Consider the following 226,319-nt stretch of genomic DNA (forward strand, 5'->3'; position numbering starts at 1 on the left):
CAAATATGTTTTCCTTAAGCCTCCCTGAGTGACTGGGGAAAGTGCATGACCCTCCATCCACCATAAATAACCATGTATTTTTTAAATATTCACACCAAATGTAGGTATCGCAGCAATGAGCAAACAGCGCAAGAGTGGGAGTTACCACTAAAACAAAAAGATAATTGACCCTTCTCTAAGTCCACTCATAACGTAGCATCGAGCCGGTGTTCTGACAAATGGAGCTACCTGACAGAATGACCTACCAGCTCATTCTGTCAGGTAGAAATATCTATCACAATGTGGTTAAAAGAAGGGTAGGCCATTAAATAGGGTAGGTATTATCCATCAGAATATGCTACTACCTCTATACATGTGGTTAAAAGTATGGTTGTGTCGCCTGGTATGGTTTTGGTGGGGTTTTTTTGTCACTTAAACGCACCATGAATGAGCAGTTTGTGCTAGTAAGTCATTCTGAGTGGTAGCTCTATTTGTCAGAACACCTGCTCAGACCAGGTCCCGACAACAACACAGCTGTGCTCCATTGTTTCAGATTTCCTTCATTTTCAGGCTGGTTTTGTGGATTTGGAGCTAAATGTTTTGCCTGGGACACGTCGTGTATTAATGATACTCGTTACGTGGAGAGGTTGGAAAAAGATATACGTTTCTTCCCTGTTCCAAAACCAAAAGCAAACCCTGAAAAGTGTAGGGTTAGCTAGCTAGCTACTGAAGATATAGCCTACTGAATGTATACACATGCTGCTTTTGCTTTGTAATGATTATAACAGTGAAACAAAGACCGACCCTGCTGTACAGGAGCCAGTGAAGAGAAGCAGGGAAATTTTGCTGATATTCAACCAGATGTGTGTCATCGCATTGTGCACAGATGAACATTGTTTGACTTCCTCTGGAGATCCCCGCCCGTCTGGGTGTGCAGGTCTGGGTGCTGGCAGCGGCACAGGGGCTTGCTCATCCGTTACTTTGTATTTTTTTTTTTTTTTTTTTTTGCATATGTGAAAACCACTAAACTAAACTATTGTCATGCATGCTGGAGCGCAGATATATTTATGTTTTTTTTTTTCCAGTGTAGAGAATTAGTTTTTGGCAAAATTTTAAATGAGACATGTAGAATAAAGGGATTTTTCAGATGGAAGCCTTCCTTGTGCATGATGTGTTCAGACTGTCAGAAATTTGAATATTGTCCAGAGCACCCACATGTCTAAGTTTAAGCTATGTAGTATTTACCCTGATACATTTCCCATCTGTGACAAATGCAAAAACAATGATGCCACCATGCCATCTTGCTCAAATGGAAGGAGACTGCCCCGCCCACATCTGGCCAGTGGCTTCAAGACGTAATGTCGTGCCTAAAATTACGATATACGCTTCTCTGCCAGTGGTTCAGAGAAAAAAAATGATAAGACCTGGGGACCCTTTTTGTCTCATTTTCATAACACCCAAACAACATCAGCCCTCAATGTGTTTTAATTCAATTGACATAGGCTAATAATTAAAAAGTAAAACCTGACTCCATGGATGTTGCTATTCTGCATATTATACTCTAGACACTGTGCCTTGGAAATATTTTAAGGTGGGGAAAAAATTGGGCATAGGAGGAGGATGGGTGGGGGATGGGAGGGAAGGGCTGTTGTATGATATAAGGTATTACTGTAATCGCCTCAGAGTCATGTCTACTTTTCTTGTTGTGTCTGCCCAACCCTGCTATTTTTTTTTTCCTTTTTGAAAATCATAATAAAAATATTTTGAAATTAAAAAAATGGAATATCTGACAACAATGTCTGTTGTTACAGATTCTGGCTCTGATAATTGGTGTACATTTGGCAATTTTTTAAACAAAGCATGCCTTTCAAACCCTCCATCAGGAATTGAGATTCAGAGAATATTTGAAATAAATACAAAATATAACCATATAAAGTTATATGTCCCACCCCTAAGCCAAAATAAAAAACTAAAGTCCCTGCCCAGGGCTTAAAATATTTCTGATATGCCTACTTCATTAAATTTAATTTAATTTAATTAATTTAATTTATACACTTTATTTTAGCACCACCCCTTCCTCCCTCATTAGTAACGAACAGTCCCTGGATCTGGTAAAATGTCTGACCATTAATTTATAATGTTGACGTCAGTTTGTATTTTATCTACACTTACAGAAAAAAAGCAGTGATCAATCAGAAAAAGTAGACGTTTTCAGGATGTCAATCAAATGGATGAAATGTTTGTCAACGTGGATTCACTGCTGCCATAAATAATTCTGAGTATTGGGCTGTGATATTGTGTTGTTGTTATTATTATTACTATTATATCTCTACGGTATTGTGTGGCTGCATTGCTGAATTCTGAAACTACTACTAAGTAGCAAGAATTAATAAAACAAACTTCCGTTAAGTTTTCACAATAAAAGCGTCTTGTTCATGACCGGAAAATGGACTACCGAGTGATCATAAGTTTACCAAACACTACCCTAGTCGAACTTTTGGACATTTAAATAAATGTAGCCTGTGTTTAATCAAGGAATTGTTCATTGTTCATTTGTAATGCTTACAACGTTAGTTTGTATTTTATCCACACCTACAGAAAAAAGCAGTGATCAATAAAGACAAAAAGCATACGTTTTAAGTTTTCAGGATGTTTCAAATTGACGAAATGTTTGTGAACGTGGATCAACCGCTGCCCTGAAATCAATAAATCATTTTGAGTATTGTACTGTGAGTACTGTGTTATCATTATTATTATATATTTATATGGTATTGTGTGGTTGCATTGCTTGAGCAAAACAAACTTCCGCCAAGTCTTTCACAATAAACCCCCTCTTGTATTAAGCAGAGTCCAACTTCCGGTCATAGCGTCCACAATAAACGCTTGACCTGACGACCACCACACGATGTCGTAGCAGCGTGATCACAAGTTTATCAAACACTTGTCGAACTTTTAAACGTTTTAACAAACATATGTTAATCAAGGAACATATTTGACCGTTAATTTATAATGCTTACAACATTAGTTTGTATTTTATCCACACTTACAGAGGAAATTCCGCAGTAAACGTGTATTGCTCGATGAAAATAGTATCTCCTGTACTTCTTTAAGGGGCGGATATGTTGTGTTTAGTTAGTGCCCTGCCTACAATTTCAAATGTTTGAAAAAAGGTGAACGCAGCCTCGTTCAGACACTTCCCATAATGCACTCCCCGTCCATCAGCGGGAAAGCAAAATGGCGAATATTCAGGGAACGTTTGTTATCTTGTGAAGAAGGCACGAGCCCCGCAAGTTTCCGCGATATACTTTGAAATAAATTCAACGAGAGAAGAAACCGGAGAGCAGCGGTCATTCCTGTTTAGTTATTTTGTCGTACGAGTCGTTTGTAGAAGCGGAGGTGACCGAATGAGGTATTGTTGTCATCTGTTTTCATCCTGGTGGGGGGGTGTGGGTCCGACGCCTGCGACCTCTTCGGGGGTTACCGCTCCGCATGCGGATTATTCATGCGAAGAAACGGCCCGACTGTTTGCTGATTCATGTACAAGACATTTTAGTATGAAATGTTGTCTCTAGTTGCCCCTTTATCCTCGCTGGCAGCTAATGTTGACCATGTTCACTCATTATCCGAACAAAGGGGATCTCGGACTGACCGACAGTGGGTAAAGGGAAATAGAAAAATTAAGTCTATAATCTCTAAAATAACCTAAAGAATAATATTTATGCAGCAGAATATGAAAATATTAAGTGCTAGATTTGTTTAAATACAACTGACAAATGCACATTCAGGTGTCAGTTAATATGTAGCTTCAAAATCGATAAGTTGTGAGTGTATGTATGTATGTGTGTGTGTGTGTGTGTGTGTGTTTAACACCATTTAAGTCCAAACATCTACAGAAATATAGAGAGGAGTAGGAGGAAAAGAAAGAGATACAGTCAGGTCCTAAAACAGAAAACACACAAATAAATAAAGTAACAAAAAACCCTTGCATCATCATCATCATAATCATAATGATACATTTAATTCCAAAAGGTGTCTCAAAACACCCAAGGTCACTGTACAGAGCATAGAATAACAGCCAGAGCAAAATGCATGACTTGGAAAACACATGTTTTTACTGCGATGAAATCTGTTAAAAAGAAGGGTGGGCATGGGGTGCAGAGGGTACAGGGTACAGTCAATATTAAAGTGTATAGGCCAGTTTGAACAGGTGAGTTATGAGATGGGATTTGAAGGATGTTATGGTGTGGGACTGTGGAATAAGTGGAGGTAGGGAGTTGCAGAGCCTGAGGGCAGTGCAGCTAGAAGCCCTGGCACCCATGGTGATGAGGTGGGAGGTGGGGGTGGTTAGGAAACCAGCAGAGGAAGAGAGCAGGGAGTGGGAGGTGGGAGGTGGTGAAACCAGCACAGGAAGAGAGCGGCGAGTGGGAGGTGGGGGCTAGATTGTGGAGGGCTTTGAAGGTGAGCAGCAGAGTTTGGAATGATTTGACGTCTGTTAATGTGTTTGGTGGGAAGGCCAGAGAGAGCTGCATTACAGCAGTCAGTATGAGATGTGACAAATGAATGGACCAAGACTACAGTGATGGGTGGAGTCTGGGTAATATTCTTAATGTGTGGTTCGAATGAAAGAGTGCTGTCCAGGATGACACTGAGGCTCTTGATGTGGCTGGAGAAGGGTACAGGGAAGTTATTAATGATGATGTGTGGGACGTGGGTGCTTTGGATTTCGACCAGGATGTTTTTGCAACCAATGAGCAGGGCCTTGGTTTTACTGCCGTTGAGCTTCAGAAAGTTCCTGCTTATCCAACTCCTGATGTCCTCAAGGCAGGTGGTGAGGGAGGTGGGAGGAAGGGCAGTGGAGGGTTTAGATGTTTATTTGTTTATTTAAAAGAGGGCAGGGGTATTGTTTAGATGAGATGTAGACCTGTGTGTCATCTGCATAGCAATGGAAATGACCACCATGGTGACGGAGGATTGGTAGATGATAAATAAAAGTGCACCCAAAACCCCAAAATCATAGTGAAATTAAGTACATACAGGACAGACTGTCTACAGCAGGGGTGTCTAACTCATTTTAGTTCATGGGCCTCATTCAGCTGTTTGTTCTCAAGCGGGCCGGACCAGTGTAAAGACTGTAGAGTACCCTAATGTAAAATCTATTGATTGAGCTGCTGAGGGTGCATCAGATGTTTTCCAGCTAGATATTCTGCATAACATCTTTGATCACTGGCTGTGTGATAGAGGCGTTACATCCTTCCATTTAAGTAGAATTGAGTAGCTAAAATGGAGGAAAAGTCAATGACCTGTAAGAGGGCAGGGGTATTGGTATTTACCAAAAATACCAATTGTAAGAGAAGGCATAACATTACAGCCACAAGCCTTGGAAATAGTGTCAAAAAATGACAACCAGAAAGGGGCAAGCTTGAGGCAAGCCCACAACATATGGTAGATGGTCGCCGAGGTCTGTTTACACCTGTAACATATCTTCCTGAGACCGTGCGTCGTCCTATGAGGACATCACATTTTGGGTTTCCTGCAGCTTATACTTCATTCTGCTTAACTTAGACCTGTTGTCCTCGTTTATGGACACGTTTTTGTCCCATCTAGTGGTAGTGAGAGCAAAATACTCTAATCCATGTAAAAACAAGATGGCAGCCATCTTTGCAAAGTCAGTCTGCAGCCGATCCGGACACAAACGTGGACAAAACCTGATCAGATTAAATGGTTGAAACTTGTTTATTTATGATTAATACTGTTTGTAGTTTGATATGACAACAGATTCGACCAATTTTATCCACAGTAAGAAGCTAAGACACTGTTAATTAGGAAGAACTCGTTTAAGGACACTTGGAATTTATAATCAGCCCGTTTATGGTTGACAATGTTTAGCTTTTTATACTCATCAGGTCCTATTGATCCCAAATAGCTTACGTTCGGGAATGCGCTTGCAAGTTTAGCTTTAGAGAAGTGTAGCTGATGCCTTGACCGAACAGAGGATGAATGAACCATAAAGGAGCCACGTCCCATTCCATATCTGACAGCAGTACCTCAACATCGTCCTCCCATTGTTGTCGAATATGAGATATAGAGAGATTATGTCTAGTCGTGATCTTAGTATAAATACCTTTTGTGTTTATTTTAGTTTTTGACATTACTCAGCATTGCCCTGCAGACATCTCACTGACTGCAGGGTCTGCGTTAATTACCTATTAGCACTAATTATGAGCATAATCACCTGTTGTTTGTATCCACTGGAGGGGAAATGGCATGCTTTTATTTTGAGCCATTGTTTTGTAAGCTCTTCTGTGACCATGCAGTGTATTCTTGTATTTTCCATTACACATACAGGACAGAGATTCACACACATATCTGCACATGATTCCCATTGGCTGTTAAAAATGAGTTTCACTGCTGTCCTAATTATAGTGTTGATTGTAGTATGATCATTTTTAAGCCACAGAGGTGTTGTTATTGAGGGACTAAGGACAGACTGTGTAGTATGCACCAAGCACACTGTTGGCAGCACGGCACATAGCCTGGGAATTGATGATTACGCAGATTGATATATCACCTGAAAATGCTGTTAAATGTGGTTCACCTCTTTCCCCACTGTAAATTCATCTCTCCCTGTTCTTTCAGAGACTCAGGGGTTGTGGATCACCTGTCTGTCCATCACAGAGCTCTCCCCCAGCGGCAGCAGAAGGCTGTGTCCCCTCCCCCCAAACAACTCTCTGCTCTGGGAGAGTATGGGGAGGACAGCATGTCTGACCGGTTCACAGAGGGACAGGTCGTCTTGGCCCGGTGGTCAGATGGTTTGTCCTACTTGGGGAAAGTCAACAAGGTTAGTATGAGGGAAACACTATCATAGTGTCATCACATACTCCAGTGAAGCAGATGTTCAAAAAAATGGAAACTGGAGGCCATCAGCTGCAAACGTTTGACAGTTTTTTGGCCATTTTGTTTCAACTAATTTTACAAAACCTCAGGTGTTACTGAGATTATGCTTAGCAGTTTCGTCATAAAGTCTACCTGGCAAAATCCTCTAAATTAGGCAGATGTGATATGAAACATGTTATCTCATATCTCACTGGACTAAAGTGAAAGTGTGCGAGGCCTGAGCAGTATATTTAGGCTTTGAGAACAGTGTGGTGTTAAGGAAGACATTCACCCCTATTTTTGTTTTCTCCTTCAGATAGATCGGGACAAGCAGCGATGCTTTGTGCTTTTTGAGGATCATTCAAAGTCGTGGGTTCTGTGGAAGGATATTCAGACAGGTAATTCCTTCAACTTCAAGATTTACAGGTCAGTAAAAGTATCTGGGTCTCACAGTAAAATAAAAATGCAGTCCATGATCATTTGCAGGTAATGTAAGGGACATCCATGCTTTAATGGCCGGCAGCATTTTTGCACTCTAGCTTCGACAGTTCAAAATCGATTTTGCTCAAATTCTCGGAAGGGCATTGTCCTGACCACACCCCTGTCTGCTATCGCCCGCATTACTTATCTCCCCACTTGTTGCTGGCAGTTAACTGTCTGCAGTGTCTGGCATCAATTCAGCATAAGTTCACTGCCCACTTGTGACAATGACCACAGGGGTGATACACAGAGATGCTGGGGTCTGTTCACCTCCAGATTAGTCTGTTAAAATGTACATATGACACAGACAGAGTTGCTTTATTATAAAGCACAACATAATGTGAGATAGATTACAAAAGGAGACATATTTTTACAAATATCCACCATTTGAGTTTATATTTGTTTTTTGTTCTTGACTGATTTTACATTGGGCTGATTCACATGTTGCTGCACAGCTGCATGAACACAGTGTTACACAGCAGCTAAAAGCCTTGTTTTCTGCTGACCTCCAGTGGTTGAAGATCTCACTTTGCTGCAGCGATGCAGAAATTTACCACCAGGCTCAGGTTATTGTTCGAAGTGTCTGACAGCATTATCAAAAGGATCCTGACAGAGATAGAACTTATTAACCACTAATATAACCAGACTCCATTTATATGAACAGTAAAACACGTCTCATTCAAAGTCTACCGAAACAAAATGAACTCACCAAAGCCGTCTTGGTTTTTCTTTCCACTGCCCCAACAATCATCAACTTTTGGTTTGGATGATATTTTTTCTAGTGAAAGATTGCGTATCTTTGCAATTTTAAGATAATGGAAAGAAACACACAGATGAACTGTTAATGTTTATTTTTGAATATCGTGTAGCCTTTGTAAATGTTTGTGTTATCGAGAGCTGCTTTGTGGAGGCACCTGTTGCTAGGCACATGTTGGTCTCTTTCTTTTTTTGAGCCATGCACTGTTAATATTTGGTAACATAATTGTGCTGAAGTGCTGAAACAGATCGGCGGTATTACCTTTGGTCACTGAAACAGTTTTTCTGCAGCGTTTACATTTGATTTCTTTCTGTTTACTGTCGTCTTCACGAAAGCCAAAATGTGTCCAAACGATGGACTTGGCATTTTATTTCTCTTTGGCTCGGCGCTTGCATCCTCCTCCATGTTGCTTCCAGGTCGTGGATTGGAGAGAGTCACATGACTAAACACGCAGTAGTACATTTTTAAAGGGACAGTACATGAACACACTCAGTGGGAAAAGTATTACAGACTCAATATGTGCTCAAAATGACTGTTTATTTAAATGGAGTCTGGAGCTCTGATGGTGGTGATTTCATGGCTGTTTCTGCTTAAACAAAAAGGATCTTAAGCTTTAACTAAAGGTCTGCCTCCTTCAGGGATCCTTTTCATTATGTTGTCAGATACTTACAATAACAATCTGAGCCTGTCAGTGGCAAAAACAAGTTCATTTAGTGGACGTAAATTGAAAGTGTACATATGCCCTACGTGGCTACATTGCATTCTGTTTCGCCGCCGCTGGCTGCAAAGCTCCCGCTCATTTCCAGACACAGTTTCAAAACTGTTGTTCCCATTCGTCAATTCGACACAAAAGCAAGTAAAAATAGGGTCCAGGTTGAAAAATCCCAAAGTTCCCCACTAAAACACTACTTGAGGTGCTGGCTTACCTTTACTCTGTTGCAACTTTGCTTTTGTCCATTTCAGAGAACGAAGGTGATGATGAGGATGACGACGATGACATTGTGTGCTCTATCTGCCAGGATGAAACTTCAGATGAACCCAATGAAATTGTCATTTGTGACAATTGTGGACAAGGTACTGTTTATTGTTTGTGATGCTGTCATACCTAATATTGAACAGAGCAGTACGTGCAGCTCTTTTATGTCAGCCTCTCTTTTCTAAACAGCTAGTCTTCTTAATTATCTGTTTTTTGTTCATCCACTTATTGAACTCTGTTCATTGTCCTTTAGGCTACCATCAGCTGTGCCACACCCCCATCATTGATGCCGCAGTTGTTGACTCAAAAGACAAGTGGATCTGCTCAGAGTGCGAGCTCGCTTCTATGCCTAAGGTACAGCTTGTGTTTTGAGTAAAGATACCTTTAGTTAAATGTATGAGTTTGATTCAATGAGCATGTATTCATGATAGCTCTTTTGTGAGACTCTATTTGCTCTGCTTGAACTATAAAATAGAAGATAATCTTTGGGGTAAATACTGTAGGTGTGTACATAGTATTAAGTTGGGTTAAACATGCTTTTTGTCTGTGTGCTTCACAGAGGGGTGGTGCCCATGTGAGGGGAACGTCTACTAAAGCTTTTCCACAGCACGAACAGCAGCAGCATGTGGTGCTGCACCTGTCCTTCCCATATGGTCTGGACAAACTGGATTGGGACCCGGACCACAGGACTAACATCCAGCAGTGCTACTGCTACTGTGGAGGTCCAGGAGAGTGAGTAACACATTACCTACTGTGAAGAACACACAAAAAAATCGTAGGAAACAGTTGACCCTTTGCTAAATCCCGCCCTCGGACGCAGACTGGCCACTATAATGTAGCATTGGCCCGGCTCAGACCAGGGTCCGACAACAACACAGCTGTGCTCCATTGACTCTAATGCAGTCGTTTCAGATTTCCTTCATTTTCAGGCTGGTTTTGTGGATTTGGAGCTAAATGTTGTGCCTGGGACACGTCGTGTATTAATGATACTTGTTACCTGGAGAGGTTGGAAAAAGATATACGTTTCTTCCCTGTTCCAAAACCAAAATCAAACCCTGAAAAGTGTAGGGTTAGCTAGCTAGCTACTGAAGATATAGCCTACTGAATGTATACACATGCTGCTTTTGTTTTGTAATGATTATAACAGTAAAGAAGACTGATCCTGCTGTACAGGAACCAGTGAAGGGAATCAGTTTTTGCTGATATCCAGCCAGCTGTGTGTCATCGCATTGTGCACAGATGAACGTTGTTTGACTTCCCCCAGAGATCCCTGCCTGTGGGGGTTGAAGCCAAACACTGTTCATCTGCACACACTGTGATGCCACACAGCTGGTTCAATATCAGCGAAGTTTCCCTTTATATTCATTGTCTTGTGTGGCGATCAGCAGTGATGTGGTGGTTCACTTTTACACTGTGATCTGTAGCCTATAGTTCGGCTTTAGCTTCTAACTGTCTTTGTCTTTTTAACCTGTTGTTGCTGCTGAGTCAGTTTGACATCCTGGATATATCCTTCAAACACAGACTGTAGACCCCTCTGTCTGCTTCTCTCTGGAATCACTGTTTCATTTTTCCAAAAATATGATCATATCTCTTTAAGGAGTGCAGTTAGTTACAGTGTGGGCTCCATGCTTACGACTACCATCACAAAGGGGCGGGGCTTAGCGAAAGGTCAGTTGCCTACATGCTCCGTGTCAATCACCATAACCACGCTCTCTTTCTCTCCTTCCTTGAAGCTGGTTTCTGAAGATGCTGCAGTGTAACAGTTGTCTGCAGTGGTTTCATGAGGCGTGTCTACATTGCTTACAGATGCCCATGCTCAACGGAGATAGGTGCAAATACCACTATGAGTGTTTCATACTCACCACACTGCCTTTTTTGTATTACTGCTTGTGTAACAATTCCTGTCATGTCCTCACATTTACCTTGGGAAACAGTAAAGTGCCAGGCTTTAAAATATGTCACCCAATCATTTTGCATTGTAATAAGCTGACACATTTCTTGTGTTTGTGTAACTTTAGGTTTTATCAGTTCATTTGTTCCGTTTGTCGTCGTGGACCGGAGTGCCTCAGGCGACTGCCTCTCAGATGGTAAGTAAATCTTAAGTTTCATGTTCAGCTTTGGGACAGATAGATATGTTCCAGTCTTATGTGCATTAGGGTTGGGTGATGTGTTAACATTTTCCAACCAGCTAGTACGGCAGGCTGCACTGCTGTCTGATATAGAGGCATCAGTAATGAATTGAGACTGTTTCATAACCGATTTAAAAACTCCATGTAGTCACGTTTAAGAGCAGTCCACTTCCGTGTTTTGGTACAGTCGGTTTTCAAACCTAATGCATACTGTACTGGAGTACATGTGAACTGTACTAGAGACCACCTTTTCAACTGGATTTGGGTACAAATTGACGAATCGTGTCTGTGTACGGTACACAGTGTTCACACTAATCAAAGAACTGGACTTTGTGGTCAAATGTACTCGAATCTAGGCCTGTGTCCCTGATGTGAAAAGCCCCCTTGGTTTGTTTTTTTCTTCTGTTCCAACAATCACCAACTCTGGTTTGGTTGAAACACCCTAAATTCATAGAGTAAGTTGTGTTAGGCTCCAATCACACAGAAAGTGTTTTGGAGGTTGCAAAACATGAGGCGTACTGCACCGCTTTTTTTTTTTTTAACTGAATGCCAATAGTAAAAAAAAAACAAAAAAGATTAAAAAAACAAACAAAAACCCCATCACCTTCTTACCCTAACCTTCCCTTGTAATCATTCTCCCCCAGTAATTAGTAGCTCGTTATTAAAAATGTTGAGGCAGAGGGTACTTGCTGTAGCTCTGGTTGAGGTTGAGAGGCTGTCAGCAGATGGTTTGTTGGGCACAGGGAAACAGAGATCTGTGTGGGTACATGAGACCCTAAAAAAGAGGGTGGATCACAGGGAGTACCACCAGTTGGTCCAGGAGCTTCATCTCCATGATGGCCTTTTCCAGGCATATTTTAGGATGACTTGGGGGCAGACCTGCTGTCTATCATCGGGCCGTACAGCTCTGGGTATCCAGCAACCGCTACCACTAGTCTCCCTCCAATGTTTACCAACTGTAAACCTGTTGTCGTGACCACCACAGAAGGCCCGCCTCTCAAATCATTCGATTGGACAATGGGGAAAAGTCTAAGATGTAGTGCATTTTTCCGCTCTGAGCGGAGTTATTTTTTTCTTCAACTTGAGGAGTTCAGAGTGCTCTGGCAAAAACGACAGGCACCTAGATTACAGAAACATGAGGCACTTCGCAACGCAAAAACGGTTATCAAAAAGCTTAATTCTCAGAAAAAACAACTACGAAAAGCCGCCTCCAGCTGCTAAATGCTTCCTGTGTGATCAGGGCCTTAATATGCTGGCTTTACACACAGTTTTTCCCCTCAGTCTCAATCTGTGAGCTGAGTAACGTCTCTCACTTGTTCTTTGGAGGCAGACCTTTAAATCAGACACATAAAATGCCAAAAATCGCCGAATTATAACCACCACTGTGTTTTTAATGTGCCGTTATGCCTTACCATGTCTCTGAATTCCTGCATCTTCTAGACATACTTAATTTTGTTTTATAATGTTCTCCTGGAACCGGACTAAGTAAAGAAAATTCAGTTCTTACTCAAATGTTTCAGGGAGGATGTCACACACCTGAGTTTGTTCAACTTGAGTGTGATCCACAAGAAGAAGTACTTTGACTCTGAGATGGACCTGATGGCTTACATCAACGATAACTGGGATCTGCTGCAGCTGGGGGAGGTAAGGACACTATTTATCAGGTTACATGTGACTGTTCAATAACTTTGATTTGTAACACACTAGAGGCCAATTCTGGGGACACACAGACACAATTTGATGTTCTCACATGTATTTGTGTAGAGTAATATTTAGTCTAATATTAAAGAGTGGATGTTCAGAATTGGCAGTCTGCTACATATTAGTGGTTTCCACACTATGTAGCTGCTTAATGCAACAACACATAGCTGGTCCTGAGGACTTAATTATTATTAAATTAACAAATAAGCATTTGAAATCCTATGTTGTTGATTTTCTGAAATCTTTACCTTGTTTCTTTTTCTTGCACCCTGTCTTTCCTGTTTGGCGATCTGCTCTCCCCCGTGTCTGCAGCTCGCCAACACTCCCAGATCAGAGCGATATGAAAATGTTCTGGAGGCATTAAACAACAACAGCAACATGTAAGTTATTCATTTACTGGTTAATCATTTATGTTAATCGTATCCTGAAAGTGTTTAACCATATGACTTTTTATAACTCCAATGTGTCCTGTTTGTACCTGTCATTACCCGCCCTCCTTCTCTCTCCCTTTCCAGGTTCATGTCGGGGAAGGAGGTGAAGAAAAAGAAGCATTTGTTTGGGCTGAGGGTCCGTGTCCCTCCTACTCCCCCCAATTCTCATGAGCCGACCAGCAGAGCGCTGGAGAGGGCTTCACATGAGATCACCATCAAGGGCTGCAAGTCCACCAAGGCGCTATCTGGCATTAGGTAAGATGTGAAACCTACAAGTTCTGAAGTTTGGTATTTTTAAATATTTTTGGTAGGACATCGGACCAAATCCCAACGCTGGTTTCAGTGCCTCATTTTGGTGCCAGACTGTGCTCAGCGAGTGTGTGGTTGAGAAATAATGTGTGTGATGGTGACTCATGACAGTGAGGCTGCAGCGACTTGAGCAGAGAGTATGAAGTTAAACGTAGCAGTGCAGCGTGTGAACAGTTCAGGCTGTTTGTCATTAAATAAATGGTACAACTCCTCAAGACCCATGCCAAGTTCCTGTGTCCTGCTTTTCACCTGCTGATCAAAGTAAAGAGGGTTAGCCCTGAAGTTAGTGAGCCAAGTTAGCCTCCCTTAAGGTGGACTGTAAAGGTAGACCAGCTAATCTCATTGTAGTGACAATCTCAGCTGCTCCTACACAGGTTATAGAGAAATGTCTGGCTGCCAAGTCTCTCCCAGTTATTGTAGTTGGGTTATGTTTTATCAATTATGTGAATTTGTAAATAGTGTTTTGTATATATTCATTCATAAATTTAAGTGTACTTTGACACATGAAGAGATAATGTTGTTCAGTTTCAAATGTGTCTTTGCAGTAAAAAGAAAAACGCTTTTTAATGTTGTTGACTGCCAATATATGCTCTTTTTTTTTTTTCTTTTCACAATATCAGTTTAGGCACCATTTTAAAAGTATCATTTTAGCACACTGGTATTGGAAAAAAAACAATGATACCACCGTAATCATGCCTGGTTACTGCCCATAGTGCATCAATAGAGAAGAAAAGGGAGAGGTGCAGTAGAAAAATCAACAGATTCTGACAGGCTTCTTAAAGAGGAAATTTATCGGGTCAGTTGATCAAGTATATTGCTAATTAAAGTTTTTCCTTTAATTGTTGTGAAGAATGCCTAAATTTAGAACTGGTGCCAAGTAAATGGAAATGTGTAATTTTTTTTTTTTTTACTGATAAATTTTAGGCTGCTTTCACACCTGCCCTGATTGGTTCGGTTTAGTTGAACTCCTAGTTTGCCCCCTAAGTGCAGTTTGTTTGGGCAGGTGTGAACATAACAATCACACTCAGGTGCACACCAAAACAACTGAACTGAGACCTTCTTGAAGAGGATACAAACAAACTCTGGTGTGGTTCATCTGTGGTGAGAACGTGCTCCCGACCTCGATCTGAACCAACTGCAGTCACATGACACATTGTTTGGGTTAAACATGAGCATGTTACAGTCCTGGAGGATTATTAATGTGCACCTCCTCCTGTACTGCCTTAATATGCACATTCAGCACATCCATTGCATCAAAACATTGTTTTCTAGTTGGAGCCACGCCTCATTTTCAAACTGTATGGTTTGACTAAAATGAACAATGACAGCAGTAGGGGTGGGAATCTTTGGGCACCTCACGATTCGATAACGATTAAGATTCAGGGGCTACGATTCGATTATAAAACGATTATTGATGCACTTTTTCACAACACACATTTCTTTTTGTCTCACTGAATAAGCATTCAACACTTGCAATTTTTAAAAACAGTGCATTTGTAATAAGAAAGAGTTGAATTCATTTCCATTATATTTTATCAAACATATAAATGGAAATGCGTGCAAACTGGAAAATTACAACTTCGTTATATGGAACCAAAGGTAACAACAGGTATCTTAAATCCCAAGATAAAATGCGCAGTTAGAGTAACAAATGATTCGGTGGCGACAGACGTCCACGCATCACATGTAACTGCGATCCTACCTGCCTGCCTTCAACAGTGAGGCCATGACTTCTGTTTTGGTTTGGTTGTAGTGTGTCGGTAAAATAGCGTCGGGATGGGATGGTGTATCTGGGCTCCAGTGTATGCAGCAGTCCTCAAAATCCCTGATTTTCCACGACGGAAGAAGGACGCAAATCCTTGGCAATAAATGCCGCGATGGCCTTCATAATTCGCTTCGCCTTTTCCGATGAGGGTGGCAGCTTTCTAATTGCTTCCTCGATTGTTCTCCGGTCGGTAGCGCCACTAGTTGCTGCAGCAACAACAGCCTGCCGTCTCCCTGACTCCTCCGTCAGGTGGAATCGAGTTACATGGCTTCTCATGTTTGTTGTGTTGCCAAAGTATTTTATTTTAGCACGACACAGCTTACATATAACGTGGCTCTTGTCCAGTTCGCTTCCGCCATCAACGTTGTAGAAGGAGCTGTTAAATTAGAAGGAGCTGTTCGGATCTCACGGCGAGGTGGGTGGCGGTCAGCCATGTTTGTTTTCCTCTGTGCGTGTGTTGCCTGTGCTCCAGGTGCGCATCCCAAAGTGTCCCGGAGATGACACGTACCGCGCTTCTTAGTTCCACATTATTTAGAACCTTCTGTATTACTCTAATTAACAGATTTAAATAATCGAAATTTGGACGTTTGTGAATTGATTCAGATTCGTCCACGTCCGAATTGCGATGCATCTAAGATTCGAAAATTTCCCCCACTCCTAGACAGCAATATAGTCCACGATGAGCAGCGCTAAAATCAACCTGCGTAGTTGTCCCTCCATTGTGGCATTAGAAAGTGTCACATTTATCTTCCAAGTGTACTCTTCTTCAACGTTTTGTTTACTTCCTGGATTTTTCCCACATGGAAATTCTGACCAATCAAGAGCAGCTTTCTCGTGCAAGGCATTTGATCTGGTCCGCTTGTAAATGCTGTCATGAGAACACGAACCAACTCTAGGCAATTATGCAACATTGTAACAGAAGTGGTCCCTGATTCAGACCAAAGCAAGATAACTCTAGGTCTGAAAGCACCTTTAAAGCCCCAATACTTTGCTACATCTGTAGCCCTCTCGCTATTGGAGAAATGTTTTTTCTGAAGCAATGAAAAGTAAGACTCTTCTCATCTTACATCTGCTAAGGTGTGCACTATGCCCTTTAAAATACTGACAAGTCCAGAATTAAGGTTGGAAAAGCCAAAACCAGCTACACCTGCCAGTTTTATCATCGTGTAGAAGGAAGCGTGCATCTACTCATGGACAAGAGGCTTGTGTTTGGGACAGCCTGTTATGTAAACATTATTGCGTCCTCCTCAGCTGAGCTGTAATGTTAGCTAGCTCAGTGGTGCTAGGTGAGCCAGCAGTAGATGCACACTTCCTTCTGCTCGGTGATACAGTTGGTGGGTGTAGTTCAGTAGAAAGAAAATAGTTCCCACATGAAACTGCTCACAACAAGGTCTGTGGATTATCTTGAGTAACCAGGTCATGATTTCTGTAAAGACACATTGCTGTTGAGTTTTTCAAATGTATTTTTTAGAGCTTTGATCACCACAAGCCGAGTTCCATTTAGTTCCATTATATTGGAGAGAAGGCAGACATCTCTACGGCTGATATCTCCAACACTTGACAACTCACACCAAAACAATCTAGACTGATAATTACCTCTACTGGTAAGAGGAAAAATATGCATCTTTGATTTCAGGGTGAACTGTCTCTTTAAGAGTGACAGTGTCATTAGTGCATAACTGTCATTACTTGTGAAACTGTTTTTGTTATTGTTGCTCTAGAGCGTGCGGCAATTTAACCAATGGCACAGAGAAGAAGAAGAAGAAGAAGAAAAAGGGGAAGCAAGGAGCTCGTTCTCTGGCTAAACCACAACGCGGTGAACTCTGGCCCCAGGTGTGTGTGTGCATGCATTTGTATGCATTTCTTGGTGGGTGTGGGCTGGGTGTGTACATAGTTGTTGAGAGGGATGGGTATTGTGTGTTACTCTATAGGTCCAAACTCACACACACACACACACACACACACACATATACTCACAAGAACTCTCAAACTGTAACTTTTTCTGGGGATACTGAGAAACTTTTAAATTAAAAAGGAAACCCACTGAGATATGGTAATTTTTTCTTGTATTTGACAGGAAGTAAGAAAGTCTCTACCACTAGAGCCCCACACATTGGATCACTTAACCTCTATCAAGTAAGTGAGCAACTGCGGTGCTGAATTTCCATTTCTAAACCATTACTACTGTTCCATTTTGTAGTGGTGAGGCTGCCATACTGTCAGGGCTGCAGCCAACAACTGTTTTCATTTTCGACTAAACTGATGGACAAATTGAGTAAATTATTTAGCTATATGTACAGGAACTGTAACAAACTTTCAGCAGCCTTTTTCTTTGTCTGTTTATAATTGTTTTATCATCATGTCTTTTTCCTGTCAACACCAGGAGTGAGAGGTCTCTGCTGTCTTCAAGAACCTCAGATGTGGAATCCATAGGAGCCCTGAGCACCACAGAAACTACCTCAACTAGCATTTCAAGACAGTCAAGGTATGCCTGCGGTGCTCATTTCTTACTCTGACATCTGTGGCTCTATAGAGGGAACTGTTGGTCTGTCTGTCGTCAGTTTTGGTCCAGACTGAAATATCTCAACAGCTATGGGATGGATTGCAATTAGGGTTTTTTTTAGACATTCATAGCCCCCTGAAGAAGAAACCTAAAGACTGTATGGGTCTTCTGACTTTTTGTCTAGCACCACTAGGAGGTTTACATTTCTGGTTTTCAGTGAAATGTCTAAAATTATTGGATGGTATAACATAAATTTAAGACAGACTTTCATGGCTCCCTCAAGTTTTTCTGTGCCACCACCAAGTCCAATATTTTATTAATACAACATACTTTCAAAATGTTTTCTCCACATTCCCATCAGCCTTAGCTGTACACTGTTTAGTGTGTACCAACTAGCAAATGTTGCTAATATACCAGACTTCTGTATTCATGTATAAATATGTACATCACACTCATGACTTGCCGAGTATTTTTCCAGAACTCTTTAAAGTCTTCCTCAAACATTCACTCATTTCACAAGACACTCTAAGGACCTTCATCTTCCATATTGTTGGACTTCTCTTAATCATATTCATTGAAATACAGAGGACCATCTCTTTGGAACAACCTTCTTCCATCTCTGCAATCATCATCTATATTATTGTTATTCAAAAAACATCTGAAGACATCTTCTTTTTATGTATGATTGTTGTTATTTCATAGTTATTTCATTTCTATGCATATGTGCAAATGAACTAAACTAAACTAAAATGTTAGAACGGTTACATGCTAAACTGAGATTTTCAGCATGGTGACATCAGCATCTTGGCGTTGTCAAGTTGCCATTATCAAAGCACTGCTGTGCTGAAGTACAGCCACTAGCATGGCTATAGACTCCTAAGCTGCTTTCACACCGCCGTGGTGTAATTCACCACCTCCAGTCGTTTTAACAAAGGGTGTCGAACACGGCAGTAGGGGTGTAAAGCCGTCCACATGAACTCGCACAAGGTTCGCTGTGTTAAAATTCATGCGGTGGTCGCTGGCTTTTGCCATTTAGCTAGAAGGGGAGCAGGCACTGTGGAAGCAGAGAGACGACAAGATGGAGTTGATAATGTTGGTGTCTAAATACCCTGAGTTGTACAACACAGTGCTAGAAACTTGTTCTGACAATTAGACGAAAAAGTGGTCCTACATTCTGCATTGCTTACTTGCTCTGTTTACTGTAAGTCCATGCTGCAGCTGCCCCTACAAAGTACGTTATACTGTTGTATGGAGTGTGCATACTATGTGGACATAATACTTTCTCGTACCATTGCACTTTAAACTTTGACCCTCTTGCTCATTTCTCAGTTTAATTTCCTTAATGCGAAATTCGAAATGATAGGAAAAATTTGGGATTTGGTTTACAGCATGGGCCTGGGATAACATTTCCACCAAACTTTAGATGACTGGTAAATTGTACACATATGTAGAATTATTTGCTAATTTAAGTGATTTCAGTTCCTTGCTACAGTTTGCAGTTATTTACACGACACCAGGCGACCTCACATTGAAGCAACTGCAGCAGTGGCAGCTTTTAAAAATGCCTTGTTTCTTTGGGGGATTGCTCGCGCAGGTGTGTGGTTGTCAGGGCGGTTGCTGCACAGCATTATGAAACCAGCTGTAGTCTTGTTTGTGTAATTCCCCTCTGTATCCTTTTGTTTTTAATACCGTCAGAATTAAAATAAATTTTTTTGACTTCCTCTTTTCCTGTCAAACCCCCTCCAGCCTCTGCAGCTCTAGCAAGACACACACGACAGCCTGCACCATGCCTGTTTCTGCTCCACCCTTAAAAAGGAAACGCGGGCGGCCTCGAAGGGCCCTGCAGCCCCCCAACCCAGAGATCCCCCCTCCTAGCCACGCAGACCCAAACCCCTCAGCGACGGAGATGCTGAGCCCACTCCCTGGGCTTCACTCCACAGACATAGTTCACAGCATGGACCCCAGCAGCCAGCTCTCCCACCTCAAGAGCTCCATCAGCAGCTATTTCGGAGCAGCAGGGCGGCTGGCTTGTGGGGAAAAATACAAAGTCCTGGCGAGACGGGTCACCCTTGACGGCAAGGTGCAGTACCTGGTGGAGTGGGAAGGAGTCACTGCCTCGTAGGCCTGTCATCACCATCATCACTTCTAACTTTTAACCTGCGCCTGCAAGACGTTTCTGGCTGTGCTAAGGACACGTGTGTGCACAGCCTGTGTGCAGAGCATTAATAGTTATATGCCTTTGTTTAGTTTAGACAGGAGCAAGTTTTGCCTGTTCGGCTCACTGCAAAGCCTTCTGGTCCAGTGCACATTGAAACATGTCTTTTCCTCCTGTGCTTAAAGACTCACTGATAAAGACGACGAGGCACTGTCATTGTACCACAGCGTGTTTGTGTTACTCTGCTTTTAATTTTCATTATTTGCTTTGAATGTTTACAGCAACCCCCGTCCCCATATTCAGGGGCAAATAACTGATCGGTGCACTGCATCTGTCGGCTTTCAGTGAATCGTCATTGTACTTAATTTCTAATCCAGTGATATGCTTTTCATTTCCAGACCAGTTATGTTTGAAATTGTGTTTTTGACAGAATGTAGTTGGTCAGGCATAAAATGGTAAATCTTGGAGGGTAAGAGAAAGAGGGGATGCTTTGTTGAAAGATTGATTACCATTTATTTTCTCACCAATTGGGTTAGGAAACACGTGTCCATTTGCGACACTGTCCTCTCCTTCTCTTATCCCAGCAATGAGTACCTCTTGTCGTCTTGGGCAGACATATCCTTTAGGTGTGTTTTGGAAAGAGGAACTCAAAACAAAAGAGATGTGCTGCTGCAAATGTTTAATTTTATATAGAATTATACTACATTTATTATCACCTTTTCCACATTTGTATTTTCTCATATGCTTTTTTTTTTCTTCTCTTTTTTTTCTAAATTATGGATTGCACATATCAAATTATATCCGTTAGGCCGTCATCTCAGTGTGAACAGATAATTTGAGGCAGCATTTTCATCCACGATAGTGTTCTTGATATTTTATGTTGATTATATCTCCCTGTTTAAATTAAAATGTGACATTTAAAAAAACAATATCCCCAAGTGAAGTGTTAAAAAATATCAGTGTATAAATGTGCAGAAACCAAGGATGACTTCTTGTACATTGTAAATCACCTGAATTTTGTTTTCATAGTACAGTTTTTTTCCCAGAAGCTCCGCTGCCTTAGTTTAAACGCTTAACCTTTAAAACATCTTGATTTGAAAGTGATTAAAACGACTGTTAAATGTTGACTGAAATCCTTAAGGACCTATTTAGTTTTTACTTTGTCTCATAGTTATTGAAAAAAAAAAGTGCTGCATAAGATGAATGTTGTATACCCAGTTCCCATATCTAGAATTAAGTTTTGTTTTTGTTTTTTTTTTTTTTTTTTTTGTGTGTTGCCTATGCAAGTTAGTCCCGGATGAACGTGTTGTTCAATCATATATTTGGACCATACAGCTTAACAAAGGGGAGTTACCGATTTGACTCAGTCGTTGAAATATTTCGTGTGACGGGTGCAAAAATGCACTTGTATTTTTGCTTTCATTGTCAGGTTCACCTTGTGTACACACTCAGGATACGCCCAATAACTTCACTGTATTGAATTGGCCCACGTTTGCAGCTCGACAGGAGGTTAAGATGTAAGTTATACACTCAGTGTTGTCGGTCAGTATTTTTATATCGGGTCCTCTTTTTGTCACATTACTTTTGGATCATATGTATGTATGCTTTTTTTCTGAGCAAAAGAATTTGTAGTCCTTTTTTTTACTGCTACACTTGCTTGTTTAAACTGAGTCAGAAAAAAATCACTGGAAAACTAATATGCTGTATGTCATTGCATGAGGTAAATATTCAGTTCTCTTTTCTTTTTTGAGATGTTTCTATTTTTTTTTTTTTTTTTTAATTAAAATGGACAGAGCTTTTTGACATTGATACCTCTTCAATGTAGGGATGTAGTCAGTGCATTTGAAGCTTCTCTCCTCTGTTCAGCCAGTGTCTTAAGCCTTCATGTTGCTACCACTGGCTTCCAGCAGGCTTCTGTAGCCAAAGAACATACGTGTAACGTCTGTTTTGTCTCTTGAGATTCTTCGTCTTACATTTTTATACATCATTATATAGGCTGACGTGTTACTTCTGAACCTGTTTAGTTAAAGGATGAATAAAAGCCGATATTTTGAGCTGTTGTGTTGCCTGTTTGATGTTTATTTGCTGCCTTTGGAGCCTCTTCATTCAATAGTGATGGGCAAAAATGGACAAACAAATCTTTTTAAACGACTCTTTAGTGTATGGTAAGTAGCAGATTGACATGTTGAACATCTGAGTGCTCATGACTCTGTAACTGAGTGAATGAGGGAGGACTGATTGGATTGGACTTTGGCTGAGACCTCCAGTAGAGCATTCAGGTGCTCCTCGAATGATGGTTCTTCTAAATTTGGTGTGTTCATGAGCTTTAAGTTGTAATGTGGAGACAACATGGGCACTTCAAAGAAGCTGTGCTGTATTTTATTGCCCAGAGTGTTTAAATAGCTCGTTGATAATGAAGAGCAAAGTTAACGAATCATGGGAACCATAAAATAGGATCGGCAAGTAATTTTTCAGATTATTCCAACACCCCATGATTGCAGCATGAGGCTATGATGGTGTCTGGGATATCTGCTACTTTGCTCGTCGAAGAATAACAGATCATTGGTCACTGACATTTCTGTCATATCATGATGTTATGTTGCGTTCACATGGAATCAAAGATGTTAGATGGTGGACCAGATATCATTTTAGGGCACAAGTCTTAGGTGAGGCTGCAGAGAATACCAGTAACGGTAATGGCAGACGGCATTGCCGTTTAAAGAAACTTGCTGTATTACTTGTTTATTAAATTGGGTGGTAAATTGCTTGGGGATAGTTGTGTTTTAGTTGTAAATAAATTTGGAAATTTGTTGAAATAAGAAATGTAAGAAAGGAGTAGGGACATATAAGTTTTATGTCTACCTACTTCTGTTCAGACACTGTTTTCTTTGTCTTGTTTTTTTTTATTACTTAAAAAAATCAAAATAAAGTTTGAATAAAAAAATAATGAATAAAAATAAAAATATTTTGCTGTCCCCTGCAGCGGAATTTACAACCATATGTTATGTAACTGTGATGTGACTCTACCCAAAAACTAATTTAATTTAATTAGAAAAACCTTCACAGGGAACCTACTTGTTGCCCTGTGCACGGGGAATTGTAATGGTGTGACACGTCGTATTATCTTACATTATCTTACATTATTTCCTGTTTAAATGGGTGTGTTATTGGTACTTTGTTGTAATTTCAAAATGTTTAAAATGACTGAATCATTTTGTTTATAGAGTCTATTGCGCACAGATATGAATTCAGGTGTGCCTTGGGCCCATAAAGTTTGAAAACCACCGGCCGACCTATATACGACGCTGAATCAATGCATTAAAACTAATATTTTTATTAATGTAAACTTTTACATGGTGACTAGTGATACATTGAAGAGAAGTTTTTGGGTTGGGCAGCACTAGCTGAACATGCATGTACCATTACAACAGAGTGTCACTAAGAATGTGAAACCATATTTAGGTGTTAAGGTTTAGGGTTTAAAAGCTTTTCTACATTTACGTGTATCAACTCAAACGCACCGATTCTGAAAGCAGACTCGGTCTGCCCATCACTACCGTTGTAAATCTGACAGTTCCAGTGCACGCGCCAGTGTTCGCGGCCACTGCCATTGACAACGCTCTCCACCAATCACATCACACACAGCCAGAGCTCGTCCAATCACAAACCGCGTTGTTAGGATGTAGGCGGAGACTGAAAATACAAATAATTCCGGCTCCCTTACCTTCTACTACGTCTACACTGTGAAGTTTGGTTCAACTACTAAGTTTCAAATACATCTTATTTTTTACTTTTGTAGCGCCAGGACGACACATTTTAATATGTAATATAAAACGTAACGCTAAACGTTGTCTATTCGGGTAGTTTTGCAGTAGCTTTTATTAGAAGGATAACGTGAGCTAGCTAACCACCTGTTGATACAGTGAGCATCTTTGTTTACATGTAGCGAGCGTAGCTAAGCTAGCTGCTAGTGTGTCATGCTCTGCCAGTAGTCACAGATGTTTTAACGGTATGTTGATGAGCTAGTTGTCGGTGTTGTTTACCTCTCCAAACATTCTCATACGTTTGAAGTGATAATCTCAGTCGGTTTGATTAGCCTAAGCTAACATGCACTCATCATTACTCTGATGTTTGATAACGAGAGGAGTTTAACGGAAGATGTGGTCAGTTTGACGAATCTGCTGCGACTGACGGAGCTCAGTCTACAAAGTGTGGAGCAGAGACTGAGGTGAGCAGCCACAGTCACACAGTGAACCACCTGTTAATAGCTACAACACCTGTGAACCTACAGCCTCCAGTGGAGGACATTTAAAAGGAGTCAGAGTGATGCTGTGTATCTTTCTCTCTTGATTTCTTCTTCCCTGATTTTCTGTGTACACCATCTACAGTCAGTCAGAAGGGCATGATGACAGAAGTGAGTGTGAGCAGGAGAACCCAGATTTCCTGACCTTACAAGGCCAGCAGACACCTGATGTTCCTCCATCCCAGTCAGACTGTGTTTGCCAGGAGAGGCCTCTCAGTGGGACGACTGAGAGACGAGCTGTTGCTGGCAGTCTCAGCCCACCTTCATCCAGCTCTAAGGTGAGAAAGAGAATATTCGTCACTGAAACAATAAGAAACAGCCACCCAGATATACTGTGCATCCTACATTTTATTTGTATAGCACGTTAGTGTTTCACTTAATTGTTGAGCTTTGCTCTGATGAAGGTCTAATAGACGGAAAGCTCAACAATAAAGTGAAACACTTTGGACTTAATTGATGTTTTCAGCACCTTGCCAAGACCAAGCTGGGTGGAGTGGTGGTTGTTCTGCATCATTTGTATAGCGCTTTAAAAGGTACTCAGAGGCAATTTACACGTTCATTAAGACAGTCACAGAAACAGTAAAAGCGATAACAGTATAAATGCAGTGACAGCAATGAAAAGGAAGAGAGGGATAATAGATCACAGATTAAATTGGATTTAAAGGTCCAGTGTGTAGGATGTAGTGGCATCTAGCAGTGAGGTTGCAGAACTGAAGCTTCCCATACGTGCCAAGCGTGTAGGAGAATGATGGTGGCCGACATGAAAACCCACATGGCCCTATCTAGAGCTAGTGTTTGGTTTGTCCGTGCTGGGCAACTGTGGAAGAGGACCCGCTCTGTATGTGGATATAAACGGCTCATTCTAAGGTACCAAAAACATAACGATGCTTGGTTTCAGGTGATTTTAAACTAACATTGCTATGAATATTCCATTTCCGCCAATTTCTGCCCCGCACACTGGACCTTTTAAAAGTGGACTTAAATAGGTAGATTTTTAGTGCGGTTTTAATGGATGAGAGTGAGGGAGAATGTCTGAGGTGTTGTAAGGTGATGAAGGTGTCAATAAGTGTTTCAGTGGCTGCGAAGAAGTGGGAGGAGTGAAGACAGGCAATTATTTTAAGATGAAAAAGTCTGTTTTTGTTGTTAATGCTGCGTTTGAAGGAGAGAATTCGATCAAAGATGACACCAAGGTTACAGATGTGTATGAAAACAGGAACACTGGAGCCACTTTTGCAGTGGGAAAAATTGTGGCTGGATTTGTTGAGGGATTTGGAGCCACATGATGAAGATTTCAGATTTGTTGTTGTTGAATTTGAGGAAGTTAACTTGCGACCAGGATTTTATATCCATGAGGCAGTTTGTGAGGGTGGAAGTAAGTGATGTGATGGAGATGTAGAGCTGGCAAAATGGAGGCCATGGTGGCGTATGATGGAACCATTGACATTGTCTTATGTGTGCAAGCGTATATAACCAGAAATCTCCCTTTACTGAAAACACTGGTAAATAGATAAATTAAACCACCTCTGCAGGTTGCCAGTAGAATGTATTTACAAACAATAGGGTAATTACATCAGTAGCAGTTGTCCCTGTAGTGCTTTTGTTACAGTCAATTTCCCAAGAACATTTTATGAGATAGCGTCTTTGTGCAGCAAACTGTATCTCATAATCCAAAGGTAAATAAACAAACCACAAAACACCTCTCACCACAAGGACATCTCCTTCCTGTTCAGTCTGCCTCATTCAAGGCCAGGTCTGTAGGGATGGAGTCTTTCTCTACCAGGAGGAAGGGGGGCTGTTTGCGTCAGGAGAACGCCTGTCTGACTGTGCAGGATGAGCAGCTCATCAGTGACCTTGATGCTCTGCAGTACGAACTGTCCACCTCCAAGTCACAGGTATGATGATCATCCCTATACGGGTAGTTAAGATGGGTCTTTCACACAAGATTGTGTACAAATCTGCACCTCTCTATCTATTTAATTATTTAAATCTAGTAAAAAAAAAACATCCTCTTTATATACAACCTTTTTATATACAGCTACATTTCAATAAAACAAGCTGCCTGTCTCACTTAAACTAAACCCAGTTGAGAGCAGTGTTAAATCAGATCATAAATCTGATGTAGGTCTATAAATGCCTGATGTTTTATTGTCTGTTTGTGTGGGGGGTTTTTTAAGTTTACTGGTACTCTTGCTTTACACTTCGGTATACAATCTGGCTTTTTTGTGTATTTTAATCCTTGACAATTTTAAGTATCATACATGGGGTCTGTCACTGTGATCAGCCTGTTGTGTATGTTTTAAATTATGTCAAATGAATCCATCTCTATCTATGATTTGTGAGAATTAAGCTGCTATAATCTTAAGTGTTATCTTGTGCTTTGTTTGTGTGCTGATAATGAGTATTGCGTGAAGTCTGTTTTGGTCTGCTGTATATTCACTTAAGCTGTGAGGCCACAACATTAAAAGAATAAGAAATATTAAAGCTCTGTGAAGCTGTAGTAGTGGATACATAACGCTGTATGTGTTGTCTTTTTTTAGGTCCGCCTCAGAGGCCCCAAGGTCGGGGTTAAAAACAGTGTCACAGTCATGAGTGAGCAGATTCGTCAGCTTCAAGCAGAGCTGGAGACTCAAGCTACACAACTAAAGTAACCCCATGACCACAACATAGACTACTGTAGATGTTGTTATTTATGTAATTCTAATGTGGCAGTTGCCTTCTTTTTTTAATCCCACTGGATACTGAGTTGTTTGTAAGGTTATGTAATGAGCTGTGGGTTACAGTCAGTCATTCTGATGTCCTGCAGGCCTTTGACACTATTCCTGTTATTAGTCCTACTGTGGTGTGCTCTTTATCAAGAATATTTTTATTCAGTTTTAACAGCTTTACACAAATATATATTCAACAGGTATCAAACTTAACAGATCATATGTATGATGAGGAGCAAAGCATGACTTCCAATCGCAGTCCTCCCCATTCCCACTAGCCTCAAATAACAGCTGCAATATCATCAATAGGACGAATGAATAGTACAGAAATGACAGTTGAGCTGAAAGTCAGGTTTGATATTAAAAGAGAGAGGAAGAGAGAAGGAGAGATGCGAATGTAAAAGGCAGGTTCAGAATAACAGGGTACTTAATCAGAGTATACACTGACAGAAAGCAACAAGAACAAGAAATAAACACAAAACCTTCAGTTTAGCTGACAGCTCTTGAAGTATTTCAGAAAGAGGGCTTACATCATTTGGATTTTTTTATCTGAGTCACAAATTGAGTAGCGTATCTTTTCAACATTAAGGCAGGACATAATGTCCCTCAGCCACTGGGCCTACTGTGGCGTGCTTAATTGTGTCTTTTAATGATTTGCCTTTTACCTTTTAATTTTTTCCCTTTAAAACTTTCATATTAACCTCTAGTTGAATGTAGCATTAATATCCTAACAACCCGTCCTTGCCTGTGTTTCCCAGGGCAGCAAAGCTGAGGGCAGAGTGTAGCCAGGAAGCAGCAGCTCACAGAGACATTTTGGTGGCGACACTGAGCGAGGAGCTGAGCGCACTGAGAGAGGAGCTGGAGGACAAGACAGCACTCGGGAAACGGTGACGCCTTTATTTTGGCCTGGGTTCCACACACAATTTCATCACATACGTACAGTTTACAGTTCTTCTAATACTTCGGGTAACAACATGAGCACCAAATGCTGGTCTCGCTTATACAGAGACATAATAAGATATCTAATGTCTGATCTACAGGGTCCCCACAATCATGGGAGATCTAGAAATTTTACAATCACAAGGGCTGGAAAAGTCATGGAATAAATAAAAATCATTGAAAGTTTTGGAAAAATCATTGAATTTTGTTGTGTGTAATGAAGTTGTTACAGTGATCTTCCGTGGTTAACCTTCTATGTAACATAATGGCAAATTTATTTAGTTTATCATCATGTATGTTTCTTCATTGAAATGCTGGGTAAGTAGGGTAAGAGAAAGCATTATGGGTCCTTGAAAAATTTTGTCCATGAAAATGTGTGGGAGCCTTGAATTTACTCTCACAACATCATGTATTTGTTTTACACTTTATGTTTTAACTCATCCGGTACAGGGCTGAGCAGCAGAGGAACCAAGCACTTCAAAATGCAGAGAAACTCCAGGAAGCCTTCAGAGATTATAAGGCTACAATTTCCATTAAACTTAAGAGGGTAACTTTGATGTATTTTAGTAATTTCATTATTTAAATATGTACATTTTTGCTGTTGCCTGAAATGTGTTTTCGTTTGTTTTTAAGGTGATGGAGAATGAGAGCAAACTGAAAGAGAGTCTGATTGAGTGTGACAGAGAAAAGGAGGAGTTGGAAATGAAGTGCACTCTGCTGGAGAGAGGAAAGGTGGAACAGAGCCAAACAATTAGGTATGTCAGACTGATTTTCTCTCTGCATTGTTCATGGTGTGTGTGGTTTTCTTTGTTTGTAGAAACATAAATAAATTGGAGGATTTCTGATTTATAATTGTCAGTCAAATCTTTCAGAAGAAACACCTTTGATTTGCTTGTTAACACATTTTCTCCCTGATCCCCCCCCTCGTCTGCCTCGTAGCCAGCTGAAGGAGGAGGTGACGCAGGTGAAGTCTGTGGCTGCTGGCCTCCAGGCTCAGCTGGAAGACGCCGCACGAAAGGCCTCACAACTGGAACAGCAGCTTACGGAGCGGGGCACGGAGCTTAGGGAGCTGGCCTCTCTGAGAAAGGAGCTGGAAGACCTGCGGACTGTGACTCAGAGCCAGGAGCAGAGGGTGGCCCAGAGCCACAGAGAGGCTCAGCAGAGCCAGGCAGAGCTGGCCAGCCTGGAGGCCATACTGGCCCTGCTGCACCTACGAGAGGTGGAGAGGAATACACACAATCACATTATTGTTTGTGTTCTCATGTCACATGAATTTGCCAAGTCTCCCACAGTGTTTGACCTCAGGGATTGTTACATCATCAGTTTATTTGCTCACCCAAACCAAATTTTGGTGACGCCGTGACTACAAAACAAGTTTCCATATTTATCACTGATCTTGAACAGGGGATGATGTGTTTATTGTGCGTCATATGCTGTCTCTTTTTTTTTAGGGTGCTGCAGGGGCACTGTGTGTCAGGCCCTGCATGGTTCCCCTAGTGGACTACTCAGGAACAGCACACCTACTGAAGCCAAAGCCAGGTATGCTGTCAAACCTCATGAGTACTTTATTACAGTTTGTGTCATGGATGCTATTTAAACAGAGATGTGAGCTCATAGTTTTTTACATTCAGGAGATCTGAAATATGAGGATTCAACCTCCCCTACAGTTTCCCTTCACATTACATTGTACGCACTATTTTTCTACCCACCCTTCTTTTTAGCTTTTAGCCTCCGGAATAATCAATGAAGTTACTCAGCTCCTCGTGTGTAAATGCACACAGCGTCTCTTGTAATGGGGAGTCAGACAGCAGCTCTGCAGCTCTGCTCTCTGCCATGTTCACATTTTAGAGAATGTAATTAATATTTTCCTTATTAATGATGGTTTATTTCACCCACCTGCAACCAGTCTGCGTGTTCCTGTGTGTGTAACAAACAGTGTATGCACGTTGTGACCACCTATGTAGACATGTCTTACTATCAGAATAATACACCCTTTAAAAAATACTGTGTCATTCTGACTTTAGAGCAGGGTTTTGTTGGTCAGTGGCGCAATCACTTTCTGCTGCCTCAAAATAGCAATACACCAACAATACGCCTGACCACGCCTCATGTTGAGACTTACACGCCCATGGGCACACAGACAGGTGTAAGAACATTTACTTCTTACACAACATGGTCGCTGGCTGTGAAATTGACGACCGGGTGCATCTGAAACAAGCGATGACAGTTGTGCACTGCTTAACGCTGGGTGCAAGACAGGGCCCAATTTTCAGATTATTGGAACTTAATAAAGTTGAAATGAGAGACTCATTCTGAATCGTTTCTTGCACTTTAAGTGAAAGAAAAAAAATGATTTAACTCTTAAAAGAAACTTCATGCAACATGGCAATAGAGTTAACTGCACAGCAAATTAGAAAATGGCAACACAAGGCTGGTATCATACGTCCTTTTCCTTATACGTTTTTTAAAAATAGAAACATTCCTTTGCTTTCTTTCCCCGTTGCTCATTTCTCGCAGGTGAAGGCTACCAGCAGCTGCTGCGGGCGCTACAGTCAATAGAGGCTGAGCGGACCAAACAGAACAACCTGGTGGAGCGGCTTCAGGAGCGTCTGAGCAGAGCCCAGGAGGAGATCTCCTCCCTGCAGAGCTCCATGGCCCAGAGAGCCTCCCACTACCAGAACCTCCACACGGAGCTGCTGGACAAAGTCAGCCAAGCCACTGACACAGAGAAAGAGGTGATGTTTCTGATCCTCTCCTCTGTCTTTTCCTTTCAACATATCTTTCATTTTTTTGTCATTTTTTAAAATCTTTTGCACATAACATTTTTTAATCTCTGTTTCACTTCAGTTGAAGAGAAAAAGTGCACGTGTGGCTTCGCTGGAAAAACAATTACAGGAGAAAGCTGCGGCCTACAGTCAGGCTGCACTGACCAACACTGAGCTGGAGAATCAGCTACTGGTACAACACGTTTTTGTCATTGTTTTTTATTTATTATATATTCGTTATTGTTCCCTGATATCCTGAGCCACTGCAGACATGCAGAGGCAAGTTCTGTTCAATTTATCTTTGAATACAACTGGACATCTGCTTAAATGTAGTCATGATTCACAACCCTTCCTGTCACGGATCATAATTTGTTCCTGCTGAATGTATCCTCTAAATCCACTGTTTTACACTCGTAACAGAATTGTCTTTATTTCACATTTTTCCCGTTTCTAATTACAGGAGAAAACCAGCACCCTTCAGCATTATCAGTCACTGATGACCAAAAAGCAAAGAGAGTACCAGCAGTCTTTGGAGAAGTGTAAAAAATCTCAATCTCAACAACTCACGGAGCAGCAGCGCAGAACAGAAATGGTGATTTACAGCTACATCTTTGTCTCGTTCACGTTCTCCCCACTGAACATTCACAGTGCAGTTTTGCCACTCATTCCTGTTACTGTTAAATTCATTTGAACCAACCTGTGTCTCATCAACAACAAAGTAATTTATGTCAAGTATGATTTAATTTCAGTTGCACGTAGAAACACTGGCTATCACCATTTATCTAAAACAGCAACAGTGACATTACCTTTAGTAAGTAACTGTCTTTTCTCTCTTGTGCAGTTGCAGCTGTCAGTGAAGGAGGCTCAGTCTCGGATGTTGGGGATGGAGCAGGAGCTGAACTCCGTCCAGACAGAGCGAGATGAAGCTCAGGAAGCAGTCTTTCAGCTTCAGAGCTCCTTGGACCAACTCACTCAGGTAAGGACACCTCTTACAGTATGTAGGACCATATTAGTGTTTCTTTATACCTTCACTGGGTAAAGCATGGGAACCATTTCAGACTTAAAGGGACAGTTCACCCCAAAGTCACAAATAAGTAAGTAAACAGCACAACAACTCTTCTTTAACCCAGGTGTATACATTCTGTTTATTTTTTTATTTAATTACAGCAGAGGCAGGCTGAAGTAAGACACAACGAGGAGCTGCTGCAGAGTTTCAAAGAGCAGGCAGCTCAGTCTGCTAATAAGGTTTGCACAGTGACCTGGTTCCTGCAGACAAACACAAATAACACATTTAAGTTCACAAAGACATCGGGCAGAAACCATGAATTCCAACCAGTGTGCACCATCTGTTTGTACATCAGGTGGGTGAACTGCAGTCGTCTCTGTCAGCGTGTAGAGAGGAGCTGAACTCATACCTGCAGCAGACGGAGGAGGTGAAGAAGAACTATGAGAGTGAGCTGCAGAGGAACAAAGACAAGGTAGGTCTCTCACACTTTGCACACTTATATATTTGATCCTCCTCCCCTCTTCTATTGTTTATGCAAAGCCCCCTTCTCAGGCTCATCCTCTCCCCTGTTCCTCCCTCTCCAGGTGTCCTCCCTGCAGGAGAAGCTCCACAGTGCCACCCTGGTTTGTCAGAGCTCCAGTGAGCAGAACCTGCAGCTGCAGCTTTCGCTCCAGCAGCAGCAGACCATGCTGACGGAGAGTGCTGCTCACATCTCTGAACTGGAGGAGAGTCAGAGCCAGCTGCAGAAACAGGTAAGCTGGAGACTGTAAAAACTTTCTCAAAATAAGGTTAACAAGAAAATGTGCATCTAAAAATAAATATGACACAATGGAAGGGGGGGGCTGGAGCCTATCCCAGCTGACATTGGGCGAGAGACGGGTTCACCCTGGACAGGTCGCCAGACTATCACAGGGCTGACACATAGAGACAGACAACCATTCACACTCACATTCACACCTACGGCCAATTTAGAGTCACCAATTATTCTGCATGTCTTTGGACTGTGGGAGGAAGCTGGAGTACCCGGAGAAAACCCACGCTGACACGGGGAGAACATGCAAACTCCACACAGAAGGGCTCTTTCATCCTGGGTTCGAATCATAAGCCCTCTTGCTGTTTCGCACTAGCCATGACAAATTATGGACAGGGCTACAAACTTTTCCCAATTGGGCCCCTTATCCACACCCATTCCAGCACCATCACCCACCTTCCTATAGGTCTAACACCAACACGGGCAATTTCCAATAAGCTTTTGGTCATTAGCCTTTTCGTCACAAAAGTGACATCTCAAACAGGCATTTCCAAAAGCTCAAGTCAGATTTTTCAAAACAAAGAGAAAAAAATCTTTAAAATGAGACTGTGATAGTTATATTCCTCCTTTGACCTTAAAACAAAACAAGGAGAGAAAAACTCCCTCCGATGAATGATTAGGGAGAAGTAAAATCACACATTGATGAAACTACTGCGAGGCATTAAATCACAAGATCAAATCATGAGTGAACAAATGAAGCTACTCTTCATTCATCACCACTTTCAAATCCAGTGTTAATAATAATCTGTTAGTTCATTGGATTCAAAGACTGTTTATTGACTCCAACATGCAGAATATTCAATGCTCACTTTTCCCCCTCACCAAAATTAAGCCTAACCATGGAGTGTTATTTAGTCCCTTAACCCTGACAAGATAGCACGATAAGGTTGGCACCAATGTGTCACTGAGGTCATCTAGTTTCATGTAACACTAAACTGAGTCCTCTACAATGGGTTTTATTTGCTGGTCTGTCTCGCTCCTCACCTTTGTCACATTCAGTGTCATCTCTCATTCCCATAGACCAGTGGTTCCCCCCTCTGGTGGGCTGTGATCCAAAAGTGGGTCGTGGGTTCGTTCTATATGGACCACAAGTGACTCACGAACACGTCAACTCGTCGTTTCCTGCTGTAGAGTGAGTGACTAGCAGACAGCCACTTGACCGAGTCAGCAAACTAGCTTGACGACATGGTTGAAAGCGTGGACCTTAAACTAATGACGAAGGAACCAGAACCACTACCATAGACTGTATGGTCGCACTTGGTGTGGTCAAAACTGGACTGTACCATTTCACAAAACTGGGGGTGGGGTATCAGATGACAAGTTGACATGTGTTTTAATGTTAACAATACATGTATTTATTGTCAGTAATGTAAGTCAATAAGCTAATTGTTCAACTTGATCCCATGTAAGAGGTCAACCATAGACCTTTGCATGCGCCCTCAGGCCTTGGCCTGGGTCATCTGTACCCTTTGACCCCCGATGGCCTGATTAGTTTTTGTACTTGTGGTTGTAATGTGTGTACATTTATGTAGGAAATACACCATATAAGCACATTATAAACTGAGATGATAAAGGCTTTAAAACTAGATTTGAACTTGAGGCCCTTCTACACCGCAAGGCCTGATTTGGTGAGACGCTCAGCAGCTCTTTTTGGCAGTGTGAACGCCAGAGTGAACACAGTGTGTCCTGTCTGGGCAGCAGCAGGTCTCATGGCGTCTGAATCTTCTAAAGGTTTTTCTGAGTTTCGGCTCAGTCACAGTCTTCACATCATTGATTTTCACTTGGTTAGCTTCAGGGCAAGCTTCGTCAAAGGTCTTCTCTCTGCATTGAACGGTCTGTTAATGGTGCAAATCAGTTTTACTGAGTTTTATGTGGCAATAGAGAATTTTAAATTAATGTTTTTAGAAATGCTTCATCTTGACAAGATGATTTATTTCCAGAAATTTGCAAATCTGATTTGATTGTGCTTTAAATGACACATTGTGTCGCTCTGTTGTTCTCTTTCACCTGATTGACAGCCGGGCATATATTTGCATTCATGTTTAGTTATCCTGTCTGCTAAACATAATATCCTGGAGTCTGGAACACTACTATTGTGTTTTATTGTCAGTAAACTCAGTGAAACATCCTACCAAAACAGAACACAGAAATAGGAGGATTTTTATTTATTTATTTGTCGAGGTCACAGCCCATCTTCTTTGTGATAGAGTTTACTTGCTCTTAATGTTGCATTGCAGCTTCAGTGTAAATCATTTCCACATTATTTTTTAAACAAGGTTTTCTTTTTTTATTGATAATTCAATAAAGATGCACAGAGCATCAACAAAGAAACATAGAACCAGGAAAAAAAGACAACCCCACCCACCAACCAACCCAGGGACAAACAGAGAAAGCCAGGCCAGCCAAAGGAAATCCAGTAGACAAGAATGAAAATAAATAAATGAATAAATAAATAAAACAATAAAAACAGATAAAATAAAATTTAATTAAATTAAAATAACATAAATTAAATTGAATTAAATTAAATCAAAATAAAACGGAATAAAAAAAATATGTAGATAATTTTTTTTTTTAAAAAATGCAAGGAAAAATGACAACAAATTAATAATCTTGTGTGACATCAGTAGGGGACTATAGCATGTTTCATTACAATTTTTCAGCTTCCATATTTGCCACAGTTAAACAGTTGAAAATGGTTGCCAGGTGGCAAAGAAATGTGCAGTTGATCCTTTCATAAAACAACAGATTTCCTCCAATTGTAAATGGTACATAACATCCCTAATCCAGTGTCGATATAGTGGAGGTGAAGAGTCCTTCCATTTACACAGGATGAGCCTTCTGGACAGAAGTCAGCAGAATGAGACAATGTCCGCTTGGGCTCTACTTAAGATAACATCTGGAGGAGTTACTCCAAATATTGCCATGGACACATGGCAACCGGCCGTCCAAACATTGTTGAAAAAAGTTTAAATATTAAATCCCAGAATTAAATAGTTTCAGACATGACCAGAACATGTGACATAAAGTGGCTGAAGACTGTTTTCATTTCCTCATTTTTTTCTGCAAAGATTAGTCTCACTTTTTGTGCGTCAAAGTAAAACAGGAGGACAAAGGCTCAAATCGCTTATTGGCAAACATTTTTATTGAAGCTTTAAACTGTCTCACCAAACAAAGAGCAGAAGATAAACATAAGTGCAGCAGCCCTCCTCGTGCAGATGTTCAAACTTACTGATACATCCCGCACATGTCACAAAGTTGTTTTAAATCTGTCATTGCTTCGGGGAAACAGCAGTTTGAGCGTGTGATATCTTTTATAGTTGAGCACATTTTAGCAGCTATTTGTACTTTCTGTCCTTCACAACAAACAAAGCACAACAGTCTCCATTCAGCGAGAAGAGCCGCTCAGTAACGTGGCGTCTCTTAGTACATGAAGGTCTAATCTGGGTAACAGACAAGGGATCAGATTGCCTGCAGGGAGAGAGTATTTTTCATTACTTTGAGTAGCAGATCAGGTTTACACAACAAAACCATTTTCTTTTATAACTTTTCCAAGCCACAGTTTCTTCAGTGTCTTTATTTCCCATGATCTCTCCAGTTTTGTGCCGTAGCACAGAAAAATATGCAGGAAATGGATATCCTGTTTGTTTTCATCTACGAGGACAATAAAGGCGGATGCTCATGTTCTGTCCCAGAGTTACTACAGTTAACTAAAACTAAACTAAAAACTACAACTTGGTGTAAAAAAACATTTCAGTTAACTGAAATAAAAAATAAAAACTAGACTGTAGAAAAAATGGAAACTGAGACAGTATAGTGTACTTGCAAAACTAACTAAAATAATATAAATATATGCTGGAAATGTCTTTAGTTTTAGACAGTTTGGTCAAATTTGTCAACACAAGTGGGATGAGACAGTAGTGCATATGTTTATCTATCTTATCTAAACGTCCTTAATATTACCCATGACAATTTCCCCCCATATTTTAATTTTTAAAAAATTCATACAAATACTGAAACTAATAAAAACTAAACTAAAACTAAACATTTTTAAACAATTAAAACTGAACAGAAATGAGCAAACCCACTCTGGAAATTAATTTAAACAAACTGAATTAAAAATAAAAATTAATAACAAAATAAAATGGTCTGTCTGCAGGTGTCCAGTCTGGAGCAGCAGCTTGAACGAGAGCGGGCCTCTCTGCAGGGCGAGGTAATGAACAGAGAGCAGGACGCACAGGAGAAAGACAAGGACCTGCAGGAGATGAACAGGCAGAACACACAGCTGGCCGAGTCTGTCGGGTAAGAACACCTGCACACATACAGAGACACTCACAGGAGACACTGAGGGACAAAGGAAACTGGAGTTAAGATGCAGAAAGTTTTCAGTCAGAGTAAATATGGCCTCACGTGTTTTAGTCTCGCTCACCAGACCTTTCTCAAGAAAAGAAAGGTCTGGCTGGGCTGACTCTCACTTTAAGATTGGAGAAAAAAATGCCCTGGCTGCTTGTATTTCTTTCAACCAATCACAATCATTCTGGGCGGTGCCACAGCAACGGTGCGCTTGCAAAAATATTGCCGGGGGGAAACAGGCTTTGGTGTAACATGCCCACAAAAATATTGCCTACAGGACGCAAACCATGGCAGAAAAATGGTTACATCCCCGCAAGATCAAACACCGCAAAAGTTAGTAAAGGACGTGTTGAAAACAGTTGAAAACTGCTACACAACCGGAGGTGGTAGGGCGGGACTTCAGCGGCTTGTTCCGCCCAATGAGAGGCTGATCTATGCAGCGAACTTGCGCCCACTCAGACTACACGTGTTTGAACAGCTCAAATTCAAATATAGTCTAGTTTGAACGTAATTGAATAACTTAGGTCAGAGTTTACGCACTACTGACATTTTAAAGGAGCAGTGTGTAAGATTTAGGGGGATTTAGTGACATCTAGTGGTGAGGATGTCAGATTGCAACCAGCTGAAACTGCTCCCGGTTGAAATTCCTTCAGTTATAATTGTTCAGGAGGTTTTTACTCTTCCTCTCCAAAACAAACGGACCAGGTGATTAAAACCGGTTAAAACCCAGAATAAAGCAGTTTCACAATATAAATCAGTGTTTGTCTGATACTGTTTGACACATTGGAGACGAGCCGCTAGACCAGCACCTACTAATGTGCGCTCAGCTTTTTTCTCTGATAACTGAAGATCCAGATGTTCAGGAGGTTTTTACTGGAAGCTGAATTACCCACAGAGGTCTCGTCCTCTTCAAAACAAATTCTAACGCTTTCATCGCACAGGGGCCGCTAACTACAGTGGCTGATGCAAAAACGTGACTAGCCCCATCTAGAGCCAGTGTTTGGTTTGTCCATTCTGGGTTACTGTAGAAACATGGCAGTGCAACATGGTGATCTCTGTAGACAAGGACCCGCTCTCTATGTAGATAGAAACAGCTTCTATGGTAACGAAAACACCCAAATGCTTATTTTCAGGCGATGATATATTCTATTTCTGCCAATAAGTCCCCCTAAATCCTTCTCACTGGACCTTTAAAGGTTGCACCAGCTGAAATAGTTCCAATGTTAGTCATAAATTAAAACAAAAATTTTACACCTAACCTTTAGTAGGTGTAAAGTCCTCCGTAAATAGCGGTCTTCATGGTGCGTTGTTCTGAAAGGTGGAATAACTTGGAGGATGAGGAGAAGCAAATTTTACCAGCTGTTTTCTGTGATAGATTATAGCCATGTGTGATCTCATGCATTTTATAATCAGATCTTCATCAATCATCTGCACAATAAGAACAGGGTATGTTATATGACCCTATGTTGTAGTTGAGTTTCACGACTTGTTGTATAGTTATCATCATAATACTTTGTCCTAGTTTATGTACATTTTTGTTGTTGTTTGGTGAATAACGTCAGCTATTTTCTCAGCTATTAGACTGAATAATGCTTCAGTGAAAACATCATTATCTGTGACAATATTTTGTTTAGTGTCAAGTTAATGTCAGTGTATCTAAGATGAACCTTATGTCTCTGTGGTGCAGCTAAACATCGACACAGCTTTACTTCCAAACTATTTACCATGTGTCATTTGGAAATATTACATTCAGTACCAGATATTTTGAGATTACAATGGTTCACACTTGAGTAGTTTTTTGTTGATTGTAAACCACTATTTTCCCCACCCTAATTTCCCAGCAGTCACAGCTGAGCCTGTTTAAAGCTGTTTGTATGGGGCTTTTGTTGGTGACTATTTTCTGACAGAACGTTCTTCTTGACCTGCAGCAAAGACAATCAAACACCTCAGCAGTCTGTGAGACAGTCTCATGATTACACCACATCCCATTTGTCTGCAGGCATGAAGCAGCTCTCCCTCCCCGCCCCTCTGACCCATGAATATGTGTATATATATATGTTGGGATCTTAGCTGTTCGAGACTGGGAGAGAGAAGGCTGTATTTCATTTTGCAGGGCTGCTGATGAGTTTAATTTTGTGACACTTTAAAAGCTCAGAAGCAAAAGCATGTCGGTGGCTGACATGTGCCATCGAAAGGCATGTTTGCTTTGCTTAGTTAAGCTAGTCTAACAGCTCTGGAGGGACATTCGTCTCTCTGAGTCTACGATGGGAGCCCTGCTCACATTGAGGTGAGGAAATGGACATGCTGCACGCCTCTAGCTGCAACATCAATCCGATCTGTACACTGCAGCATGTCTTTCTTTTCCTTTCTTTCCTTGCAGCACATTTTCTGAAAACATGTTTGGTTCTTTTCAGACTTTTAATCACCGTAGAGATGTGCTGATTATTGTTTTGTGTGTGTTTATCTGCAGCCATCTGACATCAGAGATGACAAAGTGTCGAGTGGAGCTGGTGTCTAAAGATTCAGAGCTGCAGCGTCTAAGGAAGGATGTTGCTGTCAAGACTTCTCAGATCAGCCGCATGGAGGAAAGCTTGCAACACACGAGGAGCCAGCTCGACAGCAAAAGTGACATGGGTATGTTACACAGTTTCAGTGCAGTGTATAAGAATCAGTGTCTGTTAGTTGCCAGAACGACAGCTCCAGTTAGAATCAGTCAAACAGAGCTATAGAAAACTGAATTTCTCCTCTTTTCTGTCTTGCCTTTCCTAGTGATGGATCTGGAGGAGAAGCTCCATCGCTGCGAAGCCGACCGGCTCAACTGTGTCCAGCTGGTCCAGCTCCTGGAGGGGCAGCTTCAAGGAGTGCGGGGAGAGTTGTCTGAGACTCTTGAGCAACTACGGGAGCTCAGAGATGTTCTACAAAGAACACAAACCATCTCAGATGAGCGGCAAGCCTCGGTGGAAAAACTGACAGTCAGACTTAGGTGAGGTCACGTCCTCATGTGAAATCTCCTTCTACACACAGGGACGAGGGACGAGCCTCAGATGGAGAGGACGCCCACGTGATCCTCCACCTCATCTGTGTTTGAAACAATATCCACATTGTACATGTGTATCACAAACACACCAACAGACACAGACATCATTGAGCCTGTCACTGTCTCGGTGTCTCACACTTATTGTTTGTCTTCTGGATAATGTCGCGACTGATCTTTGCTCTCAGATGATATAATGACCTTTTGTTTACTGAGGAAATTTTTGCTGTTTGCGAATGTGAATTTCTGATTATTATTTTTAAGTTATTGTCTTTGTTATCTTTGTTAGGTGGATCTTGTAAATGTCGTGTAATTTACTGTGATGGATTTACACTAATGAGCTGGTGTTTGATGTAACAGTTTTCTATTTAAAACACACCACTGACCCAGATATAAATTGTGTACATTGGAACACACTGTGTGCAGCTATTGTACATCAACCACTCAACTGGAAGTATACTCAGTAATGAATTATTTTCTTGTGTAAAAGAAAAAAAAGGATGTTACAAGTTGTCATGATCTAGGTTACAGTCACAAGCCCCTTTACACACAAACAGGCACTGAAATGAGTTCAAGACCGTTTTTACTCACACATACGGGAGCCCTGAGAGGCAAGTGAACAAAAAATCTGGTGATCCAGGTGAAAAAATGTTTTGCCATGATCATTTTTCTAAGTTACTTTTTTAAAATCTGTGAAATCAGGTTAAAAAATGTTTTGGCAGGTCATTTATTTTATTATTTTTATTATAATTATTTTATTTTTGGTCAGGATCATTTTGTTGTGTTTGTTGTTGTGATACTCATTTTGGCCACAAGAGGCTGCAGTGCGCCAATTCCCGATGTGGCGGGTACTTTTTAATTTCTCCATGCTCTCTAAACACAAGTCATATACATATAGTTGTGTTGTGTTAGCAGGTTATGTTACATTATTTTCATGGCTTTAATGTTACATAACTTGCTAACACAATATATATACCTTGTGTTTAGAGTGTATTAAGAAATTTAAACTTGCCTGTAAGAAAACATGAATGCTTTTAGTCCTATTAGAACATGGGATAGTGGTGCACTCCAGCCTCTTGTGCCTGAAATGAGTATTGCAACAACAAACAGTGATACTCACAAAAGAGCATACACTTTTTTTCCCAACTTAAAAAAAATAATTTAATATAATTAAAAAAAAAATCCTATTTTATTATTCTTTATTTTTTTTTTATTATTATTATTATTATTTTTATTATCCTTTATTTAACCAGAAAGGTCCCATTGAGATAAACATCTCTTCTGCCATGGAGTCCAGGTCAAGATTGATGACAGAATTAAAAGTGTCAAACACAAGTACAAAATCAGGGAAAAATAACATCACAGAAAACATAACAAGACACAAAACATAAAGGAATCAGGGACTTAAAGTAATCATTGCAAATAATGGCATTTATTAAAAACATTTACATTGTTCTGTAAAAACCGATTTCAAAAGATTTTTACAGATTAAAAAAAATCATTGAACTTAGAAAGATTATCTTGGCACTTTTTCTTAAGTTTTAAACTCAGCAGAGAAAATACTTTAGATCAGACTTAGAAAATGGATCACCAGATTTTTTTTTGCCTCTCTGGGCTTCCGTACAACAAAAGGTCGGCCTAAAAATGTTAAACAATAAACAATAGATAGTCCTAAAATCATGTTTCCTGTATTGGAACCAGAGTCACACAGTTATATCTGTTGAACAGAGGATACGCCCAGTTACTGTGCTGTTTTCTTTAATTATTTTATTTTATTTTATTAAAGTGTGTGTGTGTGTGTGTGTGTGTGTGTGTGTGGCTTCACAGTGAGATGCAGAGGGAGTTGGAGGAGAGAACTCACGAGGTCTTAGACATGGACAATGCACTGAAGGAGAGACAGGGGGAGCTCCAGCAGAGAGCACAGCTGGTACCGCACACACACACACACACACACACACACACACATACACACACACACACAGCCAGCATAGTCTTCAGTATATTTCATTTAATTTGCAAAATAAGTTTTCCGGCCATCTCTGTGCACATTGTTTTTGTGTGTGTTTTGATTTACTTTCCCCTGGTCGTCCTTGTCGTCTTCAGCTGGCTCAGCTGGAAGTGGCCATCAGAGAACACAAGCAGGAGATGGAGAGGAAGGTGGCGTCTCTGCAGCAGAGCCTGGAGGCCCGAGAGAGAGAGCTGAGAGACGCACAGAGGAAGCTCACAGACAGAAACATGAAGGTCAGGAGCACAAACAGAAAAACATGTGAGGAAATGTTTGGTGGTGTCATTTTTGTCTGCCTTTATAGACATTTGAACTTTGTTTTTTTTTTTTTTTAGTTTGACTTAGAGCACTTGCGCAACTGCATGTGTAGTAACTTTAGGAGAGCAGAAAGACAGGACAAACTGATTGACAGCCAGCAGCAATGAGTAATAAATGATGTCAGTGATAAGTGTTATCTTGTGTTTGTAATATGTAACCTTTGGTTCACATAAAAAGTGCATTGTGTGTACAGCTATAAACTGAATATAAAGAGAAAGAAAAGAATACAACATAACAACAGGATAAAGTCTATTATAAATGTTTATACCCTTTACATGTTGCAAAATGGCTTATAACGATTTCTGTCAAGTATATAAAATAATAAACAATAAAAATATATTTTTTAAAAAGGTATTTTAAATAAATGTAATTTAAATAAATGAAAAGTAAAACATCTTTATTGGCAAATTTATTAGATTAGATAAAAAAATAGATTGCTTTAAATTTTTAAATAAATACACTTTTTTTTTTATTTATATATTTATTTGTTTATTTATTAATTTATTTATTTTGATTAATTTTTTTATCCAATTATTCTTTTGATTAAATTAATTAGAAATTTAATAAATTTAGTGAATTAAATTTTACATTACATTTAAATTACATTTAAATTGTAATTAAATTCCATTAAAACAGAGAAAACAAAATGAAAATAGATTTAAAGTACTGAATTAATTAAAAGAATTAATGAAATAAAAATAAAACAGATCTATCTAATTAACAAATGTATGATACATCTTGTAAATTGTGTCACAAATTTAATATATGAAACAAAAAAGTATTTATGTGCTCTCTAACTGAACAAACTTTCACCTTTTCACAGGTATAATTCTACATTGAGCTCATATTGTGCAGATAATCCTCTGAAGCGAACACGGTCCCTGGTTACCATCAGCTGTAATATGAGATCTGAGGAGCGTTCAGTATGAAACCTTAATTAAACGCAGGCGGCGACACAGTTAATCCCTGAACATACAAAGGCTGAATAAATATTTGCACACCTTATCTTTGTGTTTATTTTGTATTTTAACTCCATAAAGCCATAAATAATATAATTTTGTGTGACAAAGTAATCTCATCTAATTTTCTTACGACTTGAGTGTAATATAAATGATTTTCTGCTGTCACAAAAAGAGGTTTTAAAAATTGTCTTTCAGAAGCAGCAAATAGTTAAATGAATACATTTAGACAGTGATCTGAAATTAGAGGTGTTGTAATGCATCAGACTGTGTGTTGATATTAGTGTGTGTGTGTGTGTGTGTGGGGGGGGGGTTTTGGTGTCAGGAGTCCCAGGAGCTGAATGCGTGTGAGAAAAAACTTCAAACTTTACTGCAGGAGCTTGAAGAAACTCACTGTCACTGTGAGGCTCTGACCAGAGAGCTGGACGCCACCAAGCTGCAGACCAAAGAGACGGTAAAGTCAATGCACACTTCATTATTATTTACCCTTTGTTGTTCAGTGTTAAATAAAAGAAGAGATGACTTATATTTTTGCTCTGTAAATCTGCTGTGCCACTACTACCAGTAATTATCTGTGGTGTTTGCAGGAGGTCCGGCTGTGTGGTGTGGAGGAGGAGTTGGCTCTGAAGGAGGCCCGCTGGCTGCAGTCGGAGGCCAAGCTGCAGAGCACGGTCGCCTCTTTGGAGCAGGAGCTGGAGCTGGAGAGGGAGCAGCACAGCAAGGAGGTACAGTAGATACTGAGGCTTCAACACTGCTGTCGTCTTCCTCCATCTAATGCATTAAATCAGTCTATTAAAACAGAGACAACTCAACAAAGTCTCAGTTAAGTCGTTAAATAAGTTATTTTTAGACTAGAATAAACTTTAGATCCAATTTATGATCTTTGTGATAAGCCTGTAATTTGACACTGTGACATTATATTGTTATCACAAGAATGTGACGCAACTTGTTCTGCAGAATTTCTGTCAGTGTCGGTTTGCTTTTTGTTTGTCTCCCTCCGTTCACATGATAAACACAAGATAAGACTTTATTAATCCCATACTGGGGAAATTCACACATCACAGCAGCTCAGGGGTCAGAAGCAAAAAAGGAAAGAAAGCGATTGAGTGCCAAAAAAGGATAAAAATATTACAAATATACAAAGTCACAAGGAGGTCGGGTATGGTGTCTGGGTGTGCTCCAACTATTAACCAACTAGTATCCCACTGCTCAGCTGCCCGGGAAAAGTTTACTCCAGGGTGCTGGAAAGGAGTAGAAAGGAGGCTCTGACCGATTGTCGAACCTCGGATTCAGGAGGATCAATGTGGATCCATCCTGGCCGTGGAACAGTGGACCCGCTCTTTACCCTTGCAAGACTGTTAGAGGACACTTGGAGAAGGCTGACGACTTCGTCCCTCGGGGAGTCTTGTTGGGGGGTGTTGTGGGACTATGGGGTGCCGGGGCCCACTGCTTTGACCCATCAAGTCTCTGTAAGACCAAAGTAAGAGCTGCGTCCGCATAGTCGGCGTAACATCAAACACGTTCTCGGTGGGTGTTGGCCTCTACCAGGGTTGTCCCTTGTCACCATCCTGTTTGTGATTTTGATGGACAGGATCTCGAGGTGCAGCCAGGGGAGGACGGGGTCCAGTTTGGGCACCTCAGAATTGCATCTCTACTTTTTGCAGATGATGTGGTTCTGTTGGCTTCATCACACCCTGACCTCCAGCATGCACTGGGGCATTTTGCAGCTGAGTGTAAAGCGTACTCGCTGAGGGTCAGCACCTCCAAATCTAAGGCCATGGTTCTCTTCTGGAAACCAGCGGATTGCCCTCTCCAGGTTGGGAGAGGGTTACTGCCTCAGGCGAGGGAGTACAAGTATCTCAGGTTCTTGTTCACGAGTGAGGATAGAATGGAGTGTGAGGTGGATCAATGGTTTGGTGCAGCTTCTGCAGTGATGCAGGACCGTAGCAAAGCTTTTGATTTACTGGTCCATCTACGTCCCAACCCTCATCTATGGTCATGAGCTCTGGGTAGTGTCCAGAAGAATGAGATCACGGATACAAGTGGCCAAAATGAGTTTCCTCAGAAGGGTAGCAGGGCTCAGCCTTAGAGATAGGGTGAGGAGCTTGGACATCCAGAGGGAGCTCAGAGTAGAGCCGCTGCTCCTTCATTTTGAAAGGGGTCAGTTGAGGTGGTTCACGCATCTGTTCAGGATGCTTCCTTGGTGCCTCTTGTTAGAGGTGTTCTTGGTATGTCCCACTGGTAGGAGGCAGACCCAGAACACACTGGAGGATTACATATCTCATCTGGTCTGGGAATGCCTTGGGGTCCCCCAGGAGGAGCTGGAAAGCTTTGATGGGGAGAGGGATGTCTGGAATACTTTGCTCAGCCTGCTGCCCCTGCGACCCGGCTTCAGATAAGCGATTGAAAATGGATGGATATAGACATAAATATGTGAATATGTGTGATTATAAATACAAAATAAATGCAGGGGGTGAGAGATGTTTTCCAGGACTGACGTTAGCTTGGTTAACATCCTCCTCTCACCCACCCGCTCAATGGTATCATGAAAGCAGTCTGAGACAGAGCAAGGTTTTGGTTGTGGATCGTCTTTGCTAGACATCACTGTCGTTCCTTCCTATTTTGTGTCTGTTTTCTTTTCCTCTTTTTTTCTAGCTAAACGTCAACAACATCGTGTGAGTTCCCTATTTCATCGAGCTTCGGTTTCTCTTCCTATGACGTCATCTCACCCACAAACAGATATTAACATCCTAAAGGGTGACTTTGGTATTTGCCAACCTTGTTCCTATTTTCCCACGTTTTTGTGTCTTCTGCTCACACTACACGACATTGAAAGTCGTCAGGTTTCTGTACTGTATACACAACTTGCTGTCTCGTAATGTAATTGGGAGTCTTAAAGTCATTGTGGTTCTCACACAACATGACTGATGACGACAGGGAGTAACACACTACAAGTTTTTTTCTTACCAGGAGGAATTCCTAATGAGTATGTCATGTGATGCGCAGGCCGACCCACAACCCTGGGTCAGGGGAGTGTTTACTAGAAAACATCAAAGTTAAAAAGTGACAAAGCTGCATTCTGAGTAAGCTTTGAGGCTAATTACTTACAGAAACCTTGCAGGCAATAGTCTACCTTCCATCTTCCCTTCTCCTCGCTCTGTCCATTTCTCTCTCTGTCTCTCTCAAACACAGACACACACACACCTTGGAAAATGCCACAGCGCGATTTGTCTCTGTCCTCACCCAGTGTCTTGCGCTCTCATTGGCTGTATCCAATACCAAAGTTACCCTTATATTCCTGCTGATAGTTTTGATGGTGCTATTAGTTTAATTACTTGTTCTGCTTTAAACTTGGGGATCACCTGATTACATGGAAGAAACTGCTTGTAAAAAACAAACTTGTCTCATCTGTCTGTTTTTACTCCCCCAGCTGGAGTCGCTGCAGCAGACTCGAGGCCAGCTCCTCAAAGTCTCCGAGCAGATCTCCTCCTCCATGCGCTCCTCCCAGGAGCAGCTCACTGCTAAACTTCAGCAGAGCCAGAGCCAACTCGAGGAAGCCAAAACCCAGCTGGACCAAACTAAGACTGAGCTGAATCACGCCTGGAACCAAGCCAGTCAGCTCCAAACACAGAGAGACCAGACTCAGACCCAGCTGGAGCAAAGCAGGATTCTGTATGAGCAGACCAGAGCCCAGAACAGTCACCTCCATGCCCAGCTCGAGCAGCTCAGCAACCAGTTAAATCAAGCCAGAGTCCAGGCTGCCCAGCTCCAGGGTCAGCTCCAGGCCTCTGAGAAGTCCATGGAGACCTCTAATGAGTCCCTCCTCATCAAGGTAGAGTTCTTTAGAAGTGTGAGTGTATCAAAGTTGCAGTATGCAATTATATCTTTAATTTCTTTTCAATATTATATAACATTTTTGTGTTCATGTCTTCCTGCAGGAGTCTGAGGTGACCCGTCTCCAAGCCAGGATCTCCAGCCTGGAGCGAGCTGCTGAGCACCAGCATCTGTACAATCACACACTCTCCCTCCCTGCTCTGCACGCACAGAGCTCCTCCTCCCCTCCTCCCTCCCCGAAAAAACTTCAAACAACTCACCCCTCTTCTAAACACGCTCACTGGACTCGCCTCCCCTCCCCAACACACACACAAACTTCGTTGTCACCTCCTGCTCACACATACCTTCAGCCCACCTCAGCCCCTCATCTGTCTAACCACCAAACACCCGACTGGCTGCAGAGCAGCAGCATCGACTCCTCTCTGGATCTCCCTCTGAGTCTGAAAGCTACTCTGAGGGAGGCTTTGAGCAAGCATCCATGGGAGTCCTCCTCCTCCTCCATCTCCCCTTTCCCAGACACAGTGGACCACAGCTGGCAGGGCCTCAGTGCCACGGAGGCCACAGTGACCTCTGACCTCTCCTTCAACCCCCTCACATACATGGTGGACAAGCAGGAGGACAGAAACCTCAGCATGGAAGCCACCTCCATGCAGGAGGGAGACGACGAGCAGGCGAGTGAGTCAAGGAGGGAGTCAGTGTGCACTCTGGTGGGTCAGGAGGAGGAGGTGGACATGAGTTCACTCACAGGGATGCTGAGGTTTGTTAATCAGACGTTGGCCATGCAGGCGGACCCTTCTTTGTGGAGCGCCACGGGGCTGTCACAGACCGGACGCAGCCTCACACTGCAGGTAACATCCTGTCTGATTTATCAGTGATCAGTCAGTTAATCAGTCAGTCCATTAACAGGAACGTAATTAACCGTTTTAATAACTGTTGGATTCAGTAATTTCAAGCACAAACATCCTTTTGTTCCAGCGTCTCCAAAGTGAGGATTTGCTACATTTTTCTAGTTTTACATCATCGCAAATTGAATATCTGTAATTTGTAAGTAACTTGAAGACAACACTTCAGGCTCTGGAAAATTTCTAACATTTATAGACTAAACGATTAATCGCCAGAATGTCTGACTTAATTAATTTTACAATATTTACTCATATTTGCAGTAAAATGCTCGCAGTGCTGCGACACTAGCAGGCTGTGCAGAAGTCCAATGTTTGTTTAACACGGATGGCAAAGGCATGATCCACCCTGCTCTCCCTCTGCTTGGTCAGTACTTGTTGCCTTTCTTGGTCAGGTTTAGGCATGAGGAATGAGATAGCTCGGGGGTTAGGGTAAAAGAATGTCAGAAGCAGAGTAAGGCCTGGATCACACACACTCGAGGCACATGACACTGCCTTTTTTTTTTAAATGAATGCCACTAGTTAAAAAAAAAAAAGCTTGCTGCATCTTTTTATTCTCCTTATTATTTATTTAATTTATGTCTCAGTAGTTAGCAGCTAGATAGTAAAATGATCAGGCAGAGGGTACTTGCTGTAGCTCTGGTTGAGGGTGAGAGACTGTCAGTTAATAGTTTGTTGGGCACAGGGAAACGGAGATCTGTGTGGGTACATGAGACCCTAAAAAGAGGGTGGATCATGGGGAGTAGCATCAGTTGGTCCAGGAAATTCGCCTCGATGATGGCCCATTCAAGTACTGCACTTGTATGCTTCCACCCCTGCTGTTTTCTGTTAAGACTTTGAAAACTGCAGTTTGTAAAGTCATATAGCTCTGAGTATCCAGCAGCTGCTACCACCAGTTTCTCCTCCGTTGTTTACCAACTGTAAACTTGTTATCGTGACCACCACAGAAGGCCTGCCTCTCAAATCATCCCATGGATGACATGGAGACGACATAGGGAGCTTTTCCACTTTGAGTTTAAATTTTTTCAACTTGAGGAGTTCAGAGCGCTCCGGCAAAAACGCCAGGTGACTAGAGTGCAGAAACACAAGGTGTGCCACAACACAAAAACAGCGAGCAAAAAGCTTCATTCTGATTTAAAAACAATTACAAAAAGACACCTCTGACTGCAAAAACACTTTCTGTGTGATCAGGGCCTAAGATTGAGTGGGGTGGGACATGCCTTTACCATCCTAGGAAAAAAATTCTCGCATACAGTAGAATACAGTAAGGTTAAATTTAAATCATTTAAAAACTTGGTTCCAGTATTCTCCAGAACAATCAAGTAACAATCAAAATATTTTTTAAAAAACCCTTAATTATCTTTTATTAAGAGTGTAAAGCCCAGTTCAGACCACAGATTCATGATGAGACGAAAGTGTTGTAGAACGCTGCAGAGAAAAGTTGCCAGCGGCTTGTTTTAGAAGAAAAAACACGTCACCTGTTTCAACAGCCAATCAGCTTGTATTGATGTCTACTGATCAAGTCAAAGTGACTGCTGCAGCAGGTGCTCCGTCCCTGCCGAGCCCTCTGTTTCCGTCCTCACGGTGTGCCGGTGTCAGACAGTGGGTCGCTGCTGCTCACTGTATGTGCTTATGCCCCCCAACACACACACATTCTCACTGACTGATTAATTGGCGTTGCTCACTTATATTGTTGTGACATATCAATTATGAATACTAATAATAGTCCATGTGATGCTAGTTTTGATTTTTTTTTTTTTCACCGTTTTATCACTACTACAAATGCAATTGTAGCCAGTATTTCACTATCACTATCCTCATTCATATTTTAAGAACAAATATATATTATATATATTCAGCCACAAAATAAGCCTGAAAAGCTGCAAATCAGAAGGGAAATACAGAGAGTTGTTGCACAGAGATGATACACTGTCTCATCTAGGTGCATTGGTGTGAACCGGCAGGTTTTTAGAACATTGCAGAACGGCGCATTGCAAGTAGTTGCCTGTCTCAGGTCGTCTTGTCACGAATCTTTGGCCTGAACTGGACTTAACACTGAAAAACTAAATATATTTGGCTCTGACTGATCCACAGCAACATCTATTTTTTCACATTAGCTCCACCAATTTTAAACCAGTGTCAAACTAACTTCTTTAAAATGTTGTATTCATGTTGGATCCCATCGCTCACGGTAAGATGTTTGAGAAAACAGATCCAAGATTCTTTAATGTAGAGACTGTAGCGTTGGTGTGTCACTGATGCATGTTTCCTCTCCCCTTTTAGAGGGACGTCAAGGAGACATGAAGTTGTGTTGCCAAGGAAACGTCAGAGAGGAGACGAGCTGTTTACATTGGTGTTATCCTTGTGTCATGTAATATACATTCATTAACATCTCTAATTTAATCTGTCACGTTGGTGTGTTAATGAAATCAAGCTGCAGGGAAAAGATCACTACTGTCCAGTCCGTAAATGATTTACTGTGATGTCGTTCCAAACCGTACAAGTGTAGCAAAAATTTCCCAAACGGGTATTTATATATTTTTTACATAAGATTAAATAAGCTAAGGGAATAAAGATGTTTTTATAGAAATATTTTATTTGTCCACCACAGTGATTCTTAATTCTCCAGAGAAATGTAAAGCTGTACTTTCACTGACATCTGTTTAGATGTTCCCATGCTGTTAGTGACTGTGGGGTCGTGTTACCAGAACAACTGGCAGCTTCCTGTCCAGGAGAAGGATTTCTTGGCTCAGGACTGCAGAGAGAGTCATGCTGAATCTAATACAAGCTGGCGAAATTGGATTTGGCACTCTCACATGGTTTACATAACAAGAACATGTTTGGGCTCTGGAGAGTTTTAGGACGAGCTTTACTCCTTCAGGCTTCTTCGGGTCCTGGTATGACTGTTTGTGTGAGCTAACAAAGCTCTATAGATGTAAAGAAGCAAGTCGGTTTTGTTTTAAAAGTTGTTGCGCAGTATGTGCAACACTTTCCTGTTGCTAGTTCTGCTTCTCAACAACCATGTGTGTTAGTACAACGGGGCCCCAAAACCCTCTGACCTGGCCTAGGTAACATTACATAAGGTAACATTTCTCTTTGGAAAGTCAGAGGGTTCAGTGAAAAGCAGCAATCTCCAATCATGTTTGTTCCTCGTGATCCTGATCTGTATCCTTTAAAGGAGTAGTTGGACCATGTGTGAAATAAGCTTTTGTTTATTCTCTTTCTTGCCAGGAGTTAGACATGAGAGTGGTATTAATTGGTTTATAAAAGCTACAGCCAGGAGACCGTTAGCTTAAAGGGGACCTCATATTCAGGTTAATGGCTATATTTTGTGTTTCTACTTGAAACATTTTTACATGCTTTAATGTGCTGTTATACCTGTATTCACCCTCTGTGTGAGATGCTCTCTTTTAGTGCCTGTCTCTTTAAATTCCCCTCCCGAAAAAGCCCAGTCTGCTCTGATTGGTCAGTGTTTCCAGATCTTCTGTATCTTGGCATCTCTGCACCGTCACTGCAGCCAGAGAATGACTGTAAGAATAGTGGCTCTTTTAGCATGAAAAACAAAACAAAAAAACACCTGACATGTTCACACAGGAATCTGATCCAACATCTGGATGAAATTAACAACATAGGCAACCGAGATTTCTCTTGTTAGCATGTAGCTACATGTAGCAGTGTACTTGCAGCCATTGTTGGGGAGGTTACTTTTGAGGTTAGGTTACAAATGAATAGTTATCCTCTTAGAACTGTAATAAGTAATGTAACTATTTTAGGTACTTCATCAAAGTAATGGAACTCATGGAACAAATGCCCTAGACTAGTGAATAAAGCTGAAAAATATCCAGTGCTGCGCCGCACTGCCTTTTTTTAATGCCACTAGTTAAAAAAAATGCTTGCTCCACCTTTTTATTGTTGCCAGACAACCATCCTACCTCATCACCTCCTTACCCCAACCTTCACGTGCAATCAGTCTACCGTTTATTATATTTTTTATTTAAGTTATTTTACAGTAGTTAGCAGCTAGATTGTAAAATGTTGAGGCAGAGGGTACTTGCTGTAGCTCTGGTTGAGGGTGAGAGGCTGTCAGTAAAACCTTGCTAGTTTGTTGGGCACAGGGAAACGGAGATCTGTGTGGGTACATGAGACCCTAAAAAAGAGGGTGGATCACGAGTAGCACCAGTTGGTCCAGGAGCTTCGGCACAATGATGGCTGTTTCAAGTACTGCACTTATATGCTTCCACGCCTGCTATTTTCTGTTGAGATCGTGATAACTGCAGTTTGTAAAGTCATATAGCTCTGGGTATCTGGCAACTGCTACCATAGACTCACAAGTCAGTCTTTAGACGCTTTGCTTAACTAAAGACTGATGACTTTCTCCCTGATTTTGTGTTTAAATGGGCGGATACAATTTCAGAGTTTAAAAAAACTCCCTACGTTGCAGAACCAATAGTAAATCTGCAGGGCGGTCCTTCGGTGGGTTGCTGAACTCTTGTGCTTGTAAACATAGTCCCACTAGAAACACATGTAGCGGTTCAAAATGGCTCAGCCGCGCTCGCAGAAAACGCCGTCAAAGTTAGTGGATGTTTGTCGCGTTTGCGGCGACACATTCTCGCCAACTAAAAGAAACAAATATAATCTTTTACAAGGCCATGACTCATCCGTCCGGCCGGACTATAACGTTAGAGGGAATCGCCTTGTTGTTTACAAATACTTCGGGTAGAAAACCAGCAGAGCTTTTAGCTATATATATAACCTATATATCACATTTTTCATATCACTGTATCACCGTTTGGACTAATCCGATGTTTGTAAAGTCTATAAACACAATGATTGAACAAACATTACTATTTCTGTGTGCACGTTTAGCTGGGCTAACCGTTAGCTGTTAGCCCTGTTAGCCGTTAGCGGTGTCTGTAATAGGTAATAACTCATTAAACAGTCCGTGAAAAAAATATCTTTTCCAGCGGATATCTTAGTTACAACATGACTGAGCTAGCAAAGCAGTTTTGTGTTGCTATGTGTGGTATTTATTCAGTTTTGGGAAATCACAATGTCTAGAAAGCATCAGTGGCTGCAGCTGACAGGGACAGCTAACAGCAGCAAAGCTAACATCAGGACGTCATCTGTTAAAAGCCTCCCGTTGTCGGATACGACATGAAACTACTCCAGTTAGCTCAATCATGTTGTAACTAAGACATCCGCTGGAAAAAATATTTTATTTTCTTCACGGATGAGCACACATTTGATAAAAGAGAGTTAAATCTCTCGGCATCCATTTTCAAGCTCTCTGTGTGCTTGTTTCCTTGCAGACGAGAAAAGGGGGAGCGCACATTTCCGAGAAGGCATGTCTTTTTCAAAAATGCAAGAGGCGTTGCTTTGTTGCCGGCCGTTTTCGCCGGTGTGTTAAACACACTTTAGAAGGGAGTGTCCCCAGACTATCAGAAGGCGGAGATCTCTGATTGTCTGGTGGCGAGACTACTGCTACCACCAGTTTCTCCTCCATTGTTTACAAACTGTAAACTTGTTGTCGTGACCACCACAGAAGGCCTGCCTCTCAAATCAGCCAGGGCAATGACTGTTACAGACAACCGTGGCATTATCTGCTGTCACCAATCACCAATCAAAGCTTCCAAACCAAAATCTTTACAACTGGACATGTTCCAGCACGAATATCATCCGAAATTGTTGAGAAATCAATATAGAAAACCATGATTACAGATTTTTCCCCATCATTAGCATGTAGCTACATGTAGCCATCTATTTGAAGCTAGAGTATGGCGGTAAAAATCACCAGTAAAAGCTTCCAAACCAAAATCTTTACAACTGGACGTGTTAGAGCAGGAATGTGATGTGAAATCAGGGAGAAATTAACAACATCAGCAACCAAAAGTATGTTTCTCTGATGTTAGCATGTAGCTACATGTAGCTGTGTACTTGCAGCCTCTAGAAGGACTGTTACAGAGAATAGCTGCACTTTTTACTGTGGAAAATCAAATTACAGCTTCTTAACACAACCGGATACAAGAATATGATCCAGAATTAAAGTGTAGATTACGTAATGTAAGCACATGCCTGAATTAGATGAACATAAGGTTTTTGTTCACAGGGATTACTTTTACATAAGTTTACCTCGTTATCTGAAACAATTGGCCACGTTTAATATGAACATCTGACATTATAACGTGATAACAGAAAATTGGGATAAGCATAATAGGTCCCCTTTAACTCAGTATAAATGACGGATACAGAAAGACAGCTAGCTTTACTCTGTCAAATGCTAACAGAAGCGGTCGCTGGTTGCCAGACATCCTCCTTTGTCCCCCCTTCAACCTTGCTGTTTTGTAGGAGGGCTGAGGGCTTTTGGCTTTTGTGTATCTGTGCCTGGGAACCCCTTTGTCTTATAACCAGTATGAGCTCCCTCAGGATCAGAGCCGACAGCATTACTTACTTACCACACAGCAGAATAACCAAAATAATAGTAACTTATTTCAGCCTTGAGTTTCAGTCACTTGTTGCAGGTCATATAAATGACGCAGTGAGTGATTTCCTGCCCACATACGAGGGGGCCTGTTCATATTTACATTTCCTCACCACAGGCCTCAGTGGCTATTTTGTCTTTGTGTCTGTGCCGTAGAAGGTTTATGGCTGTGTGTGTGTGTGTGTGTGTGTGTGTGTGTGCGTGTGCGTGTGCGTGTGTGCGTGTGTTGCCACTGGAGACAGCAATCATTCTTGTCTGCAAACCACCTTGCCTGTCTCACACTCTCATGTAGCAGGGGTGACAAGTCTACAATGAATGCTTCTTTGCACACATCACCCTGAGCTGCTGTGACTGTTCATTTGAGTTTTCAGGCCTTTCCTTCCACATGTCGTTTGTATATTTTCAGGACCATCTCTGTCCTTTTTTTTGCTGAGTTAGTGTACGTTAACTTTTTTTTTTTTTTACTGCAGAGGATGTGGTTCACACAGCGGTATATTGCGTGCCATGTAGCTGTGCTCTAGTTCCTCCACGGAACACAGAAGTCTGCATTATAGAGACGTGTTATTGTGCAAAAAAATAGCAGTTCTCACTTTTGTGTGAAAGCAGCTATTGAGATTTCACACAGATTACTATGTTTAATCTACTTCCCTCTGACTTTGTGTTTTTGTAGATAAAATTCAACAGAAGTTTGAGGAGGATCACTTGTCTGCACAAAATGTTGCACATACACTTTAAGAGTACAACAAATATACAGTACAGGCCAAAAGTTTGGACACACCTTCTCATTCAATGCGTTTTCTTTATTTTCATGACTATTTACATTGTAGATTCTCACTGAAGGCATCAAAACTATGAATGAACACATGTGGAGTTATGTACTTAACAAAAAAAGGTGAAATAACTGAAAACATGTTTTATATTCTAGTTTCTTCAAAATAGCCACCCTTTGCTCTGATTACTGCTTTGCACACTCTTGGCATTCTCTCCATGAGCTTCAAGAGGTAGTCACCTGAAATGGTTTCCACTTCACAGGTGTGCCTTATCAGGGTTAATTAGTGGAATTTCTTGCTTTATCAATGGGGTTGGGACCATCAGTTGTGTTGTGCAGAAGTCAGGTTAATACACAGCCGACAGCCCTATTGGACATCTGTTAAAATTCATATTATGGCAAGAACCAATCAGCTAACTAAAGAAAAACGAGTGGCCATCATTACTTTAAGAAATGAAGGTCAGTCAGTCCGGAAAATTGCAAAAACTTTAAATGTGTCCCCAAGTGGAGTCGCAAAAACCACCAAGCGCTACAACGAAACTGGCACACATGAGGACCGACCCAGGAAAGGAAGACCAAGAGTCACCTCTGCTTCTGAGGATAAGTTCATCCGAGTCACCAGCCTCAGAAATCGCAAGTTAACAGCAGCTCAGATCAGAGACCAGATGAATGCCACACAGAGTTCTAGCAGCAGACCCATCTCTAGAACAACTGTTAAGAGGAGACTGCGCCAATCAGGCCTTCATGGTCAAATAGCTGCTAGGAAACCACTGCTAAGGAGAGGCAACAAGCAGAAGAGATTTGTTTGGGCCAAGAAACACAAGGAATGGACATTAGACCAGTGGAAATCTGTGCTTTGGTCTGATGAGTCCAAATTTGAGATCTTTGGTTCCAACCGCCGTGTCTTTGTGAGACGCAGAAAAGGTGAACGGATGGATTCCACATGCCTGGTTCCCACTGTGAAGCATGGAGGAGGAGGTGTGATGGTGTGGGGGTGTTTTGCTGGTGACACTGTTGGGGATTTATTCAAAATTGAAGGCACACTGAACCAGCATGGCTACCACAGCATCCTGCAGCGACATGCCATCCCATCCGGTTTGCCTTTAGTTGGACGATCATTTATTTTTCAACAGGACAATGACCCCAAACACACCTCCAGGCTGTGTAAGGGCTATTTGACCAAGAAGGAGAGTGATGGAGTGCTGCGGCAGATGACCTGGCCTCCACAGTCACCGGACCTGAACCCAATCGAGATGGTTTGGGGTGAGCTGGACCGCAGAGTGAAGGCAAAGGGGCCAACAAGTGCTAAACACCTCTGGGAACTCCTTCAAGACTGTTGGAAAACCATTTCAGGTGACTACCTCTTGAAGCTCATGGAGAGAATGCCAAGAGTGTGCAAAGCAGTAATCAGAGCAAAGGGTGGCTATTTTGAATAAACTAGAATATAAAACATGTTTTCAGTTATTTCACCTTTTTTTGTTAAGTACATAACTCCACATGTGTTCATTCATAGTTTTGATGCCTTCAGTGAGAATCTACAATGTAAATAGTCATGAAAATAAAGAAAACGCATTGAATGAGAAGGTGTGTCCAAACTTTTGGCCTGTACTGTACAAAATCAACAGTGTTTAAAATAGTAAAGCTTTAACATAGTGCACAGATGTGTGTAGAAGAGGAGTGATAAAATAACTAGTGGCTCTTTCCTAACACAACAAAAAGTCCTCTTTAACATTTAGGAGTCTTATAAATGTTTCGTATAAAATATTCCAATGAGCAGTGGAGAACAGAGAACACCTGAATTGGCAGGTCCGTCATTAGCGCCCTGTTCTCTTCACAGATGAGAGCAGGTTCACACTGAGCACATGTGACAGGCGGCAAAGAGTCTGAAGATGCCGTGGTGAACATTATGCTGCCTGTGACATCATTTTGCATGACTGGGTTGGTGGTGGGTCAGAGATGTCCATGTCATAGCCAACAGTACACTGACTGTTAGGTGCTGGGATGAAATCCACAGAGCGATTGTCAGACCTTACACTGGTAGAGTGGGCCCTGAGTTCCTCCTGGTGCAGGACAATGCCTGGCCTCATGTGTCAGAGTGTGTAGGCAGTTCCTGGATGACGAAGGCATTGATGCCATTGACTGGTCCTCTTGTTCTCCTGTTATGTATCGGTGCATCAGACACTGCCAAGTACCACTACAGACTGTCCAGGAGCTCACTGACACCCTGATCCAGGTCTGAGAGGAGATCCCCCGAGACACCATCCGCTGACTCATCAGTAGCATGCCCAGATGTTGTCGGGAAGATGCATCAGCCTGTGATTTTGATTTTTTTCTTTGATTTTGAATCCAGCCCTCAGTGGGTTGATGATCTGGGTTTCCACTGACAGTAGTTATGTCATTTTGTTGTAACAAATTATACAATGTACATAAGTCAATTTTCAACTTGAGTAATTTCGTTCATCAAAATCTGATGTGTGATTTAACTGGTCAGGTATCAGTCCAGGTGCACACATTTGACAGAACACCAAACACGTCTGTATAGACAGAAATGACTATGATGTAAACAGTTTAAATTTAAAACTTGGAGGTATCAATAACAGGATAGATCAAATACCTAACCATCACTACAGGTTTCCAAAAAGACTAATAATCTCACAGGTGAATAATATCTCAACATATGCCTGCACACATCACATTTTTATGTTTTGCTTTGTGTTTTGTGCAAAAGCAACAGCTGATATGATATTATCCTGGTCCGTCACTGCGGTGTCCACAACAGCACTGGGCTTTGAAGCCAATTTGACATATTGGCCAAACGTTGAATTACAACTTCAGGGTCTGTCACATGACGCTGTGGGGCTCAAAAGGACTTTTTCCTGGTAGACTTACATGGTGAAAGAGACGTCTACACATCAGTGGATACAAATTTTCCAATATCCAATAGCATGCTTTCTTTATTATTTTACATCTATGGTTATTTTATTGCAGGAAAGTCAAAATCTTTTAGCTTTATGCACCACTGAGCAACTTTCAAAGGAATGAATGAGACCTCCAACACTGTGTCCTGGCTTCTTTATACATCCATGGCGTTATCACACAATGTACCCTGCACTCCCAGTGCTGAAATAGTGAAATAGAATAGAAACAATGCCACATGGAACCTCCTATAAAACTCCAATTTATTGTTTTTATGTGTTTTTTGACCGTTTAAACCAATGAGATAAATTGAGCATAGCATTAGTTCAGGCAGGACACGATGTCAAGCTCAGCTCACATCCCAGCAAATCAGCTGATCTCAAACAGCCTAATCAACTGACGGAGCAGCTGATTGATGACATGATTCCTTTCTATGCAACCAATTGGAAGGGCAGGAAGGTTTGCTCTTTCTGCCTCAGGCTCTCCACACAGGCGTGGGGATGAGGCTTTCTGTGTAGGCCCAAGGAAAGGCAAAGAGGCCCCAGAACAGAGCCATGCTGCCAAATATAATACTGCAAATGGAAATAAAGTTTCTTTCACTGAAGTGTTCATGACTGAACTGTTAATTAGTGAGCTTTAGAGGTGCTGGTAGGAAAGCTGTTTCCCCTGTTGCCAGTTCTGTAAACTAAGCTAAGCTAACCAGCTGTACATTCACAGACAGACAGATTTGAAAGTGGTATCAGTCACCTTCTAACTTTCCACTAGAAAGCAAAATAACATTTTCCCCAGAATGTTGAACTATTCCTTTAAGAAAAAAATGCACTGCAGGACTTTTTCATGTAATAAATTATCTTTTACATTGTGATATTACAACCTTTTCTTAAATAGAAGATCACAATAAATCTTCAAACACCACAGGCACCCAGCTCTCTCAGTTTAGATGTAGAAGAAGTTTCATGTGAGTGTAGAAGTTGATTGCATGTTTGCATAAAGCAGAGCACTCAGAACAGAACAGTTGCAGGTCTAGAAACCAGAGCTAGGCGTGTGTGCTGCTGGGGGTTTTTTTTTCAGGTAGATGGTAACCACACTGGTACAGACACACACTGTGCTGTGAGGGGAAGACGGGTTGTCTGGCACACGAGTTAACCACAGCTGGCAATGCCTGGGCTGGAGTTTTTATTGAGTATAACACACGGGTGATGTACTGAACAATAAAGTAATAATGGTACGATTAAAGGAACAAGATCCTTGTTTGCTCAGTGTAACATCAGGATGTTGGCTCTGTGGGTTGTGACGCTTCACTGACTTAATGCAACAGAGTGGAATCACATCAGGTTCAGGCATGATCGAGTTTGATCCTCTGTTTATTCTGTGCCCTGGTGCTCACCAACTCATTGTGCTCAGTCTACTGCAATAACTCCGACAAAATGTGTGATCTATTTTAGTTTGAAATTAAAGCTGCAGTTATAACAGCAGAATATGAAAATACACTCCTCCTGCAGCTCTCTGCTCTCTGTCCTTAGCCCCTTCCACCAGACGAGCATGTGGCCATGTTTTCATGCTTCATACAGTTGCCCAGTGTTTCCCATACGTGGATCTATTTACAGTAATCTTATTTCATAGCAGAGCTGCAGCGCATTTCTTCAGCTCCTCCTTACCCCACTCTCCTTCTGTTTATCAGACCACAAATTAGACAGGAATTAGCTAGCTGACCCGAGGTCCCTCCGCAACTCAATTTCATCCCTACACCTCATATTTTGTTAAACCTCAGGCATTACTAAAATGACACCAGGGGCCACCTTAGAATAGACCATGAGATGCGGTGTCTGCAGTGATGCGGGCGCTGCGTTGGACCGTCATAGAGGGAGCTGAGCTGGAGGGTGAAACTTTCGTTTTACTGGTCCATATACGTCCCAACCCTCACCTATGGTCATGAGCTCTGAGTAGTGACCGAAAGAATGAGGTCGCGGATACAAACGGCTAAAATGAGTTTCCTCCATGAGGTGTCTAGGCTCAGCCTTAGAGATAGGGTAAGGAGCTCGGACACCCGGAGAGAGCTCGGAATAGAGCCGCTGCTCCTTCGAGTCAAAAGGGGTCAGTTGAGGTGGTTCGAGCATCTGATCAGGATGCCTCCTGGGGCCTCCCACTGGAGATGTTTCGGGCATGTCCCACTGGTAGGAGGCCCCGGGGCTGAGCCAGAACACGCTGGAGGGATTACATATCTCATCTGGCCTGGGAACACCTTGGGGTCCCCCAGGAGGAGCTGGAAAGCGTTGCTGGGGAGAGGGATGTCTGGAATGCTTTGCTCAGTCTGCTGCCCCTGCGACCCGGCCCTGGATAAGCAGATGAAAATGGATGGATGCTCAAAGGTTATTATGGGATTTTTGCCCAATGACGCTAAAATAAAACCACCTACCCCAGCTTTAATATTAACTCTCTCAGATGTCTCTATCCTCGGGGGCAGACTGGTGGACAGTACAGATTATCTGTGTCCAGGCTCTTGATGGCTTCATTCTTAGCATTCAAATGCTTTTAAGTCACCGAAGAGCTGTGCAGTCCTTATCTGACCGCCCACACACTCACGCTGACCAGTGATATTTTTGACATGGACTGGAGAAATCTTTAAGTCTGTGCCTGATTTCATGATGCTCTACAGTCCAGTTTTCATGGATATAATGGAGTTAGAGGCTCAGGGTTGTTTCACAAGGACGAAGGGGCCGTGCAGTTTGACTCAACATGATAAAAAACAGCCATTAGTGGTTGACATTGATGAAAGGTCATTGCTATTACCTCTCACAGCACTCCACAATCACCAAGGTGCAGCCCTCTAGTTTTAACCTTTCCCTCATTAAACTGAACCTTTATACAAAGGGAGTGGGAGTGGGTATCTTAGTAACCGTTTCTATGACAATCCATGGTTAGAGACTTTTGTGTGTGGTGCAGGTTTGGTTTGACCGACACTTGGTTAGTGAACACCCCCACCCCCCACCACCACCCACAGTCTCTGCTCAGTGTCACGTGTGACGTTGTTGACCCTCTGTGTCAAGACCAGTTATCATGTCTTTACTGTGGACACTTTCTGTGACAAGTATCAAGATAACAGCGAGGGTGGACAAACCTGCAGGAGCCATATTTCTGTCCCACAGAAAGGGATGGGTCTCCATACCTGAACTTCAAGAACTGTGAACTTGCTTTTTCCACAAACTGCATTTTTTTGTCATTAAACACTATTACAGAAAATTTCTGAAATGTAAAATGTAAAAACAAGGAGCTGTTTAAGAACTTTGTCTAAATAACATAATTTAAAGGGGATCTACAATGCTTTTTTTTTAGGTTCATGTTTACATGCTTTAATGTAATTTTCCTGATACTATCTGTGCCAAAAAAACGCCATCATTCACTCTCTGTCTGAAACACTTCATTTTAGCGCCTGTTTCTTTAAACTCCTCCCAAAAAAAAAAAAACAGTTTGCTGATTGGTCAGCACCTCTGGGTCTTCTGCATCTCAGCATCTTTGCACTGTTATGCAGTCAGAGAGTGACTGTAGTGGAGAATAACGTCACTTTCTACTGTGAACAGTCACCAGTAAAAGCTTGTAAACACAACTGCACATGTTTCAGCAGAGATATGATCCAAAATTGGAGAGAAATTAACAATATCAGCAACCAAGATTACATGTTTCCCTGAGGTTAGCATGTAGCTAGCTACATGTAGTGAACTTGCAGCTGTGGGAATGACTGTAATGGAGAACACTGGCATTTCTACCCCGAAATATCAGCAGTAAAAGCTTCTAAACCAAAATCTTTATAATCAAACATGTTCCAACAGGAATATGATCTGAAATCAAGTAGAAACTAACAACATTGGCAACCAAGATTAGGCTACATGTTTCCTGGATTTTAGCATGTAGCTACATGTAGCAGTGTACTTGCAGACTATTAGGGAGAAAAGCGCCACTTTGCACTGTGACAAAAAATCAATAAAACCTTTTAAACACAACCAGACATGTTCCAGCAGAAATATGAGCCGAAATCAGAAAGAAATTAGCAATATCTGCAAACAAGATTACATGTTTCCCTGACGTTAGCATGTAGCTACATGTAGCAGTGAACTTACAGCCGTGATAGAGAATACTGGCACTTTCTACCATTAAAAATCACCAGTAAAAGCTTCTAAACCAAAATCTTTATAAACAAACACGTTCCAACAGGAATATGATCTGAAATCAAGTAGAAACTGACAACATTGGCAGCCATGTTTCCCTGATATCAGCATGTAGCTACATGTAGCAGTGTACTTGCAGCTGCGGTAATGACTGTAATGGAGAATAGCGCCACTTTCCACTATGAAAAATCAGCAGTAAAACCTTGTAAACCAAAATCTTCACAATCAGACATGTTCCAGCAGGAATATGATCTGAACTCTGGCCATCTAAGTTTACAGGTTTCCTTGACGTTAGCAAGTAGCTATATGTAGAAGTGTAGGCTATATAATGTTAACACTTGCAGTTGCACGGCCTGGAGCAGATAACTATAAAAGAAATCCGTCAAAAGCTGACGTCAGCTCATCTCAAAAGTAGAAAAACACATTTAAACATTCAAAACGCTTTGATACCTGTGGCTTGGCCATGTTTGAAATGAACATCCAACATTGTAACATTATATATGACAGAAAATACAGAAAAGCATATCAGATCTTTGAAAACCTTTGAAAATAGTAAAAATTTAAGAAGAACACAACACAAGATTTTGGTACTTGACTGTTTTTCTGTACTTCAGACAAATTTGGGTTACCAAAAATGAAAATTAAAAAAAACACTGAGCCCCATAGTTTTGAATCCACTCAGTGTTTGAAAGCTGAAGTGCATCTGCTGCTCCAACATCAACAGGTCAAAATATCTTCTTTTACTTGGCATCCTGATAATTCATTGGAAAAGTGGAGGAACATTTCTGCTTCAGTGAACCAGCATCACTTTAACAGTGTATAAGCCTCTGACTCTAACAGTCTAATCCATTTTGGGTTGGTCACATTGTCACTGAGGATGTGCATCAGTCAGCTGTCAGTGTGTGGCACAATGGGGCTCCCGCAGCCAGCTATTTGGCCTACATTTCACATCCTGTTTGATGATAAGACTCGCCCGACCCCCCAGTCTGGCACCAGTAGCTGTCACACTGCACACAGATAAACAGTCAGAAAGATGGTGTCCGTTGTGAAAGAATAGCAACAGAATTAGGTCTGTTTTTTACGAAATAACCATATTTACATGCAGGATGGAGGAAATGAATTGGTAGAAAACAACTCTGTGTTTGAAGATTAAACAATGAGCTTTAGAGAGTTTATCGATCCCAGGGGATAGAAACCAGAAAGACAGATGTTTCCTCTTTTTACTGATCTATTCGGCTCTGTCAGTCACATCTTATTTGAATGTTTTGGTTACTATGTAAAGCACGCACATCAACACCAACATCAGACAAATGAGGAAACGTCACATGCTTGTGGTTGTGATGTGTGATTGCCTCATGACCAGCTGTTGGTGCCATCTGTATCTAATGAATTACAAACAAAAGGTACCTGTTCTGCATTACTGACAAAGTCTTGGTGCATACAGGTCGACAATAGCTTTAGGGAGGTGTTTATTGTTTCACAAAACTATCATGATGAAATGGCGTCAGAGAGAACAGTCTATCAAGTCAACCCACTTCCCTTTAATACTAAGAAAAAACTTTTAATCATCATCATCATCATCATCATCATGTTGTCACCATGCCAAAAAGAGGAAGAGCTACTTATTTCCAGTAGGCCGAAGATATCTTGAATTTAAGTGAACCTGAAGTTATGAGTCATCTGTGAACAAAAGTGGCCCTCTTTAGTTGGAAAGGTCACTGACAGCTGAGACTGGATTTGCTTTGTAAGTAAGTAAAAAGCTACGGTTGGTGACTTTTATAAAAATAACTTTTTGTCATAATTGAAATGAATGAGCTGAAACAAAACACCGCCCACCAGCCAGGCAAACTGTCTCGCTTTACAACTAAACAGTACACTAGAATATGTTCCTGAAAGCATTTCAAGCAAGAAATAGTCAGTGCAGTGACAGAATATTGATTCATATTTGATCAGTGCCGCCGAGTTTGACAGTTTGACCACAGTTCACAAGCAGTGATCAACGTGACGGACAGCTGTGTTAGAGACTCCTTGGCTCTGACTGTTTTTTTTTGTTGTTGTTGTTGTTGTTGTTTTCTTTTTACGTAAAGGCCATTAGAAGCAGTTCCAGAGGGCAGAGTAACATTATTGTTTTAACACATTATTTGTCTCATGTACTACTGTGTGGCTGTAGTGACAGTTTTAGCAAATATAAGTTATTTTTATAAAAGTTACCAGCTACCGCTTTAAACAACTTTCATTTTGTATTGATTTTGGCACCCCCTGTGGAAAAAAGTGGTAGTGTTTCCACGAGCACCACAGCCTCGTGTCGTAAAGATCTTGATCTGGCTTTCTTTCGGGAGCAAGTGAAAGGAAGATGCATCTTATTTTGAATACTATTTTTAAACACAGCTGTTTGCAGGATGCACTGCGATTAGAGTGGAGGCCTGTTTTGAAGCCTCGAGTTCGGCATTTTGGCCGTCACCATGTTGTTTTATTTGGAGCAAGAAGTGACCATATTTCGAAGAGAGGGTGGAGCTGTGAAGGAACGGATTGTGGGTCTGACTCTTAAGGCCAAAGCACAATGGTGGCAAATGCTGCGCGCCCCTATTATTTTCATTGTACAAGCCAACGCTAGCAGCAGCTAGACGTGCGGCTGCATTCCTGGACGCACCGCCCCGCGGCACTTTATACCACTGTTCTATTTCCAGCCTCGCTGCCCGCAGAATTAAATGCATTTCCCCCCACTCGCTCTCTGCTTGTACATACCAGCTCCCGCAGCAGCTCTTTTCGCTGCTCCTATGGCAGCTCGACTCCTCTCCTCACCACTGCTATGTAAAGAGAACTCTGTAGCTGTTGCTGTGTCTCGTGTGTGTGACAAAGAATGGATGTGGAGAGACTGTGAGGTCGAGAAATATCCTGAGCTAAACAACCCACAATCCCATCATTATAAAGACAATAGCCACAAAGATATTGTCTGGTGAGTCATAGCTCTGAATCGGCTCTTCAAGTGAGATATCAAGTTTAGTCAGGACACATGATTTTAAACTAAGTAAAAAAAAAGTAGTGTTACCAGCTCACCCTTTTCCCCTTCAAGGGTGGTGGCCTTGCGGGTAACCTTTGAGGGTGTGACATGTACTTCATTGTGTGTGGAGGGAAGGAGCTCTCTCGAGGTGTCGTGGCAAAGACGGTAGGCAGCAAAGAGTGATGATGGTCAGCAGAATTAAGTGTCTAGATGAGCTCAGGGCTGCTGTTAAACCTCATGAGAAGGCCATGTTTGTTGTTCTGTGGTGAAGACTGCAATTACGCTATTGTTGGTGAACGGCACCCAAACGCCTCGCCATCCTTCCCTCTGCAGAGTGGTCCGGATCGCTAAAGCTAGTTAACAGCTAATAACGAGCCAAGCTAAAAATTAATGTTAATAAGCCAGCGTGTTCCCAATAACATTTCAGGGCGACGCGTCCAGTGTGTGCTAGGGGCAGCACTTGACATGCGCCATATGACACACTAAAATTGAGTATTTTAACATGGGGGTCTGTGGGGATTGACTTACTTCTGGAGTCAGCCTCAAGTGGCCATTCAAGGAAATGCAGTTTCTGGCACTTCCACATTGGCTTCATTTTTCACAGAGCCCGTTAACTTTACAGGAACCTTCCTCCTACTCCATCCTCTCAGTGGAGACACGGCGGTTGAGAGGGCTGAGCGAGAGGATGTTCTTGTAAAGTTCCTGCCCCCCAAATAGTACCCGGAACTTCTTCAGTGGGAAACGGGCCTAATGTTGGCATGATACGAGGGCCAGTCACCGTTATAGTTTAACGGCACTTGGTGGTATGAGGGGGAAAAACAGTGGGACAAGAATGAAAGTTAAGGTGGAGAAAGTCCAAATAGGGTAGATGGAAGGGGTGGTGGATGGGTCCAACAAACACCGACGTTCACCTGGGAGAGCGGTGCTCGCGTCTCGTAAGATTCTAAAGCGAAGCCATGCAATTTGCGTTGTTGCGTTTATTTTGAAAGAGACTGTATGTAAACATTAAATTTCCTGTGAAAACTGAAGTGTATTTTGAAAGAAGACAATGCATGTAACAGGCAGAACTTGACACGGTGTCCCAGAACGTCAACCAACACACCCAGGGTATTTTTCACGTCGTATGTGGACATGGAAGATCCATGACCAAACGTCAATATGTGATGCAGTCAGAGGGAGAATGTGTTGTAAATGTCAGCTCTTCCAGTCTATGTAAATCATCTGAACTGATTTTGTCTGATTTAAGAATAACTGTTTAGAAACTGCCAGTGTTCTCGCTATGATCTTGTTTGCTTATGCAGGTCATATAGAGGCAGCTGTCTGAAATTAAGGCTGCTTCATAAACACTTGAAATGTGCTTATAGCTGATGTACCAGCTGTGGCATTGTGGCTTTAAGTTCCTGCCTGTATATGGCTTTAGTTCTGCCGGATGTGTACACATTGTCTTCACTGTGTGCTTAACATATATGTATAAACAGCCACGTTAATCATCACCTTCGCGGTGACAATTATATCCAAATAAACACTGTCTGCAGTGAGGGAAGACGTTCAGTAGGCGTGACCTGTGGGAGCATGTCTTCAGAGGCTGAACTGGGATTTGCTGTACTTAATGAGCTTCACAGCAGGTCCTCTGCAGGGTGGTATCAAACAGCAGAGATGATGTAAATATGTGTTTGGTTTGTGGGTAATGAGACAGTGCTCGTCAAAGTCAATATTTAGCATCCTCTCTTAGTGCTGTTTGTGGTGCCTTATATCTGCAGAGATGGTTTTTGAAGCAGGAGGAGGGTTTAAAGAAATATTTAAAACTAAGTACATTCATTTTGACTAAACTGGTTTTCTATGTAGCTTCAGTGTCACAGTTTCCTGCATTTTTTTCCGTGTAAATCCTGTTGGCTCCACATTCTCGGAAATTAAAGGGAGGCACATTTTCCTCACTGTTATTTTTTTAGTCACACTTTTCCTTTGAGCCGAAGACAAACAGGCACTCTGTTGATTCAGCCACTGCTTCATGAAGAAACTATATGACTTCATGGACTTTGGTCCTTCCTATCTGAACACTTTGTAATCTGCACAGTAAATAACTTCAGAGCGCAGAGTCAAGTTCACACAGCACTTAAAGGAAAAGCTTTAAAGGTCCCATGTTATTCTCATTTTCAGGTTCTTACTTGCTTTTATGTTAAAAAAAAATCTCTTTATTTTCCCATACTGGTTACCTGAATATACCGGTATTCACCCTTTGCCTGAAACATCCTGTTTTAGTGCCTGTTTCTTTAAGCCCCCCCTCCCAAAAAAGCCCAGTCAGCTCTGATTGGTCATTGTTTCCAGGTCTTCTACAACTGAGTTCAGTGGCTCTGCAACATCATTGCAGCCGGGGAATGACTGTAGCGACTTTCTGTCTTTATTGACCAAATCATTGTGACATTGCGCTGACACTTCTGGGTAGACACATGGTCATTGTTTTTATTTGTGGGAATATGTAAAATCAGCAGACTTCTTTATTTCTGTTGTCATTTTTTTGGCTGTAACTGTAACACTATATACTGATGTTTCTGCTGTGTGTATTTTATGTACTATGTCGCTATGCTAGCATCTTTAGCCCTTTTTACACAGAGATCGTGCTATAGGGCTGCCATAACCCTTCTTTATACCCCCTTTGCATTTTTTACACAGAACCAAACGATGGCGGCATCATTCTGCTCCCATGTGTAATTTTAAACTGCATGCCGACAGCACAGAATAAAAAGAGGTGTCGGGCATGACGTTGAACACAACAACGTCGGCCTCTAGTGTTACATAAAACATCTGCGTCAGCTGTGCTTTAAAAACAGTAGCAATGGCACAACATAGCAATAAGCTATCGAATGTCATTGCTTTCCCAGTTTGCGATGGTTTACGGCTGCTGTTCTTCCTCTTTGTGTTAGCTGCTAACTGCTAGCAGCTACTTTTTGAATCTCCTGTGGCAGGTTGCACGCATAACACGTCATCAAAAAGTCCTGTCCTGTTTATACAGATGCTATGCCTACCTCCTGTGCCCGCTTTAAAGAACAGTAAATACTTTTCCCTTAACCTGATATGAAGTGTGTGCACATGCGAGCATTTTTGGTGATTGCCTCCATCCATGCCTTTTGTCTTATCATGTTTAACCACCACTTTGTTTTATGTTGATGGGCAGTGGCGGCTGGTATGTGTTCAATTTTAAGATTTGAGCCTATTCTGGCTCCTAATAACACAACAATACAACATTTTAAGATCTACAGCTAACAAACTGATGTCATTGTGACGTCAGCCCTAATAGAGTCTATACACCCCTGAAACAAACATTGTGATTCAGTCTATTGTACAGTTATGACATCACAACTTCACAGAAGTCCTGACGACTCATTCAAAGGCACAGTTTCTGAATATGGACTGTGTGCATTCCTCTTTGGATTGAGCGTTTTGATATTTTCACAATATTTAAAGCCAACAGTACCGATACCTGTTTCATAATAATAATAACAGCAAAAAGTCACTTGAGGAAATATAAGTTTTTACAGTATGTGACCTTTAAAAAAGCAAAGTGTCCTGAGTTATGACAGTTTAAACGCATCTTTGAGGAACTCCTCTCTGAGTGCACTCAGGCTGATTGAAGCATCTCTATCATTGCTTCTTCTGTCGACCAATCAGTGTTCCCTCTCCTCCTCCTCCTCCTCCTCCTCAGACTGACCCGACAGCCTGAACACTCCCTCCTCCTCCTCCTCCTCCTCTTTTACTACACATTAAAACATAAAGCCTCCCCACACTCCGCTCACTCCCTCATCTACAGCCTCCATCAACGCTTCTGCTCCTCTCTCCTGTGTGATTCATCCTGCAAACTGTGAGTTCACTTCTTCCACCAGACATGAATGCACCTTTTGTGACTCTGTGGACTTTGATTTATCCGACCAGCCTTTCCAATCGTGCAGTTTTTCTCTGCTCCCTGCTGCAAAGCTCGCGTTGTTAGAACCGATTATTATGCTGTTTGTGCGCCTATGTGGCCGGTTCAGTTTACGGCTGCAAAGTTTGTAAGTGATTCTCCAGATGTGGAAAGTCTCCGTTCATTTTCTCTTGTGTGAGTCACAGCAGCCAGCGAAAACAGAGGGACAAAGCGTTTCCATTTATTATGGAAACACGGGCTGTTGCTTTGCTTATTATGGGGAAAATACTCTGGGCATAAAACAGGCGATAGAAGTGCAGGAAGTAGTAGTCTGAACATTATGTAATACTTAAAAAAAAAAAGAGAGAAAAAAAAGAAAAAGGGAGGTGTGCAAAAGTGTAGGTGAATATGAAAGCAACATGTATGAATTTTATATATTTTTTAAATGCATTTCTCCTGTTAAATAATTTAGAGAAAAATCCCATCAGCCTCACTTCCAGTCTGACCAGTCAGCAGAAACAGCAGACAGATGAAGTCAATTTGGGGCTGGGCAGTGTATCCATACTATATCAATATTGTAATGTGAGACTAGATATCATCTTAGATTTGCATATGGTAATAACATACGTGTTGTTTCCTGGTTTTAAAGCTGCACTGCAGTAAAATGATGTAATTTTCTGAACTTACCAGACTGTTATAACTCTATTATTTACCCACTTTATCATCATATCCACATTACTGATTAATTATTTATCAAAAATGCCATTGTGTATACATATTTTTTATCATATAATTCAAATTCCTACTGGTTTGGAAGGCTCAGTAAATGGCATACATATATTATTTTCCCGTCATACAAGAATAGAGGACACGTACTTTTCCTAATATGGAGGTGGACTCTGGTACATAAAGAAAAAATCACAAATACGCCTGGAAGGGAAGAGAAGGATACAAACTAACAAACAAAAACATGTCACACATATGTCCTCGTACATCACTCTGTAGGGTCACATAATCACAGAGCATGTTCATAATTATGTAGGCTTATATTCTGAGTCCATAACCGGTCCGAAAGGGATTCATAAAATGCTACTTCCACCATTGCATTAACCCATTCTTTCAATTCTTTGCCTTTCTTGTCGTCCAGTGTCTCAGGATAACTTGACAGACAGTTATTAGTCTCACAATAATAACAGCAAATGCACACTTGGATACGTTTGGTATTTGCAACTAATCCCCCAGTAAACACAACTTTGGACTTAAAGGGATTTCTGAACCAAACCAATGACTTAAGCTGTCTCATTGTGTAGATATTTAATGAAAGCACCAGTAGTCAACCCTACAATATCGTCGATATTGAGGTATTTGGTGAAAAATATCGTGATATTTTATTTTCTCCACATTGCCCAGCCCTCATTTACTCGCCCATTGCTCCTCCAAGCAGACATATCAGCAGCATTATAAACATTATGTCACACCAGTGTTGTTGGCAGTGCATCAGCAGACATCCATGGATCTTAAGTGATCTGAAGGCGTGTCCCTGGTGCAGCATTTATTGATCAGCGTCTTACAGGAGGTCCACTGGGTGTTCTCTGTCTGCACTGAAACCTGAGCCGCCCATTATTAAACACACAGCTGAACAAACTCCACAGTAATGTTACTCCTTCAGGTGGTGCTGATGATGATGATGTGGTGTGTTTGGATTGTCTCTGGGTGCTGTAATCTTTTAATATCTAACTGTAAACAATAATGCACCATGCATGCAGGTGTAAGGTGTAGTTACAGAGCAGTATGTGGATCACAGGGTAAAGACAGCTGTGGCAGAAGTGAGGATGTGGACATTGTGTCATCACAGCGGACATCAGCCTCTCGGCAGGCAGCAATAATCCTGCTGCCACAGTGATTTGTAATCTGGCTCTTGTGTAATCGGGGGGGAAATCTGCATAATCTCTCACTCTCATCATGATCTGAAGTTTATTTCTAACTTCCTGTCACTCTGAGTGCCAGATTAAGTGATACTGGAGAGTTTAAAGGGACAGTTCACCCCAAAATCAAAAAATATTTCCTCCTCCCTGTGGTGCTATTTATCAGTCTAGATTGTTTTGGTGTGAGTTGCCAAGTGTTGGAGTTGTCAGCTTTAGAGATGTCTGCCTCCTTTCCAATATAATGGAACTAGATGGGACTCAAAGCGTCAAAAAATACATTTGAAAACTCAACAGCAATGTCTCTTTCCAGAAATCATGACCCGGTTACTCAAGATAATCCACAGACCTTGTTGTGAGCAGTTTCATGTGGGAACTATTTTCTTTCTACCAAACTACATCCAGCAACTGTATCCCTGTGCAGAAGGAAGTGTGCATCTACTCATGGATGAGGGGCTCATGCTTGTGACAGAGAGATATAAACATTGATGGTGTCTTCCTCAGCTGAGCTTTAACGTTAGATAGCTAGTGGTGCTAAGTGAGCTAGCAGTAGATGCACTCTTCCTTCTGCATGGTGATTCACGTAGGAACTATTGTCTTTCTCCCGAACTATACCCGCCAAATGTGGGGCTTGTGCTTGTGGCAGCAAGAAATGTAAACAATGGCATCCTCCTCAGTTGAACTGTAACATTAGCTAGCTCAGTGGTGCTAGGTGAGCTGGAAGTAGATGCATGCTTCGTGATGCACGGTGATCCGTTTATTTCGGTAGAAAGAAAATAGTTCCTACATGCGTCAACATGCAGAAGGAAAGGTGCATCTTCTTTTTGATCTCACCTAGCACCACTGAGCCAGCTAACGTTACAGCTCAGCTGAGGAGGACGCCGTTAATGTTTACATTTTGCGCTGTCATGACCACCAGTCTCTTGTTCATGAGTAGATGCACGCTTCCTTCTGCACAGTGATACAGTTGAGGGGTGTAGTTCAGTTAAAAATTAAAATAGCTCCTACATGAAACTGAGTAGCCGCATCATGATTTCTGGAAAGAGACTTTTATGTTGAGATTTTCAAATGTATTTTTTGGCACTTTGAGCACCACAAGCTGAGTGCCATCTAGATCCATTATATTGGAAAGAAGGCTCTCTACAGCTGATATCTCCAACACTCAGCAACTCACACCAAAATAATCTAGACTGATAGCCAGCACTACAGGTGAGAGGGAAATATGTATTTTTGTGGGGTTTTTTTTGGGGTGAACTGACCCTTTAACTGCGCCTGCAACGAGTTCACAAGATTAATTTATTGAAGCGGTCTGCAGTCATGCTGCAGTAGAAACATAATAACATTAAGCGCTCCACTCTGACTCCATAAAAACATAAGATGTGGGAGTTAAGTAATTGGGTCATGCAGGTTGTGCAGCATTGAATTTGTGTGTGCAGTGTTATCTCTCGATGTTGGCAGGAGTGAGATTTACAAAATAAACATCTGCTGATAATGGGTCAAAGTTTCTCAGTTATTAAAACATACATTAGACAATGTTATAGGTTTTATAAGCTTTATTTTCAGATATTACAAAGTGCTTTTTCTCTTGTCACTTAAATGAATGCAGAGAGGCTAAGAGGTTAAGGGCCAAAGTCATTTTCAAACCACATATCTCTAAACTTCTCATGAAAATCGTCCTTGCTTTAGGCTTTGAGGCGATGCATTTTTGAGAATACCCAGTGGGTTTTACTGGCATGACAAGTTGGAGAATGTTCCCAACTCATTAAAGAGCATTTAATCCTGCAGATTATGTGAAAACTAAATAAGGAGAAGCATGGCTGTCACCTGTCAGAGTCAAATGTCAGATGGTGTTCATGTCAGAAAATCAATCAATCAACTAATGCATGTGAAAAATGTATTCATGTGACATTAGCAGCAGTAATGCTTGAGTAACTGCAGGTCTAAGAACTAGTTTGTCTGGTTGCGGAAAGTATGCCTGAGCCCTATACGTCTATACACTGAAAGCCTAAATATGATGTTAAAAAAAGCCTCTTGTCAACAACACATGTATGTGCAACGCGTAACCACTGTGGTTTAGTCTTTCTCAGCTGTTATCCACAGCTCTACAGAATCATACAGTTCAGGAAATGATGTTGATATGTAAAAATAACTTCCTCACATTTACTTGGTCTGTTCTTTTCATCGTTTGCTGCATCTCTCTGTCTTCCTCTGCGTCCTTAGGTTGGGAGTTAAAAGATTTGCAAGGAAAGTTTTACAAGGCAAAAGTATTAAAATCACCCTGTTTTTTCTCCTTCTCCCTCTGACCTCCTCCATCACCATATTTACTCTCATCCTCCTTCTTTCTTCATCCCCGTCGTTCCCTTAGAGTCATCATGGTTTCCCATAAGGAGTTCGCAACAGCAGGAAAGCAGCCGGGCCTGCAGGTGTGGCGTATCGAGAACTTGGACCTGAAGCCGGTTCCTCAGGCCCTGCATGGCAGCTTCTACACCGGGGACGCCTACCTGCTGCTCTACACCACCTCAGCTCCTTCATATAACATACACATGTGGCTGGGTAAGACATGGACACACACTGTGCACCCAATATCTTAATAATCCCATTTTCAGCCACTTAGAATTTTAAGTGTAATGACTTTTATCTGAACAAAATTCTGATAATTGAAATCTTCCTCTTTGTCTTGCTTTATCAAAAGGGATGTTTTCAAAACAGGAACAGTCTTTCGTTACATTTTTGAGAAATAATAGAAGCAATTTCACTGCAGTGTGTTCCCTAAATGCTATCACTCTTTTGTTGTTCCCCTTGTTATTTGGTTATTTTGTGCAAAGTTTTACTGTTTGACAACTGTGATTTTATAGTAGCACTACTTCTCTAAGTGGTGATATGATATCCTGAGGTTCAGCTCACTAAAATGAATTCCCATTGTTTAAATGTCAATAAAGTATCAGCTCTTGAAATGAGTAAAAGAACAATACTACTAATCACTTCCTTGGAGAAGTCAGTAACAAACTAAAGTAAAACTAAAGTAAAAAATTAACAAATTAAGAAGGAACTACTTCCAAAGCTGAGACAGATACAGGCATGGCACAAGGCTGAACATCTTTGCATTTTGACTGAGGCAAATACACTAACAAGCGCGAACTCACAATAGCTGCAACCACGTGTAGGCATGCATTGACGCATTGTCCCTTTTTTTTTTTTTTTTTAATTTTCACAGATAGATAAACACACCATGTTCACACTGAGCCCCAATATCTCGATTGTCACGCAGCCGCCCATCAACTGTCGCCTGGTTGTTCACATCAATAGCACATTTATTCATGCCGGTCAGCAACAGTTCTGCTCCTCTGCTCTTTTCTAGTCACTTGTAGAACTCTGTCACTGTCTGTCTTTGTCTCTCGCTCTCAATTTAGACACAACTAACAAATAAGTGGAAACACAGGGTCCATATTCTGTCATTTATAATAATCAGCTCATGTATAACATATAGATTATATTCATTCATTTTCTTTAACTGCTTATCCTGTTGGGGGTCACAGGGGGGCTGGAGCCTATCCCAGCTGACATTGGGTGAGAGGCAGGGTACACCCTGGACAGGTCACCAGACTATCACAGGGCTGACACATACAGACAGACAACCATTCACACTCACATTCACATCTACGGGCAATTTAGAGTCACCAATTAACCTGCATGTCTTTGGACTGTGGGAGGAAGCCGGAGTACCTGAAGAAAACCCATGATGACATGGGGAGAACATGCAAACTCCACACAGAAGGCCCCCCCCACCCCACCCTGGGTTCGAACCAGGAAACCTCTTGCTGTGAGGCAACAATGCTAACGACTGCACCACTGTGCTGCCGTTTATGACATATCCATTATATCATTCATAATAGATCATCAACATATTGTCTCGCCAAATTCTATCATGGCTCGCTTAAAACATATACCAGATGCTGAACTATCGCTGCAGATAGTGAGCTGACCATGGAGCTTGAGGCCATTGCACTGCAGGTCCTGTGTGAACAGCCCAGTTGCTTAACATGGACGCTGAAAGGAAGTGAGCATGGTCCACGGAAAATTGGTGCGCTTTGCGGTGCATCTGTGTCCAGTTTAAGCCCGGCACTAAGCAAAGGACAGCTCCTTTGTCTCGTTATGAATTTTTCCACAGTGTCTTGGGCAAGTTGGTGAATCCATTTGGAAGTTGCACACCTTTTTTTTTAGATAGGCCACTCCCACCCCCCCCCCCCCTGTCCTGTTGGTATGAGCACTATCACACAACTTCACACGTTTGACCTCCTTGCCAAATTTCAGCGACCACCAAAGGGTGGGGATATTTTTGCAGACCAACCGACAGAGCAGTTTATAGAACAAACTTGTTGTTGTTAAAAAGCTTCAGGCACTGTGAGACTAAGAGAGCAGTTTACACTCATGATTGTGTCACCACAGCTGTGGTTTTGAAGTGACTATAGATCAGATAAGGCGTCTGATCTCAGAGCTGAAACATTATCTGCTATATGAGTCGCTGAAAAATTCTTCTCTGTAAGTCAGACCAGTTTGTGAAATTCCTCTCAGCTGCACAGCTCCCTCTCTGTGCCGTCTGCTCTCATCCCAGCTCAGGCCTGTGCAGAGGGAACAATAGCAACCAACTTTATATCCTAAATCGAAGTCTTCCCATGCTCCAAAAACTCTGAGTTACATAACAGACTCAAACGAAACCACTGTAGGCCTGTTACTCACTTCTGGAATACCCCCGGCGGCCACAAGAGACCAGTCCCTGCATGTTTGTAGCAATCCTGCCAGTTCTCCTCCAGCGCCGGCACACAGTCTGTCCTTTTACTTCTCTGCTGCCATTGCAACAGCCTGTAAGACACTGTAGCAGAAATAACATGAGAACATAATTAATCCCTCTGTCTGGGATCAATGTTAGTCATGAAGGATCATGGAATAGTTTATCCATGTTGTGTGCCATCTGACAGTAGTAATAGCAGGATACAGAGAGGCTCTGCTGCAGATGTGGTTTGTGTGATTCAAAGCCTCCGGTCCTGACTCAGAGGTACCATAAGGTCACTGCAGAAACTACGGTGCTGCAGTTTGCTCTGCTAATGTAAAATAACAGAATGTTTTTATGAGAAACTTGATCCTTGAGTATCTGTGTGGAGCAAAAGTGTAAAAACAACCCAGGAAAAGACTACAAATGTCTCTTTCTCCGCAGGGGATGAGTGTTCACAGGATGAGAGCGGCGCGGCAGCCATCTTTGCAACACAGCTGGATGATTTCCTGGGTGGAGGGCCGGTGCAGTACAGGGAGTTGCAGAACACAGAGTCCAACACCTTTCTGGGGTACTTCAAGTCAGGAATCAAGTACAAGGTGAGCTCCACTGTACAGATGTTAAACATATAACAATATACAAAGATGCTAAACATCAGCCTGTTGGTAATGTCATTGTGAGAATGTTAGCAATGCTGGTGTTAGCATTTAGCTTAAATTCCTGCCCTGCATCCATGCCTCAACCTATGGGGTTGAAAGATGAAGCCGATGCGAAGACTCAAAGTTACATGTAATTAAGGGCGTGGCTGCCTTGAGTGACAGGCTGTCTGCAAGGTGTTACCACTGTTCAGTCAGGAACACTTTAGTCAAAGAAAAATTTATTTCCATCTGGTGCTCCATCAGTTGATTGGGCTGTTTGAGATCGGCTGACATAGCTGGGATGTGAGCTGAGACTTGACATCGTGTCCTGCCTGAACTAACGCTATGCTCAATTTTTTACGCAGAGACGTCGGCCTCTAGTGTGATACATAACATGGGCGTCAGGCAGTGCTTTCTAAACAATAAGAATGACATAACATGGCAACAACAATAATTTAAGCCTCCTGTTTCATGGTGGTTGATCTCACCCTCTGCTGGGAGGGTAAGAAGCTCCCGGACCTCATTGTCTCCCCAATTTGCAGACATTTTTGGCTGCTGTTTGCCTTTTTTTAGTTAGACGCTAACTGCTAGTAGCTGCTCATTAAATCTTCCGGTAGCAGTTTGCGTACATAAGATACCATCAAAATGTCACACCTGTCCCACTCATGGTCCCATTCAGCCAGCTTTTTCACAGATGCTGATACAGAACAGTGAGGCAGAATTATGGGGCGACATTCCCGTCTTGAACAGGCACTGGTAAAGGGGCTTATGAGTCAGATCCACCCCTCGCTGCTCCACAGCTCCGCCCTCTCATCAAACATGACCACTTCCAGCTACAAAAATCTAAGATGACAACAGCCAAAATGCCAAACAGGAGTCCACAAACCAATGGGTGATGTCACTGTAGCTTCATCCACTATTTTATACAGTCTATACGTGCCTCTCAGATTTGCTAGCATGTCTCAGGTCTCATTTCTTTTAAAAAATACTGTACAGTTTTACCCTTTTTAGGCCTCTAAAAATTATTCAAACAGTTTGAGAAGGGAAAACTTAAATAAACTGCTCACAGTTTATATGTATGCACCATGATGTGTGGTCACAGAAAGGGTTAGGGACCATTTCTCTAGGTTATTGCCCTCATAAATGAGCCAACCTTACTCTAACCCTAACCCTACGTGTCTGTCTTTTTTAGTCTGCTATTCCAAAATACATGCTTAAAAATATAAAGTGTGCAATGAAGAGGTTACAGTATGGTTCTTACAACATAAACATTAAGTTTAAATGACAAAAAAGTGACAAATGGAGCAACGATCTGTCTCAGGAATCTGTTTGACCTAAATATATCCACAGGGTTTAATGATTGTCAGCATCACATGAACTTTGTCAAACAGAGCGACTGATGAGTCTGAAGTTCAGAGGTAACTCAACATTCCCCTCTCACCATGCCAGGGCGTGTCTGCCCGACTGACTGACTGTAACCGAGGCAACCACCCTGCTCAAAGGAGGACATTTTGAAAAGACACAAGCCACTTTTTAACCAGCCATCTGTTTCGTATTACCATGAAAACCATCCAAACCTCCTTCTGGCTATAGTTGGATGTAATTAGGCCAAACTCTTGTTTACCGCTTTGCAGAGTTGGTGGGTGGAAACTCTGCTCTGCACATGTGCACCAACACACACACAGTTACACAGTGTTCTTCAGAGACAGAGCTAAACCTCATTATCTCTTCATAGTTTTGGTAACTCCACTGTTGGGAAACAATCCTGCCATTAGAATAAACAGAGCCGGCATTGTAGCCATGGAAAATTTTACTGCCTCTCTAGTGAGGAAGATGAACGGCATGAATGTGGTTTCCATTTTGAGGCCTAAAGAGCCACTCCTCCAGATGCTCACAAGACTCTGTGCCTTTGTTAGTAAATGCTAAGCCCGCAATAGACATTTTAAAGACAAGGGAGTTCTTATTTGTATTTGTTCTTGTGAAGAAACAGGTCTCAGCTTCAGTTTCTACATGTTAAAGAGTGCATCAAACTAAAGCAGTCAAATTGTTTTTTCTCCCGCAGAACATGTCTGTTGCTTATTTGCAGAGAATTATTTGCATGCCTTGTAAATACTTGTTTTGTTTAATGGCTTCACGAAGGACGGCTCGTTACGACACAATCCCGCCTCGCAGGTACACCACTGTTGCCCAGAACAGACATGATCCTCCTTTCCAGAAGCAGGCATCATGTTAGTTTCATTTCTCCCCATCTGATAGGGTTTATTGGCTTTATTAGCTGTGATTTATAGCACATGTTAATCCCATTGTTTGGCACAGCACAAATTTACAGCCCTTTGTCCTTTGAGGTTTTTACTGCGCTGTGTGAAACTCATATCACCCTCACTGTGCAGTGAATATTGAGCTCTTTCTCTCATTAAAATCATCTGTCTCCTCACATCCTGCCTCAGACCTCTCAGTAGTGCATTTTATTCGACTAACACAAGGCAGTTGTAAACCACACACACGCCCCGTAACTGTGCACGTGTAATGAAGGAGACATTTCAGGAAGGATTTCCCTGCATGTAAGCTGACTTGAATTAGTATCTTTTTTGTCACAGCTGGGGGGTGTGGCCTCAGGTTTTCAGCATGTGGTGACCAATGACATGAACGTGAAGCGCCTGCTGCATGTCAAGGGTCGCAGGGCCATCAGAGCGACAGAGGTGGACATGTCTTGGGCCAGCTTCAACAAGGGAGACTGCTTCATTGTTGACCTCGGCAAGGTGGGCTGGATTTATCTGTTTCAGTGTGTATATGTGTGATAAAGAGTGTATCTAAATGCTTACTTAGATATACAGTACAGGCCAAAAGTTTGGACACATCTTCTCATTCAATGCGTTTTCTTTATTTTCATGACTATTTACATTGTAGATTCTCGCTGAAGGCATCAAAACTATGAATGAACACATATGGAGTTATGTACTTAACAAAAAAAGGTGAAATAACTGAAAACATGTTTTATATTCTAGTTTCTTCAAAATAGCCACCCTTTGCTCTGATTACTGCTTTGCACACTCTTGGCATTCTCTCCATGAGCTTCAAGAGGTAGTCACCTGAAATGGTTTTCCAACAGTCTTGAAGGAGTTCCCAGAGGTGTTTAGCACTTGTTGGCCCCTTTGCCTTCACTCTGCGGTCCAGCTCAGCCCAAACCATCTTGATTGGGTTCAGGTCCGGTGGCTGTGGAGGCCAGGTCATCTGCCGCAGCACTCCATCACTCTCCTTCTTGGTCAAATAGCCCTTACACAGCCTGGAGGTGTGTTTGGGGTCATTGTCCTGTTGAAAAATAAATGATCGTCCAACTAAACGCAAACCGGATGGGATGGCATGTCGCTGCAGGATGCTGTGGTAGCCATGCTGGTTCAGTGTGCCTTCAATTTTGAATAAATCCCCAACAGTGTCACCAGCAAAACACCCCCACACCATCACACCTCCTCCTCCATGCTTCACAGTGGGAACCAGGCATGTGGAATCCATCCGTTCACCTTTTCTGCGTCTCACAAAGACACGGCGGTTGGAACCAAAGATCTCAAATTTGGACTCATCAGACCAAAGCACAGATTTCCACTGGTCTAATGTCCATTCCTTGTGTTTCTTGGCCCAAACAAATCTCTTCTGCTTGTTGCCTCTCCTTAGCAGTGGTTTCCTAGCAGCTATTTGACCATGAAGGCCTGATTGGCGCAGTCTCCTCTTAACAGTTGTTCTAGAGATGGGTCTGCTGCTAGAACTCTGTGTGGCATTCATCTGGTCTCTGATCTGAGCTGCTGTTAACTTGCGATTTCTGAGGCTGGTGACTTGGATGAACTTATCCTCAGAAGCAGAGGTGACTCTTGGTCTTCCTTTCCTGGGTCGGTCCTCATGTGTGCCAGTTTCGTTGTAGCGCTTGATGGTTTTTGCGACTCCACTTGGGGACACATTTAAAGTTTTTGCAATTTTCCGGACTGACTGACCTTCATTTCTTAAAGTAATGATGGCCACTCGTTTTTCTTTAGTTAGCTGATTGGTTCTTGCCATAATATGAATTTTAACAGTTGTCCAATAGGGCTGTCGGCTGTGTATTAACCTGACTTCTGCACAACACAACTGATGGTCCCAACCCCATTGATAAAGCAAGAAATTCCACTAATTAACCCTGATAAGGCACACCTGTGAAGTGGAAACCATTTCAGGTGACTACTTCTTGAAGCTCATGGAGAAAATGCCAAGAGTGTGCAAAGCAGTAATCAGAGCAAAGGGTGGCTATTTTGAAGAAACTAGAATATAAAACATGTTTTCAGTTATTTCACCTTTTTTTGTTAAGTACATAACTCCACATGTGTTCATTCATAGTTTTGATGCCTTCAGTGAGAATCTACAATGTAAATAGTCATGAAAATAAAGAAAACGCATTGAATGAGAAGGTGTGTCCAAACTTTTGGCCTGTACTGTACTTACTGTCATAATACTAATGGAAGCGCTCATGGACTATATTCTGTCTTCATTACCATCATTTGTTTACTGTGAAAGAGTGGTGACTTAAAGGGACAGTTCACCCCAAAATCAAAAATACATATTTTTCCTCTTACCTGTAGTGCTGTTTATCAGTCTAGATTGTTTTGGTGTGAGTTGCTGAGTGTTGGAGATATCAGCTGTAGAGATGTCTGCCTTCTCTTCAATATAATGGAACTAGATGGCACTCAGCTTGTGGTGCTCAAAGCTTCAAAGAAATACATCTGAAAAACTTAACAGCAATGTCTCTTTCCAGAAATCATGACTCAGTTACTCAAGATAATCCACAGACCTTGTTGTGAGCAGTTTCATGTAGGAACTATTTTCTTTCTACCAAACTACACCTGCCAACCGTATCACCACACAGTAGAAGTTTGGATCTACTCATGGACAACAGGCTCGTGCCTGTGACAGTGTGAGATGTAAACATTAATGCCATCCTCCTCAGCTGAGCTGTAATGTTAGCTAGCTTGGTGGCCCTAGGTGAGCTGCGCGTTGATACAGTTGGATGTAGTTTGGAAGAAAGAGAATAGTTCCTACATGAACTGCTCACATCAAGGTCTGTGGATTATCTTGAGTAACCAGGTCATGATTTCTGGAAAGAGACATTGCTGTTGAGTTTTTCAAACGTCCTTTTTTTTAGGTGCTCTGAGCACCGCAAGCTGAGTGACATCTAGTTTCATTATATTGGAGAGAATCTCTACGCCCAATATCTCCAACACTCAGCAACTCACAGTAAAACAATCTAGATCAGTGGTTCCCAACTGGTCCAGCCATGGGGTCCAGATTGCTCCTCAGTCATTAGTTCAAGGTCCACGCAGTTTAATATATTCCTATACTGGTGTTAGGGTCATGTCTCGGAGTTAGTTTGCTGTCTCTTTTAGGTAGCTGCCGTTATTCACTCACTCTACAGAAGAAAACAGCACTTTAAAATAATAATGGTCTGTGCTGGAAAATCAATGTACTACATAATAAAGTGCGTTTTTTACAAACTTGACAAGTCTGAGAGTCAGTTGTGGTCTATTCAAAATGGATCCACAACCCACTTTTGGACCCTGACCCACCAGTTGGGAACCACTGATCTAGATTGATAAATAGCACGACAGCTATTTTTGAGGGCGGCATGGTGGTGTGGTGGTTAGCAGGTTGCCTCACAGCAAGAGGGTTGCCGGTTCGATCCCGGGCGTGGGAGCCCTTCTGTGCGGAGTTTGCACGTTCTCCCTGTCTCAGCGTGGGTTCTCTCCGGGCATTCCGGCTTCCTCCCACAGTCCAAAGACATGCAGATTGGGGACTAGGTTAATTGATAACTCTAAATTGTCCGTAGGTCTGAATGTGAGTGTGAATGGTTGTCTGTCTCTATGTGTCAGCCCTGCGATAGTCAGGCGACCTGTCCAGGGTGTACCCTGCCTCTCGCCCGATGTCAGCTGGGATAGGCTCCAGCCCCCCCGCGACCCTCAAGAGGATGAAGCGGTTAGAAGATGAATGAATGAATGAATGGTATTTTTGATTGTGTAGTGAACTGTCCCTTTAAAGTAACAATACTTCAGTTTTTTTTTTTTAATTTAAACCCCTGTTTATGGTCATAATTTTTTTCAGCCATTCAATGTATTTACATCCTGTACTGTAATTACCCCTTTATATAGCTGTTGTCATTGTTAGCGGCCAAGTCTGCCATTTTGGTGCTGAATTCCCACTGCCTACTGAAGCATGAAGGACTCATAGAAGACAGCGCAGCATACAATACCATCTATGCCGATAATAAACCCAACATTTCCCACTGATGCTCCTATACCTATAAACTAGATCACGGTTGCTCATTACATGATGCAAAAGGGACGAATGACTTTCTTCTTTATTAAAACAAACTAAATTTGTTTGGCTGCACTGTAAACATATGTAGGTGCTCCTCTGTTAAAAACAGCCATATTTGCTGCCTCAGAAGTCTCTGACCTGTTTTTAAGGACACCTGCTGTTACCACCAGTAACCATGATTGTCAGCAGATCAACCAGGACTGAAATCTTAAAGATTCTAACTTTGATATGCATTTCCTGTCTCTCCCTCTCCTGCAGGACGTCTATCAGTGGTGTGGCAGTGAGTGTAACCGTTTTGAAAAGCTGAAGGCCTCTAACGTCTGCATCGACATCCGAGATAATGAGAGAAACGGCAGAGCCAAATTGCACATGGTGGAGGAGGGAGAAGAGCCACAAGCAGTCATTGATGTAAAACGCAATCTCCCGTACATACACACATTCCTCATTTTGTGTCCTTCTTCCGGTCCACGCTGAAGTTTTCACCCTAAAGGTGATCACTCGTGAGCTAAAGCTGTAAGTGGTATTGATGCATTTCACAGTCGGTGATTAGTCAGCGTGGGAACGAGTGGACACAATGCTGTCCTTTGTAATGCGCTGCTCATGTGCCAACTCTGTGCCAAGGCGGCATTGTAAACACTTCCTTTACAACAAGAGAGGAGGGTAAACTCCAGAGAGGCCTACAAAGAGACGGGGAGGGGGGGGTCACAGAATATGTTTTAAATAAATCAAGATCTTTTTCAGTCTGAGAAAAGCTGAACGTTGTCTACAAAACACATCACTGTCGAGGCTGTTGTGCCTTTATTTGTGTATAAAACCTCAGTTGTAACTGATAATTATGACAGAAAGATGAGAACAATGATTCATTCCTCTACTTGTTTAGGCTCTGGGGCCCAAACCCACCATTGCCCCCGCTACAGACGACATAAAGGTGGACACCGCCAACAAGAAGAAGGCTGCCCTCTACATGGTGAGTGACGTAAGTGACAGTCAGTTCAAATGAACTGAATTTTTATATATGCATGATATATATGCATGACTTTGATTTCTGGGCTGGGATTAAGATTTTAACTTAAACTCAAAACTCAAAAGGAGATATTTCAAATGAAGCCTGATAATTGATAAAGCTGCATTTTTTGGTGCTGATTTGAATTTGAAAACAATTCTTGAATATTATAGCCTGAATCAAGGGCAAATGAATTTGCAAAGATGCCTGCATGTTTAAACTGTCTGTCACTGAATGCAACTTTTAGAAATAAGTCTGTAACTTTAAATAGTTATTAATATAGTTCATATAATATATATTACACTATTACATAGTACAGTTACAGCATAAGACTGTAAAATAATGCATTTTTGAAAAAATCTGTTTTATATTGCAAGAAATTAAGATGTTTTGAGGTTGTTGAATGACCAACTGAAGGCATACTTTACATACATAGTTTTTCTTGCATGCCTCTGGTGAATGAAGATTTCAAAAACTGAGAAAATTCATGGTGAATTAAAGTAAAAGGCAGCTGAGGTGCATGAAACAGATAATCTGTGAAAAAGAAATATTCTTTGGGGTGCTCAGTAGCTCATTGAGTAGAGCTGGTGTCCCATGTACAAAGACAAATGTCCTTGCCACAGCGGCCACAGGCTTGATTACAGCCTATGGCCCTTTGCTGCATGTCATCCCCCTAACTCCCCTTTTCACACTTAACCTGTCCTGTCCAATAAAGGCATAAAAAGCCCAAATAATAATCTTAAAAAAATCTATATGCCTTCGGTGAACTAAGAAACCAAACTCATTGAAACAACAGCAAAACATCTGTTTACAAACTCTCTCACACAAGTCTAGCAGTATAATCCAAGTCTCATTTATCCAGTCGTTTGCTCATTTAAAACAGTTCTGCATACAAGGTACGTGCTTGGGTGAGCTTGCCCGATTGCGCGACTGGTCTACGTGTGAGACTGTTAATGCTGAAGTGTTTTAAATAGTCAAGTTTTAATGAAAATTAAAGTGTTTGGGAAGTTCTGAGCATATGACCGGATAAATGAGACTTGGATTATATTGCAGGAGTTGTGTGAGAGTTTGTAAACAGATGTTTTAATGTAGTTTTGCTGTTGTTTAACGTGGTCCCTTTTTACCCCAGTCCATAAAGAATTTTCTCCATTTTTGGATTCTTCGTTCACCGAAGGCACGTGAGAAAAACAAAGTTTCCTTCCTGAATTCAACCCAACGCATGACGAGTAATTAATGTACAAATGGTCATTTATTGGGTAAGGTAAAGTAAGGTAAGGTAAGGTAAGGTGATAAGATAAGATAATCCTTCATTCGTCAGGGACAGGGACAGTGCAAACAGGAAGCATCACTAGAGAAAAATACAATTCGAAGCAATATATATGTAAAATAAGTAAACTGAACAAAAACAAAGAGAAATATAATAAGGAAGCATGTTCCTCAAGCATGTCTAACCGTACACTTTGAGAACAGAGCTGGTCGCTGATATGGTCCCTCTGCCTTGTAGATCTCTGATGCCTCTGGCACGATGAAGGTGTCGGTCGTGGCTCAGGCCAGTCCCTTCAAACAGGCCATGCTGTCTCCTGATGAGTGCTACATCCTGGACAACGGGGTGGACAAGAACATCTTTGTTTGGAAAGGTGCCGACAATATCACAGACTCAGTAACACAGCAGGAAATGAGCTTTCCTCGCTGTCCTCACCACTGTTTTTTCTGCTTTAATTCTAAACATGCTAATTAAAGAAAATGCTCACTAGGTAGTTTATTACATAGATTCTCTCTTGAAGTAGCATATGGGAGGGTCAAACTGCACAGTCTTTTTGAGAATTACGACCATTTTGTAATTCTTGACCATTATGTCATCTCTTATGTGATTCCAATCAGGTCCCAAGGCCAACATGGCGGAGCGTAAAGCAGCCATGTCAGCAGGTCAGCAGTTCATCAAAGACAAGGGATACTCCAATAAGACACAGGTAAAGCTGACAAGTGCATGAAACAAACATGAGTCTTGCAGAAAAGCAGCATCTGGTATCACCTGTAATCACACATATAATACCATGTCAAAGATGCAGCTGATAACCTCTCTGACCTCCCTCCTTTACAGATCCAGGTACTTCCTGCAGGAGCTGAGACGACCATGTTTAAGCAGTTCTTCAGCGACTGGAAGGACAAAGACCAGACCACTGGCCCCAGTAAGGCCTACACCATTGGCAAGATAGCCACAGTGGAGCAGGTGCCCTTTGATGCCTCCACCCTGCACAACAACAAGGCCATGGCAGCTCAGCACGGCATGGTGGATGATGGCAAGGGCAAGGTCCAGGTACGAGTGTGCTAAGAGTTCGTTTTTTTAAAGACTCAGATAAAACAGTGTGGTGAGGTGTGGAAAAACAGGTTGTGTTCTGGCTTTCAGATTTGGCGTGTTGAGGGTGAAAAGGTGCCTGTGGATCCCTCTAGCTACGGTCACTTCTATGGTGGAGACTGTTACCTCATCCTCTATAGCTACAGACTGGGGGGCAGGGAGCAGCACATCATCTACACCTGGTGGGTAAAAAGAATGATCAATTAAACCAAGTGTACAGAGGTGGAGCTGGAAGGAAACATCTGGAGCTCAGCCCAAACCTGGGGTGGGGGGGCATTTACAGCAGCTTTACGCACTATTTTTTAGCCATTTTGGGTAATAAAATAAAATCTGTACATTGGAAAACCCATAGACTGTATAAAATAATGGATAAAGCCACCATGACATCACCCATTAGTTTGTGGACTGCTGTGCTGAAGACTTGAGTTTGGCATTTTGTCTGACATGAGGGTGGAGCTGTGGAGGAGTGAGGGGTGGATCTGAGGGTTGTGTCCTAGAACAGTTCAATGAAAATCCTAATGTCAGGACAGCTGAGGAGCTCTTATGATCTTCATGGGGGAGAAAGCGGGAATGATAGGTGGGGTGCTGCAGGCACTTATAAAGGGGGATGGGCTGGCCCGTGCAACTCAAGATGATTGGTCTGTCTCCCTACAGATGTGGTTGTTATTGGAGCTTCCATGATCGGACACGCCTGAAAGGGGGCTGCATTAAATAACAGCAAAACTCTCATTGTGATATACCTCACTCCGTTTATCAGAGGGGTTACCCTGGTAAACTAAAGTTTTTAGCACTTCCACATTGGCTTAATTTTTCAGGCCCAGAGGTTGCCGCTTGGGAATAACATGAAATTCGCCAAGGAAAAAAAAATCATCCTGTATAATCTACATCCTATTTTGTATCTAATTAATCTCCAACTGTCTTCATTATTCTGAACTGCATAGAAGATGTGGGTGGAGCCTCCAGGTCTGAAAATTGAAGCTAATGCGGAAATCCCTTAAAGCTGCTTTCTCTCTTATGGCCAGCAGGGGGCGACTCCACTGGTTCAGAAAAAAGAAGTCTGATTGTATCAAAATGTACAAGAAAATGACCAGACTTCTCACTTGGTTTTGTCCAGGTCCAGACTTTTGAATTCACCCACTCCATTGACTCAGAGTTGACTGATTCGTCTGGCATGACATGAAACAGCAGTTTCTCAGTTAGTCAGTTTAGATTAACCAACAATGCCACAGGTTGGACTAAAGCTGTTGGCAAGTGTTGGCAAGTGGTGCGCCATAACCAATGATGAGTAATAACAACAATGGCAAGCGCTATAGACAAGACATTGGCTGCTATCAAGGCTGTCCTGAATCAACATGTCTTCTCAGTATCACCCAACATCTTTGTTTGTTTTACTTCACTCTGCTTCACTCTTAAAATCCTGGCAAAACCAACATGTTGCTATAGGAATGCAGAGTGGACGCAGCATCAGACTGACGATGAAAACGGAGTGTAATGAGTTCACAGTTCTCTCTGATATCAGGCAACACTTGATTGTTTACCTCAGTATAATTTTCCTGAGGAGTTTACGGTCTCAATCTCTAGCTACAAATCTTTTTTAGTACAGCATGACATTCATTTTGTAAATTATAATCCCATTAAGAGTCTGAGGCCATGGCTCTCTGCCAGAAAACAGTGGATTGCCCCCTTCGGGTTAGGAGTGAGTTACTGCCGCAAGCAAGTACAAGTACCTCAAGGTCTTGATCATGAGTAAGGGTAGAATGGAGCGTGAGACGGATCGGTGGTTTGGACCGGACTGTTGTGGTGAAGAGGGAGCTGAGCCAGAGGGCAAAGCTTTCGATTTACTGGTCCATCTATGTCCCAACCCTCACCTATGGTCATGAGCTCTGGGTAGTGGTCTAAAGAGTAAAGTGGCAGGTACAAGCAGCTGAAATGAGTTTCCTCCGTGGGGTGGCTGGACTCAGCCTTAGAGATAGGGAAAGGAGCTCAGACATCCGGAGGGAGCTCGGAGTAGAGCCACTGCTTCTTTGCGTCGGAAGGGGTCAGTTGAGGTGGTTTGGGCATCTGATCAGGATGCCTCCTGGGCGCCTCCCATTAGAGTTCAGGGCACATCCCACAGGTAGGAGGCCCCGCGGCAGACCCAGAACATGCTGGAGGGATTACATATGTCATCTGGCCTGGGAACACCTTGGGGTCCCCCAGGAGGAGGTGGAAAGCATTCCTGGGGAGAGGGACGTCTGGAATGCTTTGCTTGGTCTGCTGCCCCTGCGACCTGGCTTCGGATAAGCAATTAAAAATGGATGGATGGATGGACGGATAGTCCGATTTAGACTTAAAAAGACAATAAAGCAGGGTATGCTTCAGGGTGTAGCTACCTTTTGACTGTCAAGTCGCTACCGCCGCAATGTCCTCTGGTTCTCAGTTGGATCCACCCCCTCTCCACACCACAAACCCATCAGTTCATGAATGTTTAGCTGATGAATCTGCTCCGTTTAATCTGCTGTCCATTGCAAATCAAGGATTCCAAACAATGGTGAGCAAATGTGATCGTCAGTACTCTGGATTGAATATTAGACCAACAGAAGAACATTTACTTAATTATACTTACTTATTTTGGACTTATTTTGGGAATAGCATAGTAAAATAAACAACATGGGCATATATAATTAACTGAGTGACACAAAGTTGAAGGTGTTTTAAAAATCTGCATGTATGTACAGTGTAATTTATGTGACAGTGTGAATAACAAGCTTTAGTTGAGCGTGTACACACAGTACCCTACCACACCCAGTCTGAGACAACACACAACCACACACACACACACACCAGTAACGATGGTGACTGTAGGAAACTAATTCAGACTGTGTGTGTGTTGCTGTGTCAGGCAGGGGCTGAAGTGCACACAGGATGAGCTGGCAGCTTCGGCGTTCCTCACTGTGAAGCTCGATGACTCAATGGGAGGATCCCCGGTTCAGGTTGGAGCTCAACGTTGACACAGTATTTACCTTTACATCACGTGTGAAAACAAGTTCAGACTCTGCACAGTCTCATTATTGTATCTGACAACATAAGCACCACATTAAGCTGTGAGCCAAGAGTATTAACGGAATAATTAAAGATAATGAATTTAGTGAGTAATAACTCGTAATATTAGGAGTTTTCTTCCTTGAATCTGACATGAATAGACAAAGTTTTTCGAGTTCTCTGAACATGAGAGGATTAAGGAACTTGAGTAAGAAGTTGCAGCAAAGGTGTCAAAACTGAGAACTAACTTGAAGCTTTCACAATAACATTTAGCTTATTGATTTGCTCATTTAACCTTGCACATAATTTACAATTTTTTCTCTTGGGTGCCATAAAGGGTGAGTGTAAAAGAGACAGAGGAACATGATGTGTAGTTACCTCACGATAGCAGCATGCAGGGTGCTAATGAGGGTTCAGCTCCTCAAACTTATTAAACCAGTTATTACAGAGGATTTAAAACCAGAAATAACTACCAATAAATAACCAGTAATAACTTCACTCTTCTGCCATGAAAAACAACCGACCTTGGACAACCAGCAGAGGGCAGTGTTACTTTAATGTTGCTATTAATACCGCTCTACTCAAGCTGCTGCACTTCCTTACTGTACATACATAACAGTTTCAGATCCTCACAGTTGTAACAGAGTGCTGCCACATCACCTACTACCATGTGAAGCTTCAACTCCAAACTAGATCAGTTACTTAAGAGTTTCATTTACTCTCTGTCCCAGTGATGCAGGCATCAAAACATAACTACAACTTAGCCCGTTTACAACAAATTATATGACTTCGTCCACAGGTGCGAGTGACTCAGGGCCAGGAGCCTTCACATCTGATGAGCCTGTTCCAGGGCAAACCCATGATCATCCACAGCGGAGGAACGTCCCGCAAAGGCGGACAGTCGCAGACTGGTAGCACTCGCCTCTTCCACATCCGTCAGAGCTCCTCCCGTGCTACCCGGGCTGTGGAGGTGAGCCATCTGCCGGCACGTGGTCTTGTGTTGTTGTGGTCACATTCCTGATTTCCACCTCTCACCTGTCTACATGTGTTCCCCCAGGTCGAGGCCTCTGCTTCCAATCTGAACACCAATGATGTGTTTGTGCTGAAAACACCCAGTGCGTTATTTGTGTGGCGGGGCGTTGGAGCCAGTGATGAGGAGATGGACGCCGCCAAGCATGTGGTGGGCTTCCTAGGTGGCAATCCCAGCCAAGTGTCAGAGGGCAAGGAGCCAGGTGGGTGTCCTCTGTGGACTAATAGACTGTGTGTAAAATAACAACAGGAGGGACCAAGTCATTTGGTACATTCACGTGCACACCAATATTTCACCATTATTCTGAATATGACAATATTCCAGATTTGACGGGGGTCATGTAAACAGCATGTTCCATTTCAATATTTGGAATCAGTCCTTATTCTGAATGTAGGAGTTTCCAATTGAGACGTGGGATACGCCGAAATTATTCAGGTTTTAGGGGCATTCTTTGGACATGTGCACAGACAAGTCCACTACTGGTGGAAAAAAAACTCCTGGCCCTAAATTTTGCCTTGATAAACAACATATCAGCATATGTACAGTATATAGGTTTTTGGATATGTGCAAATATCCCAGTGGCAACTTTTTTAAGAAGGTGATCGAAGGAATGAAAGAGAGGCTGGGTGTGCATGGTCCAACAAATCTGCCAGCGCTGGGAAACTCTGGAAAAATCCTGTTTTGATTTAAAGAAGCAAAATTACAAGCAGCTTTAGCCATTCCACTTTACCATATTTTGATGTGATGTTGGGGCACGATAATCGGAGTATGCATGGCTGCATGTAAAAAGAGTATTAGTGGAATATTCGTTTCCATCAGCCATGTGAACAGCTTAGTAGGAATATTGTTTTTTTTTCGGAATAAGTGCAAAAACAGGAATATTTTGTGCATGTAAAACATAGTCATTGTAACCTGTTTAATTTGAGGCCCATTCATGTCTTGTCATTCTGAATGGTCACACATCAAACCGACGAAAACCCCATCCTTCTGCTCTGCCAACTGAGCTATCAAACACGAAATGACCCGTTAGGGGTTGCGGGGGGGCTTGAGCCTATCCCAGCTGACACTAGGCGAGAGGCGGGGTACACCCTGGACAGGTCGCCAGACTATCACAGGGCTGACACATAGAGACAGACAACCATTCACACTCACATTCACACCTACGGACAATTTAGAGTCACCAATTAACCTGCATGTCTTTGGACTGTGGGAGGAAGCTGGAGTACCCAGAGAAAACCCACACTGACACCAGAGTAATATTACTCATTACTCATTGTTACTCATTTTAACAACAGAGTGATAATATTTCAAATGTACAAATAACACGGATGCTTTTGAAAATATGTTTTTATTTGTTTAAACAAGTTTGTTGGAAGTTGTTTCATCTCCGTCTGTTATTTTAGCCCTGCATGTTCTGCTAACTACAATTTGTTTTTGTGGACTAGCATAGTTTTTGTCTGTGAATGAATTTATCTTTGGTATCATTTCTTTTCCAACTGGCGCTCAGTTACATAACATTATTCATCATGGTTCATTACTACAACTCGATTGGACGCTGTCAGACTGGTTCAAACAAAGTGGATCATCTGGTGAATTCAGACTTACTGGGAATTGATTAAGTTAATATTAGTTGATCCAGGAAATGAAAAGAAATTAATTGATTCGTGGCATAGTCTTAACTCTTTGGGCTCGAGGGAAGGTATCAAGTATTTTCAGGTCAAAAGGCTCAAGTCCATGTAAAGTCACGAGTCATTGGTGTTAAAGTCCAAGTCTTTTATTTCTGTCAAATCAAATCTAACGTAATCAAATTCGTAACTCGAGTCTGACTCCATTCCACACCTCTGCTTATCCATGCATGAAAATAAACTAGGCAATCGGTCAAGACGCATTTTTCTTTATTCATATGCCAAATATTTTAGAGGATATCGCTGACAGAGCTAGTCTGATTTTGACAGCTACAGAGGGTGGATGCATCATCAGTTGTCATAGACATACTCATTAGCCTAATGGCTGCACAGTCCTGTAAAGCCAAAAGTTTTCTTTAATCAGTTCTACTTTATCTTAATCGTTGACTTGACTTTGAGGAATAAGAAAAGCTTGACTGTGTTCAGTTGAGAAAATTACACTGATTGTTCCAGTGACGACCAAAACTGCAGCTGAGTCATGTCTGATTGCTACGTGCTGCATGTTGCTGTGCAGATCAAGTCATCGGCCTGATGACTGACTGGCCTGATAAACAGTTACTGCTGCATTTCTGGTCTGGTTTTGATTAAACTTAAAAAGATGATGCATCTCCTCAAGAGCTGTGGTGGAGGACGCGAGTCACTTCCTGTTTAAACAAACAAAAGCACCAAAAATGGGACAATCTACTCGGAGCTGATGGATGTATTATTTTTCTTCTGTTCCAGCTGATTTCTGGTCTGCTCTTGGTGGCAAGAAGGAGTACCAGACCTCCAAGAGTCTGCAGCAGATGATCAATCCCCCACGTCTGTTTGGCTGCTCCAACAAAACTGGACGACTTACTGTAAGTCACAGTGGTATAACAGCACAATCTGTTTTCTTATTAAGGTGTATATGCTGCAGATGTGGAACATTTATTTGGTTTAGCCTGTCAACACAGCTAATATAGTGTAATATAAAATAATCCACACACAGTGCATCTGAGTTTGTTTCCTGCTCTTTCTCTCAGGTTGAAGAAGTACCAGGAGACTTCACTCAATCTGACCTGGCCACGGATGATGTCATGCTCCTAGATACCTGGGACCAGGTAAGATGAGCTCCCTGTTGTCATCATTAGAGCTTGTGGAAACATTTTTAAACTGTAAAATGTTGGTATGCAGTTCAGAGCCTCCACAGACTACACTGAGGCATACAGACTCTTAAAATGCTGCATAACTGGAGACTGTTTGAGTGACTGAGTGTGTTTCTCTTCCCTGTAGATCTTCATTTGGGTTGGCAACGATGCTAACGCAGAGGAAAGGAATGGAGCTCCCAAAATAGGTTTGTTGCATGAAAACGCTAAAAGGAGAAACAGATGCAACACACATATCATATTGTCTTTCTGCCAGAAAGCACGACAGAGTCATAACTGTGGCGTTGAATGAAAGTATTTCAAGTGTTTTCAAAATTACTTGAGAAAATGGCCATTGTTCATTTTCTTAAACCACCATGAGTGTCACAATTCAGGATCAATATTCTTATATTAATGAAAAAGATGATGTGAAAGGTGAGAGGTGTTGCTCATAGTGATGAACTCAGACAATTATTACCTGACGCTGCAGCTCTAAGGAGCTTTTAAGTCTCTTATGGGCTCATTGTTTTGGTTTTAAGGCCTGCAACTTAACTATTATGCTGAAAATACGCCAAGTAGTGGCGACATGAAGCTCGCAACAAAATTTTTCTGTAGCCGAGAGGTGTGTTCAAGTGTTTTAGGTAGGAAAAAATTCTTTGTTACATAGGTCAACATGTCACAGAAGTCACACAACTTTGTGTAGTGACTGGATGAAGCTGTTCTCTGGCTGTAATTTGTTGCTAGAAGTTAAACTACCTTGCTTGCTGCCGCTTGCTGTGTTTCCAGCCTTATGATTCACTTTCACCACTCTCATCAATGTCTTTGATTTGCAGCTGTTTTCAGGATAAAGGCAGATTTGTACTTTTGCGTGCAGAGTCTATTTGCCGTGGCCTACGCAGTTGTGAGCATTTATACTCACTCAGTGGTGTGTCTGTGTCACTCCGCAGTTACACCTCCACAACACTAGTTGGCTGCAGCATTTCTGTGAAGTGCTGTAAAGTTGAGTTGATTCAAAACACACATTAAACATGGCTCAATAGCGACAATTTCAAACACAAGTACACAAATCAGCTTCACTGTAACTCGCAGCATTCACAGACAAACACTTGTCTTTATCTGGACACATTTTCCCCAACATGCTAACGTTATTAGCACAAGCCTATGGCATTTTACATTGTATAAATTAGCCTAGCAGCTAGCGAATTTTCTTCTTCTTGTATAAAACCAGGGACAACAGCAACATTTAACAATGGTAATGTTACAAAATTTGGCTCCATTACAGCTCACAAGGTTCGCCGACAAAACTGTCTTATACTAAACATGTTTTCCAAACAAATATAACATGCTAACATTATTAGCACAAGCCTATGGCATTTTACATTGTATAAATTAGCCCTAGCGGAGGCAAGCAGAGGTTTCCACTACTCATATGAAGTCAGGATAACAGTAAATAAAAGCTTTGTTTCCACTGAGGGAAATTGTTTCAGCTTACAAAAATAGACAGGAGGTCTGCGTTACCACAATACATAGATTTCTGGGGAGGTGCACGTCAGGCCAAGGTAGGGTACGGCATAGGCTCCATGTCGACACAGAGCCTCCAGATGAATGAACATGCTCTGTATATGATGGATGAGTAAATGCCCATTTATCCTCAAGGTGGTAATATGTCAGTGTTTTGTTTCCAACCAAGTGGGCAGAACAATTTATGCAGGTTTAAGTTTCCTTTCTGCAGTTATGCTGCTATATGTTCTCACTTCCTGACTCCTGCCCCCGTGTCTGCCTTTCTGTCCCTCCCTGTATCTACTTCTTGTCATGCAGCAAAAGATTACGTGGACACAGACCCGTCTGGTCGCAGAGGGCTGCCCATCACTACCATCAAACAAGGAGCAGAGCCTCCAACTTTCACTGGCTGGTTCCAGGCCTGGGATCCCAAGATGTGGGAGACGGATCCGTTGGGCAGAATCCGTGCCCGTTTCTCAGCTCAAAGCTAATGTCTCTTTTTACCAGTCCGACTCCTTCCCTGTCCAGCACCTCCTGTTGCTACTCTGTTTATTTTAACTCCAATCCCTAAGTGCCAAAACCAATGTAATCACTGTTATCAGGTTGTATGGCTGCCTCTATGCCTTGGTCGCGGTGCAGCGCATCGGACTTTATAATCAGGAACGTATCACATCAGTCGTCAGATGACTTCCTGTAGCAACGTTATCTTTAATTGCTAAAAGTGGTTTAATGATCTGTTGCATCCAACAGCTTGTCGCCTTCATGTCTTTATCGAAGCCCCTAATATGATGAGGAAAAAGGAAAGGAAGCCATTTTAGACAGCTGGAGATATCCTCTCTTTCTCTCTGCTCTCTTTCACTTCAGAAGACGCCATCATGCTTTCCTTTGTTGTTTTTATTCTTAATGACCTAGTATGTCAGAAAGTTTACTCCATGACTCTGCAGTGTCTACATGTTGTGTTTTGTTATTGGTACTGGAAAGCTGGACACTTAGTAGAAGTTGCATGCTGCATTTTGTTTTTATCATATTCTGTGCTTGTGAATTTTAAAAGGCGTACAGCGGTGTGTATGTGATGTCTTTATTACTTGACCCTGAAACGCTCACATGGATGGCTTTAAATAAAACTCCCAGTATTTCAAATCTCTGTTTTCTATTGGAATATTTTCAAGGCTGATGAGTAAAGGATTCAGATTAATCCTACATATGCACATTCTGCACATCCAGCGTTTGTAATCTGAATCAAACATACAGAAACTGTCAGAGGGTTTATCAGCCAGCTTTCACTCGGTCTCTCTGTCCTCTCTCGGGAAGAGAGAGCGGGATCTTGTTGCAGCTCGCAGCATCTGTCTGAGTAGGAAGAAGACATGAAAGCTCAGCTCACAGCTGCCGTCCTTCAGGATGCACAGAGACAGCAGCCTATGTTACAACCCAAAAATGACTGTTTTTGTCAGTGGAGTCTGGTGGCTTTTATGAGCGCATGGATGGAGAACTGAGGCCATTAACAGCTTCTGAACGGGCTGTCTGACACTGAGATAAAGCGGTGAAAAGACTCTCAATATAGTGTACATTTACACTGTTTTGGGTTTTTCTATTTAGGACTCTTTTTTTGTAGATGGCTAAAATAGGTTTCGCTGCTGCAACCCATCCACAGCAGCAGGTTTGCACTGCTTATCTTCTGTCTGTTGCCACTCCTCCCACTTCTCCCAAAGCAGAGGTAGTCACGTGTCCTGGGCTGAAAAAATACCCTCCAATGAATAATTAGAGAAATTAAAATTAAATTTCTGTGTGGTATTAGATTATAAGATTTAATCTGGAGTGAATAAACATTTTTTCTTCATTTATTCGTTCAATCTTGAGGGCCAAAATTAACTTGGGAGCATTATTTGGCCCCCTTTCAGACAAGCTAGCATAACATGGTTGGTACCAGTGGTTAATGAGTACATATAACTTGTATTGTCAGTGATTTAAGGTGACTGCACTGGAGCCACGCCCCCTTTTTCAACAAGTATGATGGACCATAAGACAAGGAAGAAGCACAAGGTATGTTTCAGTCTATTTATCATATAGTTTAAGTACATAATTTGTGTTTAAACAGGTTTTTTTTGGCCACTTTGCCTTTATTGGACAGGACAGGTAAGCATGAAGGGGGAGGGGGAGAGAGAGAGGGGGGGGGGGGGGGGGGATGACATGCAGCAAAGGGCCACAGGCTGGATTCGAACCCGGGCCACTGCAGCAACAACCTTGTACATGGGGCGCCTGCTCTGCCTCTATTTATACATGTCAAAAAATCATAAATTACCTGAGTGTCACTGGAAAATGAACATGGGAAATACTGCTCTGATTGGATTTTTCTAATGAAACAATCAGCTTATGATGCATTTTATTGATTATATCCACAGAATATTATTCATCTCAGGAGGTTTTCTGGAAATACTTCAGGAATTGAGGACATTTTGAGTCGTGATATGGAATACAACAACTACAGGATATTTAACTGACTCTGCAGGTGACAGACGAGCTGATCACCTGACCTTCACCTGCAACATACTATACTGTCAACGTGCCTTGCTGGGACTTTAAGTGGATCATCTGCATGCTTTCAGTTAATATGACAACATTTTAAGGGACAACAATCCCTCATTTTGGGTTTACATTTGAGCCTGCACTTTAAGGCCTCCTGAAAAAAAAGTCACACCAACTGTATACTGTAAATATTATGTTTCATAGTAGCATGCTTCATTTCCATTATCAGTATCAATCTCAGGTCTGTGTTAAAAGAGACATTCTGGGAAAAACACTCACCAGCTTTGTTGCTGAGATTTAGATAAAAACATTGATACTGCAGTCAGACATGAAATTGGTGTTTTCTCGACTAACACTCGGCAAGAATGTCAGTATTTACCAAAATGTCCAACTATTCCTGTAAGTGTGGATGGATTACTTGGAAGCAGCGTCATGATGGAGGGATGTTGATCTTGTTATTATCCATTTTGCAGGGTCACTATGCACATTACGTACCCTTGTTCATTTGCTGCTAAACATTTAGTTTGCGTGGTCACTTTTATTTGATCTTGTTTTTCGTTGCATTGGCTGTATTGCGGCGTCCAGATAAGTTCAAAAATAGCCACCCACAGACGCCATAACGGGAGATATGGTGAACTCACTGTCTTTGGTTTAGTTTGCTCATTGTTTGATGATCCAGGTGCTTCAGTTGGTTTTAGACTTGACTGCTTTTTTAATGGGGTATTACACAATGTCATCAAACAATAAAAAACTAATACTAACCAAATAGGCAGCTGTTAAAGACTGTAACCCCATGGCATCTTCCACGCTCCACACTCACTTCAGCATACCTGCCTTTAATTAAAGGTTCCTGAGATGCCAGGTCAGGTGGTGTATTAGAGTGACTCAAAAAATAATAGGAAACTAGGACTTGCTAGAAATGGCTCTAACAGGCGGTATACCAGTGTCCACTGTTGTTTCAGCTCACTGTATTTGGCTCCCCTCACCTTTCTCTGATTATGTATGTGCATTTTTATGTGTTCACTCGTGCCCAATTGCCCTCCAGGGACAAAAATAAAGTTGAAGTTACTGAACTGCCCATGCCTCATACCAGGCATAATGGCCGCCCTGGCCTACACCTGCAAAATGCCTCTCAATTTCACATGTACCGACAGGGAGGAGACTCAAAATGACCCCTGAGAGTCACAAAAAGACCACAAAGAGACACAAAACAACAAAAAGAGGCAAAGCCAACACAAAGTCTGTGTGCCGTGCTCCTGTGTAGGAGGGGTGGTGGGGCCTTTTGCATGTCTGTGCCCAGGGGCCCATTGTTTCATAATCCGCCCATGCTTGATAACCAGGACAATGGCTTGGATGAGCATGCTTTTGTCAGACGGAGTTAAGCAATGAAACCCACAGCTCTGTAAATGAGGCCCATGTACAGCTTCTTTTGGACAATTACCAATGAAAAGTCTATCCTTCGAGCCGGAGTTGAACCAGCGACCTAAGGATTACTGTTGTTATCAACCTACAGTCCTCCGCTCTGCCAACTGAGCTATCGAAGGGAGCAAGCATCCCTGAATTGTTAACCGTCTTGATGGATGCTGAAACTGATGCTTAACCAAAGTTTTTTTTTTTTAAAGTCTCAACATTATGACACATTTACAAAGTACCTGCTTAAAATCACTGGAGGACATCTACACTCTATAACCAAGCTGATGCGTTCAACACGTATTCTTTTGTCCAACAATATCAAGCAATACAACCAACAGCTCTGTATAGGAGGCCAATTTACAGCTTGTTATCAACGAAAAGTCCATCCTTCGAGCCGGAGTTGAACCAGCGACCTAAGGATAACTGTTATTATCAATCTACAGTCCTCCGCTCTGCCAACTGAGCTATCGAAGGAAGCACATGTCACTCTGTTGTTCACCATCTGCATGGATGTTAAAAACTGATGCTCAACTAAAGTTTATTTCACTTTACAAAGAGTTTTATGTGACAGTCTATGTATATGCTCATTTAACACTGGTACAATTATGGCAAAGTTAATAAGCAACTGCTTAAAACTGATCCAGAAGAACTACACTTGATAACCATCATTGTATTTAACAAGCATTCTTTTGACTGTCAAAATCAAGCAATAGGTACGTTTACAGTCACATTATTTCCAATATGGAAATATTCTGAATTTGATGCAGGTCATGTAAACAGATTATTCTGTTTAGATATTCCTAATTTGTCATTTTTCTTTTAAGACATGTTGGATATGCTGATATTATTTGGTTTTTAGAAGCATTCTTTGGGCACTGTGCATTCAGAATATACATCTCAACTGGGGTTTTTGAGGAAGGTTTTTGACAAATGGCCTCGTCTGTTTATGTCCACATCTGTGCGTCGTACACAAACCAACTGGCTGAGAGTTTGAAAGGCAGGCCCAAAAGAAAAGCCCACTTTTTATGTCAGGAGAAACACACCTACTCAAACGTGAAAGACTTGGATATCAGCAGGTTTTTGAATATGCGCAAATATCACAACATCAACCTTTTCAGGAAGGTGGTTGGACGAACGAAAGAAAGAAGCTTGGGGCGTCAGTGGCTTAGTGGATAGAGCAGGCGCCCCATGTACAAGGCTGTTGCCGCAGCAGCCTGGGCTCAACTCCAGCCTGTGGCCCTTTGCTGCATGTCATTTCCCCCCTCTCTCTCCCCCTTCACACTCAACTGGCCTATCTATAAAGGCAAAAAGGCCCCAAAAAATATCTTTAGAGAAAAAAAAAAACAAGAAAGAGGGAAGCTGATCACACAGTCCAACAAATCTCCCACAGCTGGAAAAAATTCTAAGTGGCAACATGACATGCAGCTTCAGCCTTTCTACTTTTCTATATTTCAACTTGATAAATGACATTTTAGGACACGTAAATTGGAATATGCATGTCTGCATGTAAATGGGAGTATTAGTGGAATATTCATTTCTATCAGCCATGTAAACAGCTCAGAAAGAATATTGTCTTTTTTAGAATAAGGTCAAAAACAGGTATATTTTGTGCATATGAGACATAGTCAAAATTAGGCCCATTGACATCTTGTCATTCTGAATGTTCACACACCAGAAACCAACAAAAACTCCATCCTTCAAGCCAGAGTTGAACCAGCAACCTAAGGATAACTGGTATATTTAACCTACAGTCCTTCACTCTGCCAACTGAGCTATCGAAGGTAGTGTGCTTACCTTCATTGTCCACACTCTCGATGGATGCTGAAACTGATGCTTAACCACAGTTTATTTTGTAAAGACTTAACATCAAAACATTAATAACAAATTTAGAAAGTAACTGATTAAAAATCAATGGAGGACATCTACACTCCAGTGGCCATTTGAGGGGCTTGGTTAAGCATCAGTTTCAGCGTCCATCGAGAGGATGAAAAATAGAGAGTTGTTGCTTCCTTCGATAGCTCAGTTGGCAGAGCGGAGGACTGTAGATTGATAGTAGTAGTAATCCTTAGGTCGCTGGTTCAACTCCGGCTCGAAGGATGGCGTTTTCATTGGTTAACATTCAGAACAAGCTATAAGAAGACCTCATTGAGAGAGACGTGGGTTGTATTGCTTGATGTTGTCAGACAGAAAGGAATAGGTGTTAAATGCATCATCTTGGTTATCGATTTCAGTTGTTCTCCAGTGGTTTTAAGCAGCTACTTTGTAAAAATAAACTTTGGTCAAGCATCAGCTTCAGCAGACGATGAGTAGAGATCAGTTGGCAGAGCGGAGGACTATAGGTTGATAATAGCAGTTATAATGAGGTCACTGGTTCAGCTCTAGCTTTTACTTTCATTGACATAAAGTTTTTGTCAACAAGCTTTTTTCCATGACAAAAATGAAACGATGACGAACTAAAAACAGAATCAAGTAAAACTGAGACGACAAACTAAATACTAAGACCAAATCTATGTTTCATTTTCATTGACGAGGCGAGACATAACAAAAATGTTAATTGTGGACTATTTGACATTGAAAGCTGAGAATGGCCGTGCTTGTAATTGATTTAGTGGCCCATCTATGTTCCAACCCTCACCTATGATCATGAGCTGTGGGTAGTGACCGAAAGAATGATATCATGCATACAAGTGGCCAAAATGAGTTTCCTTTGTGGGGTGGCTGGGCTCAGCCTTAGAGATAGAACATGCTGGAGGGATTACATATCTCATCTGGCCTGGGAACGCCCAGGAGGAGCTGGAAAGCGTTACTGCTTTGCTTGGCCTGCAACCCCGCCTCGGATAAGCAGATGAAAATGGATGGATGGATGATAAATCATTGAAAAAAAAAATTTATACACAGTGCGTACAGGATTATGGCTGCCGATGCCACTGGAATATAATGCTGTAATGCTTTCAGGCACACTGTATTGCTTTAAGTATTTATTCTCCTGTAAATCAGCTCTTCTCATTTATTGCCATCCCTGCTCGGTCAACACACATTTTGAACATATAATATCCAGGGGGGTGGGAGGTGTCCCCCCTAATTTATATTATACTTACGGCCTAGGATGGCACCAACATCATATGTGACATCCAGAATAGATGTTTAAAGGACAATGTGTTGGCACTAAAACCTCCCTTTAAATAGCCCTGCAGGCTGTAACACCACAGGGGCGCTATTACAGCCATTCAGTGACACGGTAACCTGCATTACCAGCCTCTATTGCAATGCGGTGGCGCTCCACAGATCTTTCCCCGGTCTAGTGTTGGCTGCTCGGGCTTAAAGCTGAGAGCTATTCGGTCATGTGATTCCTGTTTTTTTTTCTCTCCTCCTCCGAAGTTGAAAGGCAGGAGCAGAGCGGTGTGGAGGGGGCCCAGTTTGTCTTCCGACTGTGGCCGTGGATGCAACGTCCTCGTCCCTTTTCCACATTAGTGTTTGTTTCTTGCTCGGTGTGACATTTGTTTGCACTCCAGCTGTTCCTTCACAATGGCGGGGGCTATTATTGAAAATATGAGCACCAAAAAGTTGGTGATAGTGGGAGTTATTCTGCTTTTGTTCCAGGCGTTTGCCTTCATGGTCGGCGGTTTAATTGGTAAGTTTTTCCTTCGTACTTTTACCATTTGTTTTAGCTAACGTTTGTCTTGGTGCGCGCGTGCCTGTTGATATTTAAATCTTAACGTCTCTAAACGGTTAAAGCTAAAAACTTTGAAGTTGAGCTGTACGTTAAATGTCTCCACACTAGCGTTAAATAACGTTTTAACGGTGAAGAAAACACGGTAAGCGGCAACTTTTAGCTTTATTTAACCGGAACAATGCGGTACTTTGACACCAGAGCTGCCGAAGTGCACCTCCGTTAAATCACTGCTTTGTATCAAGGTGTTTGCTGCCTGCGTGCCACAACTGTTGGCTTCGTGTTTTTAGCTAAAAATAACGCAGTGTACCATATTTGTGTGTGCTTCAGATTTTCAACGCAGGAATGCTCTGAAATACTCCAAACCTTTTGTGTTTCCTCACTTCTTTGATCCAAACTCGACACTTCTTCCCCCCCTTTTCTCTCCTCATACCTCCCCATTCTCCTCCTCCACCTCCTCTCCCCCACCTCTCATATATAATGTCTGTCTGCTGTGAGGGGCCCCAGGCAGCATCTCTACCTTCCTTCCTTTCACTCCTTCCTCTTCCCCCCTCCTGTGTGAGGTCTCCTTCTCCCCAAATCCCTATCGCCTGGCAGGCAAAGCATTCATGTTCCTTCCTCTTCCCCCTTCTTTAATTTGCATTGAGAGTTGAGACAGACAGTGGTGCACAAAAAAACACAAGTGCACACAGCTGTCAAAGTTGCATTTTGCCGTGAGGACTGTATTGGAGTTGCTGTCAAGTTTCTTCAAATTCACCCACCCACTCACACATGCACAACGCACACACACAGAGTCAATAGAAATCTTTATGAGTTGAATTTGGAAAACACCCCCCCAAAACACCAGTCAGCCTGTCTCCGTGTCCCTGGAGCCCATCTCACTCACTCCATGGCTGGTGATAAATTAGCTTGTTCGGTTCGTTCCTGGCTGAGATGGTTTTAATGAAGCCAGATTCCTTTGTGTTTGCTCGGTGGCCGGGGGCGGCAGGGGTAATTGAGTAGAAAGGGGTTTTTCTCCCCTTGTTTCCCGACAAACCCGGGAACACGGCATGGGGTCAGCAGGCTGAGGGGACGGCCATTATTCTGGACACACTGCGATGGAGACTGGAGGAGCCGGTGTGCCTGCTAGACTTGCAGGGGTCACCAGATAATTGTCTGTGATAAAAGTCTGAGGGGTGCCAGTCAGATAACTGGGTTTAATTCAGTCTGGTGTGTCTTCTTTGTCGCTATGTGTGCTTTTTATTTTATTTTTACGCAGCTGTTAACACACTTGCACAGTTGAAGGTTCCTTTAAGATGTCCTTGGCTGAGTTTTTATGAGTGTGTGGAGTGTCTGTTAGCCAAAGGGTGTGCAAACTGTTTGTGGTGTCCGCCCTTCAGCTCTCTGTTTAGAGTGAACAGATATGATTAGATGTTCAGATAAGTAACAGGCACAAACTATTCTGATTCATACATTTTTTAAAAGTGTTTGCTTACTTTTACAGTCGTCTTGCAGTTATGAATAGCACACTTTTGGAAACCAGGAAGTAGTGGTATATCCAGTTACCCCTTACTTGTTGGTGCTTGCTCGAAGCACCTATGACAGTGATTACAGCTTTGAGTCTTCTTAGATATGTCACTAATCTTTTTTTCGTTAGCTGCATCCAAAAGGTCTGGGCTTTGATGTTCACCCCCATGAGTCAGTACTTCCCACAAGCACCCTCAACAGTAATTACAGCTTATGGAGCCTTCTAGGTACGTCACAAACATGTAGGCACATTCAGGACTGGAGTGTTTCTCCTGTTCTTCCTTTGGGATTTGCTCAAACAAATTGGAAGCATCTTTGCGTTTATCTTCAAGTCATTCCACTGAGATTTTGTAGGACTTGCGGCTGGTTGGGCTACACGACTGTCATACAGGCTTTTCAGAGTTGTTCTGCCTGTATGATTAGGGTCACTGTCCTGTTCACACATCAGTCATATTTCAAACTATAGGACTTTGGCACTCTTAGATAGACCTTTTGCAGAACAAATTGTCTGCACGTCAGACATGGCAAGTTGAGGTTTCGTTTCCTCATTCTCAGACCAGATGTACTTCTGTGCTGGTTCTCTTAATCTTAACGTAACTCCCTTGTTTTGGTGCACAGGTCAGACTTGAAAATGCGGCACTAACTCCTGCAGTGGGATTTCCCATCCTGGCTCTGAGATTCAGGCAGGTTGTTATTCTGTGAAATAGAAATAGAAATAGAATGAAATGCTTGGCCGAATACTGAGTCGTGAATACCGAATGCTGTTGTTTAGTTTTTCATTAGTTTTTGCAGATGAACATCCTCCAGATTAGTGTTGTCATGGTACCAAAATTGGGACCTACGGTACGATACCAGGTTCTGAGTAGTATCACCATACCACAGCGAAAATGAGGCAGATGTGCCTTTTGTCATTTATAAAAAGATAAATCACTTTTCTATAATACATCAATGATATTTCAATGGAATAAATTACTTATTGACTTATTCATACTTCAAAAACGGCATCAATAAGTGATTAACATAGCGGGGATTGAAATAAAATAAATATATAAAATAAAAATCAACCAAAAATCAACCAGCTACCCTCCTCCCCTGACAAGTTAAGAACAGTCCCTAAAGTGCGGTGAGGTTTGTGGACCGTTACCTGCCACAAAGAGAGAAATGTGAACGGCTCGTTTCTCTTCTGACACGTCACATACCTGTGTGCCGCCACGGCTTGGCTGTCCAGGTACTTTTGGGCAGTCATGACACCAAGAAGAGGAAATTATTGGACCTGGAACCGCGCTTCTCCGTCGCCGGTAAGCCGTTATCTTGCGCCGCGGAGCACATGGCTGCCGTATTTGACAGGAATACATTCCTGTCTGTGTCTGTGACCCCTGTTCAACCCACAACCACAAATCTGTACTTGCACAGCGTGCTCCTGAATGATTTCTTTTGCTCGCACAAAACTATTTTTAGTTGCAAATGCGAGTAAAATGCTCGCACCGTAGAGCTCTGTGGAAAACAGATCGCTGTAGCATATATAAACAAATCTAACCTACAAGTACAAATAAATTATTAATAACTTTCACTGTTCAAAGATACTCAGTAGCTCAGCTAATACCTGAAATGTCACTGGATACAAACCACTGCAGCGGCATGTTGAGTGCCAGGTGGCTAGCGCGCACCGATATTGGACGGCGCATGGACACTCACCCTCTTGTGATTGGACATTGAACTTATCCCACAGTAGTGGTACCTGAGGTCCCGTAGTACTACGGTAGGCTACTCCAACATTATGGTATCATATGTACGGTGGTGTTTTAGTACCGCGGTCTACCGTTGGTACCAGTATACCCTGCAACACTACTCTAGATAGTTCAGTATTACATTCTTTGCAAACCGCTTTTCTTCTATCACTCTCCAACACATTGAAATATCGCCACACTGCCGACATTTTACTCCATCCGTCACCGCACGCTGTTTGATTGCGTCATCAAACATGCTGCTATTATTCGGCCTTGCTTTTCACTTATTCCACTGAATACTGAATGTGTGTTTTTTTGCAATATTCGGCAGAATATATTCGGTTACCGAATATTCGGTGCATCCCTAGTATGAAGTGACAATCAAAATTTCCCAGACACCCAGAGAGATGTCTTGGATTGGCTTTTTTTGTCCAGCTAACAGTCCATAACCCAAAGATGTTACTCTTTGGTAGATGTTAATTTATGGTCATATGACAAAGAAAAGCAAAAAGTTCTCACTTTCAAGAAGCTAGAACATCAAATGTTTGTTTTTTCTTGAACAAATGAATTAAATGATTAATTGATTATCTGAAAAGTTATGCGCAGAAAGCATAATAATGATATACATAATTAAATTCTAATGTCCAATGAGTTAAATTCTTTACAGGACATTCAGATGAAATTCTGTGTGCCTAAGCCAATTTGGAGAGTCAGGCACCACCCAAAGAACAAATGTAACTGAGAATATCAGCTGCGACTATATGGATTATTATGCTTGTCAGGTCCGAATTTACCTGAATCTATTGCGAATTGTGGCTGTAACACCACAGAGTCAATAGAAAGTTAAGTGGCTTGAATACTCTTTGAAGGAAGTGTAGATTTTGTTTAATCTATCGATGGCTTTACTCAGATGTCTGACATCATCTTTGCTACATGCTGTTTAAAAATCTTTTGAGTTTAACCCTTTACCTAATTTCACCTTAATTCTCAAACCTCTCAGATGTCGTTCGCATCAGACCTCCAGCTTTCACAACAGGAAACTAATGTTTTTGTGCCTGCATGATAATGACAGATCTTTTCCCAAGCGCTGCTAAAATCCTGTGAGTAAAGACTACAAACACCAGTCTTGTCAAGCTCATGAATCTCAATGCATAAACAGTGTAATTGGTGCCTGAGAGCTTTCGGGAATTTTCCCTCCCCGTCACTTCAGAGAGGGAGCGAGCCTTGCTACCAGGCATTTTCTAAACAGTGTTAAAAGTAATTGCCAAAGTGTTTGGACTACATTTGGCTCAAACCCAAACTGTTGACTGTTCCTAATGGTTGCTAAGATATTAATATTGTCCATGCAGAGTTTAATCCAGAGTGCTCCAGCTTTATTTATTGATTTTTACTCAAACTTTTTGTGTGATTTATTTGTTTGAGGGGAAATCTGGCTTGGCAGGACCTTGAAACACTTTGCTGCAGTATTTCAATGTGACACCGAGTCTAACATCTCTCCCACTTTATATTTGTCTCACCAGCTCCCAGCCCCACCACGGCGATGCACTACTTGGCCACCAAGTGTGTGGACGCAGTCAAGCATCGACAGGAATCAAAATGGTTCATGCCTTGGGGTCCCAACCAATGCGACAAGATCCGGAACTTTGATGAGGCCATGCTGAAGAAGATTGAGGCCAACAACATTGTATTTGCAGTGCACATTCCTCTGCCTGACAAGGAGATGAGCCCCTGGTTCCAGTTTATGCTGGTCATCCTGCAGTTTGACATCGCATTTAAGATGTACAACCAGATAGGTGAGAACCAAGGCTTTCTTATGGGTTTCAACAACAAAAAAGGGGGTGAGGACAACACAGCTCATGTTTTTCCCTCACGAAATGGCTTTGTTTTGCATGTGCTACATTTTTTCAGTTGTGTCAATATTTATCTCTATTATTTCTTAGATTCACAGTGTGAAGGCACATATTTGCAGAGGCTCAATGTGACCACGCTAGCCTCTGAAATATTTACATGTATTGTCACTTCTAATCAGTGGCATCATAAACTGCAGTGCAGAGTCACTCCAACTTTACCAGTAAATCCCAGTTACGTTCCTCATATTACCTTCCCTGTAAGACTGTGGTAATAGTTATCTTGTTTTCTTATTTCAGTCTATTATGGTGAACGCCTGAGGAACCCACAGAAATGTGTCTTCTCTGTAGATTGGATTTCTGTTACACTGAAAGGCAGCAAACAATGATGGATGCCCTGCTGTTTGTTCTCTATAGACCCTTTGGGCGTTTTGTACACAGGCTTGTCAGACACCCTTGAGACAGGTGCAAAGAGAGAGGCGAGAGATAATCTGGACCTGTTTCTTGTTGGATACCTTTGAGCAATGAAATGTCTTATTAACCATTCCCAAAGACCCCCAACCAAATTAATTATGTAGTTTGGATATGACATCATCCCAGTTTAGCGAATTTTTTTTTTTTTTAGCTGCGACCACCATCTATAAGTCAGTCTGTCGGTTTTCACCCTAGGAGGCTGAAATTTGGCAGGTCAACTGTGTGTATCTCTGTGTGTGAAGGTGTGTGTTTATCTTCATGCCAGCTGTCTAAAGACGTTATGGCAACGGAAGTGGTCTATCACAAAAGGGTGCATAACTTCCTTGCACAAAATGTGGAAAGATTGAGTCAGCCATCACCACTCAACTAAACCCCTGTATCCAAGATAATCCTCAGCTCATGAACTTTGTCTTTACCCGCCGCCATTTTCTTGCAAGTACCTGATGCGGTGCATGTGCAACTTTTAACAGAGATGAGACGGAAGCAAGATGGCTCACTCCTTAGCTACTGCTATTGTCAGCTCTGGGAAAAATGGATGTGTTTGATTCTAAATACCACCTGCTAGATTTACTAGCCCAATGTAGCATTATACTTGCCCCAGGCAATACTTTTTGTTGAGCCCTGTGAGCCAAAAGACAGCTGATAACTGTTCATGTCAGTTGACCCTTTGCTAAGTCCTGACCCTGGACACAGACTGGCCAGTCATAATGTAGCATCGGGCCGGCTCAGACAACAACTTGGAGCTAAATGTTTTGCTTGGGAGTGGACACATCGTGTATTAATGATACTTGTTACCTGGAGAGGTTGGAAAAAGAGGCGGGGCTTAGCGAGAGGTCAGTTGGTAAAAAGGGACAATGTGTGGATGCATGTGCGTATGTAGTTGCAGCTGTAGCGAACTCATGCTTGTTTTTATCTTGTCTTAAAAGTCAGGATAAGATATATTTTGCAGTAATTTCTGCCATGATTGTTACAGTCTCATTACATTATCATTTCATTAAAACATCTTAATTTATAATTTGTGTGAGACGCCCCTCAGAGTGATGATACTACATTTGTTGCAGTTACATTCGTTTGATTTTTGAGGGGACAGACAGTGTTGTAAAGTGGTGTACCTCATTTATGGAATAGTTTGCAATCTTCCTACAATCTTAACAATTTGATTGTTAAATGACATTAAAGCTTTGGGGTAAAAATGAATAAAATCCAGTTTGAAATCTTTCATAAGGGTAGTTTTTCTTTAACCTCTTGAGCAGAGTGTCTGATTTAATAAATGCAGTCTCCCCAGGCTCTATCAAATGTCTAGTTTCTGTCGCCATAGGGGAAACCCCACCTGCAACTTCACTGTAAACTATTTTGTGTCTCCACGCAATGTCAGACACCACAGTTGTGAAGTGTATCAGTGGATAGACAGACCTACAGCATCAGCTCTGTGCTTTAATGAGAGGAAACGGGGGAGGAGGAGGGAGATAACTGGTATCTGGAAGAAGACAGGGTTTGGTATCCTGGTAGGGTGCTTTAGATCCTCAAAGAAGGGATTAGAGAGGATGACGGGAGTCTAATAAGTGTCTGGATCACCAGGAGAGCCTGGGAAAGATATTTTGGCTTTAAATGACATCTTTAGCTTCATGGCTTAGAATGCATAGCTATGCATGTTAATGCCAACTTGAGCTTTGTAACAACCTCTGATACAGAGTCATGTCTACACTGACAAATTCCCGTAAACCTTGATACATCCACCTTAGGCCAATGTTTAATCAACAGAAAGGCAGTGGACATAATTGTAAACATGCAGAGAAGAAAAAGTTTGTGGTGTACTTTCATATGACCCAGCCTTTCTGGCCTGGCTTGTCTAAACAGTCATGTTGTAATGGTGGCCTAGTCATCAGCATCATTTGCTGGCTCACATTCTTGGCCTCAGCGGAAGTGTGTTAGGGAGCTGTGGGTTGTTTACTGCCTGGCTGCCAGACAGAGGAGTCAGTGAATCAGCCTGGACCACAGACAGCTCTTTCTGCCAGATGCTACAGACTCATTTTGATCTTTCTAAGCTACATGAGGTGCTCTGAGAACAAGTGGATGTGGAGGGAGCTGAGCACTGTAGATGCTGCATGTAGGAGAAACCAGCTAGTGCTGCAGCAGTGAGATTCCCACTTTGAAACTTGAGATTTTCAGACTGTTTTTAACCCATTTATTTTTGCTTTTTCTGCGTTCTCCTGAGATGGGCTGTGCTAGAAAGGAGAGCCAGCTAGAATTTACAAACTAGCTTGTCTCAAGCATTGAGGCTGTTAAGTAGTAAGAATGTAAGTAAAAAACAAACCTCTACTACTTCGTCTAACCTGTCCTCCAACACTGATGCTGAGGGATGGGTAACCTTAGGTTTTTATCAGTACTACAACTCTTTATCAATACTCCTTTATCGGTTCACTACTTTATTAATACTCTCATCAGTTCTTTTTCATTACTAAGAATTGCTTTGTAAAACACATTTTATTTTTCAAAAGAAGAAGTTCGGAACAAGATTAGAATTTATTTAGGATTTAAAGGCACAACATTGATGTTTACAACGGCAAAGTCACTATATAAACTCAGTAATATCTGACTGGAAACAAATCTGAAATGTAAATAAAATAAAGCACATTGCTGACATCACAATACTGAGTGAAGTTTAGAAAGAATTTAAAAGAATAAAAAAAAAAGAATAAAGTCAGTATCACTCCTTCCTCCTATCCTCTGTGCTCCTCCCTTTCCTGCTGAGGTGATTCACTGCCTGGAGATACCACTGGTACATTTCAAGATATGACGCAAACTAATAGCTAGCATGCTGTGCTTGTAACATTAAAACGTAGCAGCGGTAGATGATAGATGGTGGACAGAGACGGAAATATCTAGGGCTGCCCCCAGCTAAGAATTTTCCTAGTCAACCAATAGTCGTCATTTAGGGCCATTAGTCGATTAGTTGTCTGCATGTTTATGTTATTAATTTAATTATTAAATGATATATTTTGGGCGGGGCAACACAATGGTTTGAGTTGAAGATGTGAGAAAGAATAGTATCAGTAACATTGTTAACACTGTGCTACATTACAGAGAAACACAAAACCGTACTAATGAACCTTCATTAATATAGGCCTATTTTTTATCTACAAGTGCACGTCACACACTGAGCGAGCTGCCTGTTAATGACGCTGTCGGCAAAGCAGTAATGATTGTGCTAAGTGGCTAATGGGCATGTAGCTACTTCCATGTTTCAGATGATACGTCATGTTTGTTGTCGACCAATGAAGATGAGTTTACATATCACCTTGGGTTCGTCCTTCACCTTCTCAAAATGATCCCACACTTTGGATTTCCTGCCCGACATGTTATTAACTAGCCTGTGGAATAACTGCAGGTACCAGCCCTGGAAATTAGGGGCCGTACACATTATTTTGGTAAAATGCACAGATTGGTTCATCTAACAAATTTAATTCCATCTTCAACTTAATTAAGGAGAGCATTTTGCCAAGTAGCAAAACTCAGTTCTCTTAAGTAAAACGTGCAGTCTTTATTTTTCAATTCAGATTGTAACATTTCTAACTTTTATTGATTACATTTCTGATTCATTTAACTGAGTAGATACTGGACTCAGACATAATAAAATGCTAATAAATGCCAAAAACAACGGAGCCAGATCGTCCATGATTAACAACATGGCGTCAGCTAGTCTGTCTCAGTCCTGACCAGAACTCTTTGTGCCAAAGGTAGGCGGGTTCTGTTCTGCAGCTCTATGACAAATGAACACAAGGCCATCTCTTCCTTCACTACCTTATCTGTGAAACAATGTGTGTCCCAGAGAAGAGGTTCGCCCTATTAACCACTCCACCCACCTGCCCCACTCCTCCACCCCATCACCAAGCACCCCTGGCCAGGGTCCAGCAATAACACAGCTGTTGAGGAGGCTTAGTCTCCGTGGCGATGGCGGCTGGACTGGAGTGGAATGTTTGCATGAAGCGAACTGACATTCAAGGGCGTCTGTCTCGACCAATGGCAGAGTGGAGGGCATTACAGAGACAGTCGGCTGCCAGTTCTCATCTGGTTCCCTCTCCCCCTTCCTCTACTTTTTTTTCTCCTCACAGCACAGGCCACTGAGTTTCTTTCTCTTCATTCCAGCTTGTTTCATAACGGCACAAGAGGCACTCTGGAGGGCTGGAGGAGAGAACACTTGGCTTTGTAATGTGATCTAAAGATGCAGTTTTAATAGCTTGGCTTTGGATGTTTTTGTTGGATTCGCTGGGCTGGGCTGTTGGAGGCCAGCTCAAGGTCTTGTTGAAGTTTATGTCAAGTAGGAAGTAACCTAGATTTGGGCCATCATGGAGGGCAGACTGAATCACTGAATATGTTTACATGCTGAGAAATAATCCTGCTAATCTCATGGATTCAGACTCATTCCAGGTGACAGGACCACATAGTAACACTCAAATGATTTCATCTCACCATACCAACCAAACCCAGTCTAGATGAATATACAGCCTTCATAAACAAACATCCAATCAGTTGGAACTGCAGCCAAGAAGCTTCTCAATGATTTAAATGAATAAAATGTCCGTCTTCATCTTCTTCACAGTGCACCGCTCTGGATTGGTTTCAGCATGTGAAACACTGGCACGGTGTCTGGAAATGAACTGTACCTTTTTTAGACTATAGCGGGGAATGTCTCCATGTCAGTGTGAGCAGTGTTGTCACTTTGCTGGTCTCATAGTTAGAAGGCCATGGCTGTCTGTCATCAGGACCTAATTTTATCCCGTCACTGGGATAATAACAACCAGCAGAGTTGCGCAGTGACGAGGTATAACAGGGATTGAAATACAGACGAACACGAATGTCTTATTCAGTGTATTTTTGCATTTTAGAAGACCCCAATTTCTTCTGCAACCACTGTGTAATTCTTTGGATGTAATGATTTTGCACAAATTTGGGTCAAAATTTGACATACTTGCACATTGAAAGGGTCTCATTCATGAAATGTGAGCAGAACAAATTAGTTTGTAAACTTCTCGCAGAAGGACATTTACGTGTATTTTGGCATTCATCAGTATGTTAGTAGCTCCAGTCTTTTCGTAGGTACAAACAAAATCTACACCTGCTTCTTACTGATTGTAGTGCTTGTGTAAATAAGATATTGCACATAAATGTTGCTTGTCATTATTAGAAATTACAATTTTACTTAGTATTGTGCTCTGTTGTGTTCAAAATAAACAGATGCCTTTGAAACACCTAAATTAAACATGACAATAGATTAGAAATGTGCTCTGTACGCACCGCAGCCCCAAACTGCATGTCATTTTTGTTTAATTTAATCATCAGAGATGCGACGTGGGAGAAGTGGTAACCATTATTGCAGATTGAGTTTTGGTTTAATAAGACTTGTGAACGCGGGAAAGCAGTTAGGAGTCTGTCGCTCGCAGCAGGCAGTTGGTGTACCTGAATCTGGCGGTGTGGAGGGACATGGTGTGGTTTTATGCTAGACTACCTTACTTGTTGTTAAATTTAACGGTGAGTTATTGCCTACATTAGACTGCCTGTTTTAAGATGTTTTAATAGGCGCCTTTGTTTGCTCCATGTCGGCAGGTTGACAGGATGCAAATATCCATAGTAATTATCACCTCCATATATGGCGGTCATTGGCTGTTTATTGGTGGGGATGTAGGCTAATTGCTGACAAGCGGGAGTGCGCTGCCAATTTGTGACTGATTGGCATTCATGAACATACACACAGTCAAATCTGAGTTTTCTGCGGCGTTCATGAATCCGGAATAGGTTTCTAGTACCAAGGATTTTTATGTGCAAATCTACTCACAGATTTTCTTATTTATTTCTCTCTCTTGTCTTCTATTGAATGTTTGCACTGATCTAAAAGTGAACTGCTGCTGTTGTGATTCCTTTTAGAGGATGGCGCATTGGCCACCATTGACGTGGGCCTGGCCTACAGGGACGACACAGTCAGTGAGTGGACAGAGATGGCTCACTCTTTCGAAAACAGGAAGCTCAACTGCAACTTCACTACCTCCAAGGTGGGAAAACAACACTGTTTGTCACTATTATGCATATTAAGAATACCAAAAACAACTTACTATTGTACATTCCAATAATATTACATGGTATTTGTCAGTTTTTTGAGTGTTACATACAGTTATCTTGACTATCAGCTTCCACAGATGCAAGAACTGATGAGATACAGATGTTAATAAAAGAAATTGTTATGGATTTATTCATATCTAAGTGACTTAATTTGTCGTCACTGTTTTAACTCCAGAGGACTTATTGTTGCAAACTCATGTCATTACAAAGTGATTTTTAGCCTCAATAACTGGAAGGCAGGAATAATTCTTTAAGGGTTTTACTTCACTACGTTCAATGCTAATTGTAGTGATACCTAAATGAAGAGTTTTGCCTGATGAACCCTTAAGGGCACTTTGGCAAATTTTCTAGTAACGCTGGACACTTAAACCTGTTCTTCAGAAGTTAATGGTCAATGTCTGCACTCCAAGACGCCTTGTTGCGCCGCCTGATTGAGCATGTTTAATCTTAAGGTGTCTGATATCCTCAGATAAATGTGTTTCAAACCAGATATGGTTTTGTTGCTGTTTCCAGACCTTTGAGAACGAGGGTCGGTACTATGAGTGTGACCTGCTGCCCTTCATGGAGGTCGGCAGCGTGGCCCATAAGTACTATCTTCTCAATATCCGCTTGCCTGTCAACGAGAAGAAGAAAATCAATGTGGGGATCGGAGAAATCAAAGACATACGTTTTGTTGTAAGTTTGCCTTTGATTGGGATCTGTGTATGTGAAGTGCTTTGGTTAATGATGAGCCACACAGTCAGGGGCCCTTTATTCGGCCATTTAGGGATATGGTGTTGGTGTTAGCTCTTATTTGACAATAAAATACCCCACACAACACAAATAGTTGACAGTGATTCTCTCTCTCCTCCAAGAGCATCCACCAGAATGGAGGCTTCACCAAAGTGTGGTTCGCCATGAAGACATTCCTCACACCCAGCATCCTCATCATCATGATCTGGTACTGGAGAAGGATCACCCTCATGAGCAGACCTCCTGTGCTGCTGGAGAAGTAAGGCAACATCCTCAGTGCTGCTCTGTGTTCACCTTTGTATTGTTAGCACCATATTTATTGCTGTTGAAGAATTACACCTTTTGGCATCATAATTAGGGATGCATTATATATCAAACCGATTGTCATGACCTGGCTCATAGGCCATGATAAAAATGGGAGACACACACAATATCAACTAAAATTTGCACACACTTATTGTTTAACAAAAGATAATTGCAAAAGCATAGGTAAGTTATAAGAAGTGTAAATCTGTGTTTCAGTGCGTCGGCAGGTGAATGGGTGAGTGAGTGATGGATGCAGGGTGTTGTATGTGGTGTAGAACAAAAACTGAAACCAGGCCGAAGCCAACTTAACAAGAACTTGGTGCCGGATGAGGGGAAGAGAGCACACTGAACAGCCAGGCTTAAGTAAGCTGCCACTGGGAGGCTGGCCTGGTGCTCCCAGTTGCACTCACTCAGCTTTGCCTACCAGGACCTGAAAGACACAGCAACAGACAGACAGGGGAAAACACACAAAGCAGGCCCTGCTGAAGCAGGAGGCCGTCGCATTATGTATTATTAAGATTAAATCATCCATATTTTCTCACTACATCGTAGCCTTCATTTCCCTCAGGTACGCATAAACTACAGGTTATACACTTGTGTTTGAAATTCAAAAACGTGAAATTATCAGCTACCGTATTGGTTCCCTTGAGAAGCAGTTACTTTTCCAGCAATCCTCAATCTCTCGTCAGCAGCAAGGCGACTGAGGTTGTGCAAAAAAAACCCCATCTCTCCATGCCTTGTACTACCACTCCACAGCTCATTTGGTCATTACTGCGAAACCTCACCTTGGTAAGTTAGCGACTTGCCACAGGTCGGTTTGTTTAAATGCAAGGTAGCCCGCTATGATGGTTGCAATGATAATGTCCCTCCTACTCTGATTGTGTTTCTACGGTTTCATTACTCACCACGGAGGCTCTGCTTCAGTGCGACTGCTGGTTGATGGCATTTATTAACTATGGATGAAATGTACAAGTAGGGCATGCTCACTCTGTGCAGTGAAGGTCACTGAGATCAGAAGGTGTTCATCAGAGGAATATTGTCTTATCAGCAGGTCACACTTGGCATCGTAAATGCATGTTAAATTGTCACTAAGACAGATTTCCTCTAAAAATATCAGGGAAAAGATTCAAAACATTGGATATTTGTGTTCATTCCCTCACCAAACCCTGTGAAAGTTAGAGCAGCAAACACAGGTATTTCTGCCTACAGCAGATGGTTTGGATGCCATGCTGTGGAAAGTTGCAGCTCTGCTCACAGACCAGTGTTTGTCTAACCCCCTGCCGTGCTGGGAAGACAGATCAGTAAGAGGCAGCGTTCTGTGCCACAGGAAGTGCCTGGCGAAGCGTGAAACACGTTACAAAATCTGCAAGCTAGCACTCAGCTGACACATGCTGCACACACACATTCAGGGCATACACGCCTGCTGCCTGAGACACCTCACGCACACAGACACACACAGCCAGCGCCTCTCGCTCTCCTTCCCTCTGTATTTTCCGGCTCAAGGCTCTTATTCCCAAATGACCAGCAGGCTCTCAGGAAGTGCGACTTGTACCCTATTTGTGGACAGTGGATGATTATTTCATGCTGTAAAAGCTGTATCAGAGTCTCCTGTCATGCTAGTCCACAGAGGTGTCAGGATGGAACACCTCAGACTTTCCTCTAAACTTAGAGGACCAATGTGAGGGGGAACTCTCAATGTGAAAATGGTTTAGGATGGTGTAATTCATGGGCAAACTCAAACATTGCAAACTTTTCTCTAAATGAAAAATGTTGCTGTGCTCAGAAGCAGAGATACAACAGACATTGTGAATCGTCACAGCAGGATGTGGTGGGATTAATAACATTAACGATGACTCTGCTCACTTAAATGTGTCAGTGAGTTAGCTTGCACAGTAGCAGGGCCCAGGGACTGGCTCACTCAAATGTAACGCAGACATGATCAGTGTTATTAGTTACATCTGTGCCCTCTCTGCTTTCACATGTCAAAATGTGAACCATTGGTTAAAAGAAGTATTTCTGGAAAGATGTTTTTGTCATGAAACAAGGCTGTAGAAAAACGCAAATACTTTTTAATTGGTGCTACCTGACCAGAGAAAACTGAGGAAAAGGGCTTCGGCTCAAGAGGTAAAAATCCTACAACTGTGATGTCCCTTTTTTTTTTTTTCTTTCATTTGAGTTCAGGGATTTTTTTTTTTCTGAACACTTGTGGGGGTGTGTTACTTTCAAAATGGCGTCTCTTTGTAATCCATTGCAGTCACCCACCTCTGCTCACTTTTTAAAGGGCCAGTGTGTAATATTTGGCATGGTTTATTGTCAATCTGAATCTGAATCTGAATATTCTACCCATTAATATGTTTATACAAGTGTATGATCACTATAAAATAAAATTCGTTTGGTTTTCGTAGCCTTATAATTATGCTTTTTTTATATATATATATATATATATATATATATATATATATATATATATATATATATATATATATATATATATATATATATATATATCAAGGGCCTTGCTTTAGAGAGGTCGCCATCTTGCGCCGCCATGTATGTATGGCAGACCGAGCGGACAATCCAGCCAGAGAACGCGTTTCGCGTATATAAATGAACCAACGAAGACAGTGGAAGGAAGGAAGGAAGAAGGAGGAGGAAACCGAGTGTTAGTAGTTCGTCGATAGAGAGTAGTGAAAAGTTTTTTTAGTTAGAAAGTTTGCGAATGGACCACACTTATCACGCAACAGGAGAGAATGAACCCGAACCGTCATCTGCGAGGAAAAGAAGACGCAACTTCACTCCTTGTGATGCACTCTCTGCGGCGCTTTTCCTCCTGGTGATATATCTCCCCAACAATGGCAGCAGTAGCACCGAATCCCATTCTGTGCATTCAGCCTCTCTTCTCACCCGCTCAGCATCAAACACATGGAGTTCCTCATCTGTATGCTCCGGCTCAAACAGGTATGGCTCTGGGTCTGTGTCCGCTACAAGAAACTCTTCAAAATCGCGTTCAAAGTCGTCCATTGCAGCTACTATAGTCCGGAGATATGGCTAGGCTAAATAAACAGCTGAGCTCTGTTACCGGCTACCCTGTCAGTCAGTGTGTGGGCTGTAGATTGGCGGAGCAGAGAGGGGAGGGGGGTCCCCACTTAGTATGGCAAACGAGTATGTGTGTAAAGTTAAAAAGTGTTTTTTAATGTAGAAGAGTCAGAGTTTGGGACGGAGTGGAGTGTTACCGGAGTTTCTGGAGTGCTCAAATAAACGGGCCTTTTTCCCGAACGCTCCTCTGGTCTCCTGCTCGTGAGGGATTGATTACAATATCGTAACATGGCTTAGATTTCTAAATAAACATTCACCTCGTCGCTAGATAGACCTACTCCTGAAAAACTTGTGCGCAAGGCTTTTTGTCCCTACAAGGCCACCGTCATTTACCCGACGGGAGGGGTGAGCGAGTGAGCCCTGCAATCTAGAATTTGACCACTGATGTCACTGTTTCCAACGGTTTTCAACCCATTTTACACACTGGCCCTTTAACCAAGATTGGGTGACGCCCCCTAACGAGCTTGTAGAAATGTTTTGCTTGACTCTAGTCCACCCTTTAGCACCCTAACGAAGACCTTAGGGTCAAAACCAGTCAGTGTTTTAATGTAAGCAGCCATGTTTTGGAATAAAGGCTTTTTAACTTACATTTAAATTACTTTGTTCCTGCTCCATGCACGAGTGCCTGACGTTAATTTTTTCTTCCCATTGGCACTATTTTTCAGCTATAATTTTAATTATTGGAATAATGCATAACTACAAAAATGCCCCATTAGCCGATAATTTATCAGCCCAATGTATATCATGCATCCCTACCTAAGTTTAGTGATCATCAGGTCTCTTCTGTAGTGGAATTAACATCATATTATACATACATACTCTTATTGTGATGGCCCACCAGCAGATGGAGACATGAAATACAATGCTTTGCTGCATTGTGCAAAATATGTTGGCCAGTTCTGAGAATTCATTTTAAAGCCAATATCGGCCTATACCAATGACATGCCGATATTATGGTGCATCCCTTACTTACTGTTCTTGAGAACATTTTAGAGAACAGAATCTCAGTTTACATTCACACAGCACTGCCTCGTTTTACAGTTTAATCTGAGTTGAGTAAGAGGGGCGGCGGCTCTCTCGATCTGCTTCTATACTCTCAGTCTGTGGTGGCAGGCATACAAAAATGAGAAGGTACAATCTGTAGTGTGAGTAACAGCCTGATACGTGTCATCCTGCAAATACGAGCTAGGAGATAAGCAGGGGGGTCTGGGCACCGGTAAGATGAAGGGAAGTTTACCATAGTTCATTTACAGTCACTACATTGTTATGAGACAAAGCTGGTAGAAAATGGCAAAGTAACCTTTTTATGACCTGCACCACGTTTCATACCAAGCCCTTTGTCTTATTCCACACACACATTCACACACATAGATACCGTCCCAAGCTCTCCTGTGTGTGTTGTTGGTGTTCAGGACACATTCCCTGCATACCAGTCAAATGTGGTTTCACTCTGTTCGCTCCATAGAACATCGCTGACGAGCTGTCTGGAGTGGAATTGCTTAGAACCTGTGTTACATTACTTCCGTTACCCAAAGCGTTTGCCAAAACTTTTGTTCCCACATGTTTTCAGGTCACCTTTATCTGCTGTTTTTTAAACTCCATGTCTCTCTCACAAATACACACATATGCTGTGGTACTGTTTTGCCCTGTTATCTATCTATTTACATTTGTCGTTTCATCCACTGGCAGCATGCAGGGACCTGCTGCAGACGCTTTGAAAACGAGCCCTGTTCTTTCTTACTGTGGGCTGACTCTTAATTCATTTCCCTGTATTTCACTCCTAATGTCTGGATTCCAAGGTTGAGGGAGGTTTGCTGTAATAATGAGGCCATTTGGAAAGGTAGTAAATTATGTAGAATTGAAGAGGTCAGTGGGGACACGCTGTGCTTGTAGCTGAATGGATAATCTAATCAATAATGTCCCAAGATCTAATGAGCCTGCTTCAGCAGAGATGTAGCCTTGCTCTAAAACATTGATTGTGTCAGTGTATGAGACGTAGTCAAGATTCAGGTGTAAAGCTCATCAATTAAAGTGACTCTAAATTTCATCAGCATCAGCCAGCACTGCTCAAGACAATTATTTTTTTTATTGCAAAGAAAATTTTCCTCTGGGCTCGTAGCTTTAGACTCATCCATTTATCTTTCTTGAGGACTAGGAATTATACTGCTATTGATAATCATTTTAAATGTAAAAAATAATCATCAAGTATCAATGGATGCATCTAAACACATATGAATGTTGCTACAAAAAAATTTTATAATCTCTTATCTGTTAGTAATGTTGGTGAAAATGATAGTTAAACCTGTTTTTGCTCCCTCAGGGTAATCCTCGCTCTGGGCATCTCAATGACGTTCATCAACATCCCAGTGGAGTGGTTCTCTATTGGCTTCAACTGGACCTGGATGCTGCTTTTTGGAGACATCCGGCAGGGCATCTTCTACTCAATGCTGCTCTCCTTCTGGATCATCTTCTGCGGGGAGCACCTCATGGTACTGTACATGGCACCATCTAATTTCATGTTTGACATGTCTGATCTTTTTCTTACTAACCTGCAGACTTGCTCGCTAACTGCAATCTCGCTTACAGCAATTCAGGGTGAAAGGTGTTTTGGTCCCAATTGCAGCTGTTCTTGGAGTAGTTAATGGTGTTGGGGAAAAAAACAAACTCAGTTAAAAACAAAATAAGTGCTTGCTTGGAGGAATGTTTCAACGCTTGGGCATCCTTTCTTCTTTCTTTATCCAGATTGATAAAAAAGAAGTGTAGAACACTATCAGTCTGTCCAAGCAGGACAATATACCCTGAGGGCTTCAGGGTATATTTTTTCCATTTTCAAGCCTTGAATCTTATCCATGAGTTGGGTGGATTGGTATTCAGTACACAGAGTTAGTGTCCTGCCCAGAAATCACCACTTCACAACCTTCTTAAATAACACTATGAAACATTAAAGTTAGGATAAAGTTGTATGCTTCTGCAGATACACTTAAGGGAGCTCTATGTGATAATCAGAGTGTATTTATGATTCAGATGTTGTCTGCACAAGGCTCTCAATATGGACTTCATGGCTGAGCTGACGGCTAGCAGCTAATGGTGCTAACAACGGCAACAGCAGCAACATTTTTAACTGAGGGGAACTGGAGGGTGGGTGCTATGTTTTCCACCTTCCTGATATCACAGTAACTGCTGTAGGGCTGGGCGATATAACAACTATGTACGATGTATCAATATATTTTCAAGCAAGATACAAATTTAGGCAACACTTTATATGTCAATATAGGGTCAAGTTGAAGCAAAGATTTTATTTACTTTGATTTCACATATAAACAATAAATTGTGAAGACGACAACTCCTCCACAAAATAGCATTTTATGCCTCGTGTGTGATTTATCCTGGCTTCATATGAGTAGATGTAATCTCTGCTATTCACTAGGCTAATTTATACAATGTAAAATGCCATAGGCTTGTGCTAAAAACATTAGCATGATATATTTGTTTGGAAAATGTGTTTAGTAAGACAGTTGTTTTGCCAGTGAATCCTGTGAGCTGTAATTGAGCCAAATTTTGTAACATTACCTTTGTTAAATGTTGCTGTTGTCCCTGGCTTCATATGAGTTGAGGAAAAGTTTGCTAGCCGCTAGGCTAATTTATATAATGTAAAATGCCATAGGCTTGTGCTAAAAACATTAGCATGTTGTATTGCTGAGGAAAATGTGTTTGAAATTGTTGCTATTAAGCCATGTTTAATGTGTGTTTTAGGTGTATTTTGAATCAACTAAACTTTACAGCCCTTCACAGAAACCCTGCTGCCGACTAGTGTTTTGAAGGTGTAACTGTTGTGCAGCTCCATATTTTCAAACTGAAAAAATATCCCTGTTTTTGCATTTTATTTTGATCAGTCTGTTTTTATAAAAGTGCTTTTGACATTTCAAATGTGGCTTTAACTTGCAGCTGAAAACATGTACTAGCCCATTTAGTAGAAAATACCGAGATATATATTGTGTATCGCCAGTCAGCCTGTAAATACCGAGATATGTATTTTTGTCCATATCGCCCAGCCCTAAACTGCCGTATGAGCACAGTGCAGAGTGGCAGCAGTTAGCTAGCCAGCGGGATACACACACACAAGGACCTGCATGCACAAACATGCACATGCACAACAATAAACAGAGAATCTCTGATTACAACACACACAGAGCGAGTGTGACTTCATTCTGCATTACTTCATTATATTTTATTTTTGCAAATAGTTCATTGCCATAACAATGCTCTGAATATTGTATAAAGCTCTGTTAACATTGCAATATGCCTCAATTTGCAAGCTCTGAATCTTAACTTGAAAATACTTTATAATATAATATTAAATCTTCTAAACTGTATTGGTTGTTTGTCTATCAAAAGGAATTGCACATTTTTTGGTTTAAATAACAATAAATAATTGTTTCCATTATGAGTTTATGTTAGAACTCATAAATAAATGAACAAGTCAGGTGTTCTCTCACTGTCCTTTTTGTCCAGGAAACACAGTTCTTTGCAGTTTTGGTTGTGGACAGAGGAGAAGTGACGATGTGTGAGAGCTGTGTACCAGCCATCAAAATCCTCCCTGAACCTGGCCTTCATCCCACAAAAAACTCGCAGGTCACTCTCATCCGATGTCTGTTATTGGGCCTGTACTGGGGCAGTTATGGAGATTGTCAAATATTGTTCTCGCTTTAAGGAATACGTCACCCACAAAATGAACATTTGTTTATCAGTCACTTGCCTTAGGTTATATGATGAATTGGAGTTGAAGGGGACCGCGTTTAGCAACCGCAAGACATGCGAGAAAAACAAGGTCTTCTTCACGAATTCAGCCTATCACAGGTAAATTAATAAATATACAAATGATTGTATTGTGGGTGACGTATTCCTTTAACAGAGGGACCCTTAACTGGATGACTTCTTTAAAGAGCTCCATGTCTGCCTCAGACAGGATGACAGTCTCTCAAAGCGCTCCTCAGCTCTCTGACAGCAGTGTATTCTGCACAGTAGGCTGTTTCTCTCTTGCTGGCTGGTGGGCTTATTGCTACTTGCTCACTTAAAAAAGGGATTCCATTTGCTTCCTAGCTTCTAAGCAGCACACCAAGATCTCTGTAGAGAGGTTGCTTCTCCACCTTAAGTCAACTGCCTCAACTTGTTCTTACTCTTCTTACATGATCTATTCCTCAACATGTTCTCAAAGTTCCACTCAGCCCACACTTCTTGATCAATGTCTGTATGTCTCTGTGTACACTCTTGTCTGCAGCACCTGACTTTTCATCACCCGGTCTTTGGGCGTAGTGTAGTGTTGGAGTCAGATCTTCATGACATCAGTTTATCAGTGCTTCATCACAGCCAATCTGAAAATCAGAGTCAGTCCCCTCCTGTCCATTGACAGGCAGTGTCAACCCCTGAATGATAATAGTCTTTTAATCATAACCGTTATAATTAAACAATAGCATGATTTCTAATTTTTTAGTGTTTTGAGAGTGAAACACACAGAATAGTACTAAACATGGCAGTAGAGCTATCAAAGATGGTAGAGATATTTTAGTGGTGCAAAGGCAGTGGAAGTAAGGTTTAACTAAGGGAAATACATATTGGTACACACACACACACACACACACACACACACACTTAATACACTACATGAAATTCATACTACATTTTAGTGGTAATTGGAGTTCAAAGTTTGGGTCAGTGCTCTGGTTTGCTGACCATGTGGGAGGAAAAGGGTCTTCTTATCCATCATGGCTGTTTGCAGGATATTATAAACCTCCCTAATGTCGTGTTGCCACCCCCCCCCCCCATACTTCTGTACACAACTGTTAAAGCTCTGTCAAGCTGCATGAAGTGAACAGTGAACTTAATTCCTGCCAAAAACTCTGGATTGTATTGAGGTCTGGAGTCTGACTTGGATACTTCACGACAATAATATTGGTGTTTTAAAACCATCCGCGTTGCAGGCTGCAGCAGCACATTTTAATATTTAGCTGCATTCATGTTTTGTTTGCCTCCACAAGCCTTCTGGGGCCTTCTACAGAGAACATGTCAACAGCACCATGCTGCCATCACAAGCCATCATGGTGATGATGGTGTGTTTTATCTCATTGTAAAGGTGGGACAGTTGAAGCACCAGGACGATGGTTACTGTCTCTACTGTCTTAGCTGTCAGAGTTGCCACTGTTCCGCTGCTGGGTCCCTCAATAGTGTCCTTCTTGCACTGACTGTTTGAGGATGACTTTCCTGAAGCATGTTAACAGTTCTGCCATATTCTTTTCAGGCAACACTTTGTCCAACTTGTCATAGAATGGGCAAGTTATAGAGCGCTAGTGCACCATCACCAAAGCGACCAACGTGTCCTGTATTAGAGACATAGCCGCATTGACGCATTGGGATGTATTAGCGTTTACAATACAGAAATAAAAGCATCCCAGACCACCTCTGCAAGAGGTTTGAGTGATTGGAACAAGTGTCTTGGTGGCCAGTTACACTTGTATTATACGCTGTCCCTCTGTGATTGGATACCCCAAGAAGCATGTTAATACCAGCTATAAACGGGGTTTGTCACATACAGTTCCCTCCATGTGTCTCAGGTATAGAACAAGACACATTGGAGGGATTTTGGAAACCCAGTGCGTCACACGGAACATTACAATATGTTTGTAGAAGCACTTTTATGATGGTGTGTATTTCAGATGTCATTTAGTATATGGAGCATAATTTTTGCCTGTTTCCGTAATTGTCTCGCCCATTACTTTGCAGCTTTGAGGCCTCAAACATGCTAATTTTGTATTAAATGTCTTTCTTTTCTCTCGATTTCTTGATGCAGTTGATCATTAATTTTCTTTCTTATCGCTCTCATTTGTTATTGTGACTTTTTGTCAGTTTTTCCTTTTGTGTTGTTCCTTTTGTGTTTTTTTTCTGTGAATCATTTTAGGTGGGTTATAAGGATCTTATATTGTATGGCTTTTTCTTTTTTAAGATTACATGTAATTGCTTCCAATTTTCCTTGTATGACTGCTTTCAGTGCATCCTTTAGTACAGCTGGGTCCATCTCACCATGGTTATTTTCTCCCAAATAACCATGAATGCAGTATATCCCATTCTTATTGTCTGTTTTGTATTTTCTTTCAGGACCAGACGGAGAGGAACCGATTCTCCGTCTACTGGAAGCAGGTCGGACCCATCGTCTTTGGCTCCTTCTGCCTCTTTATCTTTGACATGTGTGAGAGGTGAGACCAATGTTTTTATTTACAAATTACAAGACGCTTAATTTATTAAGGTGTTAAATGTCAGTATGCAGCACAAAATAATTTATGTTTTCATACTTCATCTCCACATACTTCTGTGCTTTTGGTGATGAAATATTGAGACACACTTAGAGGAGGTAACATAGATGTTGTTTTTGTTTTGTGCCACCAGAGGGGTCCAGCTGACAAACCCTTTCTACAGCATCTGGGCGTCTGATGTAGGCACTGAGCTGGCTGTATCCTTTTTTTAAGCTGTGTTTGACAACAGTGTCAGAAAATGAGCACTCTCCTGCTAACTGCCTGTCTGACGGCTGTGATGCTGATAAAACCCCTCAACAGTATAAATGGCCAAATCCTGTTTTTCAGTTCAGTCTCTAGTTGTTGGAACACAATGTACGTCTGTACCAATACTGTGCCAAGTTATCATGACTTGATGCCTTGCTTCAGTTTTCGCAGTACATGTAGAAGTTCTTCGAGTTGGCTTTAGCATGAACTGGAAACTGATCTCTAGATGAATAAGATGAGAAATAATTCAGTAATGCCATATGTGAAAGCACTGCCCAGGGTCTCGAGATGATTTGTTTATGTGTGTGTACCTGTTTGTTTGGTTTGCTTGCGGAAGGGAGCAATGCAAGATTCATCAGCACACCTCTTCAGAAACAGCTGCCACACACCCTGCGTTTTTCAGTCTATCCTCCCTTTTTCCTGCTTCTCCTACTGAGTCCTATCTTGGGATGTCAGTGGTTAACAGCCGACAATATGTTTGACTGGTTATGCATGCAGGGCGATAGTAGGACCCGGCACTATAAAGATATTATATGTTTTTCCCTCATTTTAAAGGCTGCAATACAGTAAATCGATAGAAATCTATCAACTTACCACACCTGAGTGTTTGTCATTACCCACTTAGTGGTTATATATCCTCATTATTGATGATAATTGATCAAAAATCTCATTTTATTAAAAATGAAAAAACAAAAAGTCATCCTCACAACTTAGTTGTATCAGAGAGGTTGTGTCCAGAAATATTTTGTTAGTTTTTGTTTCCCACTCCCAGCATTAATTAAGTGCTTTTGATGAGATTAAAAAATATCAAGATATATATCGTGTATCGAGATACAGCCCAAAAAACTTGTGATGTCATTTCCAGGACATATCACCCAGTCCTGGTCTGTAGGTTAATTTTCAAAGCTGGATTACTAAGCTTCTAAAATGGATACAATCGCACCAGAGCCCTGGCTAGAATAGCACACCAGTTAGTGTTAGCTTCTGGGCAAAAAAGCCTTTGCATTCAGTGTTCCAGAGGTATTTAACGTTAGCAATGTTATGTTGTGTACAACATCGTCACCCTCCAAGTTAACTTCCATAATGTCCAGTATGTAAAATTTTCCTCATCAGTCCTGTTCAACATTTGGGGGTGAGACAGACTTGGGCACGCAGCTCAGCTGAAAAAGCTATGCTCAGCTATACAGGACGCAGTTTATTTACAGATAACGTTGCATTAGATATCATTTTTTTTTGTTTGTTTGTTTTGTTTATGGCATTAATGTCAAGCACTGGTGCCACTTGTATTTCTTTTTCTCCCACTTAAATCTGTAATAAAACATTTTTTGTGACATTGACATATCCGTTACAACAGCATAATAAAATAATAACTGAAAAATAATAAGAGCTAGCGAAACAAAAACTGCCTATGTAAATACACATTTTTACAGCCCTATCGATTAGTGTATCTATTGATTATTATTCCAGTCCAGTGTCGTGTTTTTAGTCTTGTATAGAGTCCATTTTTCCATTTTCTTTCTAGTTGTGCTTCTTGTAGTCTCAGTATGTGTCAGTGTCTCTGTAAATAAGATTTCTTCCACAGTTGTTAGCTACTGGTCCTGCGTTGGTGGTGTGTCTTTACCCCAGTTCCTAGTGATAGCTTTCATGCTTGTTACTAGCAATATTTTAATCAAATATATATCACTAGCAGTAACATTTTCTTCAGAGATAAAGCACCAAACAACTGTGAGGAACCTCATATTCTAGCATGTGTTTAAGCTCTTTGTATACTATTTCCCAATGTACAGTTATGACAGTGGTCGACATCAAAAGACCCGCACTATGGAGATGCTTACTTTCAGTTTTGGTGTAATGAAGCCCACTTGTATTCCATGTAATTTTGTTTTTTTCTTACAAATTAACTGGTTAATTAATGGGTGTTGGGCTGTTGAAAGCAAAATTGACCAAAACTGACATCCCCAAGCTGCTTAGTGTTCCTGACTCAGCAGTTTGTTGAAGACTGTTGTCAGTGAGCAGTGTACTGTCACATTCTGGAGCATATGAGGATAAACCTGCACACCAGTGCATTAAGTCTGCTTGCTTTCCAATAATGAGGACAAATGATTAAAGTAATTATATCCCTCAGATGTGCACCACCGCTCTTTTTAAGGACATTGTTATTTGGTTATTACCTTGACTGGTGTTGCCTCAGATGGCATTCATTATTGTGGCGGGGATCTGTGCCTGTCTCTACTTCCTCTTTCTTTGCTTCATGGTTTTTCAAGTCTTTCGCAACATTAGCGGTAAGAGGATGTCCCTGCCCGCCATGTCCAGGGCCAGACGGCTGCACTATGAGGTGTGTGTTTCATCTGGCAAGCTTGTGTTTGCATTAAGTTATGACAGTAAAAATGATTTCTCTGCTACACAGTGTGTTTTTTGTTGATAGTTTCACAAACTCATCCCCTTTATCTCCTTTTTAGGGTTTGATTTTCAGGTTCAAGTTCCTCATGTTGGTCACTCTGGCCTGTGCTGCCATGACTGTCATCTTCTTCATCATCAGTCAGGTGAATGCCACTATGTTGAAATGCTGTGCAGTTAGGACTGTTTAGCTGAAAATTGTGTCACATTTTATTTTCACAATGACTATGAAAGCTATTTTGCTGCCGTCCAAACACCTACAACACCCTAAAAACAGTAACACAGAAAGTATGCATCTGTCCTCTGTCTGTATCCAGGTGAATGAGGGTCACTGGCACTGGGGAGACTACACAGTGCAGGTGAACAGCGCCTTCTTCACTGGCATCTACGGCATGTGGAACCTGTACGTCTTCGCCATCATGTTCCTCTACGCGCCATCTCACAAACGTTATGGAGACGAGCAGTCGAGTGGTCAGTGCATCACTGGTAACTACATATTTTCTACTAACTATTGGTTGTAAATGGCCTACACTGCTTTATAGTAGTGGAATAAAGTAACCTTAACATTTTCAGCCATTGTAGCAGTTAAGTCTAGAATGTGTGCTAGACAAAGACTTAAATAAAATAGATAATCTAATCTAACTAACGATAAAGTTTAAAAGAAATGTTTCTAAGTTATTTTTTCACATCTAATTCGCATTTGCACGAAACTGACTTATAAAATCTCCGTCCAAATGAAAACACTATTGAAGCGCTGTCAAGAGCATGCCAAACCAGCAGGGAGCAATATGGCTGTAACCCTAAAGCCACAGTAAGAAGAAGACGACCATGATGTTCGCTAAACCAGAAGCCTGAAAAAAGTAATTACCAGAAGGCTACCTGGAGCAGTGAGAACACAGTGTGTGTGTGTGCAGGACAAAAGGCCAGAGCACATAAAAAAGCTACCTTTTTAAAAATAGTGGTGTACAAGTGGGCAAGGCCTTAAGCTTAGTTCAGACCGAGATGAAACTATTTAAGAATGCTGCAGAGAAAAGTTGTAGTGGTGTGAGCTGGCTCGACTCAAGCCAGCTGATGTTGTCGCCTGCAACGCCGCTGGTCTCACTCTCATGCCAGTGTTGGGGCAGTGAGTCGCTGCTTCATGCTGTATGTGCTTATGCCCCCTGTTGAAAATTATGCAGCAGACCTCCACGTTAGCGTCCCGATTGGGTCTTACCAGTCATGATATGTGAAGTCAAAACAGAGTCAGCTAGGTCTACATACCTCTTGTGATGTCATTCTCCTTGTGCGGGTACTCCTTTTCCAGTGCCATAATTCTCCTAGCACCGCCTAATATGTCGTCGTATTTGCTTTGTAACGATTCAAGATTCAAGATTAACTTTATTGTCCCACAGAGTGGGAAATTTTTTATCTTGGGCCCTACACTCATACTGCAGCCATAGAAATATAACATACAACATAATACATAGACAAATCATTATACCCAATGTAACAATAGGAAACAAAAAGATAAGTAAATGATGTCAAAGACTAAAAACACCTCTGTAAAAATGCAAATCAGCAAATCGTCATATTACAATGCCAGATCTCGTTTTATCTGGCATTGTTTAAAAGCTTTACAGACAGAGGTATGAATTAATTTTTTTAATCTGTTCAGTCTGCAACGAGGCACTCTCAATCTCCTACCAGAGGGCATCAGCTTGTACTCAGTATGCAGGACGTGAGAGGAGTCATTGATAATCTTATTGGCTTGACTTAGAGCTTTAGAGTAGCCTGTTTAAAAGTAGACTGCATGGAAATATGCTCTTTGACGCCTATTATTTTCCAGGCAGTGTGGATCAATCGAAACTGTTGTTTCTTAACCTCCCAATCTGTTTCCCACCGCCTTAACTTGCGTTACTTTCAGTAGTTCCACCTCGTTTTGAAACCGCGTTTTAAAATGAAAACGTACTAGTGTGGATGTTGTCTAATATTTGATGGTTAGATATGTCTAATAGCACACAGATAAATTCAGTTCAGATTCACCCTGTTGTTTCTTTTTCATTTAAAGTTTTGGGGTGACATTTGAAAAGACTTTCAAATGCAACAGGCTCAGTAGTTCTGTGATTGTAAAAGTAATCTAGTAGCTCACTTCATTCTGATGGGGAAGAAGTGTCTGTCCTCTGCTGTAAAGCTGCCTATTCATCCAAAGTTTGTTTTTGAAGGAAGGGAGGAGGGGTTGGTGATTCAGACAGACCCAGATTCCCAGGGGAAAGAAGGGTCTCTTTGGCCCAAGAAGGTGATTCTAATGGACACCAGGCTTCCTTCCAGACAGAAAGGAAGGCAATAGTAAAGAGGGGTGGGGGTGGGGGTGGGTTGGAGAGCAGGGAAGTAATGAAAACCATCCATCCATCTCCTGACGTCAGTGACGCGAGGAGAGAAAAAGACTTTGAATCTCTGGAAGCGTTCCCTGAAGTACGTCAGCCTCTCTCCAAGTTTCAGTCTGTGTTGATTTACTTAATCAGCTCTGAGTTTCACTTTTGTTTCGAAGAAGCTGAAAGTATTTATGTTGATGAAACTTTACTGCAATACACTACAAGACTTGAAAAAACTTGTAAAAGACGCAAGTCTGATGCCCTCTCACGTCTGTGAGTTTGTAGTCACACACTATGAGATATTCGCTATTTACAAGACTACAACTAGACTACATTTTGGATTCTGCCTCCTCAGCTCACTTCCAGCCTCTGTAGGTTAGCTGCACTATTTTATGAGAGGCAAACTGTTTCAGAAATTAAGATTTCTCATTAAAATAAGTGCTGATTGGTGGATCGGATACACGCCGAATTAAACACCGACTCTTGTTTACTCCTCTTCTCCACCAGTTTCTCCTCCTTTTACACAGTCCAAGAGAACCGACACTTCCTAACGTTCTCACCTCTTCAGAGTCCCCTCCATGTTTACTGTCTAACTGGTTTGCTGCTTCTTGTCGACCCTGGAGAAAGTGCAGCTATTGGTTGTTTACAAAGGTTAACGTCACTGAAATTGACTATTGGCATGAACCAAGACTAAAAACTTTTTTTTTTTGTAGATTGTTTTTATTGGGTTTTGCAGTTTCTACAGAACATAACACAGGAACAGTTTCAGTATCATAGATCATAATTGTCATACAATGATACAGACATGCAAGCACAAAACTATAAAGGTGTAAGGACAGGCTAGAAGTTATCAGAATGAATCACGCACACAACAACCTAATGCGTGGCTCGTAAAATGACAAAAGTTAAAAGGCAGCATTCGCTAAGTAAGCTTTATAGGGTTCCCAAGTCCTTGAACGGGTCACTTTTGCCCTCAAGAGAATATCTGATCTCTGAGCTTAATGACATCAATACTGTAGGTGTCTGACCCAGTGTCTAAATGGTGGCGTGTCAGGGGAGTTCCAGTTAAGCAGAATAACCCTTCTTGCGGTAAGTGTAGCGAGGGCTACTGCCCCCGCTGGGATCCAGACAGTGGTGAGGGTTGGACTGAGTTTTATGACCTTTTACGACCTGCACACCAACTTAAGTCAAACTTATTTTATTCCACTATTGAGAAATATGTCTGTTGATGGTGTAAAGCCAGCATGAACCATCTTGTTACACAACAGATTATCGCCCCCAGTAATACAAGAGAATATGCTGTAAAATGTTTTGTATTCCCGTCATGTTGTTGAGGCTTTAGCTCATAAGGATGTGTCATGTCTGTGTGTGCAGGAGACACCGGGGCAAACAGCGGCGAGGACATCCAGCTGACCACTACCATCACCCACGTCGATGGCCCCACTGAGCTCTACAAGATGACAGGCAAAGAGGCCCAGGAGTAGACGTCGCACTGTCACTAAGACTCCCCTCGACTACCTACTGCTCCAAACATCCTCTCCCTCGTATATGTAATCAAACAGGCTTTTCTCTTTACATCCATAAACAGTATGAACAGTCCACCTTGCAAGTAACCTACAGCCACGTCCCCACCAAACACTGTTGGTATAATACTGTTAGAACTGGTACGTAACCTGTACGGACGTGTACTGTTTAGTTTCCACTGCAGATAGTTGTCTCAAATGTAGGCGGGGTTGTCGTTACTCACAGCTACATCTGGCTCTCAATGCAGAGGATCATCTGCACCTTTATCGTCACGGGAACAGGGTCGCACACCGACAGTTTAAGAACAAAAAGAACAGGCTGGAGTGTTCTTTGGTATCTGATCAGTGTGTTTGGTACCTCAGCAGAAGGGTAACGAAAAAACGGTACATAATGGATCTGTTTTATTGGTACCAGCTACAACTTTTGACATTGGAGGCGCAAAATGAATCACTCTAATGTGTAACGAATTGAAGTGAACCAGACTGCTCGGTGGAAACGAGGCTTATCAGTCCCACAGTTCCTGTCCTCTGTCAGCACCAGACCCTCAGCTGTGTGACTCGTTACGTGCCACCCTGTTTCCCCATTGTATCTCTAAAGGCTGAATATTATCAACACTCCTATCAGTCCATTTCATTTCACTGTGGATTTTTTTTCCGACATTTCAAACTTAATGTAAACTATGTTGTGTATGTAAATGTTGCACAACGCTTTTGACGCCAAAAAGAAAGAGATTAGAGTGTAAAGAAAACTATTTCTTGGTGGTCAGAGGTTGTATTCGGTAGCCGTGCGGTTAAACTTAATCATTTGTAAAGACCGGAGCTCTAGGTGAAGATGGACAGAAGGATACACGGTTTAATTTTCTGCTTAATTACCTGTCATATTCTCAGTCACAGCCTCAGAGCCCGTCACAAACACCCATTCTTCCATAGAGAGTAGATCGTGTTTAGTACTGCTGTCAGTCTTTAAAGTGGTGGAGATCTTTTTTTATATCATTGGGGGAAATGTACAGACCACATAGCCACTTTGGGAAATGCATACTGTATGTTCATTATGTTACTATGTAGATATCTATTTTTTATAAAGTGCTTATTTTCAACTTCACAAAATATATGCATCAAGCTCTATCAATGTTTTTGAAGTTGACTGTAGCCGATTATACATGGTTCTTAGTTTGTTTTTGCTTTTTATGCTAATTTAAATAAAAAACTTTTACTTAATACCCCTTGTGTAATTGTCATGGTGTCATAGTGTTTGATCTGAGTGAGTTTTATATACAAATCTTTAGTTTTAGTTTCATTTGCCTGTAATTTAAAGAGATGAAACCAGGGGAGAGGAATATCATGTAAATATCTCTCTAAGAAATTCAGTGTGTCTTTACAGTGACAGTGACTTACAGCCCTTCATACCAAACTGGATATACTAATCAAAAAATTGGGACTTTGAGTGTTTTTGGTCAAATTCACAGTTAAAACACCTTGGCCGGAAGGTTTTGTGAAATAAAGGCTTGAATATGAACAGTGTGGGGAGAGTGCGCCTCTGCATGGCTCAGAGCAGAACACCCATCCTGCTCATCAGTAAAGTTCGTCACAAAGAGCCAGAGTGAGACAGGAAGTTGTGTTCTTTTCTTTTAAGATTTAAATACATTCTGAGTTAGGTTTAATTTGGGAGATAAACTAGCACAGGTGTATATTTCAGGGGGAGGGGGAAGCAGGGAACATGTCCTGCCCAATATTTAGACCATGTGCATTTGTCCTCCAATAAAAACATGAAAGTAGCAGAGGACAATTACTTCGATAAAATTAAAGACATGTACATCATAACTTTAGGCACAGAGGGCACACATTGGTGCTAAAAAGTCACCAGAATGCAGAAAATGTACTGTTTGATGCTCAAAATATACTGCCAGCTTGCTTTATCTGTAACAGTACATCCTTATTTATGTCAAGGGACTGTTCTTTACTTATCAGAAGATGTTCTTTGCACATCTAAGGACAGTTGGAAATTTAATAAAGAAAACATGCCCATTTTAAACCACCCACAGGTTTGAAAGGCGTGTTTTCATTAAAAATTGGTGGTAAAATAAATACAAAATGCAACCATTTAAATTCAGAATCCGAGTCAGAAATACTTTATTGATCCCCGAGGGGAAACTGTGATTCATTACAGTCGCTCCAATGTAAAGAATGAAGAATTATAAGAAGTAAGTAAAATACAACTGAAAATGTACATTAAAATAAAAAAATATAATGTGCATTATGCTACAGTGTTAAACACTAGTACTTCATCCATCCATCCATCCATCCATCCATCCTTCCATCCATCTTCTAACCGCAGGGGGGCTGGAGCCTATCCCAGCTGACATTGGGCGAGAGGCAGGGTACACCCTGGACAGGTCGCCAGACTATCGCAGGGCTGACACATAGAGACAAACAACCATTCATGCTCACAGTCACACCTACGGACAACAAGCCGGAGTGCCCGGAGAGAACCCACGCTGACAACATGCAAACTCCGCACAAGCTCCCACGCCCGGGATCGAACCGGCAACCCTCTTGCTGTGAGGCGAGAGTGCTAACCACCACACCGTGCCGCCCACACTAGTACTTAAGATATTAAAATATTAAAGGGCAAAGGGTGGAAATTAGCCAATGGCTACAATGCTACATATTTACATGCAAGTGTCTATTAATATGTACTGTCCCTGTTATTTTAAAAAATGAATAAAATATATATCGTCACTGTGCTGAGGCTCTAAGTGTGAAATTAAACAATATATACATCAAAAGAAGAAACAAAAATAGAATAAAAGTAAACATAAATATGTACAGTTATCTGCATGATAAAGTCTTGGAATAATATATATATATATTATATAATTGGATTACAATTTTATATGGCCATTTTATATGACAAATTTATATGCCCCCCTGAGCCAAAAATAATAAACACAAGTCCCTCTTCAGTACTTTGCACCACCTCTTCATCCCTCATATGTAACGAACAGTCCCTAACTATATTATGTGCTGTTAAACTACAAAGAAACTAGTAAGGTAACTACAGCTTTCTTATAGGCTAAATGTAACGGAGTAAAAGTATAGAGTAGCATAAAATAGAAATACTCAAGTTAACGTTAGCTCAAAATTACTTTCAGTTTTCTAAACCCCAACTGAAGTTTTATTTTGAAAGGCTACAGCGGAAGTAGCATATTAACGGCAGGTAGCTTGAACATCCGGCAGTGTTTCGGGTTGTTCCGCCTCCCGACTACATTCGGCTGTTCTCGTCGCGGAGCGTCCGAGTGGCGGAGGAAAAGGAAAGGAGCGGGGGGAGACTGGTCGTACTGGGAAGGAGAAAAAAAAGTAAACGAAATTAAACATTAACACCAACCGTCAGCGGGAAGCGAGAGCGGAGCGACTCGGCTGCTTTGAAGTCGGCGGTGAGGTCCATGTCGAGCTGGTCGTCCTCAGTGTGTGGTGTAAACACATTAGTGTAGTTGTGACATTGCGCCGTGAGCGACACAGCAGAGGGAAAGGTCTCCTCCCAGTCTGTTGACGGATACAGTTTGGCTTCAGTGGAAGGAGACACTCGGCTAGACCTGCCTGTACATTGCCCCGGCCAGGTAAGATGTGTCCATACACTGTCACATTAACAGCCGACATTACTACGCCTTTACCTGAAGCAACAGTTGGTCTCAGTCTGCTCTACTACCAGACATATTTACTGTCACTGCTGCCAGCTTTCACAGTCTTCATCCGTTTTTGCAACACTTAGGTGGCACCACAGCGAATTATTACCAAACACTGTCATTTTCCTTATGTGTGACTCCTGTCAGCTCGCATAAACATGTCACTGACTGCTTCCTGATCATAGTATTCAACAGGTGATAGCTTGAGCTCAAGGTTTACTCAGCAGCTCAGTGCTGTCTGGGCCTTTAGCCCTGATTATTCCCCACAGGCCCACCTACTGTGTTTGCCACATAATGACTTATTCTGGACAACAAAACACAGACTATTCCAGAGCAGAAAGGCACTTTTACACTTATACAAAACAGCCACTTCCTTTACATTATGCAATAGGTAAAAGCTTGCAACATTGAAGTTCAAATGAACCAATTAGATTATGAACCTGGTGTGATGGTTGAAGTTGGAGGCCCCCCACACAGGGAAGTGGCTGAGATGTTTACATGGAGCATCAACAGCTCTGTTGATGTCCCCATGGCCATTAGGAGGACAGAATACAGACCGGCCATTGATAAGGCCAACTCATTAGTACCCCATTCACCGCCATCAAAGCTTCCTCTCAACACCCATCAACATGAGTGGGCCGCACCACACACTGGAAGCTGAGGATCACACATTTCCTGCCTTCACGCCGGTGGTGGCAGGGGTTTGGTTTTGGTTTGACAGGCTTTTAGTTTTATTATGAAGGAGTGAACAGTCATATAACGGACATTAGTCAACAGGAAGTGCCTCTGAATTCAGCAAAACAGATATGAACATGTGTATGAACTAACTCTGTTGTCTTTCTTATGAAAACACCCACGAGTGCTCGCTGTGTTACTTATGTGACACATAAAGGTGTGTCTGTGTGCTCATTCAGTGGTGTCACAGGTAAAAGCAGGAATATGTTGCCTTGTCTACTGCTGTCAGGTCTGGTCATGAGCCTCAGAACAAACACTAACCCCCTGTATTAGCAAAATCTGTAAATTCACAAGAGTGTTTCATCTCCTGCGCTCGTATGAATGGACAGAACAGTTCCTCAGATAATACTCACTGAGATGTGTGTTTAATGTGGTAAAAATGTGACCTCTGACATGAAAGAGTTTTTAAACTCTCTCTCTTCCAGCTTTGGTTGCGTGGGATGCATTTGTAGCTGAGTGAGGTTAGCCCGGATCGCTGGCAGGATTTCACGTGACGTGTGATGCATGTAAATTGATTAGTAACAGGAGGAGGGGGACAGGCGGTCAAGATGGGAACAGTGTCCTGCTTAAAGGGACAGTTCAGCCCAAAATCAAAAATACATATTTTTCCTCTCACCTGTAGTGCTGTTTATTAATGTAGATTGTTTTGGTGTGGGTTGCAGAATGTTGGAGATATCAGCTGCAGAGATGTCTGCCTTCTCTCCAATATAATGGAACTAGATGGCACTCAGCTTGTGGTGCTCAAAGTGCCAAAAAAATACATCTGAAAAACTCAACAGTAATGTCTCTTTCCAGAAATCATGACTCAGTTACTCAAGATAATCCACAGACCTTGTTGTGAGCAGTTTCATGTAGAAACTAGAGATGTCAGTTTTGTTAATTTTGCTTTCGATAGGTCAACGCCCATTAACTGGTCATGAACCACTTAATTTTTAAGAAGAAAAAAAAACACAAAACAATGTTGTCTAGCACTCCATTGCCTCAGTAAGCTTTAGTGCTGCATTTAGAGCATTTAGAGGTGGTGAATTTTTGCTGTTGTGCAATGCGTTATCTTGTGGAAACATAGTGCATTGCATACCACCCAGTTCGGTTGGGAGCTAAAGTAGCTAGCTAGTGGTGTTGCTCCTTCGACGCCTTGCTTGTGGCAGAATATATTGCTGCAGAAACATTATGCAGTTAACCATTGAGTTCCCTAGTAGGAACTACTTTCTTACTACCAAGCTACACCCACCAACTGTATCACCCCACAGAAGGAGGTGTGCATCTACTCATGGACAAGAGGCTCGTGCTCATGACAGTGCGAGATGTAAACATTAAAAGGTAGCAATATGGAGCTATAGCAGACTGTTGACTTTCTAAACACCTCCTGCGCTATTAGATCAGGATCGCCACATAGTTTTGAAAATGAAAACAGAGGTTTTGTCCAGGTGGATTCAAACACATTTCTTATTATCTCCATATTGCTCTGTTAGCTACAAAACACACAAATGGTGAAATGTGGTTTCATGACTGGTGTGGTTAGCTGGTTGCCCAAAGTGTCGTTAGATTGGATGAAGTTTTGTAAATGTCCCCTGAGGGCAGGATGACTCAGTCATCATTGTTTCAATATTTGAAACTGTTTTAGCTGGTTTTACAGGAAGAAACGACTTCACACCAACATAGTGGTGTAGAAATACCTTGATACAGATCTTTAAAAAAAACAAACATATTTGGCATATAACAAAAATAATAACAAATGATTTACACAGAGACACAGAATTGACTTTAGGGACATTTATGTTTCATTTTATGTGAACTTTAACGGCGTCCTCCTCAGCTGAGCTGTAACGTTAGCTAGCTCAGTGGTGCTAGGTGAGCTAGCAGTAGATGCACACTTCCTTCTGTAGAGTGATACAGTTGGCGAGTGTAGTTCAGTAGAAAGAAAATAGTTCCTACCTTTTACAGCTCACAACAAGGTCTGTGGATTATCTTGAGTAACCAGGTCATGATTTCTGGAAAGAGACATTGCTGTTGAGTTCTTTAAATGTATTTTTTGGCACCACAAGCTGAGTGCCATCTAGTTCCATTATATTTGAGAGAAGGCAGACATCTCTACAGCTGATATCTGCAACACTTTGCATCTCACATAAAAACGATCTCGACTGATAAACACTATAGGCAAGAAGAAAAATATGTGTTTTTGATTTGGGGCAAACTGTACCTTTAATACAATAAACAGAAGAAGACAGGGTTAGGGGATTCCCTGTACAGTGAGAGTCTGAGTGTAGGATGGATTTTTAATCTCCTTTCTATGTCTCCATACGAGTTTAACTTGTTGAACAATGGATGATCTGTTGGGATCATGTGGGAAGCGGCGCACACAGCTGTAACCAATGCTGTAATACCTTATCGGCTAACAGGCTGCTCTGGAAGCAGCGTGCATCTCCTCTGACACAGAATGTCGCCTGACTTGATCGGCAGCTCTGCCGGCGACTTCTTGACAAACAGCCAGTTTGGTGCAGGAGGAAGACGCAGCGGTGGCCACAGTCAGCCAGGATCTGTTTCCTCATAGTGCTGCCTGTGGATTCCCCGCAGCTCTTTCATTGTACACAGTTTGTTGAAGTAGGAGTTGGTGTGTATGTGTTCGTGCCTGTGCGTGCTTGCTTCAGTGTCTTTTGAGTGAACTCACTACTTCCTTTCTGGGCAGAGTGGTTCACATAGTTTCTCGAAATGTGAACACACACACAGGGCTGATGTTTCTAAAAGTATACCTTCTAAAGTACATGTTTCTGCCCCATCAAAGAGCACTTCTACTCTCTTCTGACCCTCACAGTGATATTTTAACTACAGTCTCATAGAAGCACTGATATTTCTGTCATGTACATCACTGCTGGGTAACGTTTGAATCTGTGTAGAGCTGGAACAATTATTCAATTAATCACTTTAGTTGATTAACAGCTATTTTGATCAATCACTGTAGTTTTAATAAAGCAAAAATCCCAACATTTGCTGGTTAAGTGAGATGATTTCATGCTTTTTTTTGTCATATATTAACTGAATATCTTAGGACTGTTGTTTGGAAGCCATTTTAAGATGTGATGTTGTGCTCTGAGAAAGTATAACATGCATTTTTTCACGTTTTTCTAACATTTTATTCATAAATACATTCATTTAGACAGAGTAACAAATGATTGCAGTCCTAAAATTAATTCCTGAGATAGATGTCAGTGCCAGTGTTTTCCTCAGAATGTTGTTTATTAAGTTTAGTAATTATTAGACGTGTTTAGAGCTGAAATGATTAGTTATATAATCAACTAGTTAATTAGAAAGAAATGAATTCCTAACTATTTTATCGTCAGCCAATATTTTTGGTATTCCTAAAAGCAATAATGCCAAATATCCTTTCATTCCAGGTTCTCAAATGTGAATGTTTTTAGCCTCTCTCTGTTTTATTATTCATTGTAAACTGAGTATCTTTAATTTTAGATTGTTGGTCGCTCAAAACAGGACATTTAAAGACGTCACCGTGGACTTTGTGATAGAAATTTTTAGACAGACTGCCCTAAACATGTTTTTTTGTTCATTAAACTAAAGATTAAGTTCTCAAATGTTAGGTATTATCCAAACCCAAGCAGACATGCAACAGCTTTGTCACTGGAGGTCTGTGATTCAGAGTGATTCAGGCTGACTGCACACAGTTCTCAACATGGAGCTAGCTGAGTCAGTGCTAACAGAGCAAGCAGTGTTAACTGGGGGCAAAGTTGAATGAGAGGGCTATGCTTCCATGACAAGGACGTCTCAATATCAGTGGTGCAGAGAGGTGGTGATTAGCTAGCCAGTGGGATACACACACGGGACTCACATGTACGCGCAGCTGGACCGTCCACCTTTAAGCACAAAAAGAGAAGCCCGGATTACAACACACAGCGTTTGCGTGACTTAATTCTTTGCTCAGGACGCCATCACTCCACTGCATCTTTGCATAGTAAATATTGGTTTGCTGCTATACTGAAAGGGAATCTACATCATGCTGTGTGAGACGGGGGAGCCATCTTCTGAGGTATGCCTTCTGTTACCTCTGTAACCAAAGTGTACGCACTCAATCCAATAACAAGATAGTTCTCTGTTGTTTATCATGACTAGTTTGTCCAAATACCGTTACTTGACCACTGCAGCAGGCACAGGCAGCAGAGCAGGGTCCTCACAATATTTAACAAAGCGTAAACTTCACAGTCTTTATATTAATGCTCCAATGTTTCATACAGAGACTTTAAATTCCTACATGTTTGTTGTTTGAGTAACTAGGGGTATGGGTGGGGAAAAATCAATACAGCATAGCATCACGATATATTTGTGTGGAGATATCGTATCGACACACCATTTTATTTTTTATAAATTCTGAATATTACAAGTACAAATTAAACTTTATAATAAAATCAATGGCTTTTTAAGTTCGCTAGATAAATTTTGCTCTAAGTGAGATGGACAGACTGAAAACTTTTTATTTTATTGGATATAGCAGATGTTGATAATGTTTATCTTTTGGGACACAATTTATGGATAAAAAAAGGTAATTTATTGCAATGTATTTTATCGCATTACTCAGCATATCGCACATTTTTAATATTGTAATAATATTGTATCGTGACTTAAGCATCGTGATAATCGAAAGGCCTCTTGTGATTCCCACCCTTAACTGCAGTAAACTAGATAAAAAAATTCAGATATTAAATGCACACTTTTGGAACTTGACAGTGGGTTCAGCAATATGACGATATACTGTGAAGCAATATAGGTTTTTTAACTGTTAGAGATTATACCTAACTGTTACAGTGGTTACTGTCCATTTAACATCTGTGGTTGTATTGGTTGTTTTATTTCGGTTACATACATCTGGAGAAACAAAGAGTATTTCACACAAATTTTCTCACAGTTAAAAACCAAAAAAGGAATAGGCTGAAGCCCCAGGCTTATTTTTGCCTGTCTAATATTAACCAAAGTATAACCCAGAATATCAACTATACGAAATAATAATAATAATAATAATAAAAAAAAAATAAAATTAAATACATATATACTCTAAATTACAATCCACAATTATTTTACATTTTAACCATTTTACATTTTAAGGCTTAAGGAGCAACACAGTTTCAAATCAGCACTGAGTCTGTTCGTAGTTTGACTCCCAAAACTGAAACACATCTGTATTTTACATTGGCTTTCACTTTACATGTTTCATAAAAAAACAATCCTCTTAAATTATAATTTCCTTCTTTTAATTTAATTTAATTTTATTTAATTTTATTTTATTTTATTCTGTGTAATTTTATGTAATTTTAGTTTATGTACTTTAATATAATTAAATTTGATTCAATTAAATTTAATTAAATTTATTTTATTTTATTTTATTTTTATTGTCTTTTATTTTATTCAGTTTTCTTTTATTTTATTTTCAATGTTTTTAAATACACGATGTCTAGAAATTTTAAGGTTTAGGATGCTATAAACAGTTGATAACTAAATTCCCAAAAACCTGCTTTATGTATTATTCTGAGGGCTCTTTTCTGAAGTTGAATTATAGGATCTTTATTTGTTTTGTATGTATTTCCCCAAATTTCAGCACAGTAGGAAATGTTTGCATTACAAGTGATCACCACAATACATACAAACATTTCTTATTTAACAACTCCCATGTCTTATCAAGAACAGCCCTATTTACAAAGTCTTAACTTTGCTGGGTTAGCCTAAAACAGACATTATTATTACTATGGATAAACATAACTACACACCTCTGTAGCTCAGAGTTGTTGGAGTGTGTGTTTGTGGTGTGTGTGTGTGTGTGTGTGTGTGTGTGTGTGTGTGTGTGTCTGTGCATGCTCTGCATTGTGTTTGCTGGTAGTCACAAGGCCTGGCCTACAGCGGTTTACTTGAATTCCACCCTACCCGGGAGCAGATGTACTGAGAGGAGTGGTGGTGGTGACACTGCAGATATACAGTCACACCCATCTGTTGGTTTGGCAGCAGAATTACTTGCTTTCATGAAATACCAAGCGTTACAGGGTCCTTTTTTATTGGCTTTAAAATAGACCCTCTCAGTTACATTTGCACTCTGAAGCTGAAAAATTCTCAAACACATTGTTTTATTTCTTAATCTGACTAATGAGAAACTGACGAGAGTGAAACGTTAGAGCACAAAGGTGACGAGAGATGGTTTGTCACTGCAGGCTTCAGGAAGTGGGGCGCTGCTAGTGCTCAGCTGCTAATCAGATTGACATCAAACTCACATGTACCCAAAGCCAAGCAGGAAGTGTTGTCACAGCAACCATCTCAGATAGGTAAGCAAGGTAGTGTATCAGGCCTAATTTCTACTCATTCCTGTAAATGTGTCAGGAGGTTTTGATTGTGATTCATAAGCGTGGCTCTCCGTGTGTCTCTGCCTCCCCTCGGCCCTTATGCTGAAGCTTCTGTAGTCGTTTTTGACAGTCTGAGCAGAGGAGACAGTTGACAGACAGAAAGTTAGAACCGGCGTCTCCACCCAAACAAGGAGCACTTAATCCACGAGGAATGCTTTATTACCACAACTTCCTCCTTACAGCACCAGAGCTCACCTTAAAGGTCCTGTAACATTTAACCTTCATGGTTTCAGTCTCAAATCAGTGAACTGTGGATCAGGGGAATTTGATCTTTGATACCATGGGGAAAAGGTGACATTTATGCTTTTTTTCCCCTGAGAAGATAAATACAACTATGACTATGACATGATGACAGCAACTTTTCTTCTCGTGCTTAGTAGCAAAGAACAGCAGAAATGCTGTGATAAACAAAAACAATAAAAAGAAAGCGCAGCTGGTACCAGTGTATCGATTCTGTGGAAAATGAGTATTGAAACCATCAACATTTTTGATGACACTACTGTGGGTGAGGATAGAAATAATAAAATAAGTTTACTTTGGTTACAGGCGTGTGTGATGATCTGAAGCCCAGTCCTCACAAGGAAACAACTTGGGCTGCTGCAACAATTACTTTATTACTTTATAGTTGATTACTAATCTCTCTTTTTTTGATTGGCTAAAATATACGTATTTAAAGTAGCTTTTGTCAAAACAATAATAATAATGATAATAATAATAATAATAATTATGATGAATTTTATTCATGGAAACCTTACAGAGCACTCACGGTCACTTTACAAGATCCACAGATCATAAATGATAATAATAATAATGATAATAATGATAATCATAATAATCATAATAATTATAATAATAATGCTCTGAAAGGTGCCCATGAATTAAATGGGTTATTATTATTTGTAATTTTTAGAACTAATAATAGCAATAACAATCATAATCATCATCATCAACATCATCATTATTATTATTATTATTATTCATTTAAAACTTTTTTATTATAATTTACAAATTACTTATTATTTATAATAATTATAATAATGATAATACTAATGCTCTGAGAAGTACTGATATATAAAAGCATTATTATTATTATTATTATTGTTATCATTATTATTATTATTATAAAAGAAACTACGTTTTTAGAACTAAAAGGATTAATAATAATAGCAATAATAATGCTCTGAAAGGTGCCCATAAATAAAATGTGTTATTATTATTATTATTATTATTATTATCATTATTATTATTATTTATAAAAGGAACTACATATTTAGAACTAAAAGCAATAATAATAAAAATGATGATAATAATAATAAGAATAATAAGAATAAGAATAATTATAATAATGAGCCCTCGGTCACTTAACAAGACACAGTTAAAAAACAAGCAGCAGTATATCCATAGATCACAAAGCCAACCAATTCCGTAATATTCAAAAGTTGATCGAATGACGTGAGAAAAAAAATCATAATTATAAATATTGGGTATAAAGTTTGATTTATTTATTTGTAATATGAAAAAAAAATGAAATAGAACAGAATATATTGTAGAATATAATCCTAGAAAACAGAGACAAACAATAAATCCTGAACAGACTTACAATGAGAAACATAAATTAACATTTCATGTCCAAAAACAAGTAGGAAGAATCAACATGATTGTCTAGCCTTGCACCCAGTCCCAAACTATACTAATCCATCACATTGATCAACCACACATTTATACCACTGCACTTCTTAATACCTGATTACCCCATGTATAAAACAAATACGAAAGTACGAACTGAGAATACTGACAACGGTCTCACCCTGAGTGTCCTTTACATTCCCTCTAATCATGTCTGTACCTTGTGAAAATACTTTCTTCGTACTTCTTTTTAAAGTGTCTGATATCTTTACTTTGATTTCTCCACCCAGTGCGTTCCACAAACCCCCCACCCTACACATACTTTCATAAAGTCATCACCAGAGCAGGTCACCATATGTGTGTCACCATTAAATCAGACTTGCTTGAAAAGGTGTATTTTCAGACATGTTTTTAAAGGAGCAAGAACATTTAAAAGACGATGATGTCCATCATTGTAATGTGAAACCAGTTCATCAGGGGTGAATAGCTTATCTTTGCTGGGGAGGTTATCTGTTCCACTGGAAAGAGCTGATAAATCAATATTCTTGGAAGAAAAGAAATAGCAGCCTTATGTGTATTCTATGATCAGTATTATAAAAGAAAGAAAAGCAGTAAACTCACAGTTTAGAAGCTGCAATCAACAAATGTTTGACAGTTTTGTTTGATTAATGGTTTTTGACTTATTGATTGATTGATTGATTGTTTCAGGTCAACAAACAGTCCGACTCTCTTGGACTGTTAGGAATGCACCGATAGTGACATCAGATATCAGGCTGATACTAGGGTTGCAACAGTATGAGATTTTCACGGTTCGATAACCGTCTCAGAAAGTGTTGCGGTTTTACGGTATTACAGAATTTATATTATTATCAGTCAGAATAACCCTTAAAGGAATGTTATTCTTGGCTGAACAAACATTTTATTAAAACTTGAAACCATTTTGTTAATGGAGGTATGTGTAAAAAGTCTCCCCATAGAAAATAACTATAAAATAGATAAACAAGAAATTCTCCCTCCAGTTGCATTTTTCTTTTTCAATAGCGTAGATAAGCAAATGTACACTGTCAACTTTTATATCATGGTATACCATGAAAGCCGTATATCGCTGCAACCCTAGCTGATACTGACTCATTTAGCTGGATCTGGCAGTGTTGACAGTGGTGCTGATCTACATCTGAGCACACAGCTAGATTTTAATTCCTATTAGTGTTTTGACCATTTTTTTTACTGCATTTAAATGGCTTATGCTTGAATTGCAATGGAATCACAGTTAATTTAGATTTTTTAAATTTAATTTCATTTAATTTATTTTATTTTATTTCATTTTATATCTTTTTTTTAAAAATTAAATTTAATTTAATTTTATTTTATTTTACCAAGTTGCCGGTACATGATAAATTTATGTCTATGTATTTATCTGTTCTATTTTGTTTTACAAAGTTAGGAAAGAGTGATCCGATTCACATTTAATTAAATTATTAATAGGTAAATAAATAAATACAATTTTAATAATTAATAAAACACTGGTATCAGATCAGTACCCAGAGCCCGGGTATCGGTATCAGGATTAAAAAAGACAGATTGGTTCATCCCTATCATCATTCACGTGCTGATTGGAGGCTTTCTGGTTCAAACAAAGTTTTTTCTTAATGAGGTAAAATTTAAATTAAATTTTATTTATAAAGCCCAATATCACAAATCACAATTTGCTTCAGAAAGCTTTACAGCATCTTTTTAAAACAACAAACACTTATTTTCCCAATATCAGTTGTGGTGCGTTCACTGGCTTTTGGGTAAAAAAAAAAAAAAAGATCTTCAAGCAATAACTCATGACAGACTGTGGTATGTTGTGACTTGCCGTCACCTACAGCAGCAAGCATTGAGGGCCTGTGACGGCATGTTATGAATTAAAACAGAAGGCCAGAATGTCTCTCTGGAGGAAACAAAGCCTTTGGAGGAATCTTCTTAGCATGTATGCTAACATGTTTAAAGCTGCATGCATCTTACATGTGCATAACAACAGGTTATGGTGGGAATGAGCAACAGTGCCATCTTGAGTCTGTCTTCCTCTTTGTAGTTTTAATAGCTGAATATCCTTTAAGTTGTTTTAGATTGAGTTTTGGTCTCAGCTGTGGAGCGATACTGATCTGTGTACACACATTATTATTATTTATTATGCATCCTAGCTATTTTTTTAATACCATGACAATCAGAATACTGCATAAATTAACTGAACTTAACACATGAATAAAGTGAGTGTAGTAGTGTCGTCACAAAACATAGTATCAGTGTAAAGAGCCCCTTGTGTTGCAGAATAATACCAAAACAAACTACAGACTTTATTGGAGGCCTCAGTGTGCAGCCAGCTCTGGACATTGGCTGTTCATCCTCCACTCTGATTGGACAGAGAGCAGGAAGCAGATAAGATAGGTGTATGTAGAGTGTAAACTGTGTCCAAGGTTGAAGTTCCTCATTGACACTGATCTGAGGTTAGATTTGCAACTGTCCCTCAAACTGTCAAGGTTAGTAAATGAGCTGAGAAGCTGAGTGCTCGTCAGAGAACTCACAGGCGGGAGTGTTGGCAGCAGATGTGTTGGTATGTTAGATAATATCATATATGATGTAATATTTCACACAAATGTAAACAGAAGTTTTTCTCTATCAACAACAGTCTAAACCCAAGATTGAATCAGTCGACATTAGTAATGTTTGTCCTATATTTTCAATTCACAAGTAAAACATGACCATTTTGCAACCTGTACTGAAAAGATGAGCTGACTGATTAAATAGTCGTCCGACAGAAAATTAATCAGCAACTTTTATAATCAATAAATTGTCCTTTTTCAGGCAAAATGCTAAAGTTTGCTGGCTCCAACTTCTGACATGTCAGGATTTGCTTTTCTCCATGAGCGTTTTTCACAGCAGATATTTTGACTTGTCTCAGCAGGAAAAGCAGCTGTGTTACTAAAAACATTAAAGATGGCTGGTTCCTTTGTTCAATACTGTTTCATACTGCAATACTAATATTGATAATATTACTAATATTAACATTTAATTGCTTTTTTCAAACATAAACAGTGTCACAGAGTGTTAATAAATCAAATACTGTAAAATTTAGTATTATTTATTATCATTATTGTATTTACTTTTGTATTATTATTACTAAATTAGTAGCCCGGGTTATTATTTGTGTAAATCACTGAAATTAACAGGCTTTTATTTGGGACAGGCCTTTAATTCCTTTCACACAAAACTGTTAGTCAGCAAACATCAGGAAATATAATGAGATTGTTTATTTAAACCAGTATGAGTATTACTTGTAGAAAAATTAAATAAAATTATATTCAGATAACATATCAATTATGAATCATTCATTTGATCTAACTCGCATCAGACAGTGCATCAGAGAGAGAGAGAGAGAGAGAGTTATGGCACCTGGCATACCGACACAACACCACTTTATCCTGTTAAAACAATACTCACAACTCTGATTAATTTTTTGGAAAAATCCTTTTGATTCTTTTGATCTGAGAACCCTTATGAACTAAAGGAATATGAATTACTTACAGGGTAATTGAGGAATGGACACATAATTTGAGGTAGCCAACAACCCCCTTTAATACATCCAAAGAACTCCTTGGCGACCAGAGCAGGCCTCTAATTGAGACAGGCTTGTATTTGTCAATGTGTAGCCACACTGGGCCAATAGAAGGGACTGGGCCTTTAATTGGGACTAGGCATTTAATTGAAGTTTTAGGGTAGATGTAAACACATAAGATGGGAAAAAAACACACTAACTACATAAAATAATAATGTAAAACGTATAAATAACAATACATAAATATGCACCACAATCTCCTCTGATCTACTAGCAGCAGATAAGCTCTCAGACACTCAGAGTTTGAAACAGAGCACCATGTACACCAAGTAGCTTCTCCACTTCATCACATACAGTCAGGTCCATAATTATTTGGACAATGATAGAGTTGTCATCATTTTGGCTCTGTACACCACCACAATGGGTTTTAAATGAAACAATGAATACCTGCTTAAAGTGCAGACTCTCAGCTTTCATTTAAGGCTTTTTTCAAAAATGTAGTATGAACCGTGTAGGAATTACAACCATTTCTTCACACAGTCCCCCAACTTTAAGGGCCCATAAGTATTTGGACAAACTAACATAATCATCAATTAAACAGACAGTTTTAATACTTGGTTGCAAATCCTTTACAGTCAATGACTGCCTGAAGTGTTGGACACATAGGCATCATCAGATGCTGGGTTTCTTCCCTGGTGATGCTCTGCCAGCCCTTTACTGTAGCCGTCTGCACTTCCTGCTTGTGTTTTGGGTGTTTTGCCCTCAGTTTTGGCTTCAGCAAGAAAAACGCATGCTCAATTGGATTCAGGTCAGATGATATGACTTGGCCATTGCAGAACATTTCACTTCTTTGCCTTAAAAATGTCTTTGGTTGCTTTTGCAATATGCTTCAGGTCATTGTCTAACTGCACTGTGAAGCATCGTCCAATGAGTTTTGAAACATTTGGTTGAATCTGAGCAGATAATGTAGCCCCAAACACTTTAGCTTTCATCCTGCTGCTCTTCTCAGCAGTCACATCATCAATAAATACAAGAGAACCAGTAAATGTTCTGCAATGGTCAAGTCATATCATCTGACCTGAATCCAATTGAGCATGCGTTTTTCTTGCTGAAGCCAAAACTGAGGGCAAAACACCCAAAACACAAGCAGGAAGTGCAGACGGCTGCAGTAAAGGGCTGGCAGAGCATCACCAGGGAAGAAACCCAGCATCTGATGATGTCTATGTGTCCAACACTTCAGGCAGTCATTGACTGTAAAGGATTTGCAACCAAGTATTAAAACTGTCTGTTTAATTGATGATTATGTTAGTTTGTCCAAATACTTATGAGCCCTTAAAGTTGGGGGACTGTGTGAAGAAATGGTTGTAATTCCTACACGGTTCATACTACATTTTTGAAAAAAGCCTTAAATGAAAGCTGAGAGTCTGCACTTTAAGCAGGTATTCATTGTTTCATTTAAAACTCATTGTGGTGGTGTACAGAGCCAAAATGATGACAACTGTATCATTGTCCAAATAATTATGGACCTGACTGTATTTCTATCCTATCCTCAGAACCTAAAGAGATTTGTTCATATGGTGAAACTTTGTCGAACTCTGTGAGCCATTTCTTAAAAGAGGGCTCACCCCATTTCCTCCAGTTTCTCATTATAATTTCCCACCATTATACTGGTCTGAATAACGTCCCTGGCTCCACAGTCAGATGTCATGTGTGGGTCACTGAGAACAGACAGCCTCGGGCAGAACTCAGTTAGTCTCTGGGTAATGTTTTTTTATACATTAATGAACCTTTATCCAGTAGTTCTGAATCTGTATACTGTATACTACAGTACTGTTGTAACACTTGTATACACTCACACACAGAGTCTCTTATTAAATGTATGTACATAGTTCTCGGTCCATTTTCTCCTGTCTCATAGCTCTCTCTTTTTAATATTTTACATTTTATTTTTAAACATCTAAAAAGATACAACAACTAATATTGTTGGTTCCATTCCTCATTTGTTTTTCTCATTACATTTGTGCAGTATTGTTGGATGAACTTGTTACCTACTTTTACACACAATCTTCATTTTCACTTTTGTATATAGTGCCATATTTTATTTTATTATTCATGTTATCACATCTTATTGTCTCTTTATCTTTATTGTGACTTTGTTAACAGCTGAGCTGACCGGTTCTCTCCGGTACATTTCATTGCACTGTTGACCCTATGTTAACCTGCTTTTCACTAATTGAGGAATTTTATGGAGCGACATGGTGGTGCAGTGGTTTGTTACCTTCGCCTCACGTCAAGGCGGTTCTGAGTTTGAACCTGCTGGCTGGCTTGGGCCTCTCTGTGTGGTGTTTGCATGTTCTCCCTGTGGCAGTGTGGGTTTTATACGGGTACTCCGTCTTCCTCCCACAGTCCAAAGACATGCAGGTTAATTGTTGACTCTAAATTGTCCGTAGGTGTGAATGTGAGCGTGACTAATTGTCTTTATAAATGTGTCAGCCCTGTGATAGTCTGGTGACCTGTCCAGGGTGTACCCTGCCTCTCACCCAAAGTCAGCTGGGATAGGCTCCAAAGGATAAGTGGTAACAGATAACAGATTGATGATCATCACTTGTAGCCTAGTTTCAGACTGGCTTGATATTAAAGGAATACTTCACCCCCCATATGATCATTTGTATTTCAGTTACTTAGCTCATGTTACGTTGAATTTGGGAGGAAAACCTTAATTTTTGGAAAACCATGATATTGTTTTTAAACAAGGTATATTTATTGGCAATTCAATAAAGATATACAGAGTATTAATAAACAAACACAGAACCAGAGGACAAAAAGGCCACCATACCCAGCCATCAGCACAAGATCGAACAGAGAAAGCCTGTCAAAGGAAATCCAACAGACAAGAAAAAAAAGAAGTGTGTTTCATTACAATTTTTCAGCTTCCATATTTGCCACAAAAGTTAAAAATGGTTGCCCGGTGATGAAGAGCGTGTAGTTGATCCTTTGATAAAACAACGTTTTTTCTCGAAAACCATGATATTTAAAAAATTTCTGCATTTATGCAAAAATGATAAAAGTATTATTGAGATAAATCACAGTCGCACCACATTTTTTAAGGCCATGGCCAATTCATTTAGATGAGAATTGAATTTATGTGCACACAACATTCCTAATATTTGAACAACTGCAATAGATATGCTCACTTGTTATATTTTAAATTTGGCCCGTTGAAAATTCTTATATGTCATTGAACCCTAAACATGCATGGACGAGTAGTGCGCCTGTGCTGTTTATGCAGAAGTGTTTGAATATTACGGTTTTAGCAAAAATACATGTATTTGAGAAGTACTGAGCATATGACTGGATGAAAGAAACTTGGATTATTCTGCATGAATTGTGTGAGAGTTTGTTAACAGATGTTTTGATACAGTTTGCTGTTGTTAAACGTGGCCCCCCTTTACTTAAATTCATCAAAAATGTTCTCTATTTTTGGATTCTTCGTTCCCGAGGAGGCGTGAGAGAAAAACCACATTTTCCCCATGAATTGAAGGTAACACGGGGCGAGGAGCTGACGTACAGATGGTCATTTTGGGGATGAAGTATTCCTTTAATGGACTTATTTAGGACTCAAACAGAAAACATGTTTGAGTCCAGTGTAGCAGGGCTCTTTCTTTGGACAGACAGAGGAATACATTGAAAATAAGAATGTATGTATAGATCAGTGATGACAGTTAGAAAGTCGATCTTTAGCCTGACGCATGCAGGAATGTCTCTCCGTCTTCCACCTTTTCTTTACTTTGTGATCGCAGACAGGAGGAGAAACCTGCTGCCAACTAACAGCGTCGGATTAAAAGTGAAGAGATGCATTTCTCTGTTTACAGCCAGCTTCTCAAAAACAAGAAACACCAACACTCCTAAGAGTGATCAGCATGAGGGGATGTGGTGGTAATGTCACAGGGGTGGATGATGTTTGGCGGTGTCATAACAGCCAGCAGCTATCTGTTGGAACAAATGAATAGTGTGTCTCTCACAGAACATCGGGCCTTAAGGCACATTCTGCGGGTTCTGCTTTGAGAGCTGTGTGTGTGTGTGTGTGTGTGTGTGTGTTTTAAATACTTTTCATAATTTGAAGTCAGCCCCTTAAGTAGTAGAGAGGAAACACTGGTGCTCTGTGTGATTAGTTTGCAACATATTCATTGCTATTATTCATAAAACATGCACGCTGTTTTCATTAGGTTTCAGTACATGAAAGTGAAATACTAAATACAGGTATAGCGTCCTAATATTGAGGACAGTCATAGATTTATATGGTTATGATCATCCACTAGTCTGCAGTACCTTTTTTCTGCCACATGGTGGTGCACTCTGACTGCATCCTGCCTTCGTTTAGACGCCGGCTGCTTAAAAAAAACATTCAGAGCTCCCACTTTCACAAAGGAAAATGTGACAAGGCCTCTCTCACTCTCCCTCTCTCTTTCTCACACACACACACACACACACACACACACACACACACACACACCATCTGTCAGTGTGGGACTACCAGGTGGTCCAAACATACTGTAAGCTTTTATTAAAGGTGTGCACTACACTTAGTCATTTCTGTTGATTCTCATGAGAGGGTGAGGTGTGTGTGTGTGTGTGTGTGTGTGTGTGTGTGTTTGTGTGTGTGTGTGTTTGTGTGTGAGAAAGGCCTTTTCCTGCAGAGAGAGGGAGCACATTGTTTTTGTTGCACCTGCGATGTGAGTCAGTTATTTGTCCTGTCAGACGGCTCAGAGTGTGTGTGTGTGTGTGTGTGTGTGCACCTCTGTATATCGTGTTACTGTCTGGAAAGACTCTATAGTTACCAACAGAGGCAGACAGGACAGGTGAGGGTCACTCTGTAGATGTTTGTTGGTGACCTACGTGCAGTTACAACACACACAGTGATAGTAGTACTACTACGACTACTAATATGCTTTTTTTTAAACCTTATTTATATTTAGACTTTTAAATAAAGTGCTTTATAGAGCCAAGGAATTAAGATTACGTCAGACAGGACTTTAGTACAGAAATACAGTCAAAAACAGTCACAGTATTTCTGAATATGTGCAATCAGGTCGTCTTAGATAGATCGGCTGTCAATCATGTCAATCACTGCTCGTGAACTGTGGTCAAACTGTCAAACTAGGCAGCGCTGATCAAATATGAATCAAGATTCTGTGACTGCGTTGCCTATTTCTCACCTCAGATGTTTCCAGAAACATATTTTAGTGTACTGTTTAGCTGTAAAATGATAAAGTATATGACCTGACCATTATGTTGAAGACAGATGAACCCAAAATGACGCACTGCCCGCCGGGTCACGAACTTTTACAGCTAAACAGTACACTAAAATATGTTTCTGAAAATATTTGAAGCGAGAAATAGGAAACATAGTAACATCAACGCTTGATCAGCATTGCAGTGGCCCCATAGGGACTTGGGTTGGGAACCGGAGGGGCGCCGGTTCAAGTCACCATCCAGACCAAATATGGAACATAGACAGGTAGCTGAAGAGGTGCCAGTTCTAGAGATGCACCAATACCGATTCCAATCCCTGAACCTTAGGTATCTGCCGATACCGAGTACCGATCCGATACCAGCGCGTAAAATAAAAATGGATGGGATATGAATTGTTGTATGTCTCAACTCCTAAAACTCTATGTAAAATATTAAGAAATGAATACATAATAGTAGAATGAATGCCATAAAACTTTTTATTATTATTATGACACAGATTAAGACACAGGTTAAAGTGCAGCCACACAATTTGGTAAAAAAGACATTTTAAAGGCTACAGTAGAACGCTTTTTAAACTCCGCTCTGTTTCCGTTTCATTTGCCTGTAGCGTGCGTATGCGCAATGACGTGAGGCATTACGTGGTATCGGATTGGTCATAGGCTGTACTTGCTGATACCCGATACCACATTTTAGGCAGTATCGGAGGCATTTCAGATACTGGTATCGGTATCGGTAAATCTTTAGCCAGTTCACCTCCTGGGCACAGGTGCCCTTAAGCAAGGCACTCAACCCCCAACTGCTTGGGGCACCTGTCCAAGGCAGCTCCCTCGCTCTGACATCTCTCCATTTAATGCAAGTATAAGTCCTGTTATTTCGGGCCCGTGTGTATATGACACCAGAGTACAAAAAATAAATTTCACCTCAGGGATGAATTAAGTATATCTTCTTCTTCTTCTTCTTCTTCTTCTTCTTCTTCTTCTTCTTCTAGTTTGACAGTTCATCAGAGACTCTTCGGCTCTGACTGGTTGTTTTTGTGATTCTTGCAAATGCCATTTGGAGCAATATGAGGAGGCAGATGATTTTTTTTCATAGATTATCATAACCTCATGTACTATTGTCAAGATATAGTGACAGTTATAAAAATAACTTTCTGTCATATTTGGTGAAAAAGCAACCTACTGGAGCTTTAACATCCACAGAGGCTGACTCAAATTATGATGTCCTCATATGAGGACGCAGGGTCTCAGGAGGATATGATATGAATTATCCATAAAACATGTCACTCAGTCAGGGGTCATCAGTTTAGTAAATTAAAGAAAAGGGGTCCCTCAAGGATTAAGGTTGGGAACCACTGCTGTGTTGATACTTTACTCCATGCATGCATTTCAGAATAAAGGAAACTTGGTGTCTATGAGAGGTTTTGTACATGTGATCACCTAGTTTTTCAGGGTTTGTATCCTCTGCTGTGTATCTGTAGGAATATTATGCAAAGCCAGTCCTTCAATCTGTGCAAAGTGCTTTGAAGTCCTCCCACACACAGGAAGGCACACCTTTTGTTAGGACACAAACTCTCCTCACTTGTGTTATTTCCTCTGACATACAGCACAAGGCATTTCATAACACTGTTGCCCAAATATGGGCATATCCTGTCAGAGGGGAGAGGGAGTCCAACGGCATAAACACGCTTCCTGTCAGACAGGTAAAGAAGAATAGGAGTGAATATAACTTCCTGTGGATGTGTTAACCTGTCTTGAATACGGACACGTTGGCAGTGTTGTTTCAGCAGCATGTGCTTTGAAACTAACTGGAGCAAAGTTCAAGTTGCAGCAAGCTGCATGCATTTCATATTCAAGGCTCCAATTACAAATGAATCATTCGTAACACTTATAGAGGAATCAGCGTGTAAATTCAGCTGTGTGTGTGAGCAGGCTGGAAAAACAGTGACACTTTGATGGATTCTAGCGCCCTTTATGAGTCTATGGGGAAGTTTGCTGGCATCCCAAACAAAGGCCAGTGTGTGTGCTTCCTCGCTGAGGCCTAGTCTGAACTCTGGAAAAGAGCTTGACACCTGTGGCATAGTGACTCGCATCTACAAGTGTCTGAGGAGAAACCCCCAAAATCGTCGGGCCCCAAAGTTTTTGTCCGACGCCACACTATGTGTCTGTGTTTCAAACAAGCAGAAACAGGTGTCTGAGAGATGCACAATCACCGCCTGTCTCCTTGTCTACAGGCTCAGCTGCTGAAATCAGGTGCCTCATTCACACTCTGTCAAATTGACTCAGGTTTAAAGAGCTCTGAGGCTTTGTTTGGTTGTGATATATAGAGTCGTTTGCTCTGTTCTGGCCACACATTTTGTCCAGAAGTGGTTCTCGTACAGTGGCTCCTTATGCAGTTAGTTCTGTGGACTGTAACAAACAGGCAATGTTCCCTCTGCACCAGCTTCATATTGGAAAACTAGACACTTATCTGATTGTGTGGAACATTTATTTTCTCATTAGGAGCAATCAGCCTCAGAATTTCATACTGACTCCATTTGGGAAAAAATGATTACATCTCCACGTACACCGTAGACTGTGAAAAGATAATGGATGTAGCCACCATGATGTCACCCACTGGTTTGTGGACTCCTGTTTTGAAGCTTGGAGTTTGGATATTGGCTCTCACCATCTTGGATTTTGGAACCAGAAGTGACTGTATTTGCACGAGAAGGTGGAGATGAACCTAACACTAGCTGCTAGCTTGGTTAGCATGGTGCATTTACAGCTATGGTTAACTATAGCCCCTTTCACACAGCCTGTTCAAGGTGGGAATTTTATTCCATCTCGCTGTACTTTATTAAAGGTACAGTCAGAGAATGGGGGGACAGAGTTGTCTGGCCTTGAAGCCAATAGTGAAGGTAGTAACAGCACCGAATCAATGTCTGTGTAAAAGGGACAGCTGGTAGGAAAGGACCACGGACAGGATGGGTTTGACGTTTTGATGATTTGTTATGTGTGCAACCTGGCACAGGGGATTTAAAAAGCAGCTTGCAGCAGTTTGCAGCTAACTCAAAGAACAGCAGCTGAAAATGTCTGCAACCCGTCGAGCAGAAGATGCGATCAGCCGCCAACTATCAGGGGCAGAAAATGATTGTTGTTGCCAAGTTATGCCCTTGTTATTGTTTATAAAGCACTGCTGATGCATGTGTTATATGTCACGCTAGAGGGCGACGATGTTATTGTTTTACATGTAACACCTTTTGTAAAATATAAAAGTGACGCACCCCAAAAATTATAGTGAGGTGCTGATCACTGGCAATAGACTTGATTGTAGAAAACAAGTGCCGCACACTCTGGCTCCATATGCATTTCTTTCATTTTGATGATGTTTCGAAGGCCCAAAGGCCGAAACATCATCAAAATAAAAGAAATGCGTATGGAGCCAGAGTGTGCGACACTTATTTTCTACATGTAACGCCAGCGTGCTATCTAAGATCACACAATGAAGCAGCAATATGCAGGAATTGTTTGGTGAAATAAAGGGACTTCGTAGCGTGTGATCTCTGTGTAAAAAAGTTTTGTGATAATGCTAATTTTCGTTAGCGAAAAACAGGCTTAAAACCATTAAAACAAAATAAATATACCAACTATTCAGCTCCTGAGAGGGTCTTTTTGGACAGCCAAACACTGACCAAGACTTTTTTGGATGACTTATACATTACAAATAACTTTCATAAACTGAAAACACACTGAAATAGCGGCAACTACGACTACACCTATACTTCGGGTATCAGGGTTTACGGCATGGTTGCCCAACCAGTGTTGTCACTGCAATAGCAACTTCTCAACGAACAGCACCCACCTGTCACTTAAAGTGGCCATGTCCTTAATTAACACTGAAAACACTGAGTTATACAAAAATTGACAGTTTTGTTGTTTCATCTGGACCCAAACTTGGTTTAAACTTCCCTTTCTAAGATAAGCAACACTACTAGCGTTAATGAGCTAGGTGGACCCAGTGACCTCAAAGCCGACCTGCTCAAATGGATAGAGCATGAAGGGAGAGGAAGTAAAGGGAGACGGAGGGAGGATGAGGAGGAGGCAAACATCATTTTTGAAGGGATTCAGGGTGGGCTGCAGAGGAAGTGGCCTCAGTGTGACCCACGAAGCGAGCCTCTTCCTCCGCCCGACATGTCTTTGAAACTGTTAGATGAACGGAGTCGCAGTGGTCGGAGGGAGGAGCAGCCATTCATGTGGCTTCTGATTAATAGTATCTCAGACCCCTTTGTGTGTGTGTGTGTGTGTGTGTGTGTGTGTGTGTGTAGTGGTGCAGGTCTGTAAGTCAATCTGGCTGTGTGTAAGTCAATGCGTCTGTCTGAGAGTCTGCCTGCCTCTATTCTTTATGTATTTTAAGTAATAATTTCAGCTTTCATGCCTTGCCATTTTAAACTTTGTGCAGCCACGCTGAATTTACTTCATTCATCTGACTTGATTTAAATTGATTGGTTTTGACAAGAGTAATTTTCAAATGATGCAAGATCGGTTGTGGGTATTTCAATTCATCTCCACTTCTTCTTTCTGCATCCTCTCTGTAGCTGTGCAGATGTTAAAACAACAAAACCAAAAGTTCTTTGACTTTCAGTGGCATGACTGGTAATTCTGGATTCACATTAGATGCCCAATAATGCAACATCTTGAGTTACTTAAGGGTTTTTTTGGGGGAAATTTGTTGGAATTTTACTCAGTGATGACATTCTTTCATTTAACGTTTTATTCTTTTCCCCTCTTAAAGTTGAGTTTACTCATCATGAGGAGCACCACACACAGCATGTGAACAGCTGCATAGTGTTGTCTTTGACTTTTACAGGGAGCTTTTCAGAATTTGAAAAAATAACCCTGATGATGTCATCGGGTGATCACAGCTTGGACTTGACACTTACAATGTGTAGCCATGCTAGTGGCGTGGCTCCAGAGATGTCAATATCCGTCTGTTGGTCAGTTGGGCCACAACTTTGGTCCAGAAATATCTTTAAATTTTGCACTTACACTCATGATCCACAGATGATAAAGTCAAATAATTTTGGTGATCCTCTGACTTTTCCTGTAGTGCCACAAGCACATAAAATTTTTTACTTATCCTGAGAAATATCTCAGCAAGGGATGCATGATATTGGATTTTTCTCTGATATCTGATATGCTGATATACAACAACTTATTGGGCTGATAACTGATACCGATATCAATACATCCACTTTTTCCCCCACCTAATTTTAGTGATTATCAAGTCTCTTCTGGAGGGGAATTAACATGATATTAAGCATGTATACTCTTATCGTGGTGACCCACCAGCAGATGGAGACATGAGATACATCACTTTTCAGTGTGTGTAATATTTGTTCATTGTGCAAAACAAGAAAAAGCATGTTGACCGATTCTGACAGTTCATTTTAAAGTTGATATTGGCTGATAGCAATGACGTAACAATATTATCATGCATCCTTAATCTCGACTGAACAGTTTAGCACAAAATTTGGTATAGACATTCATGGTTAACTCAGGGTTCCCTTGTCTCTTCAAAAACCTGGAAAACCGTTGACTAATTTTCCAGTCGTGGAAAAAGGGTGAAAAATAAAATGTCCTGGAAAATCCTGATCTGGAAACGTAGTTCAACATTCTCCTATTTTACTTTAGCTTTGAATAATAATAAAAACACTTGGACCATGTATCAGAGCTCCCTTACGTGGATAAAATTGCCATCTGAAAGCGCAAAGTTATGTTCAGGCTCATATTTATGTTCGAATGGTAGTTTATGAGAGTATTTTGAATAGGCTGGTCTTGGTTATGTTGTGGAAACCCTGTGAACACACCCTCAATCACGTCACATGGTAGCTCACGCAGGCTGGATGACCTCACAAATCAAAAGGCTGAAACTCTGGATGATGTCAGTGAAGCACAGTGAAGTGTCAAGTATGAAGTTGTTTGGATGAGCAGTTCAACAGATAAGCAGCAATAATGGAGGCTGAACAATCGGCCTGTTCCCCACAGGCACATTTTAAACAGGCACTGGACCAGTACTAACACAGTGCTGTATGAATGTAGATGTGCTTGCACTATTCTATGATCAATTGGTCACCATTTCTAAGGACTCAGACTGATGCATATAGTCCTGGAAAATTCTCTCTTGAATAAAGCAGGAACCCCGTTGACTGGAGGTGTGGAGTGAGAAAGAAGCAGGCATGTAGAGGTCTGAAAGTGTCTACTGATACTTTCCATTTGCACTGGGAAGTCGAAATTTCTGAGTTCCCAGTTGGAAATTTCAATGTGAACGCCCCTAAAGTCAGATTTAGACTTGGAACATTGAAGAAACCTCTTCAATACTGACCTCAAAATCCAATATGGCTGCTCTGTGCATCATCAGCTGCATACGCCTTAGTAATAAGCTATTTATTAGCACCTTTGTCTCATTTGTGTCCCATTTAATCAGTCATACAAACATTACTATACAGCTGCTCTGTGGATATGTTGCTACAAGTGTTTGCATGTGCAAAATACAGCATAATGTGTTGTCATCAACTGGTATTGCTAACACAGGCTAGTTTGGCTAAAAACTGGTATTGCTAGCAACATCTTTGTTGTCCAACTTGTACTGGAATGCGGTCAATTCGGGTGTGACGTGAATGGAATGCAGCATAATGAAAGCTTCTGGTTGCAGTTGCATTGTGGGAAATGTAGGATCCAGTCCTTTTTTGTTACCTTTACACCTTACTAGGAACAAAAGTTAGGATATTTTAGCCAGTGCTGCTTCAGTTTAGACCTCTCCTTTTTTCTTCTGAGTTTCCAAACTATATGGAAATCTAACACCAAATTACTGGAGGGCTTCTTTAATTGGCTCTAATAGGCATAAGAGGATGGACGAGCAACATCACTCAAAGTTTTATGCTTTTAGTCTTGTGTTTTGAGTCTCATTCTCTCTGGTTGACCTCCTGTCCCGACCTCATCCCTCTTCCCGCTCGGGGCTGGCCGAGACCTTCAACTCTATCATAAAGCCATCATAAAAATCAGTCACCTGGCCTTGAAGAATGTAGCACAGTAAATGCTTTCAGAGTTCATTGTTAGAACCGTTATGACCTGATAGTGCTAATCAGTTTGAAAGTGGTTATTAACTCCAGTAAGGCTGTTTTCATTTGCGTGCATCAACGCTTCAGTAATGTCATGAATGTGCATTTGTCACAGTGACTGTTGCATTTTTGTGACTGTAACTTGAGGAATCAGGCATCAGCACTATTGCGTTTCTTCTTAACAATATCTACCAACTTGTTCCTGTTTTTTGAGTCTATGTTCATGCATGGGTCCCTGATCATGCAACTCGCCTCGAGTTGTCACGTGCAGTAATCTCATGCCTGTCATTCCTGTTCTTGTTTGTTCAGAAGTGTCTCTTCTTTTCTTGCAGATAATGTGGATCACTGGGTCCTGAACTGTACGTAGTCATCAGTGCTGTAGATAAAGACACGATGTTAGCACAGAACTTGTTGTTGATCACCCCTAAAGATAGCACATGCCTGTAGGCCTCAGGTGTTTTTAGAGAGGCTCCTTTTCAGCATTGTGTTGGTCGTTTAAAATATGAGGAACGTAACAGATTCTCACATTTTAGAGGCTTTGTCCTTGTCTATTGTTCAAAGAAGGCCAGTGCTCTGTGTTAGGGGTAGTTTATGACTCTTAAACTATATAAACAAAGGTGTTCTAGGTTCACCTTCTTTGTGTCAGGCCCTCTGTTCTTTCCCTTATCTAAGTTTAGTACAGAGATGACACACAAGTAAGAGAAACTGACTCTGGGAAAGAAAGCAATACCTACACTGTCCCAGCCTTCCTGTTGAACTCTGACCGTCGAGGACAAAGGTCAGCAGTTTGTAGACAAATAAATTTCACCGTCAGAGTGTCACACCAGAGTAACCTAGAGCAGCTTCTCAAATATCCACTGATTTAATGAGGCGGCAGCAAAACATTGACTAATGTCTCGTGCAACAGGAGGAAAGAGTGCTCTGAAATGTGGATGCAGGTGCAGACTCGCTGGCTCTTCCTGTCCCAAATTCCTGTCTCAATCATGATTCATTTGCATTTATGGTGGTAGCTGTTATAACAACATAATACCAACACAGAAAACATTGAAATAACATGCACTGCAGAAGAAAGATGAAATATTTGTGTATGAATGCTCAGATCTCACACACACACACCATTAAATTCAGCTACATTTATTACTCTACATAGAAGGTTTCAAAAGGCTGTCCTTACAGAGCTGTGTTCTAGACAAACTGATGACATCTTCATATTGCTTGTCCTGTGCGGTCAGCATTTAAAACCCCACAAAAATATTTAATCCATCATCACATGTGACAAAGACAAGCAGCAAATAACCACATTTGAGAAACTGGAACCAGCATTTTTTTTTTTTTTTTTGGCTTGGAATTTTGTTCTTGTAAAGCACTTTGGTGACTTCTGTCTTTTTAAATGTGCTATAGAAATAAATGTGACCTTGACCTTGACCTTGACCCAATTTTTCTTTTTGAGGCGGGACAGGGAAACTTAAGCGTGAGACAGCAGTTCAACAGTATACGTCAAATAGAAGTGGTATACCTCTTCTGAAAGCTCTGAACCCGAAGATTAATTTGACATGCAGCTCAACGCAGTCTCTCAAGTTTTTCTAGTCACAAATATGTAATAAACATAGTGTTTTGGAAGTCTAGTGACTGATAATTTTCTTTGATTTGAGGTATAGTGACAAATTTAAGCCAAAGCAAGTATAATTTACAAGACAGAAAGGTCAACTTGGGCTCAAAATGAAGCTTATCAACTTGGGACGTTTGCTACAAGTGAAGCAGTGATGTTAAACACAAAGTGATGAAAAATAATAATTTCTTTTAAGAATTTGTCAAACAGACAGTAATTTTGTTTTTGTTTTTTGGGGGGATGTTGTGTGTGATATGTTGAAATAAAATGGCAGCAAGCCCGGGAATCTAATGTTGCTGCTTTCCCCTTTGTGTTAGCACACTCCCTGCCAAATGTCATACTTGTATGACAATTTATGCAATTGTAGTGCCCTACTATTTGCATTTACATCATTTTGCCAGAAGTGTGTCCAAAAAAAGGGGTTTTGGGCCCCCTGAGGCCAAATGGCCTGAAGTTGGGGGTGCTCGTTATCAACTTGTGATGGCCCAAGGTTCAGGCTAACAGGAAATAATAATCATGGACAAAAAGATAGTAGAAAACGTCATGAGGGCTGGACCTGGCTCCTGGCCTAATGGAAGTATATGATGGCCACTCACACGCTTATTTATGTCTGATGTTGTTGCAGCAATTTTTTGGTTGATACCATTGGTTAAAAAGATTTGGTACTAAAGTAAAGCATTTGTGACTACACCAGAATCAATACAAACGATCAAAAATCTGTCTGAAATACCTCAAGACCCTGAGGAACACCACAGAAAAATACATGCTGTGATTTGATATAAAAACTTCTGACATTTTGAGATTTATGTAAGAATTCTAGCGATAGATGGCGAACACTTCTGTCTTCTTACACAGTGATGTCCGTTTAAAACAATGGTCTCACTACAAAGAAATGGCTACTACGAGGGCTAACAACATCACGCATGAATGAAATTGGGCTCGTTGAACCCACAAGGGTCTCAGCTTTCCAGTCAAACCATATTTATGCAATTCCAAGACTGTTCATGGACCCCAGTGTGCAGAAATATTCAAAAACATTTGTATTGCATGAGAAAGCTGCCTGATATTTTCCCAAAACTGCCTGGGACTAGCATGAAATTGGCATGTCTATAGAGGGGGGACTTGTGGGTACCCATAGAACCCAATTTCATTCAGATATCTCAAGGTTAGAGGTCAAGGGACCCCTGTGAAAATGACCATGCTAGTTTTTTCCATGCTAGAGTGTTATTTAAATCTCTTTCTGATAAGCTAGCAAGACATGATTGGTACCAGTGGATTCAGAGTTTCATATGAAACCAGTATCATCACTCTAGTTTTATAACTCAGCCTGTTATAGTGTAGTGTAATGTACCTGTTTAGTCTTATGCTTTAGTATCAATTGACCTTTAAAAATACATGTCCAGGCAATATACTCTGCTTGATCATAACCAGTCACACCTTGGTTTATTGTTTCATGTATCCACATAATGATAAATTCATTGGTTTATTGTATTGGATGCAGGATCTGATGTTCAAGGACTAAAGTGGGAAGTACCTAGGATCTGATATGCTTTGATGTGCATGTATGACACCATTATGTTCGGACTCATGTGGGAAGGATTAAAGACAGAATCTTCACCAGCATAAAAGAGAGCACACAGAAAACAGAACTTCAGTCCTGCTCCGGAGCTTGACTCATTGAGTGGTATGTGTTGTTGCCTGCGAACACATTAAACTCAGTTGCACTCGATTCTACGTGTCTCCAGTGATTCCTTGACTGCTGAGTATTTGGTTTTAAAGATACTTATTTTGGACAAGAGCAAAAGTAGTCTAAAAGTTGAAGACGAGGTCGGGACCCACCAGGCCCAATTCCAGGCCCCAAATTCTGCTTCATCAATAACCTGGAAAAGGCAGTAGTGTCAGCTGGGAATGGCGGTGTACTCGTGGAGGTAAAGAGCTCAGAAATGTCAAAATATGACCAAAATTCGTTGAGTTAAACATCTTATCATTTCATGCTGTGTTATACACTGATGTGCATTCATTTTAATCTGGATTTATGCTTGATGCAACGGGTTAAAGGCACTCTAGTCACAGATACCATTTGATTTACAGCTCATTGTTGGGATTTCCTTCTATTTTGACATTAGATAGATGCATAATTCGTGGTCCAGCTGTACTGAGCTTTAATTATATTCCTCACAGTAACTGACTTTACATTCTTACATGATACTAGGCAGCAGTTCTGCCTGCAGTCACCGTGTTTACGTTCTGGTTTGTGGTGGAGATCTCTTCTCTAGACTTGTTGGTGCTGAAAAGCAGAAGATTGTTACCGAGACGTCCTTCAGCATCTTCATTCAACGATCCCTGCTGGCATCTGAAACATGCAGGTGGAAACACAAGCTGACCAGTCACAGTTCTTGTGGTTTCCACACGGTGTCTCTGCAGCTGCTGCAGACCTGACGTGTATTCTGATGTGTTGGAAGAGGCACACGTCAGCTCCTACAGCAGCTACACGTAGGCTCCAAAAATATTGAACGCAGAATTGTTATTCCATCCTTTTGGTGTTTAGGTGCCAAGAAAGGGCTGTACGTGATATTCTATAGAAATGCTCCATGATGGCGTGCGTCTGTCTCACACTGTGTCATAGTTCCTCTTAAGTACGCTGTACATGCAGGAATTCTAGTGAATGAACTTCACCACTTAGTGTTGAACTTTCCTGATGGTATAGAAAGATCTGTTTGCTCTCTTTTTCTGACAGAAGAAATCATGCAGCCTGCATTTTTCCACCACTAATCCCTTTGTCCTGTTTGACAGTAGATTACAGGATTTAATCTATTGATTCAGGGCAGTAACATTAAACATACCGAGCACATTCAACAGACAAACGTTGTCACAATCTTTAATTATCCTGACATTATTGCTAGCATTTAAACAATAATGTTTGTGTATTGAAAGATTATAAAAGCCACATGCAAATATCCACTTGTATGGACTTTGCACCATGTCACACAGTCTCTTCCTGCACATGCACACATCACCATTTATGTCACCCTCTGACTAATCCCATTTCCTCTTTACTTGAAAAACAAACTCTACTTTACGACCTTTACGTTGTTTTCTAATGAGCTGTGTGACGTCCAGGCCGTTATCAATTATTCCATCCATGCATGCTGTTGTTTAACCCTTCCTGCTTCAGCTCCAGCAGGGAGGAGGGGCCAACCAGCAACACTGCACAGACCTTTGGCCTCCTCTTTTTCACCTTCGCTGTAGTAGTAGTAACATGCAGTCGGACGAGCTCAGGGGTGGAGGCTGGAAACACTGAATACGTTTGTTTATTGTTCCATATAGGCAGAGCAGTGTTGGGTGAGAGATGGAGATCCATTGTGTAGTATCTCCCTGCCTTCGTCATGAATAGTAGCTTTCAGAGGAAAGAGGGACTGAGGGCAAAAGGCAAAGCGCTCACAATAGCTTTAAGTTTTACTGCGTTCCCGTCACCGGCAGCAGATTTTTGGCATGCGACCAAATGCAACATACACACAGCTGCACAGCTTGCTCTCCCCAGCCCTCACACACTAACTCTTATCTCTGTCTCAGTTGCAAGCACACGTCTTTTTCTACAGCCCTCTCTGCCCCACCATTCCTTTCTTCGCTGCATCCATTTCCAGCAAACTCCACTCGGCTTGCACCAAGCTTTCTTTTGTGCATTTTTTTTTTGACAACAATGCTGTTTGTTTTCCGAGGGCAGAGCAGAGAGACGCTGCCAGGCAGCCTCCCTGCCTAGGTCGCCTCCCTGCCTAGGTCGCCTGTGTCTCCTGCGTGTCACCCTCTGTGCGTCTGCAGTGACGTCTGAAGGGCATTATCTGCCAAAGGCCCGTGTTTGTTTTGGGCTGTTCTGGGTTTGATAATGGCCCATTACAGGCGAACTGGAGTCTCACAGGCACCTCAGTGGAAACTGCAGAGACCTTGCTAATCTGCGTGACACCCAGCTGTCAGTTGAGTAACACTTTGCTGGAGTAGTTTTTAGCTGAAACCAGCTCCACTGTAGCCAGAAACAACCCAGAGCTGATGGCTATTTTTAGCACATACTCTAGCTGCTAATGATATCACTGAGGCGATGGCTGCTCTTTGTGTTGCTCCCAGACGTTTGGCATGCTGCATGTAAAGCCGTGTTGTGACTAAATACTCGTTGAGCATCAACGAAAAGTATTCAGTCTTTTACACAACTGGCTCATTAACTGCGTACCTTCCCATGGAAGGAATGCAAGGAGCCGAGTTGACGGTTACATCAATGGAAAGGAGAGACATACGCCAGTTGTTGTTGTCACCCTTTGTTCTCAGTTTCGTTCTTTCTTTGTGTGTGTTGCAGTTTCTCCCTGATAATGTCTCTTGCATTGTAGAGAGGTGAATGAACCTCTCGTGGTGTAGTGCATTTTTAGCCTCTTCACTACCTGTTCTACACTATTATTGGCCTGTTGTTATGAGAACTTGTTGAAATCCCATCCCAAGATTGTCTCTGATGTCATAAGAGATGCATCGACTGCAGTCTTCTTGGCTAATTCTGATTTTCTTTCTTTGTAAGAACTGTACTTGACAAAATACACAAACATTTTTGTAAATTTTCTGTAATGGAAAATTCAATTGTATGTTCATTGTAAAACGTTGGACTATTAAATAACCTTTTTTTTTTCTTCAAAACTGCACCAGGTTGCAGGACCTTCTCTCACTGTCACTCAAACTCAAAATAAAAAGCGCTCCATGTTATTGGACATATTTTTTGTATAAATAAGATCCAGTTTAATGTGTTTTACGTTACCAGAAGAAAACAGGTGCAACAGATCTTTATATGCCCAAACAAATGATTAGAGAAGTGGAATCTGAAAAAGAGAGAAAAGAAACTGCGCTTTTGCCAGAAGAGCTTGTCACTGCGATTACTCTGAGCAGCGTGCATGGGAATGTATTACAGTGTGGTATATTTGAAGTTGTCAGTAATGGTTTAAAATAAAGTCACTTAAACGGTCTGAAAAGTTGCTAAATCTTGTGAGAAAGTCGCCGAGTTGGCAACACTGTGTGTTTGTGTGGCTGTTACAATAGTCGATTACTGTATTTCCCCATGTGACGTGAACCATTGTGCGCTGCAGACATGCATGGATTATGAGACAATTTGCCCTTAGGGACAGATAAGCAAAAGGCCCCACCACCTCTCCTACAGAGGAGCAAAACACACACACATTTGTGTTGCTTTTTTTGTTGTTGTTTGCATCTCTTTTAAGTTCTTAGCTTTTATTGTTTTGTTTCTCTTTGTGGTAATTTTATATATCTTTGTTGGATTTTTGTGTAATTTTTTGGGGTTTTTTTGTCTCTTTTTGGTTGTTTTGAGTCTCTGAAGGGTGGCGATAGCTCAGTCCATAAGGGCTCAACTTCCCAGACAGAGAGGTGCCAGTTTAGCCCCAACTGTTTGGGGCGCTTGTCCATGGGCAGCCTCGCTCTGACATCTCGCCACTTAATACATATATAGGCCCTGTTTGTGCATGCATGTGTATTTTAAGCCTGTGTGTATATGACTACAGAGTAAAAAAAATTAACTTCTTCACCTTCTTCGTCTTTGTCTTCTTCTTCTACTTCTTTTCCTACTTCTTTTCCTTCTTCTTCTACTTCTTCTATGTGTAAATTTGAGTGACATTTTGCATGTTAAAGCCAGAGGGGCCCCTGACACTTAGGGCCACTGGGCCTGGTAGGCCCGCTCAGTAATCCATACATGCATACATGTAAATTTAACCAGCACAGAGGCTGATCGGTGGGTCACTGTCCCATTGATTGGCGCATCTCTAGATTTAATGCATTATTTGATTTTTAGGGGGTATTTTAAGCTTTAATGGACGGCAGACAGGAAATGAGGGGCGAGAGTATAAGATGAAAATGTTATGCACAAGGTCACCTGCTGAACTCAAATGGGAGACATTGTAGTTTCATGGTCATCGCCTCAAACCTGCTACACCACCAGGATGCCTCCATGAACCTGTACACTAACTATCTAACAATAAGCAAAGAGAGGTTATTGTACCTTTAATAATGAACGGGTGACTTGCTTGTATTTTTCAAAATAAAGCTCATGATGTCAGTGTTATATTCTGGTGCTGCCGGGCCGACCCCCCTCTACTGTAGCAGGTATCCATTAGACCTTCACTTAGCTACTACACTACACTTACACTACATTCCCCATAACATTAAAACCACACTGCACCCACATTTAGGATTACACAACTTATAATTTGCCATCTCAACAATAGGCTAACAGGATGGCTGACAGTGCTAGCTTAAACTGTCCTACTCAGCAGCTCAGGAGCCATATTCCACCACCTGACTCACTGCTGTGTGGAGAGGTAAAATATGTCAAGGACAGAATTTTGGCTGTCGTTTTAATGGTGAGAAAAACGCCCATAATTCCTCTTAAAAGGCAAGGAAGCGTCCATGTGTTTCCATCCATAAGTTAAACTAATTATAATGTTGGGAGAAGGATAAAAGGACGACCGTCAAGTTTTTTTTATGTGCCATGAATCTTTGCTGCACCATTACTCCACAAGTCTAAATTAGGCAACATTAGTCAAGTAGATGAGTGTGTGAATTGTGCTCTGTGCAGAGTGGAGCCTAATTAGAGGTTGCCCAGCGAGGGCTGGTTTTATTTCACCCTGTGAATTCTCCCTTCTGCTTAATCCTAACATACCAGAGTGTTACTTGCCCCCCTCTGTTATCACAGTTATCTGTCATTATGTCAGACAGGCAGAGTCCCTGACACACATCCTGCTCCTCTTCACTGACAGCCACTGGATGTGCCGTCTGCCATGTTCACACAATCCTGTTCTTAGTATCATCATGTTTAAGAACACTGATTAACTTCCTTTGCTATCTCATGGATGTGCACACCGTATCTAACTTGACATGCAGCATATTTTTCTTTTGCTTTCAAATTCATAATTAACTGAGCTGACTTGTTATTCCCGCAGCATAACTCGTCAGCCATCTAGTCTGTGCTGGAAACAAGGAATCATTCATAGTCTATTTGGACAGGAATGAGCCTCAAGTAATTGCGCATGAATTTAGGATTTAGAAAGCGTGCAGAAATGAGTCCAGTCTAGTCTTCTGTCTAGACACTGTGTGACTGTGTTACAGTACGCTGGATTGTTGTTTTTTATCCCGTCAAGCCGCAGAAGTTACAGGACTGTGCCAGATTCTGAGAACCTACTGTATGTGGCTTTAAGTTTAACTGAAACGTTTTCATGGTGATACAGAAAAAAACCAGGCAGCTGTGTTATTTGTCAGGCCGCATGTTTAATCTAGACAACTTTCCATTAACCTTTGCACAGTCCTGCAGCTTTTCCTGGAAACATATGCTTGCACAGGAATAATGGAGGCCCTTCAACCAATCATAACCAAGCAGTGTTGTAGACCGGCACAGAAGACACTGAATTTCCCAGTATTCCCTTTGTACTGGGTGTGCAGCCAGAGGCCTGGGCGGGGTCCTGACAGCTTCACTTATCTCAGCGGCCATACCTGAAGCTCTGGGGTGGTGCTGCAGCTCTGTGTCTTTGTCGCAGCCCCCCTTAAAGCACACAGGCGAGTTTTCTGCCTCTATCAGCTGTTTGTCCTTCACTGTCGGGCGTGCTGCGTTCAGCTGATACACTGCCACTGTCACTGAAACGAGGCCTGCAGTTACTTTTATTTTCATTATTGATCAATATGTGGATTTTTTTATGGCTTGATTAGCTATTTAGTGAAAATGGTAAACAGACTGCATTTATATTCTGCTTTTCCAGTCTTAGCAACCACTCAAAATGCTTTAATACACAAGCACCATTCACCCATTCACACACTGGTGACCGAGGCTACCATGCAAAGTGCCACATCAGATCAACATTCACACACATTCAAAGCAGCAACAGGGGGTTCAGTATCCTGCCCAAGGACACTTCAACATGTAGACTGCAGGGGTCAGGGATCAAACCACTGACCTTCCCATTAGTAGAGCACCACTCTATCACTCCATCTCCTGACACCTCCTGCCCCATGCTGTGTAAATAGATGCCCATGTAGGGCTGTCATGGTAGGTCCATGTGTGGTATTACCACCGTTTCTTGCAATTACTTCTTTTATCCTTATTTTAGTGCCTTGTAAATAAGCGTTATTGACAGGCTATTATCAGGGATATTGCTTCTTTTTAAAGGACAAATATGACACAGGTTAAAACTAGGGATGCATGATATTGGATTTTTTGCTGATATCCGATATCCGAACAACTAATTTGGCAGATAACAAGTACCGATATCAATATATCCACTTTTGTAAAATCAAATCATCAAATCTTGTCTGTAGTGGAATTAACATCATATTATGCATGCATACTCTTATCATGATGGCCCACCAGCAGATGGAGACATGAAATACAATACTTTTAAATATATGTAATATTCATTCATTGTGCAAAATAAAAAAGAGCATGTTGGTCGATTCTCATTTTAGAGCCAATATCAGTAGATACCAATGGCATGCCGATATTATTGTGCATCCCTAATCTCAACTGAATAGATAAGCACAAAATTTTGTTTCGACATTCACGATTAACTCAAGATTCACCACGCATCCTGGAAAACCTGGAAAAAGGTTGGCCAGTTTTCCAGTTGTGGAAAAAGGGACAAAAATAAAATAAAATGTCCTGGAAACTAACTTCAACAGTCTCCTAATTTACCTTTGGCCGATACCGATGATGTGCCAGTATTATCGTGCATCCCTATCTCAAACAAATTTTATATGTGTTTATTGTTAAATGCAGGAGGGCAATGAGGTGCAATAAGAAGCACAGCGTTTTTTCAGCTGAGGCATTTTGGTTGTGTCTGGTTGCTATGACAGAATATCTGCAAAAGTAAAATGGCGGCACGAGGTACAGTACTTACTCTGGATGAAGGGAAGACCGAAGCACATCGCCAGCCTTCGTGGGTTCAGTTTTCATTTCTCTTACATTGTTGTTGTCATTCAGCGATGTGATGGTAGGTATTTTTCCTGCCCCTCCTCAACTGCGTTTAGATGGCTGTGTGCAGCCTTTTATTGGAAGTTAAATATATTTTTCAACTCTCTACGACAAGAAGAAAATGGCAAATGTGCAGTGCGAAGAATAGATGTTCAGCGCCTCATCTTGCTGCTGTCATTTGTAGCTTCGTGACAATGCACGGTGATCCCATTAAAAACAAAACAAAAAAAAACATAGTGAATATAGTGGTTGTGGTGGTTGCTTGCCACCCCCTGTGGTTGGCTTGTCAGTAGCGCAGTATTGCAATATTGCGATTGTTGCGACCACCCTATGTTCCATATCTGAGGACTCTTCCATCATCATCTTTGTTTATGTTGTTGTTGCAGTGTAAGACAAGCACATCAGTCGCAGGATCCCAAGCCCATATAGTGGAGTCGAACTTTGCATTATGCCTACTATGGACGTGGACAACATTCCTGCCTGCCTTCCTGCTTTATAAGCCCATGGCCACGCAGTTCAGAGGATGGGGCTGAAAAAATGTTATTGCAACTTCCACTGTGACTTAAATAGCAGTCAAGTGCCCGAGAACAATATGCAATGTTCACACTAATCAAATGAACTGGGCTTTGGGGTCAAGGGTACTCAGATCTGGGCCTCTGATGTGAAAGCCTCCTAACTGATTAAACGGTTGGTTGATTCGGCTCCACTTAAAACAGTACGTGACCTGCGATGCCCTAACTTCATGTCCTCTTGTCTCTATGGTTTCTGTTTATCCTTGTAAACAAAGTCATTGTGATATTTTCAGTGTCAACTACATGTCAGCGGCTGCCAAAGAAACCAGGGCAGCCGCTGACATTTCTTTTCTGGTGGGAAAGTGGTGATGTCACTCTGGTGGTTCTCACAGTGTGAACAAGTGCCCACACCATCTCCTCCCTGCCTCACCCTTTCTCTTTCACAGACCAACACACTCAGCAGCCAGAGTCTCTCCCTCTGGCTCATAAACATAATCCCACTGTACTCAGCAGGCAGCAGGACTGATGACTGGAGTATTATTGGGTTTGATAAGCACCGTAACCAAGTGAGAACAGCCAGGTGTTTATAGAGAGGCAGGAGGGGAGTACACTGGAGAGCTGATCTGATCTGCTCAGCAACGAACTGCAGTGCGGGCTCATGTTTGAGGTGTGAGAGATGGTTTTTCATTCAGCTGGAAAATTGCTGACTGGCAGCAGGGAGTATGAGAAGGCTACTTTTAGCTCTCAGACTGGGAAACTCCTGCTTGTAGAGAGAGTGCAGGGGGAGGGGTATACATGAGAGAAATGATAGAGCTGTGTGTGTGCGGGTACACGAGGGAGAACAACCAATATACTGGCTTGTGGCTGAGGCCCAAGTCTTTGAACTCCTCTTTTGTTCAAAGCAGCAGACATCTGTCTAGACTCCGAATATCGCCTTTCCTCAAGTCAACTCTCAGCTGGTATATAAAGTCAGACAGACGCCAGGCAGTAGATATTTAAGGGAGGTTTAACATGATCACTTAAAGTGTTACTTGTAATAAAATGTCAACTTTGATTTGGATTTTAGCAGATCAGAGAGTAAAGTTCTCGTGCATGAGCATTTATATCTGCAGGATCTGCAAGAAGACCAGCTTCATTTCAGAAACAGTTGTCTACAGCCATGCAGCAGCTCTGTGCGGCTGTACTTTGAAACAGCAGTGGTGCTTTGAGCTAACATGCTAAAAGTGACAATCACAACATGCAGATGTTAAGCAAGTACAATGTTCATCATGTCAACATATCCTCATGCAACGGTTTGTATATCATTTTGCGAAAATGCACATACAGCAGATCATATGATATTTAACGAACTAGTGCCCTATGAATGGCGTTGTTACATAATGAAAGGTTCCGTAGGTTAGGTTTGGGAAAAGAAACATGGTGACAATGTACATTAAAAAACCTAAAGTTCATTTGGTTTTAAACTGAACACAAACATTACTCTCCTGGAGGAAGTCCTGTGTTTGTTTGAACCCATTCACCACCCCAAACTGCCTCCTCACGTGGACTTTTGCTATTTAAACTACTTTTTCCTAACTCCCGTCAGTGCACTGGTCACGTGACCCCCTTCCCCATTACTGGGGTTATATATGAATTACTGGCTCATGATTACAGCACTACCTTTTGTGCAGTCTGAGCAAACGCATTAATATTTGTCAAAATAATTAAAAAAAAAAAACTGCTCGTAGGACTCTTTGGGTTAAAAACACACTAAGAAAATAAAAAATGTAAACAAAAATCAATACAGTGTTTTTGAGAATCATTACAGTATCATAAAACATAATATTGTGATACTCAAATGTATTGATATTTTCTTACACCCCTATTTGGGAAGTGTGTACCTATAATGTCCTTCTCTGTGCAGGTCTGCAGAAACGTTTAAGTGTATCCTCATAGAAGCAAAACTCCAGCTTTAGTCTGATATAAGTTCGACCCCAGACCTCTCCAGGTTATTGAAGTAAATGAAGCTGACAGCAAAACACACTCCAGTGTCTGTTTTCTTTTCTTCTCTTAAACCTGAACTATGGCTGTAAACCTGCCGTGTTTTTACAGTCTGACAAGCCACAAAAGAGTCCAGCAATGACCCACTTGTTATTTTTGGGCGACTTTGTGTGTGATCTTAACCCTACCTCTCACCACCTCAAGTCAAGTCTAAAGTGCAGCCGGCAGCACTTAAGCCCTAAAGCAGTTTATTTCCCCCCATGTTACTTTATTACAAAAGCTACTCTGGTCTGAAAAGCCTCAGATACTCTCTGAAGAGACCACACATACTGTACGTTTGACAGGACCGACTCTTCTTTTAGCCTTTAATGGGTGTCGTTTGTGTTCGTCAGCAGCAAATTTAAGAGTTTTCTTTAGGTCTGAGCTGCAGCGTAACACACACACGGTTTTTCATCTCTGAGTGTTGGTGTTAATGGCACTGACTCATAACGGCTCCCTGTTCTTGGCACTTTGAACGCTGTGCTAATGAATCGCATGTGTGCGGGTGGATTTGTGTGTAAGGTATGAAGGGGAGCGGGGGGCTGCGCTGCTCTGTGCAGTAGGTGGTCCTGGCTGCTTCATGTGTGTGTGTTGTGATAGGGTGGGCTGTGAAGGGGGGTGGTCTTTTTCTGATCCTTGGAGGTAACTTTTTTTTGCGAGGCTCCCTCCTGTATGTGCATGGTGGTGCTTAATGCCACACACTTGTGCACACACACATCGGTGCCCTCCCATAGTTTCAGTCAGACCGGTGCTGCTGGTAGAAGCTGGCATCACATCACAGGGGCTGCACGGTTTGAGTGAGGTGACTCAATGGGGAGGGTTTGCCTGCAAGAATCACTTCTGGGTGCCAGTGGGATTTAAGTGCCTCTTCCTGATTTGCCTGCCTGGCCAGCGGCTCGCCTCCTTCTGCTCCACGTGCAGGTTCAACTTGTATTTTGGCACTAGAGCGGAAGTCTTCAAATTCTTTCAGGCCAAGGACCCGAGCTCAACGAGAGACAGAGCAGGGACCCCCTACTACATATATTGTGTAAAAACAGAGTTGTACTTGAGGCGACATAACGACTAAGTACGACATATCAATATATTGTCAAGCAAGATAAAAATTTAATTTAGACAACACCGTTTACTAATATAGAGTCAAGTTGCATACTCTCTGCACAGCTCCGCCCCACTCACAAGTTCTCCATCAACACTCAGAGAGACACAGAGCTGCTCCTCTGTTTAACCTGTCTGTTAATTAGTCTACAGTGAGACATTGGTCTATATGTTGCACGTGCTACGCTAAATCAGTCTGTGAGATGAATGAGATGACCGCAGCACATGTGCAATCCAGTGCTGCGCTGTTAGTTTGTGTGTGAAGTGGGTCATAGCATGCCAGTGTTCTTCTTGGTAGGTGTGCAGCGCCGGGATGCAGGCGACAGATCTGTTTAATAAAATGCAGCGACAACACAGACGTTTCATATAAAAGACGTATATAACAAGGACAAAATGTCTCTCGGCTGCACTGGTGATGCTCTGTGCATAATTAAGATTAACAGCCTAAATAAATACAGAGACTTAAATCATTTTCCAGCACTAGATTCATTTGAAAAGCCATGGAAAACTAAACTTAACTCCCCCCACACAAATATATTTAATTTTTTCACACAACATGGATTTAGACCTACTTGATACATTTATTTTCATGTTATAGTTTTGTGTCCTGTGCTGCAAACCTTTAAACCTCTGTAGCTCCAGTGCTGTGTGCAAAAAGTTAACGTACACCCCTGCTGTTTATTTTATATATATTTTCATTTACATGTTGTGCAGCTGCATATTTTCAAACAAGGGGAAAAAAAAGTGTTTTATTTTGATCACAGTCTATTTTTATAAAAGTGCTTGTGACATCTCAAATGTGGCTTTGACTTGCAACTGAAAACATGTAGCCCATTTCATAGAAAACACCAAGATATATATCGTGTATCGCCATTCAGCCTGTAAATATGGAAATATGATTTGAAAGATGATAGATTTTTTTTTGTCCATATCGCCCAGCCTTAACTTGAGATAATGCTTTGAATATTTTCAGGTCTTCTCTTGTTTGCACTTGCCTGTAGTCGGGCAGTTGTTGCATGGCTAGGTGTGTTAGCATCATCCTCTCTGCACTTTCACCTGTGGTTTCTGAGTCAGAGTCTCTTACTTGAAAAGTTACTAAACGATCCATGTGACTCACAAGAATCTCCGTACACTTGGAATAATAACACAGCTAATTGGTCAATATTATGTAACTGTTTGCTAACTTTGCTAACACCTCACCGTTACAGGAAAGTACCACACATTGATTTAGTGTTAGCTAGCTCCGATGATTGCACAGGGGTTCATGGGTATCAGTTAGCCTATTATTTATGTTGTGTACTAGAAATTATTATTTTTTTAATGAATAGGCTGATTTATCTTTGACATATTTTAATTTTTGAAAAAAATCTGACAGTAATGTAGCATGAATTTTGATTTGAACCAACAGTCAGCAATAAACATGCTAACAGATTAGCTCGCTAGCAGCAGTGCTACTGAAGCCCAGTTATTCCCATCACATGACTCTTATCTTGCAGGTTGTAGTGGTCCCTTGAGAGTCTCATAGTCGGCTAAAGAATAGCATCCACTGTATTCAATGCTTCTGTCAGAGGCACTTTAGCAGGGCCGAGTTCTGAAGGGTGTCCTCCCAGTCTTCCCAGTCTCCCCAGTGAACCCAGCTGCTCAGTTGTTCTCAGTGTGATTAATCCGCTCTGGTTTTGTTTGCAGCTCTGTTCTGTGTTTGAGAATTAATTGTTGTTTACACTGTCTGCTGAGAATAGCAGGGCTAAATTCAAGTCATGGATTATTAACTCTGAGGTTTCCGCAGGGACGGTTTTCAAGAGGAGGGAGTCCTCCAGTTCACTGCAGCCCTGTCGTGTGAAGACTGTTTGCTCTTCTCATGTGATCTCTTTATTCACTGTTGTACCTGATCAACAGCCTTTGAATTATGTTTGCGTATTACACAATTTATAAACTATGCAGTCTGGTTTGCTTGGTAGTGCCAGGAAATCCGAACTTACCTGGCAGCAGTAAATTATCCGCTCAGAGCAGCGTCTGAAGGGGAGCACAAAGGGGCTGGTGACTAACCTGCTCTCAGGTAAAGGATTGTCTCAGATGATTAGTTATACTGATTTACAGTCAGACGAGAAAGTCATCAGCTGCTTTACGTCATTAAAAACTTCACTGGTGTTTGTCAGAGGAGCGAACTTAGGATCCAACGTAAAGACTTAATGTGACAGTTCTAATGTAAAAACACTGCTACAGAAATAAACGCCCTCTTTTCCGTCAGCTTCACCTGCGCTGCCTCGCCTTTATGACTAAACTGAGAATGTTTCCTTAGGATTGTTCGCTGTGCATTGTACGACACAACCCTTTCATGTCTCTGTTTCATGTTATCAATAACATTTTAGCTCTGTGAGTCAGCTCTGGTCGTGTTTCCTTTGCAGTGATTACTTATCTTTAGATGAAAATACAACTCTCTAATCAGGCACTCCCCAACAGAAGATGGAAATTTTCTCTCCCTTTCCATTTCCGTTTTTTTTTTTGTCTTTATTCCTCCCTTTCTCTTTGTTCCTGAAACAAATGAAGAGCTGCAGCATCAGAGGATGTCTGGAGGGACGACATCCTGCAGACAGGGCTGAGCAAAATAAAGTTGAATGTTTCGGTCTGCCATAAAAAGTGTGCTATAAAAACTGCACTCACTGCACCTTCCCGTATTATCTTTTTTATTTACGGGAAATGTGACGGGCACCTCATTGCACAACTGTACGCTTATAACATAAATGAAGAAAGCCTTATTACAATGAGCAGATGGGATAAAGTGCATCCTCAACTGAGGTTTAAAAACAACTTCTCTTTTCATTCAGATGTTGTAAAGAAAACTCTGCAGAAGTTTTTCTTGTGAATTTCACAATAAATTTCTGAGAAACTGTACATGAAGCTTCCTGTTCCCTACTGCAAAAAGTTTTGCTGAAAGTGAGGTGTGTCACGTGTGTTGCAAATGTGTGTTTTTATGAGAAACGCAGACAAATGGCAATAAACGGAAGTGAGAGCGCAGGGGAGAGACACTGGAGACAGAGCTCCCACACCGACTGCAGGATGTGTCCAGGCTTGTTCTCATCCAGTCTGTAAATGATTAGCAGGAAGAGGAATCACAGCTCAGACTCACTGCTGCGCTCTGACGCTTCACTCCCAGACAGCAGCCCCTCAGTCACACACACACACACACACACACACACACACACACACACACCCTGAGGTCTTTACATCGCTGTAGCCTTTTGTTTAAATATAGATATCCTGTAATGTCAGATTTCAGCGCCTATCAGCCAAGCTCATGTTTCAGACTGTACACACTGAAACAAAGTGGTATTATTGTGCCTTGTCTGGCAGCAGGGTTACTACGCTGCTTGCAAATGTCTCTTAAAGGAATACTTCACCCAAAAATCATCATTTGTATCAATAACTCACCTCGTCTCACGTTGAAGTTGTGAGGAAAACTTTGTTTTTCTCACATGCTTCCACAGTGGAGAAGAATCAAAAAACGGAGAAAATTCTTTATGTATTGGGGTAAAAGGGGGCCACATTTAACAACAGCAAAACTATATCAAAACATCTGTTTACAAACTCTCACACAACTCATGCAGTTTAATCCAAGTCTTATTTATCCAGTCGTATGGTCAGCACTTCCCAAACACATGCATTTTCTCTTAAACCTCACTATTTAAAATCAAATCTACATATGAGTAGTGCTCACGGATGAGTGGCATGCATGGACGAGGTGCATGCATTTGAACTTTGCTCAGTGGAATACATGAGCAGAGTTATAGGGTGCTTTCACACCTGCCCTGTTTGGTCGCTTCAATCAAACTCAAGTTTGTTTGCCACTTAGTGCGGTTTGTTTGGGCAGGTGTGAACACAGCAATCACACTCAGGTATGCACCAAAATAACCGGACTGAGACCCTCTTGAAGAGGTGGTCTTAGTCCGGTTACAAATGAACTCTGGTGCGGTTCATATGTGGTGAGAACGTGTTCCGACCTCGATCTGAACCAACTGCAGTCGCATTACGCATTGTTTGGGTTAAACATGAGCATGTTACAGTCCTGGAGGATTATTAATGTGCACCTCCTCCTGTACTGCCTTAATATGCACATTCAGCACATCCAATGCATCAAAACATTGTTTTCTAGTTGGAGCCGCGCCTCGTTTTCAAACTGTATGGTTTGACTAAAATGAACAATGACAGCAATATAGTCCACGATGAGCAGCGCTAAAATCAACCTGCGTAGTTGTCCCTCCATTGTGACATTAGAAAGTGTCACATTTACTGACCAATCAAGAGCAGCTTTCTCAGGCAAGACATTTTATCTGGTCCGCTTGTAAATGCTGCCGTGAGAACACAAACCAACTCTAGGCAATTATGCAGCTTTGTCAGAAAATTAGTCTCTGATTCAGACCAAAGCAAGACAACTCTAGGTCTGAAAGCAACCTAAAATAGCAGAAACGCATGAGTCTGGGAAATACTAAGACTTAGATTATGCTTGATTTGTGCTAGATGCATCCACAAGGGTATGAATGGCCAAAGTGACGTCACACCATCAGACATGGTGTTAGCTGGGGTCCCATGTGGTAGATTTTTGCTTGTCTGTATACATTGGACATCTTCTAACTATGCAGATGTGGATTGATGGAGAAAATGGAGAACCATGCTGCAGACAAGAGTTTTTGATCCTCTGTCGTTTACAATTTGGGAGAATATTGGTTTCCCGCATTGAAAAACCCACACAGAGTGTAAAAGATCCGAATGTTTCCTTGTCACAATGCCACATCAGGTCATGTCTGTGGGACCATCCGTGTGGGAAGCATAACTGAGGCTTTATACTGCACGAGTTGTGTGAGAGTTTGTAAACGGATGTTTTGATATAGTTTAAAGCAGAGCCTTTTTTACTCCCAATTCATCAAGAATCCTCAGTTTTTGGATTCTTTGCTCAAAAGTTGCAGCTCCTGCACTTTGGATGTTGCAGTAAACCATAACAAGTTTTTCACTTCATGTTTGCCAAAAACTAACAGAAACAAAAAAAAGAATTTGCATAATGATGGGCGTGCCTCTGCTTTGTGTGAACTCACTGATGAAAAAACCTTGTTAGTGATGTCACTTTTGGGAACAGCCCTGCAGAGGAAGAGGAAGTATAGAAGAGTCGTTGATGCTTATTAAACCGACATGTGTAGTTTCCAACATACTCAAGTAAATGTAGTTAAATGATTTACTGGCCTAATATCAATATAACACTCTTCCCTGCACAGACCATAATACTGACCCATGCTCCAGTACTCTCTGCTCATTCAGTCTGTTGAGTGTCGGTTCTTCCTGTTGTAGAGAGAGCATTGAAGTGCATCTGAATTGACCTTGAAAATATTAAAAGGTGCAGAGACTGTGAAAAGAAAACCCCAACGCTTCATCATCGTTCTTAATCTGTCCTCATTACATCTTTGCTTAATACCCCAAATCCCTCTATACCAGTGTCACATTCTCTTCAGGGTTATTGAAGCTTGTCTTTGTTGTCCTTTGTTACAGTGTTGTTTTGCCCAGGATGTCTTCGAAGGCTCACAGTTCCAACAACATCGCCCATGCCCGGCGGACGGTGCAGCAGCTGAGAATAGAGGCGAGCATTGAGAGGATAAAGGTACAGTGCAACAATAAACCACCTTCCATGCATCTTTACATCTAAGTGGTATTGGAGAAATTAAAGAGTTCATACTAATAAAAATAACTTTTTTGAAGATAGAAAATCATTTATGTTTTTGCAGAATAACACTACTAAGAACATGCACTGATTTCTTTTTAAAAAATGAACAATGTGGCAAATGTAGGGAAATCCTTTCTTCTGTTTGGCTAATCATGTGATCACTTGAGAGCTGCTCTTAAATGGTAAGTTTGGCATTTTTCAACCTGGACACCATTTTCTGATGTTTTTGTGTCTTAGTGACTAATGGAGACAACAGCTTCTGAAACTGGTTAGCGTTGAGTGAGAGGGTTGCAGCTGGCAGCGGTTAAACAGGCTGCAATGTAACCACTCATTAGTCGGCAAGATTTCATCGGTCACTTAGTCGCAGAAAAAACAAAACAGTGAAACATCTTTTGGAGCTGTGCCTTGTCAAAATAAACCAAAACCTATATGACTGGACCATGTGGAGATTTAATTTGAAAGGACAGACACAGGAAGTGGCCACGCTCAGCAGTCAGACAGGAGTCAGGTTAATTTCCAGGGCTGGTACCTGCAGTTATTACACAGGCTAGTTAATAACATGTCGAGCAGGAAATCCAAAGTGTGGGATCATTTTGAGAAGGTGAAGGACGAACCCAAGGTGATATGTAAACTCATCTTCATTGGTTGACATGACATATCATCTGAAACATGGAAGTAGCTACATGCCCATTAGCCCATAGCGTCATTAACAGGCGGCTCGCTCAGTGTGTGACGTGCACTTGTAGATAAAATATAGGCCTATATTAATGAAGGTTCATTAGTACGGTTTTGTGTTTCTCTGTAATGTAGCACAGTGTTAACAATGTTACTGATACTATTCTTTCTCACATCTTCAACTCAAACCATTGTGTTGCCCTGCCCAAAATATATCATTTAATAATTAAATTAATATCATAAACATGCGGGCAGCTAGTCGACTAATGGCCCTAAATGACGACTATTGGTCGACTAGGAGAATTCTTAGTCAGGGGCAGCCCCACTTCACTTAAAGGGTTTTTGCCTCTGATTGAGAAATTGTTAGATCCCTACAGAGGTAGACCTTCTTATTAAAGAGTAAGATCATTTTTGTTTAACTAGAAATGGCACCAAAATCGCCATCCCTAAACCCACCAAACTCCAGTTAATTTAACACGTATAAAGCCAGCATATTTTTACATCTAACTGGGTGAATTTGGGGTTTATTTCAACCAAAAGACAAACCAAAACAGCTTGTGTGGGTTTAATTTTGTGTCTGTTGTTTAGAATAAAGTTTGTTTTATGAAGATAAAATAACTGTTTATCTAAATGGGGTCTGGTGGGTTTGACGATAGTGACTTCTGAGCAGTTTATGGTTAAACAAAAAGGATCTTACTCTTTAACAAAATGGTGTATCTCTGTAGGGATCATTTCCAGGGTCTGGATCAAAACTGGACCAGTTTCAAAAACTGTCATCTCCATTAGTCACTTACACACAAATCATGGGGAAATCAGGTCCAGGTTGAAAAAGTTGCCTTTTACTGCTTTATAACTGAAGTTGTGTCTTTGTCTTCTGTTGTTCCTGTAGGTATCCAAGGCCTCTGCAGACCTTATGAATTACTGCAGTGAACATGCCAGAAACGACCCTCTCCTTATGGGCATCCCCGCCTCAGACAATCCCTTCAAGGACAAAAAACCCTGCACTATATTGTAGTGGATGCCACTTAGCCTTTACCTGTTTTTTTTTTTTTTTTTTTGGCTTATTAATGTTGCTGTATTCTTTTTGAGGAGTGGAGGAGTGAGGGGTGGACTGTGATCATATTGTTACCATGTGTTCACCTGATCTGCTAAGAAATCAGGTGAACACATGGTAACAATATGAGTTCACCTGATCTGCTAAGAAATCAGCAATTCAGCCAATTCAAAACAGTAACGAGCGAAAAAGGCCCCACTAGTGCCGCTATTCAGTTTGAGCTCTGACCACTAACAAGACTTTGGCTGCATGAGTTGGGATGGCATCAGGTACATAATTGCATTAATAATAATGAACAGCAGAGATGATTTTCTGAGTATTATAACATAATTGGGTGGATTTGGTCCCTCCCACTATGTGTAAACAGTCTCATATCCATTGAGCAGAGACTGTTACTGTCTCTCTGGTTTGCCTTGATTCATACAGCCAAAGTTTCCCTTCAGTCTTTTAAAAGCATATTATTTTTTAGATGGATAATATTGGCTTTTATTATGTAGCTTCAGACTTTCCACCAGTATTTTACAGTTTGTGCAGTTTCGATCACTGTGGTCAGTGGTCAGGGTTTACATTGAGCCTCTTCTCAAATGTTACCATGATGTATCTTTGACTGGGAACAGTAACATCACCATATCTGGTGTGAAATTCAGATACTCAAAGTATTCCGCTACCCAGCTCTTACTGGTCCACGACAATCTACATGCTGTTTAATGCATTGTTTTCCTGTCTGGTATTAGCAATGTGATAGCAACCCAGTCGCCAGAATAAATGTTGGCATTGTACGCTTTTATGCAAACCACAGATATCTGTATGTTTCATGTGTAGTGGATAACTTGAAACTTTATGTTTCAATTTTAGGTTGGTGGAATGCTGTAGTTAACCTGTGGTTATTCAGGCTTAAAAAAATTACTTATAATTAGGGCAACATCATGATTGGGCATAAAATACCAGGCTTGGTTGCCACAAACATGGCTGGAGATGACCCAATGTTGAATTGTTGAAAAACAACAGGTTTTGTCACTGCAGACACAGCTAGAAATGTCCCAAAGTGTTGTTAAAAAATTACCTGGTATTGTCCTTACTGATGTGGCTGGAAATGTTCCAAACTCTCGTTAAGAAAATACCTGCTCTTTCCGCTACAAATGTGGCCCGTAAATGTCCCAGACTGTTGCTAAAAAAAATACCCAGTATTGTCACCCAAAACATGGCTGAAAATGTCCTGACCACTTGTTAAAAAAAACACCCAATTTTGTCGCTACAAACATGGCTGACAATGTCTAGAGGTCTCGTCAAAAAATACTTAATTTTGTCGCTCCTAACGTGTCTGGAAATGTCCCAACCTCTTGTTCAAAAAAATAACAGGTTTTGTCGCTACAAACGTGGCTGGAAATGTCCCGACCTCTTCTTAAAAATTACCAGATTTTGTTGTTACAAAGACAGCTAGAAATGTCCCAATCTGTTGTTAAAAAATACCTGGATTTGTCACTGCTAACGTGTCTGGAAATGTCCCGACCTCTTGTTAAAAAAAATACCAGATTTTGTCGCTACAAACACAGCTAGAAATGTCCACGTCTGTTGTTAAAAACATACCTCGATTTGTCGCTACTAACGTGTCTGGAAATGCCCTGACCTCTTGTTAAAAAGTAGCAGGTTTTGTCCCTACAAACACAGCTGGAAATGTCCAGACCTCTTGTCAAAAATCCCCATTTTTACCCGATTTTGTCACTACAAACGTGGTTGTAGATGTCCAGACCTCTCATCAAAAAATACATGATTTTGTCACGACAAACACAGCTGAAAATGTCCCTAACTTCTGTTAAAAAATACCCAGTTTCATTGCTACAAACGTGGATGGAAATGTCTTGAACTCTCATTAAAAAATGCCAGCTTTTGTTTCGTTTTGGACAGCAGTCTTCTGTCTGCTGTTTGGCCGGGTTGGAGTTGGCAGCCGTCTCACACCATCTGCCTTCCCCTCCTCCTCCTGAACGTAGCCTATTTCATATACATATAATCTGAGCTATGTCACTTTAGAAATGTTGATATGATACATAGGAAATGAAACGTACCTGTGGTTTGCAGAAACATACAACGCCAACATTTTCTCAGGGCGACTGGGCTGATTAACGTGATACAGTGTTGTCTTTAGCGGATTTAATGAACCATCATATGGAGATAAAATCCATATAAACATCTTTAATCTAAGGTCATCTACGCTCAGATCCAAGCCATTGGGATAATGCGACCCCGCTGCTGTGATGCTTTTGGAAATTTTACCGCCGTACATGTAAAATACAGAATGAATGAAAATGCTTTATCACATAATGCAGTGCAGGTTTTTTTTTTTTTTTTTTTGGAAAGTGTGACATTGTATGCAGGGTGACACTGTGTAATGAAGTCCCTGGGACCAAGCCAAACCAATGATACTGCATTTTAAAAACATCTAAATATGCGTCTGAATGAGACGATTCGTAGCCATTCCTTCTGAAAACTTTCTGTGGTACGATATTTTTAGGACGCTGACGGCACGAAGCACGTCAGCAAGTGTAACGCAACACTGTGAGCCACGCCTGCTTGCTCAGCACAAGTGTCTTAGTCGAGCGAATGTGCACATCGTTGTCTTAAAGTGTTTTCGGCACAAGTGTTGTAGGTACAGGTGCAAATGGTAGTGTGCATTGATGATGAAAACCACTCTCTCAAGACTGCTCTCAAATTTTTCATGTGTTTGGATTTAAACTATAACATTTGTGTCGGTGGGGGTCTTCAGTCTTCTGTCTAACATGTCCTTCATGTTGTGATTCTCTGGGGGAACAGCTATGATTAATGTAACAAAAAACAGAATAGAAAGCGTAAATTAAGAATTTCTTACACTCTAAAGCCTTACATGTTTGCCTTGTATCATGAAGAATACTCTAACTGGGAGTTTGATCTTAAAAAAAAAAAGATGTTTCTATCAAATGTTTTTATCTGTGGGATGAAAGTGATTTGTAACAATATTGTGCCATCTGTTTCTGTCCACACGTCACCTGTTAAACATGTTAAGTCGTGTTTCACTCACCTGGTGCTCCGCTTTTCAGCAGTTTTTTCGGTATTGTTGCCTTCTCCAAAGGGTACTTTCAGGTCTTCAGATGAGCAAGATCTGGTGTTATTATCCAGTTGTATTTTTTTATGATTGTCTCTAACAGTTCTTCTTACTTGCAATAAATCATTGCTGTATGCCTCTTAAGGAAAAGTTCAGATTACCACTGCCATGTCATGATTTCTGTCCATTCTGCAACTCCGTAACGGCCTTATTGTACCATTGAGATTAATTTAACTGTCAAAATCTGCATTTTGATAAATGTCTTTATTAATATACCAACCTTTGTATGGAGACTTAACTGAAATTAATAAAGTGAAGCATTCCTACAGTACAGTACTGTACTAATATCTCAATAAAGATGTGTTGTGCTGCACAGTCAGAAGATTTCAACTTGTGATCATCACTGATACCTTTTATACAACCTCAGATTTACAGTATTTAAAGGGACAGTTCACCTCATAATCAGATACATTTCTCCTCTTACCTGTAGTGCTATTTATTAATGTAGATTGTTTTGGTGTGAGTTGCTGAGTGTTGGAGATATCAGCCGTGGAGATGTCTTCTTTCTCTCCAGTGTAATGGAGCTAGAAGGCACTCAGCTTGTGGTGCTCAAAGTGCCAAAAAATGTATTAGAAAAACTCAACAATAATGTCTCTTTCCAGAAATCATGACCCAGATACTCAAGATAATCCACAGACCTTGTTGTGAGCAGTTTCATGTAGGAACTATTTTCTTCCCACTGAACTACATCCACCAACCATATCCACAGTGTCTTTACATCCTTAAAGAGTCTTAAAATGTTTTAAATTCAGTTGTATAAATATTAGGCTTTAAAAGACATGAAAAAGTCGTACATTTTAATTTCCTTCTGCTCTGTGATTTGGTTGGCGGGTGTAACTCAGTAGAAAGAAAGAACCACAAGCTGAGTGCCATCTAGTTCCATTATATTAGAGAGAAGGCAGACATCTCTACGGCCGATATCTCCAACACTCGGCAACTTACACTAAAACAATCTAGACTGATAAACAGCACTACAGGTCAAAGGAAAAATATGAACTTCTGATTTTGGGGCGAACTGTCCTGTGAATATAGAAACCTGACTTGGATGGTTTTATTGGTCAGATGGAGCTGGGCCAAAGAGATCTGCCCACGTGTATCTGAGGCCATTTCCTCTCATTAGTCCTTTATTTATATCTCACTCGGGAAAGGCGAGACCTCGGGCCTCCCACCAGGACTGTCAGAAAACACACAACACAAGATGGCTAAATATAGAAACAACCAAACCCTGATTTCCGCTCTTGGAGAGTGGAGTAACTATTTTGGGAAAATGTCTACTTGGCCTGAGAGCCTGTTTTCATTCTCCATTGGTGGCCACTCGGGTCTCTCCGACCTTGTCTCTGGCCAGCTGGTGGATAAACAGCTTGTTTCATTTTCTCCTGCACACAATGAGAAGATCACACAGGAATAATGCTCATTGTCACCTATTGTAAGGACTGCAGGGACACTGAAATGATATGACAGCTCTCACACTTGAACCTGGCTGATAATGAACTACCATTCTCACCTATTATTCATTGTTAAGGACTTTGCTTCCCTCTTGTCGTTTTTCTCACGGATTGTGCTGTTTTCCTTAAAAGATCAGATGTCTGCAGGAAACACCAGGTGCATCAGCACTGTGTAGAGTACACCTTCACTGATGCCAAAGATACTGTAGCACACACTGGGTGATAAATCAGAATGCATGCTTTTAACATAATATTTCAACCAATAAAAACTCTGAAGAGGTATTCCTGTTATGCATGAACATGATGCAGACTGCCTGGATATTCTCTGTAAGCATGAATGCGCACCCCCACCACCAGAGCACAGCCTCTGCAGTAATCCCAGTTTGTCATTGTGCAGCAATGTGAGAATCACAGGGGGGGCATACGGCCAGCGGCTGGCAGGCCGGCTAGCTGACCATGTGCCTCACTGTGGAAATCTGCCCGGGCAGTTACAGTGTCAGTGTGCAGGAATGTGCTGATGAGGGGGAGAGGAAGGGGAGGCAGGGAGGGAGGACCAGAGGATGAGGGTGTGGGCTGACTGCAGTGACACCTCTGTTCCTCTGGTAGGCTCAGTAATGTAAAGACACTTTACATTTACTTAGGTGCAGTTTTGTGGTATTTGTACTTAAACATTTGACGCATACGCTACTTTATACTTCTACAACTTCTACCCTCCACTTTCAGAGAAACTAATTGTAATTTTAATTTACAACTGGTTTTACATTTGAAATAAAAAGAAGTCATTGTGTAGTATGTCATAAGATGTGACAAAAGTGTCATACTGTAGTATATCGTAAATATGTTTTAAAAAAGTTTAGCATAGCATCAAAAATCATAAAAAATAGTCATAGTATTGCATGTTGTAAAAAAAAGACAAAAAGTCAGAGTAAATTATGTCATCCAAAATTATGAAAAAAGTCATTGTATAGTATGTCGTCCGAAATGATGAAAAAAAGTCATAGTATAGTATGTCGTCCAAAATGATGAAAAAGGTCATAGTATAGTATGTTGTCCGAAATTATGAAAAAAGTCATAGTATAGTATGTCGTCCAAAATGATGAAAAAAAGTCGTAGTACAGTATGTCGTTCAAAACTATAAAAAAAGTCATAGTATAGTATGTCGTCCAAAATCCTGAAAAAGTCATAGTATAGTATGTCGTCCAAAATTATGAAGAAAAGTCATAGTATAGTATGTTGTCCGAAATTATCAAAAAAGTCATAGTATGTCGTCCGAAATTATGTAAAAAGTCATATGACTTTTTACATAATTTCGGACGACATACTATACAGTATAGTATGTCGTCCGAAATTATGTAAAAAGTCATAGTATAGTATATGGTCGAAAATGATGAAAAAAGTCATAGTATAGTATGTCGTCCAAAATGATGAAAAAAGTTTTAGTATAGCATGTTGTCCAAAATGATGAAAAAAGTCATAGTATAGTATGTCGTCCAAACTTATGAAAAAAAATCATACTATATTATGTCGTCCAAAATGATGAAAAAAGTCATAGTATAGTATGTTGTCCGAAATTATGAAAAAAGTCATAGTATAGTATGTCGTCCAAAATGATGAAAAAAAGTCATAGTATAGTATGTCGTCCAAAATGATGAAAAAAAGTCATAGTATAGTATGTTGTCCGAAATTATCAAAAAAGTCATAGTATGTCGTCCGAAATTATGTAAAAAGTCATAGTATAGTATATGGTCGAAAATGATGGAAAAAAGTCATAGTATAGTATGTCGTCCAAAATTATGAAAAAAAGTCATAGTATAGTATGTTGTCCAAAATGATGAAAAAAGTCATAGTATAGTATGTTGTCCGAAATTATGAAAAAAGTCATAGTATAGTATGTCGTCCAAAATGATGAAAATGGTAATAGTATAGTATATCGTCCAAAATGATGAAAAAAAGTCATAGTATAGTATGTTGTCCGAAATTATCAAAAAAGTCATAGTATGTCGTCCGAAATTATGTAAAAAGTCATAGTATAGTATATGGTCGAAAATGATGGAAAAAAGTCATTGTATAGTATGTCGTCCAAAATGATGAAAAAAGTCATAGTATAGTATGTTGTCCAAAATGATGAAAAAAGTCATAGTATAGTATGTTGTCCGAAATTATGAAAAAAGTCATAGTATAGTATGTTGTCCAAAATGATGAAAAAAGTCATAGTATAGTATGTCATCCAAAATGATGAAAAAAGTCATAGTATAGTATAGTATGTCGTCCAAAATGATGAAAATGGTCATAGTATAGTATGTTGTCCAAAATGATGAAAAAAGTCATAGTATAGTATGTCGTCCAAAATGATGAAAAAAAGTCATAGTATAGTATGTTGTCCAAAATGATGAAAAAAGTCATAGTATAGTATGTTGTCCAAAATTATGAAGAAAAGTCATAGTATAGTATGTTGTCCAAAATGATGAAAAAGGTCATAGTATAGTATGTCGTTCAAAATGATGAAAAAAAGTCATTGTATAGTATGTCGTTCAAAGCTATGAAAAAAAGTCATAGTATAGTATGTCGTTCAAAATCCTGAAAAAAAGTCATATATAGTATGTTATTCAAAACTATGAAAAAAAGTCATGGTATAGTATGTCATTCAAAACTATGAAAAAAAGTCATGGTATAGTATATCGTCCAAAATCATGAAAAAAAGTCATAGTATAGTATATCGTCCAAAATCATGAAAAGAAGTCATTGTATAGTATATCGTCCAAAATCATGAAAAAAAGTCATAGTATAGCATGTCGTTCAAAATCATGAAAAAAAGTCATAGTATAGTATATCGTTCAAAATCATGAAAAAAAGTCATAGTATAGCATGTCATTCAAAACTATGAAAAAAGTCATTGTATAGTATGTCATTCAAAACTATGAAAAAAAGTCATAGTATAGTATGTCGTTCACAATCATGAAAAAAAGTCATAGTATAGTATGTCATTCAAAACTATGAAAAAAAGTCATAGTATAGTATGTCGTTCAAAACTATGAAAAAAAGTCATTGTATAGTATGTCATTCAAAACTATGAAAAAAAGTCAGTATAGTATGTCGTTCAAAATCATGAAAAAAGGTCATAGTATAGCATGTCATTCAAAACTATGAAAAAAAGTCATTGTATAGTATGTCATTCAAAACTATGAAAAAAAGTCATAGTATAGTATGTCGTTCAAAATCATGAAAAAAAGTCATAGTATAGTATGTCGTTCAAAACTATGAAAAAAAGTCGTAGTATAGCATGTCGTCCAAAATCATGAAAAAAAGTCATAGTATAGTATATCGTTCAAAATCATGAAAAAAAGTCATAGTATAGCATGTCGTACAAAATTATGAAGAAAAGTCATTGTATAGTATGTCGTTCAAAACTATGAAGAAAAAGTCATAGTGTGGCATGTCGTCCAAAAGTATGAAAAAAAGTCATTGTATAGTATGTCATTCAAAACTATGAAAAAAAGTCATAGTATATCATGTTGTACAAAATTATGAAAAAAAGTCAGTATAGCATGTCGTACAAAATTATGAAGAAAAGTCATTGTATAGTATGTCGTTCAAAACTATGAAGAAAAAGTCATAGTGTAGCATGTCGTCCAAAATCATGAAAAAAAGTCATTGTATAGTATATCATCCAAAATCATGAAAAAAAGTCATGGTATAGTATGTCGTTCAAAATCATGAAAAAAAGTCATAGTATAGTATGTCGTTCAAAATCATGAAAAAAAGTCATAGTATAGTATGTCGTTCAAAACTATGAAAAAAAATTATTGTATAGTATATCGTCCAAAATCATGAAACAAAGTCATAGTATAGCATGTCGTACAAAATGATGAAAAAAAGTCATAGTATAGCATGTCCTCAAAAATGATGAAAATAAAGTCATTGTATAGTATGTCATCCCAAATTCTGAAAAAAAAAAGTCATAATATAGTATGTTGTCCAAAATCATGAACAAAAGTCACAGTAGGCTATAGGACATCATAAAGAAAACCCAGAGTCATAGATCTTTATTTTGAGGCAATAGATTTGCAGCAGTTGTAGTGCAAAGTTCGAGGAGTTAAGAGACAAAGCATGCAATACACAGGAACTCCAACAACAACGTAGAAAAATCAAACACAAAATGCAATATGTAGCAAATATAAACCAAATATATAGTAGATAACAGCTGGTTGCAAAATATGAGAAGGAGCTCACAGTAAGGTTCAAAATAGAAAAGTTTGGTAACAGGTGCAAATCGGTTCAACCAATTTATACAATGACACAATCAGGTTAGTAGTATTAATTGTAAAAGTATGGTTGCTCACGAATGTGTTTGTACAGTGTCAGATCTGAGGTAGCTGGTGTGAGAGTTCAGAGTAAACGTTCATGATCATGTCCATGATAGTTCCTTAATGTCACATTATTGCACATTATGTTCCCTGAATGAGCTGTGAGGAGTCCAAATGACAAGAATCCAGTAAGATACAGTGTGTGTGTGCGTGTGTGTGTGTGAGAGAGAGACAGACAGAGAGAGACAGAGAGAGAATGATGGCCATGGAGCAGAATCACTGTCAGAATCAGAATCATTGTCCATGATGCTCTGCAGCTTGTATACCATCCTTCTCTCTGACACCACCTCCAAAGAATCAAGTTCCAGCCCCAGGACAGAACCAGCCCTCCTGATGATGTTGTTGACTCTGCTGGCGTCGGCTGACGTTACCCTGCTGCCCCAGCACACTGCATTAACGAAGACACTGGCTACCACAGACTGGTAGAACATCCTCAGCATGGTGTTGCAAACGCTGAACGAGCGGAGCCTTCACAGGAAGTAGGGTCGGCACTGGCCCTGCTTGTACCCAGCCTTGGTGTTTCTGGTCCAGTCCAGTTTATTGTCCAGATGTTCTCCCAGGTACTTGTAGACCAGAACAGTGTCCATGTCCACCCCCTGGATGGAGACAGGTGTAGGGGGTGTTTTTGAACCAACCTATTGTAGTAAAACAAACAAACAAAAAAAAAAACATAGTGACATGCAGCAAAGGGATGTGGGTAGGAGTCCAACCCCCAGATTGTTCTTGGTTGTTGGGACAAATTCTGATTGACGTTTTAAGGCTGCATTCAAATGAACCTGATATATCCTCCTGAGACCCTGCGTCCTCACATGAGGACATCACATTTTGGGTTTCCTGCACCTTATACTTCATTCTGCTGAACTTAGACTTGTTGTCCTTGTTTGTGGACAGGTTTATGCTCAGTCTGCAGCTGATCCTGACACAGAAGAGGACAATTTTCAAAACAGAAACTTGTTTATTTGTGCTAAATAACGTCTGGAGTTTAATATGGAAAACAAATTTGACCAATTTAAACAATAGGAACAAGCTTAAATGCTGTTAATTGGGAAGTATTCGTTTGAGGACATTGGGACTAAATTATCGTCTTTTTTGAGGACAGTACGGAGCAGGAAAAATTGAAAACAGTTACAAAATGAACAAATCACAAGGCTTTCAGGTATGTTGCATTATTTGCAATTTTGTTTTTGTAGCGTGCGACTATTAAAAATAAACCCATCGTCCCCATAGGAGGACATCTTTTTTTTTCCTTACAAAAACTACTTCCTGTTCAAGTTTTTTATACTTATCAGGTCCTACATTCCCAAAAAGCTTGGAGAAATTAAAAATGCACACCAAACACAGAAGCTGGAGTCTCAGAAGGTTTAATGGAATATCTCAACCAATAGATTTTTAACTTTTAATTGAGGTTTCATGCTTTGAATTGCATCTTGATGTCTCTTTGTTGAATATTCAAATTGTTATATCTTCTATTTTATGGTGGATTTCCCCTTCATTCTCTAGTGTTGTTATCTTAACCTGATGTTTACCTTGCCCTCACACCAAGTTCAGCACATTGATTTTTGCATGTTCTTAATCTGCAGCACACGGAGTGAGTATAATACAACTCTATATATAGCACATTCCACCACTGACTCGGGTTGTAAAGTATGTCCCCTTGGTTGCACTATTCAAAGTGCACAGTGACTTATCAGATCATGAAACTCTGCTCTATTTCAGAAACACATTGATAAAGCTGCACCTGAACTTTAACCCACAATGCAGCACAGCCAGTCGACACCGATGACTGTATGTAAACCTCAACCTTTTTTGGACTTCACTGGAAGGCCACAGAAACCTTATGACACTTACATCAGCCCTCCACTGCTACGATCCTAAAATTACCTTTTTCCCTGTGATCACAACAATGTCACATTACATCAGTCAGCGTCACACCCTGCAGTCACACGCCACGCAACCTTTCACACAGTGCCAACTGAAACCACAGAGACCCAGAAGCTTTGACTGTGGCACGGAAACACTTTAATTCAAGTGCCTGTCATTAGCTGTTATAATGTATTAGTGTTTATCTGTGTAACTACTGTGCATCGTGTTGTCTTTGCCATTAGACGTCATTAGTAATGTTTAGATTACATGAAGGCGTGCACGGTGACCTCATTCAGCGTACCTAATAAACTTAATTATCTTTAATATGCTGTCGCTATGGCAGGGAAATAGACTGTTGACTGGTAGGTGCATTGAGTTTGCATTTAAAGAGGACCTGTTACGTTCATTTTCAGGTTCATACTTTCTATTAGAACATGTTTACATGCTTTAAAGGCATAGTGCACCCAAAAATGAAAATTCAGCCATTATCTACTCACCCATATGCTGATGGAGGCTCAGGTGAAGTTTTAGAGTCCTCACAACACTTTTGGAGATCCCAGGGCAGAGGGGGTAGCAACACAACTCCACCTAATGGAGGCATACAGTGCCCCAGATTCAAATGTCCAAAAACACATAATTGAAACCACAAAATATCTCCATACTGCTCGTCCGTAGTGATCCAAGTGTCCTGAAGCCCCGACATAAAAAAGTTGTTTGGGAAAACGTCATTTAAACTCTGTTTTTAGCCTCATTGTAGCCTGTAGCTCTAACTGCCTCTCTGTGCACCGCGCTCTTGTGTGCGCACTTGCGTGCGAGACCAGCAAAAGCACGTGAACACACATGAACGCGGTGCCCATGTCTCACGATCTCACGCAAGTGCGCACACGTGAGCGCCGTGCCCAGAGAGGCAGTTAGAGCTACAGGCTACAATGAGGCTAAAAACAGAGTTCAAATGGCGTTTTTCCGAACAACTTTTTTATGTCGGGGCTTCAGGACACTTGGATCACTACGGACGAGCAGTAGGAGATATTTTGTGGTTTCAGTGATGTGTTTTTAGATGTTTGAATCTGGGGCGCCATAAGCCTCCATTAGGTGGAGTTGTGTTGCTACCCCCTCTGCCCTGGGATCTCTGCAAGTGTTGTGAGGACTCTAAAACTTCACCTGAGCCTCCCTCGGCATATGGGTGAGTAGATAATGACTGAATTTTCATTTTTGGGTGCACTATCCCTTTAATGGTCAAATATTACTTAATTTCCCTCATGCTGTCAGTGCTCAAACACCTGTATTCACCACGCCCACCTGATAAATGAAGCCAGCGTAGATGTACCGAAAAATGCAGTTCAGCTAATGGCCACTTGAGGCTGGCTCCAAATTAGAGTCAGTCCCCATTGACCCTCATGTTAAAATGCCCAAATTTACAACAGAAATAAACATGTTTGCAGGCTGGTACAAAAAAAGAGTTTGGGTCTCTTTGGCTAATTTTAAAATCAATAAAAACTGTACAGGGTGTAAATTTTTATATAACTCATCCATTTACATTTTCTAAAAGCTTAAAGTTATGCATATCTATGGGCGTGGCCACTTGAGTGACGGGCTGTCTGTGAGCATTGCCACAGTCTAAGTCAGCTCCACCCTGTCGTCCAAATATGGTCACTACCGGCTCTAGAAAAATCAAGATGGTGACGGCTAAAATGTCAGCTTCAAGATGTGAGTTCATGGGCCTTTCCAAAACCAGACCATACCCACTCCCACTCTGACACGGAGTGTTACTCCGTTTGTAGTCCCTTTCACAGCTGAATGAAGCACCCTCTATCAAGGTGTAGGGGATTATTACTTTACAAGCTTCGGGACAAACTGGAAAGAGAAACTGTTGAAGCTATTCGTAACTATGGAGAAAAATAACCTTAATCCAATTTTATGTTCTTTATATGTATTTGTAGCACTTTATTATATAGATCTTATCCTGTTCAGAGTTTCGAGTTGCCGGTACACCTGCGTGCCATGTTTAAGTTATGCTAGGCTGACCAAACGTCCTCTTTTGCCCGGACATGTCCACTTTTCACGTCCCGTCCGGGGCGTCCAGGTGGTCTTTATAAACTGATGATAATGTCCGGTTTTCCGTGTGTTTGTGTGTGTGTGTGTGTGTTAGAGTGCGGCACGGGCAGCATATTTCTGTCCGAACCCGAACCGAGCCCGACATTATTTAATGACCAAAGCACTGAGTTTGTGTCACACAGTGGTTACAGGCTATTTAACAGGCCGGGCGTGCGCCGTGGGTGCTCAGCTGCGGAGAGGCGGAGAGGCAGACCTCCGTGTTTGAGACGGGAGCGGGAGGTCCGACGTTTCCAGCGAGACGAGAGGGAGAAATAAAACAAAATAAGATAAAACAGGAAAAACCTGTCTCCCTCTTTTATTTTATTTTCAGCGTTTAATCAAGGCGGAGGCGGGCGGCTGGAGGTCCGAGACTTCCAGAGAGGGGAGAGGTAGAAACAAACAGCCAATGTGTGTCTGTGTGTGTTATGTTCAGGTGTTGTCACGTAAATAACAGTGCCCAAGCAAAAAACAGGACAGACAATAGGATTTTATTTATTTTTACACTACATTTTCACTGAAAGCTGACCGAATCCGACCCGAGCCCGAATACAATTTATAGCTACATTTTTGACCAAACCCAGCCGACCCGTCGGGGACTGTCGGGCTCGGATTGCCACACTCTAGTGTGTGTATGTGTCCCCTATTGGGGCCTATCTGAAATTCTGTCTTTGAGAGATATTATTTTGTAATATAACTGAATTTTCTATCCATACATATAAATTTTAAATATATTAAAATTATAAGGCATCTTTGAGTAAACTGCAAGTATCATTTAAGTAGGCTATGTCGAGGCCGGCCGAGTGTCCTCTTTTTTGGAAATCAAAATATGGTCACCCTAAGTTATGCATCAATACACCTGAGCAAATTCCTCCTATGTGATAACCTACTTGGCAATAAACCAGATTTTTATTCTGATGTCTTAGAAAGAAAACAAAACAGGCCTAAAGAAAATGAGAACAGGCATATAAAATGACAGCACAATGGGTTTAATTCAGCACTATTAAATACTGTCACATGAACTCACCCACATGAGGAGCTGAACTGGGTTGTGTAACTCAAGGACAGCCTCTGCCCTCCCTCTTCTTGTGATCATGACTCTGCACTTTCAGCGGGGATTGCCTGCCTTACATCAGCCCAGTGACATCACTGACATTCTACTCCAGAGAGATCACCTGTGTATGTGTGTGTGTTGGATACTGTTGGTAAAGGTGTGGAGGAGCGGAGCGGTCCAAACCGGCTTGCACAACTGATTGCATGCCATGGCCTCCTTTACAAAATTTTCCAAGACTTTCCAGTCATGTGCTTTGCAGTAAACTACAGCACATATTCTGGTCCCGAGGGCAGAGGCAGCCGCTGACACAAATAGCATGAACACACTTGATGTTACCATGTTGTTTCAATAATACACACGCAGCTCTATGTAATGTAATCCAATATGAGAATAATAGGTCATGTGTGTCCATGGTGCGTCTTTAACTGTGCTGCAGATGTCACATGCTTCTTTTTTAGGAAGTCAGCTGGTGAAAATGCAAACTATCCAACAAATCACTGAGAATCGTTGAAAAGGGAACCTGTGTGGATGAATGAACATGGTCCTGCTGACCGAGGCAGAAGCCTGTGCAGAGAGAGCGCTGAGGATTATTGTTCTCTTCAGCTCAGAGATGGCACTGAGGCCACAGAGGCCAACATGACCCCTGTGATCCGCACGTGACTCTTCTTTACAACTGCTAGAGGTCAGAATTCAGCTCGGCTTTGCTAAAATTTCCAGAAATGGAAAAAAAAAAAAGAAAAAAAGAAAAAAAAAAAGAAACCACATGCAGTTCTGGCTTCCAAAAAATACGTTTTATTGACAGCAATACATATCAGATTTTTGCAAATAGATAAGGTAAAAAAATGAAACATAAATACACTTAAATATCATTAGAAATAACTTAAATTGTAACAAAAGAATTATTTTACTTGTGGCAAAAAAACAGCTGGCATAGAAACACTAAACACACAGAATATCTTCACTGGATGTGTAGCCCTTCCCTTTTTAAATTAGGACAATAGCAACGTCAACATTAACAATTTTAATCAAATAAGTGAAATTGCAAAAAGGTCCAGTGTTTCAACAAGTGCTTTGTTTCTGCAGAGAGAGGCCGAGGCCTTGGTCCACTCAACAGCTCCATATTCTGGTTTCTCCCCACTTCTCTGACACATCACAGAGGCCTCACCAAACATACATGATATATTCCTTCTGCACAGTGTCCGGCTTCACATTAAAAAGCACACATGCTTTTGTACATTTCCACCTCATGACGACACAAGTGCCTCGCCGTCTTATCTCGGTTGCCAAGGCTGACAGACGCAACTCCAAACAGTCCTGTCCAAAGTGGAAAGTCATTCCCCGGCTCTTTTTTTTTTCTTCTTTTAAATTCATCCCGTGTAGACAGCCGGGTCTCTTTTTTTCATCAGCAGTGCTTTGGAATTTGATCTCTGGGTGGTTATGTGTCCATCAGGGTTCACACCACTCCTGCTGTGCAGATACAAGTCCTTCGCAGGGTCTTTGCTGCTGAAAGTTCATCGTTCGGGCAGGTTGATGATGGGCACCCACTGGTCCATACAGCGACTCTCTCTGCAGAATCGGTTCACTTTGCTCAAAGCAGGGTCTTTCCATGATGTGGAATGTGGGCTCTGAAAATGAATAACAAGAGAACGAATGATCTAAATGCACATGTATCCAAGTTAAAAATAGCCCCTCTCTCTGTGTGTGCAAATACTAGGTATTTCCCTCTGCTGAAATTCTTAGGAAGTCATATGAGGGAGGAGCTACATGCTTGTTTACCAATTGCACAAGAACAAGTACCGGCAAGTTTCCTGGAGTAAAAGTTTCAGTCACATGTGCATGACTAAACACTTTGTAATAAATCAAAGTATGATGAGATTTACGATAAACCACATGGCTTCATGAGAAGATACTTACAGTCACCAGGACACAGTGCAGGTCCATAGGTTCACCCCCGCTCTGTTTGCCTCCGCTGCCCAGTATTTCAGCCAGGCGCCGGGTGTTGTTGACTCTCAGGATGTTGATGTCATTCTCACAGCAGAAAGCTTGAATGAGGGTGAAGTGGATCTGCAGGGCCACATCTTTGACATCTTCGTCATCAGTGGCGAGGATGCACAAGACCACATTATCAGGGTCCCTGGAGAGGAAAGGAAATAGATCCTTTTAGTCTATGTGTAAATAAAGCCTGTTGGACACAAGTCAAGCAGTGAGTATGCATGGTCTCCAACAACTGTCAGAGTAACTTTAATAACCTTGTACTTACACATTAAGTGACTTGGCAGCCTCGTAGACCCCCACTGTGATGCAGCCTTGTGGTAAGGCAGATGTGAGGACTTCTTCCAAAGCTTTCGCCACGGAATCCATTCTGCAGCACAAATAAATTCACGTTAACATCAGTTTCCAGCTGCACCTCTGTCCTTTTCTTCATGCTAACGTTAGCCGGACTAGCTAACTAGCTAACCATCCGGCGTCGTCTCGAGCGCAACTGACAGATGTGTACAGGTTAGTTTCGCCTCGTAAAAACCGAAATGTTACCAAGTTTGCGGTTGAAATTATTTTTGGCAGCTGTGTAAGAGTAAACCAGCACATTTAAGACTGTCGTGTCGAGTATCTTATTACTTTTTGCTCACCGTTAGCAGCGCTGTTTGTAAGCTAGTTATCTAAAAGTGTCTCGCGACTTAACAGCAGTTAGCTAACCGGTTAACTCCTGTATATTATATATGTGTCTGTCGTCTGCTTTAACGATGCTTTGACTCAAAGTAAAAACAGATACAGATTTGAAATTATCTTTATCGTGCATTAATACAGTTAATGCATGTAATACTGCTGCACACATTCATATGACAGCGATAATAAGCGGAGCAGGTCGACACCACTAAGTAACGTTACATGCATCAGTGCAGAACAACTGGAATCAGCCAAAATCCATATTATTTACCTTTCCTGAGAATAATCCCCACTTAGTTCCTCAAATGTCATGTTGTACATAAAATCCAAATCCACTTTAGGGCAAAGGGAGCAGTGGTACATGCGAACTATCCTCGTATCTTCTCGACACACACTTTATCTGTAGTCCACTGTGCTGCAACTGAGAGATAAATCTGGCAGCTTCACATTAAGACAGTCCGGGACAATGCGAGTCAGGAGGATATTTGCATAGCTGTGATCATTGGTGCTATGCTAAATATCTGGGTGTGCTCTCGAGTGGGATTGGACGGAGACACAGCGACGAGGCGTGTCTGTCTCCAGCCGGGTTACTACCGTAACTGCAGCAGCTGCCTGATGGCCTCTAACATCTGAACTACAGTGTAAATCTAATCGGTACCCTGACTGCAACACACATCTAATGACTATTATAATAACTAAAGCACGTCTGTAACGTCAGATTCACTTGTGAGCATCTAACACCTCCAAACCCTGCACAAAGACACGCCTAACTTCACTACAGTAACAATCTTTGGTGATGTCAGCTCAACCTGAGCATAAACATGAATCTACTTTTTAAATAAACTCCTCAGAGTGAATAAATTCTGCCCACACGGAGCATTAAACGCAGTAATGAATGAATAGCGTGTTGCAGGACTCACCCTCGCTGCCGGACAGGACAGGACAGGTCTCAGGACAACTGCATGGCAACGGGACGCTTCCGAGGAAAGCTGCGCTCTGATTGGTCCGCTGTGTAGCGTGCGAAAACACACCGAAACCGCGCGCGAGATCCAAAGGACTGGCGCCGAAAGGCAGGAATATGGAGCCAACATCAAACCACAGGAACACAGGGGTGTAATTATAGGCAGTGGAGACAGGGCGGCTGCAGTGGGGCCCCTGAGGTGAGGGGGCCCATACAGAGAGAGTGGACAGTAATGTGTTGGACAGAAAACAGACCATTACATGTAATTCAGATTGAAGAAGAGCTCATTAAATCTGAGAAAGTGGCATCATATATGTTTGAATAAAAAAGGTACTCTATTCTATCTAGATTCACAATTTATGGAAAGATGTTATAAAATGTTTGTCAGAGATGTTTAATACCAAGGTCCTGTTAAATGACAAACTCTGTGTGTATAAGGAATAAACCCACAGGACTGTATACAAGCATTCAAACAGACTTAAGAGGGATTTATACTTGTCCGTCAGCTCTATACAGAGCCTACACCGTTGTGAGCATTTATACTTGTGTGGTGGTGTGTCTGTGTCACTGCAGTTACCTCCAAAACACTGGTTGGCGGTGGGGTTTCTGTGAAGTGCTGTAAAGTTTAGTTGATTCAAAACACACATTAAACACACATTAAACATGACGTAATAGCAGCAGTGTCAAACAAGTACACAAATCAGCTTCACTATAACTCGCAGCATTCACAGACAAACACTTGTCTTTATCTGGACACATTTTCTGTCTCACAACAGCAACATTCAACAAAGGTAACGTTACAAAATTCGGCTTCATTACAGCTCACAAGGTTCGCTGACAAAACAACTGTCTTATACTAAACACGTTTTCCAAACAAATATAAGATGCTAACATTATTAGCACAAGCCTATGGCATTTTATATTGTTTAAATTAGCCTAGCGACTAGCAGACTTTTCCATCTTTCATATGAAGCCAGGGACAACAGCAACATTCAACAAAGGTAACTTTACAAAATTCGGCTTCATCACAACTCACAAGGTTCACTGACAAAACAACTGTCTTATACTAAACACGTTTTCCAAACAAATATAAGATGCTAACGTTATTAGCACAAGCCTATGGCATTTTACATTGTATAAATTAGCCTGGCGATGAGCGGAGATTTCCTCTACTTATATGAAGTGAGGATAAATCACACACAAGATTTAAAATGTTATTTTGTGGAGGCTTTATTGTCTTCACTATTTATTGTTTCTTATCTGTGAAATAAAAGTGAATAAAAGGGTTTCAGCTTACAAAAATGGACAGGAGGTCTGCGTGTAGTTACATTTCTGGGGAGGTGCATGTCAGGCTATGGTGTTGATTCATTGCAGAAGTGTAAATTCCACATAAGACTTTGAACTTCCCCAAACCAGGAGAGCTATTGCATTATGTTGGAAGCAAAGGGTGTGTTCTGAATCGCTTACTTTTACTTTTTATTTTTTGTATGTACTGCAGCTGCCCTTAAAAAGTAGGTACTGTTGCATGCAGTATGCACACAATTTTTCTCTTAACATTACACCCTGAACTTTGACCTTTTTGCTTATAACCATTACCTTGGAGATAAAACAAACGCCACTCACTGAGTTCGCCAAACAAACACCATTTTTTCCCCACAGTATTTACATATTGTTGTTTTAAAGTAAATACTAAAGCACTTCTGGTTCTGCTGGTGGTGGGGGCACTTCCTTATTTTGTCTGGTCCCTAATAATCCAGCCTCAGTGATGAACATGAGTAAAAAATAAATACATTTAAAAAATAACATGAGATAGGAAACATTTTCATGACTCCACACAGCAGGTTCAGGCACTGCTAAGGTTAAAGCATCTTAAAAATAGAATATATACATTATCACGTCTGTAAGCATAACAAAATATATAGGTATTAAATACTTTATACACCGATATAAACAGTAACATGTATAGAGACAAAAATAGTCACAAGTTCATTACAGGGGGACCACTTCCAATGAAAATTGAAATACAACAATTTCACATGAGGGCATGAAATTAGGGGAAGGGTCACGTGTCTTGTGACTGGAGACAGCAGCTTAAATAGATTTCCTAATTGTCTCATCTGTATCTAGACAGCTGTTTTTTGACATGAACATTACGACAGAGCTGTTGCACAATTAATATTTTAATCAGTTTTATGTGATTTTGAATTATGGCATTGCAGATTTATGACATAGTTTGAACTCTGTACCTAATTATCACTCATGTTGCAGCTCATCCTCTCCATGTGATGTAAATGAAAACTGTACTTAGGATAGATAAGATAAAATAAGATGGGATAGATAAGATAGAACTAAATTGCTGTGCAGCAGTTGCAATAGGTTGGAAGAGAGCAGATATAAAGAGTGCAATACACAAAAAGACAAAAATACCATCATATTTGTAAAGTGTAGGTGCTAAATATAAAACTAGATAAAAATAAGGTGCATATAAATATATGCAATATACACAATGCTAAAAACAGGAACAGGATTTCTTGCTTTCAAAGTAATTTCAATAGTAACTGCGCAATGTTTGATTTTATTCCTGTTTCCTGTTCACTGTGAGCGTCAGTTTCCATCTTTTTAAGCAAATTGAGAAGTTACATTTACAATGAGGACGAGGTTAGGACTGCAACTAATGATTATTTTCATACTTAATTAATTTTCCAAATATTTGCTTGATTAGGTGATTAATAATTTGGTTTGTACATTAGGAAAAAAACAACACATTCCTGTCACAGCTCCCTACGACCCAAGGCAGTGTCTTGTTTTGTCTGACCATACAGTCCAAAGCCTAAAGATTAATTAAGTTTTAAACAATATCAGGAAAGCAGAAAATCCTTATGAAAACCAATCAGTATTTGGCTTTATGTTTGCTTGTAAAATCAATGAAATGATTGATTGTCAAAGTAGTTACAGATAAATAAGTTAATTGATTTATTCTCTTGACTACATGGATTCAGACAAGCCAATTCATGCACGCTCAGACAAAGAAATGAGTCAGAGAAGTGAAAGGAGGCCATGCTGTGGATGTTATGGGATGTTATGCTGCCCTCTGGTGGCTGCAGTATTAAAAACTAACAGAGAAAAGTTGTAAATGATTTTAATTATTACTCAATTATAAGAATATTAATAATTAACTTTATTTATATAGCATCTTTCAAAACACAGTTACAAAGTGCTTTACAAAACCGAATAAAAGTAAAAACAATAACAACAGAATACACATAACAGAATAAAAACATGTGATAATAAAGCAGGTAAAATCATCAAAAGGCAGTTTTAAACAAGCAGGTTTTCAGAGGTGATTTAAAAGGTGAGACTGAGTTTGCAGCCCTGATCTCCTCAGGAGGGTCATTCCAAAGTCAAGGAGCTCTGACTGCAAAGGCTCTGTCACCTTTGCGAAGTTTATCTAGACCTCGTAACAACAAGAAAAGATGCATCTGAGGATCTCAGGGTGCGAGAAGGAACACAGGGTAATAAAAGATCTGTTATATAACGTGGAGCCTCTCTGGGCTTTGTAAGTAATCAATAAAATCTTAAAATCAGATTCTGAAACGGTGGTTCCTCTTCGTTTGCTAACATTCATGTCCTGTTGCTGCATGTCACTGACTCTGCTTCTTCTCCAGTGCACTTTGCGCTCCACTGCCTCGCAGGTTCCCCCCTGAACCCCTGCTTCATATGTGGCTCCCAAAATGTAAAAACAAAACCTGCACCCTTTTGGACAGCTGTAGTTACACACTACTGTATGTTCAGTTGATAAAATACAATGCATTATAGTTTAATTATAGAATAATTGTTATACACGTAGATTTAACGACCCAACAGTATAAAAGGTAGTTTAAATTAGCTTAACTTTGGGCAGCTACAACCTAAAATGTGACTTACACAGCATGACATATGTAATGACAATCCAATAATATAACATCACACTGACATTCAGCTGCCTGATGAGTACTTTATTTTGATACTGCAAACATATTTTACTTACTTCTGTACTTCTACTTAAGCACAATTTTGAATGCAAGATGTTTCGTTGTAGTGGAGTCATTTTATCTTGAGGTACTGCTACTTCTACTAAAGCAAAAGATCTGAATACTACCTCCATCACTGACATTATCACTTATTTTATTATCAGCTCACATTTAAAAACAGGCTCCTTCTTCTGTTTTTAACTGTAAGATGATAGTAAAATGTGAAATAAGCAGATTGGGTCAATGTGGGGCCCGTTTGTGTGTGTGTTAGCAATGTGTTTTGCCCGTTTAATGTATTACATCTTTTGTAGAGATGTGTGTGGGTGTGTGTAGGTATTGTATATGTACATATGTGTATGGTTCTTGTTTGGAGGGATCAGTTAACATGCTAGTAAGTCTAAATTGGTGGCCAGAGGGAGGCTTAGCCATGACTACGTGACCCCCAGATATGTATACATGTACTGTACTGTGTGTTACTTGTCTTAAGAAAAAAAAAGATAATAAAATAAGTGACAATGAGCATCCTGGTGTGCACTGGGACTTTTTATTTTCCTTGATTCATGTGGATTACCCTGCACTGGCTGGCACCCAGGAGAGAGGCACAGCTGTGCACAGGGTTTCTCCAATCTCCTATCTCACTCTACAATCAGTTCTCAAAATCCACTGTTACAGGTGCTGAACTGATTTTAATTACATATTACACATGTTAACTACCTGAATATGATTTTTACTCTGTGCTTGTGTAAACTACTTTCTTTTGTAACCTGATTTAATTTACCACATGGTGGCAGTTAATGAATCTAAATAAGACTGTCCCATCTGTTCCAGGACCCTCCAGTAGAAGGCGGCAGAGGTACACCTCACTCACATGAACCTTCTCCACCCATGTCTGCCTGCTTATTGCTCCCTTTAAGTCTTTAGCTGGTTATTATCTATACACATGACATCTATTACACGTCTGTCCGTCCTGGAAGAGGGATCCCTCCTCAGCTGCTCTTCCTGAGGTTTCTACCATTTTTTTCCCAGTTAGAGGGTTTTTGGGGAGTTTTTCCTTATCTGCTGTTAGGGTCCAAGGACAGAGGTCTTTCAATTAAAAAAATGGTACATTTAAGGCTCTGAGGAGTGAACGGTGAGAACTTTTCAGATGTGTGTGCTGGGCAACAACAATAAACCACAAAGTCATCCAGCTTCTTTGAGTGCTGTGACCCATTTATTTGCACGTGCTCACCTCCCACAGGTAAAACATTGTCAGTCCATAATTCATCTTAAGTTTCCACAGAACAGTTTCAGAGTCCATCACAGATTAGTGTCCATTCATTGCTGCCGCATTTCATGGTCAAAAAACTGTTTGCTTGTCCTGTCACACACCTGCTGCTCATCACCTGTGCCTTACCTTTATTACATGTGTTACCTGTTCTAGTGCGCCACCCCGTGTACAAACAACACAACTGCATCTATTAACATGAAGTCACTATTAGTTAAACATTAATCAAAACAAATACAAAGAACTTTATTGAGGCTCCAACAAATGAAATTGAATTGAATTGAATTGAATTATTAACTCATTAAGTGCTACCTTTCCACATGTAAACCCACATTTGGTCAAGTTCACATTGTATTTATGTACATCTAATCAGAGCATTGGACAGTGGCTTCTACTTGCCACAACTTACCTAACAGTTGGGGTCATTGTATTCAACTTACTAAGTATAAAACATGGGATTTCTGTCTTTTAAAGGTCACCATATGGAGACAGTATAGCTGCATACTCTTATGCAGGAGTGCAAGAGTTTACTTTAGTGAAACAAATGAAGGAGGAAGCTTGTGGGCCTGGGAAAATAAAGAAAAACATAATTAATGTCAAATAGAAACTACATGAAGAGGGGACATGCCATGTCTATTTGGAAAGTTGTAGTCAGTCAGTAAGTGAAAACTTGTGGGTGACAGGGAGGTAAAGGTCAGTGGACAGATAAAGGTCAACATTCTGATTTCTGTTGGGGATGGGGGATGTGATTTTCCCTAACCCGTCACTAGAGATCAATGTATCAGCCTGAATCTAACATAATTTTAAGTCCACCCTGGTGTGCAGCTATGCCAATATACCCGTTTGGCAGGGCATTTAACAGTGAAGCGAAGCAAAGTAAAACAAAATACAGTGCTGGGTGATATTGAGGACACATGTCAATTTAGAACAGCCTTGATAGCAGCATATATCTCGTCTATAGCGCTTACCATTGAGTGAATTGGTGTAGTGGAGGGTATATGCAGGTATACAGGGTATACCCACCTCTTTTTCCTGCCATTTTCAGTATACCCACCTATTAGCCAAAAATCCACTGAAATATACACTCAACAGCCACTTTATTCGGTACACCTGTTCAACTGTTCGTTAACACAAATAGCCAATCAGCCAATCACGTGGCAGCAACTCAATACATTTAGGCATGTAGACATGGTCAAGACGACCTGCTGAAGTTCACAGACTTTGAACATGGCATGGTTGTTGGTGCCAGACGGGCTGGTCTGATCTACTGGGATTTTCACGCACAGCCATCTCTAGGGTTTACAGAGGATGGTCCGATAAAGAGATAATATCCAGTGAGCGTCAGTTCTCTGGGTGAAAATGCCTTGTTGATGCCAGAGGTCAATGGCCAGACTGGTTCAGTGACTCAAATAACCACTTACAGCTTATTTTCTGCACTAATCCAAAATCCATTTGGAAAATTCCATTGGCTTTTTGAGGGAAAGGGTGATGAGGGAACCAGGGCGATGCTAACTTCCACATAGGCCTACAGAAAAATCCCTGGAGCACTCTATTGTTGTTAATACTACTATTTGTTTTCAGCGCACCCCTTAACGACAGCTTGACAACGGCAATAGTCCCACCGATGGTGCTGACAGGTTAATGGATGGACTACTGTTTCACATCATGATGCCAGCCAAATCAAACAACTCAAACTTGGTGGAGTGGGCAGATTCAAAGGTGTGGAGCCAGACAACAAGCAAGAAAAATACAAATACACATCCACACAGAGCATATTGTGCATGCACACATACGGTACGTACCTACAGACATGAACGAATGAAATCACAAAACAAATTATTATGTACTATAAAGGGACTGGACAAAATAACAGAAACACTTAGCAGTGTAGTGATTCATGGATTCAAGACATTTAATATGCCACCAGTGCATTTCCATACAATAATGAAACCATGGTGATTCTCTTTAAATTGTTTTGATATCATAATAAAAATTAGACCTTTAATTTAGTTGTTCTCCCTTAGTTGCTCTTGTCACGTGTCCCTGTTACAGTGTGTTGCGCGTGTGTCCTCTTTGTGGATCAACGAGTTCACAAGTATAAGATAAAAAGATACAGTAAGAAATATTTTGTGTCAGACAGCTATTGATCAGTAAAGACAGATGTCCTTTCACAAGGACATTTCTAAACAGTAAAAGCCTCTATTGTTAATGCCTCTGTACAGACATACATCTTATACCTCCTTTAAATTACTGGGTATCTCCTCAAAGTGTTAGAAGTGCACATATATTAAAAAAACATCTCCAAAGTTGAGCAATAATATAGCAAGTGGATTATTTTTTCAACAACAAACATGAAACACACACATAAAAAGGTATAAAACATAACGGTGAAATAGCATTGTTTGTTTGTACAACCCAGATTCTAAAACAGTTGAGACCCTGTATAAAATATACATAAAAACAGAGTGCAATAATTTGCTAATCCTTTTTGACATACAGTGGAGGAAAGAAGTATTCAGCATGTCATTTTTTCCATTAAACATTCTTCCACTGTTGCCATTCATAAATGTAATTTACACCAGATATTGGTATTAACTGGTAAAATGACACTGTCATAAAAAAATGGTAACATTTTAATTTATTAAAATTATGCACAATTAAGTGGAATGACACTTGAAAAAAGTTTTGAACACACTAACTAAAATTTATTAATACTAACAGAAGCCTTTGCTGCTGGGGCCCCATGACAACAACCTCTATTTTGTCTGAGTCCAGCTAAAGACAATTTTTTGACATTCAGTAATGCCACTGAATTGTCAACAACACAGTCATGACAATATTTCACAGTAAAAAAGCCTTGTGTTTACAAATGAAGGGATTCTGTCTGCAGATATGTTGTCAGAGGGCTTTTATTTTGAAAGGAAACAGGAAAGATTGACTTAAAAAGGAATATTTCTATTTTTACATGTCTGTGACAGATACAGACATTGAAACTGTGCTAAAAGGTGAGACCCCTGTTCTGTAGATGTGCTGCGGCTGAGCAGCGGTTGGGCCATGCCTGAGCAGCACTGCTCATGCAGGCAGTGTGGCTGTTCTTATCTGTTTACACGGATGCTAAAATAAAAAAACAAGAGCACACCCGCTGCTCATGCAGGCAGTGTTGCCTGGGTATTCGGCTTGGGAGATGCACTCACAATTTAACGTTAACACACAGTCTCTTTCAAAATAAATGAACTACGTCGGTACAAAAAAAATTGACGTTTATTTTCCTTCAGCAACTAACGCATGTGGTTGGGTTTAGGGAAAAAGAACAGGGTTTGGCTTCAGAAACTTATGGGACCCGAACACCTCTCTCTCAGGTGAGAGTCGGCGTTTGCTGGCCTCTTTCACGCCTCTTTCAAACCATCTGTCTTCTCTGGCCAAGATGTGAACATTGCTGTCCTCGAAGGAACGTCCCTTTTCCTTCAGATGTAAATGGACAGCTGAGTCTTGACCTGAGGAATTGGCTCTCCTGTGCTGTGCCATGCACTTGTGGAGTGGTTGTTTAGTTTCCTCAGTGTACAAATCTGTGCATTCCTGGCTGCATTGGACTGCATACACTACATTACTCTGCTTCTGCCTGGATGTTTTGTCCCTAGGGTGAACAAGCTTTTGCCTCAATGTGTTGCTGGGTTTGAAGTGTACAGAGATGTGGTGTTTGCTGCAAGCAAGCAAAGCAAGCAATAGGTGATGTGTTGGCTGGCGAACAGATCCTCCTCCATTTTTCCTGAAGCAGGTCAAAAACTGCCTCACCACCTCGGGGTGAAGACCCCCCCTGTCCCAGCAGTGTTCCCTTTTACAGGCGTTGTGGAGATCCTCAGAATCACAGGTCATCCTGCACTGAGGGGGTAATGGTAATGGTTCTTGGCATCCAAGAGAAGGCTGGTAAACCATCTCTGCATGTGCCATATGTGCAGTAGCCCCAGCAGTACTACCAGTTGTGCAGCTGCCACAAATCCCAGCTCCTGCATGATGGTCAACGCTGTCACAGGCACACCCAGGTGCATCCCGGCACACCCCGGTGCACCATGGCACACCCAGTTGCACTGGGTCACATCCCAATTCAGTTTGCCAACTGTCTGCTGAGGGCGGTCCGTCTGTGCTCCGACATAGACGGCAGCCTGTTTGTGTTGATCCCCAGATACTCCACCTGTTGGTGTGGCAGGGGGCTGCTCATCTTCCGGTCAGTTGTGAAACTCAACTTGGTCAGGTGTCAGATCACCTGGGTTGTGTGAAATACAGCCTGTTACTTGGACTTGGATTTGGCCAGGTTGTTGGGATAAAAGAAGATTCTAATGCCACAGTCACACAGCGACTGAAGCACATCTGCTGAAGGTGCAGGGTGCCAGGGAACAGCCCAACGGCAGTCCATTGTACTTGTAATCTGTCCCCTGGAAGGCAAAACCCAAACATTTCCTGTGTTTTAGAGCCACCTCGACATGAAAGTGTCGTCCTCTAAGTTGATGTGGTGAACCAATTGCCCAGCTGAACCAGTTCCAGTAAACACTTGATGGTTTGCATGTAGCAATGCATTGGTTTGGAATGAGACCCATGAAAATGGGTCTAAACACTCATGCTCTTGGGAACCAGGGATCATATTTCAATGGAGTTTTACCTTGTATGACCTCATGTGACGGATAAATTAGATAGATATATTCTTATCTTATCAGTCCCTGGCTGCATAGTGTCTATCTGTCTTTCATTTGACCTTGACCTATTTTGGTATGTGGTGGTGTGGTGTGGCGAAACCCAAACATTTCCTGTGTTTCAGAGCCATCTTGACATGAAAGTGCCGTCCTCTAAGTTGATATTGGTGAACAAATTGCCCAGTTGAACCAGTTCCAGTGATGTAGGCTGGTAAGTCGGCTGGTATGTTGATCTGTCTCACAGATATATTGCTAAACATATAAAGGCTTACATACAGATGTCACAGAGACTTCAGTGAAAACTGGGAGCCCTCTGAGCTGAAGACATTCAGTTGCCGTGTTGCCCGAGCAGATTCGCGATCATTCATTAAGATCTGTGAGTATTCAGACATTCAATGGAAATTAATTTCAAAAAACGTCTGGACACGTTTGTTGTCTTATTCTTTTTCTTCAAACTGTACAAAGAAAATACTCAGTTGCATTTAGAAGCAGTTAATAAGAGCATGTAGCCATTAAATTTTAAATTTAAGGTATTCATTTTGGTCCAAACCGTTTTGTTTATTAACTAATTCACAAAATGCCTCTTTTTGTAGAAGTTTTGTAGAAGGAAATGTAACAAGAAATTGCTTTTAGTTTTATTTTCTCCTTGGTTCTATCTTTTGTGTATTCCTGCCTTTCTGTTTGACAGTCAGCTTGTGAAAACTGTATGGAGGGTTGCTGTGGGGACGCCCAGCCTGGTAGGAGGTAACACCTTGACCATCTAGGGGGGCTCATGGGAGCTCTGCTGTACCAGCGTCCCACAGTTTCTCCCTTTAAACAAAAATTAAATTTGGGGCATTTTTTATGCTTTAATGATAGTGACTGAGAGAAAGAGACATGCTGCATGAAATACTTTACATGTATTTCTTTATTTTCTTCGGTTTGATCTCGAGTGAAGTTTTCTTCAACTAAAAGATTTCTCTCACAGTTACTCATGCTTACGTTCAGCAGCCTACTGCAGTATCTTCTGAATTGCTCAGATAATTTTTCCAGTTCCTACTGAATTTTTTTTTGGACTGTTAAATATCTAATGATTCAGGAAAGGTGAACACAGGGATGTCGCGGAAGCTGCTGAGCTTTTCAGCCATCAGTGTCTTTTACAGTACATGTAGTGCAGTAGGAAGGAGAATGCCCCCGAGCCTTACAGTCTTTCAGATACATCACAAAATATATGTAACTCTTAGCTAATGCACTGCAGAGCATAAAGTACCTCAGCAATTTTGAGGTACTTGTGCTTAAGTCCATCCATCCATCCATCTTCATCCGCATATCTGGGGCCAGGTCACGGGGGCAGCAGGCCAAGCAAAGCACTCCAGACGTCCCTCTCCCCAGCAACAGTTTCCAGCTCCTCCTGGGGGAACCCAAGGCATTCCCAGACCAGATCCCTCCAGCATGTTCTGGGTCTGCCTCGGGGCCTCCTACCAGTGGGACGTGCCCGAAACAACTCTAACGGGAGGTTCCCATGAGGCATCCAGCTTAAATGCCCGAACCACCTCAACTGACCCCTTTCGATGCAAAGGAGCGGCAGCTCTACTCCGAGCTCCCTCCAGATGCCTGAGCTCCTTACCTTTTCTCTAAGGCTGAGCCCAGCCCGCCAACGGAGGAAACTCATTTCGGCTGCTTATATCTGCAACCTCAAACTTTCGGTCACTACCCAGAGCTCATAACCATAGGTGAGGGTTGGGACGTAGATGGACCAGTAAATTGAAAGCTTTGCCTTCCTGGAAGTGCTCCTCTACAGACATTTTGTGAAGACCCTGAGATACTTGAACTCCCTCACTTGAGGCAGTTGTTTAATCTATAGCCTATTAAAATGCTTTCAATATACTAATGTATGTTATTCTTATATATGTAAATATAAAAGATAGACATGTATTGTTATGTTCTTAGTGTCTAGTTGACCAGTCTGATTGCCTGGTCGGATCCACTTGTTGTAAAATATAGATTAAACTATGTAATAGTGTATAAGTACTGAAAATTAACTCCACCTCAACCACTTAAAAGTCGTAGTTAATGCACATTAAAACATTACAATCAGTAAATGAATAATTTAATAAATAATAATATAATTTACTTACTTTTGTCAAGTTCTTTTATTTGGTTTACTCTTTTATAAGTCTCCTGACCAGATAGCAGATGACCAATGTGCATGGACGCATCTTCAGCCACACCCATCACCACTTTATATCATGTAAAACAGTCCAGAGGGAGTTATGAAAATAGAGGTGTTAAAAGGGAATAATTTCTCATCACTTACATTCCAACACAGCAGACGTGTCCTGATGGAGCCAGCAGGTCACCCAGAGAAGAGTCTGATGAAAGATGACGACAATCAAAATCATGTTCCAGCAAAGTGTGACAAGAGAGGGCAGTGGGCCAACAAGAGGGAGTTCATTTTGACAGTAATGGGACAAATCGTTGGTCTGGGCAATGTTTGGAGATTTCCTTATCTTTGCTTCAAAAATGGAGGAGGTAACAACATGATTAAAGGTCTCATTGACTGGAAGGGTGATACTGAATCATAAACATTTTGTGTTTGTCTTTTCCTCAGTATAATTCATTACTTTGCTAAATGTTTCTCCTCAGGAGCTTTCTTGGTTCCTTATGTTTTGTTCCTGCTCACCTGTGGGATCCCCCTCTTCTTTCTGGAGGTCTCTCTGGGACAGTTAACTGGTCAGGGTGGAATCACCTGTTGGAGGAAAATATGTCCTTTATTTGAAGGTACTGATAGCTTAGAAACATTTTCAATACAGTGTGCTCAGTATTTGAAATACTTTTTACATTACTGGTGTGTACTCAATGTTGAAATTTGATCATATTTTTGTCAATAGGTTTAGGCTATGGCAATCAAGTGGTGATGTTTTACAGTGGAAGTTATTATATCATCATTCTTGCTTGGGCCCTCCTCTACCTCTTCTCCTCCTTCCACACTGTACTCCCCTGGGCCAGCTGCAACAACACCTGGAACACAGGTACACATCTGCATTATATTTGTGCCATGGCCTTGTATAGGTATAGAACTATAGTCAAGGGTAACACATGAGTGTAGTTTGACTCTAGAAGAGGCACTGAGAATATATTAAAAACTGCTGCAGTATTTTTTTCTTACGAAGTTGACTTATCATTAACATGGTATCAAATTTTAGTCATTCTGACTTTTCACCTTTTACTCTTCCACCTCTAGAGAACTGCATTGATTGCCGTCAGAATGATTCAGTTCATGACCAGATCAATGAAAATGCAACATCTTCAGTTGAAGAATTCTGGCGGTAAGTAATTCATACCACAAATATTGTTTTATGGTGATTAAAATGTATCTTGACATACCTTTTTTTTTGCACACAGGAGGCGAGTTCTGGGTTTGTCTGGAGGGATTGAAGAGATGGGTAGTATCCGCTGGGACCTGGCTGGATACCTTCTGCTGAGCTGGATCATCTGTTACTTCTGTATCTGGAAAGGAGTCAAGACATCAGGAAAGTTAAGGTGTATACACTTTTTATCAGTGCAGTGTTAACAGAACTTTGAAGCCATTAAAACCTAAACCATGATGTCAAAACTGACCACCACTGAATACAGTATGTATTTGTCTCTCTCAGGTTGTCTACTTCACGGCCATTTTTCCCTATGTGATGTTAATTGTGTTGCTGATCCGTGGTCTGACACTGCCAGGAGCTGTAGATGGAATTTGGTTTTACCTTTTTCCTGATCTGACCCGTCTGACTGATCCTCAGGTGAGGTGTGAGGCGTCTGCACACCAAGTCCGTCCTTTCATCCGAAATTGTCTTATGTGTAAAATATAAATACCACCTCACCTCGATTTGTCATGACTGCAAAACTTTCATCTGTCATTAATGAACAAATCGGAACGGGTACAATTATTCTGAGGCAGTTAATAAAATGCTGCACTGCAGGACACATACATCTGCAACAAGAGAGAGGAACACAGCAGAGGTGTATAGCAGCCAACATGTGGCAATATACAAAAGCAATGACCTTCTTGAAATCTTTCACAACAAAGAGATGATAACGTTAGCCTATCCAGAAATGCACAACAGCAATGATGAAGCTTATCAACCTTATTCCTGAGGGAACTACTGTAGAAATTATTATGGGTGCAACTTCCTGTGAGATAGCACAAGTAGCAGTAAGATAGTTAGTCCCATAGACTGTCTGTGGTTAGTCCCAGTGGCTACTGTTGGTGGCTAACCGGCAATGTTGGTTATTTTCTAAAGTAATTTGCCTTCAGTTTAGAAAATACTGATTTACTTCTTAACAAATATTTAACTAAAGTTAAAGCTAAACTAAGTTTTTGTCTTCAGCAACTGTGTTGAACATGTTACTAGAACTAAAAGGGATTGTTCTTGTTGCCAAAGGTACCGTTGATATGAGAAATAAAACCACAAGAGTTTCACTAGACATAGCGAAAAAGTATGAAATCAGAATTTGCCCAAGAGAATGACACCTAGACTGACAGGTCCGTCACTCAACGTCAGTACATGATATCCCTGTCTTTCCCCATCTGACTTCAAATGTCTCTTTACAAAAAGCACATACAAAATATACACACTTGATGAGCAAAGGTCTTTCCATGTGACTGATGAGTATAAGTGGGCATTAACATCAGGGACCCGATCCTGGATCAGAGTACACTTGACTGAAAAATAGGTGAGCAGGTGGCTGTAGGAGTCAGGTGAATGGGACCAGTGGGAAAGTCTGAGGGCTTCTGGTGGATGGATGGAGAATGGAAAACCTTAAAGGCCCGGAGAAGTGGGAATGTAGCTGAAGGGAGGGACAGATGGACAAAAATGCAACAAGTATAAACGTTCAGTAAATTGATATTAAAAGGCACATACCAATCATAAATCATTTCACTGTTTTAAGGTGTGGATGGATGCTGGGAGCCAGATATTATACTCTTGCTGTGTGTGCTTTGGCTCTTTGTCAGCTTTGGGAAGCTACAACAAATACCACAACAACTGCTACAAGTAAGGAAAATAAATAACATTCTATATACTTATTTCTTATGCCTGTAAGTATTTATGTGATGCAGGATATAATACATAATCTTTTTTTTATTTTCAGAGACACTTTTGTCCTGTGCACACTAAACAGTCTAACCAGCTTTGTTGCGGGCTTTGCGGTCTTCTCTGTCCTTGGCTTCATGTCCTATGAGTTGGGTGTTGACATCTCAGTGGTGGCTGAATCAGGTATGGGATGGTTTGTACAAAGACACCATGTTGTATTTGTTTAAACATATAATAGAAAATTAAGAAATTACCTGCATTCACTTTCTACCAAATTCTTAACCCTCTACTGAACCGTACAAACTGTACAACATTTGGATTTTGGTCCCCAGATGTCATGTGAGTCCTCACAGTGCTGTGGGTAGCCACGTGCTGGGTCCTCAAATTGTGATGAACAAGGTTGCACTCCCATCTTTGTACATGAAAAGCACTTATGAGGACTGTCAATAGACTATATTCATTCTCTATTTCTTAACCCTAATCTGAACAATAGCATGTAATATACATCATATTTTCGATTCACGTGGACCAGCAGTGTTGAAAGGTTTTAAATGTAGGGAGTCCCTGGGACCCACAGGGTAAGTGAGCGAGGAGCTCCACGTGTTTGGTTTCCCCCCGTTCCATGACGCCAGCGCTTGGAGCTCCCTGCTGATCCGCCGTCAAAGCCAAGCAACATTCATCTGCACACACTGCACACAATGTAAAGACACAGAGCTGGTTGAAAATAGGCAGTTTCCCTTCAACTACCCATATCGCTATTTGCCAACCTCCTGTGGCTGTCATCTTTTACAGAGATGGACCTAGCCTGTGGCAACTCAAATTTAGCCAGAGCAAACCGTCCCCCAACTCCCTGCCGGATCAGGAAACTTTCTGGCTTTCTGGGACTGTATTCACAAAGCTTCCTCATAACAAGAGTTGCTCGAAGTGACAAAATTCTAAGAAAATTCTTAGAATTGTGACGTTGTCTTAGAATTTCTCCTTAAAGTTAAGACTTGGTCCTTGTAAAGACAAAGGTTTTTCTCAGTTTCTCAGACCTTAAAAGAGCTCCTTAGGTAAAAAACTATTAAGACGCGGTGGAGGACTATTAAGAGGCTTAAGAGTTTCTTAATCAGAGGAGAAAATGGTGAAAACACAAAGAGGTCAGAGAAATATTGGAAATATTATATATTATAATATTGGAAACACTGGATGGCAGTGAGTTAATGAAATTCTACAGATTAGATCATGCTGGGATAATATGTGTGGTTGATCTCTTTAGAGATACACGATCTCTTTAGAGGTCAATTACTGACCAACTCTGGACACTAACTCAGCAGTTTTGCTCTAATGCTTGCATGAAAATCAACCTATTACTATAAATATACGATGAATCAGAAGAGTACCAATGCCAAACCTATATTTCCATCTACTCTGGATCACCTGCAGGTCCTGGACTGGCATTTATTGCCTACCCTCAGGCCATAGCCATGATACCTTTACCCCAACTCTGGTCTGTCTTCTTCTTCATGATGATAATCTTCCTTGGACTGGACACTGAGGTAAAGTGTAATAATTCTGTTGTAAATTAAAAAAGCAGCGACTGTACTTCTTGAGAAAGCTCAGGAAATTTGGCATGCCAACCAACATCCTCAGTAACTTTTACAGATGTAGAGTCGAGAGTGTACTCACCAGTTCAATCACAGTTTGGTATGGAAACTGAACTGCTCAGGACAGGAAGACCCTCCAGCGTGTGATAAAATGGCACAGCTTAATAAACTTCTTGAATCTTGAATCTAGAATCTTAATAGAACTTGTGAATGAACAAAAGCTAAAACCATTTATCAGCAACTGCAGCGGCATGGTGGTGTAGTGGTTAGCATTGTCTCCCCACAGTACCCATGTCAGCGTGGGTTTTCTCTGGGTACTCCTGCTTCCTCCCACAATCCACAGACATGCAGGTTAATTGGTGACTCTAAAATTGTGTGTAGGTGTGAATGTGTGCTTGAATGGTTGTCTGTCTCTATGTGTCAGCCCTGTGATAGTCTGGCGACCTGTCCAGGGTGTACACTGCCTCTCGCCCAATATTAGCTGGGATAGGCTCCAGCCCCCCCGCGACCCCTGACAGGATAAGCGGTTATGGAAAATGAATGAATGAATGAACTAAAAGCTTTATAGTGGCTAATTGACTTAATTGTAAGTATCAGTGTATATAAAATGTAAAAGTAACTCTCACCTTTTACCCACAGTTTGTGTGTTTGGAAGGCTTGGTGACAGCCATATCAGACATGTATCCATCCTTCTTTTACACTGGTCATCGACGTAAACTGCTTCTGCTGGTCATCTGTGGTGTATCTTTGATCATTGGCCTGTTGATGGTGACTGAAGTAAGACTTCATTTGTTTAATCTGTGACATAAAAACTGTTCAGAAATACCTCATGTCTGTTGATAAGTCTCTTTCTCTGTGTCAAATATATTTTGCCTTTGAACCAAACCATCTATTTTCTCTTCCCGTCTCTTTCTTCTCTGTTATGTGCTGTAGGGAGGACTTTATGTTTTTCTGCTGTTTGACCACTATGCTTGCAGCGGAATACCAATCGTGTTTTTCGCCATTTTGGAATCCATCTGTGTGGGATGGATATTTGGTAAGCAACAAAAAGTCATGTAGTCGAGGACAAGCAGAAGTGAAGGTGGTTTCAAAAATGTGAATTTAAAAGCACAGTGTACAAAATATGCCACAAGTAACACTGTATATTTTTGTCCTGATGTACAAAATTGAAATTTGACTTAGATTTTGACCAATTTTGTGAACCCAAAAGTCAATAGGCCTGTTTCCACTGAAGAAGTTCCTGGTACTATTTGGGGGGCAGGAACTACTACAGGAACGTCCTCTCGCTCGGCCCTCTCAACCGCCGTGTCTCCACTGAGAGAGCAGAGTAGGAGGAAAGTTCTTGTAAAGTTATGGGCTCTGGATGTGGCGTAATCGTTGCGCGACCATTTTGACCGGGGCGACGTAGGAACGTAGTTAGCTGTTAGCCGTTAGCGGTGTCTGTATTAACTCAATTACTCAATAAACGGTCCGTGATTTTTTTTTTTTTTTCAGCGGATGTCTTAGTTACAACATGATTGAGCTAACTGGAGTATTTTCATGTCGTATCCGACAACGGGAGGCTTTTAACAGATGACGTCCTGATGTTAGCTTTGCTGCTGCTGTTAGCTGTCCCTGTCAGCTGCAGCCACTACTGCTGCTTTCTAGAAATCGTGATTTCCCAAAACTGAATAAATACCACACATAGCAACACAAAATTGCTTTGCTAGCTCAATCATGTTGTAACTAAGATATCCGCTGGAAAAATATTTTTTTCAAGGACCGTATATTGAGTTAGTGAGTTAATACAGACACCGCTAACGGCTAACAGCTAACGGTTAGCCCAGCTAATCTACGATAACCATAGTAATTACAAAATGTCACTTCCCGCCTTGAGTATATCCAATCAGCACCAAGTAATCCTCAAGTCCCAGCCAGGAGTCTCTCGGGGCCGTTCTGAGTACCTACTCTGAGGCAGGGACTTGTTTAGCCCCTGTAAAAATTCCGGAACTCTGTCCTTCAGGGGTGGTTCCTGCGGTGGAGACACGCACCAACGGCCCCGGCCCGGCCCCGCCCGTAAAATTACCCTGAAGTTCCTGTGGTGGAAACAGGCCTAAAGTCACCTTAAACTTTGCCATAATAAATGCCACTCTTTTGCACTTAAGGAGGCTTTGTTGTGAAATAAAGAGACTCAAAACACATAGGATTGGACATTTAAGGGTTTACCTGTGAAAAGGCCAAAGAATGGGTGCATAATGACAATTCATAGTGTCTGACAAACAAGTAATAGCAGTTGACACACCTACAAGCTTTCTAATACACATTAAAAGGTGTTTCCTGTCACTTAAGCTACTGTTTTCCTGTTCCACTTCTGGGAGCAATTGACCTATGGCTAAGCCACGCCCCCCTCCACTCACCCTGACAAACTATCAACATTGAGTGACCAGCGCTATGGCAGGTGTCACAGTACACGACATTTTGCAGGAGGCAATTGATGATTTTTCAATTCAATTCAATTTTATTTATAAAGCCCAATATCACAAATCACAATTTGCCTCACAGGGCTTTACAGCATACGACATCCCTCTGTCCTTATGACCCTCGCAGCGGATAAGGAAAAACTCCCCAAAAAAAACCCCTTTAACGGGGAAAAAAAACGGTAGAAACCTCAGGAAGAGCAACTGAGGAGGGATCCCTCTTCCAGGACGGACAGACGTGCAATAGATGTCATACAGAACAGATCAGCATAATAAATTAACAGTAATCCATATGACACAATAAGACAGAGAGAGAGAGAGAGAGAGAGAGAGAGAGAGATGCAGGTAATGACAGTAGCTTACAACAACATTAATGAAAGTAATAATATTATAGTTATAGTTCTGGCTACTGTGGTACAATATGTTGAAAGTATGTATTAATATCTGACAGTATACTTGTGTGACAATAGTCATATGTGTATAATAACAGTAGAAGTATGACTAATGACTAATGATGGCAGCAGCAGCAGGAGGCATCTGGCAGGACCACGGCAGCAGCACAACCACACACGTCACACTGTCCAGGCACCGCTGCGGTATGAGTTATTCTGAGAGACAGTGGAGCACAAAGGCTCCGGAGAAGAAGCCGAGTTAGTGACATCCAGAATGGCCGAGTTAGCAAGATGCAGTAATAGGATGAGAGTGAGAGAGAGAGAGAGAGAGAGAGAGAGAGAGAGAGAGAGAGAGAGGGAGCCCGGTGTATTATAGGGGGTCCTCCGGCAGACTAGGCCTAAGTCAGCCTAACTAGGGGCTGGTACAGGGCAAGCCTGAGCCAGCCCTAATTTTTGGGGACTTAACGATCAGATGTCATTGGGAAGTAACCAAAAGGGCCTAAATTACGCACTGGAGGGATATATTAATCATTTTATTGTTGAGAAGGTCGATGAAAAGCTTAAATTACAAGCCAAAATTTACAGGTCACAGTGTAAGTTACACTTGTGAACCGCATCTCGTTGCCGTCGCCATCAAAGACAACAAGTTAAAGTGCCACTGAAGTTAAGGTTTTTGGCTCAGAATATGAGAAAAGGATAACAGCCTTTTTACCATCTTTACTAAGAGTGTCTCTCCGTTAGTTTGGCGCTACAGTATTTACACTGAATCATTCAGCATAACGTTTGCCAACCTTTGTTATCTCTGCCATTACAGATAAGTTAATGAAGCTAAGCTCCAGAAGTTAACATTAGCTTAACTAGAGCTAACAATGATGTACGATCACCAAAGTACAAAACTAGAACAAAATAGGCTAATAAACTCCCAGCAAACAAGGTGACATGATGAACAACGCAGCTAGGAGCTAACGCTAGCTAAAGTTAGCCTAACGTTAGCTAGAGATGTTAAAGATAACTTTATATTTATTTCCAGCAAAGTGACAATATGTTGCCTCAAACACAATGTTGACTTACCTTAGAACAGATGTAGACATCATTGTTAATCTTATTCACGTTGAGTTGATGTTGTGGTCTAACGTTACCACACAACTTTATCCAAAGGAGACACTTTTCTCCTTTGACATGTGGTTTAAAGTGTGAAAAATACACCTCGTCGCTCAGCCTCTCAGGATACCTTGTGTCGGAGTTGCATGTACCCCATTCACACTGTTTGACCATTTTTAAACTTCGTACTCGTTGTCCTCCGCTTATCCGGGTCCGGGTCGCGGGGGCAGCAGCCTCAGCAAAGAAGCCCAGACAGTCCTCTCCCCCGCCACTTCCGTCAGCTCTTCCGCGGGAACCCCGAGGCGTTCCCAGGCCAGCCGGGTGATGTAGTCCCTCCAGCGTGTTCTGGGGTGGCCCCGAGGTCTCCTCCCAGTTGGACATACCCGAAACACCTCCCAAGGGAGGCGTCCGGAAGGCATCCTTACCAGATGCCCGAACCACCTCAACTGGCTCCTCTCGATGTGGAGGAGCAGCGGCTCTACTCCGAGTCCCTCCCGGATGTCTGAGCTCCTCACCCTATCCCTAAGGCTGAGCCCAGCCACCCTGCGGAGGAAACTCATTTCGGCCGCTTGTACTCGCGATCTCATTCCTTCGGTCACTACCCAGAGCTCGTGACCATAGGTGAGGGTTGGAATGTAGATCGACCGGTAAATTGAGAGCTTCGCTTTCTGGCTAAGCTCCCTCTTCAAATCTCGTCAATCTCCGAAAAAGCTCATAAAACAAACGAACAAAACTGACTTCCTGTAATGCATTTCAATGAACATCCAGGCAGAGAATGTCCGAGTGTATGGGAATGGCTATACGCACTGTGATTGGCTCATTGCGTTTGAGGGCAGGACTTATCCATGGGTCAGTTGCTTTTCTTCACCTTCCCAAATTCTGTCATGTCAGGTCAACTCTACCAAAACATGTGAGTGGACTACTATTTAACGCAAGTGGGAGTTGGCCAGTAGAGTTGCAAATGCATTTCCCAACAGAATACTCAGAAATCTGCACTGCGTAGAACACGTGCTTATCTGTATAAATCAGTTGTGCCTTAAAATGGAAAATGACCAAAACTAAGGTCGGACTTTCTGAAAAAGTTGTGGTGTCATTTTGAGTGTTGTTTTCATTTAAATATTAGAAATTATGTTAACAAGAATATGTTATTATTGATATTTGCTATTTTTGCACTTTGTACATTTTTCTCATCTGCACTGCTTCAAAAGGTCATGTATCTTTAAATATCCTCACATTGTAATGTAGATGAATGCCCAGTGTTTGAACATGAGCTTAAGAAGTTGATATAGCTAATACCACTGTCTGTCTACAAGGTGCTGATTGTTATTACAACAAAATAAAAGAAATGATTGGCTACTACCCCTCATCGTATATGAAATATTGTTGGAGGTTCTTCACACCATCTGCCTGTTTTGTAAGTACATTTTTGGTGTATTGTTGTGTCTGTTAGCTGTAAAGCTCGGAAGACAAAGTCAAGTCCTAAAATTAGGACAAGAAGAAAAAATATGTTACATATATGTTGATGAAAATGTCAATTTGATGTTCTCTGCTTGTCTCTTCTCTTTTACTAGGGAATTTTGTCCCTCTTTCTGATCAAGTTCAGTCTGCTGAAATACAACACCACCTATCAGTACCCCTGGTGGGGCTATGCCATTGGGATACTTCTTGCTTTCTCTTCAGCTCTGCTTGCTCCTCTGTGGTTTCTCTACAGTATGGCAGTAACCCCAGGAACACTGAGACAGGTAAGCGTGTCCACTGATAACACAATGTACCCTGTTTATCACAAAGGTTTACTGTCAAAGATGAAGTTCATAAAGCATGTTGTTATTTTAGTAAAGTCAGTGTAACCATCTGCAAGAAAAGGTGAAATCATTGACCTCCTTTTGACAAAACACCATGCTCCCTACATGGAGCTACACCTGAAGATAGTCTAGCAACAAATATCTAAAGCAAAGGTCTGCTTGCAAATGATCTGTAGAATTAAGTGGCAAATTTTGGTCTTTTTACAGAGACTGAAAACTTTATGCACTCCAGCAGCTGACCTGTGTAACGCTCCACCAAAGAAGACTCTTTACCCTGAAACACCTCTGTCTGATACAGAGCTGCATGATTTAACTGAAAAACCTTAAGATGGCAGTTCTGAAGATGAGTCACCTGTAATCAGACACGTCAGTGATCAGATGTTCTACATTTAATTTCCCATAGTAATGTGGTGACTGGTGTTGGGGACTCAAATAATGTGACCTTTTGATTTCAGTTTCACTTAAATTGTCTCTTCAGTCCACACAGTTTTGTATAGATTAAGTTCAAAAAGACAATTTAAACATTGGGACAGTAACATAATGAGCATCATGCAATCCGTGGTTTCTATCTGAAGTTTTTTTTTTCTGTAGTTGTGTGGGCCATAAAAGCTACAGCATAGCTACTTGAAGATAATATTTATGACTGAACAAAATGAAAGGTACTGAAACATTTTCAAATGTCACCAAGTCAAAGTAATTCATTTAGACTCTAGCTGAACAACATATGGAAGACTCACCTTTTCTGTCTCTACATGCTGCATCAGTATTAGTTACACTGAATCTGAAAAGGCCATTACAGTACATGTAGTGAAGTAATACTGTAGTATAATATTACTCTCTGTTTCTCTCCATCCTCACAGAAACTGTTTTGCACCACAGAAGACCTGGGCCCGTATTCACAAAGATTCTCAGAGTCCTCTCAGAGAGCTCCTAACTTAGCCTAAAAATTCCTAGCAAGGAATCTTAGCTTAAGAGTGATTCAGGAAGTTTCTGAGAGCAACTCTGAGCAAAGAGGGGACAGAAACTTTTATCTTAGTGAGGAGGTGTGGTTGACCCCGTTGCTAGGTATGACGCAGTCTTCTAAAAGCTGTGATTGGTTGTTACAAAAAAAAAAAAAAGCGCTCCTAGTAATGAATGGACAGTGAAATCAACCGATCATAGAACTTAGACTGTAGGCTGTTATGAAATGTGTAATCGTGAAAAAAAATTTTATGTCATGATGATGCCTATTGATTTGCTTATTGTTATGTTTACTCACCATGCTGGTAATTTTACTACTCAATCTATTTGATATTAATGGTGGAGACAGACTCAGCTGTCAGCAATTACTGTGATTGCTGGCCTCCTTGTAAAAAGCGGTTTGATTTGGCAGAATGACCAAAACAACGAATGAAATGGAGAAAAAAAGAACGAGAAAGCCGAACTGGACAGAAGAGCAGTGCCTGCTGTTGGCACAGCTCATCGAGGAGAACAAAGGAGTTTTAAGAGGGAAATTCGGTCCCGGGATCACAGCACAAGGGAAGAGGTAGACTTGGGAGTGCATTGTCCGACAAATCCATGCATCGTTCCCTCTCCTTTTACGCACAAGCGATGAGTGTGAGAAGCGCTGGTATGTGCTGCAATCCAAAGCGGGCGTTATTGCGTTACTACGCTGGGTGGGAAAAGTAAGCTCATCCCTGATGAGGTCAACCACAAACATTATCCCTGCACAATCAAGCCGGTAGCGTCTTATTAAATCACTGTTGTTCAATATACGGAGAATATCTCTCCTTCCTCTCTGTCTTTCCGCCATCTTCTCTGTTTAAGACACTCTTAGGCTTCTTAAAAGTCCTCCTCCCTCCTCTTAACAGTTTTTCACCTTAGGAGCTCTCTTAAGGCCTAAGATGCTTTGTGAATAATTTTTATCTTACCAAGGGAAAATTCTGAGAAAAATCTTAGAATTCAAGGAATTCTAAGATTTTTCTTAGAATGACGTCACTAAGAGCTACTTTTAGTCCTAGGATTCTTTGTGAATACGGGCCCTGGTGATCGTATCATCAAAGAACAGTCTACAGCCTGAACTACACTTCTAAACTCAGTCCAGAAACTCTTTACCTTAGTCACTGATGGTGTTACAGTGCTACCTTCGTGAGGTTCATTTAACTTCATTTTCTGTATTTTATACTGACTCGCAAATGTTGTGTATGTTTGTCAGACTAATGCAATGTCAGTAAGATTTGTTTCGCAATTAGCCTGTTTGAAAATAAGTCTTGCTAAGTGTTTAGCCAACTGGCTAGCCTAGCTGACTTGCTTGTGTTGGCAATGATGACCACTGAGAGACTTCAGCTTGTTCAAAAATCTGCAGCTCAGCTACTAACCAGAACCAAGAGGAGAGAGCACATCAGGCCAGTCTGAGCTGATCTGCACTGACTTCCTGTTACATTTAGAATTGATTTTAAGTTCCTCCTCCTAGTATACAAAGCCCTACATGGGCTGTGACCAAGCTACATTGCTAATTCCCTTGTTAACTATTTGCCTCCAAGAACGCATGCGATCATCTGCTGCTGGTTTATTGGAGGTTTCCACAAACAGCCAGAAGAAGATCAGGGATGCAGCCTTTGTCTATTACGCCCCAAAGCTATGAAACACACTACCTATAGATATCAGGGAAGCTAGCTCACTAAATATTTTTTAAAACAAAGCTAAAAATGCATCTGTTCACTTAAGCTTTTAACTAGCTCTGACTTCCCGATACAGGTCTGAAACTCTTTCTTTTTATGATTTTACTTTCCATTTTAGGTTTCATGCTGCTGCAACTCTTTTAAAATCTTACTTGATTTCATGATTTATAGTTTTACAATTCTATGATTTTATGAATCAGTTCTGTTTCATGTGCATTCTGTTTATTTTCATGTGAAGCACTCAGTGCTCACACTGCCCTCACTGTAAAGCACTTTGTGTTGTATTTCTTGTATGAAAGATGCTATATAAATAAACTTTATTATCATCATTATTATTATCAATGGTGGTTACTGCAACTTTGACATTTAACATACACCTAGAAAGTAGTTCATAAATGCCTTTAGTTATTATTTAGTAATAACACATAAGTATGAATGCTTTGTGCTTTTTACAGAAACTAATAATTATGCAGTGTTTGTACTATCATCATGCTGCTAGAAAAGCTTAAGCTAGAGCTGAAATCTATCTGACAGAATAAAACATACTGAAGGTGACATCTAAAAAGAGTGCCTTGATCTTGTGTTACCCCAGTAAAAACACAAACTAATCCAACATAACCTGAAGGGAAGTTCTCATTTATTAAAATGAGAAGGTTACTAAGTTCTAATGCACTGGTTTCAGGAGTTGTCTTTAAGAATGATTTTTTTCCCAGGAAAGTTAAATGCTACATTAAAATTAAATCATTTTTAATGGATATTATGCACCAAGTAAAACATTCAAATGTACAATTAATTTGTTCTTTTTCTTCCTGTTCGAGTCTTGTAATTTTTCTAATCATACAGTTGTGATGTATCACAAACAATACATACAGTTTGGATCAATCTTATCATTAAATGATGATGGAATACCGGTAGAAACTTTGTCCGTAAGTGTAAAATTGTACTAAAGGAGGGGATCAAGTATTGATGGATTTCTAACAATAACTTAGTGTTTATTTATCAGCAAAGGGGGGTTGCACCACTTTACTTAGATGGAGAAAAAGGGAGACTTAACCCAACTGGAACTAATGGACAGTTAATGATTAAGTAATGATTTAGTGATCATTAACTACTCAGTATGACACAGCACTACACAAAAAGGATAACGAGTGGTCAGGTCAGGTTTTTGTGGAACTTTAAAAGTTTGTCAAACATAAACCTCGCCGTAAACATTGGAGAGGATCAACACCAGTTCAGTTCAGACCACATGGATGGACAGGACCATCTCTGCATCCATCATTGCATTTTTGGAGTCGCTGGTATGGACATGGAGTGATTGAAGATTGGCTGTGGTCCCAGCCACATGGATCTTCTTGTTATCACATGCCCTTTTCTTCCCTGCCGTGGTTAAGAGGTGGTGTTGGATACTAGCTTACTTAATTTTACTCTATTGTCAATCCTCTCTATTTGGTTTGGACACCACTGTAAGGTTCCTGACAGGTCAGCAGATGACCAATGAGCATGGAGACATTTTGAGCCACACCCAGTGCCCAGATAGTTATCATTTCATTATATTGGTGCAAAGACGCTATGCTTGTTAAAGATACAATTGGTTAATATAATACTTAAGGCCACAACCGGCCGTCTTATCAAATCATAGTTTTACAAATGTACCTGTGGGTCATCAAACTTCACTGAAGCAGATAACAAATATTGCAGGTATAAAATTTCCAGTAAAGTTTTGGATTGCTCAACAGACTTGGAGAAATCATTGGTCTGGGCAATGTTTGGAGATTTCCATATCTGTGCTTCAAAAATGGAGGAGGTAACAACATGATTAAAGGTCTCATTGACTGGAAGAATGGGACTAAATCATTAACATTTTGTGTTTG

The 226,319-nt window shown here is 41.1% G+C and overlaps 7 protein-coding genes and 3 non-coding genes across 14 annotated transcripts; 7 read left to right on the plus strand and 3 right to left on the minus strand.

Moving 5' to 3' along the window:
- The first annotated feature begins 3,253 nt into the window (after positions 1-3,253).
- On the plus strand, positions 3,254-20,171 carry mtf2 (metal response element binding transcription factor 2). Of its 2 annotated transcripts, none has more exons than XM_033651135.2 (15): positions 3,254-3,388; positions 6,616-6,817; positions 7,169-7,250; positions 9,053-9,163; positions 9,319-9,419; positions 9,625-9,797; positions 10,799-10,894; positions 11,084-11,152; positions 12,715-12,838; positions 13,208-13,275; positions 13,411-13,581; positions 17,122-17,233; positions 17,478-17,536; positions 17,784-17,885; positions 19,650-20,171. In XM_033651135.2, exons 1-15 carry the CDS (start codon positions 3,384-3,386, stop codon positions 20,023-20,025), a joined length of 1,851 nt encoding a protein of 616 aa, XP_033507026.1. In that variant the 5' UTR covers positions 3,254-3,383; the 3' UTR covers positions 20,026-20,171. The 2 variants fall into 2 exon arrangements, with proteins under 2 accessions (XP_033507026.1, XP_078029328.1); XM_078173202.1 differs by having other exon boundaries at positions 7,173-7,278.
- A 3,597-nt stretch (positions 20,172-23,768) lies between these two features.
- ccdc18 (coiled-coil domain containing 18) lies at positions 23,769-50,576 on the plus strand. The gene is made up of 26 exons (XM_033649687.2): positions 23,769-24,286; positions 24,447-24,639; positions 26,092-26,253; positions 26,899-27,005; positions 27,825-27,953; positions 28,456-28,552; positions 28,639-28,760; positions 28,945-29,224; positions 29,457-29,544; positions 30,523-30,740; positions 30,853-30,963; positions 31,231-31,362; positions 31,612-31,746; positions 31,938-32,015; positions 32,132-32,248; positions 32,361-32,528; positions 36,744-36,886; positions 39,408-39,571; positions 39,707-39,920; positions 41,799-41,898; positions 42,075-42,212; positions 43,579-43,707; positions 43,841-43,978; positions 46,684-47,085; positions 47,192-47,935; positions 50,270-50,576. The coding sequence occupies exons 1-26, from the start codon at positions 24,186-24,188 to the stop codon at positions 50,288-50,290; spliced, it is 4,431 nt and encodes a 1,476-aa protein (XP_033505578.2). The 5' UTR covers positions 23,769-24,185; the 3' UTR covers positions 50,291-50,576.
- An 18,432-nt stretch (positions 50,577-69,008) lies between these two features.
- scinlb (scinderin like b) lies at positions 69,009-95,710 on the plus strand. Of its 2 annotated transcripts, none has more exons than XM_033650806.2 (17): positions 69,009-69,169; positions 73,496-73,683; positions 76,343-76,497; positions 79,134-79,295; positions 83,128-83,277; positions 83,750-83,845; positions 85,377-85,509; positions 85,754-85,842; positions 85,974-86,189; positions 86,280-86,410; positions 89,110-89,200; positions 90,049-90,219; positions 90,307-90,481; positions 92,688-92,803; positions 92,969-93,046; positions 93,219-93,279; positions 94,889-95,710. In XM_033650806.2, the coding sequence occupies exons 2-17, from the start codon at positions 73,503-73,505 to the stop codon at positions 95,059-95,061; spliced, it is 2,178 nt and encodes a 725-aa protein (XP_033506697.2). In that variant the 5' UTR covers positions 69,009-69,169; positions 73,496-73,502; the 3' UTR covers positions 95,062-95,710. The 2 variants fall into 2 exon arrangements, with proteins under 2 accessions (XP_033506697.2, XP_033506698.2); XM_033650807.2 differs by having other exon boundaries at positions 69,034-69,169; positions 83,750-83,836.
- A 2,838-nt stretch (positions 95,711-98,548) lies between these two features.
- On the minus strand, positions 98,549-98,637 carry trnay-gua (transfer RNA tyrosine (anticodon GUA)). Its single transcript is given in 2 exon segments — positions 98,549-98,584; positions 98,601-98,637. It is a non-coding gene; the product is annotated as a tRNA-Tyr (tRNA).
- Positions 98,638-98,891: 254 nt separating this feature from the next.
- Positions 98,892-98,980, minus strand: trnay-gua (transfer RNA tyrosine (anticodon GUA)). Its single transcript is given in 2 exon segments — positions 98,892-98,927; positions 98,944-98,980. It is a non-coding gene; the product is annotated as a tRNA-Tyr (tRNA).
- Positions 98,981-100,514: 1,534 nt separating this feature from the next.
- trnay-gua (transfer RNA tyrosine (anticodon GUA)) lies at positions 100,515-100,603 on the plus strand. The gene is given in 2 exon segments: positions 100,515-100,551; positions 100,568-100,603. It is a non-coding gene; the product is annotated as a tRNA-Tyr (tRNA).
- Positions 100,604-101,816: 1,213 nt separating this feature from the next.
- wls (Wnt ligand secretion mediator) lies at positions 101,817-133,019 on the plus strand. 2 transcript variants are annotated; one of them, XM_033650833.2, is made up of 13 exons: positions 101,817-102,137; positions 106,930-107,202; positions 113,653-113,777; positions 114,358-114,519; positions 114,699-114,835; positions 120,299-120,467; positions 122,491-122,610; positions 125,128-125,225; positions 125,416-125,479; positions 127,720-127,863; positions 127,988-128,071; positions 128,243-128,411; positions 131,651-133,019. In XM_033650833.2, exons 1-13 carry the CDS (start codon positions 102,032-102,034, stop codon positions 131,758-131,760), a joined length of 1,761 nt encoding a protein of 586 aa, XP_033506724.2. In that variant the 5' UTR covers positions 101,817-102,031; the 3' UTR covers positions 131,761-133,019. The 2 variants fall into 2 exon arrangements, with proteins under 2 accessions (XP_033506724.2, XP_033506726.2); XM_033650835.2 differs by lacking the exon at positions 122,491-122,610 and having other exon boundaries at positions 101,820-102,137.
- A 2,040-nt stretch (positions 133,020-135,059) lies between these two features.
- gng12a (guanine nucleotide binding protein (G protein), gamma 12a) lies at positions 135,060-185,306 on the plus strand. Of its 2 annotated transcripts, none has more exons than XM_033650937.2 (3): positions 135,060-135,416; positions 179,951-180,059; positions 181,687-185,306. In XM_033650937.2, the coding sequence occupies exons 2-3, from the start codon at positions 179,967-179,969 to the stop codon at positions 181,810-181,812; spliced, it is 219 nt and encodes a 72-aa protein (XP_033506828.1). In that variant the 5' UTR covers positions 135,060-135,416; positions 179,951-179,966; the 3' UTR covers positions 181,813-185,306. The 2 variants fall into 2 exon arrangements, with proteins under 2 accessions (XP_033506828.1, XP_033506827.1); XM_033650936.2 differs by lacking the exon at positions 135,060-135,416 and adding an exon at positions 163,438-163,719.
- Positions 185,307-196,573: 11,267 nt separating this feature from the next.
- On the minus strand, positions 196,574-198,906 carry gadd45aa (growth arrest and DNA-damage-inducible, alpha, a). The gene is made up of 4 exons (XM_033649885.2): positions 198,740-198,906; positions 198,065-198,166; positions 197,719-197,938; positions 196,574-197,429 (listed from the first exon to the last, which is right to left on the minus strand). The coding sequence occupies exons 1-4, from the start codon at positions 198,829-198,831 to the stop codon at positions 197,316-197,318; spliced, it is 528 nt and encodes a 175-aa protein (XP_033505776.1). The 5' UTR covers positions 198,832-198,906; the 3' UTR covers positions 196,574-197,315.
- A 12,534-nt stretch (positions 198,907-211,440) lies between these two features.
- Positions 211,441-222,144, plus strand: LOC117272123 (sodium- and chloride-dependent GABA transporter 2-like). Its single transcript, XM_078172828.1, has 14 exons — positions 211,441-211,899; positions 212,014-212,148; positions 212,259-212,399; positions 212,612-212,696; positions 212,773-212,929; positions 213,024-213,158; positions 214,309-214,412; positions 214,510-214,634; positions 215,877-215,989; positions 216,677-216,814; positions 216,971-217,073; positions 221,300-221,400; positions 221,558-221,728; positions 221,996-222,144. Exons 1-14 carry the CDS (start codon positions 211,641-211,643, stop codon positions 222,113-222,115), a joined length of 1,887 nt encoding a protein of 628 aa, XP_078028954.1. The 5' UTR covers positions 211,441-211,640; the 3' UTR covers positions 222,116-222,144.
- Positions 222,145-226,319: the final 4,175 nt, after the last annotated feature.

Source organism: Epinephelus lanceolatus, chromosome 12, assembly GCF_041903045.1.
Source record: "Epinephelus lanceolatus isolate andai-2023 chromosome 12, ASM4190304v1, whole genome shotgun sequence".
Lineage (NCBI taxonomy): Eukaryota > Metazoa > Chordata > Actinopteri > Perciformes > Serranidae > Epinephelus > Epinephelus lanceolatus.

Excerpts from the sequence above, each read along its gene's own strand:
- mtf2 (XM_078173202.1), top strand. Across the intron at positions 9,798-10,798 it reads TACTGTGGAGGTCCAGGAGA|CTGGTTTCTGAAGATGCTGC; the intron begins GTGAGTAACACA and ends CCTTCCTTGAAG. Across the intron at positions 17,234-17,477 it reads GCGGTGAACTCTGGCCCCAG|GAAGTAAGAAAGTCTCTACC; the intron begins GTGTGTGTGTGC and ends TGTATTTGACAG.
- ccdc18 (XM_033649687.2), top strand. The coding sequence starts at position 24,186 with ATGTTTGATAACGAGAGGAGTTTAACGGAAGATGTGGTCAGTTTGACG. Across the intron at positions 24,640-26,091 it reads CACCTTCATCCAGCTCTAAG|TCTGCCTCATTCAAGGCCAG; the intron begins GTGAGAAAGAGA and ends CTTCCTGTTCAG. Across the intron at positions 31,747-31,937 it reads CCTTGGACCAACTCACTCAG|CAGAGGCAGGCTGAAGTAAG; the intron begins GTAAGGACACCT and ends ATTTAATTACAG.
- scinlb (XM_033650806.2), top strand. The coding sequence starts at position 73,503 with ATGGTTTCCCATAAGGAGTTCGCAACAGCAGGAAAGCAGCCGGGCCTG. Across the intron at positions 83,846-85,376 it reads CCCTCTACATGGTGAGTGAC|ATCTCTGATGCCTCTGGCAC; the intron begins GTAAGTGACAGT and ends TCTGCCTTGTAG. Across the intron at positions 93,280-94,888 it reads GAATGGAGCTCCCAAAATAG|CAAAAGATTACGTGGACACA; the intron begins GTTTGTTGCATG and ends CTTGTCATGCAG.
- wls (XM_033650833.2), top strand. The coding sequence starts at position 102,032 with ATGGCGGGGGCTATTATTGAAAATATGAGCACCAAAAAGTTGGTGATA. Across the intron at positions 127,864-127,987 it reads CCAGACGGCTGCACTATGAG|GGTTTGATTTTCAGGTTCAA; the intron begins GTGTGTGTTTCA and ends TCTCCTTTTTAG. Across the intron at positions 128,072-128,242 it reads TCTTCTTCATCATCAGTCAG|GTGAATGAGGGTCACTGGCA; the intron begins GTGAATGCCACT and ends GTCTGTATCCAG.
- gng12a (XM_033650936.2), top strand. The coding sequence starts at position 163,700 with ATGGCGGTGTACTCGTGGAG. Across the intron at positions 163,720-179,950 it reads ATGGCGGTGTACTCGTGGAG|TGTTGTTTTGCCCAGGATGT; the intron begins GTAAAGAGCTCA and ends CCTTTGTTACAG. Across the intron at positions 180,060-181,686 it reads CGAGCATTGAGAGGATAAAG|GTATCCAAGGCCTCTGCAGA; the intron begins GTACAGTGCAAC and ends TTGTTCCTGTAG.
- gadd45aa (XM_033649885.2), bottom strand. The coding sequence starts at position 198,831 with ATGTACCACTGCTCCCTTTGCCCTAAAGTGGATTTGGATTTTATGTAC. Across the intron at positions 197,939-198,064 it reads GCTGCCAAGTCACTTAATGT|GGACCCTGATAATGTGGTCT; the intron begins GTAAGTACAAGG and ends TTTCCTCTCCAG. Across the intron at positions 197,430-197,718 it reads TGCACTGTGTCCTGGTGACT|AGCCCACATTCCACATCATG; the intron begins GTAAGTATCTTC and ends ATTCATTTTCAG.
- LOC117272123 (XM_078172828.1), top strand. The coding sequence starts at position 211,641 with ATGAAAATAGAGGTGTTAAAAGGGAATAATTTCTCATCACTTACATTC. Across the intron at positions 212,400-212,611 it reads CAACAACACCTGGAACACAG|AGAACTGCATTGATTGCCGT; the intron begins GTACACATCTGC and ends TTCCACCTCTAG. Across the intron at positions 213,159-214,308 it reads CCCGTCTGACTGATCCTCAG|GTGTGGATGGATGCTGGGAG; the intron begins GTGAGGTGTGAG and ends CACTGTTTTAAG.